The 275,985-nt window shown below is 38.1% G+C and overlaps 33 protein-coding genes, 2 long non-coding RNA genes and 3 pseudogenes across 63 annotated transcripts; 19 read left to right on the top strand and 19 right to left on the bottom strand.

The window, feature by feature from the left end:
* Positions 1-37,190: 37,190 nt before the first annotated feature.
* LOC125189140 (ankyrin repeat family protein) lies at positions 37,191-41,417 on the bottom strand. 3 transcript variants are annotated; one of them, XM_048086375.2, is made up of 5 exons: positions 40,931-41,415; positions 40,114-40,819; positions 38,912-38,948; positions 38,705-38,838; positions 37,191-37,677 (listed from the first exon to the last, which is right to left on the bottom strand). In XM_048086375.2, the coding sequence occupies exons 1-5, from the start codon at positions 41,364-41,366 to the stop codon at positions 37,278-37,280; spliced, it is 1,713 nt and encodes a 570-aa protein (XP_047942332.1). In that variant the 5' UTR covers positions 41,367-41,415; the 3' UTR covers positions 37,191-37,277. The 3 variants fall into 3 exon arrangements, with proteins under 3 accessions (XP_047942332.1, XP_088915583.1, XP_088915584.1); XM_089059457.1 differs by lacking the exon at positions 38,912-38,948 and having other exon boundaries at positions 37,536-37,677; positions 40,931-41,417; XM_089059458.1 differs by lacking the exons at positions 37,191-37,677; positions 38,705-38,838 and having other exon boundaries at positions 38,845-40,819; positions 40,931-41,417.
* Positions 41,418-41,469: 52 nt separating this feature from the next.
* On the top strand, positions 41,470-48,553 carry LOC125188508 (protein ENHANCED DOWNY MILDEW 2-like). 4 transcript variants are annotated; one of them, XM_089059455.1, is made up of 19 exons: positions 41,470-41,632; positions 41,720-42,152; positions 42,227-42,323; positions 42,433-42,486; positions 42,581-42,723; positions 43,105-43,201; positions 43,348-43,446; positions 43,543-43,790; positions 43,879-43,968; positions 44,073-44,498; positions 44,595-44,742; positions 45,122-45,223; positions 46,352-46,444; positions 46,633-46,674; positions 47,129-47,239; positions 47,645-47,716; positions 47,812-47,930; positions 47,998-48,061; positions 48,147-48,553. In XM_089059455.1, exons 2-19 carry the CDS (start codon positions 41,722-41,724, stop codon positions 48,456-48,458), a joined length of 2,748 nt encoding a protein of 915 aa, XP_088915581.1. In that variant the 5' UTR covers positions 41,470-41,632; positions 41,720-41,721; the 3' UTR covers positions 48,459-48,553. The 4 variants fall into 4 exon arrangements, with proteins under 4 accessions (XP_088915581.1, XP_047941334.1, XP_047941336.1 ...); XM_048085377.2 differs by having other exon boundaries at positions 41,717-42,152; XM_048085379.2 differs by lacking the exon at positions 43,879-43,968 and having other exon boundaries at positions 41,717-42,152.
* Positions 48,554-48,630: 77 nt separating this feature from the next.
* LOC125188509 (Ypt/Rab-GAP domain of gyp1p superfamily protein) lies at positions 48,631-51,340 on the bottom strand. Its single transcript, XM_048085380.2, has 7 exons — positions 50,657-51,340; positions 49,751-49,867; positions 49,486-49,664; positions 49,316-49,409; positions 49,161-49,238; positions 48,977-49,078; positions 48,631-48,898 (listed from the first exon to the last, which is right to left on the bottom strand). The coding sequence occupies exons 1-7, from the start codon at positions 51,131-51,133 to the stop codon at positions 48,761-48,763; spliced, it is 1,185 nt and encodes a 394-aa protein (XP_047941337.1). The 5' UTR covers positions 51,134-51,340; the 3' UTR covers positions 48,631-48,760.
* A 2,573-nt stretch (positions 51,341-53,913) lies between these two features.
* On the top strand, positions 53,914-57,479 carry LOC125191111 (eukaryotic translation initiation factor 2 subunit gamma-like). The gene is made up of 9 exons (XM_048088571.2): positions 53,914-54,070; positions 54,518-54,647; positions 54,788-54,849; positions 55,165-55,277; positions 55,358-55,460; positions 55,638-55,865; positions 56,018-56,236; positions 56,554-56,814; positions 56,919-57,479. The coding sequence occupies exons 2-9, from the start codon at positions 54,542-54,544 to the stop codon at positions 57,219-57,221; spliced, it is 1,395 nt and encodes a 464-aa protein (XP_047944528.1). The 5' UTR covers positions 53,914-54,070; positions 54,518-54,541; the 3' UTR covers positions 57,222-57,479.
* Positions 57,480-57,576: 97 nt separating this feature from the next.
* On the bottom strand, positions 57,577-59,041 carry RBL14 (RHOMBOID-like protein 14). 2 transcript variants are annotated; one of them, XM_089058901.1, is made up of 2 exons: positions 58,747-59,041; positions 57,577-58,593 (listed from the first exon to the last, which is right to left on the bottom strand). In XM_089058901.1, the coding sequence occupies exons 1-2, from the start codon at positions 58,951-58,953 to the stop codon at positions 57,826-57,828; spliced, it is 975 nt and encodes a 324-aa protein (XP_088915027.1). In that variant the 5' UTR covers positions 58,954-59,041; the 3' UTR covers positions 57,577-57,825. The 2 variants fall into 2 exon arrangements, with proteins under 2 accessions (XP_088915027.1, XP_047944533.1); XM_048088576.2 differs by having other exon boundaries at positions 57,577-58,572; positions 58,747-59,039.
* Positions 59,042-59,730: 689 nt separating this feature from the next.
* On the top strand, positions 59,731-61,328 carry LOC125186213 (polygalacturonase-like). Its single transcript, XM_048082560.2, has 3 exons — positions 59,731-59,853; positions 59,926-60,759; positions 60,858-61,328. The coding sequence occupies exons 1-3, from the start codon at positions 59,737-59,739 to the stop codon at positions 61,119-61,121; spliced, it is 1,215 nt and encodes a 404-aa protein (XP_047938517.1). The 5' UTR covers positions 59,731-59,736; the 3' UTR covers positions 61,122-61,328.
* A 6,556-nt stretch (positions 61,329-67,884) lies between these two features.
* On the bottom strand, positions 67,885-70,162 carry LOC125187065 (cytochrome b561 and DOMON domain-containing protein At5g47530-like). Its single transcript, XM_048083576.2, has 4 exons — positions 69,497-70,162; positions 68,743-69,285; positions 68,417-68,671; positions 67,885-68,331 (listed from the first exon to the last, which is right to left on the bottom strand). The coding sequence occupies exons 1-4, from the start codon at positions 70,121-70,123 to the stop codon at positions 68,035-68,037; spliced, it is 1,722 nt and encodes a 573-aa protein (XP_047939533.1). The 5' UTR covers positions 70,124-70,162; the 3' UTR covers positions 67,885-68,034.
* Positions 70,163-71,108: 946 nt separating this feature from the next.
* On the top strand, positions 71,109-71,762 carry LOC125187195 (cytochrome b561 and DOMON domain-containing protein At5g47530 pseudogene; annotated as a pseudogene).
* A 144-nt stretch (positions 71,763-71,906) lies between these two features.
* Positions 71,907-74,276, bottom strand: LOC125187196 (Acyl-CoA N-acyltransferases (NAT) superfamily protein). 2 transcript variants are annotated; one of them, XM_048083736.2, is made up of 7 exons: positions 74,045-74,276; positions 73,476-73,655; positions 73,299-73,370; positions 73,068-73,155; positions 72,517-72,649; positions 72,381-72,419; positions 71,907-72,116 (listed from the first exon to the last, which is right to left on the bottom strand). In XM_048083736.2, exons 2-7 carry the CDS (start codon positions 73,648-73,650, stop codon positions 72,036-72,038), a joined length of 588 nt encoding a protein of 195 aa, XP_047939693.2. In that variant the 5' UTR covers positions 73,651-73,655; positions 74,045-74,276; the 3' UTR covers positions 71,907-72,035. The 2 variants fall into 2 exon arrangements, with proteins under 2 accessions (XP_047939693.2, XP_047939696.2); XM_048083739.2 differs by lacking the exon at positions 74,045-74,276 and having other exon boundaries at positions 73,299-73,365; positions 73,476-73,612.
* A 500-nt stretch (positions 74,277-74,776) lies between these two features.
* LOC125188427 (golgin Putative 1) lies at positions 74,777-81,740 on the top strand. 2 transcript variants are annotated; one of them, XM_048085261.2, is made up of 21 exons: positions 74,777-75,154; positions 75,553-75,630; positions 75,759-75,808; positions 75,916-76,539; positions 76,652-76,714; positions 77,447-77,524; positions 77,634-77,837; positions 78,305-78,361; positions 78,439-78,513; positions 78,651-78,722; positions 79,198-79,260; positions 79,407-79,505; positions 79,971-80,042; positions 80,170-80,238; positions 80,365-80,412; positions 80,490-80,585; positions 80,676-80,752; positions 80,880-80,925; positions 81,012-81,116; positions 81,235-81,279; positions 81,353-81,740. In XM_048085261.2, exons 1-21 carry the CDS (start codon positions 75,127-75,129, stop codon positions 81,422-81,424), a joined length of 2,121 nt encoding a protein of 706 aa, XP_047941218.1. In that variant the 5' UTR covers positions 74,777-75,126; the 3' UTR covers positions 81,425-81,740. The 2 variants fall into 2 exon arrangements, with proteins under 2 accessions (XP_047941218.1, XP_047941216.1); XM_048085259.2 differs by having other exon boundaries at positions 79,965-80,042.
* A 76-nt stretch (positions 81,741-81,816) lies between these two features.
* Positions 81,817-83,062, bottom strand: LOC125188428 (putative serine/threonine-protein kinase WNK11 pseudogene; annotated as a pseudogene). 3 transcript variants are annotated; one of them, XR_016130614.1, is made up of 2 exons: positions 82,927-83,062; positions 81,817-82,836 (listed from the first exon to the last, which is right to left on the bottom strand). The product of XR_016130614.1 is annotated as a putative serine/threonine-protein kinase WNK11 pseudogene, transcript variant X1 (transcript). The 3 variants fall into 3 exon arrangements; XR_016130615.1 differs by having other exon boundaries at positions 81,817-82,860; positions 82,927-83,031; XR_016130616.1 differs by having other exon boundaries at positions 81,817-82,855; positions 82,927-83,030.
* Positions 83,063-86,533: 3,471 nt separating this feature from the next.
* Positions 86,534-89,140, top strand: ZAP1 (zinc-dependent activator protein-1). Its single transcript, XM_048084799.2, is given in 6 exon segments — positions 86,534-86,554; positions 86,649-86,690; positions 86,692-87,967; positions 88,041-88,200; positions 88,280-88,438; positions 88,654-89,140. Coding segments are annotated over 6 exon segments (1,914 nt in total). The 3' UTR covers positions 88,910-89,140.
* A 108-nt stretch (positions 89,141-89,248) lies between these two features.
* On the bottom strand, positions 89,249-91,876 carry SCL21 (SCARECROW-like 21). 2 transcript variants are annotated; one of them, XM_089058523.1, is made up of 3 exons: positions 91,696-91,876; positions 90,881-90,956; positions 89,249-90,753 (listed from the first exon to the last, which is right to left on the bottom strand). In XM_089058523.1, the coding sequence occupies exons 2-3, from the start codon at positions 90,881-90,883 to the stop codon at positions 89,341-89,343; spliced, it is 1,416 nt and encodes a 471-aa protein (XP_088914649.1). In that variant the 5' UTR covers positions 90,884-90,956; positions 91,696-91,876; the 3' UTR covers positions 89,249-89,340. The 2 variants fall into 2 exon arrangements, with proteins under 2 accessions (XP_088914649.1, XP_047939395.1); XM_048083438.2 differs by having other exon boundaries at positions 89,249-90,956.
* A 4,270-nt stretch (positions 91,877-96,146) lies between these two features.
* LOC125188710 (vacuolar protein-sorting-associated protein 11 homolog) lies at positions 96,147-100,030 on the top strand. Its single transcript, XM_048085719.2, has 5 exons — positions 96,147-96,515; positions 96,692-96,865; positions 97,001-97,327; positions 97,414-99,180; positions 99,257-100,030. The coding sequence occupies exons 1-5, from the start codon at positions 96,303-96,305 to the stop codon at positions 99,644-99,646; spliced, it is 2,871 nt and encodes a 956-aa protein (XP_047941676.1). The 5' UTR covers positions 96,147-96,302; the 3' UTR covers positions 99,647-100,030.
* A 695-nt stretch (positions 100,031-100,725) lies between these two features.
* Positions 100,726-104,092, top strand: LOC125191361 (uncharacterized). The gene is made up of 4 exons (XM_048088909.2): positions 100,726-100,884; positions 101,023-101,104; positions 102,860-103,052; positions 103,782-104,092. Exons 2-4 carry the CDS (start codon positions 101,048-101,050, stop codon positions 103,910-103,912), a joined length of 381 nt encoding a protein of 126 aa, XP_047944866.1. The 5' UTR covers positions 100,726-100,884; positions 101,023-101,047; the 3' UTR covers positions 103,913-104,092.
* A 373-nt stretch (positions 104,093-104,465) lies between these two features.
* Positions 104,466-110,593, top strand: LOC125189173 (Nucleoporin, Nup133/Nup155-like protein). The gene is made up of 8 exons (XM_048086427.2): positions 104,466-104,758; positions 105,423-105,547; positions 105,633-107,468; positions 107,604-108,322; positions 108,628-108,780; positions 109,016-109,349; positions 109,588-109,655; positions 109,788-110,593. The coding sequence occupies exons 1-8, from the start codon at positions 104,589-104,591 to the stop codon at positions 110,352-110,354; spliced, it is 3,972 nt and encodes a 1,323-aa protein (XP_047942384.2). The 5' UTR covers positions 104,466-104,588; the 3' UTR covers positions 110,355-110,593.
* Positions 110,594-110,930: 337 nt separating this feature from the next.
* Positions 110,931-111,937, top strand: LOC125189174 (chlorophyll a-b binding protein 37, chloroplastic). The gene is made up of 2 exons (XM_048086428.2): positions 110,931-111,124; positions 111,210-111,937. Exons 1-2 carry the CDS (start codon positions 110,979-110,981, stop codon positions 111,859-111,861), a joined length of 798 nt encoding a protein of 265 aa, XP_047942385.1. The 5' UTR covers positions 110,931-110,978; the 3' UTR covers positions 111,862-111,937.
* Positions 111,441-112,784, bottom strand: LOC148926982 (uncharacterized). Of its 2 annotated transcripts, none has more exons than XR_016130427.1 (2): positions 112,562-112,784; positions 111,441-112,427 (listed from the first exon to the last, which is right to left on the bottom strand). It is a non-coding gene; the product is annotated as an uncharacterized LOC148926982 (long non-coding RNA). The 2 variants fall into 2 exon arrangements; XR_016130428.1 differs by having other exon boundaries at positions 111,441-112,344.
* A 142-nt stretch (positions 112,785-112,926) lies between these two features.
* LOC125190215 (uncharacterized) lies at positions 112,927-118,509 on the top strand. Of its 8 annotated transcripts, none has more exons than XM_089058397.1 (4): positions 112,927-113,583; positions 113,671-116,036; positions 116,181-116,317; positions 116,839-118,509. In XM_089058397.1, the coding sequence occupies exons 1-2, from the start codon at positions 113,160-113,162 to the stop codon at positions 115,890-115,892; spliced, it is 2,646 nt and encodes an 881-aa protein (XP_088914523.1). In that variant the 5' UTR covers positions 112,927-113,159; the 3' UTR covers positions 115,893-116,036; positions 116,181-116,317; positions 116,839-118,509. The 8 variants fall into 8 exon arrangements, with proteins under 8 accessions (XP_088914523.1, XP_088914518.1, XP_088914520.1 ...); XM_089058392.1 differs by having other exon boundaries at positions 112,928-115,901; positions 115,991-116,036; XM_089058394.1 differs by having other exon boundaries at positions 112,928-115,901; positions 115,991-116,041.
* Positions 118,510-120,348: 1,839 nt separating this feature from the next.
* On the top strand, positions 120,349-121,238 carry LOC125186622 (Carbohydrate-binding X8 domain superfamily protein). Its single transcript, XM_048083026.2, has 3 exons — positions 120,349-120,466; positions 120,651-120,905; positions 120,985-121,238. Exons 1-3 carry the CDS (start codon positions 120,394-120,396, stop codon positions 121,017-121,019), a joined length of 363 nt encoding a protein of 120 aa, XP_047938983.1. The 5' UTR covers positions 120,349-120,393; the 3' UTR covers positions 121,020-121,238.
* Positions 121,239-121,313: 75 nt separating this feature from the next.
* Positions 121,314-123,141, bottom strand: LOC125186620 (uncharacterized). Its single transcript, XM_048083024.2, has 5 exons — positions 122,984-123,141; positions 122,839-122,909; positions 122,674-122,754; positions 122,558-122,601; positions 121,314-121,555 (listed from the first exon to the last, which is right to left on the bottom strand). The coding sequence occupies exons 1-5, from the start codon at positions 123,021-123,023 to the stop codon at positions 121,456-121,458; spliced, it is 336 nt and encodes a 111-aa protein (XP_047938981.1). The 5' UTR covers positions 123,024-123,141; the 3' UTR covers positions 121,314-121,455.
* A 781-nt stretch (positions 123,142-123,922) lies between these two features.
* LOC125189003 (uncharacterized) lies at positions 123,923-127,461 on the bottom strand. 2 transcript variants are annotated; one of them, XM_048086165.2, is made up of 2 exons: positions 127,315-127,461; positions 123,923-126,590 (listed from the first exon to the last, which is right to left on the bottom strand). In XM_048086165.2, exon 2 carries the CDS (start codon positions 126,479-126,481, stop codon positions 124,235-124,237), a length of 2,247 nt encoding a protein of 748 aa, XP_047942122.1. In that variant the 5' UTR covers positions 126,482-126,590; positions 127,315-127,461; the 3' UTR covers positions 123,923-124,234. The 2 variants fall into 2 exon arrangements, with proteins under 2 accessions (XP_047942122.1, XP_047942121.1); XM_048086164.2 differs by having other exon boundaries at positions 123,923-126,585.
* A 2,215-nt stretch (positions 127,462-129,676) lies between these two features.
* Positions 129,677-130,307, bottom strand: LOC125186147 (F-box protein SNE-like). The gene has a single exon (XM_048082482.2). The coding sequence runs from the start codon at positions 130,164-130,166 to the stop codon at positions 129,738-129,740; it is 429 nt and encodes a 142-aa protein (XP_047938439.1). The 5' UTR covers positions 130,167-130,307; the 3' UTR covers positions 129,677-129,737.
* Positions 130,308-134,646: 4,339 nt separating this feature from the next.
* LOC125187717 (uncharacterized) lies at positions 134,647-136,744 on the bottom strand. Its single transcript, XM_089059481.1, has 5 exons — positions 136,583-136,744; positions 136,407-136,499; positions 135,334-135,404; positions 135,174-135,236; positions 134,647-135,111 (listed from the first exon to the last, which is right to left on the bottom strand). The coding sequence occupies exons 1-5, from the start codon at positions 136,656-136,658 to the stop codon at positions 134,851-134,853; spliced, it is 564 nt and encodes a 187-aa protein (XP_088915607.1). The 5' UTR covers positions 136,659-136,744; the 3' UTR covers positions 134,647-134,850.
* Positions 136,745-136,996: 252 nt separating this feature from the next.
* LOC125186453 (Galactose oxidase/kelch repeat superfamily protein) lies at positions 136,997-138,902 on the bottom strand. 2 transcript variants are annotated; one of them, XM_048082820.2, is made up of 2 exons: positions 138,744-138,902; positions 136,997-138,114 (listed from the first exon to the last, which is right to left on the bottom strand). In XM_048082820.2, exons 1-2 carry the CDS (start codon positions 138,771-138,773, stop codon positions 137,182-137,184), a joined length of 963 nt encoding a protein of 320 aa, XP_047938777.2. In that variant the 5' UTR covers positions 138,774-138,902; the 3' UTR covers positions 136,997-137,181. The 2 variants fall into 2 exon arrangements, with proteins under 2 accessions (XP_047938777.2, XP_047938776.2); XM_048082819.2 differs by having other exon boundaries at positions 136,997-138,132; positions 138,744-138,837.
* Positions 138,903-140,303: 1,401 nt separating this feature from the next.
* Positions 140,304-144,973, top strand: LOC125186462 (Protein kinase superfamily protein). Of its 2 annotated transcripts, none has more exons than XM_089059618.1 (18): positions 140,304-140,411; positions 140,896-141,461; positions 141,549-141,692; positions 141,761-141,886; positions 142,085-142,172; positions 142,257-142,350; positions 142,430-142,523; positions 142,697-142,751; positions 142,847-142,938; positions 143,029-143,199; positions 143,270-143,326; positions 143,430-143,513; positions 143,729-143,813; positions 144,030-144,091; positions 144,171-144,245; positions 144,339-144,443; positions 144,529-144,670; positions 144,748-144,973. In XM_089059618.1, the coding sequence occupies exons 2-18, from the start codon at positions 140,910-140,912 to the stop codon at positions 144,819-144,821; spliced, it is 2,100 nt and encodes a 699-aa protein (XP_088915744.1). In that variant the 5' UTR covers positions 140,304-140,411; positions 140,896-140,909; the 3' UTR covers positions 144,822-144,973. The 2 variants fall into 2 exon arrangements, with proteins under 2 accessions (XP_088915744.1, XP_047938785.2); XM_048082828.2 differs by lacking the exon at positions 140,304-140,411 and adding an exon at positions 140,412-140,545.
* A 4,298-nt stretch (positions 144,974-149,271) lies between these two features.
* On the top strand, positions 149,272-153,619 carry LOC125187879 (acetyl-CoA acetyltransferase 2). The gene is made up of 14 exons (XM_048084522.2): positions 149,272-149,440; positions 149,953-150,010; positions 150,531-150,629; positions 150,719-150,892; positions 151,027-151,132; positions 151,264-151,402; positions 151,563-151,640; positions 151,722-151,787; positions 151,955-152,040; positions 152,177-152,276; positions 152,376-152,528; positions 152,664-152,750; positions 152,893-152,998; positions 153,359-153,619. Exons 2-13 carry the CDS (start codon positions 149,977-149,979, stop codon positions 152,980-152,982), a joined length of 1,212 nt encoding a protein of 403 aa, XP_047940479.1. The 5' UTR covers positions 149,272-149,440; positions 149,953-149,976; the 3' UTR covers positions 152,983-152,998; positions 153,359-153,619.
* A 433-nt stretch (positions 153,620-154,052) lies between these two features.
* On the bottom strand, positions 154,053-156,111 carry LOC125187881 (uncharacterized). Its single transcript, XM_048084524.2, has 5 exons — positions 155,972-156,111; positions 155,702-155,863; positions 155,180-155,261; positions 154,727-154,843; positions 154,053-154,417 (listed from the first exon to the last, which is right to left on the bottom strand). Exons 2-5 carry the CDS (start codon positions 155,824-155,826, stop codon positions 154,367-154,369), a joined length of 375 nt encoding a protein of 124 aa, XP_047940481.2. The 5' UTR covers positions 155,827-155,863; positions 155,972-156,111; the 3' UTR covers positions 154,053-154,366.
* A 736-nt stretch (positions 156,112-156,847) lies between these two features.
* On the bottom strand, positions 156,848-160,188 carry LOC125187878 (Rubisco methyltransferase family protein). Its single transcript, XM_048084521.2, has 12 exons — positions 159,788-160,188; positions 159,038-159,201; positions 158,865-158,948; positions 158,725-158,782; positions 158,392-158,445; positions 158,242-158,313; positions 158,075-158,155; positions 157,812-157,984; positions 157,622-157,724; positions 157,425-157,556; positions 157,228-157,350; positions 156,848-157,096 (listed from the first exon to the last, which is right to left on the bottom strand). Exons 1-12 carry the CDS (start codon positions 160,175-160,177, stop codon positions 157,010-157,012), a joined length of 1,521 nt encoding a protein of 506 aa, XP_047940478.2. The 5' UTR covers positions 160,178-160,188; the 3' UTR covers positions 156,848-157,009.
* Positions 160,189-160,493: 305 nt separating this feature from the next.
* LOC125190854 (uncharacterized) lies at positions 160,494-162,924 on the top strand (annotated as a pseudogene). The gene is made up of 5 exons (XR_016130795.1): positions 160,494-160,533; positions 160,975-161,198; positions 161,333-161,479; positions 161,980-162,141; positions 162,386-162,924. The product of XR_016130795.1 is annotated as an uncharacterized LOC125190854 (transcript).
* A 550-nt stretch (positions 162,925-163,474) lies between these two features.
* LOC125188656 (GBF-interacting protein 1-like) lies at positions 163,475-170,158 on the top strand. 2 transcript variants are annotated; one of them, XM_048085639.2, is made up of 11 exons: positions 163,475-163,891; positions 164,774-164,817; positions 165,079-165,178; positions 165,467-165,599; positions 165,766-166,139; positions 166,260-166,436; positions 166,834-167,215; positions 167,601-167,901; positions 168,054-168,182; positions 168,675-169,178; positions 169,273-170,158. In XM_048085639.2, exons 1-11 carry the CDS (start codon positions 163,714-163,716, stop codon positions 169,573-169,575), a joined length of 2,625 nt encoding a protein of 874 aa, XP_047941596.2. In that variant the 5' UTR covers positions 163,475-163,713; the 3' UTR covers positions 169,576-170,158. The 2 variants fall into 2 exon arrangements, with proteins under 2 accessions (XP_047941596.2, XP_047941594.2); XM_048085637.2 differs by having other exon boundaries at positions 166,257-166,436.
* A 1,384-nt stretch (positions 170,159-171,542) lies between these two features.
* On the bottom strand, positions 171,543-176,360 carry LOC125186513 (NOL1/NOP2/sun family protein). Its single transcript, XM_048082884.1, has 13 exons — positions 176,243-176,360; positions 176,032-176,150; positions 175,270-175,600; positions 175,043-175,190; positions 174,758-174,895; positions 174,554-174,616; positions 174,202-174,323; positions 173,672-173,879; positions 173,250-173,470; positions 172,944-173,044; positions 172,666-172,747; positions 172,476-172,537; positions 171,543-171,926 (listed from the first exon to the last, which is right to left on the bottom strand). Exons 1-13 carry the CDS (start codon positions 176,324-176,326, stop codon positions 171,812-171,814), a joined length of 1,794 nt encoding a protein of 597 aa, XP_047938841.1. The 5' UTR covers positions 176,327-176,360; the 3' UTR covers positions 171,543-171,811.
* A 677-nt stretch (positions 176,361-177,037) lies between these two features.
* LOC125187723 (aspartyl protease family protein 2-like) lies at positions 177,038-179,079 on the bottom strand. Its single transcript, XM_048084349.2, has one exon. The coding sequence runs from the start codon at positions 178,770-178,772 to the stop codon at positions 177,207-177,209; it is 1,566 nt and encodes a 521-aa protein (XP_047940306.2). The 5' UTR covers positions 178,773-179,079; the 3' UTR covers positions 177,038-177,206.
* A 1,222-nt stretch (positions 179,080-180,301) lies between these two features.
* On the bottom strand, positions 180,302-182,610 carry LOC125190569 (putative glycosyltransferase At5g03795). Its single transcript, XM_048087899.2, has 4 exons — positions 182,289-182,610; positions 181,960-182,201; positions 181,427-181,775; positions 180,302-181,139 (listed from the first exon to the last, which is right to left on the bottom strand). The coding sequence occupies exons 1-4, from the start codon at positions 182,574-182,576 to the stop codon at positions 180,471-180,473; spliced, it is 1,548 nt and encodes a 515-aa protein (XP_047943856.2). The 5' UTR covers positions 182,577-182,610; the 3' UTR covers positions 180,302-180,470.
* Positions 182,611-183,633: 1,023 nt separating this feature from the next.
* Positions 183,634-184,654, top strand: LOC148926981 (uncharacterized). Its single transcript, XR_016130302.1, has 2 exons — positions 183,634-183,936; positions 184,154-184,654. It is a non-coding gene; the product is annotated as an uncharacterized LOC148926981 (long non-coding RNA).
* A 780-nt stretch (positions 184,655-185,434) lies between these two features.
* On the top strand, positions 185,435-194,322 carry LOC125190921 (zinc finger protein CONSTANS-LIKE 9-like). The gene is made up of 12 exons (XM_089058719.1): positions 185,435-186,873; positions 187,391-187,469; positions 187,556-187,628; positions 187,720-187,829; positions 187,913-188,019; positions 188,372-188,459; positions 188,593-188,681; positions 190,472-190,543; positions 191,688-192,399; positions 192,725-192,937; positions 193,027-193,328; positions 193,547-194,322. The coding sequence occupies exons 9-12, from the start codon at positions 191,812-191,814 to the stop codon at positions 193,674-193,676; spliced, it is 1,233 nt and encodes a 410-aa protein (XP_088914845.1). The 5' UTR covers positions 185,435-186,873; positions 187,391-187,469; positions 187,556-187,628; positions 187,720-187,829; positions 187,913-188,019; positions 188,372-188,459; positions 188,593-188,681; positions 190,472-190,543; positions 191,688-191,811; the 3' UTR covers positions 193,677-194,322.
* A 167-nt stretch (positions 194,323-194,489) lies between these two features.
* Positions 194,490-196,739, bottom strand: LOC125186786 (uncharacterized). Its single transcript, XM_048083230.2, has 8 exons — positions 196,239-196,739; positions 196,061-196,162; positions 195,877-195,958; positions 195,741-195,760; positions 195,590-195,650; positions 195,223-195,302; positions 195,006-195,113; positions 194,490-194,865 (listed from the first exon to the last, which is right to left on the bottom strand). Exons 1-8 carry the CDS (start codon positions 196,686-196,688, stop codon positions 194,806-194,808), a joined length of 963 nt encoding a protein of 320 aa, XP_047939187.2. The 5' UTR covers positions 196,689-196,739; the 3' UTR covers positions 194,490-194,805.
* A 1,485-nt stretch (positions 196,740-198,224) lies between these two features.
* LOC125186294 (putative E3 ubiquitin-protein ligase XERICO) lies at positions 198,225-200,429 on the top strand. Of its 4 annotated transcripts, XM_048082646.1 has the most exons (3): positions 198,240-198,371; positions 198,480-198,564; positions 199,793-200,429. In XM_048082646.1, exons 2-3 carry the CDS (start codon positions 198,498-198,500, stop codon positions 200,257-200,259), a joined length of 534 nt encoding a protein of 177 aa, XP_047938603.1. In that variant the 5' UTR covers positions 198,240-198,371; positions 198,480-198,497; the 3' UTR covers positions 200,260-200,429. The 4 variants fall into 4 exon arrangements, with proteins under 4 accessions (XP_047938604.1, XP_047938603.1, XP_047938605.1 ...); XM_048082647.2 differs by lacking the exon at positions 198,480-198,564 and having other exon boundaries at positions 198,225-198,371; XM_048082648.2 differs by lacking the exon at positions 198,240-198,371 and having other exon boundaries at positions 198,526-198,544.
* The last annotated feature ends 75,556 nt before the right edge of the window (positions 200,430-275,985 follow it).

The following is a 275,985-nucleotide window of genomic DNA, read 5'->3' as shown; positions in this document are numbered from 1 at the left end:
ATGGCCTTTTTAATATTCTAAATAAATCCATAGGCACCTGCCTTTGCCGTTTTTCAGAAAAACGACGGAGAGATAATCCAATTTCGAGAATGCCCAACTGTTACCCATGGAATAAGGTTTCCAAAGCCTCCTATAGTGGCCAATTATCACGAGTAACGTGAAAGTTATGGCCTTTTTAATATTCTAAATAAATCCATAGGCACCTGCCTTTGCCGTTTTTCAGAAAAACGACGGAGAGATAATCCAATTTCGAGAATGCCCCACTGTTACCCATGGAATAAGGTTTCCAAAGCCTCCTATAGTGGCCAATTATCACGAGTAACGAGAAAATTATGTCCTTTTTAATATTCTAAATAAATCCATAGGCAGCTGCCTTTGCCGTTGTTCAGAAAAACGACGGAGAGATAATCCAATTTCGAGAATGCCCAACTGTTACCCATGGAATAAGGTTTCCAAAGCCTCCTGCAGTGGCCAATTATAACGAGTAACGAGAATGTTATGGCCTTTTTAATATTCTAAATAAATCCATAGGCACCTGCATTTGCCGTTTTTCAGAAAAACGACGGAGAGATAATCCAATTTCGAGAATGCCCAACTGTTACCCATGGAATAAGGTTTCCCACGCCTCCTGGAGTGGCCAATTATCACGAGTAACGAGAAAGTTATGGTCTTTTTAATATTCTAAATAAATCCATAGGCACCTGCCTTTGCCGTTTTTCAGAAAAACGACGGAGAGATAATCCAATTTCGAGAATGCCCAACTGTTACCCATGGAATAAGGTTTCCAAAGCCTCCTGTAGTGGCCAATTATCACGAGTAACGTGAAAGTTATGGCCTTTTTAATATTCTAAATAAATCCATAGGCACCTGCCTTTGCCGTTTTTCAGAAAAACGACGGAGAGATAATCCAATTTCGAGAATGCCCCACTGTTACCCATGGAATAAGGTTTCCAAAGCCTCCTGTAGTGGCCAATTATCACGAGTAACGAGAAAATTATGTCCTTTTTAATATTCTAAATAAATCCATAGGCAGCTGCCTTCGCCGTTGTTCAGAAAAACGACGGAGAGATAATCCAATTTCGAGAATGCCCAACTGTTACCCATGGAATAAGGTTTCCAAAGCCTCCTGCAGTGGCCAATTATAACGAGTAACGAGAATGTTATGGCCTTTTTAATATTCTAAATAAATCCATAGACACCTGCCTTTGCCGTTTTTCAGAAAAACGACGGAGAGATAATCCAATTTCGAGAATGCCCAACTGTTACCCATGGAATAAGGTTTCCCACGCTTCCTGGAGTGGCCAATTATCACGAGTAACGAGAAAGTTATGGTCTTTTTATTATTCTAAATAAATCCATAGGCAGCTGCCTTTGCCGTTTTTCAGAAAAACGACGGAGAGATAATCCAATTTTGAGAATGCCCAACTGTTACCCATGGAATATGGTTTCCAACGCCTCCTGTAGTGGCCAATTATCACGGGTAACGTTAAAGTTATGGCCTTTTTAATATTCTAAATAAATCCATAGGCACCTGCCTTTGCCGTTTTTCAGAAAAACGACGGAGAGATAATCCAATTTCGAGAATGCCCAACTGTTACCCATGGAATAAGGTTTCCAAAGCCTCCTGTAGTGGCCAATTATCACGAGTAACGTGAAAGTTATGGCCTTTTTAATATTCTAAATAAATCCATAGGCACCTGCCTTTGCCGTTTTTCAGAAAAACGACGGAGAGATAATCCAATTTCGAGAATGCCCCACTGTTACCCATGGAATAAGGTTTCCAAAGCCTCCTGTAGTGGCCAATTATCACGAGTAACGAGAAAATTATGTCCTTTTTAATATTCTAAATAAATCCATAGGCAGCTGCCTTTGCCGTTGTTCAGAAAAACGACGGAGAGATAATCCAATTTCGAGAATGCCCAACTGTTACCCATGGAATAAGGTTTCCAAAGCCTCCTGCAGTGGCCAATTATAACGAGTAACGAGAATGTTATGGCCTTTTTAATATTCTAAATAATTCCATAGGCACCTGCCTTTGCCGTTTTTCAGAAAAACGACGGAGAGATAATCCAATTTCGAGAATGCCCAACTGTTACCCATGGAATAAGGTTTCCCACGCCTCCTGGAGTGGCCAATTATCACGAGTAACGAGAAAGTTATGGTCTTTTTAATATTCTAAATAAATCCATAGGCAGCTGCCTTTGCCGTTTTTCAGAAAAACGACGGAGAGATAATCCAATTTTGAGAATGCCCAACTGTTACCCATGGAATATGGTTTCCAACGCCTCCTGTAGTGGCCAATTATCACGGGTAACGTTAAAGTTATGGCCTTTTTAATATTCTAAATAAATCCATAGGCACCTGCCTTTGCCGTTTTTCAGAAAAACGACGGAGAGATAATCCAATTTCGAGAATGCCCAACTGTTACCCATGGAATAAGGTTTCCCATGCCTCCTGGAGTGGCCAATTATCACGAGTAACGAGAAAGTTATGGTCTTTTTAATATTCTAAACAAATCCATAGGCAGCTGCCTTTGCCGTTTTTCAGAAAAACGACGGAGAGATAATACAATTTCGAGAATGCCCAACTGTTACCCATGGAATAAGGTTTCCAAAGCCTCCTGTAGTGGCCAATTATCACGAGTAACGTGAAAGTTATGGCCTTTTTAATATTCTAAATAAATCCATAGGCACCTGCCTTTGCCGTTTTTCAGAAAAACGACGGAGAGATAATCCAATTTCGAGAATGCCCCACTGTTACCCATGGAAAGGTTTCCAAAGCCTCCTGTAGTGGCCAATTATCACGAGTAACGAGAAAATTATGTCCTTTTTAATATTCTAAATAAATCCATAGGCAGCTGCCTTTGCCGTTGTTCAGAAAAACGACGGAGAGATAATCCAATTTCGAGAATGCCCAACTGTTACCCATGGAATAAGGTTTCCAAAGCCTCCTGCAGTGGCCAATTATAACGAGTAACGAGAATGTTATGGCCTTTTTAATATTCTAAATAAATCCATAGGCACCTGCCTTTGCCGTTTTTCAGAAAAACGACGGAGAGATAATCCAATTTCGAGAATGCCCAACTGTTACCCATGGAATAAGGTTTCCCACGCCTCCTGGAGTGGCCAATTATCACGAGTAACGAGAAAGTTATGGTCTTTTTAATATTCTAAATAAATCCATAGGCACCTGCCTTTGCCGTTTTTCAGAAAAACGACGGAGAGATAATCCAATTTTGAGAATGCCCAACTGTTACCCATGGAATATGGTTTCCAACGCCTCCTGTAGTGGCCAATTATCACGGGTAACGTTAAAGTTATGGCCTTTTTAATATTCTAAATAAATCCATAGGCACCTGCCTTTGCCGTTTTTCAGAAAAACGACGGAGAGATAATCCAATTTCGAGAATGCCCAACTGTTACCCATGGAATAAGGTTTCCAAAGCCTCCTGTAGTGGCCAATTATCACGAGTAACGTGAAAGTTATGGCCTTTTTAATATTCTAAATAAATCCATAGGCACCTGCCTTTGCCGTTTTTCAGAAAAACGACGGAGAGATAATCCAATTTCGAGAATGCCCCACTGTTACCCATGGAATAAGGTTTCCAAAGCCTCCTGTAGTGGCCAATTATCACGAGTAACGAGAAAATTATGTCCTTTTTAATATTCTAAATAAATCCATAGGCAGCTGCCTTTGCCGTTGTTCAGAAAAACGACGGAGAGATAATCCAATTTCGAGAATGCCCAACTGTTACCCATGGAATAAGGTTTCCAAAGCCTCCTGCAGTGGCCAATTATAACGAGTAACGAGAATGTTATGGCCTTTTTAATATTCTAAATAAATCCATAGGCACCTGCCTTTGCCGTTTTTCAGAAAAACGACGGAGAGATAATCCAATTTCGAGAATGCCCAACTGTTACCCATGGAATAAGGTTTCCCACGCCTCCTGGAGTGGCCAATTATCACGAGTAACGAGAAAGTTATGGTCTTTTTAATATTCTAAATAAATCCATAGGCAGCTGCCTTTGCCGTTTTTCAGAAAAACGACGGAGAGATAATCCAATTTTGAGAATGCCCAACTGTTACCCATGGAATATGGTTTCCAACGCCTCCTGTAGTGGCCAATTATCACGGGTAACGTTAAAGTTATGGCCTTTTTAATATTCTAAATAAATCCATAGGCACCTGCCTTTGCCGTTTTTCAGAAAAACGACGGAGAGATAATCCAATTTCGAGAATGCCCCACTGTTACCCATGGAATAAGGTTTCCAAAGCCTCCTGTAGTGGCCAATTATCACGAGTAACGAGAAAATTATGTCCTTTTTAATATTCTAAATAAATCCATAGGCAGCTGCCTTTGCCGTTGTTCAGAAAAACGACGGAGAGATAATCCAATTTCGAGAATGCCCAACTGTTACCCATGGAATAAGGTTTCCAAAGCCTCCTGCAGTGGCCAATTATAACGAGTAACGACAATGTTATGGCCTTTTTAATATTCTAAATAAATCCATAGGCACCTGCCTTTGCCGTTTTTCAGAAAAACGACGGAGAGATAATCCAATTTCGAGAATGCCCAACTGTTACCCATGGAATAAGGTTTCCCACGCCTCCTGGAGTGGCCAATTATCACGAGTAACGAGAAAGTTATGGTCTTTTTAATATTCTAAATAAATCCATAGGCAGCTGCCTTTGCCGTTTTTCAGAAAAACGACGGAGAGATAATCCAATTTTTAGAATGCCCAACTGTTACCCATGGAATATGGTTTCCAACGCCTCCTGTAGTGGCCAATTATCACGGGTAACGTTAAAGTTATGGCCTTTTTAATATTCTAAATAAATCCATAGGCACCTGCCTTTGCCGTTTTTCAGAAAAACAACGGAGAGATAATCCAATTTCGAGAATGCCCAACTGTTACCCATGGAATAAGGTTTCCAAAGCCTCCTGTAGTGGCCAATTATCACGAGTAACGTGAAAGTTATGGCCTTTTTAATATTCTAAATAAATCCATAGGCACCTGCCTTTGCCGTTTTTCAGAAAAACGACGGAGAGATAATCCAATTTCGAGAATGCCCCACTGTTACCCATGGAATAAGGTTTCCAAAGCCTCATGTAGTGGCCAATTATCACGAGTAACGAGAAAATTATGTCCTTTTTAATATTCTAAATAAATCCATAGGCAGCTGCCTTTGCCGTTGTTCAGAAAAACGACGGAGAGATAATCCAATTTCGAGAATGCCCCACTGTTACCCATGGAATAAGGTTTCCAACGCCTCCTGTAGTGGCCAATTATCACGAGTAACGAGAAAGTTATGGCCTTTTTAATATTCTAAATAAATCCATAGGCAGCTGCCTTTGCCGTTTTTCAGAAAAACGAAGGAGAGATAATCCAATTTCGAGAATGCCCCACTGTTACCCATGGAATAAGGTTTCCAACGCCTCCTGTAGTGGCCAATTATCACGAGTAACGTGAAAGTTATGACCTTTTTAATATTCTAAATAAATCCATAGGCAGCTGGATTTGCCGTTTTTCAAAAAAACGACGGAGAGATAATCCAATTTCGAGAATGCCCCACTGTTACACTTGGAATAAGGTTTCCAAAGCCTCCTGTAGTGGCCAATTATCACGAGTAACGAGAAAGTTATGGCCTTTTTAATATTTTAAATAAATCTATAGGCAGCTTCCTTTGCCGTTTTTCAGAAAAAAGACAGAGAGATAATCCAATTTCGAGAACGCCCAACTGTTACCCATGGAATAAGGTTTCCAACGCCTCCTGTAGTGGCCAATTCTCACGAGTAACGTGAAAGTTATGGCCTTTTTAACATTCAAAATAAATCCATAGCTGCTGCCTTTGCCGTTTTTCAAAAAAACGACGGAGAGATAATCCAATTTCAAGAATGCCCAACTGTTACCCATGGAATAAGGTTTCCAAAGCCTCCTGTAGTGGCCAATTATCACGAGTAACGAGAAAGTTATGGCCTTTTTAATATTCTAAATAAATCATAGGGACCTGCCTTTCCCGTTTTTCAGAATAACGACGGAGAGATAATCCAATTTCGAGAATGCCCAACTGTTACCCATGGAATAAGGTTTCCAAAGCCTCCTGTAGTGGCCAATTATCACGAGTAACGAGAAAATTATGTCCTTTTTAATATTCTAAATAAATCCATAGGCAGCTGCCTTTGCCGTTGTTCAGAAAAACGACGGAGAGATAATCCAATTTCGAGAATGCCCAACTGTTACCCATGGAATATGGTTTCCAACGCCTCCTGTAGTGGCCAATTATCACGGGTAACGTTAAAGTTATGGCCTTTTTAATATTCTAAATAAATCCATAGGCACCTGCCTTTGCCGTTTTTCAGAAAAACGACGGAGAGATAATCCAATTTCGAGAATGCCCAACTGTTACCCATGGAATAAGGTTTCCAACACCTCCAGTAGTGGCCAATTATCACGAGTAACGTGAAAGTTATGTCCTTTTTAATATTCTAAATAAATCCATAGGCACCTGCCTTTGCCGTTTTTCAGAAAAACGACGGAGAGATAATCCAATTTCGAGAATGCCCAACTGTTACCCATGGAATAAGGTTTCCAAAGCCTCCTGTAGTGGCCAATTATCACGAGTAACGTGAAAGTTATGGCCTTTTTAATATTCTAAATAAATCCATAGGCACCTGCCTTTGCCGTTTTTCAGAAAAACGACGGAGAGATAATCCAATTTCGAGAATGCCCCACTGTTACCCATGGAATAATGTTTCCAAAGCCTCCTGTAGTGGCCAATTATCACGAGTAACGAGAAAATTATGTCCTTTTTAATATTCTAAATAAATCCATAGGCAGCTGCCTTTGCCGTTGTTCAGAAAAACGACGGAGAGATAATCCAATTTCGAGAATGCCCAACTGTTACCCATGGAATAAGGTTTCCAAAGCCTCCTGCAGTGGCCAATTATAACGAGTAACGAGAATGTTATGGCCTTTTTAATATTCTAAATAAATCCATAGGCACCTGCCTTTGCCGTTTTTCAGAAAAACGACGGAGAGATAATCCAATTTCGAGAATGCCCAACTGTTACCCATGGAATAAGGTTTCCCACGCCTCCTGGAGTGGCCAATTATCACGAGTAACGAGAAAGTTATGGTCTTTTTAATATTCTAAATAAATCCATAGGCAGCTGCCTTTGCCGTTTTTCAGAAAAACGACGGAGAGATAATCCAATTTTGAGAATGCCCAACTGTTACCCATGGAATATGGTTTCCAACGCCTCCTGTAGTGGCCAATTATCACGGGTAACGTTAAAGTTATGGCCTTTTTAATATTCTAAATAAATCCATAGGCACCTGCCTTTGCCGTTTTTCAGAAAAACGACGGAGAGATAATCCAATTTCGAGAATGCCCAACTGTTACCCATGGAATAAGGTTTCCCATGCCTCCTGGAGTGGCCAATTATCACGAGTAACGAGAAAGTTATGGTCTTTTTAATATTCTAAACAAATCCATAGGCAGCTGCCTTTGCCGTTTTTCAGAAAAACGACGGAGAGATAATCCAATTTTGAGAATGCCCAACTGTTACCCATGGAATATGGTTTCCAACGCCTCCTGTAGTGGCCAATTATCACGGGTAACGTTAAAGTTATGGCCTTTTTAATATTCTAAATAAATCCATAGGCACCTGCCTTTGCCGTTTTTCAGAAAAACGACGGAGAGATAATCCAATTTCGAGAATGCCCCACTGTTACCCATGGAATAAGGTTTCCAAAGCCTCCTGTAGTGGCCAATTATCACGAGTAACGAGAAAATTATGTCCTTTTTAATATTCTAAATAAATCCATAGGCAGCTGCCTTTGCCGTTGTTCAGAAAAACGACGGAGAGATAATCCAATTTCGAGAATGCCCAACTGTTACCCATGGAATAAGGTTTCCAAAGCCTCCTGCAGTGGCCAATTATAACGAGTAACGACAATGTTATGGCCTTTTTAATATTCTAAATAAATCCATAGGCACCTGCCTTTGCCGTTTTTCAGAAAAACGACGGAGAGATAATCCAATTTCGAGAATGCCCAACTGTTACCCATGGAATAAGGTTTCCCACGCCTCCTGGAGTGGCCAATTATCACGAGTAACGAGAAAGTTATGGTCTTTTTAATATTCTAAATAAATCCATAGGCAGCTGCCTTTGCCGTTTTTCAGAAAAACGACGGAGAGATAATCCAATTTTGAGAATGCCCAACTGTTACCCATGGAATATGGTTTCCAACGCCTCCTGTAGTGGCCAATTATCACGGGTAACGTTAAAGTTATGGCCTTTTTAATATTCTAAATAAATCCATAGGCACCTGCCTTTGCCGTTTTTCAGAAAAACAACGGAGAGATAATCCAATTTCGAGAATGCCCAACTGTTACCCATGGAATAAGGTTTCCAAAGCCTCCTGTAGTGGCCAATTATCACGAGTAACGTGAAAGTTATGGCCTTTTTAATATTCTAAATAAATCCATAGGCACCTGCCTTTGCCGTTTTTCAGAAAAACGACGGAGAGATAATCCAATTTCGAGAATGCCCCACTGTTACCCATGGAATAAGGTTTCCAAAGCCTCATGTAGTGGCCAATTATCACGAGTAACGAGAAAATTATGTCCTTTTTAATATTCTAAATAAATCCATAGGCAGCTGCCTTTGCCGTTGTTCAGAAAAACGACGGAGAGATAATCCAATTTCGAGAATGCCCCACTGTTACCCATGGAATAAGGTTTCCAACGCCTCCTGTAGTGGCCAATTATCACGAGTAACGAGAAAGTTATGGCCTTTTTAATATTCTAAATAAATCCATAGGCAGCTGCCTTTGCCGTTTTTCAGAAAAACGAAGGAGAGATAATCCAATTTCGAGAATGCCCCACTGTTACCCATGGAATAAGGTTTCCAACGCCTCCTGTAGTGGCCAATTATCACGAGTAACGTGAAAGTTATGACCTTTTTAATATTCTAAATAAATCCATAGGCAGCTGGATTTGCCGTTTTTCAAAAAAACGACGGAGAGATAATCCAATTTCGAGAATGCCCCACTGTTACACTTGGAATAAGGTTTCCAAAGCCTCCTGTAGTGGCCAATTATCACGAGTAACGAGAAAGTTATGGCCTTTTTAATATTTTAAATAAATCTATAGGCAGCTTCCTTTGCCGTTTTTCAGAAAAAAGACAGAGAGATAATCCAATTTCGAGAACGCCCAACTGTTACCCATGGAATAAGGTTTCCAACGCCTCCTGTAGTGGCCAATTCTCACGAGTAACGTGAAAGTTATGGCCTTTTTAACATTCAAAATAAATCCATAGCTGCTGCCTTTGCCGTTTTTCAAAAAAACGACGGAGAGATAATCCAATTTCAAGAATGCCCAACTGTTACCCATGGAATAAGGTTTCCAAAGCCTCCTGTAGTGGCCAATTATCACGAGTAACGAGAAAGTTATGGCCTTTTTAATATTCTAAATAAATCATAGGGACCTGCCTTTCCCGTTTTTCAGAATAACGACGGAGAGATAATCCAATTTCGAGAATGCCCAACTGTTACCCATGGAATAAGGTTTCCAAAGCCTCCTGCAGTGGCCAATTATAACGAGTAACGAGAATGTTATGGCCTTTTTAGTATTCTAAATAAATCCATAGGCACCTGCCTTTGCCATTTTTCAGAAAAACGACGCAGAGATAATCCAATTTCGAGAATGCCCAACTGTTACCCATGGAATAAGGTTTCCAACGCCTCCTGGAGTGGCCAATTATCACGAGTAACGAGAAAGTTATGGCCTTTTTAATATTCTAAATAAATCCATAGGCAGCTGCCTTTGCCGTTTTTCAGAAAAACGAAGGAGAGATAATCCAATTTCGAGAATGCCCCACTGTTACCCATGGAATAAGGTTTCCAACGCCTCCTGTAGTGGCCAATTATCACGAGTAACGTGAAAGTTATGGCCTTTTTAATATTCTAAATAAATCCATAGGCAGCTGCCTTTGCCGTTTTTCAGAAAAACGACGGAGAGATAATCCAATTTTGAGAATGCCCAACTGTTACCCATGGAATATGGTTTCCAACGCCTCCTGTAGTGGCCAATTATCACGGGTAACGTTAAAGTTATGGCCTTTTTAATATTCTAAATAAATCCATAGGCACCTGCCTTTGCCGTTTTTCAGAAAAACGACGGAGAGATAATCCAATTTCGAGAATGCCCAACTGTTACCCATGGAATAAGGTTTCCAACACCTCCAGTAGTGGCCAATTATCACGAGTAACGTGAAAGTTATGTCCTTTTTAATATTCTAAATAAATCTATAGGCAGCTGCCTTTGCCGTTGTTCAGAAAAACGACGGAGAGATAATCCAATTTCGAGAATGCCCAACTGTTACCCATGGAATAAGGTTTCCAAAGCCTCCTGCAGTGGCCAATTATAACGAGTAACGAGAATGTTATGGCCTTTTTAATATTCTAAATAAATCCATAGGCACCTGCCTTTGCCGTTTTTTCAGAAAAACGACAGAGAGATAATCCAATTTCGAGATGCTTAACTGTTACCCATGGAATAAGGTTTCCCACGCCTCCTGGAGTGGCCAATTATCACGAGTAACAAGAAAGTTATGGTCTTTTTAATATTCTAAATAAATCCATAGGCAGTTGCCTTTGCCGTTTTTCAGAAAAACGACAGAGAGATAATCCAATTTTGAGAATGCCCAACTGTTACCCATGGAATATGGTTTCCAACGCCTCCTGTAGTGGCCAATTATCACGAGTAACGTGAAAGTTATGGCCTTTTTAATATTCTAAATAAATCCATAGGCACCTGCCTTTGCCGTTTTTCAGAAAAACGACGGAGAGATAATCCAATTTCGAGAATGCCCAACTGTTACCCATGGAATAAGGTTTCCAACGCCTCCTGTAGTGGCCAATTATCACGAGTAACGTGAAAGTTATGGCTTTTTTAATATTCTAAATAAATCAATAGGCAGTTGCCTTTGCCGTTTTTCAGAAAAACGATGGAGAGATAATCCAATTTCGAGAATGCGCCACTGTTACCCATGGAATAAGGTTTCCAAAGCCTCCTGGAGTGGCCAATTATCACAAGTAACGTGAAAGTTATGACCTTTTTAATATTCTAAATAAATCCATAGGCAGCTGGATTTGCCGTTTTTCAAAAAAACGACGGAGAGATAATCCAATTTCGAGAATGCCCCACTGTTACACTTGGAATAAGGTTTCCAAAGCCTCCTGTAGTGGCCAATTATCACGAGTAACGAGAAAGTTATGGCCTTTTTAATATTTTAAATAAATCTATAGGCAGCTTCCTTTGCCGTTTTTCAGAAAAAAGACAGAGAGATAATCCAATTTCGAGAACGCCCAACTGTTACCCATGGAATAAGGTTTCCAACGCCTCCTGTAGTGACCAATTCTCACGAGTAACGTGAAAGTTATGGCCTTTTTAACATTCAAAATAAATCCATAGCTGCTGCCTTTGCCGTTTTTCAAAAAAACGACGGAGAGATAATCCAATTTCAAGAATGCCCAACTGTTACCCATGGAATAAGGTTTCCAAAGCCTCCTGTAGTGGCCAATTATCACGAGTAACGAGAAAGTTATGGCCTTTTTAATATTCTAAATAAATCATAGGGACCTGCCTTTGCCGTTTTTCAGAATAACGACGGAGAGATAATCCAATTTCGAGAATGCCCAACTGTTACCCATGGAATAAGGTTTCCAAAGCCTCCTGCAGTGGCCAATTATAACGAGTAACGAGAATGTTATGGCCTTTTTAATATTCTAAATAAATCCATAGGCACCTGCCTTTGCCGTTTTTCAGAAAAACGACGGAGAGATAATCCAATTTCGAGAATGCCCAACTGTTACCCATGGAATAAGGTTTCCAACGCCTCCTGTAGTGGCCAATTATCACGAGTAACGAGAAAGTTATGGCCTTTTTAATATTCTAAATAAATCCATAGGCAGCTGCCTTTGCCGTTTTTCAGAAAAACGATGGAGAGATAATCCAATTTCGAGAATGCCCCACTGTTACCCATGGAATAAGGTTTCCAACGCCTCCTGTAGTGGCCAATTATCACGAGTAACGTGAAAGTTATGGCCTTTTTAATATTCTAAATAAATCCATAGGCACCTGCCTTTGCCGTTTTTCAGAAAAACGACGGAGAGATAATCCAATTTCAAGAATGCCCAACTGTTACCCATGGAATAAGGTTTCCAACGCCTCCTGTAGTGGCCAATTATCACGAGTAACGTGAAAGTTATGGCTTTTTTAATATTCTAAATAAATCAATAGGCAGTTGCCTTTGCCGTTTTTCAGAAAAACGATGGAGAGATAATCCAATTTCGAGAATGCGCCACTATTACCCATGGAATAAGGTTTCCAAAGCCTCCTGGAGTGGCCAATTATCACGAGTAACGTGAAAGTTATGACCTTTTTAATATTCTAAATAAATCCATAGGCAGCTGGATTTGCCGTTTTTCCAAAAAACGACGGAGAGATAATCCAATTTCGAGAATGCCCCACTGTTACACTTGGAATAAGGTTTCCAAAGCCTCCTGTAGTGGCCAATTATCACGAGTAACGAGAATGTTTTGGCCTTTTTAATATTTTAAATAAATCTATAGGCAGCTGCCTTTGCCGTTTTTCAGAAAAAAGACAGAGAGATAATCCAATTTCGAGAACGCCCAACTGTTACCCATGGAATAAGGTTTCCAACGCCTCCTGTAGTGGCCAATTCTCACGAGTAACGTGAAAGTTATGGCCTTTTTAACATTCAAAATAAATCCATAGCTGCTGCCTTTGCCGTTTTTCAAAAAAACGACGGAGAGATAATCCAATTTCAAGAATGCCCAACTGTTACCCATGGAATAAGGTTTCCAAAGCCTCCTGTAGTGGCCAATTATCACGAGTAACGAGAAAGTTATGGCCTTTTTAATATTCTAAATAAATCATAGGGACCTGCCTTTGCCGTTTTTCAGAATAACGACGGAGAGATAATCCAATTTCGAGAATGCCCAACTGTTACCCATGGAATAAGGTTTCCAAAGCCTCCTGCAGTGGCCAATTATAACGAGTAACGAGAATGTTATGGCCTTTTTAATATTCTAAATAAATCCATAGGCACCTGCCTTTGCCATTTTTCAGAAAAACGACGCAGAGATAATCCAATTTCGAGAATGCCCAACTGTTACCCATGGAATAAGGTTTCCAACGCCTCCTGGAGTGGCCAATTATTACGAGTAACGAGAAAGTTATGGCCTTTTTAATATTCTAAATAAATCCATAGGCAGCTGCCTTTGCCGTTTTTCAGAAAAACGAAGGAGAGATAATCCAATTTCGAGAATGCCCCACTGTTACCCATGGAATAAGGTTTCCAACGCCTCCTGTAGTGGCCAATTATCACGAGTAACGTGAAAGTTATGGCCTTTTTAATATTCTAAATAAATCCATAGGCACCTGCCTTTGCCGTTTTTCAGAAAAACGACGGAGAGATAATCCAATTTCGAGAATGCCCAACTGTTACCCATGGAATAAGGTTTCCAACGCCTCCTGTAGTGGCCAATTATCACGAGTAACGTGAAAGTTATGACCTTTTTAATATTCTAAATAAATCCATAGGCAGCTGGATTTGCCGTTTTTCAAAAAAACGACGGAGAGATAATCCAATTTCGAGAATGCCCCACTGTTACACTTGGAATAAGGTTTCCAAAGCCTCCTGTAGTGGCCAATTATCACGAGTAACGAGAAAGTTATGGACTTTTTAATATTTTAAATAAATCTATAGGCAGCTTCCTTTGCCGTTTTTCAGAAAAAAGACAGAGAGATAATCCAATTTCGAGAACGCCCAACTGTTACCCATGGAATAAGGTTTCCAACGCCTCCTGTAGTGGCCAATTCTCACGAGTAACGTGAAAGTTATGGCCTTTTTAACATTCAAAATAAATCCATAGCTGCTGCCTTTGCCGTTTTTCAAAAAAACGACGGAGAGATAATCCAATTTCAAGAATGCCCAACTGTTACCCATGGAATAAGGTTTCCAAAGCCTCCTGTAGTGGCCAATTATCACGAGTAACGAGAAAGTTATGGCCTTTTTAATATTCTAAATAAATCATAGGGACCTGCCTTTCCCGTTTTTCAGAATAACGACGGAGAGATAATCCAATTTCGAGAATGCCCAACTGTTACCCATGGAATAAGGTTTCCAAAGCCTCCTGCAGTGGCCAATTATAACGAGTAACGAGAATGTTATGGCCTTTTTAATATTCTAAATAAATCCATAGGCACCTGCCTTTGCCATTTTTCAGAAAAACGACGCAGAGATAATCCAATTTCGAGAATGCCCAACTGTTACCCATGGAATAAGGTTTCCAACGCCTCCTGGAGTGGCCAATTATCACGAGTAACGAGAAAGTTATGGCCTTTTTAATATTCTAAATAAATCCATAGGCAGCTGCCTTTGCCGTTTTTCAGAAAAACGAAGGAGAGATAATCCAATTTCGAGAATGCCCCACTGTTACCCATGGAATAAGGTTTCCAACGCCTCCTGTAGTGGCCAATTATCACGAGTAACGTGAAAGTTATGGCCTTTTTAATATTCTAAATAAATCCATAGGCACCTGCCTTTGCCGTTTTTCAGAAAAACGACGGAGAGATAATCCAATTTCGAGAATGCCCAACTGTTACCCATGGAATAAGGTTTCCAACGCCTCCTGTAGTGGCCAATTATCACGAGTAACGTGAAAGTTATGGCTTTTTTAATATTCTAAATAAATCAATAGGCAGTTGCCTTTGCCGTTTTTCAGAAAAACGATGGAGAGATAATCCAATTTCGAGAATGCGCCACTGTTACCCATGGAATAAGGTTTCCAAAGCGTCCTGGAGTGGCCAATTATCACGAGTAACGTGAAAGTTATGACCTTTTTAATATTCTAAATAAATCCATAGGCAGCTGGATTTGCCGTTTTTCAAAAAAACGACGGAGAGATAATCCAATTTCGAGAATGCCCCACTGTTACACTTGGAATAAGGTTTCCAAAGCCTCCTGTAGTGGCCAATTATCACGAGTAACGAGAAAGTTATGGTCTTTTTAATATTCTAAATAAATCCATAGGCAGTTGCCTTTGCCGTTTTTCAGAAAAACGACGGAGAGATAATCCAATTTTGAGAATGCCCAACTGTTACCCATGAAATATGGTTTCCAACGCCTCCTGTAGTGGCCAATTATCACGGGTAACGTTAAAGTTATGGCCTTTTTAATATTATAAATAAATCCATAGGCACCTGCCTTTGCCGTTTTTCAGAAAAACGACGGAGAGATAATCCAATTTCGAGAATGCCCAACTGTTACCCATGGAATAAGGTTTCCAACACCTCCTGTAGTGGCCAATTATCACGAGTAACGTGAAAGTTATGTCCTTTTTAATATTCTAAATAAATCTATAGGCAGCTGCCTTTGCCATTGTTCAGAAAAACGACGGAGAGATAATCCAATTTCGAGAATGCCCAACTGTTACCCATTGAATAAGGTTTCCAAAGCCTCCTGCAGTGGCCAATTATAACGAGTAACGAGAATGTTATGGCCTTTTTAATATTCTAAATAAATCCATAGGCACCTGCCTTTGCCGTTTTTTCAGAAAAACGACAGAGAGATAATCCAATTTCGAGAATGCTTAACTGTTACCCATGGAATAAGGTTTCCCACGCCTCCTGGAGTGGCCAATTATCACGAGTAACAAGAAAGTTATGGTCTTTTTAATATTCTAAATAAATCCATAGGCAGTTGCCTTTGCCGTTTTTCAGAAAAACGACGGAGAGATAATCCAATTTTGAGAATGCCCAACTGTTACCCATGAAATATGGTTTCCAACGCCTCCTGTAGTGGCCAATTATCACGGGTAACGTTAAAGTTATGGCCTTTTTAATATTATAAATAAATCCATAGGCACCTGCCTTTGCCGTTTTTCAGAAAAACGACGGAGAGATAATCCAATTTCGAGAATGCTTAACTGTTACCCATGGAATAAGGTTTCCCACGCCTCCTGGAGTGGCCAATTATCACGAGTAACGTGAAAGTTATGTCCTTTTTAATATTCTAAATAAATCTATAGGCAGCTGCCTTTGCCGTTGTTCAGAAAAACGACGGAGAGATAATCCAATTTCGAGAATGCCCAACTGTTACCCATGGAATAAGGTTTCCAAAGCCTCCTGCAGTGGCCAATTATAACGAGTAACGAGAATGTTATGGCCTTTTTAATATTCTAAATAAATCCATAGGCACCTGCCTTTGCCATTTTTCAGAAAAACGACGCAGAGATAATCCAATTTCGAGAATGCCCAACTGTTACCCATGGAATAAGGTTTCCAACGCCTCCTGGAGTGGCCAATTATCACGAGTAACGAGAAAGTTATGGCCTTTTTAATATTCTAAATAAATCCATAGGCAGCTGCCTTTGCCGTTTTTCAGAAAAACGAAGGAGAGATAATCCAATTTCGAGAATGCCCCACTGTTACCCATGGAATAAGGTTTCCAACGCCTCCTGTAGTGGCCAATTATCACGAGTAACGTGAAAGTTATGGCCTTTTTAATATTCTAAATAAATCCATAGGCACCTGCCTTTGCCGTTTTTCAGAAAAACGACGGAGAGATAATCCAATTTCGAGAATGCCCAACTGTTACCCATGGAATAAGGTTTCCAACGCCTCCTGTAGTGGCCAATTATCACGAGTAACGTGAAAGTTATGGCTTTTTTAATATTCTAAATAAATCAATAGGCAGTTGCCTTTGCCGTTTTTCAGAAAAACGATGGAGAGATAATCCAATTTCGAGAATGCGCCACTGTTACCCATGGAATAAGGTTTCCAAAGCCTCCTGGAGTGGCCAATTATCACGAGTAACGTGAAAGTTATGACCTTTTTAATATTCTAAATAAATCCATAGGCAGCTGGATTTGCCGTTTTTCCAAAAAACGACGGAGAGATAATCCAATTTCGAGAATGCCCCACTGTTACACTTGGAATAAGGTTTCCAAAGCCTCCTGTAGTGGCCAATTATCACGAGTAACGAGAAAGTTATGGCCTTTTTAATATTTTAAATAAATCTATAGGCAGCTGCCTTTGCCGTTTTTCAGAAAAAAGACAGAGAGATAATCCAATTTCGAGAACGCCCAACTGTTACCCATGGAATAAGGTTTCCAACGCCTCCTGTAGTGGCCAATTCTCACGAGTAACGTGAAAGTTATGGCCTTTTTAACATTCAAAATAAATCCATAGCTGCTGCCTTTGCCGTTTTTCAAAAAAACGACGGAGAGATAATCCAATTTCAAGAATGCCCAACTGTTACCCATGGAATAAGGTTTCCAAAGCCTCCTGTAGTGGCCAATTATCACGAGTAACGAGAAAGTTATGGCCTTTTTAATATTCTAAATAAATCATAGGGACCTGCCTTTGCCGTTTTTCAGAATAACGACGGAGAGATAATCCAATTTCGAGAATGCCCAACTGTTACCCATGGAATAAGGTTTCCAAAGCCTCCTGCAGTGGCCAATTATAACGAGTAACGAGAATGTTATGGCCTTTTTAATATTCTAAATAAATCCATAGGCACCTGCCTTTGCCGTTTTTCAGAAAAACGACGGAGAGATAATCCAATTTCGAGAATGCCCAACTGTTACCCATGGAATAAGGTTTCCAACGCCTCCTGTAGTGGCCAATTATCACGAGTAACGAGAAAGTTATGGCCTTTTTAATATTCTAAATAAATCCATAGGCAGCTGCCTTTGCCGTTTTTCAGAAAAACGATGGAGAGATAATCCAATTTCGAGAATGCCCCACTGTTACCCATGGAATAAGGTTTCCAACGCCTCCTGTAGTGGCCAATTATCACGAGTAACGTGAAAGTTATGGCCTTTTTAATATTCTAAATAAATCCATAGGCACCTGCCTTTGCCGTTTTTCAGAAAAACGACGGAGAGATAATCCAATTTCGAGAATGCCCAACTGTTACCCATGGAATAAGGTTTCCAACGCCTCCTGTAGTGGCCAATTATCACGAGTAACGTGAAAGTTATGGCTTTTTTAATATTCTAAATAAATCAATAGGCAGTTGCCTTTGCCGTTTTTCAGAAAAACGATGGAGAGATAATCCAATTTCGAGAATGCCCCACTGTTACCCATGGAATAAGGTTTCCAAAGCGTCCTGGAGTGGCCAATTATCACGAGTAACGTGAAAGTTATGACCTTTTTAATATTCTAAATAAATCCATAGGCAGCTGGATTTGCCGTTTTTCAAAAAAACGACGGAGAGATAATCCAATTTCGAGAATGCCCCACTGTTACACTTGGAATAAGGTTTCCAAAGCCTCCTGTAGTGGCCAATTATCACGAGTAACAAGAAAGTTATGGTCTTTTTAATATTCTAAATAAATCCATAGGCAGTTGCCTTTGCCGTTTTTCAGAAAAACGACGGAGAGATAATCCAATTTTGAGAATGCCCAACTGTTACCCATGAAATATGGTTTCCAACGCCTCCTGTAGTGGCCAATTATCACGGGTAACGTTAAAGTTATGGCCTTTTTAATATTATAAATAAATCCATAGGCACCTGCCTTTGCCGTTTTTCAGAAAAACGACGGAGAGATAATCCAATTTCGAGAATGCCCAACTGTTACCCATGGAATAAGGTTTCCAACACCTCCTGTAGTGGCCAATTATCACGAGTAACGTGAAAGTTATGTCCTTTTTAATATTCTAAATAAATCTATAGGCAGCTGCCTTTGCCGTTGTTCAGAAAAACGACGGAGAGATAATCCAATTTCGAGAATGCCCAACTGTTACCCATGGAATAAGGTTTCCAAAGCCTCCTGCAGTGGCCAATTATAACGAGTAACGAGAATGTTATGGCCTTTTTAATATTCTAAATAAATCCATAGGCACCTGCCTTTGCCGTTTTTTCAGAAAAACGACAGAGAGATAATCCAATTTCGAGAATGCTGAACTGTTACCCATGAAATAAGGTTTCCCACACCTCCTGGAGTGGCCAATTATCACGAGTAACAAGAAAGTTATGGTCTTTTTAATATTCTAAATAAATCCATAGGCAGTTGCCTTTGCCGTTTTTCAGAAAAACGATGGAGAGATAATCCAATTTCGAGAATGCGCCACTGTTACCCATGGAATAAGGTTTCCAAAGCCTCCTGCAGTGGCCAATTATCACGAGTAACGTGAAAGTTATGGCGTTTTTAGTATTCTAAATAAATCCATAGGCACCTGCCTTTGCCGTTTTTCAGAAAAACGACGGAGACATAATCCAATTTCGAGAATGCCCAACTGTTAGCCATGGAATAAGGTTTCCAAAGCCTCCTGCAGTGGCCAATTATCACGAGTAACGTGAAAGTTATTGCCTTTTTAATATTCTAAATAAATCCATAGGCAGCTGCCTTTGCCGTTTTTCAAAAAAACGACGGAGAGATAATCCAATGTCGAGAATGTCCAACTGTTACCCATGGAATAAGGTTTCCAAAGCCTCCTGGAGTGGCCAATTATTACTAGTAACGTGAAAGTTATGCCCTTTTTAATATTCTAAATAAATCCATAGGCAGCTGCCTTTGCCGTTTTTCAGAAAAACGATGGAGAGATAATCCAATTTCGAGAATGCGCCACTGTTACCCATGGAATAAGGTTTCCAAAGCCTCCTGGAGTGGCCAATTATCACGAGTAACGTGAAAGTTATGACCTTTTTAATATTCTAAATAAATCCATAGGCAGCTGGATTTGCCGTTTTTCAAAAAAACGACGGAGAGATAATCCAATTTCGAGAATGCCCCACTGTTACACTTGGAATAAGGTTTCCAAAGCCTCCTGTAGTGGCCAATTATCACGAGTAACGAGAAAGTTATGGCCTTTTTAATATTTTAAATAAATCTATAGGCAGCTGCCTTTGCCGTTTTTCAGAAAAAAGACAGAGAGATAATCCAATTTCGAGAACGCCCAACTGTTACCCATGGAATAAGGTTTCCAACGCCTCCTGTAGTGGCCAATTCTCACGAGTAACGTGAAAGTTATGGCCTTTTTAACATTCAAAATAAATCCATAGCTGCTGCCTTTGCCGTTTTTCAAAAAAACGACGGAGAGATAATCCAATTTCAAGAATGCCCAACTGTTACCCATGGAATAAGGTTTCCAAAGCCTCCTGTAATGGCCAATTATCACGAGTAACGAGAAAGTTATGGCATTTTTAATATTCTAAATAAATTCATAGGGATCTGCCTTTGCCGTTTTTCAGAATAACGACGGAGAGATAATCCAATTTCGAGAATGCCCAACTGTTACCCATGGAATAAGGTTTCCAAAGCCTCCTGCAGTGGCCAATTATAACGAGTAACGAGAATGTTATGGCCTTTTTAATATTCTAAATAAATCCATAGGCACCTGCCTTTGCCATTTTTCAGAAAAACGACGGAGAGATAATCCAATTTCGAGAATGCCCAACTGTTACCCATGGAATAAGGTTTCCAACGCCTCCTGGAGTGGCCAATTATCACGAGTAACGAGAAAGTTATGGCCTTTTTAATATTCTAAATAAATCCATAGGCAGCTGCCTTTGCCGTTTTTCAGAAAAACGATCGAGAGATAATCCAATTTCGAGAATGCCCCACTGTTACCCATGGAATAAGGTTTCCAACGCCTCCTGTAGTGGCCAATTATCACGAGTAACGTGAAAGTTATGGCTTTTTTAATATTCTAAATAAATCCATAGGCAGCTGCCTTTGCCGTTTTTCAAAAAAACGACGGAGAGATAATCCAATTTTGAGAATGCCCAACTGTTACCCATGGAATAAGGTTTCCGAAGCCTCCTGTAGTGGCCAATTATCACGAGTAACGAGAAAGTTATGGCCTTTTTAATATTCTAAATAAATCCATAGGCACCTGCCTTTGCCGTTTTTCAGAAAAACGACGGAGAGATAATCCAATTTTGAGAATGCCCAACTGTTACCCATGGAATAAGGTTTCCAAAGCCTCCTGGAGTGGCCAATTATCACGAGTAACGAGAAAGTTATGGCCTTTTTAATATTCTAAATAAATTCATAGGGATCTGCCTTTGCCGTTTTTCAGAAAAACGACGGAGAGATAATCCAATTTCGAGAATGCCCAACTGTTACCCATGGAATAAGGTTTCCAACGCCTCCTGTAGTGGCCAATTATCACGAGTAACGTGAAAGTTATGGCCTTTTTAATATTCTAAATAAATCCACAGGCAGCTGCCTTTGCCGTTTTTCAGAAAAACGACGGAGAGATAATCCAATTTCGAGAATGCCCAACTGTTACCCATGGAATAAGGTTTCCAAAGCCTACTGGAGTGGCCAATTATAACGAGTAACGAGAATGTTATGGCCTTTTTAATATTCTAAATAAATCCATAGGCACCTGCCTTTGCCGTTTTTCAGAAAAACGACGGAGAGATAATCCAATTTCGAGAATGCCCAACTGTTACCCATGGAATAAGGTTTCCAAAGCCTCCTGCAGTTGCCAATTATCACGAGTAACGTGAAAGTTATGGCCTTTTTAGTATTCTAAATAAATCCATAGGCACCTGCCTTTGCCGTTTTTCAGAAAAACGACGGAGACATAATCCAATTTCGAGAATGCCCAACTGTTAGCCATGGAATAAGGTTTCCAAAGCCTCCTGCAGTGGCCAATTATCACGAGTAACGTGAAAGTTATGGCCTTTTTAATATTCTAAATAAATCCATAGGCAGCTGCCTTTGCCGTTTTTCAAAAAAACGACGGAGAGATAATCCAATTTCGAGAATGTCCAACTGTTACCCATGGAATAAGGTTTCCAAAGCCTCCTGGAGTGGCCAATTATTACTAGTAACGTGAAAGTTATGCCCTTTTTAATATTCTAAATAAATCCATAGGCAGCTGCCTTTGCCGTTGTTTAGAAAAACGACGGAGAGATAATCCAATTTCGAGAATGCCCCACTGTTACCCATGGAATAAGGTTTCCAAAGCCTCCTGGAGTGGCCAATTATCACGAGTAACGTGAAAGTTATGGCATTTTTAATATTCTAAATAAATCCATAGGCAGCTCTGCCTTTGCTGTTTTTCAAAAAAACGACGGAGAGATAATCCAATTTCGAGAATGCCCAACTTTTACCCATGGAATAAGGTTTCCAAAGCCTCCTGCAGTGGCCAATTATAACGAGTAACGAGAATGTTATGGCCTTTTTAATATTCTAAATAAATCCACAGGCAGCTGCCTTTGCCGTTTTTCAGAAAAACGACGGAGAGATAATCCAATTTCGAGAATGTCCAACTGTTACCCATGGAATAAGGTTTCCAAAGCCTCCTGCAGTGGCCAATTATAACGAGTAACGAGAATGTTATGGCCTTTTTAATATTCTAAATAAATCAACAGGCAGCTGCCTTTGCCGTTTTTCAGAAAAACGACGGAGAGATAATCCAATTTCGAGAATGTCCAACTGTTACCCATGGAATAAGGTTTCCAAAGCCTCCTGCAGTGGCCAATTATCACGAGTAACGAGAAAGTTATGGCCTTTTTAATATTCTAAATAAATCCATAGCTGCTGCCTTTGCCGTTTTTCAAAAAAACGACGGAGAGATAATCCAATTTCGAGAATGCACCACTGTTACCCATGGAATAAGGTTTCCAAAGCCTCCTGTAGTGGCCAATTATCACGAGTAACGAGAAAGTTATGGCCTTTGCCGTTTTTCAGAAAAACGACGGAGAGATAATCCAATTTCGAGAATGCCCAACTGTTACCCATGGAATAAGGTTTCCAAAGCCTCCTGCAGTGGCCAATTATAACGAGTAACGAGAATGTTATGGCCTTTTTAATATTCTAAATAAATCCACAGGCAGCTGCCTTTGCCGTTTTTCAGAAAAACGACGGAGAGATAATCCAATTTCGAGAATGTCCAACTGTTACCCATGGAATAAGGTTTCCAAAGCCTCCTGCAGTGGCCAATTATCACGAGTAACGTGAAAGTTATGGCCTTTTAAATATTCTAAATAAATCCATAGGCAGCTGCCTTTGCCGTTTTTCAAAAAAACGACGGAGAGATAATCCAATTTCGAGAATTCCCCACTGTTACCCATGGAATAAGGTTTCCAACGCCTCCTGAAGTGGCCAATTATCACGAGTAACGAGAAAGTTATGGCCTTTTTAATATTCTAAATAAATCCATAGGCAGCTGCCTTTGCCGTTTTTCAAAAAAACGACGGAGAGATAATCCAATTTTGAGAATGCCCAACTGTTACCCATGGAATAAGGTTTCCAACGCCTCCTGTAGTGGCCAATTATCACGAGTAACGTGAAAGTTATGGCCTTTTTAATATTCTAAATAAATCCACAGGCAGCTGCCTTTGCCGTTTTTCAGAAAAACGACGGAGAGATAATCCAATTTCGAGAATGCCCAACTGTTACCCATGGAATAAGGTTTCCAAAGCCTCCTGCAGTGGCCAATTATAACGAGTAACGAGAATGTTATGGCCTTTTTAATATTCTAAATAAATCCATAGGCAGCTGCCTTTGCCGTTTTTCAAAAAAACGACGGAGAGATAATCCAATTTCGAGAATTCCCCACTGTTACCCATGGAATAAGGTTTCTAACGCCTCCTGAAGTGGCCAATTATCACGAGTAACGAGAAAGTTATGACCTTTTTAATATTCTAAATAAATCCATAGGCAGCTGCCTTTGCCGTTTTTCAGAAAAACGACGGAGAGATAATCCAATTTTGAGAATGCCCAACTGTTACCCATGGAATAAGGTTTCCAACGCCTCCTGTAGTGGCCAATTATCACGAGTAACGTGAAAGTTATGGCCTTTTTAATATTCTAAATAAATCCACAGGCAGCTGCCTTTGCCGTTTTTCAGAAAAACGACGGAGAGATAATCCAATTTCGAGAATGCCCAACTGTTACCCATGGAATAAGGTTTCCAAAGCCTCCTGCAGTGGCCAATTATAACGAGTAACGAGAATGTTATGGCCTTTTTAATATTCTAAATAAATCCATAGGCACCTGCCTTTGCCGTTTTTCAGAAAAACGACGGAGAGATAATCCAATTTCGAGAATGCCCAACTGTTACCCATGGAATAAGGTTTCCAACGCCTCCTGTAGTGGCCAATTCTCACGAGTAACGAGAAAGTTATGGCCTTTTTAATATTCTAAATAAATCCATAGCTGCTGCCTTTGCCGTTTTTCAAAAAAACGACGGAGAGATAATCCAATTTCGAGAATGCACCACTGTTACCCATGGAATAAGGTTTCCAAAGCCTCCTGTAGTGGCCAATTATCACGAGTAACGAGAAAGTTATGGCCTTTGCCGTTTTTCAGAAAAACGACGGAGAGATAATCCAATTTCGAGAATGCCCAACTGTTACCCATGGAATAAGGTTTCCAAAGCCTCCTGCAGTGGCCAATTATAACGAGTAACGAGAATGTTATGGCCTTTTTAATATTCTAAATAAATCCACAGACAGCTGCCTTTGCCGTTTTTCAGAAAAACGACGGAGAGATAATCCAATTTCGAGAATGTCCAACTGTTACCCATGGAATAAGGTTTCCAAAGCCTCCTGCAGTGGCCAATTATCACGAGTAACGTGAAAGTTATGGCCTTTTTAATATTCTAAATAAATCCATAGGCAGCTGCCTTTGCCGTTTTTCAAAAAAACGACGGAGAGATAATCCAATTTCGAGAATTCCCCACTGTTACCCATGGAATAAGGTTTCCAACGCCTCCTGAAGTGGCCAATTATCACGAGTAACGAGAAAGTTATGGCCTTTTTAATATTCTAAATAAATCCATAGGCAGCTGCCTTTGCCGTTTTTCAGAAAAACGACGGAGAGATAATCCAATTTTGAGAATGCCCAACTGTTACCCATGGAATAAGGTTTCCAACGCCTCCTGTAGTGGCCAATTATCACGAGTAACGTGAAAGTTATGGCCTTTTTAATATTCTAAATAAATCCATAGGCAGCTGCCTTTGCCGTTGTTTAGAAAAACGACGGAGAGATAATCCAATTTCGAGAATGCCCCACTGTTACCCATGGAATAAGGTTTCCAAAGCCTCCTGGAGTGGCCAATTATCACGAGTAACGTGAAAGTTATGGCGTTTTTAATATTCTAAATAAATCCATAGGCAGCTCTGCCTTTGCTGTTTTTCAAAAAAACGACGGAGAGATAATCCAATTTCGAGAATGCCCCACTGTTACCCATGGAATAAGGTTTCCAAAGCCTCCTGTAGTGGCCAATTATAGTATATTTCAGCCATTATTGCGCAAATCTGTCATCGTCTTTTTGACGATATTTTGGTGTTCAGTGGATCGATGGAGGAACATATCCAGCATTTGCGCCGGGTTCTTGGCATTCTGCAGGAGAATTCCTTCTTCCTTAAGCAGTCTAAGTGTGCTTTCGGGGTTGCGACTATCGATTATTTGGGTCACATTATCTCGGCGGGCCAGTTGCGAGCAGACCCAGCGAAAATCGAGGCGATGGTGGCATGGCCTGTTCCTTCGACGATCAAGCAACTTCGCGGATTTTTGGGTTTGACAGGATATTATCGTCGGTTTGTCAAGGACTACTCGCTTATCGCAGCGCCCCTTACAGAACTATTGAAAAAAGATGCATTTATTTGGTCGGACACCGCGACCGCAAGTTTTGAAGCGCTGAAATCAGCCATGACTTCCACACCCGTTTTACGCGTGCCGGATTTTTCCCTTCCTTTTGTGCTCGAAACAGATGCCTCTGATTTTGGGGTAGGTGCGGTCCTTATGCAGCAAGGCCACCCGATCGCGTTCTTCAGCAAAAAGATGGGTCCCCGCCGTCGTTTAGCTTCTACTTATCATAAAGAACTATAGGCTATTGTGGAGGCGGTGCAGAAATGGAGACAGTATCTCCTTGGTCGCGAGTTCATTATACGAAGCGATCAACGAAGTCTTAAAGAGCTCCTTTCTCAGGTCGTACAGACTCCCGATCAGCAATTTTATGTGAGGAAGTTAATGGGCTTCAAGTTTACAATCGAGTACAAGTCCGGCGCAGCAAATAAGGTAGCAGACGCTTTGTCTCGCAAGGGTGAGGAACCACGAGCTGGGCTGCCTCAGCTATTTGAGCTTTATACTCGACCGATTCCAGCGGTTCTCGAGACCGTCCGCGCCGATAACACAGCCCTTCCTGACCTCGTTCGTTTGCATGAGGATGTGGCTGCCGGTGTGGCCCCACAACACATTTCGGTCACGGATGGCCTTCTTTATTTTAAGAGGCGACTATTATTAAGCAGGGATTCAGCGGTTTGTCGGGCCATAATCGAAGAGTGCCACGACTCTCCGGCAGCAGGTCACCCGGGAGTTAGGCGAACGCTTGCTAGGGTGACGTCAGTTTTTTATTGGCCTGGGCTTCGGCGGGATGTGGAAGAATACGTTGCAGCTTGCTACACTTGCCAAGCAACAAAATATGTGCGCGACAAGCCGAATGGTCTCATTCAACCTTTACCAATTCCTGACATGGTTTGGGAAGCGGCTTCAATGGATTTCATAGTTGGGCTGCCTTCTTCGTTCGGTTTCACAGCAATCATGGTGGTAGTGGACCGCCTATCTAAGTATGCTCATTTCGGTACTCTAAAGCCGGGTTTTGATGCGCGGCAGGTTGCGAAGTTGTTCGTTGAAATAGTGGTGAAACTCCACGGCTTTCCAAAGAAGCTTTTATCCGACCGAGATTCCATTTTTATGAGCGATTTTTGGAATGAACTCTTGACCTTAAGTGGGACGAAGCTTCAGTTCACAACTGCTTATCACCCGCAGACGGACGGCCAATCCGAGGTGACAAATCGTGCCTTGGAGCAATACCTAAGAGCCTTCACTTATGAGCGTCCGAAACGTTGGTTGACTCTGCTTCCTTGGGCGGAACTTGCGCTTAATTGCAGCGTCAACTCTAGCATTGGAATGTCGTCGTTCCAAGCCTTGTATGGAAGGGAGCCTCCGAGTTTGTTCGACACTTATGCCAAGCCCTCTCACAATGCCGAAATTGCTGATCTACTTGCAGAGAGAGAGAAAACTCTCCAGACTCTAAAAATTCAGATTGCTAAGGCACAGCGCTCTATGGTGGAATTTGCAAATCGCAAACGTCGTGATGTTGAGTTCAATGTGGGGGATTCAGTTTTTCTTAAGCTCCAACCATATCGTCAACGTTCGGTGGAGAAACCTCTCTCAAATAAGCTAACTCGCCGCTATTATGGTCCCTATGTCATTTTGGAAAGAATCGGGAAGGTGGCGTATCGTCTTCAGTTGCTTGCGGATAGTCGAATCCATGATGTGTTCCATGTGTCTCTCCTAAAATCGTTTGTCCCCAGCATTAAGGCGGTGTCAGCTTTACCAGATGAGTTCAAACGGAGTCAGCCAAATGATACTCCGATACGTGCTATAGCCAACCGAACTGTGCTGGTCGTTCGCGTGCCTCAAGAACAATGGCTGGTGCAGTGGTCCTCGGATGCGTTGTCTGACGCAAATTGGGAGGATGTGAGTTTGTTGAAGCAGCATTTTCCAGATTTACGCCTTGAGGACAACGCGTTTCCAAAGGAGGGGGGAGTTGATACGACCATGGAGCTTGACACACAAGTAACGCCGGATCGTACGTCGCCGGCGGCAAGGGAGGAAGAAGCTGGCGGAAGAGGACGAAGCATGAGTAGACCATCGAAGAATGATCGGCCCAAACGTGTCCAATCTCGGCCCATGAAGTATAAAGACTTCGTTACCTATTAGACCATGGATTTCCTTTAGATTTGTTTTGCTATTTTTAATTGTGATTTTCCTTTTTCTGCTGAACGTTTTTCCTTTTAAGATTGAGTCAAATCTTTTCGGGTTTTCTTCTTGATTCTTTCCCGAATCGTAGGTCCGAATCAAGCAGGGGGAATTCTATAAATTATAGAATTCCCTTAGATCGAGTCCAGAGAAATAAAGCAATAAAAAAGTTTTATTTTCTCATCCCCTGTTCACGTTACCAACTTTAGGCCATTGCTAGAGTTTTTGATCAAGTTTTTCTGCAAGTTTGAGTGTTCAATTCATCAATAGGATCGCTAGTCCTATTATCTCCTCTCCTTGCCCTCTCTCTATAATAACCGACGCCGAAGAGAAGCTCTCCTCTCCTTGCCCTCTCTCTAGAATAACCGACGCCGATTCACCTTGCCGTCTCAACCGGTCGCCGGCATCTTTCTGATAGTATCTCTCTCCACCTCTTATTTTTCTTTTTTTTCAAATATTTCTAAACTTCTCTGAACAAACGCCGCTGTGTATTACTCATGTATGTTAGGGGATGGATGCAATTAACAAGAGTTGGGGGACTAAGTAGCAAAAGAAAAAGAATAGCAAAGAAATGGTTGGAGCAGAATAGCTCGAGAGAGAGAGCCATTGCTATTCAAGCTGATGTTTATATATTGAAGCTTGCATCAACTGGAGTTAGTTAGTTCACTTTATACACACACACTTTCTTTGTGAGGTTCGATCTTCTTCTACAATTGAGAGTTTACATTGTATTAGATAGAGAGCTTGAGTGTGAGTGATTTTGTAATCTTCTTGGTCCTATCTTTGGAAGCAATAAAAGAGTGTGAATCTTGTTTCTCCGTGGACGTAGGCTACGGCCGAACCACGTAAGTTCGTGTGTCATTTCAATTTGAGTTTTGCTCCGATTCAATCTGCGATCAATCGTCTTCATCATCTTCGAATTTGATTTCTCAAATTGGCGCCGTCTGTGGGAACAATGGCGGCCGCTAGGTTCGATCTTGAGAAGTTTACCGGTACAAATGACTTCGGATTGTGGAGGATCAAGATGCGAGCGATCTTGATCCAGCAAGGGCTAGCGGATGCCCTAAATGCAGAAGATGAATCTGGAAAAGGCGAAGAGGGCGATCAGAAGGCTGATGAGAAGCTAATCGCCATAAGAAAGGAAGTTGGGGAAAAGGCGTACAGCACGCTGATCTTGAGTCTCTCCGATCGAGTTCACAGAGAAGTCTCAAAAGAAACCACGGCTGCAGGAATCTGGAAGAAACTTGAAGGTATCTACTGCACTAAATCTTTAGCCAATCGCTTATATATGAAGCAGAAGTTATATTCTTATAAATTTGTTGAGGGAAAGGGGGTGACTGAACAATTGGAGGAGTTTAATAAGTCGATTGATGATCTAGAAAACATTGATGTCAAAATTGAGGATGAGGATAAGGCTATAATGTTGTTGAATGCTCTACCTAAATCCTATGAACACCTCAAGGATGCTATGCTATTTGGAAGGCAGAATTCGATTACTTTTGAAGAGGTTCAGTCGGCTCTCAAGGCTAAAGAATTCCAAAAGAATGGTGCTAAGTTTGTTGATCTCACTGCTGAAAGCTTAAGTGTTAGTGCAAATGACAAACAACAGCTCAAGAAAAAGGGTCCAAAGACGCAGAAACAAAAAGCAAGGGAAGAAAGAGGTTGGAAAGGAGTCAAGGAGCTGCCACTGGTGCAAGAAACCAGGGCATCTCAAGAAGGACTGTTATGCCTTCAAAAGAAAGCAAGCCGAAGAAAATAAAGGGCAGGATACAGCAGATCTGGCAGAGGATGTGGAAGCAGCAGAAATTTTGAATGTGATGGATGGAAGAATCCATAATTCCTGGATCATGGATTCAGGATGCAGCTTCCATGTAACATCTAATCTTGATTGTTTAATGGATTTGAGGGAGGCCGAGGGATCAGTTTCATTGGGAAATGATCATGTGTGCTATGTCAAAGCCATAGGGAATGTGAAGTTTCACATGGATGATGGAACAACCAAGATTCTAGCTGATGTAAGGTACATCCCAGAGATCAAAAGAAACCTGATCTCATTGGGACTTTTGGAGAAAAAAGGATTCAGTTTCTCATCAGTAAATGGTGTGATGCAAGTGTGCAAGGGATCTGCTGTAGTAATGAAAGCTATTAGGCATAATAGCCTCTATTATCTGCAAGGAAAGGCCATAGACTCACAGCTGAATCTGGCAGAGAAAATTAGCTCATCTATGTGGCATAGAAGATTGGGCCATGTGGGGATCTCTGGTATGAGGGAATTGGTGAAGGCAGTTATTATAAGCTCTAGTACAGAGATATTAGAGCAATATATAACAAGATGTGAGCAATGTATCCTTGGGAAGAGTAAGAAACTCACCTACCAGAAGGGGAAGCACACCTCAGTTTCACCTCTGGAGTATGCACATAGTGACATCTGGGGGCCTGCTCAGACACAGAGCATAGGTGGAGGCAGATACTTCTTGACTATTATAGATGATTTTTCAAGGAAGATCTGGTTGTTTGTGATGAAAGAAAAATCAGAGGCCTTCACTAAATTCAGAGATTGGTGCAAAGCTGTAGAAACTGAAAAGGGAAAGTCTCTCAAATGTTTAAGAACAGACAACGGACTAGAATTCTTGTCTTCTCAGTTTGATGATTTCTGCAAGGAAAGGGGTATCAAACGACATAGGACTGTGCCTAATAATCCACAACAAAACGGCGTAGCAGAAAGAGCAAATAGAACTTTGCTCGAGAGAGTTAGGTGCATGTTGTTTGATTCTGGTATGCCCAAAAGTTTCTGGGGTGAAGCTGCTGCTACAGCTGCATTTTTAATTAACAAATGCCCATCTTCATCTATTGATTTCAGCACACCAGATAGCAAATGGTATGGATCAGTTGGTGATTACTCCAGATTGAGAATCTTTGGGTGTAGAGCCTTTGCTCACACAAGGCAAGGGAAGTTAGAGCCAAGGGCTATCAAGTGTGTGATGTTAGGGTATCAAAAGGATGTGAAAGGCTATAGGCTTTGGTGCACAGAACCTGGAAATAGCAAGATCGTGATCAGCAGAGATGTTATATTCAGAGAAGAAGAGATGCCTTTTCTGACTAAGAAAACAGCTAGTACACAGGTTGAGGTGGAGCCAGCCGCATAGGAGATTGAGTCTGATGGTCCAGCTCATAAGAATTTTGATATGCAGGAGGGAACACACACTGAGAAAGTTCAACCTGAGATAGTGCAGCCACAAAATGAACAGAAAGGAGTTCCAAAGAGAGCTATGCCTAAGAGGCAGATAAAGCTGCCTGCAAAGTATAAAGATTATGATATGATGTATTATGCTCTAAGCATAGCTGAACAGATAGAATATCATAAGCCCTCTACTTATAAAGAAGCAGTGAGGAGTCCAGAAAAGGATAAGTGGCTGAGGGCAATGCAAGAAGAGATTGACTCTTTGTACAAAAACAGAACTTAGGTGTTAGTTCTGAGGCCTTTGAATCAGAAGACTATTGGGTGTAAATGGGTCTACAAGAAGAAAGTTGAGGCCTTTCAAAATGACAATATCAGATTCAAAGCAAGATTGGTGGCAAAAGGGTACAATCAAATTGAAGGAATAGACTACAATGAGGTGTTTTCACCGGTGGTGAAACACAGCTCAATAAGAATTTTGCTAGCCATTGTTGTTCAGAGGGACTGGGAGCTCCATCAGTTGGATGTGAAGACCGCTTTCCTCCATGGAGACCTAGAAGAAACTATCTTTATGGAGCAGCCAGAGGGCTTCATTAAGAAGGGAGAAGAGGGGAAAGTTTGCCAACTGAAGAAAAGTCTATATGGGCTAAAGCAAAGTTCACGACAGTGGTATTTGAAGTTTGATCAATATATGTTGGGAATTGGGTTCAAGAAGTCGAGCTATGATGATTGTGTATATATCAAGAAGGATGGAGACACCATCAAGGCATATCTTTTGTTGTACATAGATGATATGCTATTGGCAGCTGAGACTTTGGAAGAGATTTCCACAGTGAAGGGGCAATTGCAGTCAGGTTTTGAGGTAAAGGATCTGGGGAATGCAAAGCGGATCTTAGGGATGGACATCATCAGAGATAGAATGAAGGGAACTATTTGGTTGACACAAAAGGAGTACATAGAAAAGGTCCTGAAAAGATTTCAGATGGACAACTCAAAACCGGTTGGAATGCCCTTAGCACATCAGTTCAAACTGTCAAAGGAGCAATGTCCTAAGTCTGAGGAAGAAAGAAATGAAATGAACAGAATTCCCTACGCAAGCATTATTGGAAGTATTATGTACACTATGGTGTGTACAAGGCCCGACCTGGGTCATGCAGAGAGTGTAGTTAGCAGATATATGGCTGACCCAGGAATGGAGCATTGGCATGCTCTTAAGTGGGTATTGAGATATCTCAGAGGAACAACTGAGTATGGGATACTGTTTGAGAAGCAAGAGAAGTTGCGAGGTGATCATTTGATGGGATACACAGACTCTGAGTAAGCTATGACACAAGAAAGTCACAGTCGGGTTATGTCTTCAATCTCTATGGTTCTGCGGTTAGCTGGAAGTCTAGCCTGCAATCGGTAGTAGCTTTATCAACTACAGAGGCCGAGTATATTGCTTTGGCTGAAGCTGTCAAGGAAAGCTTTTGGCTAAAGGGAATTCTGGGGGATTTTGGAGTGATACAACAGGCTGTGGAAGTGAAGTGTGACAGTTCAAGTGCTATATGTCTGACTAAACACCAGACTTTTCACGAGAGAAGTAAACATGTTGATGTGAGACTTCACTTCATCAGGGATGAGGTGAGAAAGGGAACTGTGAGAGTTACAAAGGTTGGGACAGAGGAAAACGCATCAGATATGCTGACAAAGGCGATCCCTAGCTCTAAGCTGAAGCACTGCTTGGGGCTAATCAACTTGATCAGACAGTAAGTGTTGGGTTGAGGGAAGGATTCAGACTTGTTTACTTGCCTCCATAGGTGGAGATTTGTTAGGGGATGGATGCAATTAACAAGAGTTGGGGGACTAAAGAATAGCAAAGAAATGGTTGGAGCAGAATAGGCTCGAGAGAGAGAGCCATTGCTATTCAAGCTGGTGTTTATATATTGAAGCTTGCATCAACTGGAGTTAGTTAGTTCACTTTATACACACACACTTTCTTTGTGAGGTTCGATTTTCTTCTACAATTGAGAGTTTACATTGTATTAGATAGAGAACTTGAGTGTGAGTGATTTTGTAATCTTCTTGGTCCTATCTTTGGAAGCAATAAAAGAGTGTGAATCTTGTTTCTCCGTGGACGTAGGCTACGGCCGAACCACGTAAGTTCGTGTGTCATTTCAATTTGAGTTTTGCTCCGATTCAATCTGCGATCAATCGTCTTCATCATCTTCGAATTTGATTTCTCAATGTTTGAGAATGGTCCATTGCCTGAATTTCAGTTTTGTCTTGTTTCAACCCAAATTATCGAAAAAATTAATATCTCAAAAATAGTCTCATTGATGTAGTGGAAGAGAAAGAAAAATGTTGACAAAATAGGAGAAACAAAGATAAAAAATGAGTAATGAATGGAAATAACTTTTCAATTTTAGTATGAGACTAGTTTCGGTAGACGACAGATGAAAAACAGGAAAGTGAGACTATAATTTGTGGGTGGATGGAGCATGAAATTTGATTAATTTTTATAATTCATATTTTGATTTTTTGTTTTTTTTTTCCAATAATATGCTTATCTTGTCAAATACCCCCGTCCCACAAAGATTGTCCCACTTTTCCATTTCGGTCCGTCCCACAAAGTTTGTCTCATTTCAATTTTTACCATTTTTGGTACTGGATCCCATATTCCACTAACTCATTCATACTCAAATTTTATTATAAAACTAATATATAAAAGTAGGACCCACATTCCACTAACTTTTTCAACTCACTTTCCATTAGATTTCTTAAAACCCGTGCCCGGTCAAAGTGGGACAATCTTTGTGGGACGGAGGGAGTATATGCTTATCTTGTCCCACTCTAAATCAATAATTTACTTATTCCTAAATCAAATATTTCAAATTCAATAAATAATTTCATACAATTTGATTTATGATATAAGTGGAGTAAAATAATTGACAAAGAAGTGATGTGTTACTAATAAATAAAGAGTAGTATGAGTTAGTTAGAATATGATACACAAATAAAGAAAATATGTGTGAGTAGAAAACAAAGAAAAAAATTCAGTTTATTATATAAATATAAAAATTATATAAAGTTTAATTGTGTATTATCATATGAAAAAAATCGAGTACACTTTCACATATATTTATGTATTGATTGTTATCATATAATTCTGACGGATGTATACCATTAAAATTAAATGAGGTCATTTATTTTTTCTAATAATATCTATGAAATATATATAAAAAAATTAAAATAATATTAATGCATAATTTCTATGAGTTTAGATAAGACTTATACGTAATGAAACAAAATAAAGCTAGGTTTGGATTTAAATAGGTATATATATATATAGTAGGATTGTATATTTATAAATGATAGAGATTGAATATTAAATATAAACAAAATTTTATACATAATTATAATCTAAAGGTAATTTCAATATACCAAAAAGTTATAAAAAATAGTCAAGAAATTTAATTCGATTTTAGGAATATATACAAAGTACAATAAATTTAAAGTCCAAATTAGAACCTAGCTTTAAACTATGATAATTATAATAATAGAGTTTAACATAAATTCTATTTAATTATAAAGAACATTAATCATGTATAAATCCACTGTAAAAACTCAAATTATACGCTATATTAAAAGCTCAAAACTAGAGCCCAATTAGCAAATAGAAACCCTAAACCAATATGAGGCGCCTCGTTAGCAGAGCCACACCTGCTATACTGCAATCATAAAACCAAAAAAAACATTCCACAAAAGGCAGATTATAGTGCATCTATTAAAATGTGTTTTAAATCTTCTTCAACAAGTTTGCATTTGATTGGACTCATTTTCCCTCAATAGGATCTGCACTTTTTTATCCAATAGTTGCCATTTCTTAAAATGACCAAAAGGGTAAACAAAAATAGCTTTACTAATTTATCAATATAGTGTATTAAAAATGTCAACACGGTGACATCAAAATGTCAACACATTATATTGATGTTCAAAAAAATTATATGTTGACATTTTAATGTCTATCGTGTTGAGATCAATATAATGTGTTGACATTTTGATGTCACCGTGTTGACATTTTTAATACACCGCATTGATGAGTTAGCAAGTTAACAAAGTTATCAATTGATCACGTATTTATTAAGGATATAGGAGTGGAGTATTAGTATTACTTAGTTTTTATGAAACAAATCTATATATATTTTAAATATTCTCTCTTATTATGTTTAAAAAATAAGTAAAAATATATCCGTGTTCTCTCGGAATAAATAATAGGTGAGATGGTTGACTAAGTCCTTGAATTAACGTTTATGCTTTTTTGTTGGTGGGAATAATTTGTTTTAACTTATCTAGCACCAAGGGGAAAACGTGTTTCTCAGTATAACGGCGGATAGATAATCCAATTTCGAAAATTTACCCATGGAATAACGTTTCCAAAGCCTCAAGTAGTGGTCAATTATCACGAGTAACGAGAAATTTATGGCCTTTTTAATATTCTAAATAAATCCAAAGGCAGCTAGCTGCCTTTGGCCGTTTCTCAGAAAAACGACGGAGAGATAATCCAATTTCGAGAATGCCCAACTGTTACCCATTTAATACGATTTCCAAAGCCTCCTGTAGTGGTCAATTATCACGAGTGACGAGAAAGTTATGGCATTTTTAATATTCTAAATAAATCGAAAGGCAGTTGCCTTTGGCCGTTTCTCAGAAAAACGACGGAGAGATAATCCAATTTCGAGAAATGCCCAACTGTTACCCATGGAATACGGTTTCCAAAGCCTAAAGTAGTGGTCAATTATCACGAGTAACGAGAAAGTTATGGCTTTTTTATTATTCTAAATAAATCAAAAGGCAGCTGCCTTTGGCCATTTCTCAGAAAAACGACGGAGAGATAATCCAATTTCGAGAATGCCCAACTGTTACCCTTGGAAAACGGTTTCCTGAGCCTCCTGTAGTGGTCAAGTATCACGAGTAACGAGAAAGTTATGGCCTTTTTAATATTCTAAATAAATCCAAAGCCAGCTGCCTTTGGCCGTTTCTCAGAAAAACGGCGGAGAGATAATCCAATTTCGAGAATGTCCAACCGTTACCCATGGAATATGGTTTCCAAAGCCTCCTGTAGTGGTCAATTATCACGAGTAACGAGAAAGTTATGGCCTTTTTAATATTTTAAATAAATCCAAAGGTAGCCTTTGGCCGTTTCTCAGAAAAACGACGGAGAGATAATCCAATTTCGAGAATGCCCAACTGTTACCCATGGAACACGGTTTCCAAAGCCTCCTGTAGTGGTCAAGTATCACGAGTAACGAGAAAGTTATGGCCTTTTTAATATTCTAAATAAATCCAAAGGCAGCTGCCTTTGGCCGTTTCTCAGTAAAACGGCGGAGAGTTAATCCAATTTCGAGAATGCCCAACTGTGTTTTCTATCCTTAGAAAATGCGGTCGTGACAGCTATAGCTTCCATCAGTCAAACTTTTAAATTGAATTATCACTAATGCAATTATAAGTAATTGGCGGTTACAATATCATGAATGAATTCAAGGATCCAAGGGCTGAGATTAAGAAGGAAATAGAACACTTAGGGTGCAAAGGAGTCTAACGCACCCATGTATGTATATATAGATAAAATGTAATCTATGTGGTAACATAGGAAGAATTTCAAAGAACAAATTAATTTGGTAATGAAATAATCTTCCAAGTAATTAAACCTTCGATTCAATTGACCGAAGATTAAACCTCCTACCCAAAGAAAACTCAAGAATGGGGAGTCCCTTATCAAATTCTATATTTTCTAATTTCAATTCAAGTTTTTCCATGGCAACAAATTTCACAAAAAGGCCAAAAATAAACTTTTAAACCTTATCAAATTTGCTAGAGACATATGGTGGTATTTTTCGAGTTCAGAAATCTAAAATATGCGAACCTCATCTTTATTGGACGGATGGAGTATAATAACCCCTTTGTCCCAATTTTTGATATCCAACTTTAGGAATCCCGGTTGAAATATTCTATGATTGGCAATAAACCTCACATTCCATTAACTTTTTTCCATTCACATTTTATTATAAAACTAATACTACTACTATATAAAAGTAGAACTCACATTCCACTATCACTTTTTTTACCAACTTTCTTTTACATTTTTTAAAATATTTGCTGAACTCAAATGGGACTCCTAAAGTGGGATGGAGGGAGTATTAGACAATTTTATGTTGTATTTCCTTTTCATAGTAAAATCATTAATATTCGTATGAATCCATTGGAATGAATAAAAGCACAAGAATCTATCTTTCAAGCACCTCGGACTTGATGACAACAGAGGAGGAGGACAGAGTCTCTGGAGAAGAGTCAACATTATCTTCATGTTCGACTGATTTCTCCTGCTTTGCCACAAGCATGAGCATATCAAGGCGCTTGTCAAAAAGCAATGCACTTTCATCTCTTTTGTCTAGCTCAGCACCTTCAGCCTCAAGCCATTTCTCACGCAAATCATCAAGGATATTTCCTTCTACTACATTTACCTCAGCTCCCGGTGCACTTGGAGCTGTTGTCCGAAGTGAAGAATCTCCGGATGGAGGCGGCAGAGTCAAAAGCATTGCCCGAAACTCACGAGTTTCAGCAAAAGTTTCAAAGTTGAGCGCTATAGCATCTAAGCAGTATTCACGTATCTTTAAGACACCGTACCTTGAAATGTAACAAAAATCGATTCAGCAAAATACAAAAACAGAGAAGATTCAACCACAAATTAAAAGGAGTGCCAACTTTTGTTATATACCAAATTACCAATATTTGATTATCTATAATGAGCAACCAAAACTATATGCTCTAGTTTTTACAGGAAAGTACAGGACAAAATGAAGTGCAACAGCCAGTAACAGCAGTACTAAGTGACATGCCAAAATTAATATCACGAACCAAGTTTGAGATTAATCATATCAAGATCGATGACAACTACCAAACAAGGATCAGCTATACTGGATTAAGCAGGGTCAGGCTTTTACTGAGTTATGACATATGTGTTTCAATATCATAAACCCTAGTTTAGTTTGACGATCAATATATGTTGCCATTCCCTCAAGTGTGGTAGCACAAAAGGTCATGTTATTCTAGTGAGCTATGACTACTTTTCATGTTGTGTTATACTTTCAAAAGAGACACAACAAGATGGCAACGGCAAGCAACATTTCTTCAGCTCATCTTGTGGAACAATGAAAGGACAACAGATGTAGCACTAAACAAAGTTTGCTTAGATATTTAGTGAGTTGGAACAAGGTCAATCAATGCAGTGTGATTTTCTCCCATAGGGACTCATGGCTACAGTAAGATGTGTGCTTCCATAATGATTAAACACTCTCCTTACAAGCTTGATTCCTCACTGGGAACCTACATATTAGATAAACTGATAAACATTAATGATGAATTCCACCAAAGAAGACTGTGTCCAACTCCAACCTTATTCGTGTTCAAGTGGCAATACAGACTATCATTGAGGATTCAATGTATTAACTTGTCAGTTCAGTTAGAATGGAATTGTATTGCTTACGGAATATTACACCCTTCACCCCAAAGTTGTTATCAATGTGCTATTATCTACCAAATTTTTTTTTTAAAACAAGAACAAGAAGAAACTTCCAATTTTCACATATGAACACGATAGTATCTTTTAGAAGACAAAACAGAAGGTGAAAATTAGAGAATTAGTGAGTCATACATGTCAGCTAATAGCAACCAATGACATAATTCTGCAGGGGAAACCATCTCCAACTGAGGCAGAAGAGCGTCTGCAACTGGCCGTTTAAGAGGAAATAACAAATATCTTGAAGCAGCATCAAACATTTCTTCTGCCTGCAAAATTTTGAAGATTTAATAGGATGGTGAAAATATATTGTGCAGTTCACAGAACAAAGATGAAGCGCACCTGGTCAGGGTTTATCTCTACTAGACCATCAGTATACCTGTATTGACAAATATGTTTAATAGTATAGAAGCCTAAGTAGAATTGTTGGGACCAACTGGACCTTTCAAGAAGTTAACTTGTATAGTATGGGTAAAACGTGATATTACAAATCAGAGAGTTTATTACCAAAAAGGAGCCGGCAACACAAAAGAGGTCTTTGTGCTGGTGTTGATTGGTTGGTAGAAATAATATCTAATTGGATAATAATTTCTACATTAAGTATGAACTAGTAAAATGAAGTCACTGAAGCCTCAAATTGACCTAACTTCTCTCGTTATAGATACAAATGCCTAACAAAATTGATAATCCAATAACAATGAATATACATGTACCCAATACTTAAAACCATTATCTGCCTAGAACTCACCACATATATCCAGGTAAGAAATAAACAAAAAAGACAGCATATATTAAGCATGTGGATCAAATTTGGAACTTGTGTATGTTGAGTTGTGCTTCTGATAGGATCTAATGGGATAGATATGGGCACTGCACTGGGAAGCAAGGCTCAGTGATGAAAGAGATTCAAGCAAATACGGTGAAAGTATTTGTTTGGTATATGCAAGTGAGATATAGAGATGACTATGTATGGATGCTATAGTATCTTGATTCGAATAATTTCAGATAGGAAAGTTTCTACTCCCTCTATCCCTTAAAAATAAGAACTATTTCTATTTTAGTCCATCCCTTAAAATTATGCACTTTCTATTTTAGGAATTTTTTTTCTAGGTGAGCCTCATTCTCCACTAACATCACTTTAATCACTTTTTCTTTCTATCTCTTTCTTACTTTACCAATTGTGCATTAAAAGTCACGCCCCTTTAAAAGTTCTACGGTGGGAGTAATATTAAAAGCTTAAATACTGAAGTTGAATAAGACGAAAGAATATGCATCAAAGAAGAAAAATCCTTCCCTGCAACCCCTCCCTATTTGAACTTGCATATCTTTTTCCACCGGACACACATGTAACACTTAACACGAATCTTATGATCCTTGATAGGAAGTTCAAAAATCCAATGAAGGTGATTGATTATGTGTGGTTCACCTAGCAATTACACAGTCACGGATCCTTGATGAAATGCTTAATACACAGGTTCAGGTCTAGCTTCTCTCACAGTTGATATAAAATTGGGAGTGCAGAGAATGGAGGGAAGAATACTTACATATACTCAATCATTTTCTGGAAAGTCTCTGCGTTTAGGTCATGTTCATCAAGACAAGGAAGAGACTGCTGTGGTAAAGGGTCAGTGCCTTGAATGAAATCTTTTATTCGGGATAATCTGGCCTTAAAGTATTCTGATCGTGAAGCTAAGATAACTCGATGGCATCGGAATATCTTATCCTCAACTCTCACACAAACATCTGCAAGGTCCTCCGTATCAATGCCTTGTCCTCTGGGTGAATTGGCAAGAGAGATTTGGAGGATTCGATTTAATGCAGCAGGGAGACGATCTTCTTCAGGAAGCGAAATGCCCTGCAAGATGAACCTCTTCTGAGAGTCTTGTATTTGTGTAAGAGCTTTGTAGTCTGCATGTTTTTGATGATGCATTTCTTTCTCAAGAAGAGTCTGTAGAGAGTGGCACTTGCAAACTTTGCAAATCCTAACAAGATCTTCCATGTCATCAACAGCAACCTCTAGTCTATCAGAATAGAAGAAGTGGACAAGGCTAAAAAGAGAGGGATAAGAAAGCTTCTCCCGTGAAAATCGAACTTCATTTCTTTGTTTCCAGTCGGTCTGAAATTTTTTATTGAAGAAGGGCGATCGGGCAGCCAAGATGAGCCTGTGAGCTTCAAGAGGTCTTCCTTGCACGTAGAATACAATATCGGGGGGGCAGTAGGAGGAACTGGACTCGCCTTGTGATGAATGACCTGGTGAATATGTGTAGTAGTATTAGGATTGATTGAATCAATTCTTAACTATGTTATCGGGTGAATTTGGCATGGAACAGGATTAATTGAATCAGGGTTTAGGATAGAGACCTGGTAGAAGAGAAGTGAAATTGAAGTGAAAGTGATTGGCTTGGCAGGAGAAGAAAGTGTCTCTGAGCGCGGCCTGTAGAGGTTGGAGAGGCGGCGGGCGGGCCTCAAAGGACTTGAGCAACTTGCGCACTTTGAGATTGAGGGCGGCGTAGTGGCAGCGGTCGCCGTCGAAGGTGTGCTCGGAGCAGATGGCTCCGCTCTCGAGGAGCATCCGGGCGGCATCGAGATGGCCGGCGAGGCAAGCGTAGTAGAGGGCGACGGAATCCCATTGGTCGCGGGCGTTGACGTTGACGCCTGACTCCAACAGATAGCGGAGGCGCCCCACGTCGCCGGCGCGGGAGGCCTCGAAAATGTCGCCGTAAGGAACCTTCTTCAGCGGCAGTGAGGAGTGGAAGTCCGCCGCCTCTAAATCTATATCGTCTAACTCCGACAACATCACTCACTCTATTTGCTTTGCGACTCTCACAATAGTAGCTAATACAAATAAATAAATAAATATAAAGTACTCACTTTATCCTACCTAACCACACCGGCACCAACCCTACATACATACATATAGTACTTGTACTACTATCTCTCTCTCTCACTCTCACCACTCTACACAACACACGCCTCGCGCCGGATCAATTCCAGTGGCGATTTCGAGAAACATATTTTTGTTTTTCACCGATAACCTCATCTCCTGCTACAACTGCATTTGAGGTTTTCTACATTTGCTTTTAACATTCTAGAGAGAAAATCTCTTGGTTCCTGCTCACTTACTTTTTTAATGCATTTTCAATTCAGCAGTTATGGCATTATCGGATGAAGAAGGCGAGATTGTTCCAGATTGCGCCACTAATTATCTTTTGGTTGACAGCAAAGAAAATCTCATTTCATTTTCAAGTCTACCTCTTATATGGAACGACAACGACAGTGGCCAAAGGGGGGTGACACTACCAACTGAATCTACATTTCTAAAGGGAGCGGTTGATGAAGGTTGTGGACGAATATATACCAGGGTTACTGCCTGGAAGTTTATACTATCATGTGCCATTCCCGAAATTTATGTGCTGCGCGATTCCAACTATGAGAGATGGATTAAGCTCCAAAAACCAAATAGGGGTTATGAATCCATTGCGAGAACTGCCCTCATTACAGTTCACTGTCTCCACTTTATGAAGAAGAGCTCCAAGGAGATATCCGTGGAAGACTTATGGAAACATCTCGGGAAGACCTTCAGGTAGCCACTCTTTACTATAGGTTTACATTTTTTTATTCTCAGTTTACCTGCATTTGATTTTTTTCTCATTCTAGTTCGTATGAGGATCCACCTTCTGCAAATGATCTTGCCGACCACTTGCAATTGATCAAAGAGGCTGCTCTAAGGGACAAAGATATTGCAAAGACTAAGGTTTGTGTTCTTACTGCTGTATTAGTTTATAATATTCTTAAGCTCCATTTCAGTGGTTGGTCTATCTTGTATATCTTTATGTATTTTTTCATAATGGCGAATGAAACAGAATTTGCATGCCTTTCTTTCTCAAATACCTGAAAAGAGGAAAGCTTACTGTCAGGTCCAAGCCCATTCCCTAAATCTCCTTACCTGTTTTAAAAACTTCTTTCATGTCTACCTTTTGCTAATTTCGTACAAAATTGCTCTGTTTACAGGATAATAAGACAAGGAAGAAACCAAAGTTTATAGTTCATGATGATGAAGACATTTATGCCCATAATTATTCAAGTGATGAAGACCATGATGATTTGTTTGATAATGTCTGTGCATACTGTGATGATGGTGGCAATGTATTGGGGTACTATTCAATTTTGTTAGATAAAAATTCCTCTATCAGTGATATGAGATTCACATCTCCTTCTACTAAATTTGGGGAATGCCAGCTTCAATAAGCATCACAATACAATAACTTGTTAGAACCAAAAGCCAGTTCAAAGTGGTTGTCATTTCTGCAGCTATAGACCCTAGAGTATTCGTCTTTTTCTTTTACAAATTTAAGAAAGTGGTCTTCGTGTAATAAATTGTACTATCAAATTCTTTGACGGCCAATATGAAAACTATAAAAGCATTTCAATAGTTCTTAAGTCCATATTGCACAAAGATGAATTAGTATGCCACTATGACTTTTGTTTTTTTTGCTGAAATTGCCTTGTGATGTGACTGCTTTACTCCTACTCAGCTGTGAAGGAAGGTGCATACGATCATTTCATGCAACTATAGAATCGGGTGCTGATTCTAAATGTGAATCTCTTTGTTATAGCAGTGAGCAAGTCCAGGTAAGTTCCTCATTTTCTTCTTTCCTCTGTCGTATATCTTTTTCATGCTGCACATGCAGAAAATGTTGGTTTTCTTGAAATGGATGCTGTAGTTCTAGTTCCAGCTCTATTTATCACGGATCTGAAAGGAGAGGTTTTTTGAGCAGGCAATTGATACTTTTCTCTGCAAGAATTGCAAACATCAACGTCATCAATGTTATATTTGTGGGAGGCTGGGAAATTCTGATAGATCTTCTGGGGCTGAGGTGCAACTTGTTGCCTGTTTAGAGACAATTTACACTCTTGCATTCCATATCTACAGAGTGTTGCTAATATAAATGTCGTCTATCTTATCTTATAAGGTCTTCCCTTGTGTCTCGGCAACATGTGGGCATTTCTATCATCCAGACTGTTTATCAGAGCTGCTCTTCCCCAGAAATGACTATCAAGCTCAAGTATTTAAAAATAAAATAAAAGCTGGAGATTCATTCACATGCCCTGCTCATAAATGTAATGTTTGTAAGCTAGGAGAAGATAAAAAGTTACCTGAGATGCAATTCGCAATATGCAGACGCTGTCCAAAGGCATACCACCGTAAATGCTTGCCAAGGTTGCCCATAAGTTGTAGTTACTTATGTTCGTTTGGGTGCTAATTTGTTGAGATATGTCTGAGATCTTAACTGTTAATAAATTTTCAGTTCTATATTGTTTCATCGAGATGATGCCAATAATATCCCTCAAAGGGCTTGGACAGGTCTTTTGAACAATCGAATCTTGATATATTGCAGGCATAAATCTTTCATTTCCTTCATGATTTACTCAATTGCCCTGAATTTTTGCAAATCATATATATATATATATATATATATATATCTAAATATATTCTATTCAGGGATCATAAAATCTGGCGTAAAATTCTCACTCCGCGAAGGGATCATTTGCTATTCCCAGATGATGATGATGGAAAAATAGGGCAACATTCTACAAGGAGTAAGGCATTTGGAAGTCTACTAGATGAAGATAAAGTAGAAAAAAATTCCAAAGGAACATCTGGTGATATTTTGAGTGGTGATCCTATAAATAAAAATAGGATAAATCAACCTGGAATTGTTTCAAAACAGAACTTGAGTTCAAGCAGGATAAATGTTGGTCATCCTGGATGCAGAAATCTGGAGCAGCCTTCCACGATCAAGAACAACCAGATATGTGGTAAGCGGATGTCAATATCAAGTATGACAAGAATTCCTGAAAAGGATGCAGCTGAAAATCCCCCGACTGGAACTGCTGCAACTTTGAGAACTGCAGAAATGAAAAACCGGTGATGACCTGTATATTTGGCTATTAGCCGATGTATTTGTTCTTGATGTTTGTCTCTGTAGAGTATTTTTTGCTTGAATGTCTCTTCCATTTGCAGGATACACAAATTAATGGAAGATTCTGTTTCTTCCTTTAACAAGGAAGAATTTCTTGCAGACCAAAGGAGGAAATGTTCGCATGATTCCTCCACATATTTCCAAGTTAATAAGACAATAACCTTGGGAAAGATAGAGCTCTCGGTGCAGGTTTATTTTAATTCTCTCCTAATTGGGCCCAGTAGTTGTCATAATGCATTTAGGCGAAGCATACAGCTAGCGTTTATGTCTGATGTCACTCCTCAAATTTAATCCCATAACTGTTTTGCACTTTCTTTCGGTGATGAACGAATTTGATATGAGGCACCTATCTTCACAGTATTCTTATGCAAAGTTATTTGGCGAATTTCTGGTAATTGCTAAGGTATTCTCAGCTGCAACATGGAAAAGGTTTCTCAATGGAAGTTTATATATTTTGAGATAGTGGAAATGCCCTTTTCTTCATATCCTATTTGTGGATATTCCATATTCGTCTTAGGAATCTGCTGGATCTAACTTTTTTTCCTTTAACTTGTTTATTGGTTTCTAGGCTATCCGTGGAGCTCTACAGAAATTACATGAAGGAGGTACTGTTAAGGATGCAATGGATGTTTGCGAGCCTGCTATTCTTACTCAGATAATCAAATGGAAGGTCTATACCGTTATGACATAACTAGTAATAAAAGCTGTCCAGCATTATGTTACACCCTACCAAGGAGATTAAGATTAGAGCAGGTCGTGATGCATTTCTACAGGGTTGCGGGTTTCTTTAGCAGTTTCTATTTGTGGTGCACAATCTGATATGGAGTCAAAGGCTGGAAGAGAATAACTTTGATATAAGAACTGGATTGGATATAAATTGAAACTAAATACCAAGGTTTGCAAGTATTCGACAAAATGACTGAGAGACTGGAACAATCTCCTGGAATGTAGGTAGTGGTAGATATTGTGTGCTCCTCAAGTTGCATATACTCCTAGAAAGAAAGAGCTAAGTAAGAGAAAAAGGAAGGAAGAGATGAAGAAACATGAAACTTCATTAACTCCAAAAGGGTTATGTCTTCTGCCCTTATAATGAGTAGAGCAGCCCCTGAGAAATGAATGTTGCTCCTTTGCAGATTGTTCTATGAACAAAAGTTAGAGGCTATAGAGTAACATGTTTTATGCTATACGAGCTGATCTCCAAATCCTATTCTTGAACCTTAATTCATACAATTATCTTTGTCGAGTTGGGTCTCTCTCTTGGGCCACTTGTAGGATGACCCTTTTTTTTCACATTTTCTTCACTTAACAATTTTTTGTCACCCAGGAGTAGGGGCGGAGCCAGGAAATAGTCTTAAGGGGGGCAAAAATATATATAGAAAAGTTTGGAAAATTTGAGAAGGGGCATTTAGTAAATAAAAGGTGTATATGTTTATAGGAGTGAAAGTATAGATGTATATATGTATGTGGGGAAATTTGAGGGGGGCATATGCCCCACCTACCTATACATTGGCTCCGCCCTTCGACCAATTTTGATTTTCCATCCTTAAAACACATTCAGATAGATGGCATTGTTTTGTATGTAAAGCTACTCATGGGTGTTTTTAAATGAACTCAAAGATATTGGGTCAGATATATTTTGAGATTTTCCTTAAAATATTGTTAGATAATATATTCACTTGCCATATGTTTAAGTGCAATGTAAATTATATGCATCTTGTTTTCTGGTTGTTTTATATGACATTCTCAACCTGGAACTTAGGCTTATAAGTTATTGCTATCTTTGGTATATGTTTTCCAGAAGAAGCTAGCTGTCTATCTTGCTCCATTTATCCATGGTGTGCGTTATACCTCTTTCGGTCGGCACTTCACGAATGTAGACAAGCTAAAGCAGGTGAGGATAGATTTATGGTTCCTTAAAAAATTAAATAAAAATATTTCTCCTTCTCGAGTAGAAAGTTCCACCAGAGAAAGAGCGGAAAAGGAAAATTCCTTTTCAACGTAAGACTTTATTTTGTTGCCGGTGTACCCTTGTAATTTATTTATCATAGGTTGCATGTAATCATTAGGTCATATATGCAGGTTGTAAATCGGCTGCGTTGGTATGTTCAAGATGGTGATATGGTAAGAACAGTTTATGGCCTCATCAATTGTATGATACAATTCTAAGACTGTGCTATATACTTCAGAAATATGCTTTTGTCACTATAATATGTTCAATGAAACCAAATTGATTAATTTAATTACCAACTGTACTAAAATTGCATGTACCAGTTAGAAGATCTCATCATGCTCTTATGTTCGGAGTTACTTCTGTATATCATAAAATTTATGTTTGTACTCTGTAGAGTTTAGAGTCTTATATATAGTTGAATACAAGCAATCGTTGTATTCATTGAGGCATAAGTTTGGGATTATTCTTTTCAATTGCTCACCGGATGGTTGAGAGATTGAAATGTGATGTTTAGTCAGTGGGTCTTAATAGAATGTAAGACCTCACAAGTCATGTAATTGTTCTGATAGAGAATATCTAACATCTTGGTAATATGTTCGGGATTAAACCTAATATCAAATACAGATTGTCGATTTCAGCTGTGGATCAAATGATTTTAGCTGCTTTATGAAGGAAGAACTCGATAGCATGGGGAAAAGGTGCTACTTCAAAAATTATGATATCATACAGACGAGGGTAGGCATTCTGATGGGTCTATATTGACTTCAGCAACAAGCAACTAAAGTTATAACACGTTTTTTTGTTTCTTTTACTTTGTGCATTGCATGCGTGAGATATGTATAGTAACATGAATTGACATAGCTGATAATCAGTACGAATTCCATTTTGAGGTGTGCACCACACCATATGAATTATTATCATTGCTATAAGGAAAAGTACCAGAATGTAAAATATACGATTGAGTTTCATAATCTGTTCAATCATATTTTTTGGCGTTTTAAGTGATGACCATCTGTCTTGGCTGGACAAATTTGTGTCAGGGTTCTGTTTAGGGTCTAACCATCTTGCTCTCATATGTACTTTTATCTTTATTTACTGATTCACCCTGCAATCTGACCATGTTACAAATCTTGTTCCTAGAATGACTTCAATTTCGAGAAAAAGGATTGGATGACTGTTGGTGCGGAAGAATTATCTGAAGGGTCTAAACTGGTAACAGGCATTTTTGAAGTGGCAAAATCTGTGTTGAAGAACATTCCTGTGTTGTTGCTTTAGTTTGACTCGTAGCATTGCTGGTCTTTTGCTAGATCATTGGCCTAAATCCTCCTTTCGGAGTCCAAGCATCCCTTGCAAACCAATTCATAAACAAAGCTCTAACTTTCAGGCCAAAGCTTCTCATTCTCATAGTTCCTAAAGAGACTGAAAGGCAAGAATTGATAACAAGTCACATCTTCTCATTTTTCTGCCTTCTTATAATTTGTTGGCTGTCACAGATTGGACAGGAAAAATAGTCGATACGACCTTATTTGGGAAGATGACAAAATCCTATCTGGCAAGGTATGCATTGATTCAGAAATGAAAAACTTGAATCTAAAATTGACAAGTCAGGAACTCTAATGCGTGTGTCTTGATATTCTGCCAGTCATTTTACCTTCCTGGATCAGTAGATGTGCATGACCAGCAAATAGAACAATGGAACTTGGACACACCGCCTTTATACTTGTGGAGTCGACCAGATTGGACTGGCAGGCATAAACAAGTAGCTGTGGAGTGCAGCCACTTGATCGAGAATCAAGAGATGGAATTGTCAGGAGGAATTAGAGCAAGTTCAGTTTCTAACTATTTGATGGAAGAAAATCAGGATTGCTATGGTGATTTCTCCAGTATTGCGGCTGCATACAATGATATAAACAACATATTAGAAGAACTTCCTGAACCATCAGATGAATTTTAAACTTGTCCTGCACTATTTTCATCCTACATATGTAGGAGGTGACCTGTCGACTGTCGTATAGCACAATCCTTTATTCTGAAAATTGTGTTGCATCTTATATACTCGTAAACCTCTCACATAGTAGCACAAACTGGAATAGGAGTAGAAGATGATAGATCGATTAACACCAAGCTACCAAATAAAGAATAGTGAATAGACAATAGAACAAGTTATTTAGGAGCTCTCTTAACAAGGAGGGTATGGATGCATAATTTACAATTACAACAATAGTTGTCTTGTGATACAGCCCACCAAGTCCAAGATCACGATTTCTCATCATCGTTTAGGGAATTTAATCGTCTTATTCTTTGATCAAGCGCTGCCATCACTGCTGGCTCCTGCTTTTTTCTCTGCTTTGATATGTTTGTGGTTATCATGAACCCTATCTTCTCAAACGCAACCTACAAAGGTCGTTTTGGCACATGAGTCCGGATCAAGAAAATCAGTCACAGAGAGATAAGTTAAACTGAGTCAGTTACCGTCAACAATTCATCAGGATCGAAAAGGTAGTGAGTACTTCTCTGTATTACATTGATCACATCACCTACATGATGTGTCACCAGCAACTCTTCTTCATTCATCTGTTTTTTCATCACAAGACACAAGTTCAATCTTCCCCGTGTTTGCATATTCAGAAATTCAACCCAACTATATAAACTTCACCTTAAAAATTGCCAAGGCTACACTGAACAAAACCTTTGCTCCCTCGTAGAAAAGAACATCCCACACGCGCAATGTTGTCTGAATGGAAAAAATGTTATTAATGGAACAGCCACTTCAATCCAGCAATGTAGAAGAGCAAATAAAAGGACTTTCACCTCCGAAGGCAAGCTCTTAGAAAATAAGCATAAAAACCACTCTGTGCAAACAAGAGAAACATCAAACTCCAAAGCTCCCAGATGAGCAGCTATCCTGCATCAATTTCTATCTTCTTTCAGTAAATCACAATATCTTAGCTACAGATCAAACAAAAAGAAAATGGGAGAACCTGGGGCACTTTTTGGTCAGGAGATCTTTAAAAACTCTCTGCTCGACATGGCAACCAGATAAATTAGTTGTGTAACAATCGCTAACCAACACGTTTTCTAAGAGAACAGCAAGCATCCAGAAAGCTTCTTCTTCAGTTTTCATCACAACCAACAGTAGTGCTGCAACATAATTTAAACCCTGCAGCACAATATATAAAACAAAAATATTACTAAAAATTTAAGAAGGAACTTATATTAAGCTCTTAGTATGGTGCAAAATATCACCTGACAATAACCAACATCAGAATCTCGGAAAGAATACCCAACAAGAACGCGTCTTAGAGAAGCATGCCCTTCTGGGGTGTCCAACCATGGATGACCAGGGAATGTTCGAGGAAGATCCTGTACTAGAATACAATGGTCAGACACGCGACTTTCACCCTTTTTCTACTGCAACTACAATCTATGGTGCATACAAAAGTTAGGAAACCAAAGTCAAATATCTGAATGATTATCCATAAAAACTATGTCTTGGTTGTGCAAAGCCTATTGGTATTAGCCTATTGCCCTTATAATGCTATGCACTACTCCTCCCATAAGTAGAGGTGGACATAAACTTAATAATCAATTGTGATTGCAAAAGGTCAAGTTATAAGTAAAGCAATAGCAATGCACAAAATGAAAGGCAAAATGAAAGGCCACATTCAGACACACCGCACACGACTATAATTTTCACCCTTTTTCTACTGCAACCACAATCTATAGTGCTGCCTACATATGTCAAACAAAATTTAGGAAATCAAACTCAAATATCTGAGTGATTATCCATAAAAACTCTGCCTTGGTTGCTACTAGCCTATTGCCCTTATAATGGTATGCACTACTCCGCCCATAACTAGAGGTGCTGACATAAACTTAATAATCAATTGTGATTGCAAAAGGTCAAATTATATATAAAAACATCGATTCAATCTATTCTATCCAAACAATCAAATATCTGAGTGATTATCCATAAAAACTGTGTCTTGGTTGTGCAAAGCCTATTGCTACTAGCCTATTGCCCTTATAACTAGAGGTGCTGACATAAATAAACCTAATAATCAATTGTGATTGCAAAAGGTCAAATTATATATAAAAACATCGATTCAATTCAATCAATTCTATCCAAAAAGAAAGGGAAAGGCCACATACATGATCAATCTGCTTGGTTGCAGGGGTAACCTTATGCTCAACAGCGGAGATCAAATCATTGTAATAGCTATCCGGCACCGTGGACTTCTTCTTAGCAGCACCAGAGAGGGAAAACCAGACCTTAGGCCTCAAATTAGGGGGGATGCCCTTCCTGATAAGCTTCTTGAGAGTGATGGCATTAACCAAAGTAGAGAACTTTAGGGAAGACTTAAGAAGAGTGGAAGGAACAAAGCTCTCAAGATACCAATTGGCACCCTTGTCGGCCTCCAAAGCCCACCACACCTTCCCCTGCTGCCTCACTTTCTCTCTCACCTCATTCAACACATTCACATCATCCACATTTCCTTCCACGGTGAATTCATACAGATCTTGGAATTTCACCATCATGTTTGCCCTTCTCGAGTGGATGCTCGGCCTCAATACGGGTATCTCAGCTTCATACTCTCTCTTGCCCTCGACTCTGCTGCCTCCGTACATCGTCTTCAGATCAATTCAAACGAAAAACGATCGGAAACGGTCAAGCCCTTTTCTGGTAGTTTCAAAATCAGAGACCGATTAAAAAAACATCGTTACGCCACACCCACGTTGAATGGAGTCTTAAAAATCTAGAGAGAGAAACCATGAAGAGTCGTGGTGTGGAGATTTGTTTCTATTTCTTTGAAATACTCTACTGCATTTGAATAATTCCATTTTTTGCTACTATTTATTTTTCATTAATTAAAGATTAAAGGAAGAATGCAGGCCAGGCAGCAATACCGAAATTATATGCAACAAAGTTCAAAGCCACATTAGCCCGTTAAGTAGGGTTGGAAAATTGGATATGATTAAATATGTAATCCAAAAGTAGAGGATCTTTGTTTATGTGTATTTACGACATTAAGTTTAGTGTCACGAGTACGTCCAATTTGAGGTGCCCACGGTTCCAAAATCGCCGATTTCGGTTCTAAACTAACGGTTTTTTGATGATTTTTTTACGGTTTTCATGGTTTTGAATCGGCAGTTTTTGACAGCTCTGACTCAGTTTCACGGTTTTTCAGCGGCTTTTTCACGGTTTCCATTTAGAACCGGCGGTTCGGTCGCAGTTTCGGTTCAAAAATTTTGGAACCTGGATCGAACCACGATTCTAAAATTCACGGTTTCAGTTCAGAACCGTAATCGGCGGTTACGATTTCGCGGTTAACTATCGATTCGATAAACCTTGGGCAGGTAGGTCTACATTCAATCCCTAATAACTTGTTCTTTTTGTTGTCAAATATTATTATTACGATGTAATCGGTGTTGGAACCGAAAATTTAAAAAATTGGTATTGAAACTAAAAAAATAATGATATTATATTATTTTACATGTAATGTTTTAATAATATTTATGAATGGGCAAATAATATTTATTGATAGAAACTCCATTAAGTTATATTTTTATAGTAGGAGTAATATTACTCGCTCCATCTCCTAAAATAGAAACTATTTTCTTTTTAGTCCATTATCTAAAAATATAAATTTTTTATTTGAGGAAATTTATTTATCTCTAATGAGTCGAGACCCATTTTCCACTAACACACTTTCATTTCTATCTCTCTCTTACTTTACCAATTTTAAACCCGTGTCATTTCAAAATTTTCTATTTTTAGGGGATAGAGAAAGTATATGGGATATTGGTACATAAAATCATGAACTTTACTCATGTTTTGGTATTTTCCATGAACTTTAAAATTGGTCTAAAAAATCACAAACTTTATATTTTGTTTGTTATTTCCCATGGCAGCCTAAATAAGAAATCTCTGGCAAAAATCTTATTCTACGTGGCAATCGTGAAATGTTTATTTTAGATTACTTTTAAAGTTCGTGACAAGTAGGATAAAGACTATATGGAAAATCACGTTGATTTAGTAGTGATAAATAGGATAAAAAATACACAGAAGTTGGTTGGATATGGTGATTGAGCCGTCATGGGAAATAACAAACAAAATGTAAAGTTTGTGATTTTATAAGCCAATTTTAAAGTTCATGGGAAATACCAAAATTTGAGCAAAGTTCATGATTTTAGAGTCCAATATCCCAAAGTATATATATATAGTATCATGTTAAAAATGCATTTAGTACTCCAATATACAACTAAAACCCTTACACCGTTTGATGTTAAAATTAGTAGATGAGATTAAATCTCATGAATTTTAATAAATAGTATATAAAGTATTACTAAATGGGTAAATTTGTCAATCTATCACAAATATGATCATTTTCGTTGTTTTTCTGATATCAACATGGTCTATTAAAAATATCAATACAATGGTATAGATATTGAAACACACGTACACAAAAACTTCAACATAGTTTTATTAATATTGTACATGCATTATATTGACATTTTGCATTTATTGATATAAAATCTGCTTGTCAACATATATAAAAATTTAAAAACGGATATCAATATGCATGCATTTAGCTGGAAAAAAAAATAAAAATAAAAATAAAAACTGGTTGCATACCCTAATAGTATACCCCGCATCGTCTACTTTCAGTGTAGCTGCTATCACCCATACCACGTCTAGGAAATACAAATGAATGAGAGCTGCCACCAACCTAATATTCATATAGAGCTCGACACTTCAAAAACGTACATAAAGAAAAGGAAAAAAAATTATACATTTGACACTTCATAATAATACATAAAGAAAAGGAAAAAAAAAATCACATAATTAAGCTCGACACTTCAAAACGTACATTACTTCCACTATATAAATCTTCATAATTTGACGACTATATAAATCCCAAAGTTAATAGGTTAGTGGGTAAGTGACAATGAATGTCATTAGTGGGTAGTTAATCATTTAGGTTATATAACACGTATTAAAATTTAATAATATAGCAAGTATATTATAAAAATCTTTTTATATTTATAATCACATTCATGTAATTATTTCCAAAATATAGTAAGTACATTATAAAAATCTTTTTACATTAATAATGACATTGTAATTATTCCCAAAACTCTCATTTTATATATTTATAAATTTCATCAAAATTTGAATTGCATTAGATAATCGAAAAATATACAACAATTGTAATTTAATTAATTCGATTATGAGGTTGACAGAAGTTAACTAAAAATTACTATTTAAATGATAATATTTTTATATATTTTAAACAATATGTCATGATGTCCAACAAATCCAACCAACTTATTTTGGGCCTTTTCAGAAGGCTAATTAAATGGTTGTATTACCTAAAAGAGGATTGAAAATTAAGGAAAAATCAAAACCATAAAATCTACAGCGTCAGCGCCGCTTCTCATTAGCACGCTATTTCTCATCTCTTTCAATCTCCATCTTCTCCACCAATACACAAAAAATCGTTTCACAGTTGATCTAAGAGATATAGCACACGCAGCACCAAACTGCGATTCACCAAATCTGAGGTAAATCCGCCTTCTTAATTAGTAATTTTATATATTAACAAGTACTACAATTTTGAAGCCACAAAGACGAGGGTTTATAGTAGTCGGAGGAGTATTTCCAGAATTTGCCTGCCTTTCACTAATTTATTTCGCTGCACCCAAGAAGATGATTTTTCGAACAGAGTTGTGAGTAACGGAAATAGAAACCGTAGTTGAGATTATTAGTTGCCACATAATCAAGATCCTGAATCAAAACTGTTTCTCTCTTATAAAAGATGTCTCACGATGATTCATGCTTATTTGGTTTTAGTGGTTGATATTCTTGATCTGAATTCAACTAATTCCCCACGCTACTTCGACATTTTTGCCCCTACAATGCCATCATGTAGAAAAATTATGCATGCATATAGGCTTATCTTTTGTTTGTTAGAGCTAATTGATCCGTATCATTTCTCTTCTCTTTGTTAGACCAATCTACTAAGAGCTGCCACAATGTCGAGGAAGGGCTTGATGGAGCAGGATTTAAGCAAGCTGGATGTAACAAAACTAAATCCACTATCACCTGAGGTTATTTCTCGCCAGGCCACCATCAACATTGGTGAGCTCGTATTACCAATACCTTCGTCTTGCTACCTAAGAGTATCACATGTTTTTACTCCCTTTTGCGTGGTCTTTATATGTGCTAGTGTTGGGGTAGTATTTATTTCTCAATGCTTAGTCCCTTTGCTCCTCCTTCAGGCACCATTGGTCATGTGGCTCATGGAAAGTCAACAGTTGTGAAGGCCATCTCTGGTGTCCAGGTATTGCACTACTGTTTAGACATCCATTCACTATGTGAGTTTTTAAGCATTTGTTCTGTTCTGCTATTAAAAGTTTAGTAGTAGTATGTGATTTTGATGAGCACTTGTTAAGTATATCAACAGTATCAAAACTGAGTATGGATGAATATCCAGGATTTAAGTTGTTGATGCAGATATTGTGACATGATAGTTGGGTTTGTCAAGTTATTTTTTTTGACCTTTTGGTTTATATAAAACCCTTATAATTCTGTGAATGTAATAATAATTTTATATTGAAGGCAAAAAGAGATTAACTTCTTGAATGCATTGTTTCAGACTGTTCGTTTTAAAAATGAACTGGAACGTAATATTACTATCAAGCTTGGGTATGCCAATGCCAAGATATATAAGTGTGAAGGGGATCAATGCCCGCGGCCTATGTGTTACAAGTAAGATGTGACTTATGACTGGGTCTGATTGCTGTACTGCATATCCTGGCTCTTGTTGAGTATATTCTTATTTTTCTCAGGGCGTACGGGAGTGGAAAAGAAGATAGTCCAATGTGTGATGTCCCTGGGTTTGAGAACTGTAGGATGAAATTGCTTAGACATGTATCTTTTGTTGATTGTCCGGTAAGGTTTCTCTTGCGTTTTTTTTTGTCATCGGCAACTGTATTTGTATTTGTATTCTTGTCTACTCCTAGAGTAAGGCTGTCATAGTCACGAATTTCTTTTGGATTTTTTTCCAGTCATCATGCTGATTTTGGTCTTAAATTTGTCTGGATTAACTATTGCTGTATTTGTCCACAGGGTCATGACATTCTCATGGCTACAATGCTTAATGGAGCAGCAATTATGGATGGAGCATTACTTTTGATAGCTGCCAATGAAAGTTGTCCTCAGCCTCAGACATCAGAACATTTAGCTGCTGTGGAAATCATGCGTCTCCAACATATCATAATACTTCAAAATAAGGTTGATCTTGTTCAGGAAAATGTCGCCATCAACCAGCATGAAGCCATTCAGAGGTTCATTCAGGTCATTTTTTGCTCCTGATGCAATGTCGATTAATTATACGACCTCTGGCCCAAGCTACTTGCAACATAAAAACTTTATCCTCTCTTTTCCTTTATTCTCTTTTTCTCTCTCTACTACATTTAATAATGCCATCTTTCAAATTCTCTCCACAGGGGACTGTTGCAGATAATGCGCCAGTGGTTCCAATTTCTGCTCAACTGAAATATAACATTGATGTTGTATGTGAATATATCGTAAAAAAAATCCCAATCCCAGAGAGGAACTTCATATCGCCACCAAATATGATTGTGATCAGGTCTTTCGACGTCAATAAGCCTGGGTCTGAAGTTGATGAAATTAAAGGTGGTGTTGCTGGTGGCAGTATTCTTAAGGTATAGTCTTGTATGTGTAATTCCGGCATCCGATATCTTGTCTCTGTCATTTTTTCTCTGATCTAATTGCATGTAAACTTGTGTAAAGAGTATTCTAGAAGATTAACGTATATCCTTCCTTTGGTCATTTTTTCTCTCTGAACTAGTTGCATATACATCTTTCTGTTAATACAAGCCTAGAAATTAACAGTCCAATTACACTGATTTACCCTAGTCGCATAACATTGTTTTCTCCTGTATCTTAAGTGAACAGTTTCTACATGCAACCTAGTCATCTAAGGTGCTAATGTAATGGAGCCATCGAATTTTACTTGCAGGGTGTGTTGAAAGTAAATCAGTTTATTGAGGTCCGTCCTGGTATTGTTGTCAAAGATGAGAATGATAACATCAGGTGTACACCTATATACTCCAGGATAGTATCCTTGTACGCTGAGCAGAATGAATTACAATTTGCTGTACCTGGAGGCCTTATTGGAGTTGGAACAACAATGGACCCCACACTTACTCGTGCTGATAGGTTGGTCGGCCAGGTTCTTGGAGAAGTTGGTTCTCTACCTGAAGTATATGTGGAGCTAGAGGTAAGGGCATCTCCTGGTAGAAGTTGTCTTTGATTTTGTGCTAGTGATTTTTTCTGTTATGGAATGATTTGGTAACGTTGTAAACTTATCCGTTCAACCCCCAGGTTAATTTCTTTCTGCTGAGACGGCTGCTGGGTGTCAGGACAAAGGACACAGAGAGGCAGGGTAAGGTGACAAAGCTGACAAAGGGAGAGATGCTAATGTTGAACATAGGATCAATGTCAACTGGAGCTCGTGTTGTCGCTGTCAAGAATGTGTTTGCAAAGCTGCAGCTCACTTCACCTGTGTGCACCAGTAAAGGAGAAAAAATTGCTTTGAGTAGAAGAATTGATAGGCATTGGCGTCTGATTGGCTGGGGTCAAATTCAAGCTGGCATCACTTTAGATGTTCCACCCTGCCCCATCTAAAAAGGTCTCCAATAAGCAAGGAAATGAAATGTGGGAGGGCTGACAATTGCAGGGAACAATTTTTGTTCGTTATAGTAGAAAAGATTGCCTAGAGTCTTGGATACTTTTATTGTGATGATTTTCTTTACCTTTTGGAGTTCAAATTGTTGTCTCAGCTGTTTTCTATGCATTCTAGATGCTCAGTTACTAACTACCAAATCATTGCATTCTAAGCAAATCCTCTTCAATGGGGTTGGTTAATCCAAACGCATTATGTTACATTGGCTCGCATTTTGCTATCAAGACTCGAATAGTGTTTATTTTGTTCAATCTTAATTGTTCAGAGATTAATCGCACCATTCCATAGAACATAACAAGATTTAAGCATTTTTCTATACATGAAATAACATAGTCGAAATACATACAAAAAAAATAAAAATTCATGAGTATGTTTAAAATCCAGCCAATATCGAGTAATCTCTCCTCTTGCCAACTTCCACTGCAGATTGTATCACCATCTACCAAATCTCTGGACTAATCTCACCTCTTGCCAAACTTCCACTGCAGATTGTATCACCATCTACCAAATCTCTGGACTCTTGCCAAACTTCCACTGCAGATTGTATCACCATCTACCAAATCTCTGGACTCTCCGCTGTCGTAGTTCCTCAAGCGAAATGGATTCACTTGTGGATGTGGGTGCAAATCCATCACCATTACTTTGTGTCCCACACATCTCGCAGACACTTGACAAGCTTGGGTTCTCGTATGTACATGCTCCACAACTCCATACACCTGGTGTCTCGCCTCCTTGGAGAGTTCCCCTTCCAAACACACGGCCAGACGAGTTCAGAAATCTTAATGGCCAACATAACAGATGGGTGACACCCCTCATTAACTTCACACAAGGGTTAAAACCAGATCTTGCACCCCTAAGGTATAAGTAGGAGATTCCAGCAAGAATTCCCCCAAGATGACCGAGAAACGAGACTCCAGGTACCAACATTTGAATGAGAACAAGTTCTGCCCACGCAGCATAACGTGCAGGGACCATGAGTCCGTGCACATATGTATAGCTATCCGACTGAGAGTAGAGAACAACTTTCATGGCAAAAAGCACACCAGAGAATCCCACGGCATATTCATTGTAGTAGGCTCTCTCATAGTCAAAGAGCAGAAGAAATTTGGCTAGCAGTAACGTGATGCCTTGAGACATACCAAGTAGAGCTGCAACCATTGTTGCAAATTCCACACTTCCCATTGCAGTCTCCAACTGTATTCCCTTCCACAGTAGGGATAACATATTGTATACAAGATGCGGTTCACCAGTGTGGTACAATGCAGATAAAATAAGGCGTTTCAAATCCTTGTTCTGCTCCAACCAAATCAACAACTAAATAAGAAATACTTTGAATTCTAAGCCAAAAGTATGAAATTAGACTGGGAGAGAAAGGCATAAATAATTGTTAAAATAGTCAAAACACAAATCACACAGGGACAGCAGGAAATCCAAGTTCAATAAATAAGCGAGGGGTGAAAGAGTTACCTTGACGATGAGGTGGGGATTAAACCAGACTTGATTGAGGGTTGGAAGAATCGGATCGAGAAATTTAGGGCGTAGGTAAATAAGTGTATTAGCAGCGATAAGACCTGCGGTGACGGGAGGCTTGCGGTCGAGGCGGCCATACTCGCTCAATGCCTGGAGCACAAGCAGCCCTACCATTCCTCCGCCTCTTCTGCCTCCTCTCTCCATATCTAAATTCCTCTACAACAGCGGCTGATGTTTCTGACTTCTCGAATCAATCTGATATCAATTGCCCAAAAGTTTGCCCAGAAAGTTCTAGATTTCTCGATATTAGTAGCCTCTTTTATTTTATTTATTATTTTTACTTTATATTCTTTTACTTATTACTGGATTATTATTCCCATATTTTATAAAATAAATTTTTGAAACAAATTTAAAGTGTGGGCTTTGGCCTTTCATGGGATGAGGTTGAGAGAATCACCTAATGCAAACCCTAATCCATCTCCTAATAAATACACATATATATGAGTGATGGATTTCACTATTATTTATTAGGCCAATTTCTCTTTCTGCTACGTTAGCAGCACTGATATTAATTAATTAACATGTTCTTCTAACTAATTAAAACAGTTGAAAATATACCATAAAGATTTATGGTAATAAACACTCATTTCAATTTCTTTTAAATATCATAATCAAAGATTTTATAAATTCATTTCAATAATGTGGTAATTCAATGTAGGTTTGGAATTTGACGAGGTCGTAACTTTTACATGATTAATATACATAAATTTATATCAGAAATTTGATGACAAAAATTGAAATTTTAAAGGACGTTGATGTAGGGTTGACCGTGTTTGTGCAAAACAAGTTATAAAGAAACCATCAATTACATTACTAATTAATCTACGGCTTTTCCTGATTGCTCGCCATGTAGAGATGGATGTGTATATACTATATATATATAAACCGGTTATGCATGGCATTTTATTTCATCATCAATTAATCAGCATGGAGCAAAAGCATCTCATCTTCCTTGTTATATTTGGTGTCCTTTTGCCACTTTCGGCACACGCAGCCGTCTTCGATATCCGCAAGTATGAAATCCAGAAGGGAGACATAACCATTGTAAGTATGTTTATTAAATTATGAATTTCTTGTTTAATTAATTAGACATATGTAAATATATGTATGATATAGGCTCTGCTACAAGCGTGGATGATTGCGATCAATGAAACGACGCCGGCAAAGATATTGATACCTAAGGGTGAATGGACGCTGAAGCAGGCTTATCTTCCGGGACCCAGCAAGGCCCCCCTGGAACTTCAGGTGGAGGGCACTGTGAAAGCCCTAGCCGACCCTTACCAAATCCCCAACAAGGAGAGAGAATGGGTGACCATCAACTACATCAGCGGCTTTACCCTCTCTGGCGGTGGCACCTTCGACGGCAATGCCAAGCTCGCCTGGACCAAGAACGACTGTCACAAGAACAAGAACTGCATGAAGCTCCCCATCAACCTCAGCTTCAACTTCATCAACAACTCCCTCATTAAAGACATCACCACCAAAGATAGCAAGAACTTCCATGTCAACCTCATCTCCAGCAGAAACGTCACTTTCCAGCGCTTCAGGGTCTCTGCCCCTGCTGATAGTCCCAACACCGACGGCCTCCACATCGCCCGAGGCGTCGGCTATACCATCATCGACTCTATCATCGAGACTGGCGACGACTGCATCTCCATGGGGGACGAGCTCTCTGACGTCCTCATCAAGAACGTCAGGTGCGGCCCTGGCCACGGCATCAGTATCGGCAGTCTCGGCAAAAACATCCAGGAGAAGGATATCGCCAGAATAACCGTAGATAATTGCACCTTCCTCAACAGCGATAATGGTATCCGGATCAAGACATGGCCATCTGCCCCCGCCACCTTAACAATCACCGATCTCAAATTCACCAACCTTAACATGGTCAACGTCAGCAATCCCATCATCTTCGACCAACAGTACTGCCCATATAATCTCTGCTCCCTCGACGTAACTATCTAAACTCTACTTATGTCAATTATAATTTATCATAATAAAAACACTCTACTATATATATTTATGATGGATGGATTTGTTTGTGTTTGCAGAAACCATCGCTGATCCAGATTAGTAAAGTGAAGATTGACAACATCAAGGGCACAAGCTTTACTCAAGAGGTGCTCATCTTTTCTTGCAGCACAACTAAGCCATGTCAGGATGTGCAGATTGGAAATGTTGATCTCAAGTACATTGGAGATCCTACACTAGGGGAAGCCACCACCAAGTGCCAGAATGTCAAGTATGTTTCCACTGGCAAGCAAAATCCACCTCTCTGCGCCAAGACCAGCACTCCTAAACCTCTGCCCAAGTAAATTAATGTAACTTCATATATTATATAGTGTGTGTCTGCATTTTCCCACTTAATTATTTGTTTATGTCGATATAGCTTTCCCCCGGCCCAATCTATGTGGTAGTAATAAAATCATTAAATTTGAACATTTTGTGAGCGATGAGAGATATATGTAAATATTAATCCATTTGCTTGCAACATTAATTAATGGTATCTATTGTTAGTTTCATTTCGTAACAATTTCTTCTTTGCTTTGTCCTTGAGCTCGTATGGTATTACTATTCCATCTTTGATCGAGCTACTATGTGTTAGAATATGGAAAAGAAATAATGTAAGTAAGGCAAGGATCATGTAATTAGTGAGTGATTGATCTTGTAATTAATGTGTGATTGATACCACCAAAAATAGGAGATAGTATTACCATTTGTAAATTAGGGTAAGCCTCTATATTAAGAGGCTTACTCCAAACGATGAAATACGAAAAAAAGAAAACAATTCTCCTACAATGTCTTCTTCCTCTTCTCTCTTGGATATCAATTTCAATATGGTACCAGAGCAGGTTGAGAAAAATGGACTCAGAATATAATTTCATCACCGTCCATACCAATCCCGACCTTTCAACCAAGAGTAGAAACCTACATCCAAAAACAAACAGCAGCGATGTCAGACACAGAAGATCACAAGGAGGACCAAAACTCAATCATGAATTTTTCCGGTGATTTTGCAGAAAAATTCGCAGAATTCATCCGTCAAACCATGCAGAAATCCCCAACTCCAACTTCAAAACCAAAGCCAACGGCCAATCCAGACAACCTAGGCGAGATAGTTATTGCCACAAAACTGTCCGGGGATAACTACCCTCTCTGGGCGACCCTCGTAAAACGAGCTATTGGTGGGAAGAGATTATCCTCCCACATCTCTCGGGATTCAGAGCCTCCACCAATCACAGATCCAGATCATGAAACATGGCAGACGCTGGATCATTGCGTGTTCGGGTGGATAATTAACAGCATAGAACCCGAACTCGTAAATGAGGTCTCGCAATATCCGACGGCGAGGGAGCTATGGGAGGCACTGGCCGTGACCTATGGCAGCGGAGGAGATTCGCTACAGGTATACGACCTACACGTGAAAGCAAGCACCATCAAACAAGACGATATGACCTTGGAGCAATTGTGGTTTCGTCTCCAAAACATATGGATGTCGATTGACAGGAAGAAACCAAATAAAATGATATACGCAGAGGATATTGCAATTCGCAATGCAGAAATACAAGAGGAAAGATTGTACCAATTCTTGATGGCTCTGAATGAAAGCCACGAAGTAACAAGGAAGGACATCCTAAAACGGGATCCACTCCCGTCGGTGAAGAACGCCTACGCCATCGTCCGAAGGGAGGCGACGAACGAAAACGTGCTCAAACCCACACCCGCCGGCGCTGACAGTGGCGGAATTGCAGCGGGCTTGGCGATTCGCGGCGGCGGCGGACGAGGCGGGCAGACTCCGCACCGTGGAGAGGATCGTCGTTTCGAGGAAGATAAGAACAAGCTCTTGTGCTCTCACTGTGGAGGCCGGAAACACACCAAGGAGCAGTGCTTCCACCTCGTCGGATATCCTGATTGGTGGGATGAGATGAAGAAGCGACGGGCTGCTCGAAATTGGGCGAACAAGGGAAACAGGGGACCACCGGCAACAGGGGAGCGAGACCGGGCTACCAGCGCTGCGAATGCAGCGGGCAGCACCGGAGCCACCACTGTCACCGGTCGAGATGAGGCGATCGGAATTGGGACTGCAGCGGCGCCTTCTGGAGAAGAAATGGCATCGGCAAGGGTTGGGAAAGGTAATGGGGGGTTTAATTTTAAATTAAACCCCTCACATCCACCTTTATTATATTCCAGTCCCTCCAGTTCCGTAGAATATGAAAATATACCCCATTCTCTTTTTATGCAGTCCTCAAATACTCCTAAATTAAATATTGACCCCATTTACTCTCATATTGTTGGAAAAAGACCCCCAGACTCTAGAAAATTGGAATTTGAACCTCAAATTGATTGCAAAAATAGGTTTCAAGTTCTAGAAAATTTATCTGCAGCCTGTAGTATGTCTGAATCTTCATGTAAGGATAAGGACTGGATTTTTGACTGTGGGGCTACTGACACTATGTCATTTGATGAATCTGATTTTACTGGGATGTCCGAACCTCATAAAAAATATGTCCAGACTGCCAATGGGGAATTGCTTACTGTCAAGGGAACCGGAACCATTAATATTTCACCCGCTCTAAAAATCTCAAATTGCCTATATGTCCCAACCTTGTCCCATAAGTTACTTTCTGTTAGTCATGTCACGAAAGAACTGAATTGCACCTTACTAATGCAACCTTCTTTTTGCATGTTACAGGATACTCAGACGGGGACGATTGTTGGGCGTGGCACTGAGCGACGTGGTCTTTACTATGTGGATGAGGTAGCTCAACAGAGTATTGTGTTGCTGACTCACGGATCCGCGGACAGACAGGCTTGGCTATGGCATCGTCGATTAGGACACCCATCGCTAGGTTATCTTAAAATTTTATTCCCTAGTTTTGATAAAATTACTCGTATGGATTGTGATACTTGTTTTTTGGCTAAGAGTCATCGACATTCTTTTAAAGCTAATAATACCCGTGTGGACCAAGTTTTTTCCCTTATTCATTCTGATGTGTGGGGACCAGCACCTATTACGGGAGGTCAAGGTCTTAAATATTTTGTGCTTTTTATCGATGATTTTTCACGCATGACATGGATATATTTTATGAAATCTAAGTCAGAAGTATTTGATAAATTTGTCCTTTTCTATACCTTTGTTCAAACCCAGTATAAGAAAAACATACAAATCCTTAGGTCTGATAATGGGGGGGAGTATGTTAATACCCAAATGCAACAATTCTTTGCGAAAAATGGCCTTGTACACCAAACCACTTGCCCTCACACACCAGAACAAAATGGGGTAGCAGAACGAAAGAATAGGAAACTCCTTGAAATGACCAGAGCCCATCTTATAGAATCCAAAGTCCCAAAGACTTTTTGGCCTGAAGCCCTAGCCACTTCTGTCTATACCCTGAATTGCCTACCCACTAAAGGCCTCGAAAACAAATCCCCCATACAAGTCCTATCTACCCAAACACAGATACCTCTCCCACTTACTCTTGAGCCTAGAGTTTTTGGATGCTCTACCTTTATTCATATACCAAAACACGAAAGATCCAAATTTTCCCCTTGTGCTGTAAAAGGCGTTTTCCTAGGATATGCCCAACAACAAAAAGGTTATCGATGCTACGACCCCAAAGCCAAACGCATGTTTATCACAATGAACTGTGATTTCGTTGAAAATGAGTACTTCTATCACCAACTTAGCAGTCAGGGGGAGGGAAATCAAAAAGAAACTTCGATTGACCCGCTAAGTTTGTTCCAGAACCTAATCATCAGTCCTATACCAAGTCCTGTTCCCGAAGTGGATCTAACAGAGAAGGTTAGCTTTACCACCGAGCAGGCCTCAAACACACCGGCAGAGACCACTGCGCTCAGTGACAAGGCCCCAATATCTCTGACTGATTATCCTGAGGTAAGGAATTCTGATCCTAGTGAATTCCCTGTTATTGAGACTGACCTTGAGCATAGAGGGGAAACCATCCAAGAGGAGTCAGACACCTCCGGACAGCCTATCCTGCCTCCACGATGCAATAGAGGAGTGCCCCCAAAGAAATACTCCCCAGATTGGAAGGGAAGAAAAGCTCGCTACCCTATGGCCTGCTCCATGACTGCACAGATGACTGAAATGGCACGAGCATTTGAAGCTGCCTTGTATGAGGATGAAATACCAAACTCAGTAGAAGAAGCAATGAAGCACAAACACTGGAGGGAAGCCATGAAGAAGGAGATGGATGCTCTCCTCAAAAACAAGACATGGGAGAAATGTGTACTGCCAGAGGGAAAACGGCCAGTCGGATGCAGATGGATCTTTACTATAAAAAGGCGGGCAGATGGATCGATTGAGAGATATAAGGCAAGACTGGTAGCAAAAGGCTATACTCAGACTTATGGGGTGGATTACGCCGAGACCTTCTCACCAGTAGCCAAGATGAGCACAGTGAGAATTCTATTATCTGTTGCAGCAAATCAGAATTGGCCTTTACATCAGCTTGACGTCACTAATGCCTTCCTACATGGAGAACTAAAGAAAGAGGAGGAGGTATACATGGAGGTTCCTCCGGGCTACAATGGTGAATTTGGACCAGGAGAAGTATGTCGCCTAAAGAAGACACTTTACGGTCTAAAACAGTCACCCAGGGTGTGGTTTGGACGGTTTAGCCAGGCGATGCAGAAGTATGGATACCGGCAGAGCAACTCTGACCATACTCTCTTCCTCAAACAACAAGGTGATAGCATAACCTGTCTTCTGATATATGTGGATGATATGATAATCACAGGAAATGACTCAGTTGAAATCAAGAAGCTGCGAGAAAATCTTTCCCAAGAATTTGAGATGAAAGATCTAGGAGATTTGAAGTACTTTCTGGGAATAGAAGTCATGCGATCAAAACGTGGGATATTCTTGAGACAGAAGAAGTACGTCCTCGACTTGCTAACGGAGACAGGACTACTGGAATGCAAGCCCGCAGAAACACCAATGGTACAGAACCATGGTTTGAAGATAGAAGAAGGAGCCAAACCAGCGGACAGAGAGCGATACCAACGTTTGGTTGGAAAACTGATCTACCTAGCCCATACAAGGCCCGATATCGCATATGCAGTCGGAGTGGTGAGTCAGTTCATGCACAGCCCACAGGAAGAGCACATGAATGCTACGATGAGGATAGTAAGATATCTTAAGGGGACAGTTGGCTACGGAATTCTACTGAAAGGTGGAGGGAATTTAGAAGTGTCCGGATACACCGATGCCGACTGGGCAAGCAATCCTATCGATCGAAAGTCAACAGCTGGGTACTTCATGTTCATGGGCGACAACCTTGTCACTTGGAGGAGTAAAAAACAAAAAGTGGTTGCACTTTCTAGTGCTGAAGCTGAATTCCGAGGAGCAAAGAGTGGAATAACCGAAATCCTATGGATACGGAGACTTCTTACAGAAATTGGCTTTCCACCTACTCAGAAGAGTCAACTATTCTGTGACAACAAGGCAGCAATCAGCATAGCAGAAAACCCAGTCCAACACGACCGGACGAAGCATGTGGAGATTGATCGGCACTTTATCAAGGAGAAGATTGAGAAAGGAATTATTGAGTTGCCCTTTGTCCGCTCAGAAGATCAACTAGCAGACATCCTGACCAAAGCAGTCCATTCAAAGGTGTTTGAAGAAGTATTAGGCAAGCTAAGCATCGGAGATGCCGTTACTTAGCTTGAGGGGGAGTGTTAGAATATGGAAAAGAAATAATGTAAGTAAGGCAAGGATCATGTAATTAGTGAGTGATTGATCTTGTAATTAATGTGTGATTGATACCACCAAAAATAGGAGATAGTATTACCATTTGTAAATTAGGGTAAGCCTCTATATTAAGAGGCTTACTCCAAACGATGAAATACGAAAAAAAGAAAACAATTCTCCTACAATGTCTTCTTCCTCTTCTCTCTTGGATATCAATTTCAATACTATGCTTAAGACACATATATGAAACTATGAAATATTCTTAAATCATGGAATTAATGAAAGATAATGAAATTTAATTATCCTACTAGATAATATCTTAAGTAATTATAGGTATAGATAATTATAGTTAATTGAGTACAGAAATTATAAAGTTAGGATTGTGATAGACTGATTTATTTTATTTAAGAAAAATCCTAAATGATTTAAATATTAAATCATAGAGGTAAATTATTAAATTTAATAGACTTGGATTAAAGTTTAGTTTAGATAAATTTTAAGTATTTAATAATGATAAGTGATTATTTTTGGATATTTAAGATTTAATTTTATTAAATTAAAATATAAAAGATTTTAAATGGTTAGGGTTAAATAGGTTTTTCTAAATGAAAACGCTATTTAGGGCCCAAGCCACCAACGTTTCGGCTTAAGTTCATTACCAAAGTCGACTTTAATTTTCATTTTGCGTTTATTCTTCTTTATGTCTCATTTTGAACAATTTCTACTTTTGGGTAGTCACTTTATATTCTCCTTGAATTTTTACTTTATATGCTTTACTTTGTTTTCATAAATAATATCAAGAGTTTATTGCATCAAATTAAAGTATATAATTATTTTTAAAATTTAATATCTTTTATTAGATAAAATAATTATAAGAGTTGAAAATTTTAAAAAGAAAGGTATATATATAATTTTTAAAAATTTCCTTTTTTCAGTAAATATTACTACTATATCATGTATATTGTATTGTAATAAAATTTATTTTACAAATAAATACTAATAAAATAATTAATTTAGAGGTGCGACATGGTTAATCTCGTCCGTCTTTTCTTTGACTCAATCCGAATGGATATTCACTTTTATGTAGTACTAGTAGTACTACGTCGTAAGTACATAATTTTATCTAATCAAATTTCCACATTAATGTCGAAAATATAAGTTGACGGAGTGCGATTTGATGATTTCTGATTATGTCGGCATGATATCATAATCCACTGAATTAGAAAAATAGAGAAACGTTGACCGTAGCTATAATAAATGGGAATTAATGTCGAGTAATTAGACGCGGTCGGTGTGTTGGTTGACTAGAAAAGCTTGCACATTAATATATCAAATTAAATAAATAAAAGTAATAGGGTTAGGTGTGAATCAAAATCATAAGTGAATAAATATCCTGGAATAGTACTACAAAGAGCAAAAAGGAAAAGTACAAATGTATGTCCCTCTATGTGATTGTACATGGCAAATGAATAACAAAATAGTAGTCTACAAAAAAAAAAAAAAATGATTCCAAATCAAGCTTGGTATCCATTGACTCCGTTAGTTACGTGGTGAGATTGCTTATCGACCCTTTTCCTCTTGATCACAAGGTACCATGTAAATGCTTCCAATACAGCAACACAAACACCCAAAAATATCAACACCCCGATATATGCATTTTTCCATTTTTTCTCTGGGTCCAAAATGTCTAAGCCTTCGAAAATGTTGGCAATGCTAAGGCTGATCACAGCATATCCTATGGCTTGGTGGTAAATATTCCAGTAGAATCGATACTTGTGGTCGGGCTTGGGCCTCAAAAGCAGGGCAAAAACCTGGAGTATAATAAGCATATAGTATATTAATACGAGGTGAGTAGTGAGTAGTGATAGAGTAGGTAGTGATCAACAATAATTGAACCTGAAGTGTTCCGAGAGCAAAGAGGGTGATCCCAATGTTTCTATGAACGTTATGCTGGACTCCTACAGAGTCGCTGCCGAGTTTGATGCCGGTGCCCCAGCCGGCAACACCAACAATGTAGGCGGAAGCCTGACAGGTGACGTGGATGTAAAACCACGCGGGATTGGCTGATTTGAACACCTTCAAATACCTGGCCGCCATGGCTCCCATTGGCATCAACATTCCCCAACTCACCACATTTAACACCCCATGAACCTACATATATAGTATAAAACATTTACTAACTACTCATCCACTAAAATGATACTCCACTCATAAATACTCACATTTCTTTTACGCTGTCTGGATCCTCCTGCGGCCGCGGGCGTGCTGGCTCCGGTGGCGAAATTAATGTTACCGATGGACCTGACGTTGTCTCCGCTGGTGGAATGCTCGCGAGGGATGCCGTTGGAGACGGGGCCGTGCTGCCACAGCTGAGTGAAGGTGGTAGCCCCAGCAGGAAGATTGAGAGTAGCGTATATGATGATCTGATCGCCGGCGATGAATTCGGCGGATATGACAGGCACGCGGAAGCTCAATTCTCCTTCTTGCAGTAAGGTGGTGTAGCTGGTGATCGGAGAGGTGTAGGCGTGGAGCTCACCGCTGGAGTTGAAGAAAGCCACCAAGGCCTGCGCTCCGATCATGTTGTTCCCGGTGGGATTGAGGGCCCACGCCACCCAGTTGGAGCGGCTGACTCCGGTGTGACGGTAGGCTATGTCCACGGAGTTGTTGCCGTCGTGGTAGTTCCAGTGAAGGAAGGAGTTGAGGACGGGAAGGGCGTTGCACGCAGAGAATGTCCTCCCGTTTGAGAAACTATGCGGCGGGCAGTTCTGTAGTAGAAGTAGTAATCAATTTATAAATTATCTACGAGTATTAATTTTGATTTTATTTTTTCAAGAAAATTACTATGCTAGTATTTTTAGTGATCTACGTACTATCATTATAGAAAAGTTTTTAAATGACAATTGAGTTAAGTATTTATGAATACGATTTTGATGGTTCAAAATAGTGTATTAAAGGCTAACTACTAGTACTACTTACATTTGTTGTGGTTGTGGTTGTGGTTGTGGTTGTGGTTGTGGTCGGTGGTGCAGCGGCTGCCTCCGGAGCAAAATCAATAGTCCCTCGCGAGCTGGTGTGATCAGCAGTGAGGGGGTGCTGAAGGAGGTTTGTTCCGGAGACGTCGCCGTGCTGCCAGAGGTGAGAAAAGCTGGTGGCGGTTCCCTGCGGAAGCTCGATAGTTGCGTATATGATGATCTGAGTGTCGTTGACGAATTCAGCGTTAAGAGAGGGAACTCGGAAGCTCAGGTTTCCCTCTTGCAGTCCGGTGGTGTAGCTGGATATGGGGGCGGTGTAGGGACGGACGGTGCCTCCTGCTTCGACTAAGGCGACCAAGGCCTGAGCTCCGAGCATGCGGGAGCCCGTGGGATTGAGGGCCCATGCAACCCAGTTGGAGGAGTTGATTTGCGTGTGGCGGTAGGCGATGTCGGCGGTGCGGTTGTTCTGGTGGTAGTTCCAGTGGATGGAGGAATCTAAGACGGGGAGAGAGTTGCAGTTGCCGTAGCGTCTGCCGTTGGAGAATGCTATGCTGGAGCAGTTTTGAGCATTGGATGCCGCCACCAGAATGAACAACATGACGGAGAACAAGAGGACACTGCCCATTTTCATATTCTCTCTTTTTCTATGTGATTTTAATTATATTGTGGAGAATTCTGAATTTTATAGAAACTGGAGAATCTGAATGGGAGAAAAGTAGGCGTGTGTAGGTAAAGACTTGGGATACTCTTGACTTCTTCAACCATAGAGACAGGAGGGAAGGAGAGAGGAAACATGAATTCGGAGACTATTCTCCTTTTCTTTTACTTGAACTTGAAAGCTTTCCTATTGGCCCACCTATCCAACTACTTCTCCATTGCTTTGAAACTTTTACTTTGTCTATATCTTACTATGACTTGGCAAATTATGGGCTTGTCCTTGTCATAATGTGAATTCACCTCGCCGTCTCACATCCCAGTTGGGATTCTCATTACCACAAATGCTTACTTTTCGGTATATAAATTCAAATTATAAAGTTAAATTAGTTTTATGCACCGTTTGCCACTCATAGTTTTGCACCTCATTGACCGTTTACACGCCTCTAATCATAAGTTATTGATATAATGGAGTACTGTAATATATTTTATAGTCTTCATTACATGAATAAATTTATAATTATTTAATCGCAATTCATTGATCTTGTTTCGGGAATTTTCTCTCAAAGGATCAATTTAAAATTGAGTGAATACCCAAAACCCAGCCCAAGTTTCCTTCCTTATCAGTGGGCTTTCTAATCTGTTCGCTGTTAGGCCTTTTATAAGTGAAAGTGATAAGATTGAATTATTAAAGCCCGGCCCAAATTACTTTTATTAGTGGGCTTCCCATACTGTATATTGTTGGGCCTTTTATAAGTTGAAGTGATAAGAATAACTAACCAAAGCCTGGCCCAAGTTATATCAAAGAAACGAAAAAGAAAAGAAATCAGGATTCATGACTTGTGGAGCAACAACTGCAAACCTACTAATGATCACCACATTCCACACTAAAAACCTGCTCTCTTCCTAATCACATAAAATTCTTGCATATAAATCCACACACAACCAAACCCCATGCCCCATCCCATGCAAACATGCAATAAACACCCATGGCCTCACTTTTTCTCCTCTTCCTCAATCTCATGCTCAACAATTTTGCTGCTACTAATTCTCTCTCCTCATCATCTTCTCTCTCATGCCACAACCACACATTCTCATCCAACAGAGTGTTCACCTCCTGCACTCACCTCCCCTCTCTAGAAGCCCACCTGCACTGGAACTACTCCCCATCTCTCGCTCGAGTCTCCATAGCCTACAGGGCTAAGCAAGTCCCCAAGGGATGGATCGCGTGGGCCATCAACCCCACCAGCTCCGGCATGGTTGGCTCACAAGCCTTGGTAGCTTTCCGGACTTCCAATGGCACCATGAGGGTTTACACGACCGCCATAGCCAGCTACAACCCCTCTATGCTCCCTGCCCAGATCAGTCTACCTGTCTCAAACATATCCGCAGAATATGTAGGAAATGAGATGATAATATATGCCGCAGTTGGCCTCCTGCTAAATGGAAGCGTTGTCAATCATGTTTGGCAGGCTGGAGCCTCTGTTTCCAGCAACATTCCTCAGATTCATTCCACGTCACCGCCTCATCTTCAGTCTATGGGGACTATCAACTTCCTATCACAGATTTACTGCCTAAAAAATAAAACAAGGAATAGAGAAAGAGAGAGAACATGATCATCTTACTCTTTATCAATCATTTGCCACAGAATCCTCTGTTATAAACTATTGAATATATTATTCATTTTCATTTGAGTACAAGAATTTCGGGTATATGATATCACCTATGGTTACACTTGATAAAAGAGAAAGAGAAACACGTGAAAATGAGGGGAATTGCATTTAGTAATAATTTATTAAACCCAGAAGAGTTAGTCTAAGAATATAAACCATGATAAATAGATATAAAAAACATTGTATCTTGCCACAAGAATGACATATATTGAAGGGTCAAAAGTGAGTTGCAGCATTGGCTAATAACTGATGCAGTTCCTCCCTCTTCAATTCCGTTATTGGTAATTCCAGCGTAACCTGTGAAGCACAGAATATATATTTAGGCATCAGCACAACAGAACAGAGGTCATTACAAAATGTTCAAGCCTACTCAGAGACGAAACTCTAGAACAGAGACGAAGCACAGAAAGTTAGGAGCTAGCTCAGGAATGAGCCTTTCTGTGCATGACTATGATTAGTTTAAGGATAAATAACAATACTTTAATCCAACAAAGCGGTGCTTTTGGAGTCAAAAACTACATAACGGAATTGCTTATTACTACAAAAGGATGGCATACTTACCTCTTTGAAGATCTCACTGCAAGAAGTTTCCATGAAGCCCTGTAGGAAAAGTGTGAAGTGGTTAGTCACACGTCCTTGTGTGGAATACATATGAGTGTGTGTGTAAATGAGAAAGCGGAAGAGTGAAGTCACTCACCAGCTTTTTGAATAGTCTCAGTGAAGCTTCATTTGATAAACCTATTTTTGCACGAAAGATGTGGATGCCAAAATTCTTGACTGCAAAGGCTATCATCAGCAAGATTGACTCTTTTGCTAGTCCTTTGCCGCGACTGTGAAAGAAGAATCCAATGATGAAAATTTTGAGCTAAATCGTGCATAGGCACTTGAACTAAGGCATGTTAATTAACTCTATGTTCACTCCTGACACTAACCAAAACTTGAAAAGTTTCATTAACACATTTATATTCAGCAGTAGTAGTTATGTTACACTCCACTAAGTGTATCGATCTAGAGCTTCAAAAATGGGTGCATAAAAACTTCAAATATTAAATATATATATATATATATATATATATATATATATATATCATTTATATTCAGCAGTAGTAGTTATGTTACACTCCACTAAGTGTATCGATCTAGAGCTTCAAAAATGGGTGCATAAAAACTTCAAATATTAAATATATATATATATACTACATGACAATGAGGCTTGATGAAAAGGATAAAATTATTACAGAATGGTACCTTTTTAGTTCCGCGATCATAATTTCTACCTCTGCTATCAGAGAATCATCAATGTCGTTCATAAATATATTCACATCACCAACCATAGCTGAAAAAAAATCACAACATAAAGTTAGGATGCCATTCTATGCACTAATGTGAACCCCTAAATGTACTACTCCACATCTCACACCTCTCTGAAGGGCTAAAATGGTTTTACTAAGTGAGTAATTATAAAGTGAGTAAAATGACCATCAGTATGGGGTTCCCCATGGATGAACTCTCCAGCCACTAATTCTTTGTCCAGCACTATAAAAGTCTGTTCTGCCAAGCATAAAGCAAGAAACTATTAGAATACATACAGGCAATTTGACATTCATGACTAAAGCAAACTAGCTTCTAACTAGATAGAGAAGCTAAAATTCATACTAAGGGGGTCTTGAACCCAGGAAAGCTGCATCTCGTATTCTTGATCGAGTGTAAGTGGCTCAGACGCGGTGGCTTGGAGGATGGCAGGGTCTTGCATCCAAACATGGTACCTTGGCACATGATCCTTCATGTATGGCACCAGAATAACTTTTTCTCCTACTATACTCACCCCCATTCTTCCTGCACCAAAGAAAAAGCATTGGATTTCAGCACTGATCAATCAAATTCCATTGCAACTCCACGTAAGGATGTAATTATATACACTCTATTGATATACCTACGAGGCTAAGGCTTCATCCAAACAATTTAAAGTTGCCAAGAAACTCCATTTTTTGTAGAAATTTTTTTTTTCCGCAATCAAGAAAGAGCTAATATTTTAAGTGAGACAAAAGATCAAACAGTTCATGTGCGACACCAACTTAGTAGCGCAGCTTAACCCAGAAAAAAAAAAATTATCTGTTCCGCCAATAAGTTGTGCTAAAAGTTGAATCACAAGATAAATTTTAGAATGAGAACTAGTACTAAATGTGTTTTTCAACTCAAAAAATAAAATAAAAAATGTCACTCACCAGGAAGCAGTTTTGGAGCTGCTGTGGTTAAAGAATTACTTGATCGCTAAAACTGGGTATAGATCTGTGTTTAATCAGTTCGGCAGGACCGGGGAGCTCAGATCAAATTGCCGGTAAAGTTTGTGATTTTGGTGACTCCGGTAACTTGGGCTTTTGGGTATTTTCACTAGATTTCTTGAGTATCCATACTCTCTCCTTTCCTAGTTTGGCGGCCCAACCCCTATTGTTTTCGCACTATAATTTTATATGCACATACTAAAGGAAAACCAACCCAAAATAAGGAGGAGTATTTTAGCATTAACTTATTATTATTAAGACAATTGACTAAAAAATTAGGAGATGACAACCAACCCAACAATTTGTTAGATAACTTTGCCTTTAATTTAAGAAATATTGTGTTATCTAAGTTAAATAAATTAAAAAATAAAATAAAAAATAAAAAGAAAATAAATATAAAAAAAAGAATAAAGTGAGAAAGAGTAAAATATCTAAGTAAATAAGAAAAAATGAATTGACTTTTACATAAAATGATTCAATTAGTACTAAATCGGTAAAATGACTCATCTAGTATTTTGCAATGCAAGAATACCAATTGTATATTCATACATGTAAGTTTAATTCAAAAATAAACTGCATCTACTAAACTTAGTAGAGATCAAATCGTAAAATTGGTTTATTTACCTATGCTGTATCTGAAACCGAACTTTATATACACACCTTCAGTTGCGTCTGGGAATAAACTAAAATCATATTGTAACTGAGGCTCTCTATTTTTCTCAAGAAAGGGCGAAACACAATGCAGATGAGAAATCAGAAATCTGCTGCACTCATCGTTTTCATCTAGTCGGCTAATCCATCACAATTCGGCGTTCGATTCCCGCGATTTCAGAATCACTCACGCCGTTGCGCCGCATAGAAAGACAACTGAGATCCCATTTAATATCCGACGCCTGTATTATTTTATTGATCTCCTAAAATTTGATTGCGAAATCCACCCTAAGAGCTATCCCCTTCCTTTTGAATTAGCTCGATTTGATGTTTCGGATAGTGTAGGGCGTCTTTGTTGAGTAATCGCTCGTTCGATGGCTTCCTGGCTGAAAGCGGCTGAAGGTACGATTTTATTATCCTAATCGATATACAAGTTTGATGCACATTTATTCGTATCGTTGATTTGCGTCATTGCTGGAATCGTGGTTTGATCTACGTTGTGCATTTCTCGTAAATCTGAGCTAAACCCCAATATTCTGTTGAACTTTTTATAAACTTGAAGCGCCAAATATATTGAATTGATCTATCTTAGCTGCTCTCAATCAATAATGTTTTGGAAGAAAAGTTGCGCATTGGGCATATATGTATGCCATGATCAGATTTTAGCTTGTGTTGGAATTGATGTGCTTGTCTCCTATTTTGAGCTTTTGAGATTAATATTGTATGAAGAGCGTAGTTCTGCTAGACAGGAATCTAAATTTTCTGCACATTGTTGTAACTCGTACTTGTTTTTTTGCCAGATTTATTTGAAGTAGTGGACCGAAAGGCGAAGCTAGCAGTTGGAGAGAAGCCAGATGAACTTCCTGTTGCTGCCAAAGGTATGACTGTATATGTTGATTTTCATACCCTGTAAATTGTAATTAGTGACTTAATTGATGGATCATTGTGAAAAAACACTTCGATAGTTCTGCTCCTTTTCGTGACTTACCTCCTTTTTTCTCAAAAGGTTCTAATGGGCGAGGATCTCAAGCAAAGAAGGCTAGAGCAAGAGCAAAGGTATAACTTTTTTTGTGTGTGTGTCATTAGTTCAGTGTGCAACTATTATACATGTGGACAGTATAAGGATCTTGGAGTTTTGTAACAAAATTTTCTTAAAACTGCAGAAGAAACTTGTATCTAATGAAGCTCCTTCTGCTGCTGATAATGAAAGAGAGCAAACTATACCTGAAACATCACAATCACCAGCAGAACCTGATGAAAATATCCCATCTCCTTTGATTGAAAATAGTGAGAGTAATCCAGGTGTTCCTACTAGTAGAGTTGACATTGATGAGCATTCCGAAGCTCATAATGACGGTTCAATAACTGAGACTTCTGTGCTTGGAACAATATCTAGTAATGAGGCCACATCAGGTACTGGTGATCATGATGATACAAAAAAATCTACTGATGTAGAATCTAGAGCTTTAAATTTGAATGGTGAGCCCATGATGGAAGAATTGGTAGTTAACCCTGTTGGAAATCCACTGAATGACCCTATAGATGCTCATGTAGTGAATGGCAATCCTTCCTCTGATTTCAATCGAAAATTGAAATCTGAAGAAGTGGATTCTTCAAAGAATATTGAACTTTCTGGATCTCAAACTCTACATGAAGATGCACCAATTAAGGCTGATACCCTATCCAAGGATGTGGATTTGATAAATGAACCTGATTTCAAGCACAAGCAGCATCAAGAGCAAGAAACTGTTGAATCACCAGTTAAAGTACAAGAACAAATAGAAGAGGTATGTGGTGAAATTATAAATGACAAGGAACTTGTTTTGGTCCCATTTCTTGATTGTGATCATGTAAATGGTAAGGGAAGCTTTTGTATAGACTAATAGTTTAGTTCAACAGGCTCAAGGACTACTTAAAAGTGCAATTTCAACAGGGCAGTCAAAGGAAGCTAGGCTAGCTCGGGTAAGCAAATAAATGTTTTACATGTATAAGTAGAGATATCTTTGTTTTAAGCATTAACATTTTTAACATGTCAATCCTATATTTTGATGTTCTTGCTTGTATTGTGTAGTTTCTAGTATCTTCCTTCCAAAATTGGAATATTAACATTTTTAACATGTCAATCCTATATTTTGTTATTTAAGCTAATTCTTTTCCTCTGCTTGGTTCTATGACTTTAAAAGTCTAGCAATCCATGATGAATTCATGAATATGACATTGGTAAAACTATCAGTTACTCCCTCCATCGCAAGGTAGTTGAGTCGTATTTCTTTTCGGGCCGTTCCAAGGTAGTTGAGTCATTTCCTTTTTTTTTTGGGAAACCCTTATTCTCTCTCCTACTTTCCTCTCTCTTTCTCTCTCATACGTTATTCTCTCTCAACGTTAACCTTTAAAATCAATTTATTAAACCCCGTGCCTAAGAAATGTTTCAACTAACTGGGGACGGAGGTAGTACTATAAAACAGCAACCTGTACAGTACAGAAGGTGACCTGTCTACATATAAGGGAGCATGTTGAGCGCATTAATTAAATGCTAGTGAAGCTTTTCTATACTACTTTAACTTTTTAGATGGGGTAATCATTCATCATATTGGTCAGTAACATGTATAGTACATAATGGTGTTGTTTAGCAGTCAGAAAAGACTTGTCATCACATCAAACATATTGAATTTTTCTTAACGTTGTCATGGTTAGGTTTGTGCTGGACTTTCATCACGCCTGCAAGAGTACAAATCTGAGAATGCTCAGTTGGAAGAGCTTCTCACAGCAGAGGTGAACAATGAAATCCTACTTGAAATAACTAAAAAGTTAACTGTTCATTTTCTAAATATAGCGTTGAAAAGAATGTAACATTCTATGTGGTTGTGCATAAATAAAACAGAGGGAACTGACAAAATCATATGAGGCTCATATAAAGCAGCTTCAGAAAGATCTATCTGCGTCTAAAGGAGAGGTGAGCAGAGTGGAGGCAAATATGGTAGAGGCATTATCTGCCAAGAATGCTGAAATTGAGGCACTTGTCAGTTCTGTTGATGCGCTGAAGAAGAAATCTGCTTTGGCTGAAGGAAACTTGACATCACTTCAGGTTAACTAATATCTTAAAATGCTTAGTATGATTGTACATTATCATTTTTTGTGCCAAGAGAAGAAGCAAAGTACCTGAACCCAAAAGGTGAAAATAATACCATATAGGATAAGGGAGGGAAGGTAGAAACTTGTTGCAGTTGTGCACCATTGTCGTATAGCCTCCAAATTTCACATAAATCTGCGTGCTATATCCCTCATAATTGTGGGACTCTTCTTGTCAATGGATATTGGATACTGCCAATATTTAAGGACTCATGGGAAACATAAATCAAATACCTAAGTTGAGAAAATCCCATCCAGATATCAATATATCTGTTCTCATGATTCTTCTTCCTGTTACTTCATGTATTTAGATTTTAGTGGACGCATGCGCAATGCTGCTTTATCACGTGGATGATGTATTATTTTCATGTATTGCCTAGTATGTAGTCTCTTTCTTATGTTATTTCCTTCATTATGTGCCAGGAAAGTATGGAATCTATAATGAGAAATAGAGAATTAACAGAAACAAGGATGATGCAAGTAAGTTTCTCTCCTCCTTCCAATTTTCTGGAGCATGGTTGGTGGATCTTAGTTCAGTGTAAGCTGTCTGATTTCAGGCCCTAAGAGAGGAACTGTCTGCTGCTGAGAGGAGAGCTGAGGAGGAACGTTTTGCACATAATGCCACAAAGATGGTTTATTTCTAAATTTCTCTTGTACATGTGTGTCCATTTGTTGTTGTTGTTGTTGCTGCTGCTGCTGTTGCTGTAGTTCCTTAATAATATATCAAACATTCTAGAGTTGATTTCATGCTGAACCTCTTAACTAATAGGCAGCTAGAGAAAGGGAAGGAGAATTAGAACAGAGAGCAATTGAGGCATCTACAGCATTAGTCAAAACTCAGGTACTGCAACACATGATATTCCTTGTAAATATCATCTATATAAATCTGTTGCCCCATCTTTCTTGTCTTTTTATCTATTTCATTTTTTAGTTAACAGGAGGGGGTTGTGATGTAACTTGGTAGACTAATGTACTCCCTGCATCCCATTACAAGTGAGGCGTATTCCTTTTTAGGCCGTCCCACTATAAGTGAGACATTTCCTTTTAGGGCAAAAGGCAACACTCTTTCTCTCTCTTAATTCTCATCTCTCTTATTATTTCTCTCCTACTTTTTTTAAACTCCTAAAAGCATGTGCCCAAAAGAAATGTCTCACATGTAATGGGATGGAGGGAGTAGTATATTAAATCTAGCCAATAATCAACAGCATCTCCATTGTACAAATGTACTGGAAAATAGGCTCTGAATATTTGTAAAATTTATGTTGGTAACAACTAACAAGAAAACCCTTTTGCATGTGTACCTATTTATTCATCAGAGAGCAGCTGATGATAGGGCTTCAAAAGCAGCAGACCTTGAGCAGAAGGTAGCTCTTCTTGAGGTAATGGCTTTACTTTTTCTTCATATGTATGGACATTTTGCTTCTATTCTTGTTCTTGCCCTTTTTCTGCCCAGTCTTGAAGTGAAAGAGGGAAGTGAATCAAATTACTGAGTTAATATTTCTATAACTTTTACATGTGGTAATAGGTTGAATGTGCTTCCCTGAATCAAGAGCTGCAAGACATGGAAGCTCGTGTTCGCCGTGGGCAAAAAAAAGCTCCTGAAGATGCAAATCAAGCAATTCAGGTTCAAAAAGCTATAGTTGGATCTTCTTATCATATCACTTAGCCAGAAATTAGCTGCAATGACATGTTATTAAAAATGGGATCATTGTAATCAAATGGGACCATTGTTAAGTTAGTATTGTAAAGAGGGTGCCAAGGACCATAGGCGTCTATGTATGAAATCTGACTGTCCAAACAACTGAGTATAGTTAAGATCGCCTATGTATTGAGGATATGTCTAAAAACAAGAAATGATTGTATCTGATAAGAGCATATTACGGATCTTTCCATCAATCTTTTCCTGGTAGTCAAGTTAGCAGAGATGTCTTTGTAATAGTATGCCTAAGCTTGTCTCTACTACAAACTAAAACCTGATAAGTTATAGTTCTTCAATGATCAATCAGGAAAACGCAGTTCTTTCTTCTTTTCCTGTTCCCTTGTCCCTCAAGTGTATAGCTGATTTGATCTTCTTAACATGAAGGTGCAGGCGTGGCAAGAGGAAGTGGAGCGTGCACGTCAAAGTCAGAGAGAGGCTGAGAGCAAACTTTCTTCAATGGAGGCAAGTTGATTATTATTTGTATTCTTTTGCTATTGATAATTTGTTCTAGTATTTAACGTAGAACTACAGAAGGTGTTAAGATCGGACATATTGGTAGTAGTAATTGTTTATTGTATCAATTGTACAGGCTGAAGTGCAGAAGATGAGGGTTGAAATGGCTGCCATCAAGAGGGATGCTGAGCACTACTCACGTCAGGTAACCCTAATCTATTTGTGCAGCTCTTCTTTACATAATTTTGCATTGTATTGTTTATTTATATTGATCTCATATCTTAAGCTTGTCATTCGGTTTTGAAATGACGTTGTGCATGTTTTTGAGCAGGAACACATGGAACTGGAAAAACGTTACCGCGAGCTAACTGATTTATTGGTAATTTTTGTCATGTTATTGGCTACCTCTGGACCTTGACAATTTGCTTGATATCAGACTATTGCATTCATTTCCAGTATTACAAGCAAACACAACTTGAAACTATGTCCAGTGAAAAAGCAGCAGCTGAGTTTCAGTTGGAAAAGGAAGTCAAGCGTCTTCAGGAAGCACAGGTCTCAACTCGGTTTATGCTGCATTTGTTTCCCCCCACACTCTTCCCAGATATCTTATTTAATTTTGAAATGTATCAACTCTTTAAACAGTTAGAAGCTGAAAGGAACAGAGTTTCTCGCCGTGCATCATCCTCTTGGGAAGATGATGCTGACATGAAAACACTCGAGTACGTGTGTCCTCATTAATGCAACATAACTGGATTGCTTGAGGCGCAATGCCATAAATATTTACTTAGAACCTAGATGTTAAATTCTTATTCCCTCCCTTAGTCTAATCTCGTATTCTAAATTCAGACCTCTGCCCTTGCATCATCGCCAAATGGCTGGAGCAAGCTTACAGGTATGTATTATTTTGCTTCCAAAAGTGTTTGCTCATCCAGATTACCACGTGATACTCTGAAATCTGAATCTTCCGAGCAATTCCAGTTGCAGTTGCAGAGGGCAGCAAATATATTAGACACTGGGGCTGCTAGGGCAACAAGATTCTTGTGGCGGTATCCGAAAGCTCGCATTATCCTAATGTTCTATCTGGTGTGAAGATTTAACTGAATCTTTGATTTATTGATCTTGTTCTCTAGCAAAATTAGCTGTATGTTTCATTTTCTTACTCAAGCCTTTTCTAATGATAACTATGTGATGATGCTGGCAGGTTTTTGTGCATCTCTTCTTGATGTACCTCTTGCATCGCCTTCAGGTATGTAAATCTGCTTAATCCAAACTATAAGCAGTGATATCTTATGTGATCATAACTACCGTGTGTCGTGCAGGTACAAGCTGATAACAATACACCTAATGAAGTCGAAGAATCTATGAGATTATTTAACCGGACATCACGTTGAGCTGCTGCCTTGCTGGACATTGTTTGCTTTGAGTTGCCAAGAATATCTAATGGCAATTGTTCTGCTGATTCTTACACTAAACTAGGTTTTGTCACTAACAGGAATTGCTCAACATTGAAGATGTATATGATCCACATCTTTTTTTTTTTGTTTCGGTAGTGAAAGATGAATTTGTGTGCTATCCGAGAGGTATATGATATAGGAGTATTATTCTTAGAATTCTTGACTATATATCCATCCGTAAATGTGAACTGGAAATTTAACCCATTGCATTTGCTGGGTGTTTCCAATTTATGTTGAAGAAGCACGACATGTATATGTAGAGTGTCAAATGTATTAGTGAAAGGTAAAAACAATTAGTTGTGGGTTTCTTGCTTTTGTGGAAAAATATATGGATTTAAGCCAGAACTGATCATTTTGTTTCAAGTCATATCTATCTGAATTCAAGATTACAGAGATCATTTTATTTAAAAACACACCCCACCCACCCTTCAAAGTTCATCCTCAATATCATCATCCACAACATCAGCAAGAAATGGATCCTTGAGCAGCTGGGCAGCTGAGGGCCTATCCCTCGGCCTCCCCACGCACCTCTCAACGAAGGCCTTGAGCTCATGGTCGTGAAGGTCGGCCATGGCCCGGGGCATCACCCCGGCCGTGACCTTCCTGTATATCTTCCCGAGGCTATCGCACTCGCTGTAGGGTATCTCACACGTGGCCATCTCCAACAAGCACATCCCAAATGAGTATATATCAACGAGCTCTGTGTAGTCCTCCTCATACAGCTCGGGCGCCATGTACTCTGGCGTGCCTATCATGGAATGCGCAGCGTGGCTCTCTCCCACCACGGCGGCCAGCCCCAAATCCCCGATCTTGACCTTCCCCACATTGCCATTGATGAAAATGTTGCTGCAATTCAAGTCTCGGTGGATGATGCAGGGGTCATGAGTGTGCAGATAATCCAAACCTCGGAGAATCTGAACCCCCCATTTCTTAAGCGCCTTGATGGAAACATGGCGATGCTTCTTCCTGTAGTCTCTGAGATTGCCAGAAGCGCAGGCCTCGGTGATGAAATTGAGAGTGTTGTGCTCCACATCTTTCCAGAAATGGTAGAGGAATATGATGTTTTGATGCTTCAAGTTTTTGAGAAGCTCGATCTCGGAGCGCAATCGGATGATTACAGATGGATCGCTGCTGAAGCTTCGTAGACGAACTTGATTCCAGGCAACGTCTCTTCCCTCACGCTGATCGAATGCGCGGTACACCTTTTTCACTGCTCCACAGCCTAAAAGCTCACTGTATCTCCCGAATCGCCCCGATGGATCAACCTCCACGAACGCCTCCTCCTCCTCTAATTCCTTCTCGCAATCATCTTCTTCTACGCTGCTGCTCTTTGTCGGCCCCATCGATTCCTAGGTTTTAATTAATCGGCTAGGCTAATCAAGGTTTGATTTATTAGGCAGAAATGCATAATCATCCTCATATACATGGCTAAATCTTACCTTAGATCTTACTGCAGCTTGAAGAATAGAGAGATTTCGCAAAACAAATTGATGAAGTAGCTTGGAACGGAAGCATGAATATAGACGAGAGAAGCTGAAGCTGCAGAAAAGAGACGTATCAAAGTGTGGCCTATATATAGTAGAATAGAGATTGATTTTGATTGTTGCTGCAACACGGGATCATGGTGTAATTAATTAATTATTGACTTACTATTAATCCAAGTTGTGTGCCGTACGATTTGGGTTGTGTGCATGGGCTGGTATATTACTTAATTCTCATTTAATTAAATGCTAAGCCAATACTCAGAGCCTAATTTAGAGAAGCATGAGTATTATATTCTTGTTACAACTTGCACGATATTGACTTCTCTTTTTTCTACCGTATGCATGTTAGCTTAATAGAAGCCCATACGGCTCTAATTTCTCTTTATTCCAGAATCAAGTAAAAAAAGAAAACAGAGTTAGTTGCTTGTTTAAATATCTACTAGGAGTGTGATTTATATTCCTTGAATGTGGTGTGATTTGTAACACAGTTGAACAGCTAGGTGGGTCTAGAGACTCTAGACCAACATGTGACATCATTAATGAAAGCGTTGAAATTTATAGACAATATAATAGGAGTAATACATATATATATATATGTATATTACATTTATGAAGACGAAACTAACTGCAAAAGCCATGGCGATTCATGACATTCCCATGCATACGCAAATATCTCTGCAAAACAAATGAAAACAAATGCATGAATTGATTCCCTTCTTGTTAGCTTTCTGTAGATTGCAGTTGTAGTTGTAGTTGGGCATGTGAAAGCAGGAGAGTTTTATATAGTTTGAGACTTGGAGTAATTTTTAAGATGCAAAATCGCCTTTGTAGGTAGATGGGCATAAACCAGCTCATGCTCATGCTCATAATCAAGTGTCGATGCATCATCATGCATAAATAGGTTGTATCAAGTGGGAGTTTGACACGAACTTTTAGATCTGAACTGTGATGAGACGGTGGGAATGTAATCAAATGCAAACTCTAAATATTATACTAATTTTAAACTATGATCTGAATTATTAGAAAATATCAACAAATGACAAAATAACAACAAAAAATGTCTAACGCATTGTCAACGTACCCTGAGACAGTCTTACGGTACTAAGGTTAAGACAAACCAAGTACGCTAATGACCATAACGCCCACTATTATCAAAGCTTTCGTCTATAACTTCAAATAAATAAATAAAATAACAAATTGAGTTTTGAATTTTATGAATTTTATTTAATGTATTACTCCCTTCGTCCTATAATCGGAGTCATATTTGGTGTGGACATGGATTTTAAAAAATATAAAGAATAGTAAGGTTGAAAATGTTAGTAGAATATGATGACTACTTTTTATATTAGTTTTATAATAGATGTGAGTAGAATATGATGTCCACCTTTTATATTAGTTTTATAATAGATGTGAGTAAGATGAGTCAGTAGAACGTGAAACCTACTTACCATTTATAGTAAAAGTGAAATGAGACTCTTATTATGAGACGGACCGAAATAATAAAATATGACTCTTATTATGAGATGAACCCGAATTCGTTTATATAGCCCTATAGCCTAATGGAGCGGACTCACAAACTAGGCATCATGCACACAACATAATCAAAAGAATCACAAGTATGACATAACGTTTTAAACCACCCTTATAACACCATAATCATTATTTTGGTAATAAAAGAGTTTAGTGAATAAAGCCCACCTCGACTCCTTAGATCACAAGTACGCTCTTCCTCTTGCTATCACGCCGATAGCGTGAGTTATCACCTTTAATTTATGCGTATCACAAATAAGTCTCAATAATTGATTCAAAAATCATGCATGTTCCCAACATTTCCTTTTTCCCATCAGTTCGTTTTAATATCACCATTCAAAATCAAGGCATGATTATCATATCACTTTTTATTCGCACCACAACTCCAGATCCATCATCAAAATCTGTCACGCATGAGTGTTCTTCAACACATCTCACACGCACGCACACGAACACACGCACACACACGCATACCGATGCACACACGCACGCACATCACTTCATATTCATCAATTGTTTCTCCTTTTCGCTCAATCTATATGCATGAGAGTTCAAGAACACCGATTTATCGGTTAGATGAGAAAAGATTAATATAAAAATACATTTTCTCGATAGAACGAACGGTAGAAACAAAGTAGATACTTGATTCTTCAATAATTTTTGAGGCTTCGACTTGAATTCTTCTCAAAAGATGAAGAAATCTTGGAGAAAAGTAGAAGATATGGTAAGATATGCTAGGATATTTGAATTTATTCTTGGATTTAATTATTTGCTTGAGATAATTATCCAAATTAAATCCAAAGTCCAATTATTTCTTATTCATGAGAAAATCGATCCCTATGTTTATTCCAAGGAGATTTTTGTATATTTTTAACGTAATACTACTAAGATAAAATAAAATTTATATTGTGCTCATAGTTAAATCTATACTAAAATCAATTTATACTAAAATCAATTTAGAGGGAACCAAATTTCATTTAAATATTCAATTCTAATACATCATAAAATTTGGTCGTTGTGGTTTCAGTGTAATATGTTATGTGAACTATATAGGCTATAGTCAATAGTCTATAGATACGACAAGTGTACGCATAATACTTCCTCTCTCATGGTGCTTGGTCCAAGTCAATTCCTCTGCTTTCCTTCCCTTGCTGAATTATGCCACTTCCACCACCTTAAAACCTCTTCCGCCACCGCATCGCCGCCGCCGTGGATGATATTACCTCAGGTAACTCTCCTTTCAATTGACGATTTTCGGTTAACCATCGTCCTATTTCTAATTCACGCCTCTCGCCTTCAGATTTAGGGGTTTATTTTCTCCCACTTGTACCTTGAATTCTTTGCTTTTTTTGTGCGTATGAGAGAAATTTGGTTTGTTTCAGCTTATGTATTTGCGTAAATGCTTACTTCAACTGTTTTATCTTTGCAACTTCTTTCTTTCGTTGTGAATTCAGCCTTTTCGGAATCATTTTATAATTCCTGGTTAAAATTCAATACCTGTATATTGATTGAGGGCTTTCATTTCAGAGCATAAATTGTGACTTACTTTTCTTTTGATTTTTATTCATTCAACTGTTTCAGGTCAAACTTAGCCCTTCACTGTAGCTGCAGTATTTTTGAGTAATCAAAGATGAAATATCCTATGTTTAGCTTATTTGCTTGATCGAAGCTTAGTATTTTTCCATGTTTTTTTTAATATCATGACCATCAGGATGTTTGTACACGTGCGGGATGTCTTTTCTGATTTTTGTTCTCTTTGCTGTTGGCTTGGTGTCTTATCTTTCAAGATATTAATAGTATTAGTTTCCTTTTTCGGGTGACCAGTGATAATCGGCTACATATTTCGTCTAGCTATTCCAATACTGCCTGTGTTGTTCTTCTTTGATAGTCAATCTTGACTTGCTTTCCCAAATATTAGGAGTATAATTTTTAGTCTAATTTGTTTCTTGAGTCCATGATGGCTTCTTTAGCAACGTTTCTCTTACCAACCTCTTAAGTCTGGGATATTATTATGCTGTGCTGTCATAGGTGGATGATTTTACTGCGTTATCAGGTACTATAAGGGAAGGACTTGATGGGTGCAGTTTATTCTAAAAGAATTGCATCAGAAGTAGAATCAGATCAATAAATCAAAACTCCCAGTATAGTTGTCAGGTGAACTGGAGAATACTTCTAGCACCAACTTAGCGGTTGGCAACATCAAATTCTAGTGAAGAGGCTGCATTCCCTTTGCCCTCTGAGAAGATAATGAGCGACATGCCGCATACAAAAATCTATCCTAATGTCAAGCAAGAGAAAGATTCCTGCGTAGTGCCTGAGAAAGAACCAAGTCATGTATCTCAGAAACAGAGTTCTGATACAGTAAACCGTACATCATCTAGTGATAAGGCCTCCCTCGTGACCGAACATAAACAATATGATGTCCATCAGAGACAAACCTCTGGTGGCAATCATGATTTTCCAGAAACCCATGGAGAAGAGGGAATTTGGTCAGGGAAGAATGAAAATGAAAAGGACTCAGATATCTCGATGGAAATAGCGAATTCAAGTCCATGCATTCCCTCACAAGAATCTGATCCAGCCTCTCATGTTATTGGAGGTGTTTCTAGAAGCCTAAAGGATAAACCCACTGATTTGCATTCAAACCAGAGCCCTGATGTTGGAGTAAAAACATCTTTGATATGTGATATAGAAAGAACTTCTAAAAAGAGGGAGATGGTAGGAGGTAAATCACTGGCCATACAAAGTGTCAATGGGGTGCCTTCATCCCTGTCCAACGAGCAGATGCTGACTCAGTCCCCTCAGCCTGTAAAAGTTTTGGAGAAATTGCAGCCCAGGCGGTACCCAGATACTGGAGGTTGTAGTTCCCAACATGATCAAGTGACAATCAGTTCGGGGCACTCCGAAAAGCTATCTGCTTTACCAAAAGAAGAACATCATCCTGACAATTTACAGCCTAGAGAGTGCATACGTGATAGCAATCATGCATTATTGAGCAACGAAGAAAAAGGTGCTAGCATTAAAGGCGAGTCAGTTCAAGGTTCAAGTTTGAGCATGGGAGTGCCTGTATCTGAACATGGCCAAGAGAGCTATTCATATTCTAAGAAGTTTGAAAAAGTGGAGAAATTGCAGCCTAGACGAAACCTCGACTCTGTAGTTCAGGAATCACGTGCTGATGTTGGAAGTGCTGCCTCCAAAGCACCAGACAAAGGATTAGATGATGGCTATAGCTGGAGAAAGTATGGACAGAAGCTTGTAAAAGGAAATAAATTTGTTCGAAGCTATTACAAATGTACTTATCCCAATTGCCAGGCTAAAAAACAAGTAGAGAAATCACATGATGGGTGTAAATCAGACATCAAGTACCTTGGGAATCATCATCATCAGAAACCACAGCAGAGTCCCCAGGTGACTAATACTCTTCAAGTAAGAACGCCAGAGATGTCCATTGCATCTACATCAAAAGGTAAGTGTGAATATCATTTAATGTTTTGTATTTCGTACCATCAGCAGTTATTGATTTTGTGGTCACCTGTCAGCCAATGTTGTGCCGATCACCAAGCATGTCAGTTCAGATCAATTGGCAGAACTCTCACCTCAATCAGCTGTTGGAAAAAGTGCTGGTGGTTTGCCAGGAGTAGTTTCCTGTTCAAATAACGATACTAAGGATCTAGAAGATTTCCCTGATCCCAAACGGCAGTATGTTCATTACGAAGCTTCGGATATTATTAATCAGTAATAGTTACTGTTTATGCTAATTGGCTTGCCTCTGCAACAGGAAAAGAGGCATAAGTTCTGCAGATGGTGATGTAATGAATAGATCTAGTTCTGATTCACGGCATGTTGTTCAAACTTTGAGTGAGATTGATTTGGTTAATGATGGATACCGGTGGCGTAAATATGGGCAGAAGTTGGTAAAAGGCAATCCGAACCCTAGGTAACTAAACTTTTCATTTCTGCAGCATAACATTGTGTAATGACCTTACCCAACCTTGATGTAAATCATACTGACCTTTGCATCAAATACTATCTATAGAAGTGAGTCAAGTGATCTAGTGAGTCAAAATCTGCTTTCTTTAATAACATGTTCCAATTTCTGGCAAAGCTGTTAGGTAGCCTTTTCACCTAATCTCAGCTCCTTATGTTGTGCAGGAGTTACTACAGGTGTTCAAACACTGGTTGCCCGGTTAAGAAACATGTCGAAAGAGCCTCACATAATCAGAAGTTAGTCATTACTACGTATGAAGGAGAACACATCCATGACATTCCCACTTCCAGGACTGTTGGCCAAAGCATAGCCAAAGGTGATGATGATAATATGGTTAGCCCAAATGGTGAGTCTAGTTCCAAACCCAAAGACAAGAGCCCTGTTTCACTTGAAATGGCTGTTCGTGTTATTGCGAGCTGAGCTTGCCATCAACTCTGAGATGCTTGTTACATCACTCAAAATTGTTATCAGCGTGATTGTATTCAGCGACATATTTTTCTATATCATTCTATTGGGGTGGTGTGCGGACACTTCTTCTAGCTCGACGAGTGATCATTGTAACAGTTCAGTAGTTTAACTTGTTGATTGGTTGGACCCAGGCTGTGGAATAATTTGTTTATGTTGTATAAATGTGTTCATGTGAGTTATAAATTGTAGTGTAGATTACCCATTGTACATATTATTCTGCCATTGATGATAATGCTGCTGTTATTATTCTGTAAAGCTTGAGCATTGGGAATCTAAAACAGGCTAAAAGAGTGAAATGAAGACCGGATTTCTTGTAATAGTAATGTAGTACAGTTATTTGTGCGTTTTAAGTAGTAATAAGGTAAAAAGCTTAGGTCTTCATGTCACTTCCAAGCAGAAGCAGCGACTAAGTCTCTATTCAACCAGCCAAGAAACAGGGCTCCATCTCTCTCTGAAAGGCTATATCTATCACAGTAGTTCTGCAGCAGTGTCTTGATGGTGGCATTCACTAGAGAGCTTAACGGGTTAGGGCTGAAACCGGCCATAGTGAAGCGCGATCTCCACTTCCCGTGTGGCTCGTGCCTCTCGACTCTCTCAGCCCCCTCACAGGCTATGATGTTCACAACATCTCTTGCCAAGCAGTGCTGCTCCACATTAATCCTCTCCTTGTGCTCCCTCTTGAGTGTAACGTCAATGGACTCGAACATCGCCGTGTAATAATCCAACGCCTCAACAAAACGAGGATAGAAAGCAGCAGTGTTGGTGTTGAGCTCATGCTCAACCAGTGTCACCACCTTAGGGTTAAGCCCTTTCACCATCCTCAGCAGCCTGTCTCTGTGGTTCTCTGTGCTCACGCTCTCGTCGGCCATCCGGTGCAGCATGAAGGCGAAGTTCACCGCCAGCGCCTCCCCAGCCCGGATCCCAAGATTCTCGGCCCGGACCTCGCACGCTGGCACGGCCACAGCATGGAATGTGAAGGGAACTTTGAAGGCTTGAGCGAGCTTAGCTAGCCTCCTCCCCACCATGTTCAACCCTCCTCCACGAGCATAGGCCGAGGTAATGTCGTCCACACCCGTTATCCGGATATGTGGCGGTCCACCAGGCCGGGCTGCAAACGCCTGAATCAGAGGTATCCACTGGCTACCCTGACCTATCTGGAAATCAATAATGTGAACCCTATTCTCATCCTTCATTGCTTCCGCAATGGCACCATTTGCTGACATGTAACCAAACTTAAAATAAGGGCACACCTCATACAGCATATGCATATAAGACAGCAGCTCAAAGCTAGCAGGCTCTCTCAGTTTCAAAGACTTGTTGATGGAGCTGCCAGAGGTGCTCATCAGCGCCACCAACCCCTCCAGCATGTATGCCCCCAGGCGCTGCACCGGTGCACCAGAAACCGAGACCAGCTGGCGCAGCTCGGACATGAGCCACTGAGCCATCAACCAATCACAGTTTGACACGGCCTTTGCACAGGCCGTAAGCAGCTGCTTGAGGTCCCCTCGCGGGATCACCTCCATCAGCTGCCTCCAGCTGTCTATCTCCGCGGATGCTAACCTAGTTGCCACAGAATCGTCATAGGTTTCAAGAAAATCAACATCTGGCCCGAACATCACGGTCTCAAGCTCCTTGAGCTTGTGCTTCAACTCGCTCACGTCTTCCTCCTCTTTGATCTGCAGACCTCCTGCAGGGTAGTCTTGATGAGACAACGAGCTCTCATTGGGAGACAGGCTGACCGTTGAAGCTGAGTGATTCGCAGTCAGAGTGGATGACTCCAGTGTACAGAACCGGTCCTGAGAGAGGAGAATCGAGCAGCCATTACCATTAGCAATGTTGCTGTAACTCCATAGCTGAGGGCTGTTTAATGGCTGACAATGTTGAAGGGAGTAGCCCTCTAGCTTTCTAAGAGGTTGACAATACCATGTATTAGACATGTTTGATCTTACACCTAACACAGAATCCACTCAAAAGCCCTTCTTATTCAATCAAAATAGAACTGCACAAATCCAGAAAATGAAACTAGAATTAGCAATCAAGATCACAGCAACCAAACTATTTACCCATCTACAAAACTAACTGATTCAATAAAATTATACACCATCAAATCCAAGAAAACTGCATGAAAGTTAAAACAAATTCACACTTTTGATTAACAAGCTCTGGATTCCATACTGCCCTATTTATAGGCAAATGAGAATGTTGGTGGAGTCCACTAAAGGAAGCAGGCTAGAAATTCGAATTTGATGAATCATGTAGAATTTTCATTTGGTAAAACTCCCTAATTTCTTTGAAGCATCAAAAGCGGCAAGACTTTGATCAAAATTTTATGGGGTCAAACGACTTCCACCTTCCCATAGAAAAACGTAAGTTGACATAAGTCAAACAACTGAAAATACAAGAAATTTTGAAAGCTCACATCTTTTTACACTACAACCCTAGAAAAACTGATGTAACAAATCCTAGTGTGAAATGCAGGCTAAAATCCAGCTGAAGAGTGAGAGAATGCAAGAATTCAATGTCTATGATCACTAATCTTATGAAAATCAACTTTACTGTTTCCTCAACTAGTTTCTGCTGCAAATCAAAACTAATTAAGCAAAAATCAAAACTTGATTTTGTTGTATGGGAATACAATCAATCAAATTACAACCTTTGGAAAGCAAAATTCAGATGAAAACAGAAGAACTGTGGAAATCTTGATTAATATTCGAAACGCCAGTTTAACGAAAACCAACCTCTTTCGAAGAATCCAAGTTTGTGAGCTTTCTATTCAATGTAGTTACACTTACACCCCCAAGAAACAGTTGTTCTTAAAGAGAGAGAGAGTAGAGGTTGCTGCACTCGACAGGAAATTAGAGAGCTGGAAATTTTAAACTATTACAAAAGAAGCTGCAGAATTAAGGTGAATTAACTTAATTACCACTGCGGATATTTCTTAAAATAATTACATACACCTATATATAGTACTCCCTGGGTTTTCTTAATAATTACATACAACTATATATTTCTTATAATTTTTTTTCCCATTAGATTTAAGAAAATGAAGTTTTATTAGTAGTCAAATGGAGGATATCAAAGTAAAATAGAATATAAAATAAAGAGAATAAGATAAGATAGAAAATACAAAAAAATGATTTATTTATCTTGAAAAATTCTAATAATTAATACTCTTTCTATTCCAATTAAATTGATTCGTACTCTTTTTTGAAATGTTCAATCACTCTTTCGACAAATTAAGTTATTTCTTTTTTCGACAAATAACAGTAAAAGATTCAATCACTCTTTACTTAATCTTATCGTTTACTATATTTTCTCTTTTTCTTTCCTACTTTATACATCTCCCCTACTTATACTAACACAATTCCTTAATCTTAATATTTAAATGTTTGAAATAATATAATACTAGTATAATAATATGTGAGGAATGTAATAGAAATAGTGAAAGGGTAAAGGTGTCTATATAAAGTGACAAGGGGATAGAGAGATGACGTAGAAACAAGTGCATTCCACTTCACCTCTCACTTTCTTTTACTAGTAATATCAAAATTTAATATTCAACTTAAGATAATAACGTGGATTGAGAAGTGTGCTGAATAAATATATATATAAATCTTTTGTATGATTAATATTGTCGGAGTACTTTATCAACACATGTAAGTTCTATATGGATATGATTAATACATACTAGTAATTGATTAGATATAATTATGCCATTTTCTGTACTAATCACTTTTCAAATAAATTTAAACTTGCGTGATTACAAATTCTAGTAACTTAGTTTGGTTACTGGAGTTTAAAACTTAAAAGTTACGAAGTGGTATGGTGGAATCTTACAAACAATCATATAAAATCTTTATTAACTCAATTTTAAATGCATGTTCAATTTTATAGTCTCTAGTGAAGGATGACACGATTAGGAAGTAAACAATGTAAATATAATACTAACTGTGATGATCGAAAATCTCCTACGAATCACAAACGATATTCCCAATGAAATTGCAAAGGGATCAAAGCAAAGAGTTGAGGAAAGAGGGAATTGTGATGCTTGTTTGTCTCCCATTTAACAAATACCAATGTCCCACACAAACTCATAATTTTGTCAATTTCACTTCAATTTTTAAATCCCTTTTCATACTCAATCAACTAATTGATCAAATAGAATGTCCGACGTTGATAAATATTAAGGACTTTAAAAAAGATGTGAATATCTACTCCATTATTTTAATGAGTAGTGTTGCATTAGAGAGTACCAAAAAGCAATGAATAGGGTTTTTTTTATAGTAGCAAGGAACATAAATCAAAAAGCTCCATGTAAGTGGCACCTATTAAATTGGAAGATGTTTATCTACATTTTAGCTAAAGAGGACGTTAAATATATAAAAATAGAATTATATATTAAAAGAGAAATTTGACTAAGTAGTAGTTAAAACAAGTTTTAATTGTGTAAAATCTATATTAAGCTAAACAAACCAACTTCATATATAGAAAAAAAAAACCATTACTTATTAACTTTATATGCAATATTAATTATTTTTTTGTAACCCCCCAATATATTGAAGAATCTCGATTCAATAATTGCATGCGGATGGATAATATTTTTTTTTTATGTTGGTCACAGACCTTAGTATTTTAGTCCCATTTGATTGATTAAATTAAATTAGTGCGCGTGCACATAAATATATGATATGAGTAAGACTTTTGTCGATGCAAGTTGCAAACTAGTTTTGTCTGTACTTCAGTTTTAATCACTACATAGTTTGTTAGCGTGCCTTCTCATTACAAATTAGTAGTAGTAACTCCCCTCTCTCTCTCTATATATATAAGTAGGTTTTTTGAATTGAAGACGAATATGTTATAAGTAATTCTGTAATTGTAACGAAATACTCCTAGTACTTTATATATTCGCTCAATCGATTCTCACTTTTAAAAAGATTTAATTTGAACATCTCCATAAGTATATATTCGGACAACTTTAGGCAAATTCCAGAATCTGAAGCATTTTAGTTCAAGAGTATATATACAACTACAATAACCTTTGTCTTAATCGACGATGGAGAATTGAATTTGAATATGGTGGTCGACAAAAGTCTTAGCTTTCACAAGAAAATTAACGAGAAGATAAAAGTAAAGAATTGGAGATTGAGGTATAGTAGTTGGATGGTTTCTGTCTTTGTCTCTAAAGTTGAAGTCTTTGCTAACTCACTTGGGTCCCAAATAGACATCATTTGTTTGTTCAATGTTATCAACTCTCTCTCTCTCTGGCGCGGTTGACATTAAACGATACACCAATTACATGTTTGATAACATGTAGTAGTAGTATTATTTCAATATATATATAAGGTGGGAATGAGATAGGTACTCATATATAGGTGTGTGATCAAATACTAACTAATTTATAATAATAACTAATAACTAATATCAATTTTTTATGTTAAAAATATCAACACAAGGACATAAATTGATCAATATTCTTGTATTGATATTTAAATTTATATGTTGTATTGATATAATTATATCTTTGTGTTGATAATTTTAATACATAGAATTGAAAAAGTTATTAGTTATTACTGTAAATTAGTTAGCATACTAACGCAACCCTCGTACATATGTATATCCAAGCTAACTTAAGTTTAATAATGTTAAGCTAAGGTAATTTTTTATACTCCTGGAGTATATAAAAAGATTAAAATATACCCTACTTACTATTATTGAAACCGAAAGCTCTAAAACGTTAAATTAATATGGAAGTCTAATCCTAGAACTATTGCTTTAGCACGATACTTAATTCCTATGAAGAACCCTAGCTAAATTAAACATGCCATTAATTAAGAAGTTCTTTTAATACTATATTCACTTTTTTCTAGTCATAGTACATGCATTACCTAATTTATTTAAAAATATATATACTATCTTAATGGTAAGTATAAATGTAGATGTGATATTTGTACTATGAGATAATGTACTATACGTATAAGTTAATTAGAATACATAGATAGTACTACAGTATAGGGAAAGCAAGTTGTACAAAATTAAACTTGCAATTAATCTTTGGTATATTCATGACCTACTCTTAATATGTTCCGTATATGCAAGTCGAAAAAATATTTTTTACTATATAGTCAATTCATTAAAAAGTAGTAATAATAAGCAATAAATGATCAAGCTAGTTTATGAGTTTTATTATAGACCCTGAAAAATATAGGGCTGAACAATTGAAACTATCAATCTTATATATGGAGTAATTTTTTGTGTTTAAATTGTTTTTGATCATATATATTCATGCAAAAATTTCATTAATACAAAAAGATACGCAAGAATCCAAAGCATAAAGCCTTTTTTGGATCTTGAATTGTTAAATTACCTATATATACTTTGTACAGTAAATAAATCTCCCAAATTAATTATCAAATATTTAGGCCAAGGCCCACCCCATAAGTCTAATTTTTAAATACTTAATTAATTTCAAAAGTACTCTCCCACTCTACAACTCATTAAATTAAGCACATTGTGCATATGTTCCACTATTTCCCCCCAGCTTAAATATACACATGTCATGTGCATATTTATAAATATAGCAATTAAGAATCAAGAATGCAGTTTGAATAAAGATGAGATCTTTGATCACTGAAAATCTGATAAAAAGAAAGTAGCATAAAGTTAAGTTATTTGATCATAAATTGAACTGAAAATCAAGATAGCAGATAAAAAAAAGTGGAGTAAGTACTAGTGCATAGCATAAATTAATCAAGAATCATGAATGCAGTTTGCATAAAGATGTGATCTATGATCAGACACAGAACGGAAAATCATGAGTATAAAAAAGTTGTTTAATTTTACCATGAATCAATAGATGATGCAAATCCAATCATTAAACCCACCAAAAAAAACAAGAAATATTTGTCATTAAAAATGAAAATATTTGACAAGAATTTCAAGCAAGAATCCAAAACCATTTCTTGCAAAAAAATAAAAATAAATGGAAATGAAGCAAGAAATATTTTTAAAAGCCCATAATCTTAATGCGAAATACTAGACGCACCATGGTTCTTAGCTTAAAATTGGGCCTAACTAATGATAATGGAATTACGATGAGCATAAATGTTAGGCCCAACTAAGCCCAAATACCCCAGACTTAGTATTAATAATCTCAAATTAATCCCTCTTAATTTAATCTCACAGGTTTTAATTTTGTGCATGTCATTGAAATTCGATCACAACTAGAATTGAGGGCGATCTCGCAACGCCCATAGCTCCGGCGTATCGCCGGCGGCGCCACCTCCACGAATAGATCCGCGTGATCGGTGATTTACTCTCGCTTTTTTGAGTCACATAATCGAAAATAATGTACCAGTGGCGGAAATTCGACTTCTTCGAGGAGAAGAAGACCAAAATCCCTGAGGAGATCGAGGGCGAAATCCGATGCTGCTCCAGCGGCAGAGGTAGGATCGTCTTAGGCTGCCGCGACGGCGCCGTCTCACTCCTTGATCGCGGCCTCCACCTCAATTACTCCTTCCCGGCTCACTCCTCTTCTGTTCTCTTCCTCCAGCAGCTTAAGGTATCACCTATTTTCGCTTCTTTTTGTATGTATGCGGATTCGTCTTTCTGATTTTGACTAATTTCAAGATAATCCCCAATTTTTAAACCGCTTTAATGGAATGCTGAAGCAGTGGAGCTAGAGTAGCTCTTTTTTCCAGTGGTCTATCTAATTGGGCAAAATTTTATCTGAATCAGCAACGGAACTTCTTAGTGACTGTGGGAGAGGACGAACAATTGCCTCCACAGAAAGCAGCTGTGTGCTTGAAGGTTTTCGATCTCGATAAAAGACAAGAAGAAGGGTCGAGTACTTCAGCTCCAGAGTGCATTCAGATTTTGCGAATATTTACCAACCAATTTTCTGAGGCAGAGGTACATAATAATGCAGCTTTAGTGTTTATATGTGTAGTGAGAACTGATGCAACTTGTTAGTAAGGCACTTTCAATTGGTTGCATAGCAATATGTGTGACTGCTTATGGAGAATTCTCCTATTGTTTCTCTTACAGATCACGTCTTTTCTAGTTTTTGAGGAGGCTCCTCCAATAATATTTATCGCCCTTGGGTTGGAGAATGGCTGTATTTATTGCATTCAAGGTGACATTGCCCGTGAACGGATCAAGCGCTTCAAGCTTGAGGTTCAGAATGGTCAACCCGGAAAAGTACATTCTCCGATTACTGGTATTGGTTTCCGTGTGGACGGACAAGCCTTTCAACTCTTTGCTGTCACTCCGAGCTCAGTGAGCTTGTTTAAAGTGGAGGCTCAAACACCTACTGCTCAAACGCTTGATTACATAGGTTCTGAAGCTGGAAGTGTGGCAATGACTGATCGCTCGGTAGGCTACTCATCTTGTATGTATAATATGTTAGCTGGTTATGCTTGTGCCGTACTTTAGCTGTAACCTTTCTCCTTTTGGATTAGGAATTGATCATTGGTCGGCCCGAAGCTGTCTATTTCTATGAAATTGATGGCCGAGGCCCATGCTGGGCTTTCGAGGGAGAGAAGAAACTTGTTGGGTGGTTTCGTGGTTATCTCTTATGTGTTATTGCTGATCAGAGAACTGGGAAATATACTTTCAACATTTATGACCTGAAGAACCGCTTAATAGCCCATAGTATAGCGGTTCAAGAAGTTTCTCACATGCTCTGTGAATGGGGTAATATATTACTCATTATGGCAGACAAATCAGTTCTTCTTGTTGTAGAGAAGGATATGGAAAGCAAGTTGGATATGCTTTTCAAGAAAAACCTTTACCCAGTGGCTATTAATCTTGTCCAGAGCCAGCAAGCTGATGCTGTGGCTACTGCAGAAGTGCTAAGGAAGTATGGCGATCATTTATATAGCAAACAGAGTTACGACGAAGCTATGGCTCAGTATATCCATACCATTGGGCATCTAGAACCTTCGTATGTCATACAGAAGTTTTTGGATGCACAGAGAATTCACAATCTAACAAATTACTTGGAAAAGTTGCATGAGAAAGGTCTTGCTTCCAAAGATCACACCACTCTCTTGCTCAACTGTTATACCAAACTGAAAGATGTTGAGAAGTTGGATATATTCATAAAGAGTGAAGATGGAGTTGGGGAACATAAGTTTGATGTGGAAACTGCAATAAAGGTATGTCGAGCTGCCAATTACCATGAGCATGCAATGTATGTTGCCAAGAAGACTGGGAGACATGAATGGTACTTGAAGATTTTGCTTGAGGACTTAGACAGATATGAGGAAGCATTGCAATATATAAATAGCCTTGAGCCAAGTCAAGCTGGTTTGACTGTTAAAGAGTATGGAAAGATTCTCATAGAACACAAGCCAAAAGAGACAGTTCAAATATTGATGAGGCTTTGTACTGAAGAAGGAGAATCTGCAAGGGGGGGATCCTCCTCCTTTCTAGCCATGTTGCCATCTCCTGTTGATTTTATCAATATTTTTGTGATTCATCCGCAATCGCTCATGGAATTCCTAGAAAGTTACACCAACAAAGTGAAGGATTCTCCGGCTCAAGTTGAAATCCATAACACCCTGTTGGAGTTATACTTGTCTCACGATTTGGACTTTCCATCTCTTGCACAAACTGGTAGCAGTGAAAATGCTGAACCTACAGCAGATAGGAATTCCAGTGCTGTTGTGATGTCAAGAACACAATCTAATGGGAAGATACGATCTGATGATGCATCCCTGGAGAGAGATCGCCATGAGAGACGTCAAAAGGGGCTGGTCTTGCTTAAAAGTGCATGGCCATCTGAGCAGGAGCAGCCACAATATGATGTTGATCTAGCAATAATTCTGTGTGAGATGAACTCTTTTAATGAAGGGCTTTTGTATCTGTATGAGAAGTTGAAACTTTATAAGGAGGTGATTGCCTGCTATATGCAGGCACATGATCATGAAGGTTTAATTGCATGCTGCAAGAGGCTGGGGGACTCAGGTAAGGGTGGTGATCCCTCTCTCTGGGCCGGTGTGTTGAAGTACTTTGGTGAACTTGGAGAGGATTGTTCTAGAGAAGTTAAAGAAGTTTTGACTTATGTAGAAAGGGATGATATTTTGCCTCCGATTTTAGTTCTTCAAACTTTATCTAGAAACCCATGCCTCACACTTTCTGTGATCAAGGACTATATTGCTAGAAAGCTTGAGCAGGAGTCAAAGATGATTGAGGAGGATCATATAGCTATTGAAAAGTATCAGGTACATTATAAGCAATTTAAGATAATTTAACTTGAATGCAAGATATATGCATACGGAGTGATTTGTCTTTGTACAGGAGGAAACATCATCAATGAGAAAAGAAATCCAGGATCTGAGAACAAATGCAAGGATCTTCCAGCTTAGCAAGTGCAGTGCTTGCACCTTCACACTTGACCTCCCCACTGTCCACTTCATGTGCATGCACTCGTTCCACCAACGATGTCTTGGTGACAATGAGAAGGAATGTCCAGAATGTGCTCCCGAGTATAGAGCTGTTTCAGAGATGAAGAGAAGTCTAGAGCAGAATTCCAAAAGCCAAGATTACTTCTTCCAGCAAGTGAGAAATTCAAAGGACGGTTTCTCCATTGTTGCTGAGTATTTTGGTAAGGGAATCATCAGCAAAACCAACAAAGGACCCGTTGAAGCTCCTAGCCAGACCAATGAGTATTCCAACGGCAACTATTGAGAACCCTCTTCACGTCTAACTGCAAATGATTCAGTAATCTCTCTGTCTCGCGCCATGGCTCCTGAACATCATCTACATTTTTGCTTGATGGTCTATTTAATTTTAACTTCGCAAAGGCGCCAGCTTGGCCAAAATTTTCTTCTTAGAGGGTTGGTGCTTGATTTGGTTCAACAACTTTTTGGTATATATTGGATAGATGGTATTGCAATGTTCCCAGAAGATTCCATATGTTTGTATTTTTAGCTTTTGTGGTTAGCTGAGTCCTTTTTTTTTTATTATTATTATTATTATTTTGCCACCAATTAACTTTATTGGAACATTGTATTTGCGATGCATTGTTTGTGCATTTTTCTTGGATTGTTGTGAGGAAGGTTTGTTTGTGCATTTTTCTTGGATTGTTTGTGCATTTTTCTTGGATTGATACTGCATTTCTATAATTGTAAGTTCCTTCACGTCTAAACAAAAGTTAATGGGCCTGAAGTGGCCTGCTAAAGAAGTCGTGGATTGATTCAATCACAGGTAATAAATCAATCCACAATATCACTCCTTCCTTAAAATTATTACTTCCCCTTTCTTGGCCACGCACACTAGGATTTGCTGTGCCAAAGCATGAAACGCAAGTTTATGAGTTGTTAATTTCTTTTCTTCCATTTTCTTTTTTAGCATTTTTTTTCTTAATAAAACGCAAATTTAGTTGATCCATGTTACAGCAATGCTCACTCCGTCCCAAAAGAATATACACATTGGGTTCGGCATTGATTTTAATACAAAATTAATAAAATAAGAGAGAGATAGATAGAAAGAGTAATTAAAGTATTGTTAGTGGAGAATGAGTCTCGTTTTAGTAGAGGGAAAAAAGTTTTTAAAATTAAAAAGGGCATATTCTTATGAGACGGATTAAAAAGAAAAGAGTGCATATTTTTGTTGGACGTAGGGATTATTAATACAATTTTTCTTAATATAATTTTTCTTACTCTACATGCCAGCGAAGAAATGCATCTGTCACTATGGAACGGAGGCGTAAGTACTAGCAAAATTGGGGAAATTTGAGTTGACAAGAACAAAACCAAAAGCTAGTAGCCTACTAGCTTAGGTAAGTTATGTTTAGTAGGCCAAACCCAACTCCTGAAAGAGTAGTAAAGTTCCACTCTCTCTCTCTCTATGTCTCCACCCACACTCATCACCGAATGAAGTACTCCTACTAAACCAGAGCCTTTGATTGCCCCGTAAATTCAAAGGTTTGGATTTTGCCCTTTGCAATTACTGACACTGACTCTATTCTATTGCAATATATGTTGATAAATGTTATTACTGCTATGATTTGAAAATTTTTCAATTTTTGGTTCTTTCTTTCCTTTTCTTGTTGTTGAAAAAAGGGCCTTGGATAATTTTTTATGCGACATGAGCAAAGAAAAAGAGAAGCCAGAGCCTCTGGATTTCTTTATTTGGACGGTTGAGGTAATTCTTCAATTTGTTTGTTGCTCTTATCTTTTGATGGGTTCCGAATTTTTTTCCCTTTTTGTCTGTGTTTATCTTCTTTGGATCGTGTAGTTTGCTGCCCAAGTTCTAATTTTTTTTTATAATTTTGTTGGAGTGTAAATGTTACTGCTGATTAAATTCTGGTATTTGGTTACTGGAAAGGGAGAGTTTTGATGATTTATGAGGTTGTTGAGTTTGTTCATCGGAGGTTTGCTGAATAGAACCGTGTAATTTAATTTTAGCTAAGAGTGTTAGTACTTGTAATCTTTGGGTCCTAGTTTCTGCCAAATGTGTGAATTTGGGTTGGAATGTTGAGTGTGATTGAATGAGCCCACCAAATAAGCATTTGATTTGGGGCTAATTGTGAGCCCTTCTCTATGAGTTGTTTCAGTAAGGCACTTTTGGGAAATTGAGTGTCCAATTGTGGTTGTTGGATGTCACTTGGGTGTGAAGGCTGTGTCTGCTCGAATATGGAATCTTGGATAAGCGCAGAATGGCTTAGATGTTAGCCTGAGAGAAGGCCCCTTCTTATTCCTTTCATCTTCTAAAAGGAAGTTGGGATATAACTGGGCGAGGAGAGCTTCCATGGAAATGCATTTTAGATTATAAATGGATTTTCGGTATTCCTTTTGTAGCAAATAAATTGGTAATTTGATTTCAGATTGTACTGGCTCAGCACAAAGAGTATCGCTAGTAAGTGCATGATGTTGTACAAAATATAGGGACCAATGTGCAAGGAGCTGATCACTTCTACTCTCCCGGAAAACTCTGTTCAAGGATACTTGCCTTGTAGATAAGCTTTGTTGGTCTGATCTGATATGTGTAGCCCAACAAAGGCATCTGTATGCATGCTTTTACGACATGCATTTGGGACATCAATAGTGTATGTGCACAATTCTCGAAAAAAGTGTATGTGCACTACGTCTGGGAATGTGGCCCCGGATGCATGTTATTCATTTTAGTTGTCCTTGAAGTGCCATGGAGTTACACAACTACAGTGATACTGTGCTTTCTCTTTGGATCTTTCTTTCTATTGTTATGGTGCCATGTTATGCGTGCTTTGTCATTATCTTGTTGCATTGACATGTAAAATAAATGTCTAGAGTCTCTTTGTGATTCCTAAAATAGGTTTTTGCTTCAACTCTAGTCTAGGCCATGAAGTACTAAAAGTATGTTTATTTTACACAGCTTGGAGAAAGGGTAAAGGCTCCCAGGTTTTCTCTAGTCTAGGCCATGAAAGGCTAAAGTATGTTTATTTTACAAAGCATGGAGAAAGAATAAAGGCTCCCAGGTTTTCTTTCTTGTAGTTTGCCTTTGGATGGAAGAACTTGAAGATGGAAACCATTATAATAAATGTTCGGATGAATGCATAGTATAGTACATCCATTACTCCGAAATTGACCTATTTTGGTATATTGGTGATTAGAAATCTCCTCTATATTATTCACCCTAAACCTTTCTTTCTTTCCCTTATCAACTCCGTTAACAACGTGTTTAAAGCCTTCTAAACTGCTCAGATTTTAGCACATTTTTCAAACCATTCCAACTTGTTTGAACTAGCAAGTCATAAAACTGCTGTTACTTATTAATCTACTTTGCTGAGCATAAAAGCGAGAATGCGTGTCTTTTGGAGGGGGCCAAAGCCAAATGAGAAAAAGAATGTAGGGAATTTAAGTATTGTTGAATAAAGCAACTTTCTGATGGATTTTCAATCTGTACGACCCTGCTTTGCAGGATGTTGGGCTGTGGTTGGAAGAAATAAATCTTGGTAACTATTGTGAAATATTCAAAGCAAATGGTGTCAATGGGGAGTATTTGGAAGGGATGTCAATGTTTACAACTGAACAGATTCTCCGTTTCATTCGGAAGTGCCACATGAAATGGGGGGATTTTATTACATTGTGCAAGGAGTTAAGACGAATAAAAGGTCCATATCCCCTCCCTCCTTCTTACCTCCATGTGTATATGTGTATGTGTATGTGTATGTATTGCTCTTTAAAACTCAGTTTAACACACGTTAAGCTCATTGTACTGCTTGTCCAATTAATTGTCTCTTGTTTGGTTGTATTTTCTGATAAGATCTCAATCATCACATAACTAATCGTGTTATAAGTTATAACCAATATGTAATTCCATGCTGAAAATTTCATAAGACACCTAATGACATAGGAAATGAAATATGAATGCTGGTACTTATTCATTTGCTTTGTATGATCCCCATTTATTTTTGCACGCTGCCTGGATGGGAATGTATAAACAATGTTAGAGTGACGTAGGAAGAATTTCTATATCATTTTGTAGGTATTCTCATGATCATTCGATCCATTATTCTTTGCTAAATGTGATGGATGATGATCAATATATTGGCTATCGCTAGTATGATTTCAACATTTTTTTATGTTATAACCGATTTTATGGAGATGAAACCATAAAAAAATGGTATATAATCAATAAGTTGTATTTCCATGACAAGCGAGCTACAGCCATGATGCTTGGTCATTATAGAAAATCCATCGTGCTACAAGCTATGATCCTACTTTGCTTTTGCCTCGTTCCTCTTACTAGCGATAAATTTGCTTGTTTTGGTGATGTTACTGTCGATTACAGATTTTTAATGGTATGAAATTGCAAATCTTGACTGATTTTTATCCCACAGTGGCCTGTTTGAAAGGGGAGCAAAAGGTACAGCGGCCATGGTGGGCCCCGGCTTGTCTGTCGGTGGTATTTGTGAAGGCCGCGAAGCGGAACAGGCAGTCTCGGGTGGTGTCGTTGAAGCTGGAACCTTGATGTAGATTTGCTTGTGTGTATATGCTTGTACCGTTATTGTCTTTAAAAATTTTGCTTAGCATTGCTGGAAGATGGTTATTCTGTTGAGAGTCTTTGTCACAGTCTTCTTCGTTTTGTTTGGGATTTGTTAAAGAAACGACATATTTATACTACTATGAGAAATGACATGCTACAACATCACTCTCGTTTTGTTTGATGCACATTTAGTGTTCTTTTCAATTTATATATTTAATTTGATTCTAATACATTAAAAAATATTGTTGAAATTTTTAATTTTACACAATTCATAAAAATCAAAGCTCAATTTGTTTGTTTTCTCTATAATTTCAAATAAATTAATAGTAAAATAATAATTAAAACTTTGATTTTTATGAAATTAAAAATTTCAATAATTCTTTTTAATCTATTAAAATCAAACTAAATATGTAAATCAAAATGAATAATATTAAACATACGATAAAAACAACGATGTATGTAATATATCATTCCTCCACATAAATACTCATTAACTTAAATCATTGATCACATAAATACGTACTAATTCTAGCGCAGCAAGAAAAGGAATGCAGTAATTGAATTGAAACGTCGCCGTTAGAGCACAGCAACCCGGGATCAAAAACCCTAAACCTTAATTCAAATTCAAAATCTCCCAACTGCTGAGATTCTATCACGAGCAATGTTCTCTCCTCCAGCGAAGAAATCAGGCTTAAGTGCTCGTAAAAATGTGTTTGATCGGAGAGACGAAGTTTCCACGCCGCTCGCCGATAGCCGGAGGCCGTTGCTCGACAATCGCCCAGCCACGGGCACCCCTGCCCCTTGGACCTCTCGCCTTTCCGTTCTGGCCAGGTAATTCAACTGTTTCTGTTGTTAGAAATGATACCTCACTAGTGTCGCGTGTTGTGTATGTCATTAGTTTACAACTTCTGAGCTGTGTGACCTAACTATAACTCAAAATAATTAGATACTCCATCCTTGTATTGTATTTGTGCTGTGCTATAATGCTGATGTGACCAGTATATTTTCTCAAGCATAGGAATTAGGAACGATTTAACTCAGTGTTCACATTTATTACCCAGTTTAAGACAGCAAAAAGAGCTTCAGATCTCTGTACAATCTAAAATTGCTGATGGCCTGATTCTTTACAGCATTCACCTTATAAAATTACTTCTTTTTATATTTAAAACATTTTCTTATGTGACTTGGTGGGTCTATGTGGATTTACTCATTATGCTCTACTCCTTTATCTTTTCTCCACACTTCTTAGTTTAAACTGGATGTTTGTTAGAAACACAAGGCTGGAGTGTGGACTTGGAAATTTTATTAGTACCAAAGATTGTTCTCCGTATCTACTCATTTAAGTGACATATTATAATTTGATTGTCTTTTAATTTTAGATGAAGTAAAATGTGTGGAAGCTCGATCTATATATTTTTCTCATGTGCTAGCTGAGGGAACAATAATCTCATGATATTCATTAACTGACTAAATTGACATTGTTATTAATACTCAGAATCCCACCTGCAAAAAGAAGTGACAGGGGAGATGAGACAGACAGTGTCCAGCCTGTCTATGTTGGGGAGTTCCCTCAAGAAGTACGTGATGCTCAAGTCATGTCGTCACAGAACCATTTTCCTGGTTTGTCCAGCAAACTTAGTCCCTGAATACATATTGTTATTGATTTATTTCATTTCTATGATATCTAATACTAGCCTTCTGGCAGCTGATACATCCATCTCTGGTGGAATGGACAAGGCTACATCTTTTGCTTGGATCGTCTGTGGAAACAAACTCTTCATATGGAATCACTTAATAGCTTCTGCTTCAAGAAAATGCATCATCCTTGACCTTGATTCTGTCACATCAGAAAATGGAGAGATGGGAAAAGGTGGTTCTCAGAATAATAATTGGCTAGTTTGTTTCGTCAACTGGCACTGCTCAAAGAAAATTGGCAGCAAGGGAACTCAACAGCCCAGTCCTGCTGGAATTGTAATGTGCAATAAGAAGACTCGCACTGTAGTTTTCTGGCCGGATATATATAATGCTAATGTGGTTCCACCACTCTCTTGTGTTGCTTCTTCTGAGTTTGAGGCAACTTATTTACATCAAAATGGACAGTCGAAGTTAAGCAAACAGTGGCAGAATGACAAATTTGGCAACAATTTTGGAAAGTTGGGTTCCATCAATTCCTTGATTGCTTCAGCTATCCCTTCTGCCACCCACAGCTGCATCGCTCTAGCATGTAGTTCTGATGGTCAAATCTGGAGATTCCTATGCACCCCAACTGGTATCGAGCCTAAACAAATTGAGCATGGGATGTCAAGTACATTTTCTCCTGGAGTTGATAGTAGTCAACTTGTGACTAGTAAGGGATACCCTAGGTCGTTGACTTGGCACACTTTTAATCATTCATCAGATGATACTACAAGACAGTTCCTTCTACTTACTAATCATGAGATACAATGCTTTACATTGAAACTTTCAGCAGAGTTTAATGTATCAGAGCTTTGGTCACATGAAATAATTGGGACCGATGGTGATCTTGGTATCCAGAAGGACCTTGCTGGCCAAAAGAAAATTTGGCCTCTTGATATGGATATTGATGCCGATGGCAAGGTAATCACTGTTCTCGTTGCTATATTCTGCAAGGATCGGGTCACCAGTTCGAGCTACACTGAGTACTCTCTTCTGACCATGCAATATAAGTCTGGTGTTGATATTGCGAAGCCGCTAGGTAAAGTAGTATTGGAGAAAAAAGCACCTATCCAAGTGATTGTACCTAAAGCAAGAGTAGAGGATGAGGAATTTTTGTTCTCCATGAGACTAAAGGTAGGTGGCAAGCCAGCTGGTTCTGCTATTATACTCTCAGGCGATGGTACTGCAACAGTCTCCCATTATTGGAGGAGCTCAACCAAACTCTATCAGTTTGACCTGCCTCATGATGCAGGAAAAGTTCTTGATGCTTCGGTTTTTCCTTCCTTGGATGACAGTGAAGATGGAGCGTGGGTAGTGCTCACAGAGAAAGCTGGAGTTTGGGCAATACCTGAGAGGGCAGTTATACTTGGTGGTGTCGAACCACCTGAAAGAAGCCTGTCACGTAAAGGCAGTTCCAACGACCAATCTTTACAGGATGAGAGAAGAAACTTTCCTGTTGCTGGTAATATTGCTCCAAGAAGAGCTAGTTCAGAAGTTTGGGATGCAGGTGACAGGCAAAGGCCAGGCTTAACAGGAGTTTCCCGTCGAAGCCCACAAGATGAGGAATCAGAAGGTTTACTAAGTCAGCTTTTCCATGAGTTTCTGTTATCTGGGCACGTTGATGGTGTACTTGACAAACTGAAAAATTCAAGGGCATTTGAAAGAGAGGGTGGAACGAATGTATTTACCAGGATAAGTAAATCAATTGTTGACACTCTAGCTAAACATTGGACAACAACTAGAGGCCCTGAGATTGCTTTATCTCTTGCTTCAGCACAGCTTGTTGAGAAGCAACAAAAGCACCAAAAGTTTCTTCAGTTCCTTGCATTATCCAAGTGCCATGAAGAATTGTGTTCCAGGCAAAGTATGAATAATTTTTCCAATTAAAATATTTTCTGGTTCTTTTTGCGTTTGATATTGCTCTTGTCACTCAGTGCTGCTGCCATTCCATTGTCTCCGATTTTCTAATAATTTCAACTTATCAAATTGTATATGCCAGGAGAATCTATGCAGATTATCATGGAACATGGAGAAAAGCTTGCTGGCATGATCCAAATGAGAGAACTGCAGAATACTATTAGCCATGAGAGTACATCTGGACTTGGGTCCTCTTATAGTTCAGATACCCATACTTCTGGAGCTCTTTGGGATCTTATCCAGTTGGTTGGTGAGAGAGCCCGTCGAAACACAGTTCTTTTGATGGATAGGGACAACGCTGAAGTTTTCTATAGCAAGGTTTCAGATCTTGAAGAGGTATTTCATTGCTTAGAGAGGCAGCTAGAGTATATTATCAGCGAGGATATGCCGGCACCTGTTCAATTTCGCAGAGTTTGTGAACTCTCAAGTGCTTGTGTGATGTTATTCCATGCAGCCTTTCAATATAAGAGTGAATATCACTTGTGGTACCCTCCTCCTGAAGGGTTGACGCCATGGTACTCTAAAACTGTTGTATGGAATGGGCTATGGAGTGTTGCATCATTCATGCTTCAGTTGCTCAATGAAACAAACCGCCTTGATGGTTCTGAAAAGTTTGATTTCTACTCAAATCTTGAACTACTTTCAGAAGTATTACTTGAGTCGTATTCCAATGCTATCACAGCAAAAGCTGAACGAAAGGAAGATCCTAGGACTCTACTGGAAGAATACTGGACACGCAGAGATGCCCTTCTTGATGCCCTCTACAAGCAAGTGAAGAGTTTCGTGGAAGCCAAACTGAAGGTTATATTTATTCCCCCTCTTTACTTTCTATGTAGTAGCCCTGTTACATATGTATAAAAGTTCTACAGCTAGTAAGAGTTTGGCCTATATGCAGGAGGATTTTGTCAATTGTTATAATGTTTGGTAATAACTCTGTTGATTATTGAAGTACTCCACAGTTTCATTACACAAAAGTGTTCATGATGAGATTTAACATTTAGGCAGAGTATCGTGCTCTGCAACTCAGACTTGCTTGATATTATCACACCTTGAGAGTACAGAGAAAATGAATCTCATCCTTGATCATTCACCTTTTTACGTTACAGGACTCAGCTGAAGAAAACAAAGAGCAGCATAATGATACTCTAATGACACTTTCTTCAAAGTTATTATCAATTGCAAAAAGACATGAGGCCTATCGAACTGTGTGGAGTATATGCTGTGACCTTGATGATTCTGAACTCCTCCAAAATCTAATGGTATGAATCTGAAGCACTCTGGTATTGGTACTGCTGCAGTGCAGCAACAATTCTTGCATTATCAAAAGATTGGTTCAACTAGTAACGAATGTTTTTCCATTGATTGTGTATAAATTTTTTGGTTTGTCATATCATCATGCAGTGGCACGTTGGGTATTTTTTTCAGGCATTTAAATATCTTCTCAATCATCTCCTCTCCCGTGATTTTCATCTAATTAAATTTTCTCTTTTGTAGCATGAAAGCATGGGGCCTAAGGGTGGTTTCAGCTGCTTTGTCTTCAAACAATTATATGAAAGCAAAAAACTTTCAAAGCTTATGAGACTTGGTGAGGAGTTTCCAGATGAGTTAGCTACATTTCTGAAGCTTCATCCTGATCTTCTGTGGCTTCATGAAGTGTTTCTTCATCAATTTTCCTCAGCTTCTGAGACTTTACATGCATTATCTCTTTCTAAGGATGATAGCTCAGTTTCCATTATGGAGGGTACTGAAGCAACTGGCTCAAGGCGTCAATTAAGTTTGGCAAGTAGAAAGCATTTTCTGAATCTTGCAAAAATATCGGCAATGGCAGGTACATTTTACAGTACTTGTTTGTACTTCTCTCCAGTGAGATGAATCATCATTTTGTTGCCTAAAATTTTACCACTTGACGGTATCCTTGGACGAATTAACACCCTTAAAAATGTTCTTACTGTGGGATTTCTAGGAATTGAAACCGGAGTCATAATTTAGTAGAGTGGTTTCTGTTTGGCACCACTTTCTGTAATTGTTTTCATGTACCTGAAATTTTGATGTTTGAAAATTTTTAGCAAGAGATGTAGGCTATGAGCTGAAGGTCAGGCGGATTGATGCAGATCTAAACATTCTACAGCTACAGGTATGCTAGTAACCATACTCTTTTAATAAACTTTTTTACCCCTTCTGAGGCTACCTTTGAGATAGTTCCTCGACGATAAAACTGGCAAATATAATCTGTCATTGGAATAATACTACTTTCTCTCTCTTACAGGAAAAGATATTGACGCTTCTACCTGAAGAAGAAAAGAAATCAATTGGAGAAAAACTTCTTCCTCCTATAGATCTCATTGAGTTGTGTCTTAGAATTCAACATCCGGAGCCGTCATTGCGAGCCTTTGATCTTTTCTTATGGACCAGTGCCTCATTTCTTAGAAATAATACTAACCTATTAGAAGACTGCTGGAGGAATGCCGCAAATCAAGACAATTGGGGAGAACTCTATCAAAGGTCCATAACTGAGGGATGGAGCGATGAGAGGACAATTGAGGTACTTAAGGAAACCGTTCTTTTTCAAGCCTCCAGCAAGTGTTATGGACCTGATGCAGAAACTTTTGATGGAATCGGATTTAACGAAGTTCTCCCTCTGAGGCTAGAAAGTCCCGACGACCCAGATTCCAAGTACGCGAATTCATCTGTCGAAGCTGTCCTGATGCAGCACAAGGACTATCCAGAAGCCGGCAAGCTGATGCTGTTCGCATTGATGGTTGGGAGCGAGTGGGATGCTTCTAACGCTCCCTCGTCTGTGATGGACTACGAAGGATCTTCCCCAACAGAGTGAAACAGTATTACTATAGATGAATTGTTAGGTTTCTGTAGTTTGAATCAGTTAGTCTCTTTCACCGTGATAAGGGCGCTTCACTTGATTCATAACCGATATTCAACATGCTGCATTAAATGGGAAATTAAATGGTTGCAGGTTCAGAAATCCATTAGAGTGGATTTCAAGATTATGTATTCAAAGTTGTTTCTTGAAATGTAGAGCTTTGCCAATTGTCTATTTTTGATACTAGTTGCTCACTTACTCTGTTCAGTTTCAGTGTGTGTGTGTGTGTGGTAGTGAGAGAGAGATGGAGGTTATACTTAATTATATCATATGTGTTGCCAAGTGTCCAATGTCTGATTGTAGGATGTGAAATATGTGTGTCTAGTGTGTGTTTGACAGATGCTGAATTGGATAGATTTGGGATTCTTGAGTGCCAGGTGGCGAAATGAAGGCCTCGGCTTCACTTGGGAAAAATCTGGCAGGAAATCTTGATCCCAAAAACTGACCAATTGGGTCGTGCTGATGTGTAGATTTTGTGATCCAAAATATCATCTCATTTCTCCATATAACCATCTCTCTACAATACCTTCTCCATCACAAGTTCACAACAACCAAGTAAGTTGAAAAGCAGAGGCAAAAATGGCAACTTCAGCAATCCAACAATCTGCTTTTGCCGGTCAGGCAGCCCTCAAGCCACAGAATGAGCTTGCCCGCAAGGTCGGCAACGTCGGCGGCGGCCGCTTCACCATGAGGCGTACCGTCAGGAGCGCCCCCCAAAGTATCTGGTATGTTATTGATTGTTAATTTGTTGTTGTAGCAGTCGTAACAAGAATTTAACCACTAACGTTTTGGTCTTGATTGATAATACAGGTACGGACCGGACAGGCCCAAATACTTGGGCCCATTCTCGGAGCAGACCCCATCGTACCTCACTGGGGAATTCCCCGGTGACTACGGGTGGGACACTGCAGGGCTCTCGGCCGATCCCGAGACCTTTGCTAGGAACCGGGAGCTAGAAGTGATCCACTCGCGCTGGGCCATGCTTGGCGCATTGGGCTGCGTCTTCCCCGAACTTCTCTCCAAGAATGGAGTTACGTTCGGAGAGGCAGTCTGGTTCAAGGCCGGGTCCCAAATCTTCTCTGAGGGCGGGCTTGACTACTTGGGCAACCCTAACTTGATCCACGCACAGAGCATCCTGGCTATCTGGGCCAGCCAGGTCGTCCTTATGGGCTTAATCGAGGGATACAGAGTCGGAGGAGGCCCACTCGGAGAAGGCCTCGACAAGGTCTACCCCGGTGGGGCCTTCGACCCATTGGGCCTAGCCGATGACCCAGAGGCATTTGCTGAACTAAAGGTGAAGGAGCTCAAGAATGGAAGATTGGCCATGTTTTCCATGTTCGGATTCTTTGTTCAAGCCATTGTGACCGGAAAAGGCCCAATTGAGAACCTCTATGATCATTTGGCTGATCCAGTTGCCAACAATGCTTGGGCCTTTGCCACTAACTTTGTCCCTGGCAAATGAGCACACTTGTGTTGTAAACTATGGAGCATGTGTTGTACCTTTAATCTAATGAGTGAATATGTTTTGTGCTCTTAAATTTCTTGCCTTTGTATAAAAAATAACAGTAGCGCATAAAAGGCCAATATGAACTTAATCCACACACAATGCATTCCTATAAAATACTTACATTATAACTATAGCATCTAATGAGTTTTAGAGTAATTAAGTACAATTAAATATCATACTCCACCCAAAGCCTATAAATACTCATCATATAACCAATATTGAGCATTTCCCCTATATTTCAAAGTTGAACCAAATTGACAGTAAAATGGAATCCTATATGTGACCCTAGTACATCATGAACACGCAACCACAAGCTAGGTTGGATAATTAGATTGAGACAAGTCTTCTTCCTCGTCCTCGTCCTCTTCCTCTTCCTCCTATCCAAAGTCGAGAACTGATTGCCAACATTCGGATTAACTGGGAGCATCCAACTATCAACTGTATGGTTTATAATTACACACATACGATCGATCAAGTATATCGAAACAACTGCTTATGCCTAATATCAATAGATTTTTTACCTGCTTCAAATGAAAGCATGTAAAATGAATTACTCATGTCTCTATATTAATCTAGATTCTTTAAATTCAATCTTGATTGTGCATCTTAAAAACAAATACAGTAAAAAGACATAACTTTCTAGTGACATACTTACTTTGCAACCTTATGCTCAGGGGCGTAGCCAGGAATTTATTACAGGAGGGGCAAAGTTAATAAAATTTTCATTTTTGAGAAGGGGCATTTGATATAATTTTATATATATACATGAAAATTTGTAATAAATATAGAAAGGAGGGGAAGAGGTCAGGAGGGGCAAATGCCCCACCTACTAAAGAGCTGCATCCGCCCCTGCTTATGCTACATATAAAATAAAATGATTTGTATTTGTATTACAAATATGGCCGTGTTGCATGTCACTAGACAAATTGTATTGCAGGATGTTTTAGATAAAGAATAAGTTGAAAGTGTAAAAATCATTTTAGTGATATTTACATCAAATTTTAGGAATATTTTAGTGAAATACAATTTCATAATTTATATACCAAAAATGATTTACAATAAATAAAATACCTAAACTCAACTGTGAACAAACCCCTCTCTCCGTCTCTGTGCTTCGGTTTGCCCTTCTTGCCAGTCCCTCCATCCATCAATGCGCCACCGTATTTTATGGCAATCCTCTCCTCCGCCGCATTAGTGATTCATGAACTCTCTCGCCGCCGCCACCTCCACCTCCCGCGGCCCTCTTTCTCGCGATGTTAAAACCCCTTAAGCCTCATTTCCCCTATCCGGTTTTACTATCCACCCGCCGTCTCCTCAGCTTCTCCGATTCCCAAAATCAGCCCTCGCCAAATCTAGTCCAACTAGTCTGCGAAATACTATCCAATCCGCGTATCCCATGGCGCGGTAGCTCCGAGCTGAAATCCCTCACACCCAAGCTCAGACCTTTCCACGTCGCCCGAATCATTGAAACCCACTCCAGCACCGATTCTGTTTTGCAGTTTTTTTATTGGCTTTCTAAGTGGCATTTTTACAGTCATGATATGTGCTGTTATATGTCCATGTTGAATAGGCTTGTTAAAGATCAGAATTTTGCGCCTGCTGACCATGTGAGGATTCTTATGATTAAAGCTTGTCGAGACGAGGGGGAAATTAGGAGGGTTGTTGATTTCTTGAATGGTATTGCTAGTAAAGGCCTTTCTTATAGTCTATATAGTTTTAATTCCCTTTTGATTCAATTGGGGAAATTTAATATGCTTGTTGCAGCTCTAAATGTGTATAAGGAGATTTTGGCTAGTGGGATCAAGCCCAGTTTGTTAACTTTGAATACCATGATCAATATTCTATGTAAGAAGGGGAAGGTGAAGGAGGCTAAGATTATCTTGTCTCAGCTATATCAGTTTGAAATGTTTCCTGATGTGTTCACTTATACGTCGTTAATTCTAGGGCACTGTAGGAACAGAAATCTGGATAAAGCGTTTGTTGTTTTTGATCAGATGGTAAAGAAAGGGATTAATCCCAATGCAGTGACGTATAGTACTCTTATTAATGGCTTATGTAATGATGGAAGGGTTGATGAGGCTTTGTGTATGATTGAGGAGATGATTGAGAATCACATCAGACCTACAGTTTACACTTACACTCTTCCTATCACAGCATTGCTTGAAGATGGGCGTGTAGATGAGGCGGTTTCTCTTGTTGCAAGCATGAGAGAGAGGGGTACTGTACCCAATGTGCTGACATACACGGCCCTTATCAGTGGATTGGCAAAATCTAACCAACTTGAGGTAGCAAAAGGGCTGTACCACAAGATGGTGAGAGATGGATTGGTTCCTACCACAGTCACTTATAATGCTCTGATACATGAACTGTGTGAGAGAGGAAATGTAGATGCTGCTTTTAAAATCTTTCAGTGGATGGAACGTCACGGTCATTTGGACAAAACAGAAACATATAATGCTATGATCAATGGTTTCTGTGTGATAAAAAATGTTGAACGGGGAATGACTCTATTTCGTGAAATGCTGCTGGGTCCCCCTCCCAATACGATCACATATAACACGCTAATCAAAGGATACATTGGATGCGGTTATCTAGATAATGCCAGTAGGTTGATGGAGGTGATGAAGGAAAATGGATGTAAACCTGACCAGTATACATATGCGGAACTCATTAATGGGTTTTGCAAAGGAGATCGGCTTGATGCTGCTTCTGCATTATTTGAGGAAATGATGCTGGAAGGTCTGAGCCCAAATTTGGTGAACTATGCGACTCTAATTAATGGTCTCTGCAAGAAAGGGAAAGTTGAAGATGCATTAGTTTTGCTCAAGAGGGTGAAGGAGGTTGGTTGCCATCCTAATATACAGACCTATAATGCTGTTCTTAATGGTCTATCTAAGCTTTATAGGCTGTCTGAAGCAGAGAAACTATGCAATGACATGGCAGAAGATGGTTTGCTTCCCAATGTGATTACATATACAACTCTAATTGATGGTCTTTGCAAGGATGGGGGGTTAGATATGGCATTCAAGGTTCTCCGTGAAATGGAGAGAAAGAATTGCTTGCCAAACTTGTATACCTACAGTGCATTGATCGATGGTCTTTGCCGGGAAGGCCGCGTGGATGAGGCAGAGATCTTGCTTGAAGAGATGATGACAAAAAGAATATATCCAGATGTGGTCACATATACCTCGTTGATCGATGGCTTTGTATCTGTAGGTAGACTAGATCATGCATTTTCTCTGCTTCATCGGATGATAAATGCAGGTTGCACCCCAAATTACAGGACCTACAGTGTGTTGCTCAAAGGGATACAGAGGGAGAGCCAGACAGTTGCTGAAAAAATCACAGCGCAACATGAAACTGTTCCTGGTCATATTTTCGGTGAAAGAGAAGCTACAGTTGATACCTTCTGCAGTCTACTAGCTAGGATGTCCGAGATTGGCTGTGAACCTTCTATTGATACATTTTCCATCTTAATTGATGGTCTCTGTCATGGTGGCAGAAGCCACGAGGCAGATCAGCTGGTGAAATTTATGAAGGAGAAAGAGCAGGCTCCTAATGAGGCTATATATTGCTCTCTCCTCAAAGCTTATTGCAAGAATTTGAGAGTAGACGCTGCTCTGGAGACACTTCATCTGCTTAACCGTAGGGGTTCCAACCTCCCTTTATCAGTTTATGCAGATCTTATATCAGCTCTCTGTTCAAGACAAAGGACAAAAGAGGCTGAAACGGTGTTCAACGGCATGCTTGAGAAACAATGGAATGGTGATGAGATTGTTTGGACCGTCTTGATTGACCGCCTACTAAAGGGTGGGGAATCACAATTATGCTTGAATTTTCTTCATGCAATGAACTCAAAGAATGTCCTTATTAGCAACCAGACACATCAAATGCTAGGGAGGGAGATGTCTAATACCGACAAATCTATCTCAGAGAACCAACTTTCTGATGGATTGCAAGTCCTAGGAGACCAAAACCCAGGATAATATTTCATGGTTGATATAGTTATAACATTTTTTTCATGGGAAATACATTCTTATTTGATAGCCCTTATCTTTTCTCAACAAGGGTGGGTTTTCTGCAGCATCTCGTGGAAGGATATTAAGCTGCAAATTACAATCAAATAAGTGGTGAGGTCATTATGTTATTCTATTAAAATATTTCTGTCAGCTCCTTTTCCGTGTTCTAGTATAGCAGCTTCAGCAACACAAGTTTCATAATTTCATTGCAGTAATCTTGTTGTTTTAATATCTGTTTGTTTTTGGCTTCTTTAGGGCTCCAAATGTCATATATGCCATACATTGCTCACAGGATACTATGGAGTTGCCCGATTCTTGGGATCTCACTGATCAATTTTTCTTTCTAAAAAAGAGAGATATGACCTGGTTGCTCGGTTAACCAATAATTTCAGGTAATTGTCCTTACATTTGCTTTTGTATTTGAATGTTTAACTAAATTTTGTGGTAATGATAAAACATTTATAAGTAGCCATTATAAAAACGAAGTAATAGCACATTTGCTGCTTTGCCTCTTAGAAGTGCTTTAAATTGTCGAACTCTACTATTTGAGCAAAAGGTAACATTATATTAGGCAAGGCTAAAGAAAATGCCAACTATCTAATGTCATAAACGTGTCACTTAATAATTGGGTGCAATATCATTGGATGCATGAGATTTGCCTCAGATCATATACTCCACCACTTGGATGCAATCTAATGTACCCCATTGATGCTTGTGTGCACGTGTATTTACTGAATACTGATTTGATGATTAATATGCACACAGTAAATAAAACAAATTTAACTTGTTTAGATATACCAATTAACTGTCACATATATGCAAAGATTGAAAGTTTGGTTGGTTGGGTGACAAATGAAATTGGGTTTAATGCTATTTCAGGACAATAACTTATAACTTGTTTTTTCAAAACTAGGGGTGTTCGCGTGCGTACTGAATCCTGAATCTATCTTGTGGACTTCTTGGGCTCAATAGAGGAGATGGCAAAATTTTGGTATTTCAGAATTACTCAAAGCCTGTAACATTTGGCAGCTATCGTCATCACTTGTTAACTGTCTATGCATACGACGTGGTGCTGATGGATGTCGAACCAGGCGTTTCTCATCCAGGCTCTTGCATACAGCTTGGATGTAAAGTATGTATAGTTTTAGAGCCATGTCTACATATTCATGACTGCAAATTGCGACCAGTTGAATCAACTCATAATAGGAAAAACTTCAATGCTTCCCTAACTCATTGGATTTTCGCTATACAATTCTTTGGGACTCATGTTTGGTTAACTTTTACTCCCCTTGTATTCTCTAGAGCTCACATTAGTCTTAGCATGTAAATTTGAATGATTCTTTTGTGAAGCAAGTGGGAATTTTGAAATTCACATTGCTCTTCTACATTCTTGTTAGGCACATTTGGCAACTTGCAAATAATTGGCTGATCTCTGTATCTCTCTGAGTTTTACTTTCTGATATTCTCATCAAGGCCAAGATAGCATGGCAGAAAATGTTTGCCATGTCTTGTTTCTTTGTTCGATTTCTCTGTTACATTCAATATGTTTGTACACAACATTTTGTTTCAATGGATCAACTAAGCAAAGGGGGCTAAAATTCAAGATAAAGAATCGAATTGCAAATTGTGATATGTTCCAAAGTTATTATACAAATTATTCTACTAACCTATTAAATTAATCAAAATCATCATTGATGACTCAGGATAACAACAAGAATGGAACCATCAATGATGGCGTAATTAGAATGCTCAAAACAAGCCGACACACAACCTCATATTCCAATAAACATATCCCTCCAACTACTATATACATTCCCATTTGGCCTCTTCCCCTCAACATTTAGCCATACCTTCAACTCCTTTTCCCTCCACCAACTTCTCTCCCTCTCTCTAGATTATTTCACTACTCTCTCAAGCATTTCCTTCTTGGACTTTACTGCGCAGTCGCCCGATTCCCCCCTTCATTTCGTCACATTGGAATCAATCAAGAGGCTGATTGGTATAACCTCCAAAACCAGTGGCAAAAACAATAAAACCCCTCTCTTATTATATATACACTATCATACACAAGCACACACCATGCAAGAGAGAGAGAGAGAGAGAATGGGGAGGCAACACAAGGATCCAGCAATAGTTGGTTCATCAATAGTGCTACTTCAAGAAAGGTTTAAGCAGCTGCAGAGATTGAAGGAGATGAGAGAAGAGACACAGAATCTCAGACTAATGCCTCCAGAAACCAATCTTCGCCATGACCTTTCAGTCACGAGATTTTCAACGTTGTCTTCAAACAACGCTGCTTGTCAAGACCCTCTAGCACTTGGGCTCAACTCTTCCTCCCTTAGTCATCACACGCCACATTTCCGACGCCAACAAACTGTTAGAGGGCCTCACAGTTTCTTTGAAATTTCTGATGTTGATACCTCTCTTCGTCTCTAGAAATCCATGATATGTATACGCATATTTATGCTTAATGTGAGATCACATTCTTTTCCTGTTTCCTTTTATACTTGTCTATCTTCTTGATCCCTTCTTTTCTCTATGTAAGAAAAGTTGATACAATAAAGAGAAGCTAGTTTCTGAGGTACATAGGATGCATGAAACACAGCTAAAACATACACCTTGTCAAGCTAAGATCAAGCAACGGGCGAAAAAACATGTTGAGAGAGGTTGTCCAAAATCCGTAAAACTAGATCGGTATGTGCTAGAATCGGTTAAGTCAGTCCCTTTTGCTAGAAACAATAGTTCATTTTCTTTTCATGGTTGTAAAGACAATGTAATAAAAAGAAATTATGAGAAATTAAGGTAAAAAAAAAAAGTTTTGTTTGATGCAGTTGATATGACAGTAGAGAGATGACAAAATAGTAGGAGTAGGAGAGTAGGTGGTGGTTTTGAATTACCTGCATAACCTCATTTGCTTGCTCATGGTACAATGCTTTTGGACGTTTTCTAGCAATACAAATGAAAAATGGCGACGATTTATCATCATATAAATACATTGTTTTCATATACTCCTAGTAATTCAAATTGATGGAATAAATGCACCATTTTTCACATGTAAGCAAATACCTATATTTTAAACCTAAAAATAACATGCTCATGCATCTCAAATGCAAATTTGGTGACAAGGAAATTGAACAAATACAAAATTATACTAGTATGTATCAACTATGAGTTTCACAGAATCATTCTCAGATTCTCTTCATGCAATGCGGCTCTAAGCTTCACTCTAGCATCTTGCTGAAACTACATCCCTGTTGTTGTCGATAAGACAAAGCATGAGTTACAAGCCAACAAACTTACATGTCATTCGAAGCCTTGACATCCTTACATGTCATTCAAAGCCTCCTTTGATCTGTGCTTACGTTTCTTACTCCTGCCAAAGAATGGAACATGTTTTACATATATTTGTGAGTTGCTTCTCTAATATTTTCTGCAATCTCAAAACCAAAAATGACAAATCGAAAAGGAAAGTAGTACGTACGAAGAAGTAGCAATACATGGTATTCTTTGGATGATGTTTGCAAAATAAAGCTTTTGGAGTAGATATATAAGAGCCGTGGCCTGCACAAAATGAAACGCTTAGTTTTAACAACCATCATGCACTACTGTATAACCGACCGTGGAAACGTGAAGGCATCACAAACATACTCTCTCGTAGAAATCTTGAGAGCTTTTGGATGGGAACACAAGGACTAGCTAGATGTTTAAAAGATGAAGAATTACAGCAATGCTTCCTGCAGATAGCTTATCTGCATATTCACCTGCTCCCAAACCTACAATTTATTATTTCTACATATATATATGATCATGTAAAGATGGGATTAAGCTCAATTTGATTAACTCTAAAACAAACATACAAAACTAATACGAGTAGATGAATGAATGCATATAAATGAGACAGTGAATGATTCATCACAACTTAAAGAGCTGAGCAGCTCTGATTCCACATACCATGCAACATTTTGAGCTCCATTTATCTTCCTTCTAGCCTCCATATATGCATGATAATCTTACATTTTTTCAAACAACTTAAACGCTTTGAATTTGATGATAAAGGTTAATTGGACTCATGCTTCAAATAACCCAAGATGACATAAAAATGGGCCCAGCTCAGGTTTGATTTGTTGGGCTAACACTAAAAATGATTGGGCCTAGAAACATCTCAAACTCCTAAAGGAGACTATTGATTGGAGTATTTAAACCATATACTTAGTATTTTGGATTAATTAACCCCATAACATGATTCATAAAGCATGCATGTGATTCTCTTTTTTGCCATGCATAACACACTAGAATCTGATTCTCTTTTTTTGCTCAAAACAAGTGCGATCTGTTTTTGTAGTCCGAGCCTTTTTGTTTTAAGTTTTTTTGCAGCCTTTTTCGACCAATGCTCACGTGTACACTACACTCCAATACTCCAACCTTATATATCACTACTCTCTTACTCTTCTCCCTACATTCAGATAACATGTCACCACTCAACAAGATATGCTCTCTCCTTGCTCTCTTTCTTATCACCAACTATTTACAAATACTATCAGGTAACATCATGGATTTCTATCACCCCCTAATAAAATTCCAATGTTGGTCTCTGTTTATATCTGTCAAAACACTTAATTTGCTTCTTCATCTCCACTAAAACTCCATATCTCAACTCTACAGTCTATACTTTTACATGAATTCATTTTATAAAATGACTTTTAATACTCCATTTATTTTGTTCAGATGGAGTGGTGGTGGGAGAGTGGTGTGTCGCAGACGAGCAAAGCTCGGAGAGTGAATTGCAAGCGGCTTTGGATTGGGCCTGTGGTATTGGAAACGCCAACTGCAGCAAGATTCAAGTAGGCCAGGCCTGCTTTCAGCCCAATACTGTTAGGGCCCATGCTTCTTATGCCTTCAACAATTACTATCAAAAGTTCAAGCGCAGAGGTGGCTCTTGTTACTTCAGAGGCGCTGCCTATACCACTGCTCTTGACCCCAGTCAGTCCTCTCTCTCTCTATCTCTCTCTCTCACACACACACACACATTCTATTAACTATGGCTGCCTTGTTCCTGCAGGTTATAACTCTTGCAACTATGAGCTCACACCCTGAGCTTGAGGTTATCAATCAAGAAATGGTCGATTTGGACGAGGAAACACAGTTCAGTTGACAAAACGCGGGGGTTTCTTGTCATCGTATAATTTCATTGCTAGCATCTTCAATTGTACTACTTGTCTGGCAAGGCTATTCCTTGCCATTTTCTTGCTTTTCCAAACAAATACTGCAAATCTTACTACTGCCAAAAAATGAATGAATTCACACTTCATGTAATTTTATGACAGAAAAATCTCTTTACACGGATTATTCACTGAAATACATACTGAAAAGGTAAAAGGAATGGCTAACTAGAGAAATCAATAACTTTATTATATTTCTTCATAGCTAAAAAAGCAGTATACAAAGTACAATATATAGCTAAGAGACAGATTTCTCAATAGCAATAGTGCCAATAGCAATTACAACATGTTATTTTGAGAGATGAAACTGCTCAGAACATCAAGCTTGCCCATGCACCGATGAAGGCAAATCCTCCAAAGGGGGCCAACCGAGAATACGTTCTATCTTCTAGGTATGCAACCGCATAGCACCTGGAAAATCGACCATTGTTAGTCATAGATATCATACAGAAAATCTAACGAAACCACAAGAAATGTTAAGTCAGCCCATCTCAGGATTTCTCAGGATAGCACCTGGAAAATCGACCATTGCCTTTGTATAGAATCCCATCTCAGGATTTGTCTACAGTTATCATTTTGAAACAAATGCCAAATATGAACTAGTAGTAGTATAATGAGTGAAATCTTCAGAAAGGCAGTCTACTGGAATATATCAGGAGTTGATCATGGTGAGGGATATGTCAGCACATTAAAGTTCTAAGTAACATACAACATACTTAAAATCGGGGCACCTTATACTTTGTCATTATATGCTTGATATATGAATATTGATGTTGTGATTTAGTTACATCCTGAATAGCAAACTATTAGGTTGTGAGGATGCTTCAAAAACAACAGGCAGTTATGCTTTTCCATGTAAAACAGATACCTCCAAGGAAATTTAGAAAAAAAAATCACAACTTTGTAGGAAATAATCTGTGGCAGGGATCACATAGAATCACACCATTCGTCCGTCTCAACTCTTGAGTTGTTAATGAATGATTTGAACAGTGACAAACAATAAGGACGACTCATCATAAAACACCAGAGCAATTCATGCAATAACCTACGAACCAATCCCCAAATGTTCAGTCTTTAGCCATTTAGATATCAACCACCAACACAAGTTTCGAATTTCTTGCCTACATGCAATTCTGCAAGATCAAACATTCTCAACCAGATCATGCTCAGCGAGTTCCACACACTGATATACCAACGAGCTGGAACTCTGTTTCTTGGCCTACTTCAATTGTAGTATAAGATATTGTACATAGATTTTACAATGTGAGCAAAACTCCCAATATACACTCATCTAAACTTATATGAACTGAAAAATCTAAAATGGATCAACCATTTCTTTCATCGTTTCATCAAATCCATGAATAGTAAATTGAGCTTCTACCGAAAGAAAATGACAAGAAACAGAAAACTTACGTCCCCGAAAATGCCACGATTCCAGTAGTCAAAAGGCCTCCAAACTATCAAAAACAATAAATCCACATAAAAAAGACTTGAATGCAAAATCACAAACACGAGAAGTGGGCACTCACAATATTAGGGTGTGAAGTAATAGGAGCGGCGAGCAAAGCAGCTGTGTGAACCAAATGGTACAAATTTGCTGTACGCCACACCTTCAATACGCAATCAATCGCACAGATGAATCACGTCATTGCAAAAAATAACTGAGAAAAACTCGAAAAATAGAGCATAGTTACATCGTTGTAGGAAGGGTTCTTTGGCTTGAAACCATGAGCGCCATAGGTTCCGAGCCCTAGAGCAGCTACACCTGGTTCCAGATGCAGAAATAGCAATCAAACAAAAAATTCGGAGAGAGAGAGGGAGAGAGAGATTGATGTTTACCTGAGATAGCTGCAACTTTGTGCCAGAGACGAGGATCCATTTCTGATTTTCGATTTTTTCTTTTTCGTTTATTTCTTTTTTTCAGTTCTTTGTCCAGCTCCAGTATTTAGCTCAAAACAATAGAAAAAGGGAAAAGAAACTTCTCTAGAGTTTTCCACATCCTCTGTCCTCTATTAACTCTGGAGTATTTAGCGAGTCACACTTTAGCACAATACGAGATTTTAGAAGGTGAGAGAATATATAATTTTTATATTCAGAAGGTGAGAGAATATATAATTTTTATATTCACATGAGATAGAGCTTTTCCAAATATAGAAATGTGACCTCTTTTGTACGACAAACTAAAAAGGAAAGTGTGAGTGAGACGGAGGAAGACATTGACTCTCATTATTTTCATTAAACACCCTACAGTTTCTTCACGTTGGTAGCAAAGATTAATGCTTGGTTTTTGTCTTCAATTTTTCATTTCAATCAATTATCAATGTGATACCAAGATCTGAATGATGCTTTCTATTTTCCTTCAAATTTTTCGTTGCAATACTTTGTTGAAAATTTTAAATGTGATAACTAGGTCTCGGAGAGGATCGAGATCCCTCAATCCTTCGATAGTTCAATAACAAAATCTCAATTTTTTTCTTGATTTTAGTTTGTAATGAGAAAATTTCCTAGTCAATAGTACAACAATTCAGATAGGCAATAGCATACTTGCTCGATTATGCATTGGTACTATTTACAATGGATAAAATAACACAATAGAAAAGGGCAGCACAGTTGCTGAAAACTGCAGGACTAGCCTTTAAACAAACAGTTAATCATCAAATCTTTCAAGATTGGAAAATATTGATCAAAAAAATCCAAGAACAAAAATCACAAAACTCCAAAAACTTCTCAAGATTTCAATTTCGCAGAGATAGCGAAAAAGCAAGCGATACATAAACAGAGTCAAAATATAAAGCATTTCTATAGAAGCAGGAGTCAAACAGTTCTAAAATCAAGGTTACAAATTACTGAATGGATATGAAGGCAAAGGATTGCTTCTAATCCTCCAACTATCTAACCTTTTTGAGGAAAGTAGGGATCAATCTAGGCTGTGTTTAAATCTATACATTTGTGTCTCTCCCTGCAACGGACAGAGCAGGTTCAATTTCTACTTTCTTTTGCACTTTCATGTCTGTCAAGCCTGTAGTTCAGCTGTGAGGATGCACTTGATATATGTAAAATGGAGTTTTTTCAAGATTACCTCAACTCTTGTTAACTCCTTGCACCTGTTCCAACACACGGCAGTCCGGCTGGAGCTTTTTCGTTTCTGCATTCCACTTGAGGGACCTCGCTTGTGATACTTTTGGGCTCCATGCCTGCAACCTGTGTGCCGTAGTTGTCTGGAGTTGAAGCAAAGATTTTACTCTCACTCACTTTTCCTTCAGATGAATATTGTTCTTCTTCTCGGATCTCAGAAATGATTGCTGTCTGGCCTGGACTTGTCTTATTTTGAAGTCCAGTTTCTCCATGAAGGAGTGCTTCTGGGGTTGCAGCAGGGTCGAGATCCCAGCAGCCCTCAGGCAAGTTAGCGCCTTCAACTTTGAGGGAGCAAGACGGTACCTGGTGTGAAAACCGTAGCATCTCTCTTCTTGGAATCCATCGGGTGCCATTCTTGTCTGTGTCCCTACGGTACACCGTCTTGTATCCATCCAGCTTAATCACAGGCGCTACACATACACCGTTATCTTCGGAATAATCATCAAGAACCTCAACCATTTCGTACTGGTGTCTTACCTCAGCCGGAGTTGTTCTGTTCCAATCCGGTGACCAGTTCCTGTATACAGCCCAAATGTCTCCACTTCTTGGATATATTCTTACACAACCTCCCCTACCAGCCTTCTCCCTAGCAAGGAGATGAGAGAATATGTTGACATGCTCCACTGTTTCGGAGTGAAACACTCTAAAACTCCCACAAGATTTGGTAAACCCAGAATCTAACCAATTCACACTCCCGAATTCAGTGTCAGATTTTGAGCTTAAGTAGCTTATGTAAATCTTGAATGGATCCAGGGAGATGATGTCGCGAATTATACAATATAAGCGAGGCATACCGTCTTCTTCATCATAGAGGGCCCATATCTGCTTAGGCTTAAAGCATCCTTCAGACCTGTCCTGGTCAAAGTCATGGAAGTCCGAATCTGGAACTGTTATAGATACAGTTCTCTTAAGTTCCAATTGTTTATTAGCAGCAGCTGCACGTAATCTATCAGCTTCAGCAAGCGCCTTTCTTTTCTCAGCCTCAACAGCAGCTGCTTCATCAGCCAACTTCATTTCTTCAAGCTTCTTACGAATTTCTGTTCTTGCCTTATCAATTAACAACTGCCTCCCATCAACCGCAGGAGCAGCAGAACTCCGCCTTGTCAAAGTTTCAGCTGCAAAGGGAAGCTTAGCAGCAGGCTTTAATATTCCATTTGCGGTGGCTGAATTAGGTTCTACAGCAACATTTGCACAACCTTTGTCATGCCCATTTGGATACGAGATTCCTAATTCCACTTTTCTCTTCTTGGCTGGTCTCCCCCGTTTGGGTTTCGATCCTTCATACTGACCAGTACGCCCATTAGAGACCATATGACCCGTAGCCTTCACCGACTGATGCTTGCCATTAGCTTTTGTCGGGTTTGCCTCCCCATTGGCTTGGTAAAAGACAAATGAAGATGAAGATAGTCCACTAGGGTCTGAGAGTCCGACAGAATTTCCAGATGCGCTACCCTGAAAGGATATATTAGAAGCATACTCTGATCTATATCCCGTATGATGACCCGACACCACACTCGGTGCACCATAAGCAGTTGTTGGGGGTATATATGCAACCCCACGGCCATGGTTTCCATGACCATAACCATTCTCAGGCGCATAAGAATAGTTATATTGGAAAGTATCATTTGGAGGGGCCAACCCAGTTTCAACGGCAACAAAGACACCGCGACAGTTCTTGCAAGAAAGTCGTTTGTTAACATATTTCCTCAGATACTCATACTGGACACGACAGGAGGTACAGACAGTCCAAAATGTATCGAGTCTTCCATGAGCAGAAAACTTGGAAGGATCACTGTACCCAGCAAATAAACTTCTCCGTTGATCATAAGCACTTCTTTGAGCACTATCAGATAACAGTGTCCATGCTTCAGAAACTAGTCGGAATGCCCCGTCAGCGCCAACAGTTTTGTTCTTATCAGGGTGTAGTGTAACTGCCATTTTCTTATACTGCTTCTTCAATTTGGACTTCTCCACAGATGGGTCCACTCCAAGAATTGAATAGAAGTCAAGTTCTCCATTAGCCGTCGCCTCAGACGCCTTGTAAACTCCAAATGTGGCCACCATCTGAGATATACCATCCAGTTCCTTACATAGTGTCTGAGCTCTCGCAGCATACTTCTGCGCTCCGGCAAAATTTTTCTCCAAAAATTGCTTCTCAGCCAATGTTTTAGCTCTAATGGCTTCCTCCGTGTTGGATCCCATCTCAAGTTCGACTACAATACGCAAGCCCAGATCCTTAACAAAAACAACAAATTACAAGCAGCATATGCCAGGTGACAGATCCGATGGCCTTACAGAAAAAATGACTGCGCTGCATAAAATGAAAACAGATCAAGAATCACTAAATTTCAGCTGTACACGTAATATTAAGCTGACAAAACATGATAAAATCCTGGCTTCAACAACCAATGTAAAAGACGAAGAAAAATCGTCCACTGCTCAAGCTATCAATCGTTGTCACTCAGCACCAATCAGACTAAATCAATCGTAAATTCAAATCATCCACTTCACGCAACAAACACAACCAAAAAAATAACATGCAAAAAATCGCAGTGAACTGTTCGAACTAACAAAAACAAACAACTGACGAAACGCAAGCTTCAATTCAACTACGTTTTCACCAAATTCAGCCCAGTCAAACAATATCAAGCTGAATTCAACCCAACGCCATAATTAAACAAATCCTCCGAAAATTCAGCACAATGTTTTTATTACAGAAGATATAAGCTTGAAATCAGCGAAAATTCACTAAAATCCACAATTTTCGACCCAAACAACGAACTTAACAAAAGGAGAAAATCTCAAAATCTAAGCGAGATTCAAAAAATCCAGAACAAAATTAACTACAGAATCTCCTGATCCTACAAAACTAGCTTCAGATCTACACCAAAAATAGGTTTAATTCGAACAAACAGAAATCCACCGCATCATTTCAAAATCACCACCAACAGAATTACCAAAAAAGAAATACAATTAAACCAAAAAGGCCAGCTCAGTTAAGATTAAACTCGGAGCTGGCGGCGAGAAGTAAATACCTCAGCAGAATATTCCGGCGGCCGACGGCAGAGATTCCTCCAGAAATCGGAGCACCAAAAATAAAAATAAAAATAAAAAATAATTATACTGTGGCGAGATTATTTAAACTAGTAGTAGAACTACAACTATACGCAGCAGTTAAAAAAATTATGCTAATGTGTATATATAAATAAATACATTAAATATAAAACTGAATAAAATAAAAATGGAACCAAAACTATATAATAGTACTATTATCATTATTCAATATGTTAATTTTTCATAATTATATTTATTATAGTTGTCTGAAAGTAACAATTAGTATAGTATTTAATTTTGGGGAGGCATCCAAAGGTGAGCCCTTACCAAACAAAATGTTTGGGGATAAATTGAATATAAATATATACGAGGTATTAAATATAATTAAACTATATTTACCATCTTGTAAAAACCAATAGAAAGGCTACATATCTTAATATTTCACCATATGTACTACAAAATATTATGTGTGTTAACTTATTTTCTTTTAAATCTATATATATACATATATATTGTGTAATAATTTTTAAAAAAGGTTTAAAAACAATATACTGTAATTAGAATAAAATAATATCAATAAATTGCAAATATTACCATTTTGTGTGGTGACAAGTTGTTGGGTGGTAACATGGAGTTGTGGGCCACAGAAATTATGGTTCATTTTTGTTCAACTTTATAGTACATAGAATAATATTAATAATTACAAAGTTGGAAATTAAAAGATTCGTAATTATTTTTTTTTTGAATGTTATAATATTTGCTAGTTCTTCGTCGACGCATAGGAAAATATATTCACAAAATTACGAGATATTGTAGGAAAAAAAAATTAGTTTATCAAAAACATGATACTATTTCTTAAAAGCTTACCAAGCTCTAACTTACTCTTTTATCCAACACATATTTTGCACTAAATCAATTTACATAATTATTTTAAAATATTATACTATAGTGTAAATTTCGTGTGATTATATATTTTTGTGGGCTGATTTTTTTTAAAAAGGGAGGTCGATTGGGCAATTGCTAGTACATTTATTGGGTTAAAAGCCCAATAATAATTAGGTCATTTACAGAGTTGTAAACCTTATTTAGTTTTTTTTAATAGAAAAATGCAATAAATTATTTTAAAATAGTCAGCAATACAATCCAAAATAAAATACCAGATCTCGAAAGCAGGAAACATAAAATAATTAAGAGGTGGAATATGCAGCTAATTTATTGTTCGATCGATGAATCCAACCGACTATTACTATATACATTTAAGTCTCCATAATAATAATAGTTGACATGCCAAAAAAACAACTTCCGTAGTTTTAAGAAATGCAAATTGCAATAAATTCACTCCTCCTGATTATATTCACCTCTCTAAATAGAAATAAATGTTATTTAAATCATAAATTTTCTTTATTTGTAGTTAATCTCATAGTAACTTTTAAAGCTAGAATAAACAAAATTATAAATTTTTTATTTTCCTCAATTATCTCATCATAGTAAAATATACTCCATCCGTCTCACATAGGGAGTCACTTTGACTTTTCAGCACTCAGTTTTATAAAAATGATACTAATAAATAGTTAAAGTGGAAAAATGATAAGTAAGAAAGAAAATAATGTATAGACTCTTCTCCACATTACCAATTATGCATTTGTTCTCGTGTCATTTCAAATGTGTATATTTTTATGACACGGATAGAATATTTGGACTTTGGTACGTTGTATTTCACTAATTTTATATTCACATTTTATTAAATTAAATACTCGTCTCTGTCCTCAAAGAATATCACTTTGGGTTCAGCACGGGTTTTAATGCAAAATTGATAAAGTAAGAGAAAGATAGAGAGAAAAAGTAATTAAAGCATTGTTAGTGAGGAATGAGTTCCACCTCATTAGAGATAAAAAGATGTTTTAAAATTGGAAAGTGCATAATTTTTGTGGGACGGACTAAAAAGAAAAGAGTGCATATTTTTGTCAGGTGGGACCTTGCACCACCATGGGCCAGAACGGCCCAACCCAACCTAGGCGCATCACCGAAGTGGACTAGCCTGGGCTGGATTTCTTTCTATAAAATGGACTACATTTCATCTCTTAGTAAGTTATGTGGGATGGACCGAGTTGTATTGCAAAAAATATTCCCATCCCATTTTTTTTAAGGATGTCCAACCTTTTAAAACTTAACAGTCCAATATAATATTGGATATTTGGAAGAAGAACACGTGCAGTAGAAGTATAATTAATTTTCATTATGTAAATATTACTATAAAATTGGGAGGAACTTATATTAACCATATATAGACTTTGAAGCATTAGTTCAGAAAGAAATAAATAAAAGTGTGGAGAGAAAAGGAAAGAAGAAATGAATGTGATTATTTATATTGAATTGAATTTGAAAAATAAATAGAATATCTAAGTCATCCAGCTTTGCATAGAAAGATGAGGGAGGAGGGCGGGGTGGCGGCGCCGGCGAGAAAGAGCCTCTCATAATAATCGACGCAGAAAAGGGAGAGGGAGAGGTCGACCTCATGGGTGGTCCTCTTGGCGTTGGCGTTGGCGAGGCGGGTGAGCACAGGCTTGACGCAGAGCGTGTAGAGGCGGCGGTACCCCCCGAGCGCCGCCACCACCGTCCTCACGCCCTCCCGAGGCGGAGACAGCTGGCGGAAGCATAGGTGCTCCCACAGTGCGTCGTTTCTCGTTAGGGCGCACCACAGGCGGCACACGCACGCCGCCACGCCCATTGACTTCTCGTCCAGCCGCTTTAAGATCTCTATCAACACGTCCATGTTGTCGTTGATGCTGAACCTTTTGCACTTCTTCTTCTTCTTCATCATCTTAATATCCATATCAATTTGTTGAGAGAGACAGAGAGATTTACTACTAGTATTTATGAATATGATACTCCTATGTCTTTATAATTTATAAACGCAGCGCTAGGCAGGCATCTGAGGAACAAGAGAAGAGGCCAAAGGAGAAGGTGACAAAGATGGTAGCTAGCTAGTAAAACTGGGGGTAGGGGTAGAGATTAGTAGTAGTATTTCAACCTAATATTTGTTGTTTTTTTACTTGTTGTTTAGTGTAGAGGGCCGTTGCTCAAGCTCGGATTTACATCAAAAAGTAAACGTTATGACTTGTTATATGTATGCTGGCCTCTTTCTGCATGGGATCGTCTCAAACTCTACATCTTTTTGTTCTTATTCCCATATTGCATTTTATTAATTAATTAACAAAAGTCGTATCTATGTGTGTACACACTGATTATGCCACTGCCAAATACTCCCTCTGTCCCCATTAAGAGTCACACTTTTCTATTTCGGTTCGTCCACAATTAAGAGTCACACTTCATTTTTACAATAATAATAAGCAGGTTCAACATTCCACTAACTCAATTCACTCACATTTTATTATAAAACCAATATTAAAAAATTGATCTCACATTCCACTAACTTTTTTCAACCAACTTTTCTTTACATTTCTTAAAACCCGTATCTGGTCAAAATGTGACTCCTAATCGGGGACGGAGGGAGTATATATAAAATCATACTCCCTACTTAGCTTCCTTCCTTTATATACTCTATAGATGTTGAAATGATGCAATCTTGAGATCCCACCAAATAGAAAGATATATATGCATGAGAAGCAATAAAATGGCCATAGTCCAGTCTCCATCTGATTGGATTTCCAATCCACAAATATAAAATTCCAAACTCCTATGAAACAGAAAGCATATATCTCTAATTGAAAGATAAAAAAATTACTAGTGATTGAGAAAAAAGATCCATTAAAATCTGAGCCTGCAAAATTCCAACACATCTTCCTACACATACAAAGACTTCTCAACAGTCATATAACCCTTCACTGTTTTCTATTGGCTTGGATTCTTGTTTCTTGGACTCACATTCCCAAGCGCACACACACACGCACACACACGTGTGTATGTGTGTATTTTATGAATCTTGTGAGTGTTATATAATTATTCTTGGTTACAAGAAAGGCCCCCCCAAAAAGTGTGACCACTTTTTTTTTTCTTTTCTTCTTACACTATTTTATTGGATCTCACTTGCTCACCCTCTTATCATATGTACTATGTTGTTGTTCCTTATTTGAGTAAAAGTCAAACGCATAAATTTTATTTTTTGTAAGGAAATTTTTGGTGATTCTGATGAACCCTTTTCTGAATGGTTATTTTCTGCAACTAAATCTTGTGGAGTGGACGCCTAGCGATCATGTGATTTGACATCTAAATTTTAGATATTATAATTAAAAACATAGGTGTACTATATTATAATTAAAAACATAGGTGTACTATATCATATTATATGTGCTGCGTAGTAAAATATGTAGAGAAAAGTCCCATAAATGTTTGACAGTGTCATTCTATCTTTATAGGAGTATTTATTTCAATAATTAATATAATTAGTTAGAATTTGAATTTGATTTATTCTCGATTGTCATGGGATCGATCCTCCCAAAATTTTGTAAACTTTTGTTGTCCTTTAAGTTTAAATATGTGTCATGCCGATAATAAGAAATGAATTTAGAATTCAATTTGTTATGATTTTGATTTATTTGTGTTGGTATGAGAGTATTTGATTTTGATTTATTCCCGTTGATATGAGATATTCTTACAAATCTTTATAGTATGGTACAAATACGTCTCATGCAAATGGTAAGAAATTAAACAACATACACTCTCTTTCTCCACCTTTGTTTTGTTCTATATCTCTCCTATTCTATTCTCTCGTCTAATAACTCTATTTTTTCCTCTTTCAATCTATTCTCTCTCCCCATCTCCTTCATGGGCATCTCTCTCTTTGCCTCCCACTTTTAATTTGGAGTTAGAAAGTATTAATTCGAAGGTTTTTGTATCATATGTTCGTATTGAATTAATATGTATCTCGATCACTCTCAATATACTCATCTAATAATGTTAATTTTCTGATCATATATATAAGACCTCGAAATCAGAAGTGGAACAATATATCGACCAACAAATATACAAGAAGCAAATTGACAGAGAAAATTGATTCACAACCCATAGCAAAAGTTATGAAATATTTAAGTCTATATATACATCATGATTAAATTTAATGATTATGTTGACTTACGATTGATCAGAGGCGTAACAACAACACTAATAATCCCTAATATAAAATGTTAGATATATACATACTAATAATCTCTCAGCAGGTGATTAAAATCAAGTGAAACAAAATAAAGAAACAAAGAGATACATGGTGAACACAAAAGGATCTAGGAAACGAAACAAATTAATACACACACATGTACATGAAACTAGAGAGAGAGAGAGAGAGACTACTCCAACTACTCTCTAGCTCAATGCGACTGCAGAATCAGAAGGCATTACTTATCAAAAAAATAAAAATAAATACTATATATATGTATTTTTCTGCTTGTGTCTTAGTGGTCTAATGCATGAGAGCATAAAAGAAAAAGGTTTCTGCATTTGAATTGGGCAAATTCTTCCCCACAAAATTACAAGGAAAGTTCTTCATCATAAATTGCAAAAAAACAGAACTTTGTAAATCAATATATAGCCAAAAAAATGTACTGTTTGATGTGTCCTAATCATCTAAGAGATTGTCATCTTATATTCACCATTTTGTGACAAACCTTACACGGACAGAAATTCAAACACCATGATCAACAATTCCACCACATGTGATTTATTGAACAAAATCACTATCATTAGCATATTATAAATAAGGGATAATTTTTAGTGAAAAATATTAGTAGGTTGTTTTAAAAATGAGTACTACTACTATTAGTACTATAAAATCATTAAATTGGGCCAATTTTAGTTATTGGATCTTGAAATAATGGAATTGCCTTATGGGCTCTTCTAACCAGTAAATTTTGGGCCAATTTTATTTATTGGATCTTGAAATTATGGAATTACCTTTTGGGATTTTCTAAGTGGTGAAGTTTAGCCCAATTAAAAATAGAGGAAGCAATAAAAAAAACAGGGGGGTATAGAACACATTACTACAAACATCACAATAATCGATAATTAAGTCTATACATTGTAGTATATTATTTCGTATATTTGTTACTACTTTTAAATTGCTCCATTATAGTCGAGAAATTCTGAGATTCATATATAAATTTTATCAAGTGAAAACCAATAAAGAAAAAAAACAAAATCAATTTCTTCATACACTATTGAATTGATTTCATGCACTTTGAATTTCCATCTTCACTTTCTTGATAAAATCTTCACATTTGCTCTTCAACTCTTCTCTATCAATCCCTTCATCGTCTTCTTCATCATCATAATCATCACGTTTATCCCATTTCTCCATGTGCAAATCTTCTTCAACTAAATCTGCATCAAGGTTGATTTTTTCTTCAAGAATATCTACTTCTTTCTCAGCCCGAGTTCTCGAGCCGGTGATCTTGCTAATGAGGCCGGATGATTGTATGATGAAAACAAGAATCCCATTGCATAAGAGGAAGATGCAGTTCCTCTCAGTTGTGTAGGTGAAGAGCTTGAATTTGAAGTTGAAGTTGGAGTTGAGATAATCATAGGATTGGAGAAAGAGAGATGTGAGAGAGGAGTGAGAGATGAAGAGAGTGAGAAGAGAGAGTGGGAGGAGGATTTTAGTGATCTTCTTCAGATATTTGAATCTGTCTGAATGGTTTTTCATTTTATCATCGTAATGAGACATGATTTTTTTTAGAGAGATAATGTAGTGAGCGAAGAATTTTGGTTGCAATTTTAGTTGTGGCAGGTGAAGTGATATGTATTCAATGGTTTGTATAAAGTAGAAATTGGGTTTAATTAACAATGACTTGGGACTTAGGAGAAGCAGACAATTTTTCTTTTTCTTCTTATTGGGATAAAATGACTTAGGAGGAGATTTTCTTCCCTTTTTTCAATAAATAGGGATTTTTTTTATTATCATAGTAAAAGGGAAGTAATAAATAATCATAGTCATAATGGGATCTGGGTATATTTAGAAATTTAGAGGATTAAATCGTCCCATAGATACTAGTATACTTACTAACAAATTAGTCCCCATGAACAATATTTTGCTATAGGGATTTCACCGTTATATATTTATATTTAATTAGATAATATACATTATAAAAATGGTCAATAATACTAGTATAGTATTGATTTAGGGTAAAAGATAGTCAAAACTCCAACCGACACACACTTATACAGTTATACTAAATGTCTTAGGACCGGCGTTTTAGACTATCGAATTTTCAATTTGGTAGGTTGATTTGAACTCTATTAATTTTGACAATTTAATAATTTTGTGCGTGTTGGTAGAGAAGATAAATAAACAAAACATGATAAGAATACAAAATTTAGTTTATGTCATATAACTTCAACATAGATGTTATCTACTTGGCTACAACACCGTAGTAGTAAGAAACATTATGACTAAAAATAAAAGCATAAATGATCAAACTAAATGCTTAAAACTCAACATCACCAAAAACTCAGCTGAAACAATGTCAATTCTTGAGACTTTTGTGCAAATTTCGCCAATGTGAAACCTAAAGCTCGATGATTTTGGTCTTCCGTTTCTTCGATCCTCGACATGAAGAACCTGCCTTCAACCTGAGCTTCGCAGATTCTGAGCCGGCTTCAGAATCTGATTTGTGATTCCTGTCTTCTTCGTCATCACTGCTATCTTCGTCTTCTGATCCACTGCTGCTCTCCTCCAGACGAGCTGGTGGCTGGTAACCGGCCATTGCAGACTCGGCTGCAGCAACTGCCTCCGGGGTGTGAAGATCAGCAATACCCAACATCAGATCCTGTCAACAAGATTAAGTAAGAAAATATAACCATAAAGTCTCAAACTTTTACACAGCAGTACCATCTCGATGTATTTAGACTCGTCTCCGCTGATCACTTCAATGTCATAGTTATCGGGGCGTTCCTGCATTTAGTAGGAACCACGGTCAGAGCTCGTGTTTGAGAAACTAACAATCAAATAGTATAAAAGGTAGAAACTAGAAAGGGAAGCAAGATCGTGCCTTTGCATCCTCCATCAGTTTCTTGTTCGATTCTAATAAAACTCCTAAGAAGTCTTTCACCTTTCCTAGAACTGCAAGTAGGAAGAGACTTCCCCCATTACTATCGAACCAGATTTCACCCAAGGACACACAAGTTCAGTTATTGAAACCACATGTTGCACAATTAGCATACAAAACATATACAAAAAGTAGTCAATAATGTAATCATCTAATGGTAGAACCACTTAATGAAACAAGAACCCCGACCAGATGAACTGTGATGACAAATCAAACCTCATACGATACGAGACGTTTATACATGCAAAAAAATGCTGGTTTTCAGCACCCAGTGAACATAATAGGCCCCTAGTCTCAAAACTAACAACTTCAGCAAATCACTTCATCCAACTGGTTGGATCAACAGCCTCTTCCATTCAAATCTATACATCTCCAAGCATAAAAGCATTGCCGGTTTTTCAGCCCCACATATTATAATAGGTACCTTACCTCAAAGGCTCAAACAGATCAAATTCATCATCATATGCAACTGGTTTGGGTTAATTGCCTATTACATGAAGTCTACATATCAAGCATGCTACTTTTTTCAGCACCCGGATCACACAATCAATGGTGGAGCATTAAACTAACAACTGATGATAAGTTGTCAAGAAACTTAACATCAAACCTAAAGCAGCTACCCATAACCCTAAACAGCTTGTCTAAGTTCTTGCGTTCGGTATAATCAGAGTAGAAACATGAATCAACCTATCCTCACAAAACATGAGCTTGCTTTATTAAACAATGTTAAAAATCCACAACAGAAGCAAAGACAACATTTTTGCAATGAGATTTTCTACAAGCATCACATTACACAAACAACCTGAAGTAAATTATTGATTAAAAACATCAATTAACTTATTTTCCCAAAACATGAGCTTGATTTCTGAATGTTAAAAGTCCACAACAGAAGCAAAGGCAGCAACTTTGCAATGATATTTTCTACAATTTTGGGCAATACAGCAACAATCTGAAGTGAATTATTGATTAAAAAACGATAATTTCCAAGAAAACACAAAGGGCTTATCATTCAATACATTGGCTCTTGGGCAGAGGAGCCATGGTGGGCTTCTGACGAGAAGCATCAGAAGGAGTAAAGGTGGGATCTTTCTTGCATACAAAGAGTGATTCTGCAAAATTGCGCAAATCTTCGCTGAGCATTAAGAAGAGAGCAAAAAAAGAAAGCTGAAGAGATAGAAAGGAATATAGATACCTAAGTTTGAGGTGGAAGAGACGGCGCCTCGCTTGGCCTCCAGCTCCAAGAGGTCTTTACTACTGTTTTCCGCCATTGAAACTGTGCAGAGGAGAAAAAGAGAGGGAGAGTAGGCGATGGAGAAACTGGGTAGATGGAGTATTATTTTGGGCTTTATGCTATTCGTTTAACATAATAAGGGCTAATAATATTCTTTTAATATTGGGCTCAACGTTGCTATTTTTTAAAATTAAAATAGTATACTTATTACCTAATTGTCTTAAAATTAAAATTAAAATTAAAATTAACATATAATAACATTCATTAATATAAATAGAGTTTATTTTATTTATATCATTAGTATAAAAATTAGATTAAATTTCTCAATCTTTAGAAATCAAATTTTCCAAAAGTTAAAATTGAACCAAACCGAAATAAAAATTTAATTTTTGAGTATTTTGCTCACCTCTACTCCAATTATTGATGAAACGAGACACGAATCGATATAGAACAAAAGGATCCCTCAAAACAACCGGTCATCATCTGACCCTACCAAATTTTCACACACCACACAGTGAAATTAAGAATCTAATTACAAGAACCATGGGTTTAGGGTTCCATCAAATGCTAGGAGTGAAGAAGAAGATGTCGTCGAGCCGGTCGTTGCTTGGCGAATTGCCACCGTACACCAGCAACCCGGGGCGCCCATCGCACCAGCCACTGGAAAAGGCGCACCAGCCTCGTTCCCCGGGAGCTAAACCAGGCTCGTCGTTGTCCCAACGCTTCCATTCCTTTGTCTCGGTGTCCAAAGCATACACCTCTTTGGAGAATTTACCTGCTCCAAGATGACCTAAATCACTTGGATCAATCTCTCCACCATGAATGAAGATATACTTCCCTATACCTACACTTGAAAACATGCTCCGAGGAGTCGGTTTCTCGCCCGACGTCTCCACGCAGCTCCATCTCCCTGCTCTTGGGTCGAAGCAGTGAACATCGTCCAGCTCCTCGCCAGAGAATCCATACACAACCCAAATCTTCCCTTGAACCGAAGCCAGCCCCGGTCCGCCCCTCGGCTTGCACTTCTCCCCGGGCAGGGGAAACCCGATCCACTTCCTATCCACAACATCGTAGGCCCACAGATCGTTCAGCCTTCCCGCATCCCCACACCCTCCAAAAACGTACACGCGTCTCCCATCAGCCGTCATCGAGTGGTAGCTCCGGTGAGGGGGGCCGGACGAGAGGAGGGTCCACGTGTCCGTGGCTGTGTCGAAGGAGTAGAGCTCGTTTAGCTCCTTATGTGTGGCGTCCCTACCTCCGAAGACGTAGATGGTCTCAGCAATGGAGGCCATCGTCACGCCAATGCGAGGGGGAGGGATGTCGCCCTTGGCATCGGCCACCTTCCATGTCCGGGTAGTGAGATCAAACACGTAGAGGTGGTTGTCCACAGGGACTCGGGGCGAGAACTCACCCCCGAATGCATACGCCTTCTGCCCAACAACAGCAACGGCGTGGGAGCTTCTTGCACCAGGCCCTGCCCCATTTTGCTCCAGCTGCAAATGATGGAATCCCTTGTAATAAACCAACTTTTATTGAAATCAATGTTAAATAATTTGAAGTAGTACTATCTTTTTATTCAAGTTTAGCTGAATTTTATCATGACTATAGTGAGTTTTCTTGCCATACAATATGAAAATTTGCAGTCATCCAAACATACTTCCAAACTTTAAAGTTGTGAAACGTCAAATCATTACTCCAAACACACTTTCAAATTTCCTATTTTACACTTATTCTCAAAGCAAATTCTTTAACTGATCCATTTTCTATGCAATTGCTAAGGGTAAAAAGAGTAAAGTTACCCAATTTCTAGGCTTACAACTTCTTACCCTAAAATCATGAAAGTAGATAAATCATATTTAGGCACATTTCCAGTCAAGAGAAAATCCCATCATTTACAAACATAACAGCAAATCAAAACCTATGTGATTTTCCACAGAATCAGAAGCCATCATTATCTACCCAGAAACAAGAAATTATTGAAGGCCTAAACAGAGCTAACAATTTTCCAGAGTCACAACAGGTTTCTGAAAAAATTTCAAAAATCATAAAGTAATTCTTTAGGAATCCAAAAACGCAATTCTTCTAAAACTTGTAAATAAAATAAAGGAAAAATTAGAAAAACCTTGACCCATTTGCCTTGTGGAATAGCCATGGTCGGAGATTCAACTGTTCGCAGACTGAGAGGCAAGCTTTTAAGAGCAAAGCTGACACTTCTTTAATAGTGGAGTGGAGAGTTGTAAATTGAGTATAGTAGTATTTCATATAATTAAATTAAATAAATGAATAAAGAAGACTCCAAACATTTTCAGTTGAAAACCATTTTTTAAATTATATTTTTGGCACTCATCATATAGTCTAAAATATTTGAGTAAATTTTTTATCTTTGAAATAATTTGTTTTTGGTAGTAGTTTGAAGTATTTTGATAAATGTATAATAATATTACTACGGAAAAAAAATGATGAATGAGAGAATAATGCACTTTATCATGCCATATATTCTAGTATTATATTGTGGCATATACTGGAGTAATTTTTAAGGTCGAAGCAATTAATTATATTAATAATCCAATTAACTTACGTAGTCACTCACCTCAGCAACCTAATATTTTGATGTGATGACCAACCTATGTGTTAATTTTTTAATGATTGAGAGATTTGTTTTCAATTGAATTTGATGAAAATAAAAGTAAGAAAGGGATGTCACTTAAATTAATATTTGGTGGTGTTTATGTCGTGCATGGAACTTCCTTCGTCCTATAATAAATGGGTGATTAGGTTGCTTAGTAGTGCAAGCAATTAACTTTTTTAGAGCACAATTAGTTTATTGTAGTATAAAGTTTATGATTTTAGGTTTTACTTATTTTCTTTTCATATGGGCTGCCTGAATGTTTATTTGGTCTGGTCTTTATTGATTTTTGGGCCCATTCATTTCGGTCTTAGTTTTTTTATAAGAAGTTGGACAAAATTGGGTCAACTACTATAACTTATACTCCACAATACTGTATAAATATTAAATATGGATCTCAATTAAATATCTCGTAGTTCTTTATTTAGACGGTATCCAATAAATATTTTTTTTCATTCTTACTATTTTTTTTAGTGATGTCGTATTCTACTAATCCATTTACTTATAATCACTATAGTTAATATTTCGCTAATTTTTTCCATCCATTTTACTAATCCATTCACTTATAAGCACTATGGTTAATATTTCACTAAGTTTTTACGTCCACTTTACTTCGTAAAGTTAAAATAACTTCTTAAAATTGCACTGGTCGAATATGAAACATCTAATAAAGACCGGAGGAAGTATATGTTTCTCATTAATATAAATAAATGGAGTATATAATACACACTCAGTAACAATGCTGGAATCAATTTATTGATGGAAGGAGAAACATATATTTATAGTATTTATGAGAATTTTAATAATTTTATATGATGTTATACAATTCGTATAATTATTTTATACTATTATTACATTGGTTTTAATACAAGAAATAGAGTAGTATAAAACAAAATTAGTTGATACTAGTACTAAAATTTATTCATAAAAGTCGTTATTCACCAAAAATGCTGGTCCAACCAAAATCAAGAATTGAGTGACAGAAAATACTGACGAAAAAAATTAAGAATTGGGTATTTTCAAGGCTTAAAATTCATAAATAACGTAAAGAATCTATGCATCAATCATGGTTTGGATTTTCACTATGAGGAGTAAAACACAACACGTCAGATGCAATTCCGACCAATGAAGAGCCCACAAACGCAATATGAGTCCAACATTTTGGTAGTGGTTGCTCTTTCAAACCAAAACGTAGTGCAAACTTCTGGAGATTGCGTGATCCCTTCATTTTTCTTTCTTTCAATAATTTTGAGCTGCGACCTGTAATTTCTTCCATTTATTGGTTTATGCTGAAAAAGGTTGGATTTTTAATGATGCCTTTGATTAGAATTGGGTATTTTTGCTTGATTCAGTGATGAATTTAGACACCCTTTGAGCTGTAGTAATTGTTTTTATCATTTATTATAGTTTACACATGTTGTTGTACTGTATTTGTAGAGTTCTTGCTATTGATGATCAAATGTTGATTGTGCCTCAAATGAAGAAAATTTGGGACTGTTTTGCTTTGCCTTGGTTGTTATCAGGGCATTTTGTGTTGCAACTTGAAGCACTTATTTGCTTAGTGTATTCTGTTTTAGGCATTCTAGACTAAATATTGTTTGTGGTTACTTTGTTTGAGTGATTGATCAAATATTTTGCCTTGTTTTAGGCATTAAACCATAAATGGCTGCAATTCTAGCTTCCTTTAGCTGTGGTTGCCGCGTAGGGGACCGAACAAATCAAGGAAGATTAGGAGATGATATTAGTTTCTCAGGAAACATATCAAACCATGACCTCTCAAGATTTGACAAAGATGTGTACGCCCTTGCCAAAACCCGAAAGCTCGGTAGGTTGCAGGTCTCTATGCAGCAGACAGAGTTATCCACAAAAGTTGGTACAAACGGGCGAGCAACTAAAATGGTGCCAACGACTGAGGTCATGAAGGCAAAATCAGTGTCTGTTAGTCCATCACAGGGTGTGAATGGCTCTACGAGGAATGTTAATGGTGGGAAGCTCGTGAAGAGTCCCCCAAAAACATCAAGAACCAGCGTGCTTCCGCCTATTGAAGGGCTGAAAGTGTTACCTTCAGATGAAGGCTTCAGTTGGGCAAATGAGAACTATAACTCTGTCCAGAGGAGTATAGATGTGTGGTCCTTTGTTCTTTCCCTTCGTGCACGTGTTTATTTGGACAATGCCAAGTGGACTTACATTGGAGGCTTCTCCGAGGATAAGCAGGTGGAGTTGGTTGATTGGTTAACATATAACATCATCATTTTTCTAGTAATCAGATTGGATTCATGATGCATATATGTATAAGCACAGGTGGAGAGGAGACGAAAAACTGCCTCGTGGTTAAGGGAATGTGTGCTGCAACTTGGCCCGACTTTCATCAAGCTTGGCCAATTATCCTCAACGAGATCTGATCTGTTTCCAAAAGAATTTGTTGATGAGCTTGCTAAGCTGCAGGTACCATTTACAAGTTCATATCTCTCCTCACGATTGAGCATGTTGAATTTATCTGGCTCGTGATTCAGGATAGAGTACCGGCATTTTCACCAAGCAAAGCAAAGAGCTTCATAGAAAAGGAATTGGGTGCTCCTCTTTATATGTTATACAAGGAGTTTGAAGACCTCCCAATAGCTGCTGCTAGCCTTGGTCAGGTGTTTGCTTTACATTTTCCTCTCCTCTCTCGATTTATGTCTACACTAGAAGTGAAACGAAGCAGTTTGGTGGCAACGAATAGGGTTGAAGGGAATTTCTGTTCATATAGTGCCAATACATAACTACAAAATAAAATAATTTCAAAAAATTACACATTTTCACATGCCTTGCTGATTGTCTTTTGGAAATCTTGATAGGTGCACAGAGCTATCTTGCACAACGGAGAGACGGTGGTGGTAAAAGTCCAAAGACCGGGACTAAAGAAGCTCTTCGATATTGATCTTAGTGAGTGCTAGCTACTCAACAATTTCAGATAAAGTAGCTTTGCTACTGCTTTATGTCATGATCTGTAACACTCTCGTTCTTCAGAAAATCTAAAGCTAATTGCTGAGTACTTCCAAAAGAGTGAAACTCTTGGTGGCCCGACAAGGGATTGGGTTGGAATATACGAAGAATGTGCAAAGTAAGCTACACAAGAAAACGTACTATAAGTTTACGACCAAATGTGGCATGTTTTATTCATTGATTCTCGGTAATTTCAGGATCTTGTATGAGGAAATCGATTATGTTAATGAAGGAAAGAATGCTGATAGATTTCGTCGTGACTTTAGAAATATAAAGTGGGTCCGAGTTCCTGTATGTTTCCTCCTTTCTTAGCTTTGTTATATTATTCATACAATCAATTCATATTTCATTGCCATTTTTAGTCATTTTTGGTCCATTGCCTCGAAAAAACCAATCTTTTTCCTCGAATGTGTTTCAATGTTCGTTATGTTGTTCATTGAGGATATCGTTCTTGCTCGTTCCAGATGGTGTACTGGGATTATACAGCAATGAAAGTGCTAACATTGGAGTATGTTCCTGGTATATTACTCTCATTTTACATTCATACATCCCTTTAAAAATCCATGTCACCTCAATCACATATATGTGTGTTGAAATTTCATCATTTCAATCAGGAATTAAGATAAATCAGGTGGATCTGATAGACGGGCGTGGTTACAGTCGATCTAGAATTTCTTCGCGTGCTATTGAAGCCTACTTGATTCAAGTAATCCTCTTGCTGCCAATTTTCTATTTTTCCTCTTTTTTTCCTTTTCAACTCTCTGCATAACTCCCTGCATTGTGGCAACCATTTCAGATACTAAAGACTGGTTTCTTTCATGCTGATCCGCACCCGGGAAATCTTGCCATTGATATCGATGAAGCCCTCATATACTATGACTTTGGCATGATGGGAGAGATCAAGAGCTTCACAAGGGAGCGGCTGTTGGATCTTTTCTATTCCGTTTATGAGAAGGATGCAAAAAAGGTTCGTTTCTTGCTAGATCATTTACCTACTGTCGTGCAAAACGGGATTTTTGTGTAACATGTCCGTGCAGGTGATGCAAGGTCTCATAGATCTTGGTGCACTTCAGCCCACGGGAGACATGACATCGGTATGCTATTTAAAGCAAGTTGTTGATTTATGTCAAATAGGAAAATCGAGTACGTTGCCGTTTCTGATTATCACATTTTCATGAAAACAATACGTGGATTTAGGTCAGGAAAACAGTACAGTTCTTCTTGGATAATTTGTTGAATCAAAGACCAGACCAGCAGCAAACTCTTTCTGCAATTGGTGAGGTATGTTTCTTTTTTCCTAATCCATCACTTGAAAAAAAGTATTCTTCTTCTTTCTTTTACCAATAATTGCTACATACACACAGAAATTTTGCCAATTTTAGCATGATGTCTACTTCTATAGCGAAAAATGACAGATAACTCGAGCAATGGGGGAGCAGTAGGGAGGAATAAATAAGATCATATTGTTGCTCAAGATTCTTGTTTCTCTTTCGCAGGATCTATTTGCAATAGCAACGGACCAGCCCTTCCGGTTTCCCTCCACCTTCACGTTCGTGCTGAGAGCGTTTTCAACACTCGAAGGTAAGTGCTTGTGCTCTTGAATAGGAAGAAAAAGGCGAAAACTGGCTTGTAACAAGCTAGCCACGACTATTGAGAGCTTTTTTTCAGATAAACGACTACTTATCTTGCTCGTGTGGAGCTTGATACGCCCAAAGTTGCAAGAACTTAAAGTTTGAGCATGAGCTTCGTGATTTCTTGAACATTTCACTTGGTTAACAGAGATTCATTCTGCTGCAGGCATTGGATACACTCTGAATCCGGAATTTTCCTTCCCAAAGATTGCTGCACCATACGCTCAGGTTCGTTACTTCTGCTGATCTCCTCAACTGTGTAAAAAACGCGTCAAGATCATTCATACAGTATGTATAACTTGTGCAGGAGCTCCTAGACTTGAGACAACAACGCCCAACTGGACCACGGCTCGTTCAAGAAATAAGGAAACAAGCCGATGATGTATGAAACTTCCTTCATGTCTCACTTGTAAAGGAAAATACTCAAAACACTCTGATTTCTTTTCCAAAAATTTCAACTTTTGTACTGGTCCAGGCAAGATCAACGACGATCTCCATGCCTTACCGGATCCAACGCATAGAAGACATCGTGAAACAGCTTGAATCCGGAGATTTGAAGCTCAGAGTCCGAGTACTGGAGGTTATTATCTCTCTCCCTCTTTGTGTAGGGACGAACCAACTTGGGCTCGTTTCTGTGTTTTGACACGAATAGTGAACCTTTGCAGTCGGAGAGAGCAGCTCGGAAAGCAACCATACTGCAAATGGCAACTATGTACACTGTCTGTGGAGGCACCTTCTTGAACCTTGGCGTCACTTTCGTCAATCAAGGCAGTGAAGCTATAGCAAATGGATCTTTCGTCGTTGCAGGTGAGGTCTCAAGAGCCATGAAACCTCTGTTTTGCTCAATGAGTTCATCTGTTTATGAATGATTCTTTGAAATGTAGGTGTTTTCCTCACTCTGCTCATCACATCTATGCAAAGGGTGAAAAAGCTTGACAAATTTGAGAAAATGATATAATGATTTGATCCATCCTTGAATACAAAATTTATTGTAAAGTCGCTTTCGAGAAATTATACTTGCATATACTTTTCATACATATTGTTAGATTCATACAAATAGATGAATAGTTGTGCTGGATGATGATTTATAACATTCTTTTGGTTGGTCAATGTTGCATGATTTAATTATTGTAGTTGTTTTTTGAATTGTAAATTGTCAGTTTAATTCAGTAATTGTTTAGTAGGCATTCAGATATTTATATCAATATAAAGGAATTAGATCAGGATTGGCGATTTTATAAATACTAGTATCTACTCCCGTGTGATGCACGGTTCAATTAATTTTACGAAAACTAATTTAATATATCACTTTATCATCACTCGAATTTGAAAACTAAAAAACTAAACTTGCGAAAAACTTAACATCTACAAAATATTTACAATAGGCATATATATAGACTGCATATGTATTTGTTCTAAATTTTTCATCCTACTTTTTTTCTCTTCTAGAATTCTCTATTTTTTTCTTATATATTCTATTTATTCCTAAATATTTCTATATATAAATTATCTTCAAATTTTAATTACAAAAATCAGGCTTATTATTTATTTGAACACATTCCGTACAATAAAAATACTAAAATAAGAAGACGATGAAACACTACTCAGTTGACAAAACATTTTTTCTCAATTCAATAGGTTAGGAATTCAGATCATCACGAAAATTAATAGGCAATCTTTATTGATCATTTTTTTCGAAAAATAAATAAAAGATGTGGGAAGTAGGTTTAAGATGGTTTTCTCAATTTCATATACAATTGTACTTCCGCAAGTTACAATTTGTATATTTAATACTCCTATAAAACTTTTTTATTAAATAGATGTATGAATATAGCAATAATTAAGTATAAAATAAAATTATAATATAGTAAAATTAATCACAACTAATAACTATAATGTCAATCTAGAGTAATTTAAGTAAAATGTTAAAATCAATTATGCAATTAGTATTAAAACAACAAAAATACATATATTGATTAAAACATTTTTGGATATAAAAAGAACAATCTTATTTAAACAATAAATAGTAAAATTTAATGTCTAACACAATAAATATGAAATTATTAATATACAATCTATAATGTTCAAAATATGGAAGCCATTGTCATATAAAAATATAATAAATATAATCTACCTTCATATTTTATCAATCTCAAAGATTTACTCTGTCTGTCCGCTATTAAATGTCTCATTTTTCCTTTTTCGTCCGTCTGCCAATAAATGTTTCATTTCTCTTTTTCCATAATTGGTAGGTGTACCCTACATTCCACTAACTCATTTAGCTCACATTTTATTACAAAACCAATATATAAAAATAAGTCTCACATTCCACCAACTTTTCTACCCATTTTACTTCATAAAGTCAAACAATTTCTTAAAACCCGTGTCGGTCAAATATGAGACATTCAATGGCGGACGAAGAGAGTAATTTATTAAATTAAATAATAAATTCATCACATTAATCCAAGTCATCACATAAATCCATAAGAATTTGTTATATCATATATGTCTCATAAAAGTAAACCCTTCACCTATATAATTGGGTCAACTAATTAAAAAATGTATTCCTAACAAACAATTTATTAGGTATAGTAACTTATTCATATTAAAACGTTACCCTCCGACTTCTCTTTGTACTCCAATACATCTCTATCTTATCATTTATCCCGATATCTTTTATCCGCCTCCATCTAGCTCGGGTGCCTTTCTTCATCACCAGTTATCATCTCCTGCACCTTTCTTGTCCTGCACCGGCGCAATCTATTCCATAAGCCAATTTTTCACCATCTACACGTAATAATTTCAAACAAAAACCAACTACATACCCTACATTACAACTTTTGCCATTTCGTTGACTTAGGTGCTCTTTTTGCATAAAATTTGTTGTCGTTTCTTTTATAAATTATGGCAAATGACATATTGTTACCCTACATTACAACTTTTGCCATTTCGTTGACTTAGGTGCTCTTTTTGTATGAAATCTATTGCCGTTCCTTTTATAAATTATGACAAATGACATATTGTTCAAAAATATAGCTAAAGGATTCAGATACTTTTACTCGACATTAATTTATAATTTAGTGGATATTGATTTATAATTATACCAAATTAATGGCATTAACATCCTCCATTTGACTACATAGTATATAAATCTGTTGCCGCCTCCTTAATAAATTATGGCAAATGACATATTGTTCAAAAATATAGCTAAAGGATTCATATACTTTTACTGGACATTAATTTATAATTTAGTGGATATTGATTTATAATTATACCAAATTAATGGCATTAACATCCTCCATTTGACTACATAGTATATAAATCTGTTGCCGCCTCCTTAATAAATTATGGCAAATGACATATTGTTCAAAAAAAATAGCTAAATGATTCATATACTTTTAGCCGACATTAATTTATAGTTTAGTGGATATTAATTTATAGTTATACCAAATTAATGGCATTAACATCCTTCGTTTGACTACATAGTATATAGTTATACATTTAATGACATTAACATTTCACTTGGCTACATAAATTATAAACATAACTTATTAAGTAATATTCATAATTATTCCCAAAATTTATACATATTCAAAATATTGTCCAAAACTCGGCTTTTATATATGTATAGATTCCAGTCTTTAGTTAAATCTATTTTATTACTCCCTATTACTATATGACACGAGTATTCTAGTATTATGAAATACGATGAATAATTGTTTTATAAGAAATGAAATAGGCAATAATAATTCAATTGTCCTGTTATTTTGGTGGATATAATTTCATGATTTTTTTTGTTTCATCTATCGTACTTTCTAAAATAGAAATAAAAAATCACAGTAATAATGTACTAGTACTAAATTTTTAAGGCTCACAAAATCATTTTTTTCGATCGGTACTAGATGAACATATAATATGTTCATAATTTCATAAATAGCAAATAGTAGGAGTAATGTATTTTCCACGGTTGTATTTCCTATTTATTTGTACAACTACAATTTAAGGATAATAATAGTAATATAAAGTTGGGTTGGTATGGTTTAAAAATCACGTGTCTATATTCGATTGATTTCTTTTTATTTTTTATTTTGGATCGATGATTACTAAGCTTTGTTAGAAGTAGTAAATTGATTGATCCAATCTGCATTCTGCCGTATTAAGATGGGCTGATTAATTTTTGGTTAATTGATTCGTAGCTTAGTCTTTTAAAATATATTTTATATAATTGGTCTTTATTTCTTTTGTTTTTTTACTACGCTATATATCATTTTAAATGTGCACATGTTATAATTAATGCCCATTAATTGCATAGCATAACATAGTGGACTTTGGTTGAAGACAATTAGTTATTTGTTAATGAAATTATTTACCGAACATGTGCAATAATTTTATTTTTTAACACGTGTGTATTAATTTATACTGATTTAGGAGTATTGAGCTATTATCCTCTTCAACAGATTAAACTTTGTGTTTGTATTTTCAATAAATATAATGTTTAACTTCTGTCATGTATATATTGCATGCACATTAAATTAATTTTATTCTTAATGCTGTTAAAGAAAGAGCACTTCCATCATATTTTTGCCAACAAGAGTTAAGAGGGAATTGAATTTCAATCTTATTGTAAGTTTTGTTTATATTTTACTGACTAAAAAGCTATAGTAATTATAACCATTTGGTGTTTAGTTCACTGCCTTGGTTAATTATGTATGAATATACTTGTAGCAGAACAAAACATACTCCACTTATTTTGATATCGACTATTCGGAGTAGTTACAAAAATGATAAAAAATTTACTTAATCACTTAAAAAGTCATATGAATGCGGTAGAGGTGGGATGATACAATAAAATACTAGTACTCCTAATTGATTAGGTCAATAAGCTAGGCTTTATTAAAATTTAATTAAGTAAATGCAAGTAGATAAAAACTATGCAAAACTTTTCGAGGCACACATTTCCACTGACTTTTCCCATAGTCATTCCATATATCAAATCCCAACAGTTTAAGTACTACTAAGTAGGAGTATAATATTGTTCCTTTCAATATTTATGGTAATTATGACTCTTACTATACATACTATGATTTCGATTATGACATAGTAGTAATATAATCTCATATAACTATATAGTAGTAAGAGACTCTCAACCATATCTCACTTAATCACATCAAAGATGCTTTTATAAATACTTATTTATCTAAATATACAGCTATTAATTGTTATTTATTGCCTGCAAATAAATATGATATTCATATAAATAAGAAAAAAAAAATCCCATTTAGGAATACAAAAATCCCAATTCACAAATTGGCCTCTAAACATTTGAAACAAAGATCCAATCTTTATCATAAAATCTATAATAATATTTTGATGGAGTATTAAAAAATGACGATTGTTTGAGTGTGGAGTCAAGAAAGCCGGTTAACTGAGTCACTATTCAAACTCCACCAGCTCACACACTACACACAGTGAAGCCACCCACCCACCAACCCACCCCTTCTCTATATATAGGCGACAACGAGCTTTGCTGGAGTTCCATCATCGCTTACACTCCTTTTTGGCTGCTCCATTCTTCAGGTAAATATTTGTTTCTGTAAATGTGTATGATTTTAGTGTTTTTTCTTATCTGGGATCAGATTTTCTTCAAAATGGCCTTTTATGTTTCTTGCAAATTTCTCAGTGGCTGTTTTCCCTTTTGATTTCTTGTTTTTGGTTAGATCTAATTCTCGAACCATTCATGTGTTTTTTGAAGCTGTTCGTTTGTTTACTCTGTTGGAGATCTATACGTGTTATTCTGTGTGTATGTGTGTGTGTGTGAAGAGAAATCAGACTAGATCAGCTGGCTTTTAGTGACTCTGGTTATTTGAATTGTTGTTTACTATTTCTTGATTGACTGCTTTTGAAGAATAGGTTGGATTGTTGATTACCTAACAGCTAACAACATGCTTCTTCTGTGAAGAGATAAAAAAACAACATCTTTTAGAAATTTGAGGATCATGCACAAGATTGTGTTTTTTACCTCTGCAGCTTCACGCTCTTTGATTTGTGTCAATTTTGCATTTAATCTCGATGAATTTCGTTTTTAACAGGCTTAATTTTGCTCAAGGTTGATCATGGCACCAGAAGCTGCTTCAATCAATCCAAAAGGTACCTTTTTGTATGCATCAACATCAACTAGCTGCAATGCATGCTAATGCTAGATTTTACTTCCCTCTCTGTTTGTTAGCACTTTTGTCTAATCTTGGGGTTCTTTTACTTACCAATATTCAGTCATTAATTAAGCTTCAAGTATCTCACACTGAGTTTAGAGAGTGATCAATGACATGAAGAATTCCATTATACTACGTGTTTAGAGAGTTTTTTAAACTAATAATTATGTAGACATGTATAGTATGGCTTTTTCTCGAGTTAGATATGTAGTATTTCCTTTGCTTTATTTGTATCTGCATTCTGCTGCATATTAATATTAGTATTTTGTAACTGGTCTTGTTCTTGTATAGCATTCCCTTCCTTGCTCAAAAGGCTTCTCTTTTCGGTTTTATGGACCTTTATAGTTCAAAACCTTAAAGCATCTTCTTTTTTTGTTGGCATTTGATGTACTCTTGCACATTTGTCTGACACTACTCTCTTGACAAAAGCTTATTGTCTTGCCTTTTCTGTAACGTAGATGTTTGCATCGTGGGTGTTGCTCGGACACCTATGGGTGGTTTTCTTGGCTCACTTTCATCAGTTCCGGCAACAAAGCTCGGATCTGTAGCTATTCAGAGTAAGACGACAACCAGATTAAATAGCATCTTTCAATGTCAGAGTTTATGGGTGTTTAATCTATTATTTCTACCTACCACCGACTTTCAGGTGCTTTGAAGAGAGCAAATATCGATCCATCACTTGTACAAGAAGTTTTCTTTGGAAATGTACTTAGTGCGAACTTAGGACAGGCTCCTGCCCGCCAGGCAGCATTGGGTGCCGGAATCCCGAATTCAGTAGTCTGTACAACCATCAACAAAGTTTGTGCCTCTGGAATGAAAGGTCAGTTTCATAGCATCTGAGATACGACAATCTCCTAAAGAGTTTTGATTGTGTTTTAATGTATCACTTAATTGGTAGTATTCTGTTTTGGTCGAGAGTCTCGTGACATTAAATATTCTCTGTTTGCATGGCAGCAACCATGCTAGCAGCACAAAGCATCCAGTTGGGTCTCAATGACGTTGTAGTGGCCGGTGGCATGGAAAGCATGTCAAACGCCCCAAAATACATCGCAGAGGCGAGGTTGGTATTCACTTCACATTAAGGAAATAAATATTGATAGTCTTATTCTATGTAACAGTGTTGGTCAAAATGAGAAATGCTGCCATGCTAATAAGCCACTCACTTATTCATTTTATCTTGGCATATTCTAGGAAAGGATCTCGACTTGGGCACGACTCTCTTGTTGATGGAATGCTGAAAGATGGACTCTGGGATGTTTACAACGACGTGGGCATGGGTGTGTGCGCTGAATTATGTGCTGAGCACCATAGCATTACAAGAGAGCAGCAGGTTTTTCTTTGTTGCTTCGACTCCACAAATTTTATTATCCGAAATTCACTTCCACTGCAACTTTTTGCATTCTAAAGGATATATTTTATTAATTTGATTTCCCAAATTTGCAGCCAATTGCTATTGGTATTATGTTTATAACACTGCTTATTTTGTGCAGGACGATTTCGCAGTCCAAAGTTTCGAGCGTGGAATTGCTGCTCAAGATGCCAATTCCTTTGCTTGGGAGATTACTCCAGTAAGATAACTGGATATTGACCTATAGATGCAGTTCATTTTTTACGCTGTTGCTTTATAAATGTCCTTTTTGTGGATTCAGGTTGAAGTTTCCGGTGGGAGAGGACGACCATCCACCATCGTTGACAAGGACGAAGGTCTTGGAAAGGTGAAACCTAAAAATATACTACCAGAAATTTGTTGTTTTTAGCAAAAGTCAATATTCCAACAGTCTAGATGCATTAAACATTGCAATGTTAATCTCATTAGGCCACGATATATCTCCATACGTAAAATATATGAATTTTCATTATTGACTACTTTTTCTCTGGTCAGTTTGATGCTGCAAAATTGAGGAAGCTAAGGCCGAGTTTCAAGGAAACAGGCGGAACTGTCACAGCTGGAAACGCTTCTAGCATAAGGTACGTCCTGTACATTCCCTTTTGTCCTTTACAGTTAATCTTAGTTACACGACTCCGTAGAATTGCACTAAATATGGGCAAATTTCCTTGAAACTTAATTTATTAATTAAGTAATGAATTTGATCTGGTTTTTCAGTGATGGTGCCGCGGCTCTTGTTTTAGTAAGTGGACAGAAAGCTCTTGAACTCGGGCTTACAGTCATTGCTAAGATCTCTGGATATGCTGATGCCGCTCATGTATGTGTGCTTATACGTCCTCTTTGTGAATCTTGAACCATCTCGTCTCCTGCGTGCTCATCAGTTTGTGACTGCTGAGTTTACATTGTATTGTTTCAGGCCCCGGAACTGTTTACGACTGCCCCAGCTCTAGCAATCCCCAAAGCACTCAAGAATGCTGGTATAGAAGCATCTAAAGTAGACTATTACGAAATCAATGAAGCTTTTGCAGTTGTGGCTCTTGCAAATCAGAAGCTATTGGATCTTAGTCCGGTGAGTTCTAACCTTTAAATTTACTAAATAAAACAATATAATAAAAGTAAAGATGTTTACACTCCATTACCTGTATGTGGTTTTGATAGAAATATTACATTGTTCTAAAGTTTTATATGTATATATTATTTGCAGGAAAGAGTTAACGTAAATGGTGGAGCTGTGTCTCTGGGGCATCCTCTTGGTTGCAGTGGTGCTCGTATCTTGGTCACTCTTTTGGGGGTATGTTATCCTCTCTCAACTAATCTTTCGATTCAAAACAAATTCCTCATGGATCATTCAGCATGGAGATTTTGTGCATCTTGGTTGATTCGTTTCTGAGTTGAAATCAGTTTTCATTGATTTTCGAATCGTGTCATTTCAGGTTTTGAGGCAAAAGAACGGAAAGTATGGTGTTGGTGGTGTTTGCAATGGAGGAGGAGGCGCCTCGGCCCTCGTCTTAGAACTCGTGTAATCCTCCCCAGTTTGTGGTAAGCCTTGGCTCAAATTTGCATCACTTGGTCATGTTTCAATGGTAGCTTTGAACGACTGAAAAAGCTAGCCATCGAACTCCCTTTAGGCCTTGGAGGTGAAATGTTGCCCCTAGTTGATTTCTCCAATCTTATTTTCATCGCACTTGGAAAAAAATCAGTCTTGGGTTCGTTTTCAAGTTCAATTTACATTCACAAGGCCATAGGGGAGAGGAGTGTTGTGTCAGACTGTTTAATCGGGTGAAAATCTGGATATGAGTACCCTTTGACCCAAGCTTTTGCGTTGATACGTTAATTGCAGTTGTTGTATGGCTAAAGATGTCTGATTGTAAAGTCGACCAACATTCGTTTACATTGCAGATTTCGTTGCGGACGATGTGACTGGCAGCAGAAGCAGCTATGCCTGGTTTCTAGCACCATTGAAGAGATGGAGAAAGCAGAGGGAAGTAGATTAATCTGTACCATCTTTCAGTTTTAGATCAAAATCCTTGAGAGTTTTTTCTGTGTGTTGTCTATCTTTGTTGAGCCAATGAATTTAAGTTAGATAGTAGTACATGTGAGTGTGTTTCTGACTTATATTGGTGTGTACCTTTTATCTTAATAAATAAACATATTTCGTAATTTATTTCATCAATTTAAGCTGTAAATCGATAATGTCAGATGGACATTATAATGTATTGATGTCTGATGAATCAAAATATCAGATATACTAATACGAAAAGATCCACCCTCGAAGCGAATCCCCTCAGGCATCTGCAACGTGCGAGTTTCAGATCTAGACGTCCCAAACTTGTGTGCTAAAAGCCATCTGAGGAGGAAAGAACTAGCTCCTGTGAGATCTAATGGCTCAAAATCGCGTTGTACACTGCCCTCGGGACTAGGGTGGGCTTGAGCCCCCAAAGCTGAAGTTTTTATGTTAGCCTCCTTTGGGATCTCTATGCACAAATCTCAGTAATTATGTTACATTTTTTGGTAATACTTGACCAAATAATTACAAGAGTAACTATTGTATTTTTCTATTTCAGAGATTCAATTCGTTTGGGAGAAGCATAAATTATCCAAACTTAATCCATTTATTCATAACCAAATAATCCAATGCAAGTCTCCACAAATTTAAATTAAAGTCATGAAACTGATCGATCTACCATTAGGTGAAGAGGACTACAAATCTAACTCAAGTATAAGGCTGCACTTTTACTACTCGGTTTTAGGAATAGAATACGTAGTTACGTAGGGCAGTAACAACCCTAAGGCACACTCTGAGTGTAGTGTTCTCAGTGGCTTGTGTAGCTATGCGTCTCAAACAACTTCATATGTACTCAGATATGATCCTAAGATCATCATATTGGATACGTCATCATCCTTCAGCTAGCCGCTTCCATCCAGTTGCCCGAGGGAGGCCAGATGTGCCATATATTGCTGGAACATTGCAAGAAAAAAGGAAACTCAATATTTAATCAAAGAAGCAGCATCTGTTCCACAAAATTATTGGAAATTTGAACTTTCATTTCTGCTTTTGTTCACCAAGTTACAAAAAGCAAAATGATTCATTTGAAGTGGAGTTGGGGAGGAACAACAATATCAAAGAGTCTTAAAAAAATTGCATAAAACCATCTATCCTCTTAAATTTAACTAATGGATATCTGTTTTAATGGTCGTATGCACCACAAGCAGAAGCAGACGACACAAATATATAAACAAGTAGAAAGAGGTAAGGTATCAACTTACTGAATGGTAAGCATATGGTGATTTCCCTTGCCGTTCAAAATGTTTAGCCAAAATGCTCCATTCAATTGGCCCCCACTCCTCTATTTCAAAGCAATTGCCGAGTGCAGCTTTATACAACTAAAAACACATCAAAAGCTCTATTAGCCAAACTTAAATTAAATCTCAATATCCAAGTGAAGCGCAGTATACTATTCAGTGTACAGAATATCAGATACATAAAATTGAGATACTGTAATCACAGGAGCACAACACAATATACATATATCACATGAACTTAAAACAGCCAAACTGTTCCTCGAGACACTGATGTGGCCTTGAGTTTAAGCTACATAATTCCGTTTCTCAATACTAGAAAACAGTACTGCAAAGTTCAAACACCCCCTTCCTTCACCCAGAACCAAAACTGAAAAAGAAAAAACCCGTTTTTCTTCTTAATAACCTGAGTAGACATACCTTCCCAGTATCGGTAAGAAGCTCAGTGCCAGCTGGATAAGATGCATAGAATTGATCAGCCCTCGAGTGTCCAGCTCTCGTCCTAATTAGACATATACATAAGAAGTTTGATAAATAGTACACCAAAGAAGAAAGGAAGTAAAAAACGAATTACACCAATTTTGCTTCTTTTCTTGATAGAATTTCACTCTCACAATCAGAACTTAATTAAAACGTTGAAGAAATGAAAAAAACAAGTGCAGAAGAGCTTGAGCAAAATTTCCACAACCATCTCTTCCATTTTAAAATTAACTTAACCCTTTACATAATCACATCAGTATTACCAGTAACCAACTCTTCACACTACAATAATGAAACCTAAATCAAAGTCAAATAAGCATAAACTGAAACACCTTGGTCCAAGATCAGAATGGCAGCTATGCTAAACATAGAATTGAGCTCCAATAGCTGCTAAAGACAACGGTTTTCAACTCCTAACTTCCAAATTATCAACCAAAACAGAACAAGGAAATAAATACTGACGTATTGTTGGTGTAAGCAAAGTTGATCAGCGTAGAAAAACAGAAAAAGCCAGTGTAAGACACGATTCTCCTCAACTTCTGAATGTTCAGAATCTCTAACCAGCCATTACGGATCCGCTGCCACATTTTCGATGGTGCGAAATAGGTATTCACATCAACAGTCCTAATAAAATCACAATGTAGGGTTCAGTCAGACATTTTATCAAACACCTAATTCGCATTCCATTAAAGAGGAATAAATGAGAAGGATGAAAAATAACAGAATAGCAACCTCGAATTTGAGATGGAGCGCCGGAGTCTCAGCGGAGAAAGGTTTCGCAGTCGACGTCCTCAGCTCTGTGTGTGTAGTGTGTGAGAGTGGGGACAAAGAGAGATACGACGCCTCGGTTTAAAATGGCTCTTTTAATTATTTTAAATAAATAATTTCTCGTCCTTTTCTCTTTTACTAATTAATCAATTATACAATGAGATTAATCAATTATACTATGAGTCTTGCCATCTATAAATGAGATTATTATGCAGTAAATAACTACATGCAGGGCCGTGATAAAATGCAAACTCTATATATTGCACAAATTCTAAACTATAATCTGGACCGTTAGAAAATATCAATCAATGATAAAATTACAGCATAACAAAGCGTGCAGAAAATATCAATACAACATCAATCCTTAATTTGATACTGTAGGTATTTTTCTGTTGATGTTATTTTATCATCCATTGACATTTTTCAATGCTCCAAATCATAGTTTGAGTTTGTACGATATTTAGAATTTATATTTGATTACATTCCATTATATGCATTTGAGACTAGATGTGTCATAATCCAAAGGAGGATCTAACTAACTAACGAACCTTCCGAATTTTGAGATGGGTTGGGCCAAAATTACCCGTGTTGACCTACTAGCTCAGCCCGGTTGGAATAATATGCATAATATCGTAAAGAATCGAGTTTTAGGTTGGTTATGATCACTGGTTTGGGCCTAAATTCTTCATATGCGCAATGCTCATGGGCTGGGCCTCAATGTGTTTGCCAAGGCCAACAAACCTAACCGGCCCAACTATCGGTACAATGCAGTTCCTGGCCGGAACCGTCAGACCGATATATCCGGCCACGCGTGCGATAGCAAATGATCGATAATCAAAATGACAAAATAACATCAACACTTGACTTAGTGATTTTGATACATTTTTTTTAGGTCCAAAAACCTCAAGTTTTTTACACTACCACAAGATATCAAATTCAAAAGCACAAAGCAATCCTCAAGCAACCTTTTAGCCAAATGTAAGCCAAGAAGCAGCCAAAACCTCACTTGAAGAGCTTCCTCAAGCCGTCGAACAGCCTCAGCGCCTTCAACTCGCCGCTCCTGATATCTCTCAGCCGCCGTCTCAGTATCTGTTGGCAACCCATCAAACAGATCACATCAAACACCCTCATGCCACAAAACAGATCAAGAAAGCAAAAACATCATCATCTGTTCCTTTCTTTCTTTCTTTTTGTCGTATAAAAACATCGGCTACGCTTACATATTGTGCACGAAACAGCATCCTCCGCTCACTGGTACACAGATCAACAGCAAGCTGCTTCAGGAACACTTTCCTGTTGAGAAGCTTCGGGTTTGTCACGTCCAAATCCATTGATCCACTCGTCTGTCGACCACAACATATCAGCTCACACATTCGTTCATTCAACAACAGAAATCGCGGCTCTGGACTCAACTAACCTGAAGGAACTTGGAGTACTTAGATATGCTGGCCTCACAAGCATCGAGTATGAACTGCAACGCGTCTTCCTCTATTTCACCATACCGGATGTCCTTCTTGGATGTCGTCTTGTTTGACGCTGCAGCAGCCATCTGCACAAACCTTGTCACTAACATTTCAAAACATCCGATCTTTTGAAAAATAGGCAACAAAAGACCTCATCAAACTGGTTGATCATGCTAGGGGGGCTGACTGCAAGGTAGGCATAGGCCATCAGCTCCAATGGCCAGCCGGTTATTTGTATAGGAAAACACTGCGTCCTGTTAGAATAAAGACGATGGATTTCTGTCACGAGGCACGTTTCGTGCTTTAGATTAGTCAGGCATCTGATGAAAAAACACACTCACGTGGACAGTCCCTGCTTCTTGAGAGCTGCCACCTTCTCTTTGTAGCACTTGTCGGACTTGCTGATGGAAAGAGACAGCTCAACGGAGTCGCTAGGGTTGGTGCCTTCCCGGGGCACGAATCCATATGAAAGCAACAGCTCTCCGTTGGATTTCTTACCATATGATATGAAGACCTGCATCATCAATTCATAACCATAAACCACCTCACATCAAATTTATGGTCTATTTTTTTCACAATGGCGCGATTCTTGAAGCTCGAGTACCTGCTCACCTGGCTGATATGCTCTATCTGTAGTGAAAACTACCCCCTGAGATGATCTGTCATAATCAAGAAACGTATCTACCTAGTTCGTTACGAAACATTGAGATTAGAGATTTATCGCAAAAATTAGCAAGAATGGATGAGCGTGTTACATCGGATTAGCCTTACCTCGCAGCTATGGTTAAGCATATCTGCCCAAGGAACCAAAGCAACCCTTCCATCCATCGAGGGTAGACGAACCTGATGTAAACCAGGAACTCTCAAGATGATGGATAAATGACAAAGCTATTTGAAGAAGGCATGAAAGTATAGATATACCAAGCGAGAAAAAAGTATGCCAAATGACCATCTGTAACTTTCCATGTTGAAGACCTGCATAACACATAGCAACAGCCAAATGAAGCAAGTGGAATACATAACCATTACATGATCTCCTTTTATATTAGGATGGAGCTGTGACTACGTAATGCAAAATTAAACAAGATGACATTTCACTTCACATCAGATGATTTTCGGAGTTGCTGTCTTTTTATGCTACACAGAAGAACCAACAATTCTGAAAATGTCTTCAATTACTCAAACAAGCAACAGAGCGTGCAAATTCAAGAATGTTGGCCGGACACAAACATAGACAGAGAAAACGGAGTGTACCTCTGCAGGAAATAAATCAGGATGCTTGGAAAAAATCCTGTCCCTTAAGTCAATGTATCTGCACAAGAAGTTAAGATAGGTCTTAAAAAGATTGAACGACATCTATTTTGTACGAAACATGTAGATGCAGGAAGCCATACGTTCCAGTAACATCGTTGATCCTCTCAATTGCACGTTGTCTTATTTGTGAGGCTTCAAGATATCTGTCTAGCTCCGGACGTGTCCTGAAATCACATGGAGCAGCTGTAGAGAAACCAACTGAGCGATAACCCAATACGTGTGCAGCCTTGGGAGATTTAATGCATGTAATTACCAGTAGAGAAGTGAATAGGGCTGCCTCGGCAAGGCTGCAATGTAGTTGCTCCATCTTGAAGAATTCATGAGACATGCCTCGCTGATCAAGTATGTTGCAAGCAGTGGCCAATCTGGCACGTTGTACTGTTTTAGCACCTCACCAGCCTCACGACAGCTCCAGTTCTAAAGCCACGACTCCGGTGCAAAAGCAGCCACTAGTTAAGTAACTAAAGTAATCAAAGTATCTTTTTTCCTCTCATAAGAAGACCTATTTTCTTTGATTGAACAAGTTTCTTAACCACAACAGCTAAAATACAACTAACAGAGAAACATATATCTGTAAATGTCCAACTGGGACAACATATTAGATACACTAACAATGACATTATGATCTAACAAATCTTAAATTTTCTACGAAAACAAGAGAAACGGATAAGAGGGCAATGGACTTATCAGCACGAAATTCGCCTAAATAGTTTCTAGAGTTAAGGAAGGCATGAAGTTGTTCAGAAATGACATCCAATGATCAAATGAAAGCATGTTAGAAGACATATGAATCATTAATCAGAAGTAAAAGACATGAATTGAGACACTCTCAATCAGAATCTAAACCATATAAAAGTAGTCACAAACAATGCTTCTGCCATATAACCATATCTCTCCAACTAGCAAATCACCACATAAAAATGCTACTACTAAACAAACAAAAATGAAAAAACAACACATAATCCATTCTTACAAAAACAAGTAGGAGTATAATAAAACTCACAGAATCAGCAGTGATGAAGAGAGAGGGAGGCACAAAAAGCAGCTTCTCTCCCTTCCTAACATTCTTGAGAGCAACAAGCCCTCTCTCTCCGACCTCCACCTTCTGTATGCCCATCTTCTGCGGCGGCAGCCCGCTCTCCGACAGCCACGCCTGCAGCGCCGCCGCGTTTTCCACGGAGTCGACATCGCATCCCCACAGCACGCCTGCCATGGCGGTGTTCTCGCCGGCGGCGGCGGCGACAGAGCACCGGATTCGGTCGAAAAAGGCGCCTCTTTTGGCGGTTGGTGGGACGCAGCAGCCGTGGGAGTGGGATCTGGTGGTGTGGAGAGATGGGTTTTTTGAGAAAGTGGGTAGGAACGTCGTTTGCAGGATTCTTGAAGCTCCTGCCATAGCTAGCTAGCTTATCTGTTTTTTGATTGGTAGTTTAACAGTTTATAAAGCATTCTATTTTTAAATTTGCTCATTAGTCCGTCGGGAATCACCTAATCCTAATTTTGGTTACTTTCTTTTTTTTCACGTGCCCAATGCTAATTTTGGTTACTTTCTTTTTTTTTCACATTCCCAGTTCTCAACACTTAGTTTCGTTAGAGACAATGCTTATTCGTCTTTCTCGCCATTGGCCTCTCGGACATGGAATAGTGACTCTCTTCTGGTATGGATTTCTTTGAGATGATATTTTTAAAGCATTTCTAGTTCAAAATAATTTATGATTTCAGTTCCTTTCATGCTCGATGTGAAGCTACGAAGTAGTGCATACATTAATAAATAACATGTCTTTTTTCTTATCGGTCTTCTTAATATCGTACGTATTCGAAAAATTGATCACCCATTTGAACATAATTTATAAATAAAGAATTGATATGTTATCAATAATAAGTCATTTGATAAGTTGTTTCACTAGTATCTTTAACATCAAACTATCATGTACTCTACTGAAATTCATTGAAACATTGGAGGGCCTCAATTGCAATTATGAAAACTACATAGCTACAAAAATACTTCAACCGTTGGAATGTTTTCTACCCCCAAAGAAAACGAACATGATACATGATACCAGCAAACACATCAATTATTTTCTGAACTCCTCTTTCCCGCCACTCAAACCCAAATCCCATCTCCCAAAATCTTCATTTCTCCCTCCCAAATCCCCAATATCAATCCCTATCCACTCGGACCACAGCTCTGAGCTCGTAAAAATCCAGCCTTTAACCCTCAAGCCGGCGAAATTGCGGCGCCGGAGCTCGTTCAACGCCCAATCCCCGCAAGACCCATCCCTTGTTTCTGTTCTCCCGACGGAAATGAGATCGGCGGTGGAGAGGAGGAGAGGGACTGGACGACGTCGTTTCTGCTGTTTGCTTTCTGGGCTGGTCTCTTGTACTATGTTTTCTTCCTCGCTCCTGATCAGACACCGGTAGATTAGCTTGTGTTGCTTCGATCAGTTCTATATTTTTTATGGTGATGATGAAATTGGATTCTTGAATTCGGTAGTAATCTGATTATCTGACTGTGTGTAGTGTGGTTTTGTGGAACTGGGCTTAATTTTAGGTCGCAGATATGTATTTTGTGAAAAAGCTGCTGAATTTGAAAGGTGATGATGGCTATGAGATGAACCAAGTCTTGGTAGCTTTGTGGTATATAATGGGGTTTATGGCCCTTGGTTTATAGTATGCTGCCCCTCCCTACTGCCAGAAGGTAAAAATCCACTATATTTGTTCATGGCAAATCTGTTTCTCGACTTTCTTGGAGGTTTGCGAGTAGTTGGTGAGAAGAACCTTTGATTCTCTTTTGGTGAAAATGTCCAACAAAAGAATTTCAATGGAAATGTTTTGTGTATAGTGATGTTACTGTTTATGCCTTTCTTGGTGGTTTCTTCTTGTGATAGTTTAGGTGAAATGTCCCAAAAAACAATTTCGATAAACTGTTTTAGTGTTGTTTAACTATGTTCTGCTCTCTGTGTTTATAAATTTTCTTGGTGATTTCCTCTTAATGGTTTCCAAAAATTCGAAGAGGAGAACCTATGCTTATCTTTTGCCAGTATTTTAGTATGTTAAGCTCTACATGTTTCTACATGTTCCTCTATCATGATGTTTTGATTTGTCTTTAAGCCATATGTGTACATTTCGATGTTTTTGTAAGAGCTTGAGGTTAGCAATCTTTGCCTATCATGGTGGTGCTTTTTCGCCCTTTTGAAGCTCGAAAAGCAAGATTCCAATTAGGCCATTCATTGTTCTATCATGCCTCGGAGGCGCGTATGCACTCATTCCATTCCTTACTTTGTTCTCTGGAGACCTGTTCAAGAATCGGAGCTCAGGAGATGGCCTTTGAATTTCCTTGAGTCAGAGCTAACTGCCGGGGTGAGGACACTCTTTCCTGAAAAAGTGTGGTGTACGAAGAAAATCATTAACATGGTTCAACACCGGTTGATAGTTCATGTCGTATTTAAACCTTTACGTCCTAAAATATGCATTTGCATTGTCTTGACTCTTGAGTTTACAGAATGCTATCTTAATTTATGAAATGCATATTCATAGATGAACATTGAGCGATGATTTGAAGCTGATCACTATTAATTGGCTCTATGGCATTGTTACGCCTCAGGTTACGTTGGCTGCAGGGATGGTCAGTATCATCCGGTGGTGATGTGTGGAAGGAATTTTACCAATATTTTCGAGGAAGCAAATTTGTGAGTGTTTTGGTTCTTGATTTTGCTATGCATTTTTATCTGTGTTTCAACCTCAATTTTGACTCTTGATCCACGCCATGAGTATTGATTTCGCTCTCCTCTCAACATTCGCGCCTTTCTGGATCTACATTGACATGACTGCTCGAAAATGGTGAGTGAGGCTTATGATTGTCAAGAATTTTCGGCCAATTGTCCGATGCTCGAGAGGCTACCTCAGACGAGGCCTAGTGATCTCGATGGAAGAAGAAGTATACTTGGTGGGATGTGGAGGCTTGAAGTTGAAGGGGTCTATAGTGCAACGAAGGCGACATGTTCTTCATTAGTCTTCAATTAGTGAAGAAGATTTTGATTATTTTAGCTTGTTGAAAATGGGAATTTGATGAAATGACATCATACGTAGGAGTATACATTTGTGATTCTAAATTTCTAATAAACTCTCAAACTTGTATAACAATATGAAGACGGGTTCTTAGGTAGGTTTAAGTTTAAAAAGGCCACACATTTTTATTTTTTATTTAGCTTATAATAGTAATCTCCATATGATTATTTTCGAGTCATTAATAATCTCAATCTTCATTTGCTAATCCGATAATGAAGTGATTGATAAATGGTAATCCAAGGAAATTAATCTTTGGATTCGTTTGATTATTTATGTTAATCTACCCCTATCCATCCTATCAAAATATCTGACCTCAAATGTAATTTTATATCGATTTAAATGGTGAAAATGAATAATACTACTAGTACTTAATTAAATTGGTTCAAACCACTTAATTATAAAAGTTGAGAGACTAATTACATCAAATTTGTTACTCCCATTAGTACATTTTGGTGGTATTGAATATAAAAACCATTAATTCCACTTAACAATAAATACGGATTTGCCAATATAATTGCATTTGAAATTAATGCCTTCATAAATATTTACACACTGACTTTATTTAAATCATAATTAATTTCCCAATCATCACTCTACAAAAACCCTTTCCCACAACTCCTCTTTCCCTAAATTACAAAAATCATACACGCACACTGCCCTCCCTCTCTCTCCCTCTCCTCTCTCTCTCTCTCTACAAGGGAAGGAGGTCTTTCGATACAGAGCTTCATTGCATTACCAATTTATACATTTCTATTCTTAATCTGCGCGGAATTTCAACACAAGTAAGTGTTTTTATATACTCATATATATAGGTGGATATATATACATAGAGGTATTTGGGGATTCCGGAAGAAGGAGAAGAAGATGAGCAGTGGGGTTAAGGGAGGTGCAAGTAGGGTTTCGATTCCCAGCGGCGTTAAGAAGACGATCGATAATATAAAGGAGATTACTGGCCAGAATCACTCCGAAGATGAGATTTATGCAATGCTCAAGGAATGTTCCATGGATCCCAACGAAACTACTCAGAAGCTTCTAACTCTCGGTGAATATTCCTCTCTCTTTTTATTCTCTCTGTTTTTTTTAATACATTAAACACCTTTTTTTCTGATTCTTTTCAGGTAAGGTTTTTATGCCTGCTTTGGTGTTTGATCTCGATTTTATTATTTTGATTTTCGGCCCCATTGGGAATGGGGGATTTGATTGTTGATCTGCTCTTTCTTTGTTTCGTACTATCAGCTATGTAATCACGCTTGTGGTGTTGTTCTCTGTTGTTTGGATTTCAAATAGTGGGAATAGGGAAACCTACGGATTTTTGCTTCTGTGGTTGCATTTTAGTAATGCCTGACTTGCCTGCGTGTTGATTTCCCTTATTTTTTTGTACTGAGCAAGCTTGCAAGCTTTTCTGTTATGGGAAAGGTGATTTTTTGTTCAGCTGCCCCCTTTTTCTTCCTTTTTCTGTTCGTATCTTTGTCTTATGTGGTAGTACGAATTTTCTTTTATATCCCATTTTTAAAATTGAAATTTCCTGCTTTAAGTGTACTCTGCTAAAAATTTGGCTTTCTTGTGGTTCAATGTATTTTGGACAGAGATGGACGAAAATACTGTTTTAAGTTCATTGAAATGGAGGTATGAATCTCTTGAAATTGTCTGGCATTCGCTTCTTATAGTAAGAATTTGGTGGGTGGATAAAAGGCAGTCCAAGATTTAGTTATATCTGTGACTCCCAATAATTCATGGTGCATCAATTCTGTAAACTTAATATTGGTCCAACAATACCAAATTGCTAGCAATATAATTGTAGGCCACTTGCTTTAAGTTTGTTTTAAGGAAGGGCTATGTTATTTGTATGCATGTTTAATAAGGCGCGCATGATTTTCAATTCTCTGAACAGCAGACTGATGTCTGTTTTTATACTCTTAAACAGATACCTTTCATGAAGTAAAAAGAAAACGCGACAGGAGAAATGAGGTACTGCTTTGTCTCAGTTTAATGATTTGGTCCCCTCTCTTTGTTGTTTTGATCTGTCTTAGGATTATTTGTTTCATCCCTCTCTTACTATGTACAGTAAGATTGTTCTGATTTTTCATCATGATCGTAATTCCTAATGCCCGAAATAGTGTTGTGAATCTCAACATTGTACTAACACTGTTCATCACTTCTATTTGCAATAAAAGTTAAGGTCTGATCAAGAGTATAAAATCTCACAATAGACTATTTTTACATTCCCAGAATCAAAATAAGGAGCCTGCAGAGAAGTGGAAACCTGGAACCCAGACAAGGCCAAATAGAGCTGGTCGTGGGAACTATCCATTGCGATTTGTATCTCATGGTGAGAAAGCCTGCATTTGATTCCCCTACCACACTGGATCACTTTGCATGTGCCTTTAATAATTGAATTATACATGTTCGGCTATTTTCTTTTTGTAATTATAATTACGACCATGTTCCCCTCTGCTCGGGGAGTACTGGCTTTGAGCTGCTGCGATCATTGGAATATAGTATGTAGTATTGAATCCGTGGTGTAAAATATATGTACTTGCATAACTGTGACATCTGCTGTGATTTCTTTTCTAAACATCTGCACTCGCATTTCCTTGTATCTTTTCATTCATGTCAGATGCTGGTGGCGGAAGAAATTCTCCTGCTGTAAAGGGAAGTTCTGCCAGTCACTTCACTGTGAAAAGTACTAGCAAGGCTCCCATAGCTGCTCCACAAGATGCTAGAAAGAGTGACACTTCTTCTGGTACCAGGTGAATGGCTATCTATGATCTTTCAATGGGCATATATTCTGTCTATTTTGAAGCTTAAAACTTACTTTTATGATGCCCATACTATATGTGATGCTTTGGGAGACCTCCCACTCCCGCCCCCCAACTTAATGCTTTGTTGAAGCTGATCTGTTGTTTTTCTTGTCAGCCTGATTACTGGTGTGTCTAATGGTCCTTCTGGGATCACCCTCCAGAGAGCTAATCCAACAACTGCTATCCCCAATAAATCAGAGAAACCTCTGATGGTTTCGTCCTCAATTGATTCTGTGAAAAACCTCAGTACTCCTCAGGTGAAGAACATCCAGCAGCACCAGATACTGGAGTCATCTAAAAATGCTACATCTATTCCTTCAGCCTCAGGATCTTACATCTCATCTTCAGATCCAGTGCCTTTACCCTCTCAAGATTATCCACCCCCTAGTGCAGTGGGTAGCATTCATCTTGAAGTGGGAAGCCAGCAAAGCCCTAGTCAAATGGTTGATGATATACCTACTGGGAACAGATCTACTTCTCCTGAAATATGTATGCTAATTTTGTTTGTTCTTACGTATATTTACTCATTTTGGGAATTTATTAAGACAATGTTGAAGTGCTATAGGAAGTTACTGATGTTATTTCTTTTTATTTTGAGATCTGTAGTAGCTGCTTCAGAGGTTGGAACTGCCATTGAACAAAAGATGCCCAGTGATCTCAAGAGAGTTGGAAAGAGTCAAAATTCAGAGTCTGCGCAAGCTCCTCCTTCTACAGTTAATGTTTCTTCTGGTAGTAGGCCTTCATCTAATTACAACAATCGGTCTCAAGTGATTGGTTCCCAAAAGGGTATGCATCTTTATGATACATTATTAAAAGTTGGTATGTTCTGTGATGTCGTTCAGTTTTTACTGCTTGATGGTTACCAAACCGAGTATGTAATGTAAAGAGCTATTATTCAGAACTCAGAAGTATACATATTTGCAAACTAGTAGTGATTTCATTATTTCTCTTTGTGGCTATCTTTTGCTGGTTGAGGTTGAAAGTTTCCCCTTGAGCAGATATATACATTTTTTAAGTTTTGAAACACATGATTGTGTCTCGATGAGATGACACATTCAATCTTGTAATGTCAGCACATTAGAATTAGGTGTCATATGCAAGACCATGTATAGTATCTAGCATCTATCTTATTGAATATGAATTATGGGCAATGAACTGCTAACAGTGGTTGTGTGCATCACAGTTGGTCCTGGCAAAGAGTGGAAACCAAAATCTACAAACCCCAATGTTAGTCAAGGTGCCACTGCAGCTTCTTTATTAGATGTTTCTATAGTGTCTGTTGGAAGTCATCTGGAATCGCTGACTACTCCTGCTGCCGCCACTACAAATGAAGCAACTCTGGAGCTGCAGAAGAAGTTAGAGGAGTCGCGAATTTCAGAGAGACAGCATGTGATTTTGCCAAATAATTTACATGTCCCTAAAATTGAAAAACTTGGGTTTTGTTTTGGAAGTTTTGATGCTTCCTTCACTCTGGACAACCAAAATGGTCTTCCAGCTGATAAGAGTCCATCACTGTCAGAATCCTCTGAGAATATTGAGGAACCTGTGGAGGATCTGGAATTAAGGTGCCTTTATCTTTCATAATTTTGTACTTCTCTTTGTACCTCACCCGTCATTTTTGTTGTCCATGGCATGCTTTGGTGTGGCAACAATGTTTCTCCAATCTATGTATACTTCCAGTGTAGCTATCTATAATTTATTGCAAACTCACATATTCAGATTGTGGTATCCATGAACATTCATGCATTGGTTATGCAGTTGAAGATATGTTCTTATTCTATGTTGATAAATCTCTCTAGTGATAGCACCAGTCAGGTAGCATCTTGTTTGTTAAGTTGCAGATGTTCATCATTCCGTGAATTTCCTTGTTTTCATGGTGCTAACCTGAAATATCCTGCTTGTGGCTGTGTTCAGTGTTCTGAAATATTTTATTTTCCTTTTGGTTTACAGCAATCAGGCTTCTTTGCCAGATGTGGAGGATACTGAACCAAAGTATCCCGAAGAACCCCAATCACCTTCACAAGGACCAGACAAATTTGCATCTGGTGAGGTTGAAGTCTCATCCTCTATTACAACTATTTATAATGATCCCATTATAGAGGTTGCTCCTGGAAGCCAGCCACATCCTTTGGTCCAAACTTCTTCAAACTATGGTTTTGGTTTCATGCCTCCAATATTGGGCGGCCAGCTTCCAAGTTCTGAAAATTCAGAGTCTCATGCTCGTGATCCTCCTCGACTTCCAAGCTTTGTTGTATGTTCTCATGTATCATCTGTCCGTTCATTTTCACACTGATCACTCATGCATGCAAACTGTGAAATTCATCTTGTCGGTCAATTTATCTTTTTGATGTTGGTGTGCGTCTTTACATTCTCAGCCATTAATATCAATGATATGCTGAACAGGTGCCGCAATCTTTTGACCCAGCAAGCTATTATGCACAACTTGATGGCCGCATTTCCCCTTTTCACGCTGCTGGAGCTGCAAACAAGTATAATGGAAATGCTGCTCAGGCTTCTCAGAATCCTCAAGAGGTTTGGGCCCCAAATCTCTATAATTTCCTTTTTTGCTCCATATATGCTGTTTGTGAACTTTCAACTTTGAATAAGTCAAGACCTTGATAGGTTTAATTACAGACTGGAGTGTCTTAAAGGTATATCTTTGTTGTGTTTATCTTTATCATTGCATAATATTGTGATTTTGTTAGTTAATTGTGATTTGTTCGTTTAATTATTTGTTTCACTTTTGTTGCCTATGTATCTATAATTAGATCAGGCAAAAGTCAAAACAATGTTTGCTCTTTTAATAAATATATTTATGTGGAAATTGCTTCTGATACACAAGTGTTGTTCTTAAGTCGGTGGATGTTTTAGTTAGTATCAAAACTCACTGAAATCCTTATCATTTAGAAGAGTCATGCAAACAGTTCTCAATTGTTAATGTCGTATGCATTTGGTGGATATCGCATCAAAATATATTTTACTCTTCTTTCTCGACCTGTCTGATGTAATTTTGATGTAATCCAGTTGCAGGGCGGTGCCCCTTTGGTTCGGTCCACGGCATCTCCGCCGCCACTTGCAACTCAAGCTGCTGGGGTAATGCAGAGCTCCATACCTGCATCGCAGCAGCCACATCCTATGTACAGGCAACCACCTGGGGTTCATCTACCCCATTATCCTCCTACCTACATACCATATGGTCACTATTTCTCCCCATACTATGTCCAGCCGCCACCTACTATTCATCAGTTCTTAAGCAACGGCGCCTTTCCTCAGCAACCCCAGCCTGGTAGTTTATATCCAACTGCACCTGGGACAGCTGCCAAATATTCATCTTCACAGTATAACCAAGGAGCAAATACAGGAAGCTCTGCTCCCACTGGAGTACCTGGCAACTATGGGCCGTACGGTCTTTCGCCAGCCAACTATACCTCCGGTTCTGCCCCAGCTCCTGTTACTTCAACAACAAATGAGGATATTGGTGCCCCACACGTAAAGGAGAATAATGTCTATAGCAGTGGCCAGCAGCAGGTATTGTTTATCCCTAAATCTCTACGTTACCAGACCCATGGTCAAAATTTTGAGATTATACCTTTTGCCATTGCCATCTGTTGACTGTGTGCAGAATGAAGGTCCCAGTGTATGGTACACCACCCCGGGTAGGGATATTTCTACCTTGCATGCAAGTTCATTCTACAATCTTCCTCAGGGTCAGCTGGCTTTCACCCCAAATCAGACAGGCCACGGAACCTTCACTGGGATGTTCCACCCTACTGCACAGGCAGTAGCACCGCAAAACGTTCACCCTCTTTTGCAACAATCTCAAGGCATTACAAATCCTGCAGACATGGTAGGTCCGACTGGCAATGTTTACCAGCAGCAGCAGCAGCCTCAGCACGCACAACTTAACTGGCCGAGCAACTACTAAGAGAGTAGACGATTCTCCTTGAGGAGGTTACAGCTCGAAATCTCGTTCATTACTCTTCTCTCAACAGAATTTCCAACCTTGCTCTGATTGAAAGGTAGATCAGAAACACAAAAAAGCCAGAAAACAGAGTGTAAATTAGTAGAAGGGTGGCCAATGAAATTGGCCAATATATTTTTGTGGTCTTCCTGTGACTGGTAACTACTCTTTTTAAGTTAATTGAGGCCAGAAAATGCAACAACTGTCTCTTTATCGCCCCTCGTAGATGGTTTTTGGCTGTAATCCTTGGGAGCCCTTCCTATAGGTTTTAGCTTCCTTGTTAGTCAAGGTTTCAATTCTTTTGATTTTTGGTTGAAAATTAGTTATAGATGGGCTCATATGAGGTTTGTAGGTGATCGTTCTCTCCCCTTTTTCGTTTCGCCTTTCGTTCTTTGTCTTATCCTCTCCGTCTTTCTTGTAAAGTGAGAATTTTTTGAGTAGCAAGGAAGATGTACTTTTTCCCATCTGTTGTAACTGGCCTTGTTATTTTCGTATGGGGAATTTTATGTCTCTGATAGACTAAATAATCAAGAATCCAACTTTTCTACCTTTTTTTTGCAGGTTTCATTCATTCTGCCTTAGTGATTTCTGTTTGTTTTGGACTTTGCAGATTTTTCTTCTGCCTTGTCTATGCATTGAAATATTTTAAAGTGTTGTCGCCGGAGATTTTCCCTAATTTTTTTAGCACTTTTCTTTCCTAAGTCAAATAATTTATTAAATTTGAATCGGTATAATATGAGATATTTATCATCAGAGAGAGGTAAAAATGGTTAAGGCAAAAATAATCTATTTGGCCGAAACTTATATTGCATTCTATCACAAAAACACTAACGAATATACAAAGACCACATCCAAAATTATCATTATCATAAATCCAAAATCAATTATATTTTATAGTCACATCCGGCTGGCTATTCAAACATATATTACAACCACAAAACCATTTAATCTACAATAAATTTCTTGGACTCATCGTTATTTACTAACCGATCCCATCTCTTAAATCTCCATAATCATTCATTCCACTAATTTTAATTGTTCAAAAGAAGAAAAAATGCTTAGCAAGATCTTTGGCAACAAGAAATCTAGTGATATCCCAAAGGTGTCCACCCAAGGGAGGCATGTCACGGCTCTGGCCGGCTCGGGACAGAGGCAATCCCGGGCCTTGAAGATCGTCCATGCTGGAGGGCACGTGGAGCGCTACTACATGGCCACTCCTGCAGCCATGATCATACAAAAGAATCCCTCCTTCGTCCTAGCTCGGCCCGAAATCTTTCGGAGGCCATGGGACTCAGTCATCCGGCCCGAAGAAATCCTTGCCCCGGGCCAGAAGTACTACCTCGTGCCACGCAGGACAGTGAAGAAACTCAGGCGTCGGATCAGAAAGCCAAGCGCAATGGGCCCGGGCTTCACATCAACAGAGAATCCCTCTCAGAGCAGCCTGTCGTCCTTCAGTGGGATTCTAGTGAAGCCCGGGATAAAAACCAAGTCTCGAAACTTGCATGTTAGGTTTTTCGGCATCGATTCGAACAATAAGAAAGATTCCCGTGATACAGCTTCTAATCCCTCAGGTAAAAAGAGTGGAAATAAATCTTCAAATGGTTCAAAACAGAGATATGAGAAAAAGGAGAGGGCCCGAATCGAATCTGCATGGGAGCCCGGCCTTCAATCAATCACAGAATGAAGATTTTCAATTATGTCGATTCATGTTTTAATTAAAGTGTGATTTCATCGTGTAATTTTCTTTTGTGAATGATGATTAGCCATTTATATTCTTGTCTTTGTTCAATCTAAGTTGACATTGAAACCACATTGTTACAGTTATCGTTTTCATTTTTAATAATAATGAAAGTAACTCAAAATCATGACATGACGTACATATCTAGAATTTAATTCATGGTGGATTCAACTCATGAAGCAAAAGTTGCCAGTGATGAAAATTTGCTCTCTGGTAACCACTGATGTAAACAAATCCATGATACAACATTGGATATTGTCATTCTTCTACACAAATCATCACCAGATTCAGTGTGAAGTACTGGGCTACAACAGGGGGGTATGAGTTCATACATGCTTCTGAAAATTTTTCTACTATAGAAACAAAAAATTTCACCTCATCAAGCCCGAAATCATTCAAGGAAGGACGAAATAATGGCGAATGCTATCTTGGATTCTTGAGACATGTGAATTTTAATTGAAGTTAGATGTCTTTGGCACCAACGTTGAACTTGGCGATGAAGAAGCCCATAGTATCGAGTTCTGAGGAAGGATCAAATCTCTGAACAAAATCCTCTTCGCCGGGTCTCAACCATTCCCTGAAAAATCAAACATCATAATGAATTCACAAGTTTGTAACTTGAGATTTTCCAGAGATAAGGTGGGAGGTCAACATACGCCTATTTTACATGTACAAGAGAAACTGAAGTCTCAACATTATGGTATGCAGCATCACTTGGGGTAAAAGAAGATGGTAGATACAATTTGTGAGACAAAATGATTTGTAGTATAGAATTAGATCATTTTATAACTAGATCTCGATGGTACTCACAAAAACCAAGATTAAGTGGGGATGTCTTTTCAAAATTCAAACTGACACATGTGACACTGTAGCAAGCTTAAGCTAATAAGCATGTCAGTCATTCTATACCCATCGATCTGCATTTTGACACCATGACGTCAAACAATTCAAAAATAATAAAAATCAACTTCCAAATAGTTCAACAACTGGTCAGTATTCTGTTCCTTTGCATTGATCATCATTTATGCATCTACTGAATGCAACAGCACACGTAATTGTACTAGATTAGGAACGTAATTGTACTAGATTAGGAACGTAATACAAGGTGCCAGCATAGAGTACTTACTCTTGGTATCCATCTGGAAATTGGCAACCCCCAACAAGGCCAGGTCCTCCTACCTTCGGATGCTGTATTGGTTCAGAAAACAGATTTCACGATCATTATTTAAAAAGAATCATTTACTTCCGCGCATCCTGGCAGAAAATCAATCTTGGCAAGATATTAATGTCTAAGGGCCTCAAAGCTTTGAGCTAACCTGTGATGCCAACGAGAGGAATTTGTGTGTGTCCAATGCATATCTAACCAGTGCCTCATTCTCACCTGGGTTTATTGTACACCTGCGGTTTGAAAACATGAACAAGTGATATTCTACTTTCAAAAAGATGTGGTAACATACATAAGAATGCTATGCTGAAGGAAAACTGGAAAGCTCAAAGATATTAGTAATTGAGGCAAGCACTTAGAGATAAACATACAATAACTAAAGAAAAAATCACAGTTTATCTCATATGACCAAGTTGATAGAATGCTTACGTTGAGTACACAATGACTCCACCAGGGCGAACAAGATGTACTGCCTGGTCAAACATCCGCCTCTGATACTTGGCATGGCTTCGTAATGACTCCATAGTATCCTGAAAGCAAAAACAGATATAAAGGACTGATTGTTGGTCAAGTAATAGATAAGACATACTACACGAGTTCCATTCCTATTTACCAGTGGCACAAATGCACAGCCAACTTATAGAAAAAGAACAATGTAAATGATGCTTCAACTTTAAGAATGCATGATGACAGAACTATAAGATCATAAGAAACAAATTCAGAACCAGATCATACCTCTCCAGAAAACAAACGAGGTCTTAGACCAAGAGCAGAGCAAGGAGCATCAAGAAGAACCCGATCAAATGTATTGGGGAAAAATCCTTTACACTTTTCAACTCTTCCACCTGAAGTATTATTTCGCCCAGGCCCGTTTCTCATTACCCGCATATTCTTTCTGTGCTCTGCATTACTGGTGTACTTTCCATTCTTTGGTTGATCAAAGGTAGCTACTTTGTCTAATCAAGATGGATGAAAAGCAATAACATGTCAGAACTTCTGAGTATACAAGCAACAGGACCACCAGAACATCACACTATTAAACGACAGAGTGTCTCCTCTCCCCCTCAACCATAAAGAGAGACATGGAGACGGAAAGAGAAAGAACAAGATTTGCACAACAATAACGAAGCATCAACGGCATCGAGAAAACAGCTCACCTTGAGAAAACCCTAGAGCGGTATCTGATACTTTCTCAAGTCCAGATTTTGGTAACTCGGAGTTTTGAATGCTCCCATTCACCCCGCCCTGTGTAGCATCCTGATTATCAGATTTATTTATACGCTGAACAGATTTAAGAGCATCAAGCTTATAAGTAGTTATACACTTCAATCCCAATTCAGCTGCCAATTTCTGGATCTCAAGCACCTGAAATATGACATGTATCAATAAGATGCATTCCAATAATAAGATTTACGAGGCACAGCAAGCAAGTAAAGACAGTGATTTAAATAATTTTGAAACAGAAGACTTTAATCTATTTCTGATTCTCTGGATCACATTTTTTTTAGTCTTTTTATCTCCTGGAAGATTAAGCAAATCCAGCAACTTCTAACTTGATACCCTAGCTGGCATCCCCGATATGTGGAAGGTGGTAGGCCATTTAGTCATTGTTTACTAAGAAGTGATGATAGAAAGAGATTTGAGAAAAAAGATATATATAATAACCTATAAAGCTCAGAAGGTGCACCTTATTGTGAGATCGATCAGCTGCAATCACCTCTCCGTTGTCCTTCATGAGGATAGCAATTGCTGTGGTCTTACCTCCAGGAGCTGCACACATGTCTAATATCTTCTCTCCCTCTTGAGGATCTAAATATTAGAATGGGAAAACATGGTGACTAATAGGCATCTAAACCAGCACTATACTAATTTCACCAACCACTGTCAAGTTTTCTTTGTTTCCTTCAAGCACCAAGTTATTCTTCTAAACAGTAACATTCAGTCTAAGCTTCACCAACACTCAGGAAATAAGAGAAGAAATGACAAAAATTGCTAAAAGTGTGCCTACAACTAAACCATTATAGTCAGTAGCTACATACCTAAGGCATGAGCAGTGATGATGCTAGGGAGATTCTGAAGAAATATTTCCCCCTCGAGTAAATCTGCAATATAATAAATCATGGTCCAATTAACAATACAAACTTTTTAGTTTTTACACACAAACACAATTAAAAACTCAGACCAGCAGACAACTAAGTGGTACATATGATACTCTGTAATAAATTATCAATAGAAAACTGTACCGTTAAATGAAGGTAGGTTAAATACTCTGTTATTTAGGTCCAAAGCAACTCCTTGAGGAACCCGGAACATCCCGGCTCTGGACATCATACTGATTCCTTGACCAATGTAGAGGCCATTCCGTTCAAAATAAAAAGGATCTGTAACAAATACAAATTTGTCTGTCACTATTAACTAATAAACAAATATATACATATCCAAACTGAAATACAAAGCCTACAAGATATGGTAGGCAGACATGATAAATGAAGCAAAATAAATGGCAAAAAGCCCAAGGGGAAGTATGCCTGCTTGTGATCCCTGAAGTACAGTTCCACGTGTAAAACCAACTCCCCATCCGCCATCAGCACCAGGCTGCTCCAATGCAACTGAAACTGCAACTTGTTCTCCTTTCTCCACGTGAGCACTACAGGCCAAAACACCGGGTACATACACCTAAACATAGTCTATCAAAAATTGACAACAACAAGAATAGCATTCTTGTACCATGTTTGCACCTAACATCCATACTTACATGAGCACCACGAAGAACTGCTTCTGCACATTTGCGGCTCACAATCACTTCCTTAGGAGGTTTGTCTTCCTTATACCCATAATCAATGGTATGTGGTCCAGACCCTTGGACAAAAACTACATAATCTAGGCCAGGTATCTTACACTTCGAAATGAAAGAATTTTTCAAGGCAGCATCTGGGGAACCATCAGAGTTATTAGCAGCATCGGTTCCTTTAGAAGGTTCACTTTGCCACCCATTCTCCTGTAGTAGGGAACTAAGCTTCTTGATGACAGAGTCACTTGTTGACTTAAGTGTATTCACTCGTACACAAGAGTAACACGACGGCTGCCTGAAAAGTGGATATGTATCAACTATCAACTATCTACTAACAAGACAATTACATAAAGAGGAAATACAATCACAATTACATTCTATATCAAACACTAGTACAAACTTTGGTCATTATTATTATCCAATGCTGTAAACAATCAGAATAGGTAGTTCATAGCTGACAGCATACGAATAAATAAAGAAAACTGTAGACACCAGAATCAAATGGTAATTTCACCAAATTAGCTCCAATTCACATATTAATATTATCTAATAGACCAGGAGTACTTTGGAAAACTCAATACAAACGAGACAGTCATCAAACACTGCAGCATCCAGTTAAAGACATTCTATTTCTACCCAGTTTTTGGACAATTAGCTCAATTTCAGCTCACCAAATCCCCACAGGCATTAGATATACCAGGTGATACAGAGAGAGCAAAGACATACGTGAGGGCCTTGGAAATTCGAGCGAAGTGCTCAGCTCCGTAAGCTTTGACGAAATACTCTTCCACTTGAGGATTCCACCGCAATGTCGGATTGTAACAATACCGTTCCGATGGATCCATCTGCATTCACAAACCACCCAATCAACTCAGCAAGCACGCGCTCACAAACACTATATAAACATATGCACATACAAACATAGATTGAGAGAGACCTTGGGAAGAGAGGGTTTATGGTGGAGGAGAGTGGAGAGGGTTCTTCTGCTGAGGGTTTTGAGAAACGCTCTCCCTCTCTTCATTCAACGTTTTTTTCTCTCAATTTTTTCATTTCAGACATTTTTTTACTATATCCAGAAAAAAATGTTCCAGTATTTATTTATTGTATAAAATTAATTTTACAAAATTAGAATTAAATGAACAGATATTATTTAAAAAACAAATAAATGCGTACTTACTTTGATTTTTTATTTTGAGTAAAATCTCATTCAGTGTCTCGCATTATATAAATTAGTAAATATTTCTAAATTCAATTGACAATTTAATTCGAATATACTAGTGAGACGTTGTACTTATACCAATACCAATTAATTAATTAAATCATTATTCTCGATATTATTAACTCGCACATTTACTTTTGTTGATGTTTATACATTAAAAAAAAAACAATCCTAGTAATATAGTTTTAAATTAAGTTATGAGGAAAATTAAAAATCGTGAAAAAAAAGTAAGAAAATGAGTACCACACTTGCGTAGACGTTTCATTTTTTGTTCTACTATAGCAATAGAATTGATATATAATCATATTTGACCAATTCAAACTCAAGTGTAGGACATATATGAATTGATGGATTATATTCAAGTAAAGGTGTGTTCTTTGCTATAGTTAAAGTCACAAAATTCAAGTACTTCCACTTTGCAAAGTTCAACTCCAATAAAAGCGTTAAAATAATTCTAATTTGTTAGTAACATAATAGATCCATCACAATATCATCAAAATCAAAGAACTGAAATGACACTAATCAGTAATCAATATATATAAATGATCTAAAAGCCCAAAACATCATGACAAAATCTTGCATCATGACACCTCTAGGCATATGTATTCCCTCCAATTGATCATGTATACAATGTCCCACCAAAAATCAACCCTAAAAACTATACAAAACAGAACATTATCCCCTACATCTCAGCACAATTAGTTGGTGCAAAACCTAGCCTAGACTTCTTAGTATCATACATGATATGGAAGTTCTGTTGTTGGTAGTTGCCAATGATAGACAAACCCGACCGCGGGGTCCCCAAGATCGCTAGGCACACAACATCATCAGGATCGAGCCTAATGAAGTAGTTCTCATACGGGAAGTTCCACACGGCCCCATCCTTGAATACAATCCCAAATGAGGGCAAGTAGGGTTCATCAACACCGGACACATTGTAACACGGATCAAGAATCGGGAAATCCTCCACGACCGGATACCCCTTCATCCTCTCTTCAAACGCCTCTTTGACCATCTTATAGGCCGGCCCAGCAAAGTAGCTCAAGGTGGTCCCCGAGTCTATGATGGTGCCACCATTCCCCTCTGGGGAGAGGCTCCACGTCTCCTCCGGGATCCCCAACACCTCCCCTCCAACCACAATCGACCTAATTCCCACGTAATAGAATGTGTCCACCGGATTCTCCTTCCCGCTAAGCAGTGTGGTGAAGTTCAACTCCGGATGCCTAAGCAGCTTCTCATCCTCACCAAATACGAGCTTGCTACTAACGCTCGCATTGCTATTCCTATCAACCAAACAATACGAAAACGAGTGCCCATACAACGACTGAAGCTGAGATGCGAACGACAAAGGCCCCCTCCCCAACCCTAGCAAGCCGGCCGCGCCATGGAACAACCCCCTATTCCAATGGCCACACCCAAACATCACATTCTCCACCTTCCTAAACCCTAAACTCCCGTCAAACGACGACATGTTCACCGTGAACGTCTCCAACGCGAAGTCCCCCGTCGTGTTGGAGCTATCGCCGTACCAATAGTAGTACGGACAGCTCTGGTTCCCACCCCCGCATCCCTGAGGGGGCTCGGGGGAGGAAACTAACTGGCAAAGGGGATCATCACAGCTTATATTTCGATACGAATTCGACTCCTTCGGATCGTAAAAAGGCCCATGTTGCTCAAAACAATCATAGCAAGGAACACACTGAATCCAGTTAAGATCAGAGCCAGTGTCAAGAATCAACGAGAAGTGTTTAGGAGGTGTACCAATGAACACATCCATAAAGTACTCGCCGGAGCCGAGGCTCACCCCAGACGCCAGCGTCGCCACCATCTTCCCCCCGGAAAAAATCTCCGGCGAGGCGGCGGCTGGCGGAGGAGGCCTGCGATCGATTCTCGAAGCGGCGTTTTGGTTCTTCCGCTCGGCTATTCTCGCGTTGAACGTCTGAATTCGAGAGAAATCCTTCGCCGTCGACTCCGCGACGCAGTCGGCCGGCTTAGCTCCGGCGCGGCGGTGCTTCATGTTCAGCGTGACGGTTGGTTTAGCCTTGAATTCATCGGTTTTGACGGGGTTTTCGAGCAAGATTTCGTCTGAATTTGGCTCCGGGAAGGAGCAATCGGCGGCGGCGTTGAAGGTGGGGATTTCCATAGCTGTGAAAGTGGAGGAGCTGGAATTTCCATCTTTGTTAGCTGAGGAAAAGCTATGGAGGAATAAAAACAAGCATAACACAGCTTGAAAACACTTGGACACCATGAGAGAGAATGCCCACCAAAAATTGAAGGGTTAATCAAGAATCAAAAAACCGAACTTGAATCTTCAGCACAAGTTGTAAGTCAAGAGCCAAGATTGAATCTTTACTCCTTTTTCATACTTTCCTCTTCGTGAAAAGTATGGAAGAACTTAAAATGGGAGAAATGGAGAAAGAATTTGAAGATGGTGAAGAAGGAATTTGAGGAGTGGATGTTTCAAACAGGGAGACTTTGAATTTTGCGACTTTTTGCAGCTGCCCAATGCCATTGCCACCTTCGACGCGGTTTCACATAAGAATGCAGTAAGAATTTTGCAATTTTTTATGTGTTTGGCAAATGAGAGTGGGGATTTTGAGAGGAATTGACTAAAATCGAGGAATATTGAGGGGACAAAATTTCTTGTTTTGGGATTACATGGAAAAGAAACCGTTTTTTTTAAGAATGGCTTTGGTTTTGTGTGATGAAAATGGTACTATGACTTTGCATCCAATTTAATTGAAAAACGAGACTGTTGACTTGATTTATATGAAATCATACTCAAATAGTACGTAGTTGCTTAGAAATGTATTCATAAAATGGGAAATTTATGCAAGAATAGAATGAGTTGTTGCAATGGAAAACTTATTACCTTATATATTGTGCACTTAGTTTTAATTAATACTTATGTTTATGTACATTTGACTATATATGAGTAGCGATGGTGGAGTATATTAAAAATTGTCTCAATGGTATAGTCGATCATACTATAAATGTGGCAGTTTAAATTTAAGTAGTGAATATATTACTATAGGTTTTTGGTTTTACAAAATTGACACTTGTCTTCATTTGACATTTTAAAGTTGGTTTTTTTTGTAATTGATACAAAATGTGCAGTATTTTTTTGCATAGTACAGTATTAGACTCATGGTTTATGAGTCACCCTTCCACTCATCAAACATGTACACCATACAACTCGCTAGTGCAACATAAAGATCAATGCATAGTCTTGTTTTTAAATATTCACAAATATGGTTTAAAATGTAGATGGTTATTGACATATTCAATTTTTAATTAATACATTAATATCACAATTAAGTATAAGTATAATAATCTACTCGTGTGTTGAAATTAATAAAAGCTCGATGAACTAGATTAGTCAAAAAAAAAAAAAAAAAGGAGAAAACGAAAGAAAAAACACATGAGTGTTAAAGATTAATTCGAAACTCACCAAGTACGTCTTGAAAAATCGAGTTTATCGCATTTACATCTTATCTTTTATCACAATCTACTTTGATCACATCATAACTCATTTCTTGTGGGGTAGGACATAATCTATAACTACTACTCCAATTGATTGTGGTTTTGGAGTTAGTTATCAATTGGAATTAGTCAATTACATTGAAATAAATAAAATAAAGTCACGAGATTAGTCAGAAAACAGCTACTATTCATTCTTAATACACATACACGAGCTTGACTGGTCAAATTTCTCTTTTAGTATCTCGTCTAAAAAGTTTATTTAATTATTTTTAAATACCAACTACAATGTTGCAATTTATAAGTACCTCCACATCAAATTCTTTGAACAACGTATGAATATAAGTACATTTTCGCTTTAAGTATCTCCACTTCAAATTCTTTGAACTCGAACCGTTACCACAAATAATCAAAACTCAAAACTAGACTGAAGCAAACATTTGAAGCTCAATCAAAGATGAAAACCCTAGATAGAACGACGTAGTTTCAAGTTCAATCTCCTAAGCCAAACAGAATGCAGAATCATATGAAACAAATCAAATCTCTCCGGCGTTGGATTCACCACAAAATGCCTCTGCACTTGCTTCACTCTCTGCTGCATCTTCAAATACTTAGCCTCAGAAATTCCAGACAAAATCTCCTTGATCTTACCTATATCATCCACATCAATCACAACGGCAAACTTGTTCCATTTAAGCACGTCGCTAAACGGTGGCACGTAGCTCTTCGAGATCAACACGGGCACGCACTCCGAGTAGATGGCCTCCACCACCCGCGGGCTGGCCACTTCGTACCCGCTCGGGCAGAGGCAGAACTTGCTGTTCCTCAGCATTGTCTCGTAGCTGAGGTTGTCTGGGAGCTTCTGATAGACTCGCACGTCCGCATCTCTCCCCTCCCATTGCTCGAGGAGGAGGTGCCGAATGTGGCCATGTAGGCCACCCGCGAAGAAGGCCAGGATGGACCTCTCCTTTGCTGGCGGCCCGCCAAGGAGGCCCGTGACCTCACCCGTCTTGAGGTTGATCTCGGGCAAGGTCACGTCCTTGAGGGGGTTGAACCCCTCGGACGTGTTGGCGTTGCATAAAACTCGGATCGAGTTGTTGTACATGAGCGGGACGTAGGAGCTCGAGTGGGGCCCCTGTCATACCACCAAATAATATAAGAAACAAAATCTAGAGTAAATGTCAATTTTAGTCCTAAACATTTGACCAAAATACGAATTTGGTCCAAAACATCCACTTTCTGAAAAACAGCTCTATAACAAATGAAACCCTTGATAGAGTGGTCCTTTTTTACGGACCTGTTTTTCAAAAAGTGAATATTTTAGTCCAAATTCGTATTTTAGACACATGTTTAAGAGTACCAAAATTGACCTCTAGTCCAAAATCTAATATTACAAGTGGTACTCGAGAGACGTAGACGTACCCAATCATGACACGAGAGCATGAAATGATCGGCCCCAAGGCTTCGATTCCAAAAGGGATGCTTGTGGGAGATGGTTTGGACATAATCCACAAGGGTGGTGCCAATGGGAGTAATGTCAAATGACTCCGGTTCGTACAGATATTGAACCATCGCAACCACACTGAAAGGCATGAAATACACATGAGCTTCTTCAGGATCCTTGGTTCGAAATCGACCCCCCTTCTCTATCTCATGAATGAACCTTCCCTCCGAGGAGTATATGCTCCTGCAAGGCCCGCCATGGAACACCGGAGCTTCCCCTTCTTCGTATACGTACACTTTGAACACATTCTCCATTTCTATGTAGCTCCTGCACCCAAACTAGGGTTGTTAGGAGTAAGAAGAAACAAGTGGCATTTTTAAATAACTCTATCTATATAATCGTAATACACCGTTAATTTAAGCTTATACTCTTCTTTTGTGCACATGTTTATATGAGATCGACACTTCACTAACTAACAAGTTTGATCAAGCTCAATTCCGATTAATCATACCTATGAAACGCGTTGGGGTTACGATAAATAGGTCCACGAGGCACATAGTGAGAGTCGTGTTCAACAATTGATGGGACTAAACTTCTATTTGTAGCAGCCTCTCTAATTAAAAGTCGTGCTTTGGCTAAAACCGCTTCATTCTTCTCTAATCGGCTATACCGTCTATGTAGCCCACCATTCACAAATCCTCGTGTTTCCGCATTTGATAAGTCGCGGTTTGGCAGCGACGACTCCTCTTTTCTCTAGAAAATGAAAAATATTTAGTTTGGTACCAAAGTAATATAGATATAGATTTAATAAAAAAAGTAACATATCATATATAAACTTACTAGTAGGTTAGAATGTGCTGGGCCTCTGCCTCTCAATACTATAGCATCGGAGACCTTGTTCAAGTTGCTATTCTCGTGATCGTTATGAGTATTGTAAGATGAATTGAATTCGAACGAGCTTAGAAACCCTAGCGACTTCCAAGAAAACGACGTTGCTAGCGATTTGTGAGGGCCCAAATCTAACGCAATGAAGGAAATGAGAAGCAAAGGTGTTAAAAGTATGAAAGCCAATGCAGAAGGTGAGATTGAAAAGTATGAAGACCAATGTGACTTTCTTGATGGCAACATTTAGAAAGGGAAGGGGTGTGTGTGTGTGAACTAACAACCTACATATAATAGCAAAATTTGATTGAGGCAAGATTTGGAGTGCATTAATTTATAAATTTATTTAGTTGTGGGGTTAAAATATATTCATTACTTGACTGGTGCAGCTGCATAAAACTGATCAAAAGCTGCAATTCTTTGCTGCATCACAGTTATATTCTTTGATATATTAATTAAAAAAATATTTTTTGCATGGGGATTTTCAAACATGCATGTGGGTTTCTTAAAGCTCAAGTTATGCTCTTCCTTTATTATTCTCCATCATTCATGGCTCGTGATCCGATCAATACACCTTTGATTCAATTATCCGTTTCAAATGCTATATGGATTAAAAATTCAACAAATTAAGTCAATTAATATTTTTTACATTTTATGCAGCCAAATAGTAGGTTATGACAATTTGGTTTGATTAGGGACAATATTTATTTTGTAAACCAAATATTTATGTTAATATTCATCGAACATTTTTATTTTTTTTATTATATTCTATTCTTCAATACAACCAATTAAGGTTGCTTGTACCAATTGAAATATTGTTATTCCCAAAGCACCTTTGGTGCTTGGAGATTGGAGTTTAAATGATTCGTTAAGGCACCGATTGCTTTCATTTTTCCTATTAATTTATATTTTAAAAGTCAAATATTTACCATTTAATAGATATTGTTTATAGCTGTAAAACGAGAACGATGTTTTAATATATCACGCTACGTTGTTTAAAACACTAACGTTAAATTTTACATATATAGCTGTATATAATGAAGACTTAATGATGGTTTAGGGTATATAAAAAAATAATTTATTCATTTAACTAAATACAGTATTATTAGTGATATAAAATGTATTGAAATATTTATATGTGAGTTGTTTCAACAAGCATCAAGTGAGTACTATGCTTTAATGAATGATACCTTACCTAACTTTCGTAACGTCGAATATGGTGTCAAGCAGACCTCGTATTTGAGCCAGATGTCATCCTAAGTGATCGACATAAATGATCATGATTCTTGCCCAAATATTAACATTGCGAATAACTCAACATGCTGAAATGTCCGCATATAAGTTATTCAACCATATATCAGATACATTTCAATGAATGAATAAGACAATACCCAACCCTAACTAACGTCCCAACACTAGTATAGTCCCTTTCGTCGTGCCAGAATCTAAGGTTTAACAAGAAAACAGTGTATCTGAGTTATTGAGCTCTAGATTGCAACAGCCACTGTTATCTCAGATTTTACATGAGGAGTTGGCCTTGTTGCTTGTGATGATTGGTGTAACCGGTCAGTGCACATCAAGTAAAAACTCGAAAGAGGATCTCGAGGTACTATGATTTTTTCCATATCTTGCTGAGTTATGTAGGAGGATGTGTTCTATTCAATGCTATGGAAAACATATTTTCTAAATAAAACTAGAACGTGTTCACCATTAGCCTACCTTTCTTGATCAAACCATGGCCCTTAATTATCTTCTTTTCTCGAACCAGCTTTACTTCTTCGTAGACTGTTCTTAATTTTGATTCGAAAGAGTGCTTTTGACAGGTAACATGACAGATTGGAGAGCACTTGGCCAATATTTCGTCTCTTACATTCTCCAAAGAAAAGATGCTCCAAAGTCCGACCAAGACTTCAAGGGACGGCAAAGAGGCTTGGCGTGCGCTGTATGGGTGATGATCTTGTTGTTCAAGTTGTGAGAGGAGAAAACCGGGCAAACAAAGCTAGTTTTTGGTCGGGCTGGTGGAATTGTGGCACGGAAATTTTGTTTTTTTGATTCAGTCAAGTTGGACTTAGTCGAGTCTTTTGACAGCTCTGACGATTAGTGAAACGTAAAATGAAACATCGAAGTGTTAAAACATAAGTACGAGATACTTGTTGATGAAATCAAATGGCATAGCAATATATATAGTTGCATCATCTTGCAAACAGAAAAATGAGTGTATGTGTTTCAATTCAGACAATGTTACCCATTGGTCATTATATGTTCTAAGAGCATTCGCTATGGAGGGCCGATGGGAGGGCCTTCCCCATCGGCCTCCATAGCCCCACCACTGTGGCTAAAGGGCCTTCTGGCGGCTCCCACTCTCTATAATGGGCCGATGTATCGGCCTTAGCCCTCCATTGTGGAGCAAGGGCCTATCGACGGTCCTCCCATATTTTTTTGTTTGTTTTTTATATTTATTTTTATTCCATTTTTTCTACTATAAATACCACATCCCATTATTTACATTTCCCACACCAACACCTTATCTTCTCTCATTTTATCTCAATACATTTTCTCTCTCTAGTACATTATTAAATGTCTTCCGCTAGTGATTCCGACGACGACGTCATAAATCGAGTGGTGCAGCGCGTTCTTGCCGGGGCGGCACAACATCGTGAAGAAGAGAACCAACGAAGATTTGGGTATTAATATTTTTTATTCTAATAAAAAATTAAAAATAAAATAGTGATGATGTGGAAATGAAATGGAATGAGAGAGCCCTATGAGAGGGCCATTGCAAGGAGATAGGCCATTTGGACAAATGCTGATGTGGAATGGGAGGGCCCTTTCATATTGAATGCTCTAACACTAACTCTCCAAACATTTATTTGTACATTCCCACCCTTCGTTCATAATGGATCAGTTTCCAAATACTATAATTAATCACCCGCTAATTGTGTCCTTAATCTTTGTCAATTAATCACCCGCTAATTGTGCCATTTTTCATGTTCTTACAACTCTAGGGGTAAAAAATGCAATTTTCAAAAGTTGATACCCCTTCATTCAAACATATAAAAATCCGCATCCCCTTTCCCTCCAAAACTGGAAAATGCAAAAGCCCTAGCTCCAATCGGTGGAAAACCCCACAAAAAATTCCAATTACCAGAGGTTTCTGTCATGGATTCCAAGGAGGAACACAACGCCGACGGATACCGCCGTCACATGGCGGCTGAGAACTCCGACACGGTGGCTCTGAACAAAAAGCGGGTTCGCAGGGTGAGCTTTGCTGAGATGACATCTGTTTACTTCTTCGACCGTGACGAGGAGTTCAACGATTCGCCAGCTGGATTCAGGTTACGCGGTAAGGTGTTTGGTGGCGAGGATGATGGCAGTGATAGCCTTGAGGAAGAGATCATGGAAATGCAAAGGTCGATTTTGCAGCCGATTAGATCGCCTTCCTCAGGGGGGAGCTTGAAGGATTCTGCCTCTTCGAATGACGGCGAGTTTCATTGCCTGGCTATTTTTATGGTTGTTTTCTGTCTTCTTCTGTCGGTTTATTGTTTTCGTTGAATGGTTTTCTTAGTGATTGAATATAATAATGGGATCTACTTTTCGATTGTTGTTTTAGTGATCAATTGTGTTTACTGTTTATAATTTTATGGTTCATCAGCTGGCAGCTAAATTAGCGAACGATATATAATCTCCGTTTGTGATTTTTAGAATCAGGTTATTGTTTTAAACAAACAATTTCCCTTGCACAAATTCAATTGCCACATTTGCTGGTATATTGTTTTTCTCCTTGCCAGCAAAATATTTATCTATGCATATTGAGTTTCTTCATAGAAAGACAGGATCTAAGGGTGATGCCACAAGTGATTACTCTAATCGTCACCACTGGAATTGAATAAGTTGCTCAAACTTGTAAACAATTACATCACTGACTGTTCGCAATCTAGTTGCTTCTGTGTTTGGCACTGAAATTTTCCTACACTGGAAACTTGTGATGCTGTCCTGGATTCTGTCACACTCATTGCAATTGGAAGAAAACAGATTCATTTACATTCATGATCTTCATATCCCCTGTCAGTACCACTTAATGTGTAAAGTGACTCTTGAGCTAGAGGTGATATGCAATTGGTTCTCATATTCACACACGATTTTGACACTGCACACAGTTTCTGGTGTTCAGTTTTAATAGTTTCAGCCTGAGACTTGGACAACCAAATACATTAGTGAACCGTTTCACACCTGTCTATAATAGTCTATCATTAACTATGAAGGTATTGGTTAGAAAGAAGCTCATCTTAGCTCAGCTTGATTTACTACATATGTCAAATCATGTTTGAAAAGTGAAATGTATTCTTTTTTGTGAGGTTTGCCAATTGCCATGATAAACTAACTACAATGAGGCTGACCTTAGAAGCTTTAGATAACCTTGACAAGAACATTTCATTCTTGCTGCAAATTGAAAGCTGAACCTGGAGTTGGTGAGACAAGTACTATGGTAACAGAACAATTGGCAAAGAAGACTTCTCACAGATTTATTCGTCTGGATACACAGGTGTATATTCTTGCCCACCTAACTTTTAAAAAACAGTAGTGGGTCGAGAGTGATGTTGCTCTCTGTATATCTTTAGTTGTTACATTGCTTATCTTATTTAGTTGTCACTTAGCTTGTTCATTAAAATGGAGGTGATTGTATGTTATGGCTGGGGAGACTGCTGTGGTAAGAGCAACCAAAAACTTTTGCCAAAAGCTTTGACTGGAAACTGCACACTGAACATTGTACGATCGTAAATGTATATAAAACGAGATACATGGGCCACATGAATATTCAATATTACTGGCCTGTGAGGGGTTGTCGGGGAAAGTTTGGAGGATTGGCTTTGGGTGTAATGCTTTAATATCTAAACTTGGTGATTGTATTAGAATTTGTGGAGAGAAATTTGAGTGTAGATGTCAAATCAAGCTTGGAAAACTTGTCGGGAGCTGGGAGAAATAATTATGTGGTTAAATTTTAGTAATTGAAAAAGTGGGACCATTGTATGTCAAAGTCGGAGTAAATTCTCTTTTTCCAGGTGTGGTGGTCCAAGGCACGACCAGTTTAAATGGTCAGCACAATGTTATCCTGGATCACCTTGACTTAATCATTCAGAGGTATATATTTCATATGTTGTGATAATAGAAGTATCTTTACTGCAGCCCCTCAATGTTTCAATTTAATTTTATCAATGATGTTGCAGCATAAAACTCATCGTTGGTCCTAAATCTAGTGTCAGAAACTCATTAAAGTTGAATGAGACAAACATCACAAAGGTGATACTTCAGTGAACTTGAGATGTTTAAATTATGTGTTGTGTTGCTATCAACTCAATATCATGCTGCCAAAACTGTTACTGCTTCACAGAATTTTCCAAATACGGATGCTTGCATAGCATTTCGGTTTGTGTTTAACGCTGAAACTGCTCACAAGTATGTGGGTACAAAAAACTTGGTACAAGAAATGAAGAAACTCAAGTAAGTAACGAGTGCCTCGTTTTTTTTATCATGATTTATAATATAATTCTTCTTATTACTCTTTATCTTTCTTTGGTTCACAGGTAACAAGTTCACTTCTAGGTTCCTTACTTGACTTTATTGAGGAGGTACAATCAGCACAAACAGAGTTTCAAAACCTGACCATGGACAAGCTTCTCTCCACCATCAGGTAAGTGCTTTCTGGTTAGTTGTAAGCTGTAACGTCTTATGTAGTTCCCGTTACACCTTAATATTATGCTATTAGTTTCTCAATAGTTGTACTGTATGCACTCCAACTAAGAATTCTCTGGGGCGGTAGTTTGAAAGCTATACAAGCACCTGTAGATTGTTGCATCAAGACACTTGAATAATTAAACAAATGAGCTCTTGAAGTTTGGTTTGAGAGCTTTGAGGAGTGGAGATGAAATACTATTCCCTTGGATTTGCAAAAGAAATGAACACGTCTTTTGGGATATTCTCATACACGTTAGGACATTTTTGAGAATCCCTGCACTCATTTAATTTGTCGCTTTCATTTGCAGTGAATCGTCTTGATCTGATGCTTTGTTTCATTAATTTTAACTCTGGGAGGAAGGTGTCCATAACATTCAACCTTTCTTGCTTGAATAGGTGACTTCTCTTTCCTTTTCTTGATGAACTCTTCTGCGTCAAGTATACTTACAGTGCTCAATGTTTCTATTGCATTATGCGTTTATCTCTTACAGTAGGCAAGCAAAACCGGTCCTCATTTTTTCTCTTGCAGGAAACCTATTTTCTGCTGAATCTGGCAAGCAAAAACCCGAGCTTGTTCAGGATGCACCGACAAACAACGCAGCCTTTGCCTCATTGCAGGTCGTTTCTTCATTCTTTCACCTACTTTTGAGAATTGAATGCTTGTCGAATTTCCAACTTGTTTAGCATTCTGTCTCTTACATCCACTATTAGGTAGAAACTTCTTTCTATTTCTCTATCCAACTTTTTCTTTCTACTAGTACTATTTATTCAACTCCACTTAACAATATTTCAACAATTTTTTTTCAATCTTATTATTTCTTTTACTTGAACAAATTTTCAATAAATTCCGTGCAATTCACTACCAAGAGTCCAAGACTGGAGTATATATATATTTATCGATAGGAAATTATTTTAGGCACATATGGCCAGGCCAAATATTCATGGGCCCATATTGAACAAAATTTGAACTGGGCCATAAAACCTTAGGCACTGGTTTTGGTCCGGCCCAATATTTTCTATGGTAGTATTACGTTTTAAGTGATTATATTCCTAAACTAATTTTTAATTTGGTAATGCTCATTAAAAGACAAATAAAAGCCTAAATTAAATATTGTTTGTAAACCTTTTCCCCAAAGTTTAAGCTGACGTGTACGGTAACTCTCAAAACTTTGTTGCTTTCCTTTGCCGCCACGTGCTTATCCTCCTTTATATATAAAAAAAATCTTTTCTTTAACCTTTTCTAGTAGTTGGTTTGTTATTGCTTTAATTACTTTATTCATACAAATTATTTTTGTAATATGTCAACAACTTTTTTCTTAATTAATCATATCTTTCATTGGATATTTCCTTAATTGCCTTATCTATTTAAATTATCACATCTTTCATAACAGTGGTGCCCATTTAATATTTATACTCCATAATTTTTTAAATAGGTAGTTTATGGAGTAGTATAATATTTATTTTTTAGTGTGTATCGCTGGGGCCGCTTTTAAACTTGCCTCTGTAGTCATTACTCTATGGATACATAAAAAGAAACTATACTTATTTTGAATTTTTTTGAATTAAAACTATTGATTAAAGATATTTGTCACGTTATTAATTGTGATTCAGATGTATTTGTGTGATCGAAGATATTTGTCACGTTATTAAATAGTAAAAAAATACACTATTGTAAACTTAGAAACTTACCCAATGAACTAAATTGAGAGAGAGAGAGATAGAGAACATTGGTGAACTACTTATATTGGAACACTTTAATTTGATTTATTAAAAATATTAAATTTAGTAGGATTCATTAATTATCTTTGTAGCTTCTAAATTCCTTTTTCTTCATCTTAATTTACAGAAATACGACTTTTCTATATTCTAACACCGCCCAAACGTTAAAAATGACATTTAATTATTTCTCAAAATAGTCAACATTCATACTTTTTCTGCACTTGCACATCAGTCAATATATCAACTTCCAGCTAACATAAATACAATTTCATTTATGAAATTTATTTCGATTAAAATAAATAGAATGTATTACTACTTCTATCTGTTTCTAAACATTTAGTTGGAAGCTTTAAATTTAATATAAGTCCAACTACTCCATAAAAATTCGTTTGTGCTTAATGAAAATTCCCAACTTTTATACAAGTCATTTAATAAAAATAATACCTGCACATGCTTTGGTTTAGATAAACAAGATTATCCCCCACAAATTTTAAAGGACAATAAAGTAAACTAAAATAATTATTGCTAATAATTAATAGAAAATGTAGAAATGAAAAAATGAGCATATCTTTTTCATGAAAAGGACAGGGGCCCACCTCACTACCCTTTCTTCTTCAACTGCACTTTCTCTCTCTGCACTTTTTATCACTTTTCCCATTAATTTATTCATCTTCTCTCAAACAACTCAGCCCCCAAAATCGCAGTCTTGTCTGCTCAGCTCAGAGAGAGAGAGAGAGAGAGAGCTAATCCCTTGGAGAAAGGTCAGATCTTTATCTTTTTCTGTGCTGTTTGTTAGGGTTTTTGCGAGATTCAAAGCTTGCTGAAAAAGCCCTTCTGCTTTCTTTTGATAGAAACTGGCTGTTGGATGCCTTTTTTTCTTGCTGATTAGGGGAAAGGAAGTAAGGGTTCTAGTGTATTGGGAAATGGATTTTGCTTTTTTTGTGATGCCGGCTTCTTTTGGTTTTCTTCTTCTTTTCATCTTTTGTTATAACTCTGGTTGATTATTTTTTGATTAATTTGATTTTTGGGGGATTTCAGCTTAAGCTTGTGTTTTTTGTTATATGTCTTTTTTTCCCTTTGAATATAGTTGTCCGAATCTAATAATTCATTTAGCTGGGATTCAGAGATTTTAGGGATTTGGTCCTCTCTCTCTCTCACTCTCACTCTCTGTATGTGTGTCACATATCTTTGAAAACCGAGAGCTATAATTTTGCTATTATGTCATGATTTTTTAATATAAAATAAATACATTGTTTATCCTTTTTTTCCCAGTATATTCATATCATCCAGGAGCATTTGCAGTTAATTTGGGCACTATTATATGGAGTAGTATAAATCATGAACAGATTGGTGTGTGTTTTGAAGGAACAAACGAAGATGGCTGTTTTTTTGTGACAGTAAATATGTCTGTATTGTAGATATGTAGTAGTTCTAAAATATCTAAATTCATCATTTTTTTATCTTCATAAATATTGGCTTTTTAGTTTGGATTCTTGATTTATAACATGTTGGAGGTTGGAGCCATGAAGCACCTTTTTGCTCTTGTCTACATCTTTTTATAATGCGTCTGAGTGCATTTTGCTGCTATTGGCTTCTCTTATTGTTTCTTCTTGTAATGTAACTGTATTACTATGTTGATACATAGAACTTGTCCTTGCATTTTTCAGTTATAAAGTAAGCCGGTGTTTCCGATCTGATGGAAATTGTCCACTCCCGTTTCATGTATCTTAATTCAGTACTTGTTGGGATTGTTTTATTTGTAGCCACCACTCATTTTTATTCCTGCCCGTGTGTAAATATTCGTGAATCTTGTTTATGTAGCTCTTATTGAAGTTGAGTGCTGCATGAACTATTTAGTTATGGTAACTGCTACCTTCCTTGCGATAACAATGCATTTTGCTGCAGATAGTGTTATATATCTGATCGTGGAGCATTGCCCAACTCCAACTCTCTTCGAGGAAAACTTTACTATTCTTAGATTACCTGGTTTCTGGGCCGAAATCCAAATAAGTGGTAGACGAATTGAAACATGGGATATCTTTGTGATTTCTGTGGGGAGCAAAGATCTGTAGTATTCTGTCGGTCTGATGCAGCTAGTTTATGTTTGTCTTGTGACTGCACTGTCCATTCTGCAAATGCCCTTTCAAGGCGTCACCCGAGGACACTTGTTTGTGAAAGATGCAATTCTCAACCAGCTTTTGTACGATGTATAGAGGAGAAGTTATCCCTTTGTCAGAATTGTGATTGGATGGGACATGTTAATTCAAATGTAAGTCCCGCACATAAGAGACAACCTGTTAATTGTTACTCCGGCTGCCCTTCGCTTTCAGAACTTTCTGCTGTTTGGCCTTTTCTCGTCAATTCTCCTACAGTCGGAGATTCTGCATGTGAGCAGGAAATGGGTTCAATGAGTATTACTGATAACAGAACAATAGATCGCCAAGAACCCCAAGAAAAAGCTAACACGCAAAATGAATCATTACGAGGGGAAGCTAGCAGCCAGCCTAATATGGTCTTGGATAAACCAGCAGGTTGGATGGAGTCATTAAATCTTCTTGATCACAGGCTGCAGAATGTGGATCAGCCGACTGCATCTACTAGCTCTCCCATGCCCAAGGTATCTACCTATGTTTACATATAACCAAATTTGTCAACAGTGACAGTATTTACCTCATTTGAGTCCGTTTGCTTCTATTTCTGTGCACTGAATGGCATTGAGGTATAGTGAGGTGTGAAGGTGGCTTCATCTATTAATGCATGCTATGATTGAATAGAATTGTGACCTACAGGATTGCTAACAAATGATTGGAAGATAAATCTTATGTTGGTTTTACTATGGATAAATGTAAGAACGACTTTAAAAGGCAACTTGAGGAAGTAAAAGTGTGGTGTGGTTTATCTTATATGCTGATGGTGTGTTGGGTCTTTCTCTTGCATTTCAGGTTTCCTTATTTGGAGCAAAAGGGCGTGTGTTGTATGAGGATGATGGTTGCTATGATAATCTCAACATGGATGAGATTGACATGGGTTTTGAAAACTATGACGAACTTTTTGGTATGTCTCATGATAATCCAAAAAATATTTTTGGTGACGATGGGATATTTGGGATGAAAGAAATGTCCACATCCAACTGTCAAGGTGCTTCTGCTGCTGAGGTAATTCCTGTGATGAAATTTCTGAAACATCTCATCTCATCTCATCTCGATAGGAAGGCTAAGATACTTGGTTTCTTGCTACTTCTTAGGTATCATCGACTGGAGGACTAAATCCGATGCAACCAGCTTGCAGCAATGTAGCATCTGCAGATTCAGTTATTAGCTCTAAAACTGAGCCCAACTTATGTTTCACGAAGCAGGCACACTCAGGTCTCTCATTTTCCGGCCTTACTGGGGAAACCACTGGTGGAGATTATCAAGACTGTGGAGTTTCATCATTGGCGATCTTGGGTGACCCACCATGGTACCCTCCAGGTCCTGAGAGTTCCATACCTTCTACTAGTAGGACCAATGCTGTCATGCGGTACAAAGAGAAGAAGAAGTCACGGATGTAAGATTTTCGTTCAATTCATGTTACTATTACCCCTCGAGAGCTGCACAGTTTCTAAAACTCGAAGCTACATCTCTTATTCATAGATGCTTATCAATCTAAAAGGCTTGTTCTCATTTTTTTGAACCTCCTTAGTTCCCTCTTCTTTGATTTAAGTATTTACTACTACTATTCATCTCGAGTTTCTTTCTTACATGTTAATTTCAATGACACGACAGGTTTGAGAAGAAAGTGAGGTACGAATCTCGCAAGGCAAGAGCAGATGTACGGAGGCGTGTGAAGGGACGCTTTGTCAAGGCTGGTGAAACTTACGACTATGATCCACTGAGCCCAAGCAAGAGCTACTGAGTGGAAAATAAATCGATTGAAATACTAAACTGGAGATGCTGGACGAAACCCTCCTTGACCGTGTTATATTGTATGAACAGAAAATGCTTGATGACTCATGCTGATTTCTCCATTCCCCTTGATAGCTCCACATGTATATTTGCATTGGGTGGAGACAAGGATCACCCATTTGCACCTGCATTTACCAGCTAGTTTAGATTAATTAGCGTGACCTGCGACTGTGAGGAGAAGAGAAAGAGCCTCCAACCTCTTAGAGCATCACCCTCCTCTCAAGGTACACATTTTTCATAATAATGGTGGAACAACAATTCTTCGCGGCCAGTGCATCTGGGTCTACATAGCAGAGACTCAATTTGCTCACTCGAGGAATGTGGTTGTTCGTACGCTGTCGTAGTAGTAAATAGTCTTTCTGAGATCTTGGTGGACTAGAAGAAAGTTAAAACTGTGTATTTTCTCTCCTTTCCCCATGTTGGATGACATGCAACACATTCATTATAGCTCTAGTGTTAGAACAAAGGCTGAGATTTGTTGTTTTTGTAAAAGCTAGTATTTGTTTATACATATGTAGACATCAGTTTGTGAATTTTGTTTGTCATTGATTGTTTGACTGGTATTTCGCAACTGCTTGCTATTTTGTGTTTGTGTTTCCTTATTGTTCAAGTAGTTACAGAATGTTGGGATTTGTAATTTTCAGGAAGCATATGTTTATTATATTTATATTACTTAACTGCTTTTTGTAGCACAAAGAAACAAGAACGCAAACAAACTACTATAACCTTTGGAATGTCTATTATATGACGAGAAAAATAAATGTTAAATAAACCACTGTATCCTTCGTATTAATCAGGAATGGATCCCAGAAAACATTGTTTGTGACTATCAAAAATACATTGCCAGAAACTTAACAAACAAGAATATATAACATGGGATGTACCTACAACACAGCATAGAAATGCCAGTGCCAATCTTCTTCCCCCTAAACCAGCTCGAGGTCTTAAGAGGCATTGCTGTATTTTCTTCACTTGAGGAAGTGTTGGGAGTAGATCGTGTGAAAGGTCAAGACAGCGACTACCGAGCAGCTTCATCCAACTTGCATGGTTCACCATTGACAAATAATTTATCCTTTGCATCACTCTTCGGCTGATGAAGAATCAGCATCTGATGCAAAGTTATCTGCAGCATTTGTATCCTAGAAGTACAAAGAGGGTGAGGAGAAAGCCCAAATTGCCAAAGATTTGTATCTAAGATTTGTTGAAACAACGACAGCCAGTTATCGTATCAAAATCAAATCTCATGCTAGGAAGTAGAGGGTTTGTACAATAACATTACCTGCATCTTATCCCAATCTTTCAACTTGGGATTCGTCAACATGTAATTGTCACGCAGAGGGGCCCATGCAGGAGCTTCGCCATCCACAGAGCCACTTGAGGTGCCAACCTGCAAGTTGACAAATAATAGATAAGTTTAACTGGATCAGAAGAAGTTCTACGAGTCATAGCACAAATTCATTTATCAAATGGATCTCTAGGAATGAACCGGAGATGACCTTGATAACTGTCGCAGCTGATTGGTTTGATGTCCTGCCCAACTCCGAGAAGAAGGCTTCCTTCCTCCGTTGCTTTATTACTGACATTTCATAACAGTACCATATCGTAAGGAGATTGGTATTTGTTAAAAAACAAATTAATAGTACTATAATGAATCCATTTAATCCCAGAATAGGCTCAAAAAATTTAGCATCCAAAACAATGAATTTCAGTGGAGAAGCAAATTGCACATATAATTCCAAATTCGGGAAGAAAAACATCCACCAGGAATCCAGAAAATCTGGGACTTTTAGCAAAACAAGAAAGCAATGATCAAAGCCAAGCATGCTGCAGACAAAAAAATCAGATGCTTAGTTTTCGTCCTACCTTTCTCGTCCTTTGTTCTCAAAGGATTTAAACCTTTCTGGGCATTCTGGGCCTTATTTACCTGCATAAAAAAAAGTAGCTTCAGTAAACAGCACACTCATTTACAACAGAAACAGGGAAACAGAATAACATAAAACATAAAAAAACTTACAGCATTGAACAACTTCACCACTGAGGCACGGAGGATTACAATGGACACAACAAGAACCAGAGTCAGAGTTCCAAAATGAGAGCAATGTATACAATTACAAGAATGCTATAACAACCAACATAAAACAATATTATACCTCCTTTAGTTGCCACTCCCAACAGAAGCTTCTCATGAGCATCCAAAAATTCAGCAGGCTTTACATGCCCCTTCTCGCTTATCTTTTCATCAAAAGATATCCAAACAATCAATCAAAACACACACAATGAAAATATATAAATCAATAAGCTTCCCAAAAGCGCAAAGATCGAAAAATTCAATACCATATGCCTCTCCTTCTTTGCTTCCCCCTTCACTTTCTTTTCCAAATCCTCTTCAGCAAGCTTCTCAGCTAACAGCTTCTTATTGGCGGATAACACAGGACCCTGCACATGATCAAATGTTACATCAAACACAAATAACTAAAATTTCTTCTCAATTATTGCAGAAAAATTAGCTCACCAACACATCCTCATCACCAGCACTCTTCTTAACAATCTTCTTAAATGCCGACTTAAAAGCCTTAATCCCCTCGGAAAACCTCACAATCCCAGGCTGAATTTTACCGCTTTCGTCTTCCGATACCTCTTCTTCCTCTCCCTCAAGGCCTTCATTCTCATCATCACCATCGTCAGATAATCCACCTTCAAATCCATCACCAATTTGCTTGGATTCGTCAACTGCAACTGCACTGGGAGCTTGCTGGGGATCCTCATCCTCTTCTGTATCGTCAGAATTGTAATCCCTAGCCCTCTTCTGATACAATTTCCTCGTTTTCGGATTAATTTTAACCTTCTTTTCACCGCCTTGATGCATCATTCGCCTTTTCTTCGCATTCAACCCCTTCTTTTTCCCCGATTTCCGTTTCCTACCGACATTCTTTGCATCGTCCAACTGCGTTGCTTCTGTCATCGCTTTCCCCTCTGAGATTTTCGCTCAAACTTTCCCCCAAATTGAGTTAGGGCTTATGTCAGGGTTTTAGGAATTTGCTTTCTATGCTAAGGCATTTTAATGGGCCTTCATTGGGTCTTATTGGGCCTTTAGCGGGTATTAGTTGGGCCATCGAATGACCTTTAGTGGGTCTTTAATGGGCCTTTAAGCACTTTGTAATCCTCTTTTTATTAGGCTTTACTCCCCCGTCCACGAATAAAAATCTCATTTTTCTATTTTGGTCAGTCCACGAATAAGAGTCCCGATTTATAATTACCATAAATAGTAAAGAGACCCCACATTCCACTAACTCATTCCACTCACGTATCATTTAAAACTAATATATACAAGTGAGGCTTTTAATGGTGGACGGAGGGAGTATTATTTAGTCCAAGTTCATATATATGCATAATGATAATAAATTAATTTTATTTTAAAATCTTGATCGTATCCAAAGATACATGAAAATATTTAAGTATGAAAAAGATTTATAACTTCCATCATATTTATAATAGCTATGTTTATTGAATTTAACTATGTGCTATTTGTGAAAGCTAATATACACAAGCAATTATCATTCGCAAGAAAAATGCTAATCAAACATTTTGGTTGGCAAGTGAATTTGTAATCTCTATATTCAACAATATATAGATTTTGTTTCTATAAATTAAATAATTATGAAATGTGTAAGTAAAACTAGAAAATTGGACAATTATACTAATTTGCCAAATTTGATAATTGTTGATTAAAATGCACATGTGCATTTGGTACACTGCATGTGAATTCTTGGCAAAAAAATAATAGATTTGACTATAGACTGATTAGATCAACAATATCACATGAGATCTTTATATATGCATAAAATATATACATACAATGAATAGAAAATATAGAAGAAAACAAGTCATAAAGCATGTAGAAATATGTTGTTGGGACCTTACTAAAATAAACTAACAAGCAATGATATGATTAGATAGAATCATATACTCCATCCATTAATCATTTAGAACCATTTTACTAGTTTTAGTTATCTAAGATTTTTTAATATGTGAACTTTACATCATATTAACTTTTTACACTAACAATCCATTATAAAACTAATACTTTTATTATAAAACTAATACTTCTACGTACTAAAAAATAGGTCTCATATTTCATCCACTTTTTATTACTTTTACTTTTTTTTACAAAATCAAATAATCTGAGGAAAAAATGATTTTTTAAATGGTGGACGGAGAAAGTATATTTTTATATAAATATAAAAAATTTCTTAAAAACAGCAATATTATTATAGAATTTATTGTTTTCATTTGGACTATTTTTAAGTAAGAAATATTGATGCTTCAAAAGAAAGGCACTAAAAATATGTTTATGCAATAAAAATAAAGTTGAGCTCTCCTCTCTCTCAATTCACCTAGTGGGAGAAAATAAAACACAGATAAAGTAGTGACAAAGTAACATGGGGGAAAGTGATAATTGGTGGTGGGGTCAGCAGCTCTTGCAGCAGCGGTATAAATTAAGAGCAATCTTTACATAAAATGATAAAAAGTCTCAACATTTATCTTCCATTGTCAAACCCCAGCTCATTTTTTGCTTGAATTTATCCCACTGCACAATTTTTAGGATAAAAGAAGGCTACTTTTATTGAGCTCAATCTCTTTACTTGTAAGTATATCTATGGTTTCTTGATTTTTGTTATTGTCATTTTTAATTCATTGGTTTTGTGCGTGTATTGTTTCTTTTTCAAATCAATCTTGGTGGGTTTTATTGCAGTAGTTAGAGGACTTATTTATGTGTGTAAAGATTCCAACTTTGTGTGGATCTCACCATTTACAGAGGTCCTTTTCCTTGTTTTTAGGTATATTTGTTTTTTTTTTTCCTGTTTCAGTTGATGATACTTAGTTAATTAATTATTGTTTGATGTTCTTGTGATTTGTGATTGTGTTCTGTTTTTATGATGTTGATTCTGATAGTCTGATTTACAAGATTGGCGGCTTAATCACTATTTGCATCTGTTTGAGGATAAAAACTGATTCTTGATCTTCCTTTCCAACTAAGCTGAGTATTTCACTTTCTCTCCTGAAATTCATGGGAAAAAGCCGTTACTTATTCAGTTTCTTGGTTCTTATCAATGAAGTCTATAATATTGTTCTGTGATTTGAATTTCACACACACATAGAGAGAGAGAGAGATGAACAGGGAGGGAGGGAGAGAGAGACTAAGAGATAAAAGAGGGAGAGAGAGAGAGAGTTGGAGGTGGGGTAAGGGGGGTGAAGAAGATAAAAGAAAGAGCTTTTGGATTCTAGATGTCTTGTTTACCTAAAATTGTCTGCTTGTAATAATGTAGAAGTGGGGTTTTCTTTTAGTGTATCTCTTATTATTGCACCCACTACCCTAAGGGGCGTGGGCGAGGCGCGGATGGGGGGCGTGGGTGGGACGGGGTAGTATCTCGACCTAGACGATGTTGATGGGGGTTTTTACATGACATCGACACTCAGGCTGAGGTGTGGGTCTAATAATGTAGGATGTGTTATCCTCACCTTTTTTTTTGCATAGTACCAAAGACACTTGTCTGTTTTCCTATTGGTGAATTGTAGATATATATGTATGTATGCAAATGGATTTGCATATAACTATATAATTGACACCTCAAAAAAGATGAGCCCCTCTATTTGCACATATTCTTGATTTGGTTGCTTTTGTTTGTTTCAAGAAGAACCATTATCTTGTAAATAAGTAGGAAAGAAAAGATTTTTGAAATTTTCCGAATCATTATATGTCTCTAGCTATCTACCCATGATCTAGATTGCTCGTTGCTGCAATTTCTTCTCAAGAACTGACAATCTCTCGCTGTTTGAAAGACAGTCGGATGTGTTCTTGATGCTTATTAATCGACCTAGCTAGATAGAATGACGGGGTTGAGTTTGGGGTTGTCGGGTTCGTGTTAATTTATCATATTGTCTGGAATCAAGTTGTTTACTTTTGATTGTTGTCACTGAGTTTCATGCATATGATCGCAGCTTGTAATCTTTCGGTGTGTTTGCTTTTGGGCTAATGTAGTAAACTTGGACTTTGTGTGGATTCAGGCTTGAAAATGGCGATTTCATCGTACCCTACTCCAGCAGACGCGGGAGTGCTCTGCGTAATCCTGGCTAACACAGCCATATCCATCTCCATCTTCAAGGAGATGTTCCGCTCCATCCTAAACGTCATCGGCATTAACATATCTTCGTGGGAGGACTTCACGGTGGAGCCCTCAAACTCAGGCGAGTGCTGCAGACGCCCCTCAGAGTTGTACGTGGAGGAGTTCAGGAGCCACTCGCCCTCTATGCAGTACGAGTCGGTCTTCTTCCACCAATGCCCCAAGCAAGAGTGCTCCATCTGCCTGACAGAATTCGTGCCCAAGGCCGAGATCAACCAGCTCTCCTGCGGCCACGTCTTCCACAAGGCGTGCCTCGAGAAGTGGCTCAACTACTGGAACACGACGTGCCCTCTCTGTCGGAACTACATGATGCCACAGGAAGCTGAGGAGGATGCCTCCTGCCCCATGTGAGGTACAATCTACGACGTGTGTACAGAATAGCGTGTAAAAACAAAAGAGAAGTATCCGTTAGAATCGTGTAGTCCAATATGCGTATACTTAAGCTGCCAGTATTCCGCGTCCTCTTTGTAGCGACGGGTCAGCATCCGTGTTTGTATATATTGTGCGAAGCTTTCGAGATCTTTTGAGGCGTTAAAACAGGTGGTTTTGTACTCATAAAATCATCATCTTTCGATTATAACAGGGTCGATGCTTGTTGCCCGTTGACACGAGCACAAACACGAACACAAACACAAACATGAAGATAGGATCTGCATAAGTTCTACAAGTTACAGTTGTATAATAAGGCCTAGAAAGCAATACACATCACAATCTAATTAATCAAGAGCCTATTCAAAGGCTCCAATGATTAGGAGGCATCGCTATTGCCAGCAACGGCTCCTAGCTTGGGGGCGACAGGCATGTTGGCCCCGAGCTCTGAGAGCTTGGCGCCAACGGACATGCTGTTGCGCGTGAGGACCGTGTTCCTGTGATAGCGGCAACGAAAGGAGCCGGCATGCGTGGTTGGCGAGCAAAGGCAGCTGCTTTTGAGGCTTTTGGCATTGGCCAGTCCGACCGGGGATGTCGGTACGGACGATGCTCGGCACATGGTGTTCATGGCGGTTATGTTCGGATTCGGGATAGCGATTGTAGGTTTCTCTCGCTTTCGCATTTTTTTAGATTCGTCTGCCATTCAGAAACCTACACAACACAAGAAACTTGTTACGAATTGAGTGATGAGATGAGATGAGATTCGATGAGATTCAAACACATTAACAATCGAAACATAGAGAAAACATATAACCTTTGGATTGTAATAACAGATCAAATGAGATGCAAAGGTTGATCAATCTTATCTTTTCTTTGAGAGGAATTTGATATATTGATCACTTTGTGCTCTTCCTCTCTATTTCCTTTCTTATTCACACTTTTTTTTCTGAATCTTTCCATTTTTATATCTTGAGGTTTCGGTATCTCCTGATTGTTAGCCACAAAAAATATATTTGTTGTTATTACCATTCATTAGAAGATTTGTTCAATTGATCGTGCATGCGACTTGCAATATTTGTTGCAATTTCATAAAGGGTAAAGTATCTAATTATAGTACTATTATAACACTTGTATCAATTTGGTTATTAAAATATAGTATTAGTACTATTTTATTTCAGAATACTAGTTACTAAACTTATTGGTCAGGTTTGATTGCTGGAAAAATGAAAAATGAATTATTAGAATATGATTTCTAGGAAAATGAATTATTAGAATATGATTTCTAACAACTTTATTTATATATGTTTAGAAAAATATCAAGATTTTAAATTTCATATTTAATTTAAGAGGGAATATCTTTTTTGGTCCACAAACTTGGGCAAAGTATTATGACCTTTTTAATATTCTAAACAAATCCTAAGGTAGTAGCCTTTGGCCGTTTCATAGAAAAACGACAGAGAGATAATCCAATTTCGAGAATGCCCAACTGTTACCCATGGAATAAGGTTTATGGTCTTTTTAATATTCTAAACAAATCCAAAGGTAGTAGACTTTGGCCGTTTCACAGAAAAACGACAAAGAGATAATCCAATTTCGAGAATACCCAACTGTTACCCATGGAATAAGGTTTCCAAAGACTCCTATAGTGGTCAATTATCACGAGTAACGAGAAAGTTATGACCTTTTTAATATTCTAAACAAATCCAAAGGTAGTAGGCTTTAGCCGTTTCTCAGAAAAACGACAGAGAGATAATCCAATTTAGAGAATACCCAACAGTTACCCATGGAATAAGGTTTCCAAAGACTCCTGTAGTGGTCAATTATCACGAGTAACGAGAAAGTTATAGCCTTTTTAATATTCTAAATAAATCCAAAGGTAGTAGCCTTTGGCCGTTTCTTAGAAAAACGACAAATAGATAATCCAATTTCGAGAATGCCCAACTTTTACCCATGGAATAAGGTTTCCAAAGACTCCTATAGTGGTCAATTATCACGAGTAACGAGAAAGTTATGACCTTTTTAATATTCTAAACAAATCCAAAGGTAGTAGGCTTTAGCCGTTTCTCAGAAAAACGACAGAGAGATAATCCAATTTCGAGAATGTCCAACTGTTACCCATGGAATAAGGTTTCCAAAGACTCCTGTAGTGGTCAATTATCACGAGTAACGAGAAAGTTATGGCCTTTTTAATATTCTAAACAAATCCAAACGTAGTAGCCTTTGGCCAATTCTCAGAAAAACGACAGAGAAATAATCCAATTTCGAGAATGCCCTACTGTTACCCATGGAATAAGGTTTCCAAAGACTCCTGTAGTGGTCAATTATCACGAGTAACGAGAAAGTTATGACCTTTTTAATATTCTAAATAAATCCAAAGGTAGTAGCCTTTGGCCGTTTCTCAGAAAAACGACGGAGAGATAATCCAATTTCGAGAATGCCCAACTGTTACCCATGGAATAAGGTTTCTAAAGACTCCTGTAGTGGTCAATTATCACGAGTAACGAGAAAGTTATGGCCTTTTTAATATTCTAAACAAATCCAAAGGTAGTAGCCTTTGGCCGTTTCTCAGAAAAACGACAGAGAGATAATCCAATTTCGAGAATGCCCAACTGTTACACATGGAATAAGGTTTCCAAAGACTCCTGTAGTGGTCAATTATCACGAGTAACGAGAAAGTTATGACCTTTTTAATATTCTAAACAAATCCAAAGGTAGTAGCCTTTGGCCGTTTCTCAGAAAAACGACGGAGAGATAATCCAATTTCGAGAATGCCCAACTGTTACACATGGAATAAGGTTTCCAAAGACTCCTGTAGTGGTCAATTATCACGAGTAACGAGAAAGTTATGTCGTTTTTAATATTCTAAATAAATCCAAAGGTAGCTGCCTTTGGCCGTTTCTCAGAAAAACGACAAAGAGATAATCCAATTTCGAGAATGCCCAACTGTTACCCATGGAATAAGGTTTCCAAAGACTCCTGTAGTGGTCAATTATTACGAGTAACGAGAAAGTTATGGCCTTTTTAATATTCTAAATAAATCCAAAGGTAGTAGCCTTTGGCCGTTTCTCAGAAAAACGACAGAGAGATAATCCAATTTCGAGAATGCCCAACTGTTACCCGTGGAATAAGGTTTCCAAAGACTCCTGTAGTGGTCAATTATCACGAGTAACGAGAAAGTTATGGCGTTTTTAATATTCTAAATAAATCTAAAGGTAGTAGCCTTTGGCCGTTTCTCAGAAAAACGACGGAGAGATAATCCAATTTCGAGAATGCCCAACTGTTACCCATGGAATAAGGTTTCCAAAGACTCCTGTAGTGGTCAATTATTACGAGTAACGAGAAAGTTATGGCCTTTTTAATATTCTAAATAAATCCAAAGGTAGTAGCCTTTGGCCGTTTCTCAGAAAAACGAAAGAGAGATAATCCAATTTCGAGAATGCCCAACTGTTACCCGTGGAGTAAGGTTTCCAAAGACTCCTGTAGTGGTCAATTATCACGAGTAACGAGAAAGTTATGGTCTTTTTAATATTCTAAATAAATCCAAAGTTAGTAGCCTTTGGCCGTTTCTCATAAAAACGACGGAGAGATAATTCAATTTCGAGAATGCCCAACTGTTACCCATGGAATAAGGTTTCCAAAGACTTCTGTAGTGGTCAATTATCACGAGTAACGAGAAAGTTATGTCGTTTTTAATATTCTAAATAAATCCAAAGGCAGCTGCCTTTGGCCGTTTCTCAGAAAAACGACTGAGAGATAATCCAATTTCGAGAATGCCCAACTGTTTCCCATGGAATAAGGTTTCCAAAGACTCCTGTAGTGGTCAATTATCACGAGCAACGAGAAAGTTATGGTCTTTTTAATATTCTAAATAAATCCAAAGGCAGCTGCCTTTGGCCGTTTCTCCGAAAAACGACGGAGAGATAATCCAATTTCGAGAACGTCCAACTGTTACCCATGGAATAAGGTTTCCAAAGACTCCTGTAGTGGTCAATTATCACGAGTAACGAGAAAGTTATTGCCTTTTTAATATTCTAAACAAATCCAAAGGTAGTAGCCTTTGCCATTGGCCGTTTCTCTGAAAAACGACGGATAGATAATCCAATTTCGAGAATGCCCAACTGTTACCCATGGAATAAGGTTTCCAAAGACTCCTGTAGTGGTCAATTATCACGAGTAACGAGAAAGTTATGGCCTTTTTAATATTCTAAATAAATCCAAAGGTAGTAATCTTTGGCCGTTTCTCAGAAAAACGACAGAGAGATAATCTAATTTCGAGAATGCCCAACTGTTACCCATGGAATAAGGTTTCCAAAGACTCCTGTAGTGGTCAATTATCAAGAGTAATGAGAAAGTTATGGTCTTTTTAATATTCTAAATAAATCCAAAGGCAGCTGCCTTTGGTCGTTTCTCAGAAAAACGACAAAGAGATAATCCAATTTTGAGAATGCCCAACTGTTACACATGGAATAAGATTTCCAAAGACTCCTGTAGTGGTCAATTATCACGAGCAACGAGAAAGTTATGGTCTTTTTAATATTCTAAATAAATCCAAAGGCAGCTGCCTTTGGCCGTTTTTCAGAAAAACGACGGAGAGATAATCCAATTTCGAGAATGTCCAACTGTTACCCATGGAATAAGGTTTCCAAAGACTCCTGTAGTGGTCAATTATCACGATTAACGAGAAAGTTATGGCCTTTTTAATATTCTAAATAAATCTAAAGGTAGTAGTCTTTGGCCGTTTCTCAGAAAAACGACAGAGAGATAATCTAATTTCGAGAATGCCCTACTGTTACCCATGGAATAAGGTTTCCAAAGACTCCTGTAGTGGTCAATTATCAAGAGTAACAAGAAAGTTATGGTATTTTTAATATTCTAAATAAATCCAAAGGCAGCTGCCTTTGGCCGTTTCTCAGAAAAACGACAGAGAGATAATCCAATTTCGAGAATGCCCAACTGTTACACATGGAATAAGATTTCCAAAGACTCCTGTAGTGGTCAATTATCACGAGTAACGAGAAAGTTATGGCCTTTTTAATATTCTAAATAAATCCAAAGGTAGTAGTCTTTGGCCGTTTCTCAGAAAAACAACAGAGAGATAATCTAATTTCGAGAATGCCCAACTGTTACCCATGGAATAAAGTTTCCAAAGACTCCTTTAGTGGTCAATTATCACGAGTAACGAGAAAGTTATGGCCTTTTTAATATTCTAAACAAATCCAAAGGCAGCTGCCTTTGGCTATTTTTCTCAGAAAAACGACAGAGAGATAATGCAATTTCGAGAATGCCCAACTGTTACACATGGAATAAGGTTTCCAAAGACTCTTGTAGTGGTCAATTATCACGAGTAACGAGAAAGTTATGGCGTTTTTAATATTCTAAATAAATCCATAGGCAGTAGACTTTGGCCGTTTCTCAGAAAAACGACGGAGAGATAATCCAATTTCGAGAATGCCCAACTGTTACCCATGGAATAAGGTTTCCAAAGACTCCTGTAGAGGTCAATTATTACGAGTAACGAGAAAGTTATGGCCTTTTTAATATTCTAAATAAATCCAAAGGTAGTAGCCTTTGGCCGTTTCTCAGAAAAACGACAGAGAGATAATCCAATTTCGAGAATGCCCAACTGTTACCCGTGGAATAAGGTTTCCAAAGACTCCTGTAGTGGTCAATTATCACGAGTAACGAGAAAGTTATGGTCTTTTTAATATTATAAATAAATCCAAAGTTAGTAGCCTTTGGCCGTTTCTCAGAAAAACGACGGAGAGATAATTCAATTTCGAGAATGCCCAACTGTTACACATGGAATAAGGTTTCCAAAGACTCCTGTAGTGGTCAATTATCACGAGTAACGAGAAAGTTATGTCGTTTTTAATATTCTAAATAAATCCAAAGGTAGTAGCCTTTGGCCAATTCTCAGAAAAACGACAGAGAAATAATCCAATTTCGAGAATGCCCTACTGTTACCCATGGAATAAGGTTTCCAAAGACTCCTGTAGTGGTCAATTATCACGAGTAACGAGAAAGTTATGACCTTTTTAATATTCTAAATAAATCCAAAGGTAGTAGCCTTTGGCCGTTTCTCAGAAAAACGACGGAGAGATAATCCAATTTCGAGAATGCCCAACTGTTACCCATGGAATAAGGTTTCTAAAGACTCCTGTAGTGGTCAATTATCACGAGTAACGAGAAAGTTATGGCCTTTTTAATATTCTAAACAAATCCAAAGGTAGTAGCCTTTGGCCGTTTCTCAGAAAAACGACAGAGAGATAATCCAATTTCGAGAATGCCCAACTGTTACACATGGAATAAGGTTTCCAAAGACTCCTGTAGTGGTCAATTATCACGAGTAACGAGAAAGTTATGACCTTTTTAATATTCTAAACAAATCCAAAGGTAGTAGCCTTTGGCCGTTTCTCAGAAAAACGACGGAGAGATAATCCAATTTCGAGAATGCCCAACTGTTACACATGGAATAAGGTTTCCAAAGACTCCTGTAGTGGTCAATTATCACGAGTAACGAGAAAGTTATGTCGTTTTTAATATTCTAAATAAATCCAAAGGTAGCTGCCTTTGGCCGTTTCTCAGAAAAACGACAAAGAGATAATCCAATTTCGAGAATGCCCAACTGTTACCCATGGAATAAGGTTTCCAAAGACTCCTGTAGTGGTCAATTATTACGAGTAACGAGAAAGTTATGGCCTTTTTAATATTCTAAATAAATCCAAAGGTAGTAGCCTTTGGCCGTTTCTCAGAAAAACGACAGAGAGATAATCCAATTTCGAGAATGCCCAACTGTTACCCGTGGAATAAGGTTTCCAAAGACTCCTGTAGTGGTCAATTATCACGAGTAACGAGAAAGTTATGGCGTTTTTAATATTCTAAATAAATCTAAAGGTAGTAGCCTTTGGCCGTTTCTCAGAAAAACGACGGAGAGATAATCCTATTTCGAGAATGCCCAACTGTTACCCATGGAATAAAGTTTCCAAAGACTCCTGTAGTGGTCAATTATTACGAGTAACGAGAAAGTTATGGCCTTTTTAATATTCTAAATAAATCCAAAGGTAGTAGCCTTTGGCCGTTTCTCAGAAAAACGAAAGAGAGATAATCCAATTTCGAGAATGCCCAACTGTTACCCGTGGAGTAAGGTTTCCAAAGACTCCTGTAGTGGTCAATTATCACGAGTAACGAGAAAGTTATGGTCTTTTTAATATTCTAAATAAATCCAAAGTTAGTAGCCTTTGGCCGTTTCTCATAAAAACGACGGAGAGATAATTCAATTTCGAGAATGCCCAACTGTTACCCATGGAATAAGGTTTCCAAAGACTTCTGTAGTGGTCAATTATCACGAGTAACGAGAAAGTTATGTCGTTTTTAATATTCTAAATAAATCCAAAGGCAGCTGCCTTTGGCCGTTTCTCAGAAAAACGACTGAGAGATAATCCAATTTCGAGAATGCCCAACTGTTTCCCATGGAATAAGGTTTCCAAAGACTCCTGTAGTGGTCAATTATCACGAGCAACGAGAAAGTTATGGTCTTTTTAATATTCTAAATAAATCCAAAGGCAGCTGCCTTTGGCCGTTTCTCCGAAAAACGACGGAGAGATAATCCAATTTCGAGAACGTCCAACTGTTACCCATGGAATAAGGTTTCCAAAGACTCCTGTAGTGGTCAATTATCACGAGTAACGAGAAAGTTATTGCCTTTTTAATATTCTAAACAAATCCAAAGGTAGTAGCCTTTGCCATTGGCCGTTTCTCTGAAAAACGACGGATAGATAATCCAATTTCGAGAATGCCCAACTGTTACCCATGGAATAAGGTTTCCAAAGACTCCTGTAGTGGTCAATTATCACGAGTAACGAGAAAGTTATGGCCTTTTTAATATTCTAAATAAATCCAAAGGTAGTAATCTTTGGCCGTTTCTCAGAAAAACGACAGAGAGATAATCTAATTTCGAGAATGCCCAACTGTTACCCATGGAATAAGGTTTCCAAAGACTCCTGTAGTGGTCAATTATCAAGAGTAATGAGAAAGTTATGGTCTTTTTAATATTCTAAATAAATCCAAAGGCAGCTGCCTTTGGTCGTTTCTCAGAAAAACGACAAAGAGATAATCCAATTTTGAGAATGCCCAACTGTTACACATGGAATAAGATTTCCAAAGACTCCTGTAGTGGTCAATTATCACGAGCAACGAGAAAGTTATGGTCTTTTTAATATTCTAAATAAATCCAAAGGCAGCTGCCTTTGGCCGTTTTTCAGAAAAACGACGGAGAGATAATCCAATTTCGAGAATGTCCAACTGTTACCCATGGAATAAGGTTTCCAAAGACTCCTGTAGTGGTCAATTATCACGATTAACGAGAAAGTTATGGCCTTTTTAATATTCTAAATAAATCTAAAGGTAGTAGTCTTTGGCCGTTTCTCAGAAAAACGACAGAGAGATAATCTAATTTCGAGAATGCCCTACTGTTACCCATGGAATAAGGTTTCCAAAGACTCCTGTAGTGGTCAATTATCAAGAGTAACAAGAAAGTTATGGTATTTTTAATATTCTAAATAAATCCAAAGGCAGCTGCCTTTGGCCGTTTCTCAGAAAAACGACAGAGAGATAATCCAATTTCGAGAATGCCCAACTGTTACACATGGAATAAGATTTCCAAAGACTCCTGTAGTGGTCAATTATCACGAGTAACGAGAAAGTTATGGCTTTTTTAATATTCTAAATAAATCCAAAGGTAGTAGTCTTTGGCCGTTTCTCAGAAAAACAACAGAGAGATAATCTAATTTCGAGAATGCCCAACTGTTACCCATGGAATAAAGTTTCCAAAGACTCCTTTAGTGGTCAATTATCACGAGTAACGAGAAAGTTATGGCCTTTTTAATATTCTAAACAAATCCAAAGGCAGCTGCCTTTGGCCATTTTTCTCAGAAAAACGACAGAGAGATAATGCAATTTCGAGAATGCCCAACTGTTACACATGGAATAAGGTTTCCAAAGACTCTTGTAGTGGTCAATTATCACGAGTAACGAGAAAGTTATGGCGTTTTTAATATTCTAAATAAATCCAAAGGCAGTAGACTTTGGCCGTTTCTCAGAAAAACGACGGAGAGATAATCCAATTTCGAGAATGCCCAACTGTTACCCATGGAATAAGGTTTCCAAAGACTCCTGTAGAGGTCAATTATTACGAGTAACGAGAAAGTTATGGCCTTTTTAATATTCTAAATAAATCCAAAGGTAGTAGCCTTTGGCCGTTTCTCAGAAAAACGACAGAGAGATAATCCAATTTCGAGAATGCCCAACTGTTACCCGTGGAATAAGGTTTCCAAAGACTCCTGTAGTGGTCAATTATCACGAGTAACGAGAAAGTTATGGTCTTTTTAATATTATAAATAAATCCAAAGTTAGTAGCCTTTGGCCGTTTCTCAGAAAAACGACGGAGAGATAATTCAATTTCGAGAATGCCCAACTGTTACACATGGAATAAGGTTTCCAAAGACTCCTGTAGTGGTCAATTATCACGAGTAACGAGAAAGTTATGTCGTTTTTAATATTCTAAATAAATCCAAAGGCAGCTGCCTTTGGCCGTTTCTCAGAAAAACGACTGAGAGATAATCCAATTTCGAGAATGCCCAACTGTTTCCCATGGAATAAGGTTTCCAAAGACTCCTGTAGTGGTCAATTATCACGAGTAACGAGAAAGTTATGGCCTTTTTAATATTCTAAATGAATCCAAAGGTAGTAGCCTTTGGCCGTTTCTCAGAAAAACAACAGAGAGATAATCTAATTTCGAGAATGCCCAACTGTTACCCATGGAATAAGGTTTCCAAAGACTCCTGTAGTGGTCAATTATCAAGAGTAACGAGAAAGTTATGGCCTTTTTAATATTCTAAACAAATCCAAAGGTAGTAGCCTTTACCATTGGCCGTTTCTCTGAAAAACGACGGATAGATAATCCAATTTCGAGAATGCCCAACTGTTACCCATGGAATAAGGTTTCCAAAGACTCCTGTAGTGGTCAATTATCACAAGTAACGAGAAAGTTATGGCCTTTTTAATATTCTAAATAAATCCAAAGGTAGTAATCTTTGGCCGTTTCTCAGAAAAACGACAGAGAGATAATCTAATTTCGAGAATGCCCAACTGTTACCCATGGAATAAGGTTTCCAAAGACTCCTGTAGTGGTCAATTATCAAGAGTAACGAGAAAGTTATGGTCTTTTTAATATTCTAAATAAATCCAAAGGCAGCTGCCTTTGGTCGTTTCTCAGAAAAACGACAAAGAGATAATCCAATTTTGAGAATGCCCAACTGTTACACATGGAATAAGATTTCCAAAGACTCCTGTAGTGGTCAATTATCACGAGTAACGAGAAAGTTATGGCCTTTTTAATATTCTAAATGAATCCAAAGGTAGTAGCCTTTGGCCGTTTCTCAGAAAAACAACAGAGAGATAATCTAATTTCGAGAATGCCCAACTGTTACCCATGGAATAAGGTTTCCAAAGACTCCTGTAGTGGTCAATTATCAAGAGTAACGAGAAAGTAATGGTCTTTTTAATATTCTAAATAAATCCAAAGGCAGCTGCCTTTGGCCGTTTCTCAGAAAAACGACGGAGAGATAATCCAATTTCGAGAATGCCCAACTGTTACCCATGGAATAAGGTTTCCAAAGACTCCTGTAGTGGTCAATTATCACGAATAACGAGAAAATTATGGCCTTTTTAATATTCTAAACAAATCCTAAGGTAGTAGCCTTTGGCCATTTCTCAGAAAAACGACAGAGAGATAATCCAATTTCGAGAATGCCCAACTGTTACCCATGGAATAAGGTTTCCAAAGACTCCTGTAGTGGTCAATTATTACGAGTAACGAGAAAGTTATGGCCTTTTTAATATTCTAAATAAATCCAAAGGTAGTAGCCTTTGGCCGTTTCTCAGAAAAACGACAGAGAGATAATCCAATTTCGAGAATGCTCAACTGTTACCCATGGAATAAGGTTTCCAAAGACTCCTGTAGTGGTCAATTATCACGAGTAACGAGAAAGTTATGGTCTTTTTAATATTCTAAATAAATCCAAAGGTAGTAGCCTTTGGCCGTTTCTCAGAAAAACGACAGAGAGATAATCCAATTTCGAGAATGCCCTACTGTTACCCATGGAATAAGGTTTCCAAAGAGTCCTGTAGTGGTCAATTATCACGAGTAACGAGAAAGTTATGGCCTTTTTAATATTCTAAATAAATCCAAAGGTAGTAGCCTTTGGCCGTTTCTCAGAAAAACGACAGAGAGATAATCCAATTTCGAGAATGCCCAACTGTTACCCGTGGAATAAGGTTTCCAAAGACTCCTGTAGTGGTCAATTATCACGAGTAACGAGAAAGTTATGGCCTTTTTAATATTCTAAATAAATCCAAAGGCAGCTGCCTTTGGCCGTTTCTCAGAAAAACGACGGAGAGATAATCTAATTTCGAGAATGCCCAACTGTTACCCATGGAATAAGGTTTCCAAAGACTCCTGTAGTGGTTAATTATCACGAGTAACGAGAAAGTTATGGCCTTTTTAATATTCTAAATAAATCCAAAGGTAGTAATCTTTGGCCGTTTCTCAGAAAAACGACAGAGAGATAATCTAATTTCGAGAATGCCCAACTGTTACCCATGGAATAAGGTTTCCAAAGACTCCTGTAGTGGTCAATTATCAAGAGTAACGAGAAAGTTATGGTCTTTTTAATATTCTAAATAAATCCAAAGGCAGCTGCCTTTGGTCGTTTCTCAGAAAAACGACAAAGAGATAATCCAATTTTGAGAATGCCCAACTGTTACACATGGAATAAGATTTCCAAAGACTCCTGTAGTGGTCAATTATCACGAGTAACGAGAAAGTTATGGCCTTTTTAATATTCTAAATGAATCCAAAGGTAGTAGCCTTTGGCCGTTTCTCAGAAAAACAACAGAGAGATAATCTAATTTCGAGAATGCCCAACTGTTACCCATGGAATAAGGTTTCCAAAGACTCCTGTAGTGGTCAATTATTACGAGTAACGAGAAAGTTATGGCCTTTTTAATATTCTAAATAAATCCAAAGGTAGTAGTCTTTGGCCGTTTATCAGAAAAACGACAGAGAGATAATCTAATTTCGAGAATGCCCAACTGTTACCCATGGAATAAAGTTTCCAAAGACTCCTGTAGTGGTCAATTATCACGAGTAACGAGAAAGTTAAGGTCTTTTTAATATTCGAAATAAATCCAAAGGCAGCTGCCTTTGGCCGTTTCTCAGAAAAACGACGTAGAGATAATCCAATTTCGAGAATGCCCAACTGTTACCCATGGAATAAGGTTTCCAAAGACTCTTGTAGTGGTCAATTATCACGAGTAACGAGAAAGTTATGGCCTTTTTAATATTCTAAATAAATCCAAAGGTAGTAGTCTTTGGCCGTTTATCAGAAAAACGACAGAGAGATAATCTAATTTCGAGAATGCCCAACTGTTACCCATGGAATAAAGTTTCCAAAGACTCCTGTAGTGGTCAATTATCAAGAGTAACGAGAAAGTTATGGTCTTTTTAATATTCTAAATAAATCCAAAGGTAGTAGCCTTTGGTCGTTTCTCAGAAAAACGACGGAGAGATAATCCAATTTCGAGAATGCCCAACTCTTACCCATGGAATAAGGTTTCCAAAGACTCCTGTAGTGGTCAATTATCACGAGTAACGAGAAAGTTATGGCCTTTTTAATATTCTAAATAAATCCAAAGGCAGCTGCCTTTGGCCGTTTCTCAGAAAAACGACAGAGAGATAATCCAATTTCGAGAATGCCCAACTGTTACACATGGAATAAGGTTTCCAAAGACTCCTGTAGTGGTCAATTATCACGAGTAACGAGAAAGTTATGGCCTTTTTAATATTCTAAATAAATCTAAAGGCAGTAGCCTTTGGCTGTTTCTCAGAAAAACGACGGAGAGATAATCCAATTTCGAGAATGCCCAACTGTTACCCATGGAATAAGGTTTCCAAAGACTCCTGTAGTGGTCAATTATTACGAGTAACGAGAAAGTTATGGCCTTTTTAATATTCTAAATAAATCCAAAGGTAGTAGTCTTTGGCCGTTTATCAGAAAAACGACAGAGAGATAATCTAATTTCGAGAATGCCCAACTGTTACCCATGGAATAAAGTTTCCAAAGACTCCTGTAGTGGTCAATTATCACGAGTAACGAGAAAGTTAAGGTCTTTTTAATATTCGAAATAAATCCAAAGGCAGCTGCCTTTGGCCGTTTCTCAGAAAAACGACGGAGAGATAATCCAATTTCGAGAATGCCCAACTGTTACCCATGGAATAAGGTTTCCAAAGACTCTTGTAGTGGTCAATTATCACGAGTAACGAGAAAGTTATGGCCTTTTTAATATTCTAAATAAATCCAAAGGTAGTAGTCTTTGGCCGTTTATCAGAAAAACGACAGAGAGATAATCTAATTTCGAGAATGCCCAACTGTTACCCATGGAATAAAGTTTCCAAAGACTCCTGTAGTGGTCAATTATCAAGAGTAACGAGAAAGTTATGGTCTTTTTAATATTCTAAATAAATCCAAAGGCAGCTGCCTTTGGTCGTTTCTCAGAAAAACGACAAAGAGATAATCCAATTTTGAGAATGCCCAACTGTTACACATGGAATAAGATTTCCAAAGACTCCTGTAGTGGTCAATTATCACGAGTAACGAGAAAGTTATGGCCTTTTTAATATTCTAAATGAATCCAAAGGTAGTAGCCTTTGGCCGTATCTCAGAAAAACAACAGAGAGATAATCTAATTTCGAGAATGCCCAACTGTTACCCATGGAATAAGGTTTCGAAAGACTCCTGTAGTGGTCAATTATCAAGAGTAACGAGAAAGTTATGGTCTTTTTAATATTCTAAATAAATCCAAAGGTAGTAGCCTTTGGCCGTTTCTCAGAAAAACGACAGAGAGATAATCCAATTTCGAGAATGCTCAACTGTTACCCATGGAATAAGGTTTCCAAAGACTTCTGTAGTGGTCAATTATCACGAGTAACGAGAAAGTTATGGTCTTTTTAATATTCTAAATAAATCCAAAGGTAGTAGCCTTTGGCCGTTTCTCAGAAAAACGACAGAGAGATAATCCAATTTCGAGAATGCCCTACTGTTACCCATGGAATAAGGTTTCCAAAGAGTCCTGTAGTGGTCAATTATCACGAGTAACGAGAAAGTTATTTCTCAGAAAAACGACGGAGAGATAATCCAATTTCGAGAATGCCCAACTGTTACCCATGGAATAAGGTTTCCAAAGACTCCTGTAGTGGTCAATTATCACGAGTAACGAGAAAGTTATGGCCTTTTGAATATTCTAAACAAATCTAAAGGTAGTAGCCTTTAACTGTTTCTCAGAAAAACGACAGAGAGATAATCTAGTTTCGAGAATGCCCAACTGTTACCCATGGAATAAGGTTTCCAAAGACTCCTGTAATGGTCAATTATCACGAGTAACGAGAAAGTTATGGCCTTTTTAATATTCTAAACAAATCCAAAGGTAGTAGCCTTTGGCCGTTTCTCAGAAAAACGACGGAGAGATAATCCAATTTCGAGAATGCCCAACTGTTACACATGGAATAAGGTTTCCAAAGACTCCTGTAGTGGTCAATTATCACGAGTAACGAAAAAGTTATGGCCTTTTTAATATTCTAAATAAATCCAAAGGTAGTAGCCTTTGGCCGTTTCTCAGAAAAACGACAGAGATATAATCTAATTTCGAGAATGCCCAACTGTTACCCATGGAATAAGGTTTCCAAAGACTGCTGTAGTGGTAAATTATCACGAGTAACGAGAAAGTTATGGTCTTTTTAATATTCTAAATAAATCCATAGGCAGCTGCCTTTTGCCGTTTCTCAGAAAAACGACGGAGAGATAATCCAATTTCGAGAATGCCCAACTGTTACCCATGGAATAAGGTTTCCAAAGACTCCTGTAGTGGTCAATTATCACGAGTAACGAGAAAGTTATGGTCTTTTTAATATTCTAAATAAATCCAAAGGCAGCTGCCTTTGGCCGTTTCTCAGAAAAACGACAGAGAGATAATCTAATTTCGAGAATGCCCAACTGTTACCCATGGAATAAGGTTTCCAAAGGCTCCTGTAGTGGTCAATTATCACGAGTAACGAGAAAGTTATGGCCTTTTTAATATTCTAAATAAATCCAAAGGCAGCTGCCTTTGGCCGTTTCTCAGAAAAACGACGGAGAGATAATCTAATTTCGAGAATGCCCAACTGTTACCCATGGAATAAGGTTTCCAAAGACTCCTGTAGTGATCAATTATCACGAGTAACGAGAAAGTTATGGCCTTTTTAATATTCTAAATAAATCCAAAGGCAGCTGCCTTTGGCCGTTTCTCAGAAAAACGACGGAGAGATAATCCAATTTCGAGAATGCCCAACTGTTACCCATTGAATAAGGTTTCCAAAGACTCCTGTAGGGGTCAATTATCACGAGTAACGAGAAAGTTATGGCCTTTTTAATATTCTTAACAAATCCAAATGTAATAGCCTTTGGCCGTTTCTCAGAAAAACGACAGAGAGATAATCCAATTTCGAGAATGCCCAACTGTTACCCATGGAATAAGGTTTCCAAAGACTCCTGTAGTGGTCAATTATCACGGGTAACGAGAAAGTTATGGCCTTTTGAATATTCTAAACAAATCCAAAGGTAGTAGCCTTTGGCTGTTTCTCAGAAAAACGACAGAGAGATAATCTAGTTTCGAGAATGCCCAACTGTTACCCATGGAATAAGGTTTCCAAAGACTCCTGTAGTGGTCAATTATCACGAGTAACGAGAAAGTTATGGTCTTTTTAATATTCTAAACAAATCCAAAGGCAGCTGCCTTTGGCCGTTTCTCAGAAAAACGACAGAGAGATAATCCAATTTCGAGAATGCCCAACTGTTAGCCATGGAATAAGGTTTCCAAAGACTCCTGTAGTGGTCAATTATCACGAGTAACGAGAAAGTTATGGTCTTTTTAATATTCTAAATAAATCCAAAGGTAGTAGCCTTTGGCCGTTTCTCAGAAAAACGACAGAGAGATAATCCAATTTCGAGAATGCCCAACTGTTACCCATGGAATAAGGTTTCCAAAGACACCTGAGCGGTCAATTATCACGAGTAACGAGAAAGTTATGGCCGTTTTAATATTCTAAATAAATCCATAGGCAGCTGCCTTTGGCCGTTTCTCAGAAAAACGACAGAGAGATAATCTAGTTTCGAGAATGCCCAACTGTTACCCATGGAATAAGGTTTCCAAAGACTCCTGTAGTGGTCAATTATCACGAGTAACGAGAAAGTTATGGCGTTTTTAATATTCTAAACAAATCCAAAGGTAGTAGTCTTTGGCCGTTTCTCAGAAAAACGACAGAGAGATAATCCAATTTCGAGAATGCCCAACTGTTACACATGGAATAAGGTTTCCCAAGACTCCTGTAGTGGTCAATTATCACGAGTAACGAGAAAGTTATGGCCTTTTTAATATTCTAAACAAATCCAAAGGTAGTAGCCTTTGGTCGTTTCTCAGAAAAACGACAGAGAGATAATCCAATTTCGAGAATGCCCAACTGTTACATATGGAATAAGGTTTCCAAAGACTCCTGTAGCGGTCAATTATCACGAGTAACGAGAAAGTTATAGCCTTTTTAATATTCTAAATAAATCCAAAGGTAGTAGCCTTTGGCCGTTTCTCAGAAAAACGACAGAGAGATAATCTAATTTCGAGAATGTCCAACTGTTACCCATGGAATAAGGTTTCCAAAGACTCCTGTAGTGGTCAATTATCACGAGTAACGAGAAAGTTATGGCCTTTTTAATATTCTAAACAAATCCAAAGGTAGTAGCCTTTGGTCGTTTCTCAGAAAAACGACAGAGAGATAATCCAATTTCGAGAATGCCCAACTGTTACATATGGAATAAGGTTTCCAAAGACTCCTGTAGCGGTCAATTATCACGAGTAACGAGAAAGTTATAGCCTTTTTAATATTCTAAATAAATCTAAAGGTAGTAGCCTTTGGCCGTTTCTCAGAAAAACGACAGAGAGATAATATAATTTCGAGAATGTCCAACTGTTACCCATGGAATAAGGTTTCCAAAGACTCCTGTAGTGGTCAATTATCACGAGTAACGAGAAAGTTATGGTCTTTTTAATATTCTAAATAAATCCAAAGGCAGCTGCCTTGGGCCGTTTCTCAGAAAAACGACGGATAGATAATCCAATTTCGAGAATTCCCAACTGTTACCCTTGGAATAAGGTTTCCAAAGAATCCTGTAGCGGTCAATTATCACGAGTAACGAGAAAGTTATGGCCTTTTTAATATTCTAAATAAATCCAAAGGTAGTAGCCTTTGGCCGTTTCTCAGAAAAACGACAGAGAGATAATCCAATTTCGAGAATGCCCAACTGTTACACATGGAATAAGGTTTCCAAAGACTCTTGTAGCGGTCAATTATCACGAGTAACAAGAAAGTTATGGCCTTTTTAATATTCTAAATAAATCCAAAGGTAGTAGCCTTTGGCCATTTCTCAGAAAAACGACGGAGAGATAATCTAATTTCGAGAATGTCCAACTGTTACCCATGGAATAAGGTTTCCAAAGACTCCTGTAGTGGTCAATTATCACGAGTAACGAGAAAGTTATGGTCTTTTTAATATTCTAAATAAATCCAAAGGCAGCTGCCTTTGGCCGTTTCTCAGAAAAACGACGGAGAGATAATCCAATTTCGAGAATGCCCAACTGTTACCCATGGAATAAGGTTTCCAAAGACTCCTGTAGTGGTCAATTATCACGAGTAACGAGAAAGTTATAGCCTTTTTAATATTCTAAATAAATCCAAAGGTAGTAGCCTTTGGCCGTTTCTCAGAAAAACGACAGAGAGATAATCCAATTTCGAGAATGCCCAACTGTTACCCATGGAATGAGGTTTCCAAAGACACCTGTAGCGGTCAATTATCACGAGTAACTGGAAAGTTATGGTCTTTTTAATATTCTAAATAAATTCAAAGGCAGCTGCCTTTGGCCGTTTCTCAGAAAAACGACGGATAGATAATCCAATTTCGAGAATTCCCAACTGTTACCCTTGGAATAAGGTTTCCAAAGACTCCTGTAGTGGTCAATTATCACGAGTAACGAGAAAGTTATGGCCTTTTTAATATTCTAAATAAATCCAAAGGTAATAGCCTTTGGCCGTTTCTCAGAAAAACGACAGAGAGATAATCAAATTTCGAGAATGTCCAACTGTTACCCATGGAATAAGGTTTCCAAAGACTCCTGTAGTGGTCAATTATCACGAGTAACGAGAAAGTTATGGTCTTTTTAATATTCTAAATAAATCCAAAGGCAGCTGCCTTTGGCCGTTTCTCAGAAAAACGACGGATAGATAATCCAATTTCGAGAATTCCCAACTGTTACCCTTGGAATAAGGTTTCCAAAGACTCCTGTAGCGGTCAATTATCACGAGTAACGAGAAAGTTATGGCCTTTTTAATATTCTAAATAAATCCAAAGGTAGTAGCCTTTGGCCGTTTCTCAGAAAAACGACTGAGAGATAATCCAATTTCGAGAATGCCCAACTGTTACACATGGAATAAGGTTTCCAAAGACTCCTGTAGCGGTCAATTATCACGAGTAACAAGAAAGTTATGGCCTTTTTAATATTCTAAATAAATCCAAAGGTAGTAGCCTTTGGCCGTTTCTCAGAAAAACGACGGAGAGATAATCTAATTTCGAGAATGTCCAACTGTTACCCATGGAATAAGGTTTCCAAAGACTCCTGTAGTGGTCAATTATCACGAGTAACGAGAAAGTTATGGTCTTTTTAATATTCTAAATAAATTCAAAGGCAGCTGCCTTTGGCCGTTTCTCAGAAAAACGACGGAGAGATAATCCAATTTCGAGAATGCCCAATTGTTACCCATGGAATAAGGTTTCCAAAGACTCCTGTAGTGGTCAATTATCACGAGTAACGAGAAAGTTATAGCCTTTTTAATATTCTAAATAAATCCAAAGGTAGTAGCCTTTGGCCGTTTCTCAGAAAAACGACAGAGAGATAATCCAATTTCGAGAATGCCCAACTGTTACCCATGGAATGACGTTTCCAAAGACACCTGTAGCGGTCAATTATCACGAGTAACTGGAAAGTTATGGTCTTTTTAATATTCTAAATAAATTCAAAGGCAGCTGCCTTTGGCCGTTTCTCAGAAAAACGACGGATAGATAATCCAATTTCGAGAATTCCCAACTGTTACCCTTGGAATAAAGTTTCCAAAGACTCCTGTAGTGGTCAATTATCACGAGTAACGAGAAAGTTATGGCCTTTTTAATATTCTAAATAAATCCAAAGGTAATAGCCTTTGGCCGTTTCTCAGAAAAACGACAGAGAGATAATCAAATTTCGAGAATGCCCAACTGTTACCCATGGAATAAGGTATCCAAAGACTCCTGTAGTGGTCAATTATCACGAGTAACGAGAAAGTTATGGTCTTTTTAATATTTTAAATAAATACAAAGGCACCTGCCTTTGGCCGTTTCTCAGAAAAACGACGGAGAGATAATTCAATTTCGAGAATTCCCAACTGTTACCCATGGAATAAGGTTTCCAAAGACTCCTGTAGTGGTCAATTATCACGAGTAACGAGAAAGTTATGGCCTTTTTAATATTCTAAACAAATCCAAAGGTAGTAGCCTTTGGTCGTTTCTCAGAAAAACGACAGAGAGATAATCCAATTTCGAGAATGCCCAACTGTTACATATGGAATAAGGTTTCCAAAGACTCCTGTAGTGGTCAATTATCACGAGTAACGAGAAAGTTATGGCCTTTTTAATATTCTAAATAAATCCAAAGGTAGTAGCCTTTGGCCGTTTCTCAGAAAAACGACGGAGAGATAATCTAATTTCGAGAATGTCCAACTGTTACCCATGGAATAAGGTTTCCAAAGACTCCTGTAGTGGTCAATTATCACGAGTAACGAGAAAGTTATGGCCTTTTTAATATTCTAAACAAATCCAAAGGTAGTAGTCTTTGGCCGTTTCTCAGAAAAACGACAGAGAGATAATCTAGTTTCGAGAATGCCCAACTGTTACCCATGGAATAAGGTTTCCAAAGACTCCTGTAGTGGTCAATTATCACGAGTAACGAGAAAGTTATGGCCTTTTTAATATTCTAAACAAATCCAAAGGTAGTAGTCTTTGGCCGTTTCTCAGAAAAACGACAGAGAGATAATGCAATTTCGAGAATGCCCAACTGTTACACATGGAATAAGGTTTCCAAAGACTCCTGTAGTGGTCAATTATCACGAGTAACGAGAAAGTTATGGCCTTTTTAATATTCTAAACAAATCCAAAGGTAGTAGCCTATGGTCGTTTCACAGAAAAACGACAGAGAGATAATCCAATTTCGAGAATGCCCAACTGTTACATATGGAATAAGGTTTCCAAAGACTCCTGTAGTGGTCAATTATCACGAGTAACGAGAAAGTTATGGCCTTTTTAATATTCTAAACAAATCCAAAGGTAGTAGTCTTTGGCCGTTTCTCAGAAAAACGACAGAGAGATAATGCAATTTCGAGAATGCCCAACTGTTACACATGGAATAAGGTTTCCAAAGACTCCTGTAGTGGTCAATTATCACGAGTAACGAGAAAGTTATGGCCTTTTTAATATTCTAAACAAATCCAAAGGTAGTAGCCTATGGTCGTTTCACAGAAAAACGACAGAGAGATAATCCAATTTCGAGAATGCCCAACTGTTACATATGGAATAAGGTTTCCAAAGATTCCTGTAGCGGTCAATTATCACGAGTAACGAGAAAGTTATAGCCTTTTTAATATTCTAAATAAATCCAAAGGTAGTAGCCTTTGGCCGTTTCTCAGAAAAACGACAGAGAGATAATCTAATTTCGAGAATGTCCAACTGTTACCCATGGAATAAGGTTTCCAAAGACTCCTGTAGTGGTCAATTATCACGAGTAACGAGAAAGTTATGGTCTTTTTAATATTCTAAATAAATCCAAAGGCAGCTGCCTTTGGCCGTTTCTCAGAAAAACGACGGATAGATAATCCAATTTCGAGAATTCCCAACTGTTACCCTTGGAATAAGGTTTCCAAAGACTCCTGTAGCGGTCAATTATCACGAGTAACGAGAAAGTTATGGCCTTTTTAATATTCTAAATAAATCCAAAGGTAGTAGCCTTTGGCCGTTTCTCAGAAAAACGACAGAGAGATAATCCAATTTCGAGAATGCCCAACTGTTACACATGGAATAAGGTTTCCAAAGACTCCTGTAGCGGTCAATTATCACGAGTAACAAGAAAGTTATGGCCTTTTTAATATTCTAAATAAATCCAAAGGTAGTAGCCTTTGGCCGTTTCTCAGAAAAACGACGGAGAGATAATCTAATTTCGAGAATGTCCAACTGTTACCCATGGAATAAGGTTTCCAAAGACTCCTGTAGTGGTCAATTATCACGAGTAACGAGAAAGTTATGGTCTTTTTAATATTCTAAATAAATCCAAAGGCAGCTGCCTTTGGCCGTTTCTCAGAAAAACGACAGAGAGATAATCCAATTTCGAGAATGCCCAACTGTTACCCATGGAATAAGGTTTCCAAAGACTCCTGTAGTGGTCAATTATCACGAGTAACGAGAAAGTTATAGCCTTTTTAATATTCTAAATAAATCCAAAGGTAGTAGCCTTTGGCCGTTTCTCAGAAAAACGACAGAGAGATAATCCAATTTCGAGAATGCCCAACTGTTACCCATGGAATGAGGTTTCCAAAGACACCTGTAGCGGTCAATTATCACGAGTAACTGGAAAGTTATGGTCTTTTTAATATTCTAAATAAATTCAAAGGCAGCTGCCTTTGGCCGTTTCTCAGAAAAACGACGGATAGATAATCCAATTTCGAGAATTCCCAACTGTTACCCTTGGAATAAGGTTTCCAAAGACTCCTGTAGTGGTCAATTATCACGAGTAACGAGAAAGTTATGGCCTTTTTAATATTCTAAATAAATCCAAAGGTAATAGCCTTTGGCCGTTTCTCAGAAAAACGACAGAGAGATAATCAAATTTCGAGAATGCCCAACTGTTACCCATGGAATAAGGTATCCAAAGACTCCTGTAGTGGTAAATTATCACGAGTAACGAGAAAGTTATGGTCTTTTTAATATTTTAAATAAATCCAAAGGCAGCTGCCTTTGGCCGTTTCTCAGAAAAACGACGGAGAGATAATTTAATTTCGAGAATTCCCAACTGTTACCCATGGAATAAGGTTTCCAAAGACTCCTGTAGTGGTCAATTATCACGAGTAACAAGAAAGTTATGGTCTTTTTAATATTCTAAACAAATCCAAAGGTAGTAGCCTTTGGTCGTTTCTCAGAAAAACGACAGAGAGATAATCCAATTTCGAGAATGCCCAACTGTTACATATGGAATAAGGTTTCCAAAGACTCCTGTAGCGGTCAATTATCACGAGTAACGAGAAAGTTATAGCCTTTTTAATATTCTAAATAAATCCAAAGGTAGTAGCCTTTGGCCGTTTCTCAGAAAAACGACAGAGAGATAATCTAATTTCGAGAATGTCCAACTGTTACCCATGGAATAAGGTTTCCAAAGACTCCTGTAGTGGTCAATTATCACGAGTAACGAGAAAGTTATGGTCTTTTTAATATTCTAAATAAATCCAAAGGCAGCTGCCTTTGGCCGTTTCTCAGAAAAACGACAGAGAGATAATCCAATTTCGAGAATGCCCAACTGTTACCCATGGAATAAGGTTTCCAAAGACTCCTGTAGTGGTCAATTATCACGAGTAACGAGAAAGTTATAGCCTTTTTAATATTCTAAATAAATCCAAAGGTAGTAGCCTTTGGCCGTTTCTCAGAAAAACGACAGAGAGATAATCCAATTTCGAGAATGCCCAACTGTTACCCATGGAATGAGGTTTCCAAAGACACCTGTAGCGGTCAATTATCACGAGTAACTGGAAAGTTATGGTCTTTTTAATATTCTAAATAAATTCAAAGGCAGCTGCCTTTGGCCGTTTCTCAGAAAAACGACGGATAGATAATCCAATTTCGAGAATTCCCAACTGTTACCCTTGGAATAAGGTTTCCAAAGACTCCTGTAGTGGTCAATTATCACGAGTAACGAGAAAGTTATGGCCTTTTTAATATTCTAAATAAATCCAAAGGTAATAGCCTTTGGCCGTTTCTCAGAAAAACGACAGAGAGATAATCAAATTTCGAGAATGCCCAACTGTTACCCATGGAATAAGGTATCCAAAGACTCCTGTAGTGGTAAATTATCACGAGTAACGAGAAAGTTATGGTCTTTTTAATATTTTAAATAAATCCAAAGGCAGCTGCCTTTGGCCGTTTCTCAGAAAAACGACGGAGAGATAATTTAATTTCGAGAATTCCCAACTGTTACCCATGGAATAAGGTTTCCAAAGACTCCTGTAGTGGTCAATTATCACGAGTAACAAGAAAGTTATGGTCTTTTTAATATTCTAAACAAATCCAAAGGTAGTAGCCTTTGGTCGTTTCTCAGAAAAACGACAGAGAGATAATCCAATTTCGAGAATGCCCAACTGTTACATATGGAATAAGGTTTCCAAAGACTCCTGTAGCGGTCAATTATCACGAGTAACGAGAAAGTTATAGCCTTTTTAATATTCTAAATAAATCCAAAGGTAGTAGCCTTTGGCCGTTTCTCAGAAAAACGACAGAGAGATAATCTAATTTCGAGAATGTCCAACTGTTACCCATGGAATAAGGTTTCCAAAGACTCCTGTAGTGGTCAATTATCACGAGTAACGAGAAAGTTATGGTCTTTTTAATATTCTAAATAAATTCAAAGGCAGCTGCCTTTGGCCGTTTCTCAGAAAAACGACGGATAGATAATCCAATTTCGAGAATTCCCAACTGTTACCCTTGGAATAAGGTTTCCAAAGACTCCTGTAGTGGTCAATTATCACGAGTAACGAGAAAGTTATGGCCTTTTTAATATTCTAAATAAATCCAAAGGTAATAGCCTTTGGCCGTTTCTCAGAAAAACGACAGAGAGATAATCAAATTTCGAGAATGCCCAACTGTTACCCATGGAATAAGGTTTCCAAAGACTCCTGTAGTGGTCAATTATCACGAGTAACGAGAAAGTTATGGTCTTTTTAATATTCTAAACAAATCCAAAGGTAGTAGCCTTTGGTCGTTTCTCAGAAAAACGACAGAGAGATAATCCAATTTCGAGAATGCCCAACTGTTACATATGGAATAAGGTTTCCAAAGACTCCTGTAGCGGTCAATTATCACGAGTAACGAGAAAGTTATAGCCTTTTTAATATTCTAAATAAATCCAAAGGTAGTAGCCTTTGGCCGTTTCTCAGAAAAACGACAGAGAGATAATCTAATTTCGAGAATGTCCAACTGTTACCCATGGAATAAGGTTTCCAAAGACTCCTGTAGTGGTCAATTATCACGAGTAACGAGAAAGTTATGGTCTTTTTAATATTCTAAATAAATCCAAAGGCAACTGCCTTTGGCCGTTTCTCAGAAAAACGACGGATAGATAATCCAATTTCGAGAATTCCCAACTGTTACCCTTGGAATAAGGTTTCCAAAGACTCCTGTAGCGGTCAATTATCACGAGTAACGAGAAAGTTATGGCCTTTTTAATATTCTAAATAAATCCAAAGGTAGTAGCCTTTGGCCGTTTCTCAGAAAAACGACAGAGAGATAATCCAATTTCGAGAATGCCCAACTGTTACACATGGAATAAGGTTTCCAAAGACTCCTGTAGCGGTCAATTATCACGAGTAACAAGAAAGTTATGGCCTTTTTAATATTCTAAATAAATCCAAAGGTAGTAGCCATTGGCCGTTTCTCAGAAAAACGACGGAGAGATAATCTAATTTCGAGAATGTCCAACTGTTACCCATGGAATAAGGTTTCCAAAGACTCCTGTAGTGGTCAATTATCACGAGTAACGAGAAAGTTATGGTCTTTTTAATATTCTAAATAAATCCAAAGGCAGCTGCCTTTGGCCGTTTCTCAGAAAAACGACAGAGAGATAATCCAATTTCGAGAATGCCCAACTGTTACCCATGGAATAAGGTTTCCAAAGACTCCTGTAGTGGTCAATTATCACGAGTAACGAGAAAGTTATAGCCTTTTTAATATTCTAAATAAATCCAAAGGTAGTAGCCTTTGGCCGTTTCTCAGAAAAACGACAGAGAGATAATCAAATTTCGAGAATGCCCAACTGTTACCCATGGAATAAGGTATCCAAAGACTCCTATAGTGGTCAATTATCACGAGTAACGAGAAAGTTATGGTCTTTTTAATATTTTAAATAAATCCAAAGGCAGCTGCCTTTGGCCGTTTCTCAGAAAAACGACGGAGAGATAATTCAATTTCGAGAATGCCCAACTGTTACCCATGGAATAAGGTTTCCAAAGACTCCTGTAGTGGTCAATTATCACGAGTAACGAGAAAGTTATAGCCTTTTTAATATTTTAAATAAATCCAAAGGTAGTAGCCTTTGGCCGTTTCTCAGAAAAACGACAGAGAGATAATCCAATTTCGAGAATGCCCAACTGTTACCCATGGAATAAGGTTTCCAAAGACACCTGTAGCGGTCAATTATCACGAGTAACGAGAAAGTTATGGTCTTTTTAATATTCTAAATAAATTCAAAGGCAGCTGCCTTTGGCCGTTTCTCAGAAAAACGACGGATAGATAATCCAATTTCGAGAATTCCCAACTGTTACCCTTGGAATAAGGTTTCAAAAGACTCCTGTAGTGGTCAATTATCACGAGTAACGAGAAAGTTATGGCCTTTTTAATATTCTAAATAAATCCAAAGGCAGCTGCCTTTGGCCGTTTCTCAGAAAAACGACAGAGAGATAATCCAATTTCGAGAATGCCCAACTGTTACACATGGAATAAGGTTTCCAAAGACTCCTGTAGTGGTCAATTATCACGAGTAACGAGAAAGTTATAGCCTTTTTAATATTCTAAATAAATCCAAAGGTAGTAGCCTTTGGCCGTTTCTCAGAAAAACGACAGAGAGATAATCCAATTTCGAGAATGCCCAACTGTTACCCATGGAATGAGGTTTCCAAAGACACCTGTAGCGGTCAATTATCACGAGTAACTGGAAAGTTATGGTCTTTTTAATATTCTAAATAAATTCAAAGGCAGCTGCCTTTGGCCGTTTCTTAGAAAAACGACGGATAGATAATCCAATTTCGAGAATTCCCAACTGTTACCCTTGGAATAAGGTTTCCAAAGACTCCTGTAGTGGTCAATTATCACGAGTAACGAGAAAGTTATGGCCTTTTTAATATTCTAAATAAATCCAAAGGTAATAGCCTTTGGCCGTTTCTCAGAAAAACGACAGAGAGATAATCAAATTTCGAGAATGCTCAACTGTTACCCATGGAATAAGGTATCCAAAGACTCCTGTAGTGGTCAATTATCACGAGTAACGAGAAAGTTATGGTCTTTTTAATATTTTAAATAAATCCAAAGGCAGCTGCCTTTGGCCGTTTCTCAGAAAAACGACGGAGAGATAATTCAATTTCGAGAATCTCCAACTGTTACCCATGGAATAAGGTTTCCGAAGACTCCTGTAGAGGTCAATTATCACGAGTAACGAGAAAGTTATGGCCTTTTTAATATTCTAAACAAATCCAAAGGTAGTAGCCTTTGGTCGTTTCTCAGAAAAACGACAGAGAGATAATCCAATTTCGAGAATGCCCAACTGTTACATATGGAATAAGGTTTCCAAAGACTCCTGTAGCGGTCAATTATCACGAGTAACGAGAAAGTTATAGCCTTTTTAATATTCTAAATAAATCCAAAGGTAGTAGCCTTTGGCCGTTTCTCAGAAAAACGACAGAGAGATAATCTAATTTCGAGAATGTCCAACTGTTACCCATGGAATAAGGTTTCCAAAGACTCCTGTAGTGGTCAATTATCACGAGTAACGAGAAAGTTATGGTCTTTTTAATATTCTAAATAAATCCAAAGGCAGCTGTCTTTGGCCGTTTCTCAGAAAAACGACGGATAGATAATCCAATTTCGAGAATTCCCAACTGTTACCCTTGGAATAAGGTTTCCAAAGACTCCTGTAGCGGTCAATTATCACGAGTAACGAGAAAGTTATGGCCTTTTTAATATTCTAAATAAATCCAAAGGTAGTAGCCTTTGGCCGTTTCTCAGAAAAACGACAGAGAGATAATCCAATTTCGAGAATGCCCAACTGTTACACATGGAATAAGGTTTCCAAAGACTCCTGTAGCGGTCAATTATCACGAGTAACAAGAAAGTTATGGCCTTTTTAATATTCTAAATAAATCCAAAGGTAGTAGCCATTGGCCGTTTCTCAGAAAAACGACGGAGAGATAATCTAATTTCGAGAATGTCCAACTGTTACCCATGGAATAAGGTTTCCAAAGACTCCTGTAGTGGTCAATTATCACGAGTAACGAGAAAGTTATGGTCTTTTTAATATTCTAAATAAATCCAAAGGCAGCTGCCTTTGGCCGTTTCTCAGAAAAACGACAGAGAGATAATCCAATTTCGAGAATGCCCAACTGTTACCCATGGAATAAGGTTTCCAAAGACTCCTGTAGTGGTCAATTATCACGAGTAACGAGAAAGTTATAGCCTTTTTAATATTCTAAATAAATCCAAAGGTAGTAGCCTTTGGCCGTTTCTCAGAAAAACGACAGAGAGATAATCCAATTTCGAGAATTCCCAACTGTTACCCTTGGAATAAGGTTTCAAAAGACTCCTGTAGTGGTCAATTATCACGAGTAACGAGAAAGTTATGGCCTTTTTAATATTCTAAATAAATCCAAAGGCAGCTGCCTTTGGCCGTTTCTCAGAAAAACGACAGAGAGATAATCCAATTTCGAGAATGCCCAACTGTTACCCATGGAATAAGGTTTCCAAAGACTCCTGTAGTGGTCAATTATCACGAGTAACGAGAAAGTTATAGCCTTTTTAATATTCTAAATAAATCCAAAGGTAGTAGCCTTTGGCCGTTTCTCAGAAAAACGACAGAGAGATAATCCAATTTCGAGAATGCCCAACTGTTACCCATGGAATGAGGTTTCCAAAGACACCTGTAGCGGTCAATTATCACGAGTAACTGGAAAGTTATGGTCTTTTTAATATTCTAAATAAATTCAAAGGCAGCTGCCTTTGGCCGTTTCTTAGAAAAACGACGGATAGATAATCCAATTTCGAGAATTCCCAACTGTTACCCTTGGAATAAGGTTTCCAAAGACTCCTGTAGTGGTCAATTATCACGAGTAAAGAGAAAGTTATGGCCTTTTTAATATTCTAAATAAATCCAAAGGCAGCTGCCTTTGGCCTTTTCTCAGAAAAACGACGGAGAGATAATCCAATTTCGAGAATGCCCAACTGTTACCCATGGAATAAGGTTTCCAAAGACTCCTGTAGTGGTCAATTATCACGAGTAACGAGAAAGTTATGGTCTTTTTAATATTCTAAATAAATCCAAATGCAGCTGCCTTTGGCCGTTTCTCAGAAAAACGACGGAGAGATAATTCAATTTCGAGAATCTCCAACTGTTACCCATGGAATAAGGTTTCCGAAGACTCCTGTAGAGGTCAATTATCACGAGTAACGAGAAAGTTATGGCCTTTTTAATATTCTAAACAAATCCAAAGGTAGTAGCCTTTGGTCGTTTCTCAGAAAAACGACAGAGAGATAATCCAATTTCGAGAATGCCCAACTGTTACACATGGAATAAGGTTTCCAAAGACTCCTGTAGCGGTCAATTATCACGAGTAACAAGAAAGTTATGGCCTTTTTAATATTCTAAATAAATCCAAAGGTAGTAGCCATTGGTCGTTTCTCAGAAAAACGACAGAGAGATAATCCAATTTCGAGAATGCCCAACTGTTACATATGGAATAAGGTTTCCAAAGACTCCTGTAGCGGTCAATTATCACGAGTAACAAGAAAGTTATGGCCTTTTTAATATTCTAAATAAATCCAAAGGTAGTAGCCATTGGCCGTTTCTCAGAAAAACGACGGAGAGATAATCTAATTTCGAGAATGTCCAACTGTTACCCATGGAATAAGGTTTCCAAAGACTCCTGTAGTGGTCAATTATCACGAGTAACGAGAAAGTTATGGTCTTTTTAATATTCTAAATAAATCCAAAGGCAGCTGCCTTTGGCCGTTTCTCAGAAAAACGACAGAGAGATAATCCAATTTCGAGAATGCCCAACTGTTACCCATGGAATAAGGTTTCCAAAGACTCCTGTAGTGGTCAATTATCACGAGTAACGAGAAAGTTATAGCCTTTTTAATATTCTAAATAAATCCAAAGGTAGTAGCCTTTGGCCGTTTCTCAGAAAAACGACAGAGAGATAATCAAATTTCGAGAATGCCCAACTGTTACCCATGGAATAAGGTATCCAAAGACTCCTATAGTGGTCAATTATCACGAGTAACGAGAAAGTTATGGTCTTTTTAATATTTTAAATAAATCCAAAGGCAGCTGCCTTTGGCCGTTTCTCAGAAAAACGACGGAGAGATAATTCAATTTCGAGAATGCCCAACTGTTACCCATGGAATAAGGTTTCCAAAGACTCCTGTAGTGGTCAATTATCACGAGTAACGAGAAAGTTATAGCCTTTTTAATATTTTAAATAAATCCAAAGGTAGTAGCCTTTGGCCGTTTCTCAGAAAAACGACAGAGAGATAATCCAATTTCGAGAATGCCCAACTGTTACCCATGGAATAAGGTTTCCAAAGACACCTGTAGCGGTCAATTATCACGAGTAACGAGAAAGTTATGGTCTTTTTAATATTCTAAATAAATTCAAAGGCAGCTGCCTTTGGCCGTTTCTCAGAAAAACGACGGATAGATAATCCAATTTCGAGAATTCCCAACTGTTACCCTTGGAATAAGGTTTCAAAAGACTCCTGTAGTGGTCAATTATCACGAGTAACGAGAAAGTTATGGCCTTTTTAATATTCTAAATAAATCCAAAGGCAGCTGCCTTTGGCCGTTTCTCAGAAAAACGACAGAGAGATAATCCAATTTCGAGAATGCCCAACTGTTACCCATGGAATAAGGTTTCCAAAGACTCCTGTAGTGGTCAATTATCACGAGTAACGAGAAAGTTATAGCCTTTTTAATATTCTAAATAAATCCAAAGGTAGTAGCCTTTGGCCGTTTCTCAGAAAAACGACAGAGAGATAATCCAATTTCGAGAATGCCCAACTGTTACCCATGGAATGAGGTTTCCAAAGACACCTGTAGCGGTCAATTATCACGAGTAACTGGAAAGTTATGGTCTTTTTAATATTCTAAATAAATTCAAAGGCAGCTGCCTTTGGCCGTTTCTCAGAAAAACGACGGATAGATAATCCAATTTCGAGAATTCCCAACTGTTACCCTTGGAATAAGGTTTCCAAAGACTCCTGTAGTGGTCAATTATCACGAGTAACGAGAAAGTTATGGCCTTTTTAATATTCTAAATAAATCCAAAGGTAATAGCCTTTGGCCGTTTCTCAGAAAAACGACAGAGAGATAATCAAATTTCGAGAATGCTCAACTGTTACCCATGGAATAAGGTATCCAAAGACTCCTGTAGTGGTCAATTATCACGAGTAACGAGAAAGTTATGGTCTTTTTAATATTTTAAATAAATCCAAAGGCAGCTGCCTTTGGCCGTTTCTCAGAAAAACGACGGAGAGATAATTCAATTTCGAGAATTCCCAACTGTTACCCATGGAATAAGGTTTCCGAAGACTCCTGTAGAGGTCAATTATCACGAGTAACGAGAAAGTTATGGCCTTTTTAATATTCTAAACAAATCCAAAGGTAGTAGCCTTTGGTCGTTTCTCAGAAAAACGACAGAGAGATAATCCAATTTCGAGAATTCCCAACTGTTACATATGGAATAAGGTTTCCAAAAACTCCTGTAGCGGTCAATTATCACGAGTAACGAGAAAGTTATAGCCTTTTTAATATTCTAAATAAATCCAAAGGTAGTAGCCTTTGGCCGTTTCTCAGAAAAACGACAGAGAGATAATCTAATTTCGAGAATGTCCAACTGTTACCCATGGAATAAGGTTTCCAAAGACTCCTGTAGCGGTCAATTATCACGAGTAACAAGAAAGTTATGGCCTTTTTAATATTCTAAATAAATCCAAAGGTAGTAGCCATTGGCCGTTTCTCAGAAAAACGACGGAGAGATAATCTAATTTCGAGAATGTCCAACTGTTACCCATGGAATAAGGTTTCCAAAGACTCCTGTAGTGGTCAATTATCACGAGTAACGAGAAAGTTATGGTCTTTTTAATATTCTAAATAAATCCAAATGCAGCTGCCTTTGGCCGTTTCTCAGAAAAACGACGGAGAGATAATTCAATTTCGAGAATGCCCAACTGTTACCCATGGAATAAGGTTTCCAAAGACTCCTGTAGTGGTCAATTATCACGAGTAACGAGAAAGTTATAGCCTTTTTAATATTTTAAATAAATCCAAAGGTAGTAGCCTTTGGCCGTTTCTCAGAAAAACGACAGAGAGATAATCCAATTTCGAGAATGCCCAACTGTTACCCATGGAATAAGGTTTCCAAAGACACCTGTAGCGGTCAATTATCACGAGTAACGAGAAAGTTATGGTCTTTTTAATATTCTAAATAAATTCAAAGGCAGCTGCCTTTGGCCGTTTCTCAGAAAAACGACGGATAGATAATCCAATTTCGAGAATTCCCAACTGTTACCCTTGGAATAAGGTTTCCAAAGACTCCTGTAGTGGTCAATTATCACGAGTAACGAGAAAGTTATGGCCTTTTTAATATTCTAAATAAATCCAAAGGTAATAGCCTTTGGCCGTTTCTCAGAAAAACGACAGAGAGATAATCAAATTTCGAGAATGCCCAACTGTTACCCATGGAATAAGGTTTCCAAAGACTCCTGTAGTGGTCAATTATCACGAGTAACGAGAAAGTTATGGCCTTTTTAATATTCTAAACAAATCCAAAGGTAGTAGCCTTTGATCGTTTCTCAGAAAAACGACAGAGAGATAATCCAATTTCGAGAATGCCCAACTGTTACATATGGAATAAGGTTTCCAAAGACTCCTGTAGCGGTCAATTATCACGAGTAACGAGAAAGTTATAGCCTTTTTAATATTCTAAATAAATCCAAAGGTAGTAGCCTTTGGCCGTTTCTCAGAAAAACGACAGAGAGATAATCCAATTTCGAGAATGCCCAACTGTTACCCATGGAATAAGGTTTCCAAAGACACCTGTAGCGGTCAATTATCACGAGTAACGAGAAAGTTATGGTCTTTTTAATATTCTAAATAAATTCAAAGGCAGCTGCCTTTGGCCGTTTCTCAGAAAAACGACGGATAGATAATCCAATTTCGAGAATTCCCAACTGTTACCCTTGGAATAAGGTTTCCAAAGACTCCTGTAGTGGTCAATTATCACGAGTAACGAGAAAGTTATGGTCTTTTTAATATTCTAAATAAATCCAAAGGTAATAGCCTTTGGCCGTTTCTCAGAAAAACGACGGATAGATAATCCAATTTCGAGAATGCCAAACTGTTACCCATGGAATAAGGTTTCCAAAGACTCCTGTAGTGGTCAATTATCACGAGTAACGGGAAAGTTATGGTCTTTTTAATATTCTAAATAAATCCAAAGACAGCTGCCTTTGGCCGTTTCTCAGAAAAACGACGGAGAGATAATTCAATTTCGAGAATTCCCAACTGTTACCCATGGAATAAGGTTTCCGAAGACTCCTGTAGAGGTCAATTATCACGAGTAACGAGAAAGTTATGGCCTTTTTAATATTCTAAACAAATCCAAAGGTAGTAGCCTTTGGTCGTTTCTCAGAAAAACGACAGAGAGATAATCCAATTTCGAGAATGCCCAACTGTTACATATGGAATAAGGTTTCCAAAGACTCCTGTAGCGGTCAATTATCACGAGTAACGAGAAAGTTATAGCCTTTTTAATATTCTAAATAAATCCAAAGGTAGTAGCCTTTGGCCGTTTCTCAGAAAAACGACAGAGAGATAATCTAATTTCGAGAATGTCCAACTGTTACCCATGGAATAAGGTTTCCAAAGACTCCTGTAGTGGTCAATTATTACGAGTAACGAGAAAGTTATGGTCTTTTTAATATTCTAAATAAATCCAAAGGCAGCTGCCTTTGGCCGTTTCTCAGAAAAACGACGGATAGATAATCCAATTTCGAGAATTCCCAACTGTTACCCTTGGAATAAGGTTTCCAAAGACTCCTGTAGCGGTCAATTATCACGAGTAACGAGAAAGTTATGGCCTTTTTAATATTCTAAATAAATCCAAAGGTAGTAGCCTTTGGCCGTTTCTCAGAAAAACGACAGAGAGATAATCCAATTTCGAGAATGCCCAACTGTTACACATGGAATAAGGTTTCCAAAGACTCCTGTAGCGGTCAATTATCACGAGTAACAAGAAAGTTATGGCCTTTTTAATATTCTAAATAAATCCAAAGGTAGTAGCCATTGGCCGTTTCTCAGAAAAACGACGGAGAGATAATCTAATTTCGAGAATGTCCAACTGTTACCCATGGAATAAGGTTTCCAAAGACTCCTGTAGTGGTCAATTATCACGAGTAACGAGAAAGTTATGGTCTTTTTAATATTCTAAATAAATCCAAAGGCAGCTGCCTTTGGCCGTTTCTCAGAAAAACGACAGAGAGATAATCCAATTTCGAGAATGCCCAACTGTTACCCATGGAATAAGGTTTCCAAAGACTCCTGTAGTGGTCAATTATCACGAGTAACGAGAAAGTTATAGCCTTTTTAATATTCTAAATAAATCCAAAGGTAGTAGCCTTTGGCCGTTTCTCAGAAAAACGACAGAGAGATAATCAAATTTCGAGAATGCCCAACTGTTACCCATGGAATAAGGTATCCAAAGACTCCTATAGTGGTCAATTATCACGAGTAACGAGAAAGTTATGGTCTTTTTAATATTTTAAATAAATCCAAAGGCAGCTGCCTTTGGCCGTTTCTCAGAAAAACGACGGAGAGATAATTCAATTTCGAGAATGCCCAACTGTTACCCATGGAATAAGGTTTCCAAAGACTCCTGTAGTGGTCAATTATCACGAGTAACGAGAAAGTTATAGCCTTTTTAATATTTTAAATAAATCCAAAGGTAGTAGCCTTTGGCCGTTTCTCAGAAAAACGACAGAGAGATAATCCAATTTCGAGAATGCCCAACTGTTACCCATGGAATAAGGTTTCCAAAGACACCTGTAGCGGTCAATTATCACGAGTAACGAGAAAGTTATGGTCTTTTTAATATTCTAAATAAATTCAAAGGCAGCTGCCTTTGGCCGTTTCTCAGAAAAACGACGGATAGATAATCCAATTTCGAGAATTCCCAACTGTTACCCTTGGAATAAGGTTTCAAAAGACTCCTGTAGTGGTCAATTATCACGAGTAACGAGAAAGTTATGGCCTTTTTAATATTCTAAATAAATCCAAAGGCAGCTGCCTTTGGCCGTTTCTCAGAAAAACGACAGAGAGATAATCCAATTTCGAGAATGCCCAACTGTTACCCATGGAATAAGGTTTCCAAAGACTCCTGTAGTGGTCAATTATCACGAGTAACGAGAAAGTTATAGCCTTTTTAATATTCTAAATAAATCCAAAGGTAGTAGCCTTTGGCCGTTTCTCAGAAAAACGACAGAGAGATAATCCAATTTCGAGAATGCCCAACTGTTACCCATGGAATGAGGTTTCCAAAGACACCTGTAGCGGTCAATTATCACGAGTAACTGGAAAGTTATGGTCTTTTTAATATTCTAAATAAATTCAAAGGCAGCTGCCTTTGGCCGTTTCTCAGAAAAACGACGGATAGATAATCCAATTTCGAGAATTCCCAACTGTTACCCTTGGAATAAGGTTTCCAAAGACTCCTGTAGTGGTCAATTATCACGAGTAACGAGAAAGTTATGGCCTTTTTAATATTCTAAATAAATCCAAAGGTAATAGCCTTTGGCCGTTTCTCAGAAAAACGACAGAGAGATAATCAAATTTCGAGAATGCTCAACTGTTACCCATGGAATAAGGTATCCAAAGACTCCTGTAGTGGTCAATTATCACGAGTAACGAGAAAGTTATGGTCTTTTTAATATTTTAAATAAATCCAAAGGCAGCTGCCTTTGGCCGTTTCTCAGAAAAACGACGGAGAGATAATTCAATTTCGAGAATTCCCAACTGTTACCCATGGAATAAGGTTTCCGAAGACTCCTGTAGAGGTCAATTATCACGAGTAACGAGAAAGTTATGGCCTTTTTAATATTCTAAACAAATCCAAAGGTAGTAGCCTTTGGTCGTTTCTCAGAAAAACGACAGAGAGATAATCCAATTTCGAGAATGCCCAACTGTTACATATGGAATAAGGTTTCCAAAGACTCCTGTAGCGGTCAATTATCACGAGTAACGAGAAAGTTATAGCCTTTTTAATATTCTAAATAAATCCAAAGGTAGTAGCCTTTGGCCGTTTCTCAGAAAAACGACAGAGAGATAATCTAATTTCGAGAATGTCCAACTGTTACCCATGGAATAAGGTTTCCAAAGACTCCTGTAGTGGTCAATTATTACGAGTAACGAGAAAGTTATGGTCTTTTTAATATTCTAAATAAATCCAAAGGCAGCTGCCTTTGGCCGTTTCTCAGAAAAACGACGGATAGATAATCCAATTTCGAGAATTCCCAACTGTTACCCTTGGAATAAGGTTTCCAAAGACTCCTGTAGCGGTCAATTATCACGAGTAACGAGAAAGTTATGGCCTTTTTAATATTCTAAATAAATCCAAAGGTAGTAGCCTTTGGCCGTTTCTCAGAAAAACGACAGAGAGATAATCCAATTTCGAGAATGCCCAACTGTTACACATGGAATAAGGTTTCCAAAGACTCCTGTAGCGGTCAATTATCACGAGTAACAAGAAAGTTATGGCCTTTTTAATATTCTAAATAAATCCAAAGGTAGTAGCCATTGGCCGTTTCTCAGAAAAACGACGGAGAGATAATCTAATTTCGAGAATGTCCAACTGTTACCCATGGAATAAGGTTTCCAAAGACTCCTGTAGTGGTCAATTATCACGAGTAACGAGAAAGTTATGGTCTTTTTAATATTCTAAATAAATCCAAAGGCAGCTGCCTTTGGCCGTTTCTCAGAAAAACGACAGAGAGATAATCCAATTTCGAGAATGCCCAACTGTTACCCATGGAATAAGGTTTCCAAAGACTCCTGTAGTGGTCAATTATCACGAGTAACGAGAAAGTTATAGCCTTTTTAATATTCTAAATAAATCCAAAGGTAGTAGCCTTTGGCCGTTTCTCAGAAAAACGACAGAGAGATAATCAAATTTCGAGAATGCCCAACTGTTACCCATGGAATAAGGTATCCAAAGACTCCTATAGTGGTCAATTATCACGAGTAACGAGAAAGTTATGGTCTTTTTAATATTTTAAATAAATCCAAAGGCAGCTGCCTTTGGCCGTTTCTCAGAAAAACGACGGAGAGATAATTCAATTTCGAGAATGCCCAACTGTTACCCATGGAATAAGGTTTCCAAAGACTCCTGTAGTGGTCAATTATCACGAGTAACGAGAAAGTTATAGCCTTTTTAATATTTTAAATAAATCCAAAGGTAGTAGCCTTTGGCCGTTTCTCAGAAAAACGACAGAGAGATAATCCAATTTCGAGAATGCCCAACTGTTACCCATGGAATAAGGTTTCCAAAGACACCTGTAGCGGTCAATTATCACGAGTAACGAGAAAGTTATGGTCTTTTTAATATTCTAAATAAATTCAAAGGCAGCTGCCTTTGGCCGTTTCTCAGAAAAACGACGGATAGATAATCCAATTTCGAGAATTCCCAACTGTTACCCTTGGAATAAGGTTTCAAAAGACTCCTGTAGTGGTCAATTATCACGAGTAACGAGAAAGTTATGGCCTTTTTAATATTCTAAATAAATCCAAAGGCAGCTGCCTTTGGCCGTTTCTCAGAAAAACGACAGAGAGATAATCCAATTTCGAGAATGCCCAACTGTTACCCATGGAATAAGGTTTCCAAAGACTCCTGTAGTGGTCAATTATCACGAGTAACGAGAAAGTTATAGCCTTTTTAATATTCTAAATAAATCCAAAGGTAGTAGCCTTTGGCCGTTTCTCAGAAAAACGACAGAGAGATAATCCAATTTCGAGAATGCCCAACTGTTACCCATGGAATGAGGTTTCCAAAGACACCTGTAGCGGTCAATTATCACGAGTAACTGGAAAGTTATGGTCTTTTTAATATTCTAAATAAATTCAAAGGCAGCTGCCTTTGGCCGTTTCTCAGAAAAACGACGGATAGATAATCCAATTTCGAGAATTCCCAACTGTTACCCTTGGAATAAGGTTTCCAAAGACTCCTGTAGTGGTCAATTATCACGAGTAACGAGAAAGTTATGGCCTTTTTAATATTCTAAATAAATCCAAAGGTAATAGCCTTTGGCCGTTTCTCAGAAAAACGACAGAGAGATAATCAAATTTCGAGAATGCTCAACTGTTACCCATGGAATAAGGTATCCAAAGACTCCTGTAGTGGTCAATTATCACGAGTAACGAGAAAGTTATGGTCTTTTTAATATTTTAAATAAATCCAAAGGCAGCTGCCTTTGGCCGTTTCTCAGAAAAACGACGGAGAGATAATTCAATTTCGAGAATTCCCAACTGTTACCCATGGAATAAGGTTTCCGAAGACTCCTGTAGAGGTCAATTATCACGAGTAACGAGAAAGTTATGGCCTTTTTAATATTCTAAACAAATCCAAAGGTAGTAGCCTTTGGTCGTTTCTCAGAAAAACGACAGAGAGATAATCCAATTTCGAGAATTCCCAACTGTTACATATGGAATAAGGTTTCCAAAAACTCCTGTAGCGGTCAATTATCACGAGTAACGAGAAAGTTATAGCCTTTTTAATATTCTAAATAAATCCAAAGGTAGTAGCCTTTGGCCGTTTCTCAGAAAAACGACAGAGAGATAATCTAATTTCGAGAATGTCCAACTGTTACCCATGGAATAAGGTTTCCAAAGACTCCTGTAGCGGTCAATTATCACGAGTAACAAGAAAGTTATGGCCTTTTTAATATTCTAAATAAATCCAAAGGTAGTAGCCATTGGCCGTTTCTCAGAAAAACGACGGAGAGATAATCTAATTTCGAGAATGTCCAACTGTTACCCATGGAATAAGGTTTCCAAAGACTCCTGTAGTGGTCAATTATCACGAGTAACGAGAAAGTTATGGTCTTTTTAATATTCTAAATAAATCCAAATGCAGCTGCCTTTGGCCGTTTCTCAGAAAAACGACGGAGAGATAATTCAATTTCGAGAATGCCCAACTGTTACCCATGGAATAAGGTTTCCAAAGACTCCTGTAGTGGTCAATTATCACGAGTAACGAGAAAGTTATAGCCTTTTTAATATTTTAAATAAATCCAAAGGTAGTAGCCTTTGGCCGTTTCTCAGAAAAACGACAGAGAGATAATCCAATTTCGAGAATGCCCAACTGTTACCCATGGAATAAGGTTTCCAAAGACACCTGTAGCGGTCAATTATCACGAGTAACGAGAAAGTTATGGTCTTTTTAATATTCTAAATAAATTCAAAGGCAGCTGCCTTTGGCCGTTTCTCAGAAAAACGACGGATAGATAATCCAATTTCGAGAATTCCCAACTGTTACCCTTGGAATAAGGTTTCCAAAGACTCCTGTAGTGGTCAATTATCACGAGTAACGAGAAAGTTATGGCCTTTTTAATATTCTAAATAAATCCAAAGGTAATAGCCTTTGGCCGTTTCTCAGAAAAACGACAGAGAGATAATCAAATTTCGAGAATGCCCAACTGTTACCCATGGAATAAGGTTTCCAAAGACTCCTGTAGTGGTCAATTATCACGAGTAACGAGAAAGTTATGGCCTTTTTAATATTCTAAACAAATCCAAAGGTAGTAGCCTTTGATCGTTTCTCAGAAAAACGACAGAGAGATAATCCAATTTCGAGAATGCCCAACTGTTACATATGGAATAAGGTTTCCAAAGACTCCTGTAGCGGTCAATTATCACGAGTAACGAGAAAGTTATAGCCTTTTTAATATTCTAAATAAATCCAAAGGTAGTAGCCTTTGGCCGTTTCTCAGAAAAACGACAGAGAGATAATCCAATTTCGAGAATGCCCAACTGTTACCCATGGAATAAGGTTTCCAAAGACACCTGTAGCGGTCAATTATCACGAGTAACGAGAAAGTTATGGTCTTTTTAATATTCTAAATAAATTCAAAGGCAGCTGCCTTTGGCCGTTTCTCAGAAAAACGACGGATAGATAATCCAATTTCGAGAATTCCCAACTGTTACCCTTGGAATAAGGTTTCCAAAGACTCCTGTAGTGGTCAATTATCACGAGTAACGAGAAAGTTATGGTCTTTTTAATATTCTAAATAAATCCAAAGGTAATAGCCTTTGGCCGTTTCTCAGAAAAACGACGGATAGATAATCCAATTTCGAGAATGCCAAACTGTTACCCATGGAATAAGGTTTCCAAAGACTCCTGTAGTGGTCAATTATCACGAGTAACGGGAAAGTTATGGTCTTTTTAATATTCTAAATAAATCCAAAGACAGCTGCCTTTGGCCGTTTCTCAGAAAAACGACGGAGAGATAATTCAATTTCGAGAATTCCCAACTGTTACCCATGGAATAAGGTTTCCGAAGACTCCTGTAGAGGTCAATTATCACGAGTAACGAGAAAGTTATGGCCTTTTTAATATTCTAAACAAATCCAAAGGTAGTAGCCTTTGGTCGTTTCTCAGAAAAACGACAGAGAGATAATCCAATTTCGAGAATGCCCAACTGTTACATATGGAATAAGGTTTCCAAAGACTCCTGTAGCGGTCAATTATCACGAGTAACGAGAAAGTTATAGCCTTTTTAATATTCTAAATAAATCCAAAGGTAGTAGCCTTTGGCCGTTTCTCAGAAAAACGACAGAGAGATAATCTAATTTCGAGAATGTCCAACTGTTACCCATGGAATAAGGTTTCCAAAGACTCCTGTAGTGGTCAATTATTACGAGTAACGAGAAAGTTATGGTCTTTTTAATATTCTAAATAAATCCAAAGGCAGCTGCCTTTGGCCGTTTCTCAGAAAAACGACGGATAGATAATCCAATTTCGAGAATTCCCAACTGTTACCCTTGGAATAAGGTTTCCAAAGACTCCTGTAGCGGTCAATTATCACGAGTAACGAGAAAGTTATGGCCTTTTTAATATTCTAAATAAATCCAAAGGTAGTAGCCTTTGGCCGTTTCTCAGAAAAACGACAGAGAGATAATCCAATTTCGAGAATGCCCAACTGTTACACATGGAATAAGGTTTCCAAAGACTCCTGTAGCGGTCAATTATCACGAGTAACAAGAAAGTTATGGCCTTTTTAATATTCTAAATAAATCCAAAGGTAGTAGCCATTGGCCGTTTCTCAGAAAAACGACGGAGAGATAATCTAATTTCGAGAATGTCCAACTGTTACCCATGGAATAAGGTTTCCAAAGACTCCTGTAGTGGTCAATTATCACGAGTAACGAGAAAGTTATGGTCTTTTTAATATTCTAAATAAATCCAAATGCAGCTGCCTTTGGCCGTTTCTCAGAAAAACGACGGAGAGATAATTCAATTTCGAGAATGCCCAACTGTTACCCATGGAATAAGGTTTCCAAAGACTCTTGTAGTGGTCAATTATCACGAGTAACGAGAAAGTTATAGCCTTTTTAATATTTTAAATAAATCCAAAGGTAGTAGCCTTTGGCCGTTTCTCAGAAAAACGACAGAGAGATAATCCAATTTCGAGAATGCCCAACTGTTACCCATGGAATAAGGTTTCCAAAGACACCTGTAGCGGTCAATTATCACGAGTAACGAGAAAGTTATGGTCTTTTTAATATTCTAAATAAATTCAAAGGCAGCTGCCTTTGGCCGTTTCTCAGAAAAACGACGGATAGATAATCCAATTTCGAGAATTCCCAACTGTTACCCTTGGAATAAGGTTTCCAAAGACTCCTGTAGTGGTCAATTATCACGAGTAACGAGAAAGTTATGGCCTTTTTAATATTCTAAATAAATCCAAAGGTAATAGCCTTTGGCCGTTTCTCAGAAAAACGACAGAGAGATAATCAAATTTCGAGAATGCCCAACTGTTACCCATGGAATAAGGTTTCCAAAGACTCCTGTAGTGGTCAATTATCACGAGTAACGAGAAAGTTATGGCCTTTTTAATATTCTAAACAAATCCAAAGGTAGTAGCCTTTGGTCGTTTCTCAGAAAAACGACAGAGAGATAATCCAATTTCGAGAATGCCCAACTGTTACATATGGAATAAGGTTTCCAAAGACTCCTGTAGCGGTCAATTATCACGAGTAACGAGAAAGTTATAGCCTTTTTAATATTCTAAATAAATCCAAAGGTAGTAGCGTTTGGCCGTTTCTCAGAAAAACGACAGAGAGATAATCCAATTTCGAGAATGCCCAACTGTTACCCATGGAATAAGGTTTCCAAAGACACCTGTAGCGGTCAATTATCACGAGTAACGAGAAAGTTATGGTCTTTTTAATATTCTAAATAAATTCAAAGGCAGCTGCCTTTGGCCGTTTCTCAGAAAAACGACGGATAGATAATCCAATTTCGAGAATTCCCAACTGTTACCCTTGGAATAAGGTTTCCAAAGACTCCTGTAGTGGTCAATTATCACGAGTAACGAGAAAGTTATGGTCTTTTTAATATTCTAAATAAATCCAAAGGTAATAGCCTTTGGCCGTTTCTCAGAAAAACGACGGATAGATAATCCAATTTCGAGAATGCCAAACTGTTACCCATGGAATAAGGTTTCCAAAGACTCCTGTAGTGGTCAATTATCACGAGTAACGGGAAAGTTATGGTGTTTTTAATATTCTAAATAAATCCAAAGACAGCTGCCTTTGGCCGTTTCTCAGAAAAACGACGGAGAGATAATTCAATTTCGAGAATTCCCAACTGTTACCCATGGAATAAGGTTTCCGAAGACTCCTGTAGAGGTCAATTATCACGAGTAACGAGAAAGTTATGGCCTTTTTAATATTCTAAACAAATCCAAAGGTAGTAGCCTTTGGTCGTTTCTCAGAAAAACGACAGAGAGATAATCCAATTTCGAGAATGCCCAACTGTTACATATGGAATAAGGTTTCCAAAGACTCCTGTAGCGGTCAATTATCACGAGTAACGAGAAAGTTATAGCCTTTTTAATATTCTAAATAAATCCAAAGGTAGTAGCCTTTGGCCGTTTCTCAGAAAAACGACAGAGAGATAATCTAATTTCGAGAATGTCCAACTGTTACCCATGGAATAAGGTTTCCAAAGACTCCTGTAGTGGTCAATTATTACGAGTAACGAGAAAGTTATGGTCTTTTTAATATTCTAAATAAATCCAAAGGCAGCTGCCTTTGGCCGTTTCTCAGAAAAACGACGGATAGATAATCCAATTTCGAGAATTCCCAACTGTTACCCTTGGAATAAGGTTTCCAAAGACTCCTGTAGCGGTCAATTATCACGAGTAACGAGAAAGTTATGGCCTTTTTAATATTCTAAATAAATCCAAAGGTAGTAGCCTTTGGCCGTTTCTCAGAAAAACGACAGAGAGATAATCCAATTTCGAGAATGCCCAACTGTTACACATGGAATAAGGTTTCCAAAGACTCCTGTAGCGGTCAATTATCACGAGTAACAAGAAAGTTATGGCCTTTTTAATATTCTAAATAAATCCAAAGGTAGTAGCCATTGGCCGTTTCTCAGAAAAACGACGGAGAGATAATCTAATTTCGAGAATGTCCAACTGTTACCCATGGAATAAGGTTTCCAAAGACTCCTGTAGTGGTCAATTATCACGAGTAACGAGAAAGTTATGGTCTTTTTAATATTCTAAATAAATCCAAATGCAGCTGCCTTTGGCCGTTTCTCAGAAAAACGACAGAGAGATAATCCAATTTCGAGAATGCCCAACTGTTACCCATGGAATAAGGTTTCCAAAGACTCCTGTAGTGGTCAATTATCACGAGTAACGAGAAAGTTATAGCCTTTTTAATATTCTAAATAAATCCAAAGGTAGTAGCCTTTGGCCGTTTCTCAGAAAAACAACAGAGAGATAATCAAATTTCGAGAATGCCCAACTGTTACCCATGGAATAAGGTATCCAAAGACTCCTGTAGTGGTCAATTATCACGAGTAACGAGAAAGTTATGGTCTTTTTAATATTTTAAATAAATCCAAAGGCAGCTGCCTTTGGCCGTTTCTCAGAAAAACGACGGAGAGATAATTCAATTTCGAGAATGCCCAACTGTTACCCATGGAATAAGGTTTCCAAAGACTCCTGTAGTGGTCAATTATCACGAGTAACGAGAAAGTTATAGCCTTTTTAATATTTTAAATAAATCCAAAGGTAGTAGCCTTTGGCCGTTTCTCAGAAAAACGACAGAGAGATAATCCAATTTCGAGAATGCCCAACTGTTACCCATGGAATAAGGTTTCCAAAGACACCTGTAGCGGTCAATTATCACGAGTAACGAGAAAGTTATGGTCTTTTTAATATTCTAAATAAATTCAAAGGCAGCTGCCTTTGGCCGTTTCTCAGAAAAACGACGGATAGATAATCCAATTTCGAGAATTCCCAACTGTTACCCTTGGAATAAGGTTTCCAAAGACTCCTGTAGTGGTCAATTATCACGAGTAACGAGAAAGTTATGGCCTTTTTAATATTCTAAATAAATCCAAAGGTAATAGCCTTTGGCCGTTTCTCAGAAAAACGACAGAGAGATAATCAAATTTCGCGAATGCCCAACTGTTACCCATGGAATAAGGTTTCCAAAGACTCCTGTAGTGGTCAATTATCACGAGTAACGAGAAAGTTATGGCCTTTTTAATATTCTAAACAAATCCAAAGGTAGTAGCCTTTGGTCGTTTCTCAGAAAAACGACAGAGAGATAATCCAATTTCGAGAATGCCCAACTGTTACATATGGAATAAGGTTTCCAAAGACTCCTGTAGCGGTCAATTATCACGAGTAACGAGAAAGTTATAGCCTTTTTAATATTCTAAATAAATCCAAAGGTAGTAGCCTTTGGCCGTTTCTCAGAAAAACGACAGAGAGATAATCCAATTTCGAGAATGCCCAACTGTTACCCATGGAATAAGGTTTCCAAAGACACCTGTAGCGGTCAATTAACACGAGTAACGAGAAAGTTATGGTCTTTTTAATATTCTAAATAAATTCAAAGGCAGCTGCCTTTGGCCGTTTCTCAGAAAAACGACGGATAGATAATCCAATTTCGAGAATTCCCAACTGTTACCCTTGGAATAAGGTTTCCAAAGACTCCTGTAGTGGTCAATTATCACAAGTAACGAGAAAGTTATGGTCTTTTTAATATTCTAAATAAATCCAAAGGTAATAGCCTTTGGCCGTTTCTCAGAAAAACGACGGATAGATAATCCAATTTCGAGAATGCCAAACTGTTACCCATGGAATAAGGTTTCCAAAGACTCCTGTAGTGGTCAATTATCACGAGTAACGGGAAAGTTATGGTCTTTTTAATATTCTAAATAAATCCAAAGACAGATCTCAGAAAAACGACGGATAGATAATCCAATTTCGAGAATTCCCAACTGTTACCCATGGAATAAGGTTTCCAAAGACTCCTGTAGTGGTCAATTATCACGAGTAACGAGAAAGTTATGGCCTTTTTAATATTCTAAATAAATCCAAAGGTAATAACCTTTGGCCGTTTCTCAGAAAAACGACAGAGAGATAATCTAATTTCGAGAATGTCCAAATGTTACCCATGGAATAAGGTTTCTAAAGACTCCTGTAGTGGTCAATTATCACGAGTAACGAGAAAGTTATGGCCTTTTTAATATTCTAAATAAATCCAAAGGCAGCTGCCTTTGGCCGTTTCTCAGAAAAACAACGGATAGATAATCCAATTTCGAGAATGCCCAACTGTTACCCATGGAATAAAGTTTCCAAAGACTCCTGTAGTGGTCAATTATCACGAGTAACGAGAAAGTTATGGCCTTTTTAATATTCTAAACAAATCCAAAGGTAGTAGCCTTTGGTCGTTTCTCAGAAAAACGACAGAGAGATAATCCAATTTCGAGAATGCCCAACTGTTACATATGGAATAAGGTTTCCAAAGACTCCTGTAGCGGTCAATTATCACGAGTAACGAGAAAGTTATAGCCTTTTTAATATTCTAAATAAATCCAAAGGTAGTAGCCTTTGGCCGTTTCTCAGAAAAACGACAGAGAGATAATCCAATTTCGAGAATGCCCAACTGTTACCCATGGAATAAGGTTTCCAAAGACACCTGTAGCGGTCAATTATCACGAGTAACGAGAAAGTTATGGTCTTTTTAATATTCTAAATAAATTCAAAGGCAGCTGCCTTTGGCCGTTTCTCAGAAAAACGACGGATAGATAATCCAATTTCGAGAATTCCCAACTGTTACCCTTGGAATAAGGTTTCCAAAGACTCCTGTAGTGGTCAATTATCACGAGTAACGAGAAAGTTATGGTCTTTTTAATATTCTAAATAAATCCAAAGGTAATAGCCTTTGGCCGTTTCTCAGAAAAACGACGGATAGATAATCCAATTTCGAGAATGCCAAACTGTTACCCATGGAATAAGGTTTCCAAAGACTCCTGTAGTGGTCAATTATCACGAGTAACGGGAAAGTTATGGTCTTTTTAATATTCTAAATAAATCCAAAGACAGCTGCCTTTGGCCGTTTCTCAGAAAAACGACGGATAGATAATCCAATTTCGAGAATTCCCAACTGTTACCCATGGAATAAGGTTTCCAAAGACTCCTGTAGTGGTCAATTATCACGAGTAACGAGAAAGTTATGGCCTTTTTAATATTCTAAATAAATCCAAAGGTAATAGCCTTTGGCCGTTTCTCAGAAAAACGACAGAGAGATAATCTAATTTCGAGAATGTCCAACTGTTACCCATGGAATAAGGTTTCCAAAGACTCCTGTAGTGATCAATTATCACGAGTAACGAGAAAGTTATGGCCTTTTTAATATTCTAAATAAATCCAAAGGCAGCTGCCTTTGGCCGTTTCTCAGAAAAACAACGGATAGATAATCCAATTTCGAGAATGCCCAACTGTTACCCATGGAATAAAGTTTCCAAAGACTCCTGTAGTGGTCAATTATCACGAGTAACGAGAAAGTTATGGCCTTTTTAATATTCTAAATAAATCCAAAGGCAGCTGCCTTTGCCCGTTTCTCAGAAAAACGACGGATAGATAATCTAATTTCGAGAATTCCCAACTGTTACCCATGGATTAAGGTTTCCAAAGACTCCTGTAGTGGTCAATTATCACGAGTAACGAGAAAGTTATGCCCTTTTGAATATTCTAAATAAATCCAAAGGTAGTAGCCTTTGGCCGTTTCTCAGAAAAACGACCGAGAGATAATCAAATTTCGAGAATGCCCAACTGTTACCCATGGAATAAAGTTTCCAAAGACTCCTGTAGTGGTCAATCATCACGAGTAACGAGAAAGTTATGGTCTTTTTAATATTCTAAATAAATCCAAAGGCAGCTGACTTTGGCCGTTTCTTAGAAAAACGACGGAGAGATAATCCAATTTCGAGAATGCCCAACTGTTACCCATGGAATAAGGTTTCCAAAGAGTCCTGTAGTGGTTAATTATCACGAGTAACGAGAAAGTTATGGCCTTTTTAATATTCTTAATAAGTCCAAAGGTAGTAGCCTTTGGCCGTTTCTCAGAAAAACGACAGAGAGATAATCCAATTTCGAGAATGCCCAACTGTTACCCATGGAATAAGGTTTCCAAAGACTCCTGTAGCGGTCAATTATCACGAGTAACGAGAAAGTTATGGCCTTTTTAATATTCTAAATAAATCTAAAGGTAGTAGCCTTTGGCCGTTTCTCAGAAAAACGACAGAGAGATAATCCAATTTCGAGAATGCCCAACTGTTACACATGGAATAAGGTTTCCAAAGACTCCTGTAGCGGTCAATTATCACGAGTAACGAGAAAGTTATGGCCTTTTTAATATTCTAAATAAATCCAAAGGTAGTAGCCTTTGGCCGTTTCTCAGAGAAACGACGGAGAGATAATCTAATTTCGAGAATGTCCAACTGTTACCCATGGAATAAGGTTTCCAAAGACTCCTGTAGTGGTCAATTATCACGAGTAACGAGAAAGTTATGGTCTTTTTAATATTCTAAATAAATCCAAAGGCAGCTGCCTTTAGCCGTTTCTCAGAAAAACGACGGATAGATAATCCAATTTCGAGAATGCCCAACTGTTACCCATGGAATAAGGTTTCCAAAGACTCCTGTAGTGGTCAATTATCACGAGTAACGAGAAAGTTATGGCCTTTTTAATATTCTAAATAAATCCAAAGGTAGTAGCCTTTGGCCGTTTCTCAGAAAAACGACAGAGAGATAATCCAATTTCGAGAATGCCCAACTGTTACCCATGGAATAAGGTTTCCAAAGACACCTGTAGCGGTCAATTATCACGAGTAACGAGAAAGTTATGGTCTTTTTAATATTCTAAATAAATCCAAAGGCAGCTGCCTTTGGCCGTTTCTCAGAAAAACAACGGATAGATAATCCAATTTCGAGAATGCCCAACTGTTACCCATGGAATAAAGTTTCCAAAGACTCCTGTAGTGGTCAATTATCACGAGTAACGAGAAAGTTATGGCCTTTTTAATATTCTAAATAAATCCAAAGGCAGCTGCCTTTGCCCGTTTCTCAGAAAAACGACGGATAGATAATCTAATTTCGAGAATTCCCAACTGTTACCCATGGATTAAGGTTTCAAAAGACTCCTGTAGTGGTCAATTATCACGAGTAATGAGAAAGTTATGGCCTTTTGAATATTCTAAATAAATCCAAAGGTAGTAGCCTTTGGCCGTTTCTCAGAAAAACGACCGATAGATAATCAAATTTCGAGAATGCCCAACTGTTACCCATGGAATAAAGTTTCCAAAGACTCCTGTAGTGGTCAATTATCACGAGTAACGAGAAAGTTATGGTCTTTTTAATATTCTAAATAAATCCAAAGGCAGCTGACTTTGGCCGTTTCTTAGAAAAACGACGGAGAGATAATCCAATTTCGAGAATGCCCAACTGTTACCCATGGAATAAGGTTTCCAAAGAGTCCTGTAGTGGTCAATTATCACGAGTAACGAGAAAGTTATGGCCTTTTTAATATTCTAAATAAATCCAAAGGTAGTAGCCTTTGGCCGTTTCTCAGAAAAACGACAGAGAGATAATCCAATTTCGAGAATGCCCAACTGTTACCCATGGAATAAGGTTTCCAAAGACTCCTGTAGCGGTCAATTATCACGAGTAACGAGAAAGTTATGGCCTTTTTAATATTCTAAATAAATCCAAAGGTAGTAGCCTTTGGCCGTTTCTCAGAGAAACGACGGAGAGATAATCTAATTTCGAGAATGTCCAACTGTTACCCATGGAATAAGGTTTCCAAAGACTCTTGTAGTGGTCAATTATCACGAGTAACGAGAAAGTTATGGTCTTTTTAATATTCTAAATAAATCCAAAGGCAGCTGCCTTTGGCCGTTTCTCAGAAAAACGACGGATAGATAATCCAATTTCGAGAATGCCCAACTGTTACCCATGGAATAAGGTTTCCAAAGACTCCTGTAGTGGTCAATTATCACGAGTAACGAGAAAGTTATGGCCTTTTTAATATTCTAAATAAATCCAAAGGTAGTAGCCTTTGGCCGTTTCTCAGAAAAACTACAGAGAGATAATCCAATTTCGAGAATGCCCAACTGTTACCCATGGAATAAGGTTTCCAAAGACACCTGTAGCGGTCAATTATCACGAGTAACGAGAAAGTTATGGTCTTTTTAATATTCTAAATAAATTCAAAGGCAGGTGCCTTTGGCCGTTTCTCAGAAAAACGACGGATAGATAATCCAATTTCGAGAATTCCCAACTGTTACCCTTGGAATAAGGTTTCCAAAGACTCCTGTAGTGGTCAATTATCACGAGTAACGAGAAAGTTATGGTCTTTTTAATATTCTAAATAAATCCAAAGGTAGTAGCCTTTGGCCGTTTCTCAGAAAAACGACGGATAGATAATCCAATTTCGAGAATGCCAAACTGTTACCCATGGAATAAGGTTTCCAAAGACTCTTGTAGTGGTCAATTATCACGAGTAACGAGAAAGTTATGGCCTTTTTAATATTCTAAATAAATCCAAAGGCAGCTGCCTTTGCCCGTTTCTCAGAAAAACGACGGATAGATAATCTAATTTCGAGAATTCCCAACTGTTACCCATGGATTAAGGTTTCAAAAGACTCCTGTAGTGGTCAATTATCACGAGTAACGAGAAAGTTATGGCCTTTTGAATATTCTAAATAAATCTAAAGGTAGTAGCCTTTGGCCGTTTCTCAGAAAAACGACCGATAGATAATCAAATTTCGAGAATGCCCAACTGTTACCCATGGAATAAAGTTTCCAAAGACTCCTGTAGTGGTCAATTATCACGAGTAACGAGAAAGTTATGGTCTTTTTAATATTCTAAATAAATCCAAAGGCAGCTGACTTTGGCCGTTTCTTAGAAAAACGACGGAGAGATAATCCAATTTCGAGAATGCCCAACTGTTACCCATGGAATAAGGTTTCCAAAGAGTCCTGTAGTGGTCAATTATCACGAGTAACGAGAAAGTTATGGCCTTTTTAATATTCTAAATAAATCCAAAGGTAGTAGCCTTTGGCCGTTTCTCAGAAAAACGACAGAGAGATAATCCAATTTCGAGAATGCCCAACTGTTACCCATGGAATAAGGTTTCCAAAGACTCCTGTAGCGGTCAATTATCACGAGTAACGAGAAAGTTATGGCCTTTTTAATATTCTAAATAAATCTAAAGGTAGTAGCCTTTGGCCGTTTCTCAGAAAAACGACAGAGAGATAATCCAATTTCGAGAATGCCCAACTGTTACACATGGAATAAGGTTTCAAAAGACTCCTGTAGCGGTCAATTATCACGAGTAACGAGAAAGTTATGGCCTTTTTAATATTCTAAATAAATCCAAAGGTAGTAGCCTTTAGCCGTTTCTCAGAGAAACGACGGAGAGATAATCTAATTTCGAGAATGTCCAACTGTTACCCATGGAATAAGGTTTCCAAAGACTCCTGTAGTGGTCAATTATCACGAGTAACGAGAAAGTTATGGTCTTTTTAATATTCTAAATAAATCCAAAGGCAGCTGCCTTTGCCCGTTTCTCAGAAAAACGAAGGATAGATAATCTAATTTCGAGAATTCCCAACTGTTACCCATGGATTAAGGTTTCCAAAGACTCCTGTAGTGGTCAATTATCACGAATAACGAGAAAGTTATGGCCTTTTGAATATTCTAAATAAATCCAAAGGTAGTAGCCTTTGGCCGTTTCTCAGAAAAACGACCGAGAGATAATCTAATTTCGAGAATTCCCAACTGTTACCCATGGAATAAAGTTTCCAAAGACTCCTGTAGTGGTCAATTATCACGAGTAACGAGAAAGTTATGGCCTTTTGAATATTCTAAATAAATCTAAAGGTAGTAGCCTTTGGCCGTTTCTCAGAAAAACGACCGATAGATAATCAAATTTCGAGAATGCCCAACTGTTACCCATGGAATAAAGTTTCCAAAGACTCCTGTAGTGGTCAATTATCACGAGTAACGAGAAAGTTATGGTCTTTTTAATATTCTAAATAAATCCAAAGGCAGCTGACTTTGGCCGTTTCTTAGAAAAACGACGGAGAGATAATCCAATTTCGAGAATGCCCAACTGTTACCCATGGAATAAGGTTTCCAAAGAGTCCTGTAGTGGTCAATTATCACGAGTAACGAGAAAGTTATGGCCTTTTTAATATTCTAAATAAATCCAAAGGTAGTAGCCTTTGGCCGTTTCTCAGAAAAACGACAGAGAGATAATCCAATTTCGAGAATGCCCAACTGTTACCCATGGAATAAGGTTTCCAAAGACTCCTGTAGCGGTCAATTATCACGAGTAACGAGAAAGTTATGGCCTTTTTAATATTCTAAATAAATCTAAAGGTAGTAGCCTTTGGCCGTTTCTCAGAAAAACGACAGAGAGATAATCCAATTTCGAGAATGCCCAACTGTTACACATGGAATAAGGTTTCCAAAGACTCCTGTAGCGGTCAATTATCACGAGTAACGAGAAAGTTATGGCCTTTTTAATATTCTAAATAAATCCAAAGGTAGTAGCCTTTAGCCGTTTCTCAGAGAAACGACGGAGAGATAATCTAATTTCGAGAATGTCCAACTGTTACCCATGGAATAAGGTTTCCAAAGACTCCTGTAGTGGTCAATTATCACGAGTAACGAGAAAGTTATGGTCTTTTTAATATTCTAAATAAATCCAAAGGCAGCTGCCTTTGCCCGTTTCTCAGAAAAACGAAGGATAGATAATCTAATTTCGAGAATTCCCAACTGTTACCCATGGATTAAGGTTTCCAAAGACTCCTGTAGTGGTCAATTATCACGAATAACGAGAAAGTTATGGCCTTTTGAATATTCTAAATAAATCCAAAGGTAGTAGCCTTTGGCCGTTTCTCAGAAAAACGACCGAGAGATAATCAAATTTCGAGAATGCCCAACTGTTACCCATGGAATAAAGTTTCCAAAGACTCCTGTAGTGGTCAATCATCACGAGTAACGAGAAAGTTATGGTCTTTTTAATATTCTAAATAAATCCAAAGGCAGCTGACTTTGGCCGTTTCTTAGAAAAACGACGGAGAGATAATCCAATTTCGAGAATGCCCAACTGTTACCCATGGAATAAGGTTTCCAAAGAGTCCTGTAGTGGTCAATTATCACGAGTAACGAGAAAGTTATGGCCTTTTTAATATTCTTAATAAGTCCAAAGGTAGTAGCCTTTGGCCGTTTCTCAGAAAAACGACAGAGAGATAATCCAATTTCGAGAATGTCCAACTGTTACCCATGGAATAAGGTTTTCAAAGACTCCTGTAGCGGTCAATTATCACGAGTAACGAGAAAGTTATGGCCTTTTTAATATTCTAAATAAATCTAAAGGTAGTAGCCTTTGGCCGTTTCTCAGAAAAACGACAGAGAGATAATCCAATTTCGAGAATGTCCAACTGTTACACATGGAATAAGGTTTCCAAAGACTCCTGTAGCGGTCAATTATCACGAGTAACGAGAAAGTTATGGCCTTTTTAATATTCTAAATAAATCCAAAGGTAGTAGCCTTTGGCCGTTTCTCAGAGAAACGACGGAGAGATAATCTAATTTCGAGAATGTCCAACTGTTACCCATGGAATAAGGTTTCCAAAGACTCCTGTAGTGGTCAATTATCACGAGTAACGAGAAAGTTATGGTCTTTTTAATATTCTAAATAAATCCAAAGGCAGCTGCCTTTAGCCGTTTCTCAGAAAAACGACGGATAGATAATCCAATTTCGAGAATGCCCAACTGTTACCCATGGAATAAGGTTTCCAAAGACTCCTGTAGTGGTCAATTATCACGAGTAACGAGAAAGTTATGGCCTTTTTAATATTCTAAATAAATCCAAAGGTAGTAGCCTTTGGCCGTTTCTCAGAAAAACGACAGAGAGATAATCCAATTTCGAGAATGCCCAACTGTTACCCATGGAATAAGGTTTCCAAAGACACCTGTAGCGGTCAATTATCACGAGTAACGAGAAAGTTATGGTCTTTTTAATATTCTAAATAAATCCAAAGGCAGCTGCCTTTGGCCGTTTCTCAGAAAAACAACGGATAGATAATCCAATTTCGAGAATGCCCAACTGTTACCCATGGAATAAAGTTTCCAAAGACTCCTGTAGTGGTCAATTATCACGAGTAACGAGAAAGTTATGGCCTTTTTAATATTCTAAATAAATCCAAAGGCAGCTGCCTTTGCCCGTTTCTCAGAAAAACGACGGATAGATAATCTAATTTCGAGAATCCCAACTGTTACCCATGGATTAAGGTTTCAAAAGACTCCTGTAGTGGTCAATTATCACGAGTAACGAGAAAGTTATGGCCTTTTGAATATTCTAAATAAATCCAAAGGTAGTAGCCTTTGGCCGTTTCTCAGAAAAACGACCGATAGATAATCAAATTTCGAGAATGCCCAACTGTTACCCATGGAATAAAGTTTCCAAAGACTCCTGTAGTGGTCAATTATCACGAGTAACGAGAAAGTTATGGTCTTTTTAATATTATAAATAAATCCAAAGGCAGCTGACTTTGGCCGTTTCTTAGAAAAACGACGGAGAGATAATCCAATTTCGAGAATGCCCAACTGTTACCCATGGAATAAGGTTTCCAAAGAGTCCTGTAGTGGTCAATTATCACGAGTAATGAGAAAGTTATGGCCTTTTTAGTATTCTAAATAAATCCAAAGGTAGTAGCCTTTGGCCGTTTCTCAGAAAAACGACAGAGAGATAATCCAATTTCGAGAATGCCCAACTGTTACCCATGGAATAAGGTTTCCAAAGACTCCTGTAGCGGTCAATTATCACGAGTAACGAGAAAGTTATGGCCTTTTTAATATTCTAAATAAATCTAAAGGTAGTAGCCTTTGGCCGTTTCTCAGAAAAACGACAGAGAGATAATCCAATTTCGAGAATGCCCAACTGTTACACATGGAATAAGGTTTCCAAAGACTCCTGTAGCGGTCAATTATCACGAGTAACGAGAAAGTTATGGCCTTTTTAATATTCTAAATAAATCCAAAGGTAGTAGCCTTTGGCCGTTTCTCAGAAAAACGACGGAGAGATAATCTAATTTCGAGAATGTCCAACTGTTACCCATGGAATAAGGTTTCCAAAGACTCCTGTAGTGGTCAATTATCACGAGTAACGAGAAAGTTATGGCCTTTTTAATATTCTAAATAAATCCAAAGGCAGCTGCCTTTAGCCGTTTCTCAGAAAAACGACGGATAGATAATCCAATTTCGAGAATGCCCAACTGTTACCCATGGAATAAGGTTTCCAAAGACTCCTGTAGTGGTCAATTATCACGAGTAACGAGAAAGTTATGGCCTTTTTAATATTCTAAATAAATCCAAAGGTAGTAGCCTTTGGCCGTTTCTCAGAAAAACGACAGAGAGATAATCCAATTTCGAGAATGCCCAACTGTTACCCATGGAATAAGGTTTCCAAAGACACCTGTAGCGGTCAATTATCACGAGTAACGAGAAAGTTATGGTATTTTTAATATTCTAAATAAATCCAAAGGCAGCTGCCTTTGGCCGTTTCTCAGAAAAACAACGGATAGATAATCCAATTTCGAGAATGCCCAACTGTTACCCATGGAATAAAGTTTCCAAAGACTCCTGTAGTGGTCAATTATCACGAGTAACGAGAAAGTTATGGCCTTTTTAATATTCTAAATAAATCCAAAGGCAGCTGCCTTTGCCCGTTTCTCAGAAAAACGACGGATAGATAATCTAATTTCGAGAATTCCCAACTGTTACCCATGGATTAAGGTTTCAAAAGACTCCAGTAGTGGTCAATTATCACGAGTAACGAGAAAGTTATGGCCTTTTGAATATTCTAAATAAATCCAAAGGTAGTAGCCTTTGGCCGTTTCTCAGAAAAACGACCGATAGATAATCAAATTTCGAGAATGCCCAACTGTTACCCATGGAATAAAGTTTCCAAAGAGTCCTGTAGTGGTCAATTATCACGAGTAACGAGAAAGTTATGGTCTTTTTAATATTATAAATAAATCCAAAGGCAGCTGACTTTGGCCGTTTCTTAGAAAAACGACGGAGAGATAATCCAATTTCGAGAATGCCCAACTGTTACCCATGGAATAAGGTTTCCAAAGAGTCCTGTAGTGGTCAATTATCACGAGTAATGAGAAAGTTATGGACTTTTTAATATTCTAAATAAATCCAAAGGTAGTAGCCTTTGGCCGTTTCTCAGAAAAACGACAGAGAGATAATCCAATTTCGAGAATGCCCAACTGTTACCCATGGAATAAGGTTTCCAAAGACTCCTGTAGCGGTCAATTATCACGAGTAACGAGAAAGTTATGGCCTTTTTAATATTCTAAATAAATCTAAAGGTAGTAGCCTTTGGCCGTTTCTCAGAAAAACGACAGAGAGATAATCCAATTTCGAGAATGCCCAACTGTTACACATGGAATAAGGTTTCCAAAGACTCCTGTAGCGGTCAATTATCACGAGTAACGAGAAAGTTATGGCCTTTTTAATATTCTAAATAAATCCAAAGGTAGTAGCCTTTGGCCGTTTCTCAGAAAAACGACCGATAGATAATCAAATTTCGAGAATGCCCAACTGTTACCCATGGAATAAAGTTTCCAAAGACTCCTGTAGTGGTCAATTATCACGAGTAACGAGAAAGTTATGGTCTTTTTAATATTCTAAATAAATCCAAAGGCAGCTGACTTTGGCCGTTTCTTAGAAAAACGACGGAGAGATAATCCAATTTCGAGAATGCCCAACTGTTACCCATGGAATAAGGTTTCCAAAGAGTCCTGTAGTGGTCAATTATCACGAGTAACGAGAAAGTTATGGCCTTTTTCATATTCTAAATAAATCCAAAGGTAGTAGCCTTTGGCCGTTTCTCAGAAAAACGACAGAGAGATAATCCAATTTCGAGAATGCCCAACTGTTACCCATGGAATAAGGTTTCCAAAGACTCCTGTAGCGGTCAATTATCACGAGTAACGAGAAAGTTATGGCCTTTTTAATATTCTAAATAAATCTAAAGGTAGTAGCCTTTGGCCGTTTCTCAGAAAAACGACAGAGAGATAATCCAATTTCGAGAATGCCCAACTGTTACACATGGAATAAGGTTTCCAAAGACTCCTGTAGCGGTCAATTATCACGAGTAACGAGAAAGTTATGGCCTTTTTAATATTCTAAATAAATCCAAAGGTAGTAGCCTTTGGCCGTTTCTCAGAAAAACGACCGATAGATAATCAAATTTCGAGAATGCCCAACTGTTACCCATGGAATAAAGTTTCCAAAGACTCCTGTAGTGGTCAATTATCACGAGTAACGAGAAAGTTATGGTCTTTTTAATATTCTAAATAAATCCAAAGGCAGCTGACTTTGGCCGTTTCTTAGAAAAACGACGGAGAGATAATCCAATTTCGAGAATGCCCAACTGTTACCCATGGAATAAGGTTTCCAAAGAGTCCTATAGTGGTCAATTATCACGAGTAACGAGAAAGTTATGGCCTTTTTAATATTCTAAATAAATCCAAAAGTAGTAGCCTTTGGTCGTTTCTCAGAAAAACGACAGAGAGATAATCCAATTTCAAGAATGCCCAACTGTTACCCATGGAATAAGGTTTCCAAAGACTCCTGTAGCGGTCAATTATCACGAGTAACGAGAAAGTTATGGCCTTTTTAATATTCTAAATAAATCTAAAGGTAGTAGCCTTTGGCCGTTTCTCAGAAAAACGACAGAGAGATAATCCAATTTCGAGAATGCCCAACTGTTACACATGGAATAAGGTTTCCAAAGACTCCTGTAGCGGTCAATTATCACGAGTAACGAGAAAGTTATGGCCTTTTTAATATTCTAAATAAATCGAAAGGTAGTAGCCTTTGGCCGTTTCTCAGAGAAACGACGGAGAGATAATCTAATTTCGAGAATGTCCAACTGTTACCCATGGAATAAGGTTTCCAAAGACTCCTGTAGTGGTCAATTATCACGAGTAACGAGAAAGTTATGGTCTTTTTAATATTCTAAATAAATCCAAAGGCAGCTGCCTTTGGCCGTTTCTCAGAAAAACGACGGATAGATAATCCAATTTCGAGAATGCCCAACTGTTACCCATGGAATAAGGTTTCCAAAGACTCCTGTAGTGGTCAATTATCACGAGTAACGAGAAAGTTATGGCCTTTTTAATATTCTAAATAAATCCAAAGGTAGTAGCCTTTGGCCGTTTCTCAGAAAAACTACAGAGAGATAATCCAATTTCGAGAATGCCCAACTGTTACCCATGGAATAAGGTTTCCAAAGACACCAGTGGCGGTCAATTATCACGAGTAACGAGAAAGTTATGGTGTTTTTAATATTCTAAATAAATTCTAAGGCAGCTGCCTTTGGCCGTTTCTCAGAAAAACGACGGATAGATAATCCAATTTCGAGAATTCCCAACTGTTACCCTTGGAATAAGGTTTCCAAAGACTCCTGTAGTGGTCAATTATCACGAGTAACGAGAAAGTTATGGTCTTTTTAATATTCTAAATAAATCCAAAGGTAGTAGCCTTTGGCCGTTTCTCAGAAAAACGACGGATAGATAATCCAATTTCGAGAATGCCAAACTGTTACCCATGGAATAAGGTTTCCAAAGACTCTTGTAGTGGTCAATTATCACGAGTAACGAGAAAGTTATGGCCTTTTTAATATTCTAAATAAATCCAAAGGCAGCTGCCTTTGCCCGTTTCTCAGAAAAACGACGGATAGATAATCTAATTTCGAGAATTCCCAACTGTTACCCATGGATTAAGGTTTCAAAAGACTCCTGTAGTGGTCAATTATCACGAGTAACGAGAAAGTTATGGCCTTTTGAATATTCTAAATAAATCCAAAGGTAGTAGCCTTTGGCCGTTTCTCAGAAAAACGACCGATAGATAATCAAATTTCGAGAATGCCCAACTGTTACCCATGGAATAAAGTTTCCAAAGACTCCTGTAGTGGTCAATTATCACGAGTAACGAGAAAGTTATGGTCTTTTTAATATTCTAAATAAATCCAAAGGCAGCTGACTTTGGCCGTTTCTTAGAAAAACGACGGAGAGATAATCCAATTTCGAGAATGCCCAACTGTTACCCATGGAATAAGGTTTCCAAAGAGTCCTGTAGTGGTCAATTATCACGAGTAACGAGAAAGTTATGGCCTTTTTAATATTCTAAATAAATCCAAAGGTAGTAGCCTTTGGCCGTTTCTCAGAAAAACGACAGAGAGATAATCCAATTTCGAGAATGCCCAACTGTTACCCATGGAATAAGGTTTCCAAAGACTCCTGTAGCGGTCAATTATCACGAGTAACGAGAAAGTTATGGCCTTTTTAATATTCTAAATAAATCTAAAGGTAGTAGCCTTTGGCCGTTTCTCAGAAAAACGACAGAGAGATAATCCAATTTCGAGAATGCCCAACTGTTACACATGGAATAAGGTTTCCAAAGACTCCTGTAACGGTCAATTATCACGAGTAACGAGAAAGTTATGGCCTTTTTAATATTCTAAATAAATCCAAAGGTAGTAGCCTTTGGCCGTTTCTCAGAGAAACGACGGAGAGATAATCTAATTTCGAGAATGTCCAACTGTTACCCATGGAATAAGGTTTCCAAAGACTCCTGTAGTGGTCAATTATCACGAGTAACGAGAAAGTTATGGTCTTTTTAATATTCTAAATAAATCCAAAGGCAGCTGCCTTTGCCCGTTTCTCAGAAAAACGACGGATAGATAATCTAATTTCGAGAATTCCCAACTGTTACCCATGGATTAAGGTTTCCAAAGACTCCTGTAGTGGTCAATTATCACGAATAACGAGAAAGTTATGGCCTTTTGAATATTCTAAATAAATCCAAAGGTAGTAGCCTTTGGCCGTTTCTCAGAAAAACGACCGAGAGATAATCAAATTTCGAGAATGCCCAACTGTTACCCATGGAATAAAGTTTCCAAAGACTCCTGTAGTGGTCAATCATCACGAGTAACGAGAAAGTTATGGTCTTTTTAATATTCTAAATAAATCCAAAGGCAGCTGACTTTGGCCGTTTCTTAGAAAAACGACGGAGAGATAATCCAATTTCGAGAATGCCCAACTGTTACCCATGGAATAAAGTTTCCAAAGAGTCCTGTAGTGGTCAATTATCACGAGTAACGAGAAAGTTATGGCCTTTTTAATATTCTTAATAAGTCCAAAGGTAGTAGCCTTTGGGCGTTTCTCAGAAAAACGACAGAGAGATAATCCAATTTCGAGAATGCCCAACTGTTACCCATGGAATAAGGTTTCCAATGACTCCTGTAGCGGTCAATTATCACGAGTAACGAGAAAGTTATGGCCTTTTTAATATTCTAAATAAATCTAAAGGTAGTAGCCTTTGGCCGTTTCTCAGAAAAACGACAGAGAGATAATCCAATTTCGAGAATGTCCAACTGTTACACATGGAATAAGGTTTCCAAAGACTCCTGTAGCGGTCAATTATCACGAGTAACGAGAAAGTTATGGCCTTTTTAATATTCTAAATAAATCCAAAGGTAGTAGCCTTTGGCCGTTTCTCAGAGAAACGACGGAGAGATAATCTAATTTCGAGAATGTCCAACTGTTACCCATGGAATAAGGTTTCCAAAGACTCCTGTAGTGGTCAATTATCACGAGTAACGAGAAAGTTATGGTCTTTTTAATATTCTAAATAAATCCAAAGGCAGCTGCCTTTGGCCGTTTCTCAGAAAAACGACAGAGAGATAATCCAATTTCGAGAATGCCCAACTGTTACACATGGAATAAGGTTTCCAAAGACTCCTGTAACGGTCAATTATCACGAGTAACGAGAAAGTTATGGCCTTTTTAATATTCTAAATAAATCCAAAGGTAGTAGCCTTTGGCCGTTTCTCAGAGAAACGACGGAGAGATAATCTAATTTCGAGAATGTCCAACTGTTACCCATGGAATAAGGTTTCCAAAGACTCCTGTAGTGGTCAATTATCACGAGTAACGAGAAAGTTATGGTCTTTTTAATATTCTAAATAAATCCAAAGGCAGCTGCCTTTGCCCGTTTCTCAGAAAAACGACGGATAGATAATCTAATTTCGAGAATTCCCAACTGTTACCCATGGATTAAGGTTTCCAAAGACTCCTGTAGTGGTCAATTATCACGAATAACGAGAAAGTTATGGCCTTTTGAATATTCTAAATAAATCCAAAGGTAGTAGCCTTTGGCCGTTTCTCAGAAAAACGACCGAGAGATAATCAAATTTCGAGAATGCCCAACTGTTACCCATGGAATAAAGTTTCCAAAGACTCCTGTAGTGGTCAATCATCACGAGTAACGAGAAAGTTATGGTCTTTTTAATATTCTAAATAAATCCAAAGGCAGCTGACTTTGGCCGTTTCTTAGAAAAACGACGGAGAGATAATCCAATTTCGAGAATGCCCAACTGTTACCCATGGAATAAAGTTTCCAAAGAGTCCTGTAGTGGTCAATTATCACGAGTAACGAGAAAGTTATGGCCTTTTTAATATTCTTAATAAGTCCAAAGGTAGTAGCCTTTGGGCGTTTCTCAGAAAAACGACAGAGAGATAATCCAATTTCGAGAATGCCCAACTGTTACCCATGGAATAAGGTTTCCAATGACTCCTGTAGCGGTCAATTATCACGAGTAACGAGAAAGTTATGGCCTTTTTAATATTCTAAATAAATCTAAAGGTAGTAGCCTTTGGCCGTTTCTCAGAAAAACGACAGAGAGATAATCCAATTTCGAGAATGTCCAACTGTTACACATGGAATAAGGTTTCCAAAGACTCCTGTAGCGGTCAATTATCACGAGTAACGAGAAAGTTATGGCCTTTTTAATATTCTAAATAAATCCAAAGGTAGTAGCCTTTGGCCGTTTCTCAGAGAAACGACGGAGAGATAATCTAATTTCGAGAATGTCCAACTGTTACCCATGGAATAAGGTTTCCAAAGACTCCTGTAGTGGTCAATTATCACGAGTAACGAGAAAGTTATGGTCTTTTTAATATTCTAAATAAATCCAAAGGCAGCTGCCTTTAGCCGTTTCTCAGAAAAACGACGGATAGATAATCCAATTTCGAGAATGCCCAACTGTTACCCATGGAATAAGGTTTCCAAAGACTCCTGTAGTGGTCAATTATCACGAGTAACGAGAAAGTTATGGCCTTTTTAATATTCTAAATAAATCCAAAGGTAGTAGCCTTTGGCCGTTTCTCAGAAAAACGACAGAGAGATAATCCAATTTCGAGAATGCCCAACTGTTACCCATGGAATAAGGTTTCCAAAGACACCTGTAGCGGTCAATTATCACGAGTAACGAGAAAGTTATGGTCTTTTTAATATTCTAAATAAATCCAAAGGCAGCTGCCTTTGGCCGTTTCTCAGAAAAACAACGGATAGATAATCCAATTTCGAGAATGCCCAACTGTTACCCATGGAATAAAGTTTCCAAAGACTCCTGTAGTGGTCAATTATCACGAGTAACGAGAAAGTTATGGCCTTTTTAATATTCTAAATAAATCCAAAGGCAGCTGCCTTTGCCCGTTTCTCAGAAAAACGACGGATAGATAATCTAATTTCGAGAATTCCCAACTGTTACCCATGGATTAAGGTTTCAAAAGACTCCTGTAGTGGTTAATTATCACGAGTAACGAGAAAGTTATGGCCTTTTGAATATTCTAAATAAATCCAAAGGTAGTAGCCTTTGGCCGTTTCTCAGAAAAACGACCGATAGATAATCAAATTTCGAGAATGCCCAACTGTTACCCATGGAATAAAGTTTCCAAAGACTCCTGTAGTGGTCAATTATCACGAGTAACGAGAAAGTTATGGTCTTTTTAATATTATAAATAAATCCAAAGGCAGCTGACTTTGGCCGTTTCTTAGAAAAACGACGGAGAGATAATCCAATTTCGAGAATGCCCAACTGTTACCCATGGAATAAGGTTTCCAAAGAGTCCTGTAGTGGTCAATTATCACGAGTAATGAGAAAGTTATGGCCTTTTTAATATTCTAAATAAATCCAAAGGTAGTAGCCTTTGGCCGTTTCTCAGAAAAACGACAGAGAGATAATCCAATTTCGAGAATGCCCAACTGTTACCCATGGAATAAGGTTTCCAAAGACTCCTGTAGCGGTCAATTATCACGAGTAACGAGAAAGTTATGGCCTTTTTAATATTCTAAATAAATCTAAAGGTAGTAGCCTTTGGCCGTTTCTCAGAAAAACGACAGAGAGATAATCCAATTTCGAGAATGCCCAACTGTTACACATGGAATAAGGTTTCCAAAGACTCCTGTAGCGGTCAATTATCACGAGTAACGAGAAAGTTATGGCCTTTTTAATATTCTAAATAAATCCAAAGGTAGTAGCCTTTGGCCGTTTCTCAGAGAAACGACGGAGAGATAATCTAATTTCGAGAATGTCCAACTGTTACCCATGGAATAAGGTTTCCAAAGACTCCTGTAGTGGTCAATTATCACGAGTAACGAGAAAGTTATGGTCTTTTTAATATTCTAAATAAATCCAAAGGTAGCTGCCTTTGGCCGTTTCTCAGAAAAACGACGGATAGATAATCCAATTTCGAGAATGCCCAACTGTTACCCATGGAATAAGGTTTCCAAAGACTCCTGTAGTGGTCAATTATCACGAGTAACGAGAAAGTTATGGCCTTTTTAATATTCTAAATAAATCCAAAGGTAGTAGCCTTTGGCCGTTTCTCAGAAAAACGACAGAGAGATAATCCAATTTCGAGAATGCCCAACTGTTACCCATGGAATAAGGTTTCCAAAGACACCTGTAGCGGTCAATTATCACGAGTAACGACAAAGTTATGGTCTTTTTAATATTCTAAATAAATTCAAAGGCAGCTGCCTTTGGCCGTTTCTCAGAAAAACGACGGATAGATAATCCAATTTCGAGAATTCCCAACTGTTACCCTTGGAATAAGGTTTCCAAAGACTCCTATAGTGGTCAATTATCACGAGTAACGAGAAAGTTATGGTCTTTTTAATATTTTAAATAAATCCAAAGGTAATAGCCTTTGGCCGTTTCTCAGAAAAACGACGGATAGATAATCCAATTTCGAGAATGCCAAACTGTTACCCATGGAATAAGGTTTCCAAAGACTCTTGTAGTGGTCAATTATCACGAGTAACGGGAAAGTTATGGTCTTTTTAATATTCTATATAAATCCAAAGACAGCTGCCTTTGGCCGTTTCTCAGAAAAACGACGGATAGATAATCCAATTTCGAGAATTCCCAACTGTTACCCATGGAATAAGGTTTCCAAAGACTCCTGTAGTGGTCAATTATCACGAGTAACGAGAAAGTTATGGCCTTTTTAATATTCTAAATAAATCCAAAGGTAGCTGCCTTTGCCCGTTTCTCAGAAAAACGACGGATAGATAATCTAATTTCGAGAATTCCCAACTGTTACCCATGGATTAAGGTTTCCAAAGACTCCTGTAGTGGTCAATTATCACGAATAACGAGAAAGTTATGGCCTTTTGAATATTCTAAATAAATCCAAAGGTAGTAGCCTTTGGCCGTTTCTCAGAAAAACGACCGAGAGATAATCAAATTTCGAGAATGCCCAACTGTTACCCATGGAATAAAGTTTCCAAAGACTCCTGTAGTGGTCAATCATCACGAGTAACGAGAAAGTTATGGTCTTTTTAATATTCTAAATAAATCCAAAGGCAGCTGACTTTGGCCGTTTCTTAGAAAAACGACGGAGAGATAATCCAATTTCGAGAATGCCCAACTGTTACCCATGGAATAAGGTTTCCAAAGAGTCCTGTAGTGGTCAATTATCACGAGTAACGAGAAAGTTATGGCCTTTTTAATATTCTTAATAAGTCCAAAGGTAGTAGCCTTTGGCCGTTTCTCAGAAAAACGACAGAGAGATAATCCAATTTCGAGAATGCCCAACTGTTACCCATGGAATAAGGTTTCCAAAGACTCCTGTAGCGGTCAATTATCACGAGTAACGAGAAAGTTATGGCCTTTTTAATATTCTAAATAAATCTAAAGGTTATCCTTTGGCCGTTTCTCAGAAAAACGACAGAGAGATAATCCAATTTCGAGAATGTCCAACTGTTACACATGGAATAAGGTTTCCAAAGACTCCTGTAGCGGTCAATTATCACGAGTAACGAGAAAGTTATGGCCTTTTTAATATTCTAAATAAATCCAAAGGTAGTAGCCTTTGGCCGTTTCTCAGAGAAACGACGGAGAGATAATCTAATTTCGAGAATGTCCAACTGTTACCCATGGAATAAGGTTTCCAAAGACTCCTGTAGTGGTCAATTATCACGAGTAACGAGAAAGTTATGGTCTTTTTAATATTCTAAATAAATCCAAAGGTAGTAGCCTTTGGCCGTTTCTAAGAAAAACGACAGAGAGATAATCCAATTTCGAGAATGCCCAACTGTTACCCATGGAATAAGGTTTCCAAAGACTCCTGTAGCGGTCAATTATCACGAGTAACGAGAAAGTTATGGCCTTTTTAATATTCTAAATAAATCCAAAGGTAGTAGCCTTTGGCCGTTTCTCAGAAAAACGACAGAGAGATAATCCAATTTCGAGAATGCCCAACTGTTACACATGGAATAAGGTTTCCAAAGACTCCTGTAGCGGTCAATTATCACGAGTAACGAGAAAGTTATGGCCTTTTTAATATTCTAAATAAATCCAAAGGTAGTAGCCTTTGGCCGTTTCTCAGAGAAACGACGGAGAGATAATCCAATTTCGAGAATGCCCAACTGTTACCCATGGAATAAGGTTTCCAAAGACTCCTGTAGCGGTCAATTATCACGAGTAACGAGAAAGTTATGGCCTTTTTAATATTCTAAATAAATCCAAAGGCAGCTGCCTTTAGCCGTTTCTCAGAAAAACGAAAGAGAGATAATCCAATTTCGAGAATGCCCAACTGTTACCCATGGAATAAGGCTTCCAAAGACACCTGTAGCGGTCAATTATCACGAGTAACGAGAAAGTTATGGCCTTTTTAATATTCTAAATAAATCCAAAGGTAGTAGCCTTTGGCCGTTTCTCAGAGAAACGACGGAGAGATAATCTAATTTCGAGAATGTCCAACTGTTACCCATGGAATAAGGTTTCCAAAGACACTTGTAGCGGTCAATTATCACGAGTAACGAGAAAGTTATGGCCTTTTTAATATTCTAAATAAATCCAAAGGCAGCTGCCTTTGCCCGTTACTCAGAAAAACGACGGATAGATAATCTAATTTCGAGAATTCCCAACTGTTACCCATGGATTAAGGTTTCAAAAGACTCCTGTAGTGGTCAATTATCACGAGTAACGAGAAAGTTATGGCCTTTTGAATATTCTAAATAAATCCAAAGGTAGTAGCCTTTGGCCGTTTCTCAGAAAAACGACCGATAGATAATCAAATTTCGAGAATGCCCAACTGTTACCCATGGAATAAAGTTTCCAAAGACTCCTGTAGTGGTCAATTATCACGAGTAACGAGAAAGTTATGGTCTTTTTAATATTATAAATAAATCCAAAGGCAGCTGACTTTGGCCGTTTCTTAGAAAAACGACGGAGAGATAATCCAATTTCGAGAATGCCCAACTGTTACCCATGGAATAAGGTTTCCAAAGAGTCCTGTAGTGGTCAATTATCACGAGTAATGAGAAAGTTATGGCCTTTTTAATATTCTAAATAAATCCAAAGGTAGTAGCCTTTGGCCGTTTCTCAGAAAAACGACAGAGAGATAATCCAATTTCGAGAATGCCCAACTGTTACCCATGGAATAAGGTTTCCAAAGACTCCTGTAGCGGTCAATTATCACGAGTAACGAGAAAGTTATGGCCTTTTTAATATTCTAAATAAATCTAAAGGTAGTAGCCTTTGGCCGTTTCTCAGAAAAACGACAGAGAGATAATCCAATTTCGAGAATGCCCAACTGTTACACATGGAATAAGGTTTCCAAAGACTCCTGTAGCGGTCAATTATCACGAGTAACGAGAAAGTTATGGCCTTTTTAATATTCTAAATAAATCCAAAGGTAGTAGCCTTTGGCCGTTTCTCAGAGAAACGACGGAGAGATAATCCAATTTCGAGAATGCCCAACTGTTACCCATGGAATAAGGTTTCCAAAGACTCCTGTAGCGGTCAATTATCACGAGTAACGAGAAAGTTATGGCCTTTTTAATATTCTAAATAAATCCAAAGGTAGTAGCCTTTGGCCGTTTCTCAGAAAAACGAAAGAGAGATAATCCAATTTCGAGAATGCCCAACTGTTACCCATGGAATAAGGTTTCCAAAGACACCTGTAGCGGTCAATTATCACGAGTAACGAGAAAGTTATGGCCGTTTTAATATTCTAAATAAATCCAAAGGCAGCTGCCTTTGGCCGTTTCTCAGAAAAACGACGGATAGATAATCTAATTTCGAGAATTCCCAACTGTTACCCATGGAATAAGGTTTCCAAAGACTCCTGTAGTGGTCAATTATCACGAGTAACGAGAAAGTTATGGCCTTTTTAATATTATAAATAAATCCAAAGGTAGTAGCCTTTGGCCGTTTCTCAGAAAAACGACAGAGAGATAATCCAATTTCGAGAATGCCCAACTGTTACCCATGGAATAAGGTTTCCAAAGAGTCCTGTAGTGGTCAATTATCACGAGTAATGAGAAAGTTATGGCCTTTTTAATATTCTAAATAAATCCAAAGGTAGTAGCCTTTGGCCGTTTCTCAGAAAAACGACAGAGAGATAATCCAATTTCGAGAATGCCCAACTGTTACCCATGGAATAAGGTTTCCAAAGACTCCTGTAGCGGTCAATTATCACGAGTAACGAGAAAGTTATGGCCTTTTTAATATTCTAAATAAATCTAAAGGTAGTAGCCTTTGGCCGTTTCTCAGAAAAACGACAGAGAGATAATCCAATTTCGAGAATGCCCAACTGTTACACATGGAATAAGGTTTCCAAAGACTCCTGTAGCGGTCAATTATCACGAGTAACGAGAAAGTTATGGCCTTTTTAATATTCTAAATAAATCCAAAGGTAGTAGCCTTTGGGCGTTTCTCAGAGAAACGACGGAGAGATAATCCAATTTCGAGAATGCCCAACTGTTACCCATGGAATAAGGTTTCCAAAGACTCCTGTAGCGGTCAATTATCACGAGTAACGAGAAAGTTATGGCCTTTTTAATATTCTAAATAAATCCAAAGGTAGTAGCCTTTGGCCGTTTCTCAGAAAAACGAAAGAGAGATAATCCAATTTCGAGAATGCCCAACTGTTACCCATGGAATAAGGTTTCCAAAGACACCTGTAGCGGTCAATTATCACGAGTAACGAGAAAGTTATGGCCGTTTTAATATTCTAAATAAATCCAAAGGCAGCTGCCTTTGGCCGTTTCTCAGAAAAACGACGGATAGATAATCTAATTTCGAGAATTCCCAACTGTTACCCATGGAATAAGGTTTCCAAAGACTCCTGTAGTGGTCAATTATCATGAGTAACGAGAAAGTTATGGCCTTTTTAATATTCTAAATAAATCCAAAGGTAGTAGCCTTTGGCCGTTTCTCAGAAAAACGACAGAGAGATAATCCAATTTCGAGAATGCCCAACTGTTACCCATGGAATAAGGTTTCCAAAGACTCCTGTAGCGGTCAATTATCACGAGTAACGAGAAAGTTATGGCCTTTTTAATATTCTAAATAAATCCAAAGGTAGTAGCCTTTGGCCGTTTCTCAGAAAAACGAAAGAGAGATAATCCAATTTCGAGAATGCCCAACTGTTACCCATGGAATAAGGTTTCCAAAGACACCTGTAGCGGTCAATTATCACGAGTAACGAGAAAGTTATGGCCGTTTTAATATTCTAAATAAATCCAAAGGCAGCTGCCTTTGGCCGTTTCTCAGAAAAACGACGGATAGATAATCTAATTTCGAGAATTCCCAACTGTTACCCATGGAATAAGGTTTCCAAAGACTCCTGTAGTGGTCAATTATCACGAGTAACGAGAAAGTTATGGCCTTTTTAATATTCTAAATAAATCCAAAGGTAGTAGCCTTTGGCCGTTTCTCAGAAAAACGAAAGAGAGATAATCCAATTTCGAGAATGCCCAACTGTTAGCCATGGAATAAGGTTTCCAAAGACACCTGTAGCGGTCAATTATCACGAGTAACGAGAAAGTTATGGCCGTTTTAATATTCTAAATAAATCCAAAGGCAGCTGCCTTTGGCCGTTTCTCAGAAAAACGACGGATAGATAATCTAATTTCGAGAATTCCCAACTGTTACCCATGGAATAAGGTTTCCAAAGACTCCTGTAGTGGTCAATTATCACGAGTAACGAGAAAGTTATGGCCTTTTTAATATTCTAAACAAATCCAAAGGTAGTAGCCTTTGGTCGTTTCTCAGAAAAACGACAGAGAGATAATCCAATTTCGAGAATGCCCAACTGTTACATATGGAATAAGGTTTCCAAAGACTCCTTTAGCGGTCAATTATCACGAGTAACGAGAAAGTTATAGCCTTTTTAATATTCTAAATAAATCCAAAGGTAGTAGCCTTTGGCCGTTTCTCAGAAAAACGACAGAGAGATAATCTAATTTCGAGAATGTCCAACTGTTACCCATGGAATAAGGTTTCCAAAGACTCCTGTAGTGGTCAATTATCACGAGTAACGAGAAAGTTATGGTCTTTTTAATATTCTAAATAAATCCAAAGGCAGCTGCCTTTGGCCGTTTCTCAGAAAAACGACGGATAGATAATCCAATTTCGAGAATTCCCAACTGTTACCCTTGGAATAAGGTTTCCAAAGACTCCTGTAGCGGTCAATTATCACGAGTAACGAGAAAGTTATGGCCTTTTTAATATTCTAAATAAATCCAAAGGTATTAGCCTTTGGCCGTTTCTTAGAAAAACGACAGAGAGATAATCCAATTTCGAGAATGCCCAACTGTTACACATGGAATAAGGTTTCCAAAGACTCCTGTAGCGGTCAATTATCACGAGTAACAAGAAAGTTATGGCCTTTTTAATATTCTAAATAAATCCAAAGGTAGTAGCCTTTGGCCGTTTCTCAGAAAAACGACAGAGAGATAATCCAATTTCGAGAATGCCCAACTGTTACACATGGAATAAGGTTTCCAAAGACTCCTGTAGCGGTCAATTATCACGAGTAACGAGAAAGTTATGGCCTTTTTAATATTCTAAATAAATCCAAAGGTAGTAGCCTTTGGCCGTTTCTCAGAGAAACGACGGAGAGATAATCCAATTTCGAGAATGCCCAACTGTTACCCATGGAATAAGGTTTCCAAAGACTCCTGTAGCGGTCAATTATCACGAGTAACGAGAAAGTTATGGCCTTTTTAATATTCTAAATAAATCCAAAGGCAGCTGCCTTTAGCCGTTTCTCAGAAAAACGAAAGAGAGATAATCCAATTTCGAGAATGCCCAACTGTTACCCATGGAATAAGGCTTCCAAAGACACCTGTAGCGGTCAATTATCACGAGTAACGAGAAAGTTATGGCCTTTTTAATATTCTAAATAAATCCAAAGGTAGTAGCCTTTGGCCGTTTCTCAGAGAAACGACGGAGAGATAATCTAATTTCGAGAATGTCCAACTGTTACCCATGGAATAAGGTTTCCAAAGACACTTGTAGCGGTCAATTATCACGAGTAACGAGAAAGTTATGGCCTTTTTAATATTCTAAATAAATCCAAAGGCAGCTGCCTTTGCCCGTTACTCAGAAAAACGACGGATAGATAATCTAATTTCGAGAATTCCCAACTGTTACCCATGGATTAAGGTTTCAAAAGACTCCTGTAGTGGTCAATTATCACGAGTAACGAGAAAGTTATGGCCTTTTGAATATTCTAAATAAATCCAAAGGTAGTAGCCTTTGGCCGTTTCTCAGAAAAACGACCGATAGATAATCAAATTTCGAGAATGCCCAACTGTTACCCATGGAATAAAGTTTCCAAAGACTCCTGTAGTGGTCAATTATCACGAGTAACGAGAAAGTTATGGTCTTTTTAATATTATAAATAAATCCAAAGGCAGCTGACTTTGGCCGTTTCTTAGAAAAACGACGGAGAGATAATCCAATTTCGAGAATGCCCAACTGTTACCCATGGAATAAGGTTTCCAAAGAGTCCTGTAGTGGTCAATTATCACGAGTAATGAGAAAGTTATGGCCTTTTTAATATTCTAAATAAATCCAAAGGTAGTAGCCTTTGGCCGTTTCTCAGAAAAACGACAGAGAGATAATCCAATTTCGAGAATGCCCAACTGTTACCCATGGAATAAGGTTTCCAAAGACTCCTGTAGCGGTCAATTATCACGAGTAACGAGAAAGTTATGGCCTTTTTAATATTCTAAATAAATCTAAAGGTAGTAGCCTTTGGCCGTTTCTCAGAAAAACGACAGAGAGATAATCCAATTTCGAGAATGCCCAACTGTTACACATGGAATAAGGTTTCCAAAGACTCCTGTAGCGGTCAATTATCACGAGTAACGAGAAAGTTATGGCCTTTTTAATATTCTAAATAAATCCAAAGGTAGTAGCCTTTGGCCGTTTCTCAGAGAAACGACGGAGAGATAATCCAATTTCGAGAATGCCCAACTGTTACCCATGGAATAAGGTTTCCAAAGACTCCTGTAGCGGTCAATTATCACGAGTAACGAGAAAGTTATGGCCTTTTTAATATTCTAAATAAATCCAAAGGTAGTAGCCTTTGGCCGTTTCTCAGAAAAACGAAAGAGAGATAATCCAATTTCGAGAATGCCCAACTGTTACCCATGGAATAAGGTTTCCAAAGACACCTGTAGCGGTCAATTATCACGAGTAACGAGAAAGTTATGGCCGTTTTAATATTCTAAATAAATCCAAAGGCAGCTGCCTTTGGCCGTTTCTCAGAAAAACGACGGATAGATAATCTAATTTCGAGAATTCCCAACTGTTACCCATGGAATAAGGTTTCCAAAGACTCCTGTAGTGGTCAATTATCACGAGTAACGAGAAAGTTATGGCCTTTTTAATATTATAAATAAATCCAAAGGTAGTAGCCTTTGGCCGTTTCTCAGAAAAACGACAGAGAGATAATCCAATTTCGAGAATGCCCAACTGTTACCCATGGAATAAGGTTTCCAAAGAGTCCTGTAGTGGTCAATTATCACGAGTAATGAGAAAGTTATGGCCTTTTTAATATTCTAAATAAATCCAAAGGTAGTAGCCTTTGGCCGTTTCTCAGAAAAACGACAGAGAGATAATCCAATTTCGAGAATGCCCAACTGTTACCCATGGAATAAGGTTTCCAAAGACTCCTGTAGCGGTCAATTATCACGAGTAACGAGAAAGTTATGGCCTTTTTAATATTCTAAATAAATCTAAAGGTAGTAGCCTTTGGCCGTTTCTCAGAAAAACGACAGAGAGATAATCCAATTTCGAGAATGCCCAACTGTTACACATGGAATAAGGTTTCCAAAGACTCCTGTAGCGGTCAATTATCACGAGTAACGAGAAAGTTATGGCCTTTTTAATATTCTAAATAAATCCAAAGGTAGTAGCCTTTGGGCGTTTCTCAGAGAAACGACGGAGAGATAATCCAATTTCGAGAATGCCCAACTGTTACCCATGGAATAAGGTTTCCAAAGACTCCTGTAGCGGTCAATTATCACGAGTAACGAGAAAGTTATGGCCTTTTTAATATTCTAAATAAATCCAAAGGTAGTAGCCTTTGGCCGTTTCTCAGAAAAACGAAAGAGAGATAATCCAATTTCGAGAATGCCCAACTGTTACCCATGGAATAAGGTTTCCAAAGACACCTGTAGCGGTCAATTATCACGAGTAACGAGAAAGTTATGGCCGTTTTAATATTCTAAATAAATCCAAAGGCAGCTGCCTTTGGCCGTTTCTCAGAAAAACGACGGATAGATAATCTAATTTCGAGAATTCCCAACTGTTACCCATGGAATAAGGTTTCCAAAGACTCCTGTAGTGGTCAATTATCATGAGTAACGAGAAAGTTATGGCCTTTTTAATATTCTAAATAAATCCAAAGGTAGTAGCCTTTGGCCGTTTCTCAGAAAAACGACAGAGAGATAATCCAATTTCGAGAATGCCCAACTGTTACCCATGGAATAAGGTTTCCAAAGACTCCTGTAGCGGTCAATTATCACGAGTAACGAGAAAGTTATGGCCTTTTTAATATTCTAAATAAATCCAAAGGTAGTAGCCTTTGGCCGTTTCTCAGAAAAACGAAAGAGAGATAATCCAATTTCGAGAATGCCCAACTGTTACCCATGGAATAAGGTTTCCAAAGACACCTGTAGCGGTCAATTATCACGAGTAACGAGAAAGTTATGGCCGTTTTAATATTCTAAATAAATCCAAAGGCAGCTGCCTTTGGCCGTTTCTCAGAAAAACGACGGATAGATAATCTAATTTCGAGAATTCCCAACTGTTACCCATGGAATAAGGTTTCCAAAGACTCCTGTAGTGGTCAATTATCACGAGTAACGAGAAAGTTATGGCCTTTTTAATATTCTAAATAAATCCAAAGGTAGTAGCCTTTGGCCGTTTCTCAGAAAAACGAAAGAGAGATAATCCAATTTCGAGAATGCCCAACTGTTAGCCATGGAATAAGGTTTCCAAAGACACCTGTAGCGGTCAATTATCACGAGTAACGAGAAAGTTATGGCCGTTTTAATATTCTAAATAAATCCAAAGGCAGCTGCCTTTGGCCGTTTCTCAGAAAAACGACGGATAGATAATCTAATTTCGAGAATTCCCAACTGTTACCCATGGAATAAGGTTTCCAAAGACTCCTGTAGTGGTCAATTATCACGAGTAACGAGAAAGTTATGGCCTTTTTAATATTCTAAACAAATCCAAAGGTAGTAGCCTTTGGTCGTTTCTCAGAAAAACGACAGAGAGATAATCCAATTTCGAGAATGCCCAACTGTTACATATGGAATAAGGTTTCCAAAGACTCCTTTAGCGGTCAATTATCACGAGTAACGAGAAAGTTATAGCCTTTTTAATATTCTAAATAAATCCAAAGGTAGTAGCCTTTGGCCGTTTCTCAGAAAAACGACAGAGAGATAATCTAATTTCGAGAATGTCCAACTGTTACCCATGGAATAAGGTTTCCAAAGACTCCTGTAGTGGTCAATTATCACGAGTAACGAGAAAGTTATGGTCTTTTTAATATTCTAAATAAATCCAAAGGCAGCTGCCTTTGGCCGTTTCTCAGAAAAACGACGGATAGATAATCCAATTTCGAGAATTCCCAACTGTTACCCTTGGAATAAGGTTTCCAAAGACTCCTGTAGCGGTCAATTATCACGAGTAACGAGAAAGTTATGGCCTTTTTAATATTCTAAATAAATCCAAAGGTATTAGCCTTTGGCCGTTTCTTAGAAAAACGACAGAGAGATAATCCAATTTCGAGAATGCCCAACTGTTACACATGGAATAAGGTTTCCAAAGACTCCTGTAGCGGTCAATTATCACGAGTAACAAGAAAGTTATGGCCTTTTTAATATTCTAAATAAATCCAAAGGTAGTAGCCTTTGGCCGTTTCTCAGAAAAACGACGGAGAGATAATATAATTTCGAGAATGTCCAACTGTTACCCATGGAATAAGGTTTCCAAAGACTCCTGTAGTGGTCAATTATCATGAGTAACGAGAAAGTTATGGTCTTTTTAATATTCTAAATAAATCCAAAGGCAGCTGCCTTTGGCCGTTTCTCAGAAAAACGACAGAGAGATAATCCAATTTCGAGAATGCCCAACTGTTACCCATGGAATAAGGTTTCCAAAGACTCCTGTAGTGGTCAATTATCACGAGTAACGAGAAAGTTATAGCCTTTTTAATATTCTAAATAAATCCAAAGGTAGTAGCCTTTGGCCGTTTCTCAGAAAAACGACAGAGAGATAATCCAATTTCGAGAATGCCCAACTGTTACCCATGGAATAAGGTTTCCAAAGACACCTGTAGCGGTCAATTATCACGAGTAACTGGAAAGTTATGGTCTTTTTAATATTCTAAATAAATTCAAAGGCAGCTGCCTTTGGCCGTTTCTCAGAAAAACGACGTATAGATAATCCAATTTCGAGAATTCCCAACTGTTACCCTTGGAATAAGGTTTCCAAAGACTCCTGTAGCGGTCAATTATCACGAGTAACGAGAAAGTTATGGCCTTTTTAATATTCTAAATAAATCCAAAGGTAGTAGCCTTTGGCCGTTTCTTAGAAAAACGACAGAGAGATAATCCAATTTCGAGAATGCCCAACTGTTACACATGGAATAAGGTTTCCAAAGACTCCTGTAGCGGTCAATTATCACGAGTAACAAGAAAGTTATGGCCTTTTTAATATTCTAAATAAATCCAAAGGTAGTAGCCTTTGGCCGTTTCTCAGAAAAACGACGGAGAGATAATATAATTTCGAGAATGTCCAACTGTTACCCATGGAATAAGGTTTCCAAAGACTCCTGTAGTGGTCAATTATCACGAGTAACGAGAAAGTTATGGTCTTTTTAATATTCTAAATAAATCCAAAGGCAGCTGCCTTTGGCCGTTTCTCAGAAAAACGACAGAGAGATAATCCAATTTCGAGAATGCCCAACTGTTACCCATGGAATAAGGTTTCCAAAGACTCCTGTAGTGGTCAATTATCACGAGTAACGAGAAAGTTATAGCCTTTTTAATATTCTAAATAAATCCAAAGGTAGTAGCCTTTGGCCGTTTCTCAGAAAAACGACAGAGAGATAATCCAATTTCGAGAATGCCCAACTGTTACCCATGGAATAAGGTTTCCAAAGACACCTGTAGCGGTCAATTATCACGAGTAACTGGAAAGTTATGGTCTTTTTAATATTCTAAATAAATTCAAAGGCAGCTGCCTTTGGCCGTTTCTCAGAAAAACGACGTATAGATAATCCAATTTCGAGAATTCCCAACTGTTACCCTTGGAATAAGGTTTCCAAAGACTCCTGTAGTGGTCAATTATCACGAGTAACGAGAAAGTTATGGTCTTTTTAATATTTTAAATAAATCCAAAGGCAGCTGCCTTTGGCCGTTTCTCAGAAAAACGACGGAGAGATAATTCAATTTCGAGAATTCCCAAATGTTACCCATGGAATAAGGTTTCCAAAGACTCCTGTAGTGGTCAATTATCACGAGTAACGAGAAAGTTATGGCCTTTTTAATATTCTAAACAAATCCAAAGGTAGTAGCCTTTGGTCGTTTCTCAGAAAAACGACAGAGAGATAATCCAATTTCGAGAATGCCCAACTGTTACCCATGGAATAAGGTTTCCAAAGACTCCTGTAGCAGTCAATTATCACGAGTAACAAGAAAGTTATGGCCTTTTTAATATTCTAAATAAATCCAAAGGTAGTAGCCTTTGGCCGTTTCTCAGAAAAACGACGGAGAGATAATCTAATTTCGAGAATGTCCAACTGTTACCCATGGAATAAGGTTTCCAAAGACTCCTGTAGTGGTCAATTATCACGAGTAACGAGAAAGTTATGGTCTTTTTAATATTCTAAATAAATCCAAAGGCAGGCCGTTTCTCAGAAAAACGACAGAGAGATAATCCAATTTCGAGAATGCCCAACTGTTACCCATGGAATAAGGTTTCCAAAGACTCCTGTAGTGGTCAATTATCACGAGTAACGAGAAAGTTATAGCCTTTTTAATATTCTAAATAAATCCAAAGGTAGTAGCCTTTGGCCGTTTCTCAGAAAAACGACAGAGTGATAATCCAATTTCGAGAATGCCCAACTGTTAC

This window comes from Salvia hispanica, chromosome 5 (assembly GCF_029641045.1).
Source record: "Salvia hispanica isolate PSC_SH4W2 chromosome 5, Shi_PSC_v1, whole genome shotgun sequence".
In the NCBI taxonomy this organism is placed as follows: Eukaryota; Viridiplantae; Streptophyta; class Magnoliopsida; order Lamiales; family Lamiaceae; genus Salvia; species Salvia hispanica.
The sequence above is the reverse complement of the archived record's forward strand: the minus strand, read 5'-3'. Positions and strand labels throughout refer to the sequence as shown.

Coding starts and splice junctions, on each gene's coding strand:
- LOC125189140 (XM_048086375.2), bottom strand. CDS start 41,366: ATGTTGTCGGAGTTAGACGATATAGATTTAGAGGCGGCGGACTTCCAC. Junction 40,820..40,930: donor TTTCACTTCTCTTCTACCAG/GTCTCTATCCTA, acceptor CATATTCACCAG/GTCATTCATCACAAGGCGAG. Junction 38,949..40,113: donor CAGAAAATGATTGAGTATAT/GTAAGTATTCTT, acceptor TTGTCAATACAG/GTATACTGATGGTCTAGTAG.
- LOC125188508 (XM_089059455.1), top strand. CDS start 41,722: ATGGCATTATCGGATGAAGAAGGCGAGATTGTTCCAGATTGCGCCACT. Junction 42,324..42,432: donor AAGATATTGCAAAGACTAAG/GTTTGTGTTCTT, acceptor CGAATGAAACAG/AATTTGCATGCCTTTCTTTC. Junction 46,675..47,128: donor ATGTTCAAGATGGTGATATG/GTAAGAACAGTT, acceptor TATCAAATACAG/ATTGTCGATTTCAGCTGTGG.
- LOC125188509 (XM_048085380.2), bottom strand. CDS start 51,133: ATGTACGGAGGCAGCAGAGTCGAGGGCAAGAGAGAGTATGAAGCTGAG. Junction 49,239..49,315: donor CTAAGAGCTTGCCTTCGGAG/GTGAAAGTCCTT, acceptor TTTTCCATTCAG/ACAACATTGCGCGTGTGGGA. Junction 48,899..48,976: donor ATCCTGATGAATTGTTGACG/GTAACTGACTCA, acceptor CGACCTTTGTAG/GTTGCGTTTGAGAAGATAGG.
- LOC125191111 (XM_048088571.2), top strand. CDS start 54,542: ATGTCGAGGAAGGGCTTGATGGAGCAGGATTTAAGCAAGCTGGATGTA. Junction 54,648..54,787: donor CCAGGCCACCATCAACATTG/GTGAGCTCGTAT, acceptor CTCCTCCTTCAG/GCACCATTGGTCATGTGGCT. Junction 55,278..55,357: donor CCGCGGCCTATGTGTTACAA/GTAAGATGTGAC, acceptor TATTTTTCTCAG/GGCGTACGGGAGTGGAAAAG.
- RBL14 (XM_089058901.1), bottom strand. CDS start 58,953: ATGGAGAGAGGAGGCAGAAGAGGCGGAGGAATGGTAGGGCTGCTTGTG. Junction 58,594..58,746: donor ATCCCCACCTCATCGTCAAG/GTAACTCTTTCA, acceptor TTTCTTATTTAG/TTGTTGATTTGGTTGGAGCA.
- LOC125186213 (XM_048082560.2), top strand. CDS start 59,737: ATGGAGCAAAAGCATCTCATCTTCCTTGTTATATTTGGTGTCCTTTTG. Junction 59,854..59,925: donor AGAAGGGAGACATAACCATT/GTAAGTATGTTT, acceptor TGTATGATATAG/GCTCTGCTACAAGCGTGGAT. Junction 60,760..60,857: donor ATAATCTCTGCTCCCTCGAC/GTAACTATCTAA, acceptor TTGTGTTTGCAG/AAACCATCGCTGATCCAGAT.
- LOC125187065 (XM_048083576.2), bottom strand. CDS start 70,123: ATGAAAATGGGCAGTGTCCTCTTGTTCTCCGTCATGTTGTTCATTCTG. Junction 68,672..68,742: donor CCAGACAGCGTAAAAGAAAT/GTGAGTATTTAT, acceptor CTATATATGTAG/GTTCATGGGGTGTTAAATGT. Junction 68,332..68,416: donor TTGCTCTCGGAACACTTCAG/GTTCAATTATTG, acceptor ATTATACTCCAG/GTTTTTGCCCTGCTTTTGAG.
- LOC125187196 (XM_048083736.2), bottom strand. CDS start 73,650: ATGGGGGTGAGTATAGTAGGAGAAAAAGTTATTCTGGTGCCATACATG. Junction 73,371..73,475: donor CTGGGTTCAAGACCCCCTTA/GTATGAATTTTA, acceptor TATGCTTGGCAG/AACAGACTTTTATAGTGCTG. Junction 72,420..72,516: donor TGAGACTATTCAAAAAGCTG/GTGAGTGACTTC, acceptor CTTTTCCTACAG/GGCTTCATGGAAACTTCTTG.
- LOC125188427 (XM_048085259.2), top strand. CDS start 75,127: ATGGCTTCCTGGCTGAAAGCGGCTGAAG. Junction 78,723..79,197: donor CAGCATTAGTCAAAACTCAG/GTACTGCAACAC, acceptor TTTATTCATCAG/AGAGCAGCTGATGATAGGGC. Junction 80,413..80,489: donor GCGAGCTAACTGATTTATTG/GTAATTTTTGTC, acceptor ATTCATTTCCAG/TATTACAAGCAAACACAACT.
- SCL21 (XM_048083438.2), bottom strand. CDS start 90,894: ATGTCTAATACATGGTATTGTCAACCTCTTAGAAAGCTAGAGGGCTAC.
- LOC125188710 (XM_048085719.2), top strand. CDS start 96,303: ATGTACCAGTGGCGGAAATTCGACTTCTTCGAGGAGAAGAAGACCAAA. Junction 96,866..97,000: donor ACCAATTTTCTGAGGCAGAG/GTACATAATAAT, acceptor TTTCTCTTACAG/ATCACGTCTTTTCTAGTTTT. Junction 97,328..97,413: donor TGGCAATGACTGATCGCTCG/GTAGGCTACTCA, acceptor CTTTTGGATTAG/GAATTGATCATTGGTCGGCC.
- LOC125191361 (XM_048088909.2), top strand. CDS start 101,048: ATGAGCAAAGAAAAAGAGAAGCCAGAGCCTCTGGATTTCTTTATTTGG. Junction 101,105..102,859: donor TCTTTATTTGGACGGTTGAG/GTAATTCTTCAA, acceptor CCTGCTTTGCAG/GATGTTGGGCTGTGGTTGGA. Junction 103,053..103,781: donor GGAGTTAAGACGAATAAAAG/GTCCATATCCCC, acceptor TTTATCCCACAG/TGGCCTGTTTGAAAGGGGAG.
- LOC125189173 (XM_048086427.2), top strand. CDS start 104,589: ATGTTCTCTCCTCCAGCGAAGAAATCAGGCTTAAGTGCTCGTAAAAAT. Junction 105,548..105,632: donor GTCACAGAACCATTTTCCTG/GTTTGTCCAGCA, acceptor GCCTTCTGGCAG/CTGATACATCCATCTCTGGT. Junction 107,469..107,603: donor AGAATTGTGTTCCAGGCAAA/GTATGAATAATT, acceptor TGTATATGCCAG/GAGAATCTATGCAGATTATC.
- LOC125189174 (XM_048086428.2), top strand. CDS start 110,979: ATGGCAACTTCAGCAATCCAACAATCTGCTTTTGCCGGTCAGGCAGCC. Junction 111,125..111,209: donor AGCGCCCCCCAAAGTATCTG/GTATGTTATTGA, acceptor TTGATAATACAG/GTACGGACCGGACAGGCCCA.
- LOC125190215 (XM_089058392.1), top strand. CDS start 113,160: ATGTTAAAACCCCTTAAGCCTCATTTCCCCTATCCGGTTTTACTATCC.
- LOC125186622 (XM_048083026.2), top strand. CDS start 120,394: ATGTCACCACTCAACAAGATATGCTCTCTCCTTGCTCTCTTTCTTATC. Junction 120,467..120,650: donor CTATTTACAAATACTATCAG/GTAACATCATGG, acceptor TATTTTGTTCAG/ATGGAGTGGTGGTGGGAGAG. Junction 120,906..120,984: donor TACCACTGCTCTTGACCCCA/GTCAGTCCTCTC, acceptor TTGTTCCTGCAG/GTTATAACTCTTGCAACTAT.
- LOC125186620 (XM_048083024.2), bottom strand. CDS start 123,023: ATGGATCCTCGTCTCTGGCACAAAGTTGCAGCTATCTCAG. Junction 122,910..122,983: donor CAAAGTTGCAGCTATCTCAG/GTAAACATCAAT, acceptor ATCTGGAACCAG/GTGTAGCTGCTCTAGGGCTC. Junction 121,556..122,557: donor ATCGTGGCATTTTCGGGGAC/GTAAGTTTTCTG, acceptor TCGATTTTCCAG/GTGCTATGCGGTTGCATACC.
- LOC125189003 (XM_048086165.2), bottom strand. CDS start 126,481: ATGGGATCCAACACGGAGGAAGCCATTAGAGCTAAAACATTGGCTGAG.
- LOC125186147 (XM_048082482.2), bottom strand. CDS start 130,166: ATGGATATTAAGATGATGAAGAAGAAGAAGAAGTGCAAAAGGTTCAGC.
- LOC125187717 (XM_089059481.1), bottom strand. CDS start 136,658: ATGGCGGAAAACAGTAGTAAAGACCTCTTGGAGCTGGAGGCCAAGCGA. Junction 135,237..135,333: donor AACTGATGGAGGATGCAAAG/GCACGATCTTGC, acceptor TACTAAATGCAG/GAACGCCCCGATAACTATGA. Junction 135,112..135,173: donor AGTCTAAATACATCGAGATG/GTACTGCTGTGT, acceptor TCTTGTTGACAG/GATCTGATGTTGGGTATTGC.
- LOC125186453 (XM_048082819.2), bottom strand. CDS start 138,773: ATGGCTATTCCACAAGGCAAATGGGTCAAG. Junction 138,133..138,743: donor CACAAGGCAAATGGGTCAAG/GTTTTTCTAATT, acceptor GTTTATTACAAG/GGATTCCATCATTTGCAGCT.
- LOC125186462 (XM_089059618.1), top strand. CDS start 140,910: ATGGCTGCAATTCTAGCTTCCTTTAGCTGTGGTTGCCGCGTAGGGGAC. Junction 141,693..141,760: donor ATGAGCTTGCTAAGCTGCAG/GTACCATTTACA, acceptor CTCGTGATTCAG/GATAGAGTACCGGCATTTTC. Junction 144,444..144,528: donor TCAGAGTCCGAGTACTGGAG/GTTATTATCTCT, acceptor GAACCTTTGCAG/TCGGAGAGAGCAGCTCGGAA.
- LOC125187879 (XM_048084522.2), top strand. CDS start 149,977: ATGGCACCAGAAGCTGCTTCAATCAATCCAAAAG. Junction 151,641..151,721: donor TTGCTTGGGAGATTACTCCA/GTAAGATAACTG, acceptor TTGTGGATTCAG/GTTGAAGTTTCCGGTGGGAG. Junction 152,751..152,892: donor TCTTGGTCACTCTTTTGGGG/GTATGTTATCCT, acceptor GTGTCATTTCAG/GTTTTGAGGCAAAAGAACGG.
- LOC125187881 (XM_048084524.2), bottom strand. CDS start 155,826: ATGTGGCAGCGGATCCGTAATGGCTGGTTAGAGATTCTGAACATTCAG. Junction 154,844..155,179: donor TTCTTACCGATACTGGGAAG/GTATGTCTACTC, acceptor ATGTGTTTTTAG/TTGTATAAAGCTGCACTCGG. Junction 154,418..154,726: donor CACCATATGCTTACCATTCA/GTAAGTTGATAC, acceptor GCAATGTTCCAG/CAATATATGGCACATCTGGC.
- LOC125187878 (XM_048084521.2), bottom strand. CDS start 160,177: ATGGCAGGAGCTTCAAGAATCCTGCAAACGACGTTCCTACCCACTTTC. Junction 158,446..158,724: donor CTGATTTATTTCCTGCAGAG/GTACACTCCGTT, acceptor TGTGTTATGCAG/GTCTTCAACATGGAAAGTTA. Junction 157,557..157,621: donor TGATCAACCAGTTTGATGAG/GTCTTTTGTTGC, acceptor AGGTTTGTGCAG/ATGGCTGCTGCAGCGTCAAA.
- LOC125188656 (XM_048085637.2), top strand. CDS start 163,714: ATGAGCAGTGGGGTTAAGGGAGGTGCAAGTAGGGTTTCGATTCCCAGC. Junction 165,179..165,466: donor ATTGCGATTTGTATCTCATG/GTGAGAAAGCCT, acceptor CATTCATGTCAG/ATGCTGGTGGCGGAAGAAAT. Junction 167,902..168,053: donor CTCGACTTCCAAGCTTTGTT/GTATGTTCTCAT, acceptor TATGCTGAACAG/GTGCCGCAATCTTTTGACCC.
- LOC125186513 (XM_048082884.1), bottom strand. CDS start 176,326: ATGAAGAGAGGGAGAGCGTTTCTCAAAACCCTCAGCAGAAGAACCCTC. Junction 175,191..175,269: donor CAGTTCTTCGTGGTGCTCAT/GTAAGTATGGAT, acceptor GACTATGTTTAG/GTGTATGTACCCGGTGTTTT. Junction 174,617..174,757: donor TAACCTACCTTCATTTAACG/GTACAGTTTTCT, acceptor ATTATATTGCAG/ATTTACTCGAGGGGGAAATA.
- LOC125187723 (XM_048084349.2), bottom strand. CDS start 178,772: ATGGTGTCCAAGTGTTTTCAAGCTGTGTTATGCTTGTTTTTATTCCTC.
- LOC125190569 (XM_048087899.2), bottom strand. CDS start 182,576: ATGTTGCCATCAAGAAAGTCACATTGGTCTTCATACTTTTCAATCTCA. Junction 182,202..182,288: donor CAGCACATTCTAACCTACTA/GTAAGTTTATAT, acceptor TTCATTTTCTAG/AGAAAAGAGGAGTCGTCGCT. Junction 181,776..181,959: donor AACCCCAACGCGTTTCATAG/GTATGATTAATC, acceptor GTTTGGGTGCAG/GAGCTACATAGAAATGGAGA.
- LOC125190921 (XM_089058719.1), top strand. CDS start 191,812: ATGGGATATCTTTGTGATTTCTGTGGGGAGCAAAGATCTGTAGTATTC. Junction 192,938..193,026: donor AAGGTGCTTCTGCTGCTGAG/GTAATTCCTGTG, acceptor GCTACTTCTTAG/GTATCATCGACTGGAGGACT. Junction 193,329..193,546: donor GAGAAGAAGAAGTCACGGAT/GTAAGATTTTCG, acceptor ATGACACGACAG/GTTTGAGAAGAAAGTGAGGT.
- LOC125186786 (XM_048083230.2), bottom strand. CDS start 196,688: ATGACAGAAGCAACGCAGTTGGACGATGCAAAGAATGTCGGTAGGAAA. Junction 196,163..196,238: donor CTGGTGATGAGGATGTGTTG/GTGAGCTAATTT, acceptor GATCATGTGCAG/GGTCCTGTGTTATCCGCCAA. Junction 195,761..195,876: donor GGGAGTGGCAACTAAAGGAG/GTATAATATTGT, acceptor TCCGTGCCTCAG/TGGTGAAGTTGTTCAATGCT.
- LOC125186294 (XM_048082646.1), top strand. CDS start 198,498: ATGTGTGTAAAGATTCCAACTTTGTGTGGATCTCACCATTTACAGAGG. Junction 198,565..199,792: donor GTCCTTTTCCTTGTTTTTAG/GTATATTTGTTT, acceptor GTGTGGATTCAG/GCTTGAAAATGGCGATTTCA.